This window comes from Rhinoraja longicauda, chromosome 20 (genome assembly GCF_053455715.1).
Source record: "Rhinoraja longicauda isolate Sanriku21f chromosome 20, sRhiLon1.1, whole genome shotgun sequence".
In the NCBI taxonomy this organism is placed as follows: domain Eukaryota; kingdom Metazoa; phylum Chordata; class Chondrichthyes; order Rajiformes; family Arhynchobatidae; genus Rhinoraja; species Rhinoraja longicauda.
The window spans coordinates 3,799,931-4,055,903 of record NC_135972.1 but is presented as its reverse complement, the minus strand read 5'-3'; the positions used below and the strand labels follow the sequence as shown (position 1 = coordinate 4,055,903).

Sequence of the window (255,973 nt, the reverse complement as noted above, 5' to 3'; positions counted from 1 at the left end):
GCACTATGAAAGTGGTTCTAAATATATGAAAGTACTGGCGTGGAAATTGAAAAAAAAGATGGCTGAAAACACAGTTCACAGAATCAGAGACCCAAGAACAAAAATATTGAAAGGTAAATTAAGTGAGATTCAGGAAACCTTTGAAGTATTCTACAGAACTCTGTATTGTGAAGTCCCAGGAGGTAGCCAAACTCAAGTAGACACCTTTCTGAATTCCTTAGATTTGCCCACCTTAAATAAAGAACAAAACAAGATAATGACTGGAGACATAACAGAGGTTGAATTAAAAACTGCAATTAGTAAGTAGGCTCAAGCTGAGCAAGTCACCAGGATCTGATGGTTATATGGCAGAATGGTATAAGGAATTTAAAGATGAGTTAACACCTATTATACTTCGTACATTAAACTGGGTTTTAAAAAAGGTACAAATTTCACCAAGCTGGAGGGAGGCAATTATCTCTGCTATACCAAAAGAAGGTAAAGATAAAACAGAGTGTGGGTCATTTAGACCGATATCTGTTCTTAATGTAGATTATAAATTATTTACCTCTATCATGGCCAATCGGTTAGAACAGTTCTTGCCTAAATTAATGCACAATGATCAGACAGGTTTTATTCAGCAACGTCAAACACAGGACAATATACGACGGACACTACATATTGTGGACTACATTAAAAAATAAAAATTGGAGCAATAGTGATAAGTGTGGACGGTGAAAAGGCATTCGATTCTGTGAACTGGAATTTTCTCTATCGAGTTCTACATAGATTTGGCCTGCATGACACTATTATCAAAACAATACAGGCACTATGTAATAAGCCCACTGCTAGAATTAAAGTTAATGGATATTTATCAAAGAGTTTTTCTCTAGAAAGGGGTTCAAGACAGGGACGTGCCTGGTCACCATTACTCTTTGCATTATATCTGCAACCACTAGCTCAATATATAAGACAAAACAAAGAAATAAAAGGTATTACTACTATTCAAGGGATTGACCATAAATTGGCCTGTTATGCGCATATTGCCAAGACTGTTATATTTATTTCAGACCCTACCAAGAGAGATTAACCAAAAACAATTTAAAGAATGGGACAAAATATTGTCACGATATATATGGCGACTAGGCTTGTATACACTGGAATTTAGAAGGATGAGGAGATCTTATCGAAAAGTATAAGATTATTAAGGGGTTGGACACGTTAGAGACAGGAAACATGTTCCCAATGTTGGGGGATTCCAAAACAAGGGGCCACAGTTTAAGAATAAGGGGTAGGCCATTTAGAACGGAGATGAGGAAAAACTTTTTCAGTCAGAGAGTTGTGAATCTGTGGAATTCTCTGCCGCAGAAGGCAGTGGAGGCCAATTCTCTGAATGCATTCAAGAGAGAGCTAGATAGAGCTCTTAAGGATAGCGGAGTCAGGGGGTATGGGGAGAAGGCAGGAACGGGGTACTGATTGAGAATGATCAGCCATGATCACATTGAATGGTGGTGCTGGCTCGAAAGGCCGAATGGCCTCCTCCTGAACCTATTGTCTATTGTCTAAGGTAAAAGGCCTAGGATTCATCTCAAAACCTTACAATTAACATAAGAAAATGGGGGATGGAGTCTACCCTCTTTCAAAGACTATTATCAGGCAGCACAGTTAAGATCTATGATATGCTGGTGCAACCCATCATATGATCTATTGTCTATTGTCTATAACACTCCCCATCCCTGTCCAAGCGATTATAGCTGACAGCAACCTACAAGATTATATAAATGCTATTGAAAGTCCTTGGGTAAAATTGACTCTTAAAATATGGAAAACAGTTATAACAGAGTATAATTTAGAGGAAGACATTACAATCCTTAAATGGTGCGCATATGACACAGATTGTATCCCTAATAAATTAGATAGTAGGTTTAAAGAGTGGACAGTTAAAGGCATAACTTTGCTCTTTGTAACATAATGAAAGAAGGAACACTGTTAAGTTTTGAAATGCTTAAAGAAAAATTCATGTTAGAAAAACAAGACTTCTATCGATACTTATAGATGCAGAACTACGTTAATACAAATGCTAAAAACATAATGAAGTCGGGTATAGGTTTGACGGGATTATTTAGGAAAGCATATAATTCCGAAACGTCACCCATTCCTTCTCTCCCGAGATGCTGCCTGACCCGCTGAGTTACTCCAGCACTTTGTGTCGACCTTCCAGGTGAGTGGATCTCCATGGCTCTTCCACCAGTCCGGAGTGTGACGGAACACATCCCATTGGTGCAGATAAGTGCAAATCCAATACTCAAGACGCTCAAAGGGATTCAAGAAGAAAACAGCTCACCTGGCCCGTAGTTCAGTGGACAGATCTTGGAAGATCTAAACTTCCATCGTGTGGCGCGCCTCATCATTCCATCTCTGTCCCATGAAGACAACCGAAGGAAAACGGGAACTGACCTCTTTGGATGACCTCCTCTGATGGTCTTCACATGGAGGGGGGTCACTAAAAGTGAATAGTGAGCGGCCTGGACAGAGTGGATGTGGAGAGGATGTTTCCACTTGTGGGAGGGTCTAGGACTAGAGGCCTCAGAATTAAAGGACGTTCCTTTAGGAAGGAGAAGAGGAGGAATTTCATTAGTCAGAGGGTGGTGAATCTGTGGAATTCTTCACTACAGAAGGCTGTGGAGGCCAAGTCAGTGGATATTTTTAAGGCAGAGATAGAAAGATGCTTGATTAGTGCGGGTGTCAGGGATTATGGGGAGAAGGCAGGAGAATGGGGTGAGGAGGAAGAGATAGATCGGCCGTGATTGAATGGCGGAGTAGACTTGATGGGCCGAATGGCCTAATTCTGCTCCTATCACTTATGACCTTGAAAACACAAAGAATCATTAGACATTTAGTGGTCGTCTATTGGCACAGTTCAACATTGGATTAAACATGAATCTGTGAGATTCATCGAGGTGGTGGGTTAATGTACACTCAAGGAACTACGGATGCTTGAGTGCTGGAGTAGCTCAATAGGTCAGCAGAAGAAGGGTTCCGATCCGAATCGTCACCTATCCATGTTCTCCAGAGATGTTACCTGACTTGTGTAGGAAGGAACTGCAGATGCTGGTTTAAACCGAAGATAGACACAAAAAGGTGGAGTAACTCAACGGGACAGGCATCATCTCTGGAGAAAAGGAATGGGTGACGTTTCGGGTCGAGACCCTTCTTCAGACGAGTCAGGGGAAAGGGAAACGAGAGATACTGTATAGACAATGATGGAGAGAGATAAAGAACAATGAATGAAAGACAAGCAAAAAAGTAGATGATCAAGGAAACAGGCCATTGTTAGCTGTTTGCTGGGTGGCAACGAGAAGCTGGTGCAACTTGGGTGGGGGATGGACGAAGAGAGAAGGAATGCCAGAGTTACTTGAAGTTGGAGAAATCAATATTCGTACCACTGGGCTGTAATAGCGGAATATGAAGTGGTGTTCCTCGAATTTGCGTTTAGCCTCAGTCTGACAGGAAGGTCAGTGTCAAGTCAAGTCAAGTCAATTTTATTTGTATAGCACATTTAAAAACAACCCACGTTGACCAAAGTGCTGCACATCTGATTAGGAAAAAAAAAGAAACATACAGTGGCAGGCAGCCAAACACAACGGCGCGGTCATCTTGAACAAAATGTTTAACTAAAGTGGGAATGGGAAGGAGAATTAAAGTGTTTTGCAACCAGGAGATCAGGTAGGTCCAGGCGGACTGAACAAAGACTACCTTTTGTCATGTTTTGCATGCCAGCATCTGCAATTCCTTGTATCCACATGGATAGGCGATGTTATCCATCCATGTTCTCCAGAGATGCTGCCTGACCCGCTGATTCACTCCGGTACATTTTGTGCCTTTCATTGATGGATTACTGTTGACATTAATGGTGTCTCCCAGGCATTTTCATTAACCGTTAGGTGATATTGTGGGGTTAATGCATTTGACAAGGTTCCACATGGAAGGTTGATTAAGAAGGTTAAATCGTTGGGTATTAATAGTGAGGTTGCAAGATGGATTCAACAATGGCTGAATGGGAGATACCAGAGAGTAATGGTTGATAATTGTATGTCAGGTTGGAGGCCAGTGTCTAGTGGAGTGCCCCAGGGATCTGTGTTGGGTCCACTGTTGTTTGTCATTTACATTAATGATCTGGATGATGGTGTGGCAAATTGGATTAGTAAATATGCAGATGATACTAAGATAGGTGGTGTAGTTAGTAATGAAGTAGAGTTTCAAAGTCTACAGAGAGACTTGGGCCTTTTGGAAGGGTGGGCTGAAAGATGGCAGATGGAGTTTAATGCTGATAAGTGTGAGGTGCTGCATTTTGGTAGGACAAATCAAAATAGGATGTACAGGGTAAATGGTAGGGAATTGAGGAATGCAGTGGAACAGAGGGATCTGGGAATAACTGTGCATTGTTCCCTGAAGATGGAATCTCATGTGGATAGGGTGGTGAAGAAGGCATTTGGTATGCTTGCCTTTATAAATCAGAGCATCGAGTATCGAAGTTGGGATGTAATGTTAAAATTGTACAGGGCATTGGTGAGGCCGAATCTGGAGTATGGTGTGCAGTTCTGGTCGCCAAATTATAGGAAAGATATCGACAAAATGGAGAGGGTACAGAGGAGATTTACTAGAATGTTGCCTGGGTTTCAGCACTTAAGCTACAGAGAGAGAGGTTGAACAGGTTGGGTCTTTATTCTTTGGAGCGTAGAAGGTTGAGGGGGGACTTGATAGAGGTTTTTTAAATTTTGAGAGGGACGGACAGAGTTGACGTGGGTAGGCTTTTCCCTTTGAGAGTGGGGAAGATTCCAACAAGGGGACATAGCTTCAGAATTGAGGGACAAAAGTTTAGGGGTAACATGAGGGGTAACTTCTTTACTCAGAGGGTGGTGGCTGTATGGAATGGGCTTCCGGTGGAAGTGGTGGAGGCAGGCTCGATTTTATTATTTAAGAGTAAATTGGATAGGTATATGGATAAGAGAGGATTAGAGGGTTATGGTCTGAGTGCAGGTAGTTGAGACTAGGTCAGGGAGAGTGGTCGGCGTGGACTGGAAGGGCCGAACGGGCCTGTTTCCGTGCTGTAGTTGTTATATGGTTATATGGTTATATGGTTAATGCATCCCGCGTAAGAGTTTACGCTATAGTTCTTGAGCAGGACAAGTATGAAAGAGACGGTTACAATCTCGATATAAACAATGCCTTGACTGTTCGTGCTGCAGTTGGTAAATTCAAATACCTACACTGCTTGTGTTCCATTTGTCCGGGAGGCAGAGTCGCAGAGAGGATGAGGTTTAGCAGCTGTAACGTAAGTCAGCAGCACTGGACATGTGCATGTGCAGACATAAGAGCATCCATTGTCAATGACCTAATTGAATCAGCTGAAGGGAAGATGTATTTGATTAGTATGGAGGGAATGAGCAGCTTATGCCTGATATTTCCTCCTCGTCTATTTTTAAATCCACCCTTCTCGCTTCAATCTCAGTTCGTTGAAACTTATGAAGAAGATTGTCGTTAGCTTTCAGTTTAATTCCTGAAATCCACAATACTGCGGAGCCTTGGCATTGGCTTCACCGAGCCTCAGTGCACCCCTCAGCTCGTCTTTAGTCAGAGGGTGGTGAATCTGTGGGATTCTTTGCCACAGGAGGCTGTGGAGGCCAAGTCAGTGGATATTCTTAAGGCATAGATAGATAGGTTCTTGATTAGTACGGGTGTCAGAGGCTATGGGGAGAAGGCAGGAGAATGGGGTTAGGAGTGAGAGATAGATCAGCCATGATTGAATGGCGGAGGAGACTTGATGGGCCGAATGGCCTAATTCTACTCCTATTCCTTATGACCTTATGATGTCCTCCTGCAGTCAGGAGCGGGCCAGTCGCCAACATTCCCTGACCGACATCTCGCTCTGCTTTAAAACCAGCAAGTTTTGATCAAAACCAAAGATTTGATGATCTTGCCCTTGCTGTTTTCCGACTGCACAGTCCGTAACTTTCACCAGATTCAACAGTGGAAGGTTTCCTTCATTCACAGTTCAAGGAGAGTCACCCTTCTAAGACACGGTGGAGGCAAATTTTGTTTCCTCTCTAGGTCTTTAATCTTTGGAATTCTCTTTTTCAAAAGGGCAATGGAAGCAGGGTCTCTGAATACTTATAAGGCAGTCAGATTTTTGATAAGCAAGAGAATGAAAGGTTGCTGGGGTCTCACCAGGAACGTGCACCCATGATCATGTTCAATGGTGGGGCAGCTTCAAAAGACTGTGTGGATTACTGCTCCCATTTCATATGTGTACGAAGGAACTGCAGATGCTGGTTTAAATCGAGGGTAGACACAAAATGCTGGAGTAACTCAGCGGGTTAGGCAGCATCTCAGGAGAGAAGGATTGGGTGACGTTTTGGGTCGAGACCCTTCTTCAGCCATCTCTCCAGAGACACTGCCTGTCTCACTGACAGTCTGAAGAAGGGTCTCGACCCGAAACGTCACCCATTCCTTCTCTCCTGAGATGCTGCCTGACCTGCTGAGTTACTCCAGCATTTTGTGAATAAATACCTTCGATTTGTACCAGCATCTGCAGTTATTGTCTTATTCTACGTGCTGGACCATCAGGGCAGGTCAGCCGAGATATGTTAGCAGCCAGGACTTTGAAGCTGCTAACTCTCCATCACTGACCCATCAATGAAAACTGGCACGTGGTTTCCCGACCTCCCCTTTCTTTAGTACTTTAGGCATACAGTGTGGAATCAAGCCCTTCGGCCCACCGAGTCCGTGCTGACCAGCAATCACCGCGTGCACTAGCACTATCCTACACAGTAGGGACAAATTCCAATTTACAGAAGCCAATTAACCTACAAACCTGCACGTCTTTGGAGTGTGGGGGGAAACCGGAGCACCCGGAGAAATGTTTTTTATACCTATCTAAAAGCCTCTTAAATGCCCCTATTGTATCTGCCTCCACCACCACCCCTGGCAACTTGTTCAAGGGCACCCACCACCCTCTGTGTAAATAAAAACTTGTCCCGCATATATCCTTTAAACTCTGCCCTTCTCATTTTAAAGCTATGCTTTCTAGTCTTTGACAATCTAACCTTGGGAAAGATTCTGACAATCTATGTCTCTCATTATTTTACACGCTGGTGGGTTTACAAGCTTCACAAGCTGCCAGAGGAGATGGTTACCACCATTAGAATAAGCATCAGATCTGCACACGCAATGCAAAGATTAGAACGTTTCTGATTTCCAAATAAACTCCAAAGGCATTTAATTAGAATACTAACGACATTACAATCCCAATGAAAGGCTGGGTACTAAATGAAGATAGCAATGTTTTAATCAGAAACTATTTTTAAACTTTGTTTAAACCCAAAGAAAAGTGGTCACAAGAACTCCAGACAGTTCTAGTCACAAGAGAAGAGTCTAAAATTAAAAAGATCTCAATTAGTTCTGGTGATTTACATCTTCTTAGTTATTACAAAGCAGTTAATGTAATGCTGAGGCTCTACAAGGCGCTGGTCAGACCGCATTTTTAATATTGTGAGCAATTTTGGGCAGCATTTCTGAGGAAGGATGTGCTGGCTCAGGAGAGGGTCCAGAGGAGGTTTACAAGAATGATCCCAGGAATGAGTGGGTTAGCCTACGATGAGCGTTTGTCGGCACTGGGCCTGTACTCGCTGGAGTTTAGAAGAATGAGGGGGGACCTCATTGAAACATACAGAATAGTGAAAGGCATGGATAGAGTGGATGTGGAGAGGATGTTTCCACTGGTGGGAGAGTCTGGGATTAGAGGTCACAGCCTCAGAATTAAAGGATGTTCTTTTAGGAAGATGAGGAGAAATATCTTCACAGAGTGTGGGATTTGCCACAGAAGGCTGTGGAGGCCAAGTCAGTAGATATTTTTTAAGGCAGAGATAGATAAATTCTTGATTAGTGCGGGTGTCAGGGGTTATGGGGAGAAGGCAGGAGAATGGGGTTAGGAGGGAGATCAGACATGATTGAATGGTGGAATAGACTTGATGGGCCGAATAGCCTAATTCTACTACTATCACTTATGACTTCATAACCAGCGCAAGTCTTCTCTCAATGCATTTGAGAATGCTTCATTCTGGTCAATGTTCTCCTAAGAACCTTGTCATAGAAAAGCTGTGACTTTTCTGTCTCACAGACTCCTCATCCATGCAGTTAGTGAATTCATGACCAGGTGTCATTCTGCCATTTTAATCCAGGAAACTGACCACTAACTGAACACAAACCTAGAAACGAAGAACTGCAGGTGCTGGTGTACAAAAGAAAAGGCACAAAGTGGTGGAGTAACTCAGCAGGTCAGGCAGCATCTCTGGAGAACATGGATGGGTGATGTTTTGGGTCAGGACCCTTCTTCAGACTCACACAAACCTCGATAGTGATCCAAGTTAAAAAAAGTATTTTCAGGAATAAGGCAGCTGCTGCTGTAAAATATATTTGAAACAATCCCTAATTGTTCATTTATTCTTTGGAACAGATAATTATGTTTCCTACAACAGGATGGAGCAACAGGCTCAACACCCAATGACGCATCCTTACTGGTGATATTATATATGCTCGAGGGTGGGAGCTTTACCCAGAGGTTGAGTAGGCTGGGACTCTATTCCTTGGAGCGCAGGAGGATGAGGGGTGATCTTATAGAGGTGTATAAAATCATGAGAGGAATAGATCGGGTAGATGCACAGAGTCTCTTGCCCAGAGTTGGGGAATCGAGGACCAGAGGACATAGGTTTATGGTGAAGGGGAAAAGATTCAATTGGAATCTGAGGGGTAGCTTTTTCACACAAAGGGTGGTGGGCGTATGGAACAAGCTGCCAGAGGAGGTAGTTGAGGCTGGGACTATCCCGACATTTAAGAAACAGTTAGACAGGTACTCGGATAGGACAGGTTTGGAGGGATACGAGCCAAACGTGGGCAGGTGGGACTAGTGTAGCTGGGACATGTTGGGCAGTGTGGGCAAGTTGGGCCGAAGTGCTTGTTTCCTCACTGTATCACTCTATGACTAGTGTAGCTGGGTCATGTTGGCCGGTGTGGGCTAGTTGGGCTGAAGGGCCTGTTTCCACACTGTATCACTCTATGACTAGTGTAGCTAGGTCATGTTGGCCGGTGTGGGCTAGTTGGGCTGAAGGGCCTGTTTCCACGTTGTATCACTCTATGACTAGTGTAGCTGGGACATGTTGGCTGGTGAGGGCTAGTTGGGCTGAAGGGCCTGTTTCCACACTGTATCACGCTATGACTCTATATGCAATGAATGGTAGAACTGAATCTTAACTTCAGCCAACTTCAGTGGCAACTTCTCCATGAAGGTGATGTGGAAATATATCAGCCAACAAGTGTTGCAGCAAGAATGTCAGAAAGAAACTCTTAAGGTTTCAGAAGAATAAGGTCCGTGTAATCCATAGATGGACACAAAAAGCTGGAGTGACTGAGCGGGTCAGACAGCGTCTCTGGAAAGAAGGAATGGGTGAGGTTTCAGGTCGAGAGCCTTCTTCACGTTGAGACCCAGCTCCACGTGGTCTGACTCTCCTGGGTCCTACTGCTCCTCCCCTCCTGCAAGGCACCTCAGTAATGATCCGACTGGGTCTTTCCCTCCCCCCTCTTTTAATCAGGTTACCCTGACCACCTCCCACCCATACAAGCTCCATCTTCATGTAATCCAAGGTGACTTGAGTAGTTTGGATCTTGGATCCAAGAACCTTTCTCCCTGGCTGGAAAAACCAAATACTGGAGGACATAACTTTAAGGTGAGAGGCAGCAAAGCTGAAAGGAGATGTGCATGGCAAGTATTTGACACAGACAGTGATGGGTGCCTGGAACGCATTTCTAGGGGTGGTCGGTGAGGAGAATACATAAGATGGTGGCATTTAGTTTGAGATACAGCACGGAAACAGGCCCTTCGGCCCACCCGGTCCGCGCCGACCAGCGATCCCCGCACATCAACACCATCCTATACCCACTACGGACAATTTTTACATTTACCAAGCCAATTAACCTACAAACCTGCACGTCTTTGGAGTGTGGGAGGAAACCGAAAATCTCGGAGAAAACCCACGCAGGTCTCGGGGAGAACGTACAAACTCCGTACAGACAGCACCCGTAGTCGGGATGGAACCCTGGTCTCTGGCGCTGCATTTGCTGTAAGGCAGCAACTCTACCGCTGCGCCACCATGACCGCCCTAAGAGGCATAAAGAGGCTTTCAGAGAGGCGGATTAATGCGCAGGGAATGGAGGGATATGGATCATGTGCAGGCAGAGGAGATTAGTTTAATTTGGCATCGACTATCATGGGCTGAAGGGCCTTTTCTGGTCCTGTACTGTTTTACATTCTACATAATTGCAATGAACATGGCCTGTGGATTTCACCATCGAGGAGCTCGCCGTTTCATGTAGAGACTGATGTCAGGAAGCTCCAAGCCTCATGAGGTTCGACTAGCCCCGACGTGGGGTCCGGTCGCCCGGCGCGGGGGAGCTGAGTTCCCCCCCCCGATGCAGGAGCTTGATCGCCTCGATGTGGAGCGCTTGACCGCCGGCTACGGGAGCCAAGATCGCCCCGACAACGGAAGGCTCGAGTGCCCCGATCGCGGGAGAACAAAGAAGGGGAGAAGATTGAACTTTGTTTTGCCTTCCAACACAGTGAGGAATGTGGGGGACTCACTGTGGTGTATGTTCATGTTTGGGTGTCATTTATGAAAATTATTAATATGTACATCGTTCGAGTTAGATAGAGCTCTGGGGGCTACTGGAATCAAGGGATATGGGGAGAAGTTGGGCACAGGTTACTGATTGTGGATGATCAGCCATGATCACAATGAATGGCGGTGCTGGCTCGAAGGGTCGAATGACCGAATGACCTCCTCCTGCACCTATTTTCTATGTTTCTATGTTTCTTTATTGGTATGACTGTATGGCAATATGAATTCCACTGTACCTTAATTGGTACATGTGACAATAACCAAACCTTGAACCTTGAAACCTCACACAGTTTTTAAAAAATACAGTGAAAATGTAAATTTCTCTTATTTGTCTGGCTCAAGACTCCTTCACTCAGAACGTGGTGGGTGCATAAATCGAGCTGCCAGAGGAGGTAGTTGAGTCAGGTACTACAACAACATTTAAAAGATGGTAGACACACAATGCTGGAGTAACTCAGCGGGTCAGGCAGCATCTCGGGAGAGAAGGAATGCGTGACGTTTCGGGTCGAGACCCTTCCTCAGACTAATGTCAGGGGAGGGGGCGGGACAAAGATAGGATGTAGTCGGAGACAGGAAGACTAGTGGGAGAACTGGGAAGGGGGAGGGGATACACAGGGAAAGCAGGGACTATCTGAAGATAGAGAAGTCAATGTTCATACCGCTGGGGTGTAAACTACCCAAGTGAAATATGAGGTGCTGTTCCTCCAATTTGCGCTGGGCCTCACTCTGACAGTGGAGGAGGCCCAGGACAGAAAGGTCAGATTGGCAATGGGAGGGGGAGTTGAAGTGCTGAGCAACCGGGAGATCAGGTTGGTTAAGACGGACTGAGCGGAGGTATTTAGCGAAGCGTCACCCATTCCTTCTCTCCTGAGATGCTGCATGACCCGCTGAGTTACTCCAGCATTGTGTGTCTACCTTCGATTTTTACCAGTATCAGCAGTTTTTTTCCTAAACATTTCAAAGATATTTGGACAGGTGCATGGATAGGAAAGGTTTGGAGGGGAAATTGGCCAAACGCAGGCAAATGGGGCTAGATTAGATGGGTCATCTTGGTCAGCATGAACAAGTTGGGCCGAAGGGCCTGTTTCCATGCTGTGTGCTCTCAGTGGAAGAAAAATAACTCTGTCGGAAACTAACACAAATTGTGCATCCTAAAAGTGATGACCAATTCTTCATTCTATGGGACAGTACCATGCCTGAATCACAGTTGTAATGTACTATTTTAACGTTAGTTCAGAGATGCAGTGTGGAAACAGGCCCTTCGGCCCACCCAGTCTGCACTGACCAGCTCTACTGCTGTTCCACTGTGCCATCCAAGGGATAGCCAAGGAACAAAACTGAGCACCTTGCCACAAAGGTTTAATGGCAACATCCATTATTTTGAGAACTGGAGACTTCTATGAAAACCTTCGACTTGGTTTTGTATGTTCTGCCAACCATTGACTTCTTCACTTAATCTAGTAAAAAAAACTTCAGAAAGGTGAAAGTGTGCAGAGCAGAGTAGAGATTGTAAGAGGAAAGAAACAGACAGGGCAAGTACTGTGAATGTAGAATACATTTTCTAAGCTGTACATCTTTGGAGTGTGGGAGGAAAATGGATCACTCAGAGAAAGCTGTGGAATTCTCTGCCACAGAAGGCACTGGAGGCCAATTCACTGGATGTATTCAAGAGAGAGGTAGATTTTGCTCTTAGGACTAACGGAATCAAGGGATATGGGGAGAAAGCAGGAATGGGGTATTGATTCTGGATGATCAGCCATAATCATATTGATTAAAGGGCCGAATAGCCTACTCCTGCACCTATTTTCTATGTTTCTATGTTTCTATCAATAAAAAATAGGAAGTGTGCACAGTTCCTTGTTTCTACACAGAGCATGCCCTCAGTTTTACCAGATCACCAGATTACTATCCCGCTTAATCGAGATAATAATTATCCATAAAACTCGTTATGATTTTGTTTAATATATGGCTTTTATATTTACAACAAATGGAATAACCATAGCACAAAAACTATTTGCAAAACCTCTTAAGTTAAAAACTTTTTACAATATACAGTAACCAGTGGTGCTGTTAACCACACTGATACAAACGTTAGACTGTTATCATTGAGCTGAAAAAATCCCAGAGGAAACATGTATCCATGTACAGGATAGAATTCAATTAACGCTTTCAGATTAATTGGACACATTTTAAATATAACATGTCTTGCGTCTGCTGTTTCCTTATTAGTAAACCAGGTAAAAGATCACGAGTAAAGGTGGAAACCTTGGTCAGAGATGGCTGTGAACGTCACCTGCTTATTCCACATCTGGGCATCTCAGATTTCTTTTGCAGAGGTTCCAGGAGTTAAAGATCATCGTCGAACGTTTCTGTGCATCTCAGGAGGACCGTCTCGTCGTCAACGTTTGGAGAACTTTCCTACGGAAAGTTGAGGGAGTTATTTAGCGAACGTATTATGAAAAAAAACTGCAGATGCTGGTTACATATGGTCAGACTGAAGAAGGGTCTCGACCCGAAACGTCACCTGTCCCTTCTCTCCCGAGATGCTGCCTGTCCCGCTGAGTAACTCCAGCGTTTTGTGTCGACCTTCGAGTCAAAGTATTATCTGCAAACAACATGCTACCCTGGTGGTGCTGGCGCGAAGGGCTGAATGGCCTACTCCTGCACCTGCTGTCTATTGTCCATTGTCTACCTGGGAAATTAGACTCAGAGTCATACAGCACAGAAACAGGCCCTTCAGCCCAACTTGCCCATGCTGACCAAGATGCCTGTGTTAAAGTGTTCATTCAAAGTGCCCTAAGTTCTGATGTCAGTGCCAACTGTGATGCCACTGTAACTCATTCCTTCTGACTGCACTTGGTCCCTATCCCTCCACCCACTGCCTGTTCATAAACCCGTCTAACTGCCTGTTAAATGCCACTGTTCCATCTGCCTCCACCACCACCCCTGGCACCTTCTAGGCACCCTCCCTCTGTGTAAAAACACTTATCTCTTTTAAACTTTCCTCCTCTCACCTTAGATCTACAACCATTAGCATTTGTCCTTTCTACCCTGGGGAAAAAGACTCTGATTGTCTACTGCCTCTCATGATTTCATCTACTTCTCTCAGGTCTCTGCTCAGCCTCCAGGGCGCAGCGGTAGAGTTGCTGCCTCACAGCGCCAGAGACCCGGGTTCCATCTTGACCACGGAGTTTGCACATTCTCACTGTGACCGCGTGTGTTTTCTCTGGGTGCTCTGGTTTCCTCCCACACTTGACTTTGGTAACTTGTAAATTGTCCCCAGTGTGTAGGATAGTGTTAGTGTGTGGGGTGATTGCAGGGCCCATTCTGACTCGGTGGGCCGAAGGACCTGCTTCCACGCTGTAAAGTTAAAGTTGAAAATCTGAAGTAAAAAACAATGTAAGTTTGTCCTATCTCTCCTTACAACCAATACCCCAGTCTGAAGAAGGGTCTCGACCCGAAACGTCACCCATTGCTTCTCTCCAGAGATGCTGCCTGTCCCACTGAGTTACTCCAGCATTTTGTGTCTACCCTCTAATCCAGGCAGCATCCCAATGAGGCTCTTTGGCACTCCCTCCAAAGCTTCCACTTCCTTCCTGTAATGGTTCGACCACAACTGCACACAATACTCCAAGTGTGGTCTAAACAATATCTTGCACAGCTGTAACGTGACTTCAATCAGGAATCCCCCCCAACCTCCGTCATTCCAGAAAAATACAACCCAATGTGTGTTCAAGACTAAGCCCACATCCTTTATTGAAGGACATGTTTACCTGTGACAGGTAAGGTAGGCACACTGTGACAGGTAAGCACACCTACCTGTGAGTGGAGCGTGACGCAGCCAGAACGAGCCATCACAAAGTTAATGATCTGCTTGTACAGCAGGCAGGTCTCTTCTGGGTTTTCAGACGAGCTGTGAGTGAAGATGGGGCTTGTAATGCAAAAGACAGTCGTCAGTACAGCTACATCTCTGTGGCCAACATTGTTTCCTTACATGTATAAGATGACGACTCTCTAACAAAAAATGTCATTATCTATTACAGGTTAAAATATTATATCTACTCATCGTTCATTTTACAAGATGCTGCTTATTGTTCTTGCATTTGTGCTGCACAATGGTTCAGCTGCTGCCTCACAGCGCCAGAGACTCGGGTTCGACCTGACCTCGGGTGCTGCCTGTGTGGAGTTTGCACATTCTCTGTGAACACATGGGTTTTCTCCAGATGCACCGGTTTCCTCCCACATCCCAAAGACATGCGGGGGGAGGGTTCTAGGTTAATCGGCCCTCTGTAAATCGCCTCGAGTGTGTGGGGAGGGGAGGGGAAAGTGGGAAAACGTGGAACTAGTGCGAATGGTGATCAGTGGGCGGCGTGGACTCAAGTGGGTCGAAGGGCCTGTTACCACACTGTATCTGTAAACTGAACTAAACGACTCACGGCTTTCAGCACCACTGTGCCCATATCTGACACTGGGTTGATAGCAGGAACCCACAATTTAGGGGCACTGCCATGATAGACATGCCATGTGTTAACATAGAAACATAGACAATAGGTGCAGGAGGAGGCCATTTGGCCCTTCGAGCCAGCACCGCCATTCATTGTGATCATGGCTGATCATCCACAATCAGTAACCCGTGCCTGACTTAGACACACCATAGATACTGCACCCTCTGAGTGGAAAAATTAAATCTTTCCCCTCGCCCCTCAAGATCAATAATGTGTTCACATTAGCTACTCTTTTCCTTTCTGAAAGGGTAAGTAGCTAAGGCCAACATGTGGAAGTGATCGACAGTGACTTGTGTGCATTCTTCCAATGGTTTTGACCCCTGGAATAGCCCATCCTTTTTGCCAAGTGTTCAGTTGATATCTTCTAAAAGCCTGTCCTTCCCAGGTGCCAGCCAGGTTAGGTTTTAAGGTGAGAGGGGAGAGGGGGGAGATTTAATAGGCACTCGAGGGCAACATTGTCCACTCAGAGGGCGGTGTGTATATGGAACAGAGGAAGTGGTGGGAGGTAATCATTAAAGATCAGTGAAATATCTTAGTTTAGTTTAGTTTAGAGATACAGCGCGGAAACAGGCCCTTTCGGCCCACCAGGTCCGCGCCGACCAGCGATCCCCGCACATTATCACTATCCTGCTGGGATGTACCCATTAGGGACAATTTTTACATTTACCAAGCCAATTAACCTACACACCTGTACCTCTTTGGAGTGTTGGAGTGAAACCAAAGATCTCGGAGAAAACGCATGCAGGTCACGGGGAGAACGTACAAACTCCGTACAGACAGCACCCGTAGTCGGGATGGAACCCGGGTCTCCGGTGCTGCATTCGCTGTAAGGCAGCAACTCTACCGCTGCGCCACCGTGCCGCCCATTTTATAAATACCGCCCTGCACATTCAGTTCAATAAACCTGATTTACATTGGGTCTCACTTCACTATAGTTTCCATTGGCCTGCATTATTTGGAGATGTGTATTGGAGATATCAGTGCATTTACAGTACGTTGTTCATTTGGCAAGGGATGTAATTTGGACTACCTCTGGGATAACAATATCAAATCACTGGATATCAGACAGCAAAAGAGAAATGTGTAAGAAGGAACTGCAGATGCTGGTTTAAACCGAAGATAGACACAAAAAGCTGGAGTAACTCAGCAGGACAGGCAGCATCTCTGGTGGGAAGGAATGGGTGATGTTTTAGGTCGAGACCCTTCTTCAGACTAAAAGAGAAATGCCTGATGATAATGGAACACAGGTTCCATGTACATCTGCAGCCCATGATATGAACTTATGGACCAAGCGCAGGCAAGTGGGACTAGGGTGGCTGGGACATTGTTGGCCGGTGTGGGCGAGTTGGGCCAAAGGGCCTGTTTCCACACTGTATCAATCTAAGACTCTATGACTCTATAACACAACAATAAACTGCATGTACTGTAAATTTGCTGATATCTCCCCCTACACTTCTCTAAATAAAGCAGCCCAGTGGAAATTGTGGAGCAGTGAGACCTAACATTGAGCAAGTTTATTGAACTGTAGGCACAGAACAGGATTTATATATTTATAGAATATTTCACTGATCTTTAATGACTGCCTCCTGTACCTCCTCTGGCAGCTCGATTTATACACCCACCACCCTCTGAGTGGAAACATTAAATCTTTCCCCTCTCCCCTCAAAATCAGTACCTGCGGGACTGACAACCAGCAGGTCCAGACCTCGTGGGGAGTCACAAATCCTGAACCACAACCACAAATCCTGCCCAGGATTTCATTTAATTGCTTCCTACGACAATCATTTCTTCAGGCCACAAACAGGAGGCTGACATGAGTTTGATACCTGCTTTCTTCCTTTATTTCTGTCAGTGTATCCAGCTCTGGTTTCACGAGGAAGCCTGAGGCTAAATCAAACGCATCTTCGAAAAGCATCTGTGGGACAGACAGCAGGAGACAAAAATGACCACAGAGCTTCAACTGACTAAATAACCTTCATGTGTGGGAAAGAACGGCAGTCGCTGGGTTAAATCGAAGGTAGACACAAAATGCTGGAGTAACTCAGCGGGTCAGGCAGCATCTCGGGAGAGAAGGAATGGGCGACGTTTCGGGTCAAGACCCAATCCTTCTCTCCAGAGATACTGCCTGACCCGCTGAGTTACTCCAGCATTTTGTGTCTACCTTAAATCGCCTACATTTCAGGTGATCTACTTCACCAAAAATAAGTTGTCCTTGATAGACATAAAAATGCTGGAGACACTCGGTGGGTCAGGCAGCATCACTGGAGAACATGGATGGGTGACATCAGGTCGGGACCCGAATCGTTACCTATCCTTTTTCTTCAGAGAAGCCGCCTGACCCACTGAGTTACTCCAGCATTTTGTACCTATCTTTGGTATCAACCAGTATCTGCAGTTCATTTTTATTACACTGGGTTGTTCTTGATTTTTGGAAAGCAGGAAGACAGATAAAGCAAAAATTCAAGTCAATGGATATTTTTAAGGTGGAGATTGATGGATTCTTGATTAGTACGGGTGTCAGGGGTTATGGGGAGAAGGCAGGAGAATGGGGTTAGGAGGGAGAGATAGATCAGTCACGATTGAATGGCGGAGTAGACTTGATGGGATGAATGGCCTAATTCTTCTCCGATAACTTTTGAACTTTTGAAAGAAAAGACTATACATGAATAAAACCAAGGCACCCACAGTGCACAGAGAAAGGATAAAAGGTATAACATTTAGTGCAAAGATATCACTTTGAAGTCTGATACAGACCAATTGAAGATAGTTCATAGGTCTCCAATGAGGTGGGTGGGAGGTCAGGACCCACTCCAGCCTACTCCAGAGGACGGTTCAGTTGATAACAATTGGGAAGAAACTGTCAGGCAGCATCTGTGGAAGGAATGGAGCGTAATCTCATTCAGTGCTGTTAAGGTGCTTGTGAATCCGAGACCATTGCCTGCAATAAGGAGGACGTTCACCTTACACGTCAAGGGAACCCGTCTCCCACGACTTGAATCATCTTTTACAGTGGAATTCTAAAAGAGTAAAAAGTTCTCTCAATGAGTAGAGGGACTTTCTTGATGTGAAAACTCATGAGCTTTGTGGGTAAGCTACCTCATCGTGATTGGATTCTGAAGAACCACTTGCTCCCTGGCTGTCGAGGACACGGTCTCTCGCGGTGTAGTCCATTTGTAAAGGTATCTGCAGGGTGATCTGCTCGCTTGGGGAGAAGCACCCTGGTTGAGAACACTTTTTGAAGATGGCTGCCTTCCCCTCCACGGACATTTCCTGCCAGAGGTGTGAAATGGCTTTCGACACAATGGGCAGCGTGATCTGCTCCACAGACACGATCCTGGTCTCCACCAAAAGGTCCACTGTTTCTTTATAAAAATTCAGGTATCTGCCAGAAAGAGAGAAAAAATCAAATACAGGAGCTTCGCATGTTACACCTGGGCAGCACGGTGGCATAGTGGTAGAGTTGCTGCCACACAGCGCCAGAGACCCGGGTTCCAGCCTGACTACGGGCGCTGTCAGTCAGTTAGTTAGTTTATCTACTGACTATGGGTGCCGTCAGTCAGTTACTTAGTTAGTTTATCTACTGACTATGGGTGCTGTATGTTAGTTAGTTAGTTGGTTAGTTAGTTAGTTAGTTGGTTGGTTAGTTAGTTAGTTAGTTAGTTAGTTAGTTAGTTAGTTAGTTAGTTAGTTAGTTAGTTAGTTAGTTAGTTAGTTAGTTAGTTTATCTACTGACTACGGGTGCTGTCTGTACTGAGTTTGTACGTTCTCCTTGTGACTGCATGGGTTTTCTCCAAGATATTTATTCAGTTTCCTTCCACACTCCAAGGAACTTGTAGGTTTGTATGTTAATTGCCATGGTGTAAATTTAAAAATTGTCCCTAGTGTTTGTAGGGTTAAAAACTGTCCTTAGTGGGTGTAGGATAGTGTTAGTGTGCGGGGATCGCTGGTCGGCGCGGACTCGGTGGGCCAAAGGGCCTGTTTCCGTGCTGTATCTCCAAACTAAGCTAAACTAAACGTGCTTGGTTTACGCATTTTTGGAATAACACACTTGTCTAATTACTACCAAAGTTGAATTTACGTGCTCTTCTTTTCAGAATGACGTGCTCAAATGTTTGCCTGGCACCGTAAGACAGCAGAGTCCTGTGCAGGACCTATACATATACTTGATTTACACGTTTTTTGATTTTTCAAACACATAACCCATGTGAAAAGTGGGAGGTGACTATAATTTAACAAATTAAAAACGATTTGGCAAGTCCAATGCCTGATTTATCTGCCTCTCTCACTCTGAGTTGGTCCCCAAAAGGTCCTTAAGACGTTCTTGCTTCTAGGCCATGGACCTCATTGGAAATTCTGTGTGTGCAAATCACAGCTCTACAACGATGCCTTTGACCCATAAATAATAGGTTGAGCAACAGTATCTTATATTAGTTAGTTAGTTAGTTTATTTGTCATTCCACTCCTTACAGATCATGCAACGAATGGGACGAAACAGAGTGCCTCTGGGGGGCCATAGTGCAATATAAATGCAAAGCATATCGACAGGGGATGACAGTGCCGTACAATACGATAGTGTCACTGCATTAGACTATTTATATTTAAAGCTGTCATTCACTGTGGTATCCTTGTGATGTTCATAAGTGATAGGAGAAGAATCAGGCCATTCGGCCCATCGAGTCTACTCCGCTGTTCATTCATGGGTGATCTATCTTTCCCTCTCAACCCCATTCTCCTGCCTTCTCCTCGTAACCCCTGACACCCGTACCAGTCAATGTACATGATATTCGTCACAGCCAAGTAATCGTGTTTCCCCTGATTAGTTACCCGTGAAGGGTTCCCAATCCTTTGGTCAGTGGAGCGAAGCGGGTGGTAAAGATCAGAGAAATTCTGCTCTGTAAGGAGTGAGAGAAATCAGATGGCACACCGCACTCACGCGCACTGGAAGAAAGACACTCATCTGGTCTACTGAACCACGCTGTTCAGCATTACAGTGCAAGTAAGGGCAGTACAGCAGTAAAGCTGCTGCCTTACAGCACCAGGGACCCAGGTTCGATCCTGACTACAGTCTGAAGATGGGTCTCGACCCGAAAGCTCACCCATTCCTTCACTCCTGAGATGCTGCCTGACCTGCGGAGTTTCCTCCAGCATTTTGTGAAATAAATACCTTCGATTTGTACCAGCATCTGCAGTTATTTTCTTACACTGCCTACGGGTGTTGTCTGTACGGCGTTTGTACGTTCTCCCTATGATCGCGTGGGTTTTACTCCAGGTGTTCGGGTTTCCTCCCACACTCCAAAGACGTGCAGGTTTTTCAGGTTAATTGGCCACTGTAAATTATAAATTGTCCCTGGCGTGTGGGGTAGTGCTGGTGTACGGAGTGAACGCTGATCGGTGGGCCGAAGGGCCTGTTTCCACGCTGTATCTCTAAAGTCTAAAGTAAAGTCTAATAATGACTCTTACAGTAGTTCCTAGAATTCAGACAACACGAAACAAGCTCTGCATTTATATGGGGCAGAGTTGGTCCCTAGTGACTAGCCAATGCAGTCGGTACCTACTACTAATGCAAGCTAAGCTAGAGGACCAGCAAAGAATTGAAAATGTGGTGAAACGGGAGCTGGTAAAAACGCCGAAATGCACTCATGGTTTTCAAAAAATTAATGATGTGTCTTTCCTAGTGCCCTGGAAAATTTGCACTCATTCTGATTAAGCTGCAGAATAGCTGGAGATGAACATTTTCCTCAACCTATTAAGACTTTGCTTCTGAGGTATCAAAAAATGCTGGAGTAACTCAGCAGGTCAGGCAGCACCTAGGAGAGAAGGAATGGGTATATTGCTTTTGAGCATTGCTAGTTTAATTTGGAAGACAGAAATTAATCGGGCAAGGGAGAAAATGGTCATCTCAAGAGAGGTGTCAATATTAAGTCTATATTATCCCGTCTTCCCCCCTCCTCTCCTCCACTTTGTGTGGCGTGTGCTGTACAAACCCTTCAAATTCGAGGAGTTCTGTGGAGGATTTGACTGGAGACTGGGAGCAGACAGATTTCACATCGTTCTCTGTGGGATGTCCTCGATATTCCCGCAGCCACTGCCAAAGGGTGAGTCTAGTCTTAGCGGGGAGAGCAGTGGAAGCCGCGTCACTGTGAAGGCAAGAACAACTGTTGAAGATATGTGCAGGAAGGAACCACAGATGCTGCTTTACACCGATATACCGGCATAGAAATGCCAAGAACACTGGAATTCACACACCTATTCTTCCAAATGTGCGATTTAATAAATATATTACTAGAGAAATGAATACAATTAAGGTCATGAGGTAATTTAGGAGTAGAATTAGGCCATTCGGTCCATCGAGTCTACTCCGCCATTCAATCATGGCCGATCCATCTCTCCCTCCTAACTCCATTCTTCTGCCTTCTCCCCATAACCTCTAACACCCATACCTTAAGAGATAGAGCTCTTAAGGATAGCGGAGTCAGGGGGTATGGGGAGAAGGCAGGAACGGGGTACTGATTGAGAATGATCAGCCATGATCACATTGAATGGCGGTGCTGGCTCGAAGGGCCGAATGGCCTACTCCTGCACCTATTGTCTATTGTCTATAATCAAGAATCAATTTCAATTAATTTTATTTTCTGTTGCACTTTCATTAAAATACTTGTCGTTCGGTAAATAAAAAAATCTTGTACCAAATATTTGTCTCCTAATCTCTTTACTCTAAAGCGTGCCAAAGTGGCAACGATCTTTGCACTCGTAGTATAAGCCTGAGGAAGGGTCTCAACCCGAAACGTCGCCCATTCCTTCTCTCCTGAGATGCTGCCTGACCTGCTGAGTTACTCCAGCATTTTGTGAATAAATACCTTCGATTTGCACTGGTAGTGATGCATTAATGTTACCAGTTACCTGTTAATGTAGACAATGCACTGTTCATTGTGGTAAGGTATGTTACAGCTGGCACTCACTAACTCCTGCTGCAGTAACTCATAATGTTTTACCCTCATCAGCTCTTGCACATCAATCATTTCTGAACATTTAGTGTAGTGCTCAAATTGAAATTTAGTACAATTAACAAATGTAAATGTATTGTTTTTTTGACCATGTACCAGGAGGTAGCAAATGCAACAAATGCACACTCTGCCATGGTGTAGATTATGATCTGACAAAATATAATCAGAGACATGGAGTGAAACAGCTCGGAAACACAGTGAAGGGATGAAATGAGTGTGAGCATTTCATAGTGAAAGAGCCAATGGTTCTCACATCGTGATACACTGCACCCATTGGAATGCCAATATAGGACCTAGGGCAGTACAGCATGACAGCAGGCCCTTTGGCCCACAATATCTGTGCTGAACATGATGCCGAGACCATCACTAATCTACCCGCACATAACCCGCAGAGGTGGTGCAGCGGTAGAGTTGCTGCCCCACAGCACTGGAGACCCAGGGTCGATCCTGTCTGTACGGAGTTTGTACGTTCTCCCCTCGACCTGCGAGGGTTTTCTCCGAGATCTCCAGTTTCCACCCACACTCCAAAGATGTACAGGTTTGTAGGTTAATTGGCTTGGTATAAATGTAAATTGTCCCTAATGTGTGTAAGGAAGTGTTAATGTGCGGGGATCACTGATCGGTGTGGATTCGGTGGGCTGAAGGGCCTGTTTCCGCGCTGTATCTCCAAACTAAAACTAAATAAAACCCATAACCTTCCATTCCCTGCATATCCATGTGCCTATCCAAAAATCTTTTAAAAGCCGCTAATGTATCTGCTTCAAGCAGTAGTCCTGGCAGCATGCTCCAGACACCCAACACCCTCTGTGTAAAAACCTGCCCTGCACATCTACTCAAAACTTTGCCCCTCGTACCTTAAAGCTATGCCCTCTAGTCTTTGATTTTTCCCATACTGGGAAAAAGATTGTGACTGTCTACCCTATCTATGCCTCCCATAACCTTCTATCAGGTCTCCCCGCCACCTCTGCTGTTTCAAACTATCCAAGTCTGTCCAACATCTCCCTGTAGCTAATACCCCCTAATCAAAGGCATCTTTCTGGTAAACCTCCTCTCCTCCTTAAAGGTGGAGTCCAAGAATCGCGAGGGAATAATAATCATTTTGGGAAAAGGGAACCATTTGATATTGGCAATGAGGCTGCTGATCCTGCTGATTTCCATTACGTACCTGTGTTCCTTGTAATAGCCAATATATTGTTCTTTCACTTCTTCCAGGCTTGATGGCTGACCATCTTTCAACTGATATGTTTCTGTCATGCAGCAGAATATCAGAAAGATTAACCAGAATTATGTAATACAAATGGTCTATTATAACATGTATTTTCAAAACACCAACGAGGGCGGCACGGTGGCGCAGCGGTAGAGTTGCTGCCTCACAGCGCCAGAGACCCGGGTTCCATCCTGACTACGGGTGCTGTCTGTACGGAGTTTGTACGTTCTCCCCGTGAACTGCGTGGGTTTTCTCCGGGTGCTCCGGCTTCCTCCCACACTCCAAAGACGTGCAGGTTTGTAGGTTAATTGGCTTCGGTAAAAACTGTAAATTGTCCCCAGTGTGTGTAGGACAGTGCTAGTGTAAGGATGTACCTTTCGAAAGGAGATGAGGAGGAATTTCTTTAGCCAGAGGGTGGTGAATCTCTGGAATTCATTGCCACAGGCAGCGGTGGGGGGCAAGTCAGTGGGTATTTTTAAAACGGAGATGGACTGGTTCTCGACTAGTAAGGGCATCAAAGGTTGTGAGGAGAAGGGAGGAGAATGAAGCTTGAGAGAGGAAAAATAGATCAGCCATGATCGAATGGTGGAGCAGACGATGGGCTGAATGGCCTTATCCTGTGTCTTGTGGTCTTATGGAGCAGCAGGGTTCCACTGGCTAGTGAGGCAGGGGAGACAGGCACATGGGAATACCATCACTTGCAACTCCCCTCAAGCGAGACTCGACCCTGACTTGAAAACATATCCTTCATCATTCTCTCTTTCTCACCGACTCCAAATCCTTCAGCCTTTTAATCACATTCCTCAGGGTTCAGCAATAATTGTGGTTTTGCCCTCGATTACCACATTCCGGAGGATAAATTGCCCACCCTACAGATTGCTTCATTAATTCTGCAAACACTAACCTTTGAGTATCAGCAGATTTTCAAGCTTCCTTTCCAAATCCATGATGTAGTTCTTTGCCTTGCGTAACACCTGCCACTGGAGATGAGATCAAACTCAAAGCCAAGGTTTAACTTGAGGGGTAACATATAAACGGTGACATCTCAAGTCTGCAGCACCGAAGGTACTGTAAGCTTCTGTTGACAAGAGTACTCAAGTCAATCCCAGTTCTTCACCAAACCGACCATGCTCCCGGAACAGCAGAACAAGTGGCACAGCGGTAGTCACTGCCTCACAGCGCCAGGGACCCGGGTTCCATCCCGACTACGTTCGTACGTTCTCCCCGTGTCCTGCGTGGGTTTTCTCCGGGTGCTCCGGTTTCCTCCCACACTCCAAAGCCGTACAGGTTTGTAGGTTAATTGTCTTGGTATAAATGTAAATTGTCCCTAGTGTGTGTGGGATAGTGTTAGTGTGCGGGGATCGCTGGTCGGCGTGGACTTGGTGGACCGAAGGGTTTGTTTCCGCGCTGTACCTCTAAACTAAACAATTGAACAATGAATGTCTTTTGTCAGAGGGCGGTGAATCTGTGGAATTCATTGCCACAGACGGCTGTGGAGGCCAAGTCAGTGGATATTTTTAAGGCGGAGATTGATAGATTCTTGATTAGTAAGGATGTTAGAGGTTATGGGGAGAAGGCAGGGGAATGGTGTTGAGAGGGAAAGACAGATCAGCCATGATTGAATGGCGGAGTAGACTTGATGGGCCGAATGGCCTCATTCTGCTCCTAGAACTTATGAACAATTGAATCCCTGTGTCATAACACTTCAAACTTACATCTTTGGCTATACATATCTTGGGATTTCCTACGTTGATCATTCTTTGTTTTAATGTTTTTAAAACACATGGTATTTAATCTCCTATGTCTTAATGCCTCACAGTACCAGGGCTCTTGACCTCGTGTGCTGTATGTGTGGAGTTTGCATGTCATTTCGTATGTAACTTACTATCAAGACGATACAAGACAAGATCCCAACAATATCATATCTGATATAGACACAAGGTGCTGGAGTAACTCTGCAGGTCAGGCAGCATCTCTGGAGATAAAGGATAGATGCCATTTCGGGTCGGGACCCTTAGTCTGAAGAAGGGTCCCGACCTGAAACATCACCTATTCTTTTTCTCCAGAGATGCAGCCTGACCTGCTGAGTTGCTTCAGCACTTTGTGCCTATCCTTTGTATAAACCAGCATCTGTAGTTACCTTCCTATCATATCTGAGTTGTTTGAGAACCTGAGAACTATTTCTTAACACTTTCTTGCTTTTGCAGTTAAAAGCAAACTGCTGCAGAATCTTAGCAGGCAGGTCAGGCAGCATCGGTGGAATGAAATGGGTGGAGGTCGGATTGGGTCGGGACCCTTCTCCAGACTGAAACGTCGTCCGTCCATTTCCCTCCACAGATGCTGCCTGGCCCGTTGAGTTCCTCCAACACTTTGTTTTTGTTCAGGATCTGCAGTCTCTCTCTTGTGCCTCCTTACTTTTGAGGTTGTTCGCTTGGTCCTCTTGGACAGGGGACATACAGTGTCTCGTAGGTGATTGAAGAGACCCGCCAGCTTTGCCCGGTGTCGAGCCTGAGAGAGGCGACGGCGAGCTACCCGAGGTTCAACATCCTGTAACATTGCCATGAAGCTTGGACTTGCGTCTGTATACGGACTGGTGCATTCCCCCGAACTCTCCATCGCGATCTGAAACCCACAGATTACACATCAAAATGTTATCAAGAGAGAGCTAGATTTAGCTCTTAGGGCTAATGGAATCAAGGGATATGGGGAGAAAGCAGGAATGGGGTACTGATTTAGGATGATCTGCCATGATCATATTGAATGGCGGTGCTGGCTCGAAGAGCCGAATGGCCTACTCCTGCACCTATCTTCTATGTTTCTATGTTTACCTGCAGAATAAACCTGTAGCTGGAGCCACTGTAAATGACTGGATTGTAAACATGTATTGTCTTTCCACTGACTGGATAGCACTCAACAAACTCTGTTCACTGTACCTCGGTGTCAATACCTGTAACAATAAACTAAACTGAATATATCTGACGTCTGGAATATCTATCTCATTGGAGACCCTCACACTATCCTTGATCGGACTTTACTGGCTTTATCTTGCACTAAACGTTATTCATATTATTCCCTTTATCATGTATCTGTACACTGTACACGGCTCGATTGTAATCATGTATTGTCTTTCCGCTGACTGGTCAGCACGCAACAAAAGCTTTTCACTGTACCTCGGTACACGTGACAATAAACTAAACTCAACTTGTGTGAAGAAGGATCCCGACCTGAAACATCACCCATCCCTTTTCACCAGGGATGCTGCCTAACCTGCTGAGTTACTCCAGCACTTTGTCTTTTTTAAATGTAAACCAGCATCTGCAGTTCCTTGTTTCTCCAATCAAGTCTGGTTGGGGTGGATACAGGTGTGGATACAAGAAAGTCCAGATGCTGGTTTACAACAAAAAAAAGAGGACAAAGTACTGGAGTAACTCAGCGGGTCAGGCAGCATCTGTGGAGAACATGGATAGGTGACGTTTCACAGAGTGCTGGAGTAACTCAGCGGGTCAGGCAGCATCTCTGGAGAACGTGGATAGGTGACGTTTCAAGTCAGGACCCTTCTTTAGACCAGTGTGTAACTTAGAAGCATGACGTGTAGGTTGGAAGGGAATCTGCAAAGAGCAGCATTTTCATGCACCTACTGACTTTGTCCTTTTGGGCGAGAGGTTGAAAGTTTGGGAAGTAATTCTTGAGCATCTTTTGCAGGTGAAGTTCAACTGCAGTCAGTGTGTGCCAGTGCGGGAAGGAATGATCATTTACAATGTGGAAGGGTGTCTATCTCAAGTAGGCTCTACATGTGGCCACGATGTTAATGTGTCTGGGCCATTGGGATTTCTCTGGTCAATGGTGAACACACGGATGTTGATGGAGGACAGACACAAAATGCTGGAGTAACTCAGCGGGACGGGCAGCATCGCTGGAGAGAGGGAATGGGCGACGTATCGGGTCGAGACCCTTCTTCAGAGGGTCGTGTTGAGGGGACCTGGGCAGTGTGTAACCCGGGGCAGTGGAAATTGGGGAAATGTTCTCATTTCTTTAAAGACATTTGGGTGCTTCACTATCTGACCCTCGCCTCCTCCCAACCTATTGGTACCCCAACCCTCGCCTCCTCCCAACCTATTGGTACCCCAACCCTCGCCTACACTCAACCTATTGGTACCCCAACATCGCCTCCTCCCAACCTATTGGTACCCCAACATCGCCTCCTCCCAACCTATTGGTACCCCAACCCTCGCCTCCTCCCAACCTATTGGTACCCCAACCCTCGCCTCCTCCCAACCTATTGGTACCCCAACCCTCGCCTCCTCCCAACCTATTGGTACCCCAACCCTCGCCTCCTCCCAACCTATATTGGTACCCCAACCCTCGCCTCCTCCCAACCTATTGGTACCCCAACCCTCGCCTCCTCCCAACCTATATTGGTACCCCAACCCTCGCCTCCTCCCAACCTATATTGGTACCCCAACATCGCCTACACTCAACCTATTGGTACCCCAACATCGCCTCCTCCCAACCTATTGGTACCCCAACCCTCGCCTACACTCAACCTATTGGTACCCCAACATCGCCTCCTCCCAACCTATATTGGTACCCCAACCCTCGCCTCCTCCCAACCTATATTGGTACCCCAACCCTCGCCTCCTCCCAACCTATTGGTACCCCAACATCGCCTACACTCAACCTATTGGTACCCCAACCCTCGCCTCCTCCCAACCTATTGGTACCCCAACATCGCCTACACTCAACCTATTGGTACCCCAACATCGCCTACACTCAACCTATTGGTACCCCAACCCTCGCCTCCTCCCAACCTATATTGGTACCCCAACCCTCGCCTCCTCCCAACCTATTGGTACCCCAACCCTCGCCTCCTCCCAACCTATTGGTACCCCAACCCTCGCCTCCTCCCAACCTATTGGTACCCCAACATCGCCTACACTCAACCTATTGGTACCCCAACATCGCCTCCTCCCAACCTATTGGTACCCCAACATCGCCTACACTCAACCTATTGGTACCCCAACCCTCGCCTCCTCCCAACCTATATTGGTACCCCAACACTCGCCTCCTCCCAACCTATTGGTACCAACACTCGCCTACACTCACTGTGCTCGGCGTTTTGACTCAGACTAACTCTTCTGTGGCGTTTCCACTCTGGCCCTCGCCTCGCCTCGTTCCCCACCCTCTCCCTCACTGACCCTGACCCTCGCTACTCTAGTGCTCACTCCGACCCTCACCGACTCTCTCTCTCTCTCCACCCCTGCCTCTCGCCTTCCTCGCTCCTGGGGACTGTCTCCCCGGTCACCCCCCTCCCTCCCTCCCTCCCTCCCTCTCTCATTCCCTGCTCCCTCTCCCTCTCTCTATCTCCCTCTCTCACTCCCCTCTCAATCTCCTTCTCTACCTCCCTCTCTCTCTCCCTCTCCCTCTCTCTCCCTCCCTCTATCTCCCTCTCCCTCCCCTCTCTATCTCCTCTCTACCTCTGCCCCCCTTTCTCTCCCCCTCTCTCCCTCCCTCTCTCTCTCCCCCTCTCTCTCTCTCTCTCTCTCTCTCCCCGTGTAGCCGGTGTCTCCCCGCCGCCACCTGGCGGTGTCTCCCCGCTCCCGGGTAGCAACTCATCGGCCAATGGGTGGGGAGGGGGGGGGAGAGGGGAGAGTGGGGGGTGGGTAGGAAGAGGGTGGGGAGGGGGGGGGGAGAGGGTGGGGGGAGAGTGGGGGGAGAGGGTGGGGGGAGAGTGGGGGGAGAGGGTGGGGGGAGAGTGGGGGGAGAGGGTGGGGGGAGAGTGGGGGGAGAGGGTGGGGGGAGAGTGGGGGGAGAGGGTGGGGGGAGAGTGGGGGGAGAGGGTGGGGGGAGAGTGGGGGGAGAGGGTGGGGAGAGGGTGGGGGAAAGGGGAGAGGGTGGGGAGAGGGTGGGGGGAGAATGGGGAGAGGGTGGGGGGGAGAGCGGGGAGAGGGGAGAGGGTGGGGGGAGAGTGGGGGGAGAGGGTGGGGGGAGAGGGTGGGGGGAGAGGGTGGGGAGAGGGTGGGGGGAGAGGGTGGGGAGAGGGTGGGGGGAGAGTGGGGGGAGAGTGGGGGGAGAGGGTGGGGGGAGAGGGTGGGGGGAGAGTGGGGAGAGGGTGGGGGGGAGAGTGGGGAGAGGGTGGGGGAGAGGGTGGGGGAGGGTGGGGGGAGAGTGGGGGGGTGGGGGGAGAGGGGAGAGGGTGGGGGGAGGGTAGGGGAGAATGGGGAGAGGCTGGGGGAAAGGGGAGAGGGTGGGGGGAGAGTGGGGAGAGGGTGGGGGGAGAGTGGGGGGGTGGGGGGAGAGGGGAGAGGGTGGGGAGAGGGTGGGGGGGAGAGCGGGGAGAGGGTGGGGGGGAGAGTGGGGAGAGGGTGGGGGGAGAGTTGGGGGGAGAGGGTGGGGGGGAGAGTGGGGAGAGGGTGGAGGGAAAGGGGAGAGGGTGGGGGGAGAGTGGGGGAGGGGGAGAGATTGTTCCCAATATTAGCAACAGCATGGAGCTGATCATGGACTTCAGGAAGGAGAGTCAGGGGATGATGCACCTGCCTTTGTTGGCGGGATGGTGGTGGAGTGAGTAGCCAGCTCTGGGTTCCTGGGTGGTCACATCTCTAATGATCGCTCCTGGACCCAGCATATTGATGCAATCACAAGGAAAGCTCATCAACGCTTCAACACTCTTGGAAGATTGAGAAGATTCGGCTTGTCGCCGAGTACAGGATTGAACTTAGTGTAAGAAGGAACTGCAGATGCTGATTTACACTGAAGACAGACACAAAACGCTGGAGTAACTCAGCGGGACAGGCAGCGTCTGTGGAGAAAAGGAATAGGTGACGTTTCAGGTCGGGACCCTTCATCCTGCACAACACCACCTTGGCACCAAACAACAACTTTGGTTTTTGAACTATAATGATCATTTACTTTGAATAACTGATAATTTGTCGTTTTTGTTGTTGTTATTACATCTAAGGTGCGTGTGAAGGTGCAACAAGTGAGAATTTCGTTGTTCCAATTCAAATCTGGTTCATATGACAAATATACACCGATCAGCGAAAACATTATGACCCTGTTGAGCCAAAACACCTGCCTAATATGCTGTTGGTGCAGCCCCAAACGCAGCAGGGTGCGATGCACTGATTGTTGCGACACATTCCTCCCGTGACCACCATTAAAATTTTCTGTGACTTGTGCCACAGTCGACCTTCTGTCGGTTCGGACCAGACGGGATAGCCTTCGTTGCCCTCACGCATCGATGAGCCTTGGGTGCCCAACACCCTGTCTGTCGCCGGTTTGTGGTTTGTCCCTCCTCGGACCACTGTCGGTCGGTACTCACTACTGCTGACCGGGAGCACCCCACAAGCTTTGCCGTTTCAGAGATGCTCTGACCCAGTCGTCTGGCCAGAACAATTTGGCCCTTGTCAAAGTCGCTCAGGTCTTTACTCCTGCCCATTTCTCCTGCAGCCAACACATCAACTTCAAGAACTTGCTGCCTAATATATCCCACTTTGTGACGGGTGCCATTGTAACAAGATTTACTAATCAATTTTATTCACTTTGCCTGTCAGTGGTCATAATGTTTCGGCTCTTAACTCCAACTAGCGTTTTGAGATATGAAGCTATTGTGCATAAGGATGGCAGAAGAATGAACATAACTGCAATGAGGAGATGGTGGAACACAAATCATCAAAAACTCAACAACAATGTCTAGCCTTTATTCGGGCTTTCAAATCCCATTTCCAACAGTCAAATTCAAAGAGAGCTGCCACTGTACCTGGCGAATTTAAGCAGAGTAATGCCTCTTAGCGAGGCTCAGGTAATCTTCGCGAAGGCTTTCTCTAATAGTCAAACAAAAAAAGCACTTGTTCATTGGAAATAAAGGAAGTCTATCCTGTTACAGTTTCAGAGGGGGAAATTAGCTTGTAATCACATTAGATTTGGTCACGAGTTACTAAGCAACAGGCTTGACTAGAAATCATTCAAACCATTCAATTTTTCTGTAAAGTTGTCCAAAAGCACTTGAGGGCTAAATTCGAACCCTTTATCCCACAAAAAGCAGGTGTGGAGCATTGTAAAGTTGGATGAACTCTTGCCCCATCTAATGCAGACCTGTCACTGTGCAGCAGTGATCACTATGATCAATATCATAAGGGGCGACCACCAATTACAACTGACCTACACTACTAAGGTGCGGCACGGTGGCGCAGCGGTAGAGTTGCTGTCTTGTAGCGCTTATAGCGCCAGAGTCCCAGGTTCGATCCAGACTGCATGTGCTGTTTGTACGGAGTTTGTACATTCTTCCCTTGACCGTGTGGGTTTTCTCCGAGATCTTCGGTTTCCTCCCACATTCCAAAGACGTACAGGTTTGTTGATTAATTGGCTTGGTATAAATATAAAATTGTCCCTAGTGTGTGTAGGATAGTGTTAATGTGCGGGGATCGCTGGTCGGTGTGGAGTCGGTGGGCTGAATGGCCAGTTTCCATGCGGTATGTCTAAACTAAACCAAACTTCTTCAACCGCCCATGGACTTGTGAAAGGGAGAGGTGCATTGTAACTGCAAATGTACAAGATTTCTGCACAGATAGTCATACAGCATGGAAACAGGCCCTTTGGCACATTTCACCCATGCTAACAAGATGCCCCATCCATACACATTTGACCCATAACCCTCTAAACCGTTCCTATCCATGTACCTGTCCAAATGTTGTTGCAGTACCTGCCTCATCTACCTCCCCGGCCAGCTTGTTCTATATACCCACCAACCTCTGTGTGTAAAGCTTGCCTCTCAGGTTCCTATTAAATCTTTTCCCCTCTCACCTTAACATCTCGTTTAAGTGCGGGTGCCTCACACAATGCTGCTGACAAATGTATTGATGGAGGAAGGTTTAGGAAACACAAGATTTTGAGCAGCAATGAGAAAGAATGTGGACGGTTTCAAGGTCAATTAGAGAAAGGACATTTTCAAAGGGATGTGAAGATAGACACAAAAAGCTGGAGTAACTCAGCAGGACAGGCAGCATCTCTGGAGAGAAGGATTGGGTGACGTCTCGGATTGAGATCCTTCTTCAGATTGAAAGTCACGGGAAAGGGAAACGAGAGATATAGACGATGATGTGGAGAGATATAGAACAATAAATGAAAGATATGAGAAAAAGTAACGATGATAAAGGAAATAGGCCATTGTTAGCTGTTTATAGACAAAAAAAGTTGGAGTAACTCAGCGGGACAGGCACATCTCTGGAGAGAAGGAATGGGTGCCGTTTCGGGTCGAGACCCTTCAGACTTGCTGTTTGTTGAGTGAAAACGAGAAGCTGGTTTGTCTCGGTTGGGGGAGGAATGGAGAGAGAGAGGGAATGCTGAGGTTACTTGAAGTTAGAGAAATCAATATTCATACCGTAGACACAAAAAGCTGGAGTAACTCAGCGGGACAGGCAGCATCTATGGAGAGAAGGAATGGGTGACGTTTTAGGTCGAGACCTTACTCAATATCCATACCACTGGGTTGTAAGCTGCCCAAGCGAAATATGAGATGCTGTTCCTCCAATTTGCGTTTAGCCTGACTCTGACGATGTGAACAGATTTTGATTTTTGTAAATAGGAATCTTGGCACAACAGGCAGAACTGTAACTGAACAATGGGAGGCCTTTAAAGTGGAGAAGGTTCAGCTACAGTCTCGGGACAGTCACACGAGAGTGAATGGTGGGAAATTAAAACCATTGCTCTGTGGATGACCTGGAACAAGAGAGGAAAATAGAGAAAGAAAGCGTGTATAACACAAGTGAAAATGAACGTTCAGAGAAGTAAAGACAAATGGCAAAGAGAGAATAGAAATGGGAATTCAAATGTTGTTCTGTAGTACCTACCAGAAAATGGTTGTGAGAGTGGAAGTGATCTGAGGCCAAAAGGAAAATCTCCTGGTGCCCATGGCTGAGATACCAACTGAATACTCAATGCAAGGCGTTGTCAAGAACATTGTTGCTGGAGTTCAGCATGGAATTCTGTAGTTGAGATCCTAGACGGGTGAAAAGTTAACAAAGAGGAAAAGCAAGAAAGACTAACTGCAGTGAAAGTGGATAAATCCAGTTGGTAGCTTGCCTTCGTCAGTTGGGGTATTGAGTATAAGAGTCAGGAAGTCATGAGGCACTTTAATAGGACTTTGGTTAGGCTGCATTTGGAATATTGTGTGCAGTTCTGGCCGCCCCCATTGCAGGAAGGATGTGGAGGTTTTCTAAGGAGAAGTTGGACACATTTGGATTGTTTTCTCTGAAATGTTGGAGGTTGAGGGGAGACCTGATAGAAGTATATCAAATTATGGGAGGCATAGATAAGGTAGAATATTTTTTTCCCAGGGTGGAGATGGCAAAGGCTAGAGGCCGTAGCTCTCAGGTGAAAGGGACAAAGTTTAAAGGTGATGTGAGGAGCAAGTTTTTTTAGCACAGAAGATGGTAGGTGTCTGAGAAGTGGTGGAGGCAAATATGATAGTGGTGTTTAAGAGGCTTTTAGAAAAGCACGCTGATATGCAGGGAATGGAGGGATGTAGATCACGTGTAGGCAGTTTAACTTGGCTAAATGTTCAGCATTGACATGGTGGGTAGAAGGGCCTTATCTTGTGTTGTACTGATTTACATTCTATTCTTTGTAGCGCTTCTTGTACAAAGCAAATATATGTATTTTTTTGGTGCTCTACATGTTATGTGAAAATGAATATGAACATATTAATAAAGACTATAAAGGACTTCAGATTTTTGGCCTATTATTAATGTATTGATTTTTGGTTTATTACATGGTATCTATGTGTATTGTGTTTACAGACCTCTTACACTGTTGCAAGTAAGAATTTCATGAGTCTGTTGTCACTACATATGACAATTAGATTGCGAGTCTGAAGGTGTTAAAATGCCGGCGTGTCTTCGGAAGAATCATTGTTTGTTTTGCAAACTCGTTCATTTCTAAACAAAAGGTGCTGAGAACATTTTCCTGCAAACATATGACATAGATTCTTGTAAACGATGACAGCTCAATATATTTTATAAATATTATCAGCTGTAATAAATATAATTTATGAATGCATTCAAGGAATAAGTTGAGATCTGCTGTCTTCCTGGGAGTTTAAGATGCTGGGTCTTTATCTTGAGAAACAAGAAACTGCAGATGGTGGTTTACACAAAAAAAGACACAAAGTGTCTGGAGTAACTCAGCGGGACAGGCAGCATCGCTGGAGAACATGGATAGGTGATGTTTTGGGTCGGGACCCTTCTTTAGACTGATTGTAGCAGGGAGAAAGGTTAGAAAAGAGATGTGATCTTCATCTGAGTATTGTAGGAAGGAATCAGATGCTGGTTTATACCCCAGATAGACACAAAATGCTGGATTAACTCATTGGGTCAGGCAGTATCTCCGGAGAGAAGGAATGGATGTGTGAAGAAGGGTCTCATCCCAGAGATGCTGCCTGTCCCGCTGAGTTACTCCAGCATTTTGTGTCTATGGCTTAAACCAGCATCTGGTTTCTTCCAACAACATTCAGGTAAAGACATTTTTTCTAAGATTTCTCCTCCCTACCACAATCAGTCTGAGGAAGGGTCCCGACCCAAAACATCACCAGAGATGATCACCAGAGATGATCACCAGAGATGTTCCCCAGAGATGATCACCAGAGATGTTCCCCAGAGATGTTCTTCCAGAGATGATCACCAGAGATGTTCCCTCAGAGATGATCACCAGAGATGTTCCCCCAGAGATGATCACCAGAGATGTTCCCCCAGAGATGTTCCCCAGAGATGTTCCCCCAGAGATGTTCACCAGAGATGTTCCCCCAGAGATGATCACCAGAGATGTTCCCCCAGAGATGTTCCCCCAGAGATGATCACCAGAGATGTTCCCCCAGAGATGTTCACCAGAGATGTTCCCCCAGAGATGATCACCAGAGATGTTCCCCCAGAGATGTTCCTCCAGAGATGTTCCCCAGAGATGTTCCCCAGAGATGTTCCCCCAGAGATGTTCACCAGAGATGTTCCCCCAGAGATGATCACCAGAGATGTTCCCCCAGAGATGTTCCCCCAGAGATGATCACCAGAGATGATCACCAGAGATGATCACCAGAGATGTTCCCCAGAGATGTTCCCCCAGAGATGATCACCAGAGATGTTCCCCCAGAGATGTTCCCCAGAGATGTTCCCCAGAGATGATCACCAGAGATGATCACCAGAGATGTTCCCCAGAGATGTTCCCCCAGAGATGTTCCCCAGAGATGTTCCCCAGAGATGTTCCCCCAGAGATGTTCACCAGAGATGTTCCCCCAGAGATGTTCCCCCAGAGATGATCACCAGAGATGATCACCAGAGATGTTCCCCCAGAGATGTTCCCCCAGAGATGTTCCCCAGAGATGTTCCCCCAGAGATGATCACCAGAGATGATCACCAGAGATGTTCCCCCAGAGATGTTCCCCCAGAGATGTTCCCCAGAGATGTTCCCCCAGAGATGATCACCAGAGATGATCACCAGAGATGTTCCCCCAGAGATGATCACCAGAGATGTTCCCCAGAGATGTTCCCCCAGAGATGATCACCAGAGATGTTCCCCAGAGATGTTCCCCCAGAGATGTTCCCCCAGAGATGATCACCAGAGATGTTCCCCAGAGATGTTCCCCCAGAGATGATCACCAGAGATGTTCCCCCAGAGATGTTCCCCCAGAGATGTTTCCCCAGAGATGTTCCCCAGAGATGTTCCCCAGAGATGTTCCCCCAGAGATGATCACCAGAGATGTTCCTCCAGAGATGTTCCCCCAGAGATGTTCCTCCAGAGATGATCACCAGAGATGTCCCCCAGAGATGCTGACTGCCCCGCTGAGTTACTCCAGCACTTTGTGTTTGTTTTAGGTCTGTATCTGAGCTGCTCCGCGAGGGGAACGCGTTGAGGGGTGGGCGGGTCCGCGCCGGACGGGCTCTCGGTGGCGGGGGACCGGGGGACGGGTTAGTGGGCGGACCGGGCGCCGGTTCCGGTGCGGGAGACATGGCGGCGCTGCTGCGGACCGTCCGCCGTCACTGGAAGAAGTCAGCGGCGGCGGCCTGCGCGCTGGGCTGGGCGGCGAAATGGCTGCACGGCCGCCACCGGTACTGGCGCTAGCCGCGCGTAACGCGGGGGCGCCGGGCTGTGCGTAACGCGGGGGCTGTGCGTAACGCGGGGGCACCGGGCTGTGCGTAACGCGGGGGCTGTGCGTAACGCGGGGGCTGTGCGTAACGCGGGGGCTGTGCGTAACGCGGGGGCTGTGTGTAACGCGGGGACCGTACATAACGCGGGGACCGTACATAACGCGGGGGCTGTGTGTAACGCGGGGGCTGTGTGTAACGCGGGGACCGTACGTAACGCGGGGACCGTACATAACGCGGGGGCTGTGTGTAACGCGGGGACCGTACATAACGCGGGGACCGTACGTAACGCGGGGACCGTACATAACGCGGGGGCTGTGCGTAACGCGGGGACCGTACATAACGCGGGGGCTGTGCGTAACGCGGGGGCTGTGTGTAACGCGGGGACCGTACGTAACGCGGGGACCGTACATAACGCGGGGGCTGTGCGTAACGCGGGGACCGTACATAACGCGGGGGCTGTGCGTAACGCGGGGGCTGTGCGTAACGCGGGGGCTGTGTGTAACGCGGGGACCGTACATAACGCGGGGACCGTACGTAACGCGGGGACCGTACATAACGCGGGGGCTGTGTGTAACGCGGGGACCGTACATAACGCGGGGACCGTACGTAACGCGGGGACCGTACATAACGCGGGGGCTGTGCGTAACGCGGGGACCGTACATAACGCGGGGGCTGTGCGTAACGCGGGGACCGTACATAACGCGGGGGCTGTGCGTAACGCGGGGGCTGTGCGTAACGCGGGGACCGTACATAACGCGGGGGCTGTGTGTAACGCGGGGACCGTACATAACGCGGGGACCGTACGTAACGCGGGGACCGTACATAACGCGGGGGCTGTGCGTAACGCGGGGACCGTACATAACGCGGGGGCTGTGCGTAACGCGGGGGCTGTGCGTAACGCGGGGACCGTACATAACGCGGGGACCGTACGTAACGCGGGGACCGTACGTAACGCGGGGGCTGTGTGTAACGCGGGGGCTGTGCGTAACGCGGGGGCTGTGTGTAACGCGGGGACCGTACGTAACGCGGGGACCGTACATAACGCGGGGGCTGTGTGTAACGCGGGGGCTGTGCGTAACGCGGGGACCGTACATAACGCGGGGACCGTACGTAACGCGGGGACCGTACATAACGCGGGGGCTGTGTGTAACGCGGGGGCATTGGACCAGCAAATGTCACCTCCAGTGCCAAAGCCTAAATGAAACCTGTGGACCTCAGGGAACTGCAGATGCTGGTTTGCCCAAAAAAAAGACACAGAGTGCTGGAGTAACTCAGCCGGTCAGGCAGCATCTCTGGAGAATATGGATAGGCGACTGATTACAGGGGAAAGGAAGCTGGAAGAGAGGAGGGGGCAGGACAAAGGCTGGCATGTAATAGCTGAACACTGGCGGTGGGGTAGGGAGGGAGTGGATGTGGAGAGTGTTTCCAATAGTGGAAGAGTCTGGGACTAGAGGGCACAGCCTCAGAATTAAAGGACGCACCTTTAGGACGGAGATGAGAAAGAATTTATTTAGTCAGATGATGGTGAATCTGTGGAATTCGTTGCCACAGAAAGCTGTGGAGGCTAGGTCAGTGGATATTTTTAAAGCAGAGATAGATAGATTCTTGATTAGTACGGGTCTCAGGGGTTATGGGGCGAAGGCAGGAGAATGGGGTTAGGAGGGAGAGATAGATCAGCCGCGATTGAATGGCGGAGTAGACTTGATGGGCCAAATGGACTAATTCTGCTCCTATCACGTATTCATTTATGAACTTTTGACCCATTGAGTGCATGGGTGACAATATGCTCCTTATTTCCTGCCCAGAGTCTTCTTCTAATTAATCTGATTGTTAAGAATTCTGCTCCACCTTCCAGTCAGTCACTAGTTTGAAAGTCCAGGTGGGGAAAACGGGGAGGGTGTGGGAGAGGAGGGGTGAGGGAGGGGGTAGGATAGCAGAGAAAGGGGTGGGGTGGGGGGGGGGGGGTTGTTAGAAGTTAACTAAAATTGGAGAATTCAATGTTCGTGCCTTTGGGTTGTAAGCAGAATATGAGGTGGCCTCACTCTGGCCTCACACAACTTAAACCTGTGTTCTCTTCATTCACTCCCCTCAGTCAAACTGTGCAGTAATATGTAGTACACGACAATGGTCGTGGCATGGGATTACAGCAGTATTAGTACTGGTTTATTATTGTGGAGTGTACAGAGATACAGTGAATAATGTTAGCTTGATGTCCAATCACATTATGCTGTAAATAAAAGACGCAAAATGCTGGAGTAACTCAGTGGGTCAGGCAACATCTCTGGAGAACGTAGACAGGCGACGTTTCAGGTTGGGATCCTTCTTCAGTCCTTCAGGGGGTACTGCCTGACCGCTGAGTTACTCAAAGGTTCAATGGTACGTCATTGTTACATGTACAATAGGTAGTGACATTCCTTTTTTTGCGTGCAGTTCAGTAAAAATCTTACTAAACATAGGTGCACTCTTATATGGATACAAGAGTGTGAGAATAGTGGATCACACGTCGCCACAGTTTCGATGACTTTTTTTGTAGTTCCTTGTGCCTTCAGTCAAATCACACAATGCATAAGCAAAATGAAGCCATACATGAGTACACCAGGCAGTGCAAAGAGATAAATACCCCAGTGCAGGGGAATATAGTGTTACAGCAGTCTTACAGTCACTGTAACATTAATCATACTGCTGCTTCACAGCGCTATAAGCTTCAAAGCATGCACCATCAGATTCAGGAACAGCTTCTTCCCCTCTGTTACCAGGCTTCCATAAGCTAGGGTACTGTCCGATTGACCTCTACCCCATTGCGGACATTGGACTTTGTGGAACTGATGCGCTACAATGCTGAGAACTATATTCTGCGCTCTGTATCTTCCCCTTTGTTCTACCTATTGTACTTGAGTTTGACATGGTTGTATTTATGTCTAGTATGATCTGATTTGATGGGACAGCAGGCCAAGCAAAGCTTTGTAAAGTACCTCGGCACAGATTACAACCATAAACCTAAACCTTAATGTTCTTGTGAACGGAATCGTCACTGCCCTCTAGTGGTGGAGACTAAAAGATAAAAATCATGGTGAGAATGACAAGACTATAGTGAGGCGAACCACAGGCATGGTTGTAGTTTATTGTAGAGCGTGAAAGAAAGTCGAGAGAATGGAATTGGGGTAAACAGGAATTGTACAACAGACGCAAGATTCTTAATGAGTTGATTTATTTTTAGTTTAAGTTTAGAGATACCACGCCGACCAGCGATCACCCCGTACACTAACACTATCTTGCACACACTAGGGACAATTTACAATGTTACCAAAGCCAATTAGCCTACAAACAGGATAGTGTTATGATAGTGGGATGAAAACGGAGCACTAGGAGAAAACCCACGCAGGTCGCGGGCAGAACGTACAAACTCCTGTCGTCATGGTGGAACCCTGGTCTCTGCAGCTGTAAGGCAGCAACTCTACCGCTGCGCCACCATTCTTTATCTTTGAATGTAATTGGTCACCGCTGGGACTAGAATGTGCCAATACTGAGACATGCGTTGTATGATTGTCGTGTTTGCATTTGGGTGATTCTGAACAGATGTAATGTTGTGTTGATTTCTGGGGTACTCATAAATTTACAGCAAGATATTAATAGTACCAGATTAATAATGAAATGGGATTTTGTTTTCTGAATTAGTGTATTGTATTCATAAACATGGAAACATAGAAAATAGGTGCAGGAGGAGGCCATTTGGCCCTTCGAGCCGGCACTGCCATTCATTGTGATCATGGCTGATCATCCACAATCTGTAACCTGTGCGTTCCTTCTCCCCATATCCCTTGATTCCGCTAGCCCCTAGAGCTCTATCCAACTCTCTTTTAAATTCATCCAGTGAATTGGCCTCTGTGGCAGAGAATTCCACAAATTCACAACTCTCTGGGTGAAAACGTTTTTTCTCATCTCAGTTAAGATTTAATTAGAGTCATAGAGTCATACAGCATGGAAACAGGCCCTACGGCCCAACTTGCCCATGCCGACCAAGATACCCCGTCTACATGAGTCCAACTGCCCACATTTAGCCCATATCCCTCTAAACCTTTCCTATCCAAGAGTTATGGCAGGGTGGTAAGGTTGTTAATTAGCTTTTTGAGCCTGGGTAGTTGTCTTCTTAAGAGGGTCTTCGAGTCATAGTCGTAGAGTCACACAACACGGAAACAGGCACTTCGGCACAACTCATGCATGCCAATCAAGATGTCACATGCAAGCGTGTTCCACATGCCCGCATGTTCCACATGCCCGCGTTTGTTCCATATCCCTCTCAACCTTCTCTGTCCATGTACCTGGCCAAGTGTCTTAAAAGTTGGATGGGTGCACTTTGGCAGAAATTAGCAGTTCATTCAAGAAAATATTGACGGCATTTTGAAAGTTAAATTAGAGCGAAAATGTTATAAAACTGAGGAAATTAGGAGTAAAATATGAACTCGGGCACAATTTTTTATCTGAAGATTTCTTGTTCCATTTGAATGATGACAAAAGGGTTTATTAATAGTCAAGAAAGAGTCTGACGATTCTTATGCTGCCCTCTTTATGTTTCATTCAGGGACAACCTCTTACGCAGGGCAGCATGTCAAGAAGCACAGGTAAGGCAAAGTCAAGTTCACACAATTTACTGCGGCCTACTAGCCTCGATCTAATCAAACCAAACTGCACTGCACTTATTGAGGCAGAAAGTCACCTCCAGTCAGTACAATGGAAATCATGTGGCTCCTACTTAAATTTTTAGTTTAGAGATACAGCATGGAAATAGTCCCTTCGGCCCACCGAGTCCGTGCTGACCAAGTACACACTAGTGCTATCTTATACACTAGGGACAATTTACAGTGGGCCAACTAACCTACAAACCCACATGCCGTTGTGATGTGGGAGGAAACCGGAGCACCCGGAGGAAACCCACACAGTGATAGGGAGAACGTGCAAACTCCGCACAGTCAGTAGCCGAGGTCAAGACGGAAAATGCACAGGCATGACTTTCTCCACAGTGTTGCAATGAATAGCCCTCAAAAGCACATAAGGTGTACGGGGTGATTGCTGTTCAGCGCGGACTTGGTGGGCCGAAGGGCCTGTTTCCACACTGCATCTCTAAAAACCTAAAAAACAAAAAAATATATAAATCCTTACACCATCTGTAACAGGTGACTTCTGTTGTTCAATTCCACTTATTTATAGCACTTTTCTTGAGAGAGGCTGATATTGAAGTTCAATTTAAGTTTGATTATCAACAGAGCATTTTAATGGAACATATAATTTCTATGAACAACTCCAATCTCACTTTGAAAAGCCAGTGTCCAATCTACGGATTGTAGATTGATGACTAGTAATCCATATCGTGGTGAAATGCAGCTATCTAGTTTTCTTATTCAGTGCCATCCTACCGTTTGGCTTCCATCGTGTGTCCGTTTTCTCTAACAACCTACCTGTCTTTCTGTTCAGGAGTTTGGAAACCAGACCTTGCCCATCACTGCAAAGGTGAAGAAAGCCACCGTCTTTCTCAATCCTGCTGCTTGCAAAGGGTAATAAGTTTTTCTGAAGTCAATCATTCTATTTGTCATGTTTAATAGATGAGAATAGCCCCTCTTAGATTTTTTAGATTTAGAGATACAGCGCAGAAACAGGCCCTTCGGCCCACCGAGTCCGCACCGCCCAGCGATCCCCGCACATTAACACTATCCTACACACACTAGGGACAATTTTTACATTTACCCATTCAATTAACCTACATACCTGCACGTCTTTGGAGTGTGGGAGGAAACCGAAGATCTCGGAGAAAACCCACGCAGGTCACGGGGAGAACGTACAAACTCCGTACAGACAGCACCCGTAGTCGGGATCGAACCTGAGTCTCCGGCGCTGCATTCGCTGTAAGGCAGCAACTCTACCGCTGCGCCACCGTGCCGCCCCTCTTGTTTAACAGAGATGCTGCATTTTATGATTAATTGTTTAATTTAATTTAAAATCATTGGAAACATTAGTGACGCAGTGGTGCTGGTTTCTGACGGGCACGGTGATGGACACATCACACATCTCTGTCCTCCTTACAGCTGGCCAGCTCCACTTTTGTCTCTACATATGCATCTTCCACCAATGTCTTCAGCATCGTCTTGTTTGGTCGTCCCGGGTTCCGTCCATTTTCTGAACTGATATTTATCAGCAATTTAATACACTGGACCATGTTTTATTGCAATGCTGTTAGCTATGAGGTGCTTTTAGATCTTCATGTAAAAGTTCCTTTCACCACCTATCTTAATAACTTCTGCTTTTTAGCTAAAAAGTTATGATTGTGTGACCTTCTAAAGTCAGCTGTGACAGTAACAGTAGCAGAATGTGATCTCCCTGGTATCAAATGTTTTTAAAAGATTTTTTTTTTAAAGTAAAAGGGGTAAATGTGTATGCACCTAATTATTAAAATATTCCTAAGTCCTGAAGATTTAAATATTTAAAATCAGGATCTAATTAGAAGTGGTGTACGACACTGCACCAAGCAAGATGTTCCAACGTGCTTCAGAATTGTTGAAAGGCCTGGATAGAGTGGATGTGGAGAGGATGTTTCCACTAGTGGGAGAGTCTAGGACCAGAGGCCACAGCCTCAGAAGAAGGACGTACCTTTAGGAAGGAGATGAGAAGGAATTTCTTTAGTCAGAGGGTGGTGAATCTGTGGAATTCATTGCCACAGAAGGCTGTGGAGGCCGTCAATGGATATTTGTAAGGCAGAGATAGATAGGTTCTTGATTAGTACGTGTGTCAGGGGTTATGGGGAGAAGGCAGGAGAATGGGGTTAGGAGAGGAAGATAGATCAGCCAGATGGCAGATCTGAATGGCAGCGTAGACGCAATGAGCTGAATGGTCTCATTCTACTCCTGTCACTTATGAACCAATACTTTTGAGATAAACACAGAAAATGCTGGAAGTATTTAGCAGATTAAATAGTCTGCATTGGTTCTGAAGGGGCAGAACTCGGTTGTTAGAAACTCACTTGAAAGTGGGTATTGATACTTTACAATCTTACATCTGTTTTGTTTTGAGAATGTTTCTAATTATTATTAGTAATAAAACCACATTGTACGTCTTCCAATTGAATATACAAACCATGTGAGCACTCTTTTGTTGTAGAAATTTTATTATTAATTCCAGAGGAAGGGCAGTCCATCCACAGATGTAACGCCCGCATCACTAATCTTTCCATTTTATTCCTCAGAAAAGCAAGAAATCTCTTCGAAAAGAATGCAGCACCTATTTTACACCTTGCCGGAATTGATGTGACCGTGGTTAAGGTGAGGATTCAGTCATGGAATTGTCCTGAGTATTAAATCGTGTACAAAGCCATGAGAGGAATAGATCTGGTGGGTGGACAGGGTCTCTTGCCCAGAGTAGGGCAATCTAGAACCAGAGGACATAGGTTTAAGGTGAAGGGGGGAGAGAGGTTTAATAGGAACCTGAGAGGTAACTTTCCAAACAAAGGCTGGTGGGTGCATGGAACGAGCTGCTGGAGGAGATAGTTGAGGCAGGTACTATCGCAACTTGCAAGAAACATTTAAACAGGTACATGGATAGGACAGGTTTTGAGGGATATGGGCCAAACGCAGGCAGATGGAACTAGTGTAGATGGGACATGTTGGTCGGTGTGGGCAAGTTGGGCCCCAAGGGCTTGTTTCCACGCTGCAAGACTATGATTCTATGAATCTATTAGTCTCACTGGCAGTAAAGGAAACCCAGCATGAAGTGATAGCCAGCTGTAGCCACTCCATGAGATACACCATATATTTATAATTATAGATGTATAACTGATTCAGTGTCACAGGATTTCCTAACGTTATAAAATCAAATAGGTGAAAGTAATTGCAATAATTCATTTGATTCATCTGAAAAATTAAATAGTTGTCATATTATTTCTTCATATATGATGGAACTATTTACTGCTTAGAAAGATGGCAATTTGAACTGATGCTTTGAAATTCTATCTAGCAGTGGTGAGATTAGGGCAAAACACAATGTTCTGGGGTAACTCAGCGGGTCAGGCAGCATCTGTGGAGGGAATGGACAGGCGGCGTTTTGGATCATGACCCTTCTTCAATCCGACCCGCTGAGTTCCTCCAGCACTCTGTGTCTTGCTCAAGATTCCAGCATCTGCAGTTCCTCGTATCTCCTGGTGGTTAGAGTAGGATTGGGTTGCGAGGGAACATGGGAATTTTAAACCAGCATCGTTGGTGCCTTTAGCAGATGAGTACTGGATCAATGGCATGTGTTATAAAGAGGTTGCTTCTGGCTGACCAAGTGGTTTGGTGATTGTGTGTCTGTATTCCTTTAATGTAGCACTGTTATTTACATAAATGCAGAAATGCTCCAAGAGTCGGGATATTCAGTATTTCCAATCATCAGTGCGATACATTTAATGCTTAGTTGTAAACAAGTGTCACGGTGTCATGATTTTAGGTTAGATCATAGGACATAAACCAGTACAGCATAAGAACAGGCCCTTCGGCCCACAATGTCTGTGCCGAACAAGTTGCCAAGATCATCTGTTATCTACGTGCACATAATTATCATCACTCTATTCCCTGTATATTCATGTGCCTATCCAAAAGTCTGTTAAATGCCACTATCATATCTGCCTCCTGGCAGCACATTCCAGACACCCAACACCCTCTGTGTAAAAAAAAAGAACTTGCCCCCGAACATGTCCTTTAAACTTTGCCCCTCTCACCTCAAAGCTATACCCTCTAGTATTTGATTATTGACAAGAGCAGAAGCTGCTTTCAATGCTCGGAAGGTCGGGCAGCATCTGTGGGAAGAGGGGCCGAGGAAGAGGGCGTTGGTTTTCCTGAGCATGGTCTTCCCCACTATTTCCTCATTCCCGTGTGTTTACAGCCAGGCTTGCTAAATGTGGTTGTTGGTGCCAGGCAGCAAGGCCGCGGGTGGTGGCACAATCCAAGCAATCTGCCAGCGTGAGTGGACAAGGACCAGCCTCACCCAGGCATCTCTGCCTTTTGAAAACTGGCACACCTTGCCCCCACATTAGCTGCCATTGTGTTTTCTGTTGCTGCTGAGTGGCTCTGACATAAACACCTGCAAGGACATCAAATAAGAAGCATTTAAAACAGGCCCTGCCACATTCTTAGTGTTTATCCTTTATTATAGTGTAGAGGGAAAGTAAGGCTTTCCCATGACTCGTGATCAATGAGAGCAGTGTTAGCAGTGTGATGGATAGATAGATAGGGCGGTGCCTTGGCACAGCAGTAGAGTTGCTGTCTTACAGTGCCAGCGACCTGGGCTTAATCCTGACTACAGGTGCGGAGTTTGTACGTTCTCCTTGTGACCACGTGGGATTTCTCTGGGTGCTCCGGTTTCCTCCCACATTCCAAAGACGAAGAGATTTGGCTTTGGTAAAAGCATAGGGTGTCCCTAGGGTTTAGGATAGTGTTAGTGTATGGGGTAAACGCTGGTCGCTGGGCTGAAGTGCCTGTTTCCGTGCTGTATCTCTAAAGTGTAAAGATCTCCACTTGTTTCAATGGATCACTGCAGCACCGTCAACGCCCAGGAGGGGTCACTGTCGTGCAGAGGGTGGAATCGGCAGCATTGGCAAAGTGCACAAAGCCACTCACTCCACGGGTGCATCCACTCTCTGCATCTCTGGAGATCTCATAAAGCTAACCTCCTTCTGCAGAATATGGCACTGACCAACGAGCTTAACACCTTCTTTGCCCGCTTCGAAACTGGAAAAACCACCTTGAGTGGAAGAACCCCAGCCGAGGCGGAGGGACTGGTCTTGCAACTGAGCACACAGGAGGTACAACGCGCTCTGCAAAGGGTCAACCCACGCAAGGCTGCAGGCCCGGATGGAGTTCAAGGAAGGGTACTGAAGGACTGTGCTGAACAGCTGGCTGAGGTATTCACCAGGATCTTTAACCTGTCATTATCTCTGGCCATGGTTCCCAAGTGCCTGAAGCCGGCTATCATAGTTCCGGTGCCGAAAAAAGCCAAGATCTCCAACCTGAACGACTACCGCCCGGTTGCCCTAACGCCGATAGTCATGAAGTGCTTCGAAAGGCCGGTCCTCTCACACATCAAATCCAGCATCCCTGACTCACTGGACCTACATCAATTTGCATTCAGGGCAAATAGATCCACAGAGGACGCCATCTCTCTGGCTCTTCACACTGTCCTGACTCACCTAGAGAGAAAGGGCACGTACGTGAGGATGCTATTTATAGACTATAGCTCTGCCTTCAACACGGTCATCCCCACCAAGCTCATCACCAAACTCCACCAGCTAGGCCTCAGCTCGTCATTATGTGACTGGATCCTGGACTTCCTGCTGGAACGACCGCAGGCAGTGAGAATGGGCCCGCACCTGTCCTCCACTATCACCCTGAGTACCGGCACACCACAGGGCTGTGTTCTGAGCCCCATGCTCTACTCCCTCTTCACACACGACTGTGTTCCTGCATTCGACACCAACACCATTGTCAAGTTTGCAGACGACACAACGGTGATCGGGCTTATCACCAACGGGGATGAAACAAACTATAGAGCGGAGGTGCAGAACCTGGCGGACTGGTGCTCGGATAACAACCTGTCCCTAAATACCACCAAGACCAAGGAGCTGATCATCAACTTCCGTAGGTCACATAACGGGGAATATGCCCCGATCTCTATCAACGGGGACAGTGTGGAGAGAGTGTCCAGCTTCAAGTTTCTGGGCACTCACATTTCGGAGGACCTAACATGGTCCAATAACACCGCTGCGCTGGTCAAGAAGGCACAGCAACGACTGTTCTACCTAAGAACACTGAAAAAGTCTGGTCTACCCCAACAGCTGCTGACGACCTTCTACCGCTGCACCATACAGAGCATCCTAACGCAAGACATCCCTGTGTGGTACCTCAGCTGCACGGAGGCAGAAAGGAAAGCTCTACAGCGGGTAGTCCATAGAGCTCAGAGGGCCATCGGAACATAGCTACCAGACTTGGAGGGTATCTACAACACACGATGCCTCAGAAAAGCCACCAGCATCCACAAAGACTCTTCACACCCCTGCAACAGTCTGTTCGAACTCCTTCCATCGGGCAGACGATACAAGGCCTTCTACGCCCGCACCTCCAGACTCAGGAACAGCTTCATCCCCAGGGCCATAGCTGCTATGAACCGGTCCTGCTGAGCCGGATGGTCACAACGCATAGATCAACTTGCACTTTATCCTGTCTAAAACTGTCACAATTGTTTCGTTGGGTTGCTGTTGTCTAAATTAATTAAATTATTGCCATTCAGCGCATTCCCAATCTCGTTGTACTCCTGGGTACAATGACAATAAAGATATATTGTATTGTATTGTATTGTATAAACTCCACTCTGAAATAAACTCGCTAACCAGGCTGACCAGATTAAGCATCAGCCCGATTTCTCCCAACACTGTCCTGAGATTTTCTGAGTTAGCGGCAAGATGAAATAATTCAGCACCTGCTGGCACACTCATTGAACACTGGCAATCGTTTCAAAATAGTGTAGAAACACAGATTAGCGCCACACATTACAGGAAATCACTGAACTCATAGCATACTTGAGTTCATACGATAATTTTGCAATACTAATTTTCCAATATTTAATAAAGAAAGGCTCATCATTGAGTCTCACAACATGGAAACAGGCTCTTCGGCCCAACTTGCTCATGCCAACCAAGATGCCCCATCTATGCCAGTCCCGTTTGTCCGCGTTTGGCCCATATCCCTCTAAACTGTTCCTATCCATGTGCCTGTCCAAGTGCCTTTTAAATGCTGTTGTTGTACCTGCCGCAACCACCTCCTCTGGAAGCTCGTTCCAGATACTCACCACCACCTGGGTGATAAAGATGCCCCTTTGGTTCCCATTAAATCATGTTCCACTCACCTTAAAAGGTGAGCGCATTAATAATATGAGAGCCCAGATCGGACACCGCAACTGCACTGGAAATACATGACTGAACAAGAGATTGTTAAACTGCTCAAAGAATTCAGTTCCAATCAGACATTTATAAAACTCTCACTTGCCCAACCTGCTCCTTGTTTCCTTTTCCTTCCTGTTTCAGACTTGTTGCTTCCTATACCTGTGATTACCTCTCTTTCAGGTTTAATAGCTTTAATCAGCACATTGTAACACACTGGGACTGACTAGTGTGAATTGTTGTCCTCCAGTTTGTTTGATATAGTTGGCTGGGCTGCCATAAATAATGTTTGGGGACTCTGGGTAAATATTGTGAAATGAGCCACATGTTGGGGTTTTTTCTAAATGCGGTTTGTGCTGAGGTACATAATGCAATCTTGTCTCTGTTCCAACCGCAGACTGATCATGAGGGCCAAGCGAAAAAGTTGCTGGAGTTGATGGAGGAGACTGATATGATCATTGTTGCTGGAGGCGATGGCACCTTACAGGAGGTACAGACTGAATAATACATGTCCATGGTCTCCACAGAACCATTCAAATCCTCATTAGCAATTAAACTGTGGCTGCACGCAGGTAGCAAGAAGGGAGGTTGCTAAATTGTCTGGGAATAATTTAATTACAAGTTTCAGTTACTGGGAATGACAAGACATTGTTACCTGTGTGCTGTGCGTTGGGGTGTTAACTTGGTTTTGTGATTTCCTCCCTGCAGCAGCTGCTCTGCTGTTATGCCGGTCACAAAAGAACTGCAGAGGAATCGTCGCTGAGTTATTGCCCAACAGATTAGGAGTGATGGTCGCTGACCTCCAAATCTGAATGCAGAGACTTATAGACAATAGACGATAGGTGCAGGAGGAGGCCATTCGGCCCTTCGAGTCAGCACCGCCATTCAATGTGATCATGGCTGATCATGGGACAGTGCAGCTGGCAGTGTGCCAGTCTCTATCACTGGGACAGTGCATCTGGCAGTGCGGCATGGCGGCACTTTTGAAGCTTAATTTTAATTTATTCTGATCACACAACAAACGCGTGTAAGAAGAGAGGATTACTTATTAGAATCAAACATGCATGTGTCCCTGGCAGGTTGGTTTTGGTATATCAATACTGAAATGTTATGTGTGTTTGTACCAGCCGGCACTAATGGAGCTTTAAATTGCATCTGCTGAGATCCCAGTGTTGTCGACAGATTCCTCATGAATAGTGAAGCTGGGTCGTATTCTTACTTTTTCTCTTTTTAACGTTAGGTAATAACTGGGCTTCTCCGCAGAGAGGATGAGGTAAGCAGTTCACGTCATAGTTGGTGGTTCATATCCATCGTATCATTCGCGCTGAGGCCAATCCATAATAGTAACATCAAATCTGTTGCACGTCTCGGTAGCTTGTCTGCAGCAATTTAGTGTTAAAGCTACACCCACCACTGTGGATTTTGTCTGGAAAGTCATACTTTTAGGGAAAATATTGGAGTTCATGTGTTTTAGAACTGAAACGCACTTAGTCTTGCTAGCCCTGAGCTGTAGCGCAGCGGTAGAGTTGCTGCTTTACAGCGAATGCAGCGCCGGAGACTCAGGTTCGATCCTGACTACGGGTGCTGCACTGTAAGGAGTTTGTACGTTCTCCCCGTGACCTGCGTGGGTTTTCTCCGAGATCTTCGGTTTCCTCCCACACTCCAAAGACGTACAGGTATGTAGGTTAATTGGCTGGGTAAATGTAAAAATTGTCCCTAGTGGGTGTAGGATAGTGTTAATGTACGGGGATCACTGGGCGGCACGGACTTGGTGGGCCGAAAAGGCCTGTTTCCGGCTGTATATATATGATATATGATAAGAGTTCTGCACCTTTTCTAAAGAAAAGCTTATGACAGGGGGAGTCTTTTAAAAACATACACAGATCTTTCAAAGGACAGAAGCATTTTCATCTTTGTTAAACCAGGAGATTTTTTAAAGCAGGGATACTTGGGCTACTTGGCCCTATCTGAAGAAAGATCCCAACCCAAAACACATCATCAATCCATGTTCTCCAGAGATGCTGCCTGACCTGCTGTGTTACTCCAGCACTTTGTATCCATTTAAAAACAATTGTTGTTTCCAATTTCTCATGATCATGACATCATTGCCCCCAGTGAAGTCGCTAAAGGGAATGAGGTCAAAATATCTTTTAAATATTTTGATGCTTCTGTTTTATTTTAGGCGACCTTTAGTAAGATCCCCATAGGATTCATTCCGTTGGGAAAGATGAATTCCTTGAGCCCAGCACTGTATCCCACCAACAAAGAACAGGCCAGGTAAGTAATGCCTCATGACTGAAACTTTCACTGGCTAACTGGTTCAGCTCATTGGAGGTCATGATTGATTGAAAGATGCAGCATGGAAGCTGGTGGAGTCCACACGCACCGTCGATCACCCGTTCACACTCATTCAACGTTATCCCAATTTCACACTTGGGGCAATTTACAGAGGCCAATTATCCAACAAACCTGCACGTCTTTGGGATGTGGGAGGAAACCAAAGGAAACCTGTGGTCACAGAGAGAAGGTGCAAACTGCACATAGGCAATAGACAATAGGTGCAGGAGGAGGCCATTCGGCCCTTCGAGCCAGCACCGCCATTCAATGTGATCATGGCTGATCATTCTCAATCAGTACCCCGTTCCTGCCTTCCCCCCATACCCCCTGATTCCGCTATCCTTAAGAGCTCTATCTAGCTCTCTCTTGAATGCATTCAGAGAATTGGCCTCCACTGCCTTCTGAGGCAGAGAATTCCACAGATTCACAACTCTCTGACTGAAAAGGTTTTTCCTCATCTCAGTTCTAATTGGCCTACCCCTTATTCTTAAACTGTGGCCCCTTGTTCTGGACTCCCCCAACATTGGGAACATGTTTCCTGCCTCTAACGTGTCCAACCCCTTAATAATCTTATACGTTTCGATAAGATCCCCTCTCATCCTTCTAAATTCCAGTGTATACAAGCCTAGTCGCTCCAGTCTTCACCCGAGGGTGGGATCTCTGGCACTGTGAGGCAGCAAGCACTATCAGGAGTACAAAATCCAGTTTTGCCAATCATGCAAAATAATTGCCGTCTTTTGGGTAATGTTTCAATTTTCTCCTTATGAGGAACGATGGAATTTGTGGGAACTAATTAGCGATGTTCGGTGATATTGTGTAAAACAGACTGCTCAGTTTGACGAGAGGGGAGAGCACAGCTGTGGGCCCTGTGTTATTTTCTGTCGGTGTTGACGCATTGATGAATTCACAGTTTCACACTGCATTCTGACGTGTCTCATTCTCACTGTTCTGAAGTGGGCACCAGGACAGGTTGGGGCTGTAAATTGTTCTGATTCGGAGAAAGTTTCACTTTAGTTTATTGTCACTTGTACCGAGCGAGGTACAGTGAAAAGCTTTTGTTGCGTGCGAACCATTGCAGTAATCCATTGCAGCTGACTAGAAAGTAAATTTCATCCGTCCTCAGGAAGATGCTGGTTTCATAAGTCATAGGAACAGAATTAGGCCATTCAGCCCATCAAGTCTACCCCGCCATTCCATCATGGCTGATCCATCTTTCCCTCTCAACCCCGTTCTCCTGCCTTCTCCCCATAACCCCTGTCACCTGCACTAATCAAGAATCTGTCAATCTCTACCTTAAAAATGCCCAGACTTGGCCTCCATCGCCGTCTGTGGCAATGAATCCCACAGATTCACCACCCTCTGGCTAAAGAAATTTCTCCTCATCTCCTTTCTAAAGGCACGTCCTTTTATTCTGAGGCTGTGCCCTCTGGTCCTAGACTCTCCCACTAGTGGAAACATCCTCTCCACATCCACTCTATCCAGGCCTGTCACAATTCGGCATGTTTCTATGAGGGTCCTCCCTCATTCTACTAAACGTCTAAACTATGGCTTGTGTTGGTGTGGATTGCTGTGTGCTCCCACTCTCTCACAGTGATCAAGCATTATGTTTCACGTGTGATGTAGACACCAGGTACTCTGATGTGATTCTTGGGCAGATCTGGGGATGGTTTATTTAATTATCTGAATCCCTATTTTTAGCAAGTACATTAGACAACAAACTTTGAGGGCACTATTTTGGTTTGTTTTCCTTTTTGCATTTCTGACGTCCTCATTCTTTTACACGCCTGGACACCAAGGCCAGCTATAAAAACCCTCCGCCCTAGCTGAGATTTGTCACTGATAAACCCCGTCATTTCTACGCTGTTTGGCTTAGAGTCATAGTCATAAAGCACAGAAATGGACACTTAGAGTCATAGAGTGATACAGTGTGAAAACAGGCCCTTCGGCACAACTTGCCCACACCACCCAACATGTCCCAGCTACACTAGTCCCACCTGCCTGCGTTTGGCCCATATCCCTCCAAACCTGTCCTATCCATGTAGACACAAAATGCTGGAGTAACTCAGCGGGGCAGGCAGCATCTCTGGAGAGAAGGAATGGGTGATGTTTCGGGTCAAGACCCTTCTTCAGACGTTACCTTCTTCTGAGTTACTCCAGCATTTTGTGTCTACCTTCGATTTAAACCGGCGTCTGCATTTCTTTCCCACACATTTTGTCCTATCCATGTACCATGAACTGTTTTTTAAACTTGTATAATGAAGTAGTTGCATTAGTTGAGTCAGTCATCGGGTGACCTGTGCTGTTGTGTTCCACAGCTCTTGTGCTGTTTCACGGTACTTGTACCCTGCTTTTGTGCCCTTGTCACCTTTCCTTTGCTGTGCTTTGCAGACACATTTTAAACGCCACACTTGCAATTGTGAAAGGCGAGACTGTGCCACTGGATGTATTGGAAATACAGGTAATAACAGACATGTTTCCCAGCAATTCCGAATGTTTGTGTAGTCGCAAAGAATGATCAGTAACACTGCGGTTTGACTCCTTGGTTGAACCGCATTTAAAAACTGCAAATGAATATTCTATGCATCATGATTGAAATGCAGAGATCTTGAGTGCCCATTCTAATGCTGACTTTGATCGTATTGGTACTAAATATGACGGTAGTTCATGCAGTTCTCTCATGTAAGAAAACATGCTAAATAATTACAATATCTCTGCTTTCTGGTTAAAAAGATGACATGGTCTGCTATTGTTGAAAGATGCAAGATATAATTACAGTACTTCAGTGAATAGTTTACACAGCTTTGAGCTCACGGTTCACCAGAGAGCCAAGTTTGATCCCGACCTCGGTGCTGTCTGTGTGGAGTTTACACGTTCTCCCTGTGACCGTGTGGGTTTCCTCTGGGTTACCTCCGACATCCCAAAGTCGTGTGGGTTTGTATGTAAATTGTCCCTCTGTAAGTCTGGAATGAAGTTTCACAGGGAGGGCATGTGAAACACGAGAGTATTATTGGTAACAGGAGCATGCTTTTGTTGATGGATTAAACTGTGGTGAAGTCCTGTTCAACGTAGCTTTATAAATGTGATTTCCCCCAATGTACTTCCAGGGTGATACAGATCGTCCAGTGTTTGCAGTGACTGGGTTACGGTGGGGAGCATACAGAGATGCTGCTGCTAAACTCTCCAAGTAAGACACTTACGGATAAGTCCGTGGAAAAGCCAGCCAGGGCAATGAATGTTTCATCTGTATCTCATTTGTAAAATTACATTTCAGACTGTGCAATGCTTTAGTCCTTAAATTACAGGGTTATGAGGACAATAACTATTTCTCTTCAGAATCAGGTTTTACTAATGACATGCCTCACTGCCCGGCCACTGATGGACAGGACATTGCTGTGATCCGTGAATTTACATTGTGGTGCACAATATTGTGTTTTCATTGATTTAGCTTTAGATACAGTCCGTTCAACAAACATTCCAGAACCTGGTGAACCTGTGTTGAACAGCAAACGCCCACTGATTTTAAATGACACTCTAATGTTAGCATCACGTTTTTAAGTTATGATTGAAGAATACTATTTCGTTTTAAACTTCGCCTTAATAGTCATAAACGTTTTGAACCTCGGGCGTGACGGTGAAATAACGTTGCATAAATGTAGGAAGAAAGCAGCTACACACGTGTGATAAAGCCTTGTTAACTATTAGTTAAGTTTAGAGATAGAGCACGGAAACAGCCCCTTTTGTCCACACCGACCAGTGATCCCCGTACACTAGCACTATCCTACACACGGGGGACAATAGACAATAGACAATAGGTGCAGGAGTAGGCCATTCGGCCCTTCGAGCCAGCACCGCCATTCAATGTGATCATGGCTGATCATTCTCAATCAGTACCCCGTTCCTGCCTTCTCCCCATACCCCCTGACTCCGCTATCCTTAAGAGCTCTATCTAGCTCTCTCTTGAATGTATTCAGAGAATTGGCCTCCACTGCCCTCTGAGGCAGAGAATTCCACAGATTCACAACTCTCTGACTAAAAAAGTTTTTCCTCATCTCTGTTCTAAATGGCCTACCCCTTATTCTTAAACTGTGGCCCCTGGTTCTGGACTCCCCCAACATTGGGAACATGTTTCCTGCCTCTAACATGTCCAACCCCTTAATAATCTTATACGTTTCGATAAGATCCCCTCTCATCCTTCTAAATTCCAGTGTATACAAACCTAGTCGCTCCAGTCTTTCAACATATGACAGTCCTGCCATTCCGGGAATTAACCTAGTAAACCTACGCTGCATGCCCTCAATAGCAAGAATATCCTTCCTCAAATTTGGAGACCAAAACTGCACACAGTACTCCAGGTGCGGCCTCACTAGGGCCCTGTACAACTGCAGAAGGACCTCTTTGCTCCTATACTCGACTCCTCTTGTTATGAAGGCCAACATTCCATTGGCTTTCTTCACTGCCTGCTGTACCTGCATGCTTCCTTTCAGTGACTGATGCACTAAGACACCCAGATCACGTTGTACGTCCCCTTTTCCTAACTTGACACCATTCAAATAATAATCTGCCTTCCTATTCTTACCACCAAAGTGGATAACCTCACACTTATCCACATTAAACTGCATCTGCCGTGCATCCGCCCACTCACACAACCTGTCCAAGTCACCCTGCAACCTCATAGCATCTTCCTCACAGTTCACACTGCCACCTAGCTTTGTATCATCGGCAAATTTGCTAATGGTACTTTTAATCCCTTCATCCAAGTCATTGATGTATATTGTAAATAGCTGCGGTCCCAACACCGAGCCTTGCGGTACCCCACTAGTCACTGCCTGCCATTCTGAAAGGGACCCATTTATCCCCACTCTTTGCTTTCTGTCTGTCAACCAACTTTCTATCCATGTCAGTACCCTACCTCCAATACCATGTGCTCTAATTTTGCCCACCAATCTCCTATGTGGGACCTTGTAGAAGGCTTTCTGAAAGTCGAGGTACACCACATCCACCGGCTCTCCCCTGTCAATTTTCCTAGTTACATCCTCAAAAAATTCCAGTAGATTAGTCAAGCACGATTTCCCCTTCGTAAATCCATGCTGACTCGGAACGATCCTGTTACTGCGATCCAAATGCTCTGCAATTTCGTCTTTTATAATTGACTCCAGCATCTTCCCCACCACTGATGTCAGACTAACTGGTCTATAATTTCCCGTTTTCTCTCTCCCTCCTTTCTTGAAAAGTGGGATAACATTAGCTACCCTCCAATCCACAGGAACTGACCCGGAATCTATAGAACATTGGAAAATAATTACTAATGCGTCCACAATTTCTAGAGCCACCTCCTTAAGCACCCTGGGATGCAGACCATCAGGCTCTGGGGATTTATCAGCCTTGAGTCCCATTAGTCTACCCAAAACTTTTTCCTGCCTAATGTGGATTTCCTCCAGTTCCTCTGTCACCCTAGGATCTCTGGCCACTAGAACATCTGGGAGATTTTTTGTATCCTCCTCAGTGAAGACAGATCCAAAGTACCGGTTCAACTCTTCTGCCATTTCCTTGTTCCCCATAATAAATTCCCCTGCTTCTGTCTTCAAGGGACCCACATTTGCCTTGACTATTTTTTTCCTCTTCACATACCTAAAAAAGCTTTTACTATCCTCCTTTATATTATTGGCTAGTTTACCCTCGTACCTCATCTTTTCTCCCCGTATTGCCTTTTTAGTTATCTTCTGTTGCTCTTTAAAAGAGTCCCAATCCTCTGGCTTCCCACTCTTCTTTGCTATGTTATACTTCTTCCCTTTTATTTTTATGTTGTCCTTGACTTCCCTTGTCAGCCACGGGTGCCTCTTACTCCCCTTAGAATCTTTCCTCCTCTTTGGGATAAATTGATCCTGCAACTTCTGCATTATTCCCAGGAATACCTGCCATTGCTGTTCCACAGTCTTCCCTGCTAGGGCCTCCTTCCAGTCAATTTTGGCCAACTCCTGCCTCATGCCTCTGTAATCCCCTTTGCTAAACTGTAATACTGACACCTCCGATTTTCCCTTCTCCCTCTCCATTTGTAGAGTAAAACTTATCATATTGTGGTCACTGCCTGCTAATGGCTCATTTACCTCGAGTCCCCTTATCAGGTCAGGTTCATTACATAACACTAAATCCAGAATTGCTCCAGTACAAGCTGTTCTAAGAATCCATCTCGGAGACACTCCACAAACTCTCTTTCCTGGGGTCCATTACCAACCTGATTTTCCCAGTCTACCTGCATGTTGAAGTCTCCCATGACCACCGCAGCATTACATTTGTGACATGCTAATTTTAGCTCCTGATTCAACTTCCACCCTATGTCGAGGCTACTGTTTGGGGGCCTGTAGATGACTCCTATTAGGGTCTTTTTACCCTTACAATTCCTCATCTCTATCCATACTGATTCTACATCTCCTGATTCTATGTCACTCCTTGCAAGGGAGTGAATATCATTCCTTACCAACAGAGCTACCCCGCCCCCTCTCCCCACCTGCCTGTTTTTTCTGTACGTTGTGTACCCCTGAATATTCAGCTCCCAGCCCTGGTCCTCTTGTAGCCATGTCTCAGTGATTCCCACAACATCATACTTGCCAATGTCTAACTGAGCCTCAAGCTCATCCACTTTATTTCTTATACTTCGCGCATTTGGCCCTGACCTTACTCTCATATCCCTTCTAGAACTTCCCTTCCCATTCATATGAGAGTCCTTTACAGTTTCTCCTGTATTCGCTTCCCCTTTAACTCCATCTCCATATTCCCAATTTGTCAACCCCTCCCCCCCACTACTTAGTTTAAAGCCACGCTTACACGGGACAAGTTACTATTTTTATCAAAGCCCATTAACCTACAAATCTGTACGTCTTTGGAGTGTACAGAGAGAATGTACAAACTCTGTACGGACAACACCTGTAGTCAGGATTGGACCCGGGGTATCTGGCGCTGTGAGGCAGCAACTCTACTGCTGCACCATCAACGATGACTGGCTTGCTGACTCTACATATTACAAATGATTCCACAGACCGTATTGCCAGTAGGTTTACGTGCCGGTTGAAAGAAAATTACATTCTCACGTGGGTGCTGCAATGGCTAGTTCTTGTAGTGGCTGTCGACAGATATATGACAGATTTGTGAGTAATTGGGATCGTGGCCCAGGGTTGTGGCACTGACTAAAGGAAGATGATAAAAGCTGGATAATTGTTTAAAAAGAACCGCTTCATTTTTGCTTCATGTATGTCTGGAGCAGTGCATTAGCGACAATATAACAAGACCACAGCTTACATTATCAAAATATTATTTTGGTTGGGAAGCCCAGGATTGTGCAAGCCACAATATAAATACAAATGTGGTCTTAATGCTGTTTACTATAGTCTGGCTCCTAATGTACTGCCCAGTATTTGTGTTTAATCATAAATGTTTCATGCATTCACAACGTTCCTTCCATTTGATCCCATTGCAGATATTGGTATCTTGGGCCACTCAAAGACAAGGCTTGTCATCTGATCAGTATCATTAAAGTGAGTGCATGATTTTAGTCTTCCCATTTTTTGAGCTGAGATTTTAGGGATGATGCAAGTTGAGAGATTCTTGTTCAGATGTTGCACATCAAGCAAAATAGTAGAAATTGAAGGGTGTATTTTAGTTTAGAGATACAGAGTGAGAACAAGCCTTTTGGCCCACCGAGTCGGCGCCGACCAGCGATCCCCGTACACAAGCGCTGTCCTGCACACTCGGGACAATTTTAGCGAAACCAATGATCTTACAAGCCTGTATGTCTTTGGAGTGTGGAAGGAAACCGGAGCACCTGGAGAAAACCCGGGCAGTCACAGGGAGAACGTACAAAATCTGTACAGACAACACCCATCAAACCTGGGTCTCTGGCGCTGTGAGGCTGCAACTCTACCACTGCACCACCCTGCCGTCCGAAGGGTCTATTTTACTTTTCCAAGGGGTAATGTTGTTGCTACTGGATAAGTCGATTAGCATTGTAACTAAAAGGACCTGGATCAAGTGGATGATTCTTTGCTCTTTGTGGAGGTTGCATCGTGACATCAGTATTTCAACAAAGGATGGATTGTTAAGCTATTAACTACTTTAGGTTTGATCGCAATTAATCATTTACAGAAGAGCTAACAAAATGTTTAACCAAAGGATGGAATGTTAAGCAATTAACTGCGTTGGGTTTGATCTCAATTAATCAATTACAGAGGAGCTAACAAAATGTTCACAAGAAATAACTCTGATTGTACATTTTAATATCGTAAATCAGCCGGGCGCCACAGTGGCACAGCTGGTAGAGCTGCTGCCGTACAGTGCCAGAGATCCTGACCTTGGGTGCTGTCTGTGTGGAGTTTGCACGTTCTCCCTGTGACCCCGTGGGTTTCCAGATGCTCCGGTTTCCTCCCACATCCCAAAGACGTGCGGGTTTGTAGGTTAATTGGCCCTCTGTAAATGGTCCCTAGTGTGTGGGAAGTGGATGAGAAAGTGGGATAACATAGAACTAGCGTGAACAGGTGATCGATGGTCGGCGTGGACCCGTAGTCAGGATCGAACACAGGTCTGTAAGGCAGCAAATCTACCGCCACCACTGTGCCTTCCTTGCATTCCTTATTCTGAAACTCATTCCACTCCACTGCCTTCTCGAGACCACCTGAATCCCTCCAACATAATCTGTTGTCTAGTCCTCATTCCCTTTGCCCCATCGCTGAGCAACATCGTTTAAGACATCGTGGTCCTACTCTCTTCAAGCGGCTGCCCATTTTGCCTCCGCCTTCTCCCCAAGGAACCTGATACCAACTCCATCTGACCATCCCGTGTCCAAATGACTCCTCCATTGGCTTGGAACCAGTTTCTGTCTGTTCACGCTCCACCTTTGAGACGTGCCGTGGGGTCATGCATTATTCAATTTATGTCCGTTTATTTAGTTTAGAGATAGAGCGCGGAAACCCACCCTTCGACCCACCGAGTCCTTGCCGACCAGCGATCCCCGCACACTAGCACTATGCTACACACACTGGGGATAATTTACAATTTGTACTAAAGCCCAATTCACCTACAAACCTGCACGTCTTTGGAGTGTGTGAGGAAACCGGAGCACCCGGAGCAAACCCACGCAGGTCACGGGGAGAACGTACAAACTCCGTACAGACAACACGCATCGTCGGGATGGAACCCGGGTCTCTGGCGCTGTGAGGCAGCAACTCTATTGCTGTGCCACCATGTCACGCACGATTCGTATTTCAGCTGCGTTTAAGGTTTGACACCACAGTGCTATAATGGCATTCAGCCTGAGCAGGGTGGAGATGTTATTAACAGCGTGCTGTGTGTCTGTGTTTGTTGTCCAGACTTGGCCACCCACTCGCCAGGCCTCCATTGCGTACCTGGGCCCCACTGAGATACCACCGACTCAATCCCAGGAGAATCTCCCAAGGCCTAGCCTGTGGCGACGAGTACTTAGACGGCTGGAGCTGTACTGGGCAACTCCCAAACAGGGTGAGGTGCTTGAGTCTTTTCAAATGGTTCCTTCTTTCGGTCCCAAAAAGTATAGAGTCACTGCGCAGTTACTTGGTTGTGCACGTGACATGAATCCGCTACAGTCTAGGACCGTTCTGCCAAACTCGCGCTCGGTCTGCCTCGGCCTCCTGGACCTCCCGCTTGCTAACCTTTTGAAATCCCCTTCCCATTCCCACACTGACCTTCCTGTCCTGGGCCTCCTCCATTACATGCAAACTGGAGGAACAGCACCTTATATTCTGCTTGGGTGGCTCACAACACAACGCTATGAACATTGAATTGGCCAATTTTCAATAATACTTTTATTACTTTCTCTTTCTCTCTTTCTCTCTTCTCTCTCTCTCTCTCTCTCTCTCTCTCTCTCTCTCTCTCTCTCTCTCTACCTCTCTCTCTCTCTCTACCTCTCTCTCTCTCTCTCTACCTCTCTCTCTCTCTCTCTACACCTCTCTCTCTCTCTCTACACCTCTCTCTCTCTCTCTCTACACCTCTCTCTCTCTCTCTCTCTCTCTCTCTCTCTCTCTCTCTCTCTCTCTCTCTCTCTCTCTCCTGTGCCCTCCCCACACATGTGTGCACTCGTTTCTCCCACTCTCCCGCCTTTCTTTCCTCCCCTTGTGCCCACCTCATGTACGTGGGGAAGGTTGAACTTCATCTAATTGCACTATTTTGTGCAGCAAAGTACTTCAAAAGCCCAACAAGGTTATAAAAATAAAAACAACGATCAAAACTTTTTGGTCCAAAAACGCTCACCAAATCCACCCAAAACTTCATCCTCAACATTGATGGTCTCACAGTATCCACCTCACCTCACATCCGGAATCTTGGAATCATCCTTGATCAAACCCTCTCCTTCGACAAACACATCAAACACATCACAAAGACAGCCTTCTTCCACCTCAAAAACATTGCCCGTCTCCGTCCATCCCTCTCCTCCACAGCTGCAGAAACCCTCATCCACGCCTTCATCACCTCCCGTCTGGACTACTGCAACAGCCTCCTCTATGGCGCACCCTCAAAAATCATCAATAAACTTCAATACATTTAAAACTCCGCTGCCCGTCTACTCACACACACCTCGATCCGTGACCATATCACCCCCGTCCTTTATAAACTCCACTGGCTCCCCATCCCCCAGAGAATCCAGTACAAAATCCTCCTCATAACCTACAAAGCCCTCCATAACCTGGCCCCATCCTACCTGACCGACCTCCTCCACAGGCACACTCCCACCTGCACCCTCCGCTCGGCCGCTGCCAATCTCCTATCCCCCCACATCCGGACCAAAGTCAGATCCTGGGGGGACAGGGCTTTCTCCATCGCTGCTCCCACCCTATGGAACTCACTACCCCAAACCGTTAGAGACTCCTCCACACTCACCACATTCAAAACATCGCTGAAGTCTCACCTGTTCAGTACTGCCTTCAACCACTGAAGGTCACCTCACCTTCTGTCTCCTTTCTCTGTTCATTTATTTATTTACTTATTTATCTATTTATTCATTTCCCTATGTTCTCAAAATCTCTGTAAAGCGTCTTTGAGTATATGAAAAGCGCTATATAAATAAAATGCATTATTATTATTATTATTAAAACTAATTCCTTGACAGCAACTTACCTAATGTGACGGGTTGAAATATGTTAAGGTTTCTTAAGAACATTGTCAAACAAATTTAAAGCGGAAGCTCAGAAGAAGGTGAACTAGTTGTGATTGCAGACACAAAATGCTGGAGTAATTCAGCGGGACAGGCCTTCTCAGCCCGACCCGAGCCGTCACCCATTCCTTCTCTCCAGAGATGCTGCCTGTCCCGCTGAGTTACTCCATCATTTGGTGTCTATCTTCATTGTAAACCAGCGTCTGCTTTTACTTTGTGCACGTGGTTGTGGTTGTGGTTGTGGTTGTGGTTGAGAGGTGGTTGTTGGAGGGGGCTGTGACTGTGACTGTGTTTTTGTGGCCACAGTGAGGGTGGAGCCCGTGGAGCCGTTGGTGTGGGAGGAGGTGGAGAAGCCCACAGCTGAAGTGACCATCAGTACCCTCAACAAGCACATCCACCTCAAGGTGAGGGCACTGCCAGGGACTGGAGCAACCACTCACAGTCAAATACCATGAGAGTATGTATGGTCTAGTTTAGAGATACAGCGCGGAAACATGCCCTGGCTTCTGCCCGCCGAGTCCACGCCGACCAGTGATTCCCCCCCGCACACTAGCTCTATTGTACACGCTAGGGACAATTTACAATGTTTATCGAAGCCAATTAACCTACAAACCTGTACATCTTTGGAGTGTGGGAGGAGACCGGTGCACCCGGAGAAAACCCACTCGGTCACGGGCAGAACGTAAAACCTCCATACAGACTGCACCCGTAGTCAGGATGGAACCCAGGTCTGTGGCGCTGTAAGGCAGCAACTCTACCGCTGCGCCACCGTGCCGGCCAGTAATTGTCTTTGAGTGATTGGGGAATGAATGTGCTGAAAGCATTTAATCCCTGCATTACATGCACATTGCGCTGTGCATTCCAGCTGTACTCCACCACACCGAAAACACCGATGCAGATTTTAACAGTGACATTCTGAGTTAGCAACTCTGTGACGTATTGGTTTTTCTGCAGCGCACTGAAGATGCTATGAACATCTGTATTGAGCCAGACACTGTCAGCAAGAGGCAGTTTGTCAGCATGGGGTGAGTGCCGTTTGGTTCTGCTTTATCTGTGTTGCGGTTCACAGCTCAGCTGGTGGAAGAGCTGCTTTGAAAAGTGCTGTTGTATTCAGCTGACCAGGTGGGACACCAGGTTCAATTCTTAAAAATGAACGTTTTTCCACAAAAAGGGGTTCATAAACGTTTTGCATTCCCAGTGTGCATTCCATAGGCATGCAGCATTCCCTACCCTGGATGGCATGGGTCGTGTGCAGGAAGGAACTGCAGATGCTGGTACACCAAACATGGACGCAAAATGCTGGAGTAACTCAGCGGGACAGCCAGCATCTCTGTACAGAAGGAATGGTTGACCTGTTAAGTCGGGACTCTTCTTCAGACTCCGTTTGGGGTCGAGACCCTTCTTCAGAGTTACTCCAGCTTTCTGTGTCTATCTGTATGGGGAGGTGGTTTGCTGTCTCAAGCCTCAAGGTTTCAATTGCAAACACTAACTGTGTGGGACTCGGAATCTCCTTCACCAGAACAGTCATTGTAGAGAGATGGGTGGAAGCTGCCTTGCCCCCTGGCAATATAATGATCTCTGCACTTCATCAGCCAGTCTCAATGAGATGACATTGAAACATAGAAAATAGGTGCAGGAGGAGGCCATTTGGCCCTTCGAGCCAGCACCGCCATTCATTGTGATCATGGCTACTCATCCACAATCAGTAACCTGTGTCTGCCTTCTCCCCATATCCCTTGATTCCACCAGCCCCTAGAGCTTAGACATGCATTTGCACAGTTTGAGTTGTGCATATTTTTACAACATATTGGTATTGTTTTTGGTAATTATTAAATGATATTCTTGCAGCATCCCCACAACAGGTTGTAAACGCAGTACTCAGTAGATGATATAATAACCCCCCAAAAAATACAATTCATTAAAAATAATAATATAGTGCAAAAACAAAACAAAGTGCAAAGAGCCGAGTGCAAGCTCAGCAGTTTGTTGTTCACAGTTTAGTTGGAGTTTGTAGTGTTCAAGAGCCTGAAGGTTGTTGGGAAGAAGCTGTTACTGAACCCGGAGGTCACGGTTTTCAGGCTCCTGTACCTTCTTCCCGATGGTAGGAGTGAAACGAGTGTGGATTGGTGGTGTGGGTCCCTGATGATGCTGGCTGCCTTGTTGTGACAGTGCCTCTTGTACATCCCTGTGATGGTGGGGAGGTCACTATCCGCGATGTGCTGGGCAGTTCACCACTCTAATCTCCATCGTTCCTGGACGTTGGAGTTGCTGAACCAGGCTGTGATGAGACCAGTCAATATGCTCTCTCCCATACTCCTGTAGAAGCTCAAGAGAGTCGTCATCAACATATCCACTCTCCTAATCTTTCAAGGAAGTAGATACAAGCCTGAAGATTGATAACTGCCACATTCATGTAGTTAGATGAATCCCCTGTTCATCCAGAAACAACCAAGGGGCACTTTGTCAAGTTTGTATGATACAAGTTGATCACTTCTTCCTTGATCCATAACAGGAGTCAGAAGTTGACTGACCCGTTCTCATGCCCTGAAGGCAGCCACCTTCTCCAGGCCAGTCACTGCAAATTACAGGTCCCAGAGGTAAGACTTTACTTTCACTCCCTGCACATTTAAAAGATTGAGGAAGGGTCACAGCTTTCTTCTGTAAACGGTGTGAGGGTTCCCGCCATTAGTACTTTTGAATTTGCTGTAAAAATAAGGATCGCGGTCCAGGTTTTCCCCGGTTACGAAACCCAGGCTTGTGTGCTGCCTGTACGTACGTACGATGTTGCCAGGACTAGAGGGCCTGTGCCATCGGGAGAGGTTGAGCAGGCTAGGACTCTACTCCTTAGGAGGAGGAGGATGAGGAATGATCTTATAGAGGTGTACAGAATCATGAGATGAATAGATCGGGTAGACGTGAAGACCCTCTTGCCCAGAGTAGGGGAATCAAGAACCAGATGACATGGGTGGTGGGTGAATGGAAGGAGCTGCCAGAGGAGGTAGTTGAGGCAGGTACTATCACAACATTTAGACAGGCACATGGAGAGGATGGGTTTAGAGGAATAAGGGCCAATCACAGGCAGGTGGGACTAGTGTAGATGGGACGTATTGGTCAGTGTGGGCAGGATGGGTCGAAGGGCCTGTTTCTGTGCTGTCAGACTCTCTGACTCTGTAACCTGCTGGGATCTTGTAAGCGGCATTATCAAAAGCGTTAATCTCTGGTGCTCGCTGCACACTAGAATATAAGCGGGGAAAATCCTGCCCAGTAATAACTCAAGACAGCTGAGTGCAAATTCTGTGCACTTTTGGCTTTTAACATTCCACCAAGACTTGGCTGCCGGCACTTGGGCTAAATTTACACTGTCTTAATTCTGGCTGTCACAGATCAGAGAGTAGAATGTCACTTCCTAAAGAAGAATGACATTAAGAAGGGGAATTGATCGCCTTCATGATGAATTTGTCATTTGGATTGATCATTTGTGAATGACTGCGATGTACATTGCTGTTATGTTGTGGAAAACATTGGCTCATTTCCCTCAATCTTCCAGTTACTTTTACGAAAGAAACATTTCCACTGAACTGTTGTGTTATTATTTCTGCTCCTTTTCCTCAGGGAACTGCAGGTTTCTTCAGCATAGATAACGAAGACCACGAGGCCGTCTCTGTAGATGTCAAACTGCTTCCCAGAAAACTCCGATTCTTCTGCGATTCCAACAAAAACCATCTCCAAGCGGGAGAGTCCGGTAAACCACCGTGACAACTTGTTATCTTGATGAAACCTGCTCCATGTGCAAGATCCACTTTTCCATTCCTGGATTTACAAAGCAAGATAAAGCTGCTAGTAAAAGACAAGGATTAAAAAAGAGAGATGTTTATGCCGTCACTATCATGTCATCCCACGACCAAAGTCGCCCATTAACTCTTTTTCCAGTTGATGTTACTTGTCTGGAGGTGTCCTCGATAAGATTGGATGGTGTCCTTTCCACCATGTCTATCATTCCACCCCCCGAAACATGAAGATCTCCAGCCTGTGCAGGAACCGACCAATGCCGTCCGTGTTGGAAGCTGGCATTTGGAATCCATAGCTCTGATTCATCAGTGGTGTGATGCTGTAGACAGAGGCCGTGTATTTGCAGGTATCCTCTGCCGTAGTGTCCATCCACAACATGAATTTCCATTTTATATTGCTGCTTCAGAACATCCTGACCCACTTTGTAATCTATAACTACGTTTTTGAAAAGCAGTCACTGTAGCTTCTGCAGACAAATGAGTATTAGTTTGTATATTAATGTTTCAAAATCAATCATGAGATCAATGACCACAATCGGAAACTCAGTGACGGGCAGGACGAGAGGTAATTCTACATCTTTGCCTTCCTGAGCAGCTTAGCAAAAAGACCATGTGATCAAACTAGAATGAAACTTTGTGTTTATGTAACACGTATAATTCATATGTGTAGGAATGAACAGCAGATGCTGGTTCACACTGAAGATAGACACACAATGGTGGAGTAACTCAGCGGGACAGGCAGCATCTCTGGAGAGAAGGAATGGGTGATGATGACATCACCCATTCCTTCTCTCCATGTATAAATTAATCTTTGCAGTTAAACCTCCAGTGTAACGAGCAACATCTGGGTTTAAAATGTAACATGGGTCATTTTATCTGTGGCAACGTATTATTGTTAGTGGTTTAAATGCTTTGCAGCTGATTATTTGACACATTTTGTAAATAAAATGCTGATTTATTAATGGTGTGTGAGAACCTCTTTCTGTGCAGACTTGTTGACCAATCTGCATGTTGGTTCGGGAGTATTTGTGATCGCGTTTCACTGGAAACCCAGGCACCGTGCCTCTGAAACTATCTCCAGGTAAGAATCCTTTGCCAAATCCGACAAGTTTGGACAAGAAACCCGCTGATAAAAACAGAAATGTCACTTTTCTAGTTTTCTCTCTGACTCACCCTGTGAGCAAGTTCCTTAATGTGTTTGTTTAAAGGTGTGTTTATACAGGTAAACGCTAAACTCAGTGACCTGCTGCATAGCATGATCTCTTTCTGTCTTATACGGGAAGATGTGGAAACGAGGCGCTTTGTCTCATTGGCAGCCTTCCTGGGGTTTTTTTCGGGAAAATGCCAAAATCCTTGCTGAGAAATATATTAATGTTAGCTGTTTAACACTTGACATTCCAGAGGCAAGATCAGAAACAAGGAACAGGCCCTTCGGCCCACAGCGTCCGTGCTCAACATGATACCAAGGTGAATTAATCTCTTCTGCCTGCATGTGATCTATATCCCTCCATAGTCATGTGCCTATCAAAAGGCCTCTTAAACACCACTCCTGTATCAGCCCCTACCACCACCCCTGGCAGTGCCATCCACACACCTACTCTGTGTATAAACAAAATATTGCCCTACATATCTCCTTTACATTTCCCCCTCTCACCTTCTAGTCTTTGACATTTCCACCCTGACGAAAGGTTTCTGACAGTTTATCCTATCTGTGCCTCTCATATAAAAATTCACTATATTGGTGAAGATACTAGAAATCAGAGATTTCTCACTCTCCTTTCCCAGGGAGTATTTTTGGTATTTCATCTCCAGTCAATGTAGCAGCGATGTAACCAGTTCACAAGTTTGTGCTACTCATTGTGCTGTACACGGAGAGACCAGAGCTACACGGTCACTCCTTAAATACTTTGAACTTTGTACAGTGCTTTAGAATGTGGAAAAAAGGGCGTCATCAAAGTACGTTTTCATTGAAAATAGATCTTCCAATTTTCACGCTTTTTAAAAAATGTCTTTATTGATCATCCATACCCAAAAACATTAATCTGACAAATACAAACAACAGATTTTGATTAATTAAGTAATTTAAATAAATAGAATTTTCCTTAAGTTATGTGTATTTGTAGCATTACACTCTCCAAGAACACGAGTGTGTGTCTCTGAATGTCAGTCGGGATGGGACCATTTTGTGTTGAGTCACATTTTCAATGATTGGACAAAGCTCCGTGGGGCAATGTGCTGAGGGTCTGTGTGTGTTCACAATGTTTTAATCATTTAGCTTATAGTCTGGCTGTGAACTCCACCCTCAGATCTCAGCATCCAAAACAACCTGGGGGCCTTGTTTGTCCCGTTCCCACCCTGTTGTGGATGTCTTCCATCAATGCTCCAAGGAACTGGTTGCATTCAGTGGTAATTATCCAAGTACTGGACGGTATGAAGGTATGGCTTGTCAAGGTGTTTTAAATCAAGGCTCCGTATAGTCAATCCAAACCTCTGTAAACCTGTGACCCAAGAATGGTAACACCTTTTTACAAGCCTTTCTCACAAGCAAAACAAACAGGTCAACCCTTGCAACTTGAAGTCCTGAAGTGAACACAACTTAGTGCTGAGTCTCTGATCACCAAGGTCTGGTCTGAGTGCTTGTGGAATATACTGACCTCCTAACACCCAGCACCAAAGTCATCAATAGCAGCCTGCCTTTACGGTTCTCCACACAGTGAGTTGTTTGTATCCCTGCAGGGAAGGTGTAAAGTTCTGTTAAAACATTCTCCTCCTAGGACTGGGCGATAAATAAGGATGACCTTCCGCACCCAAAGGCAATACTTTCTGCACTGTGTGAAGGCCAGGTAAAGTGGACAGTGCTTTGGCCAAGAGGTGATTCATGTCAAAGGGTGAATGACTAGATTCAAACAAATATTTAATTCAGGGAGCAGGACCTAATGCCAATGCTATTGAAGACTGAACGAGTACAAATGAAGTGATGCCTGGCTTTGTCCAATGCTTTCGTACAGCGAGAGTGTTGTGAATGATCAGCATTGCTCTTGCATTATAGCTGACCAGGAATCCACACTAGCACCATGATCACATTGTGTCAGCACTAAACTACTCTTCAGGTGATGCAACATCAGTGCCCGTTTAACCACGTCTGGGATTCATTCCTGCACGCAGTGCTGCTTTGCAGTGGGCTCTCTCTTGTTATTGTAAACATTGCGATCATCCTCATTGTTGTTATTTTACATTCCCAGTGGACAGCCTGTGTGTGAGCAAGGCAACGTACAGGCCCTGGTAAGTGCCCGATCTCGCACTCGGCAGGCAATGCTAGACGACATGGATGGGATCTCACACTCGGCAGGCAATGCTAGATGACATGGATGGGAGATGCCCATGTCCTCGGGTGACTTGGTGGTGCCTGTATCCAAAGTAACCACCGTTGTTTGGGTTTAAGACTGCTGTAAGCCAACTCCTTGTGTGCGGTTAACTTTTGACTTTTGACACTGCAATGTACAACACCAAAAATGACAGTCACACCCTCTCCTGCTTTGATGGGATTACTGTCTAAAGGTCTCGGCCAATGCCAAAAGGAATTCTCCCAAACCTACTGCCCCAGTTGCTTGCTGTTCATTACACAACTTCAGAGCAAATGGCAGATTGCACGCACAAACAAACCATGGGATGTGAACTGCCACAGGGTTGACTATATTTAAACTGGAATGTTGGCAATCAGATTTCCGGCTGGTTTAAACATGAGGTTTCTCATCTGCCCATCTCCCACCATATTACCAGTTGTATGTGTGTCGAGGTTCAAGGCTCTGTTTGTATTGTGACAGTATTTATGCGCTGGGACCTCTGTGCTCCACTTTTCACCTCACACTGCACAGCACTGGTCTGTCATCAAGCACAGAGTAGGTCTGAAAAATAAAGATGATGTCCCTGCAGGAAGACTGCACCCCAGCTGATGGATGAATTGTACCCTAATAGCAGATCCCGAGGGTAAATCCACGTAGAAACAGAATCCCCACAATTAGTCTTTAAAAAATAATTCACACATTTACAAATGTTCCTCCTTTATCTCTTCTCTCCTTCATCGTCTGGCACTTTCATCTCTCAAAACTAAAAGACCGTCTCAAGTGCCGTTTCCTCCTCCCTGGTTCCTCTCCCTCATCCAGGGAACTTGAACTTCACCTGTTGGTTGTCGGGTGTAGCAAATGAGATCAGAAAGCCGGGCACAGACACGCAGACTTTGGCCGAGTCTAAACGACAGAGAGTGGCTGGAGCGGGTCCATCGCCCCTCAAAGCCGCTCATTCCGTGAGCACAGCCTCCTTGCCCTCTCACTGCTTCTCCATGTGTACTGATGCCTTGCCAAGAACCACTGAATAGAGAAAAGGTAACTGTGATGCTTGCAGCTGCCTCTGCTGTTAAGATGCTTTCCCAAAGCCGTTTTACTTCTTGTGAAGGAACTTCATTTTACTACCTAGAAATGGACAAAATGGATTCATTGTCACTATATTGGCAGCCCAAATGTTGCTGAACTACGATCTACCTCTTTGATGACCGTTGACCGGACTTTGCTGGCTTTACCTTGCACAAAACGTTATTCCCGAATCATGCACTGTAAATGCACTGTAAATGGATTGATTGTAATCAAGTATTATCTTTCTGCTGACTGGTTAGCACGCAACAAAAGCTTTTCACTGTACCTCCGTACACGTGACAATAAACTCAACTGAACTGAACAAATACCTGTTCAAAAACCACAAATACTGACAGGAAAATAGTCTCGACTCGATTGTAACGACTCGATTGTAATCATGTATTGGCTGTCCTCTGACTGGTTAGCATGCAACAAACGCTTTTCACTGTACCTCAGTACACGTGACAATAAACTAAACTGAACTAACTAGAAATGGTAGAATTATACAGGACAATAGATTGGAGACTAACTATAAAGATTACCTTGGAGTGATACAGCTTGGAAACCAGCCCTTCAGTCTAAGTTGCTCGTGCCGACCAAAATGCCCCCTCTACATTAGCCCCAGCCTCCCATGTTTACCCCACATCCCTTTAAACCTATCCCATCCATATACTGGTCCTAATGTCTTTTAAATGTTGTTATCGTACCTGTCTCTCCCTCTGGCAGCTCGTTCCATGTAACCACTACCATCTGTGTAAAACGTCGCCCCTCAGGTTCCTATTAAATCTAGCCCCTCTCCCCTTAAACCTACACCCTCTGGTTCTTGATTCCCCACCCTGGGTAAAAGACTGTGCAATCACCCTATCTATTCCCCATGTGATCTTCTACATCTCTACATAAATCATCCCCCCAGCCTCCTGCGCTCTGGGGAATAAAGAACCTTTTAAAATTACTTTCATTGCTCCACAGTAAACAATTTTAACAAATACGTTACCTAGACCTCTGAGAAATCGGTTCATGCCTCTTTGTTCACCGCCAGTGAGTGTTTCAAGGTAGTCCTGGGCTCTAAGCTCGAATAAACCTGCAGAAGATAAGAAGGAGGGAACAAATGTGTCAGACATAGTAATATGGAACATAGGAACACAAGTCTGAGGAAGGGTCTCAACCCAAAATGTCACCCGTTCCTTCTCGCCAGAGATGCTGCCTGCCCCGCTGAGTTACTCCAGCATTTTGTGTCTCTATCTTTGATCATGTTACTTGTTCATCTGGGGAAGCTAGCTGATGAAAGACGTGAAAGTGGGAGGGAGGGAGGGAGGGAGGGAAAGAGGGAGGGAAAGAGGGAGGGAAAGAGGGAGGGAAAGAGGGAGAGGGAAAGAGGAAGAAGAGGAAAAGAGGAAGAAGAGGAAGAGGGAAAGAGGAAGAAGAGGAAGAGGAAGAGGAAGAGGCAGTACCATGACCTGAACCCTCACCTTTGACGCCAAGCTTCCTCAGCTCTCGATCCTGGATGAACCCTCCGAACATCTGCGTTTCCATGAACACCTCCAGGAAGCGCCGGATGCTTTTGGAGGCGATGGATTTGCGAAAGGTCTCCCCCAGGAAGATTCTCTCATCCTTCTCGCTGGACGTCATGTACAGGGAGTAGTGCCCCACTATCTCCACAAAGAAGCGCACAAAGGTCTCCGACACCACCGTGTTAAGGGAGGCAACACCTAGAAACATTCATTAGGACAAAATAACTCAGAGGGGCTTGGATTGATCCATTTGCCTCCTGTGTTTAAAACACTGAATACAAATTATTTTTATATTTAAATATGAACTCTTCATTTTTCAATAACCTTTTCTCTTCCCCCATCCACTTCCACCTTTATCCCTTCCTCCGGCTTCACATTTTATGCCTCTTCTCTCCGTATCTCATTGGTTTTTGTCTCCTTCCCCTCTCCGCCCTTTGTCCACCCATCTGCCATCAGTACCCCCTCACCCTGCATCCTCCCATCACTCATCAGGCTTTGTCCTGCCCCCTTCTGTCTCCCTGCATTCTCTTCCCCCCCCCACTGCAATCAGTCTTCTTCAGAAGGCTCCTGACCCTAAACGTCACCTATCTACATTCTCCAGAGATGTATCTTGACCTGCTGAGTTACTCCAGCACTTTGTGTCTTTTTTCGTGAACCAGCATCTGCCGTTCCTTCCTACATGGGAGAGAGGACTTCTTGGAAGAAAAGCCAAGGAATTTTGTTTGACATGAGGTCAAGTCTTTTTTAAAGTTAGCCAAAAATCAGGTGGGAACAGATTTTCAAAAAAACAACAGACATTAAGAGAAATGTTTTTCACACTATGATTATGACAATGTGGGACAGATAATGATTTAGTCATTAAAATATCAAAATGTAATGAGAAAGTGGGATAACATAGAACTAGTGTGAACAAGTCATCAATGGTCAGCAAGGACTCGGTGGGCCGAAGGGCCTGTTTCCATGTTGCATCTCAAAACTATAAACTTGTCAAATCAGAAAGAGAGCCAGATTAGTCTGAAGAAGGGTCTCGACTCGAAACGCAAGTGTGAAAACGCACACCTCCAGATTCAGGGACAGTCTCTTCCCGGCTGTTGAATCATCGTACCACAACCAGAGAGCAGTGCTGAACTACTATCTGCCTCTTTAGTGACCCTCGGACTTTCCTTGATCAGACTTTGCTGGCTTTACACTGCACTAAACGTTATTCTCTTGTACTGTACTGTAATACAATGTAAATACACCGAGAAGGCAGAGATGGATAGATGCTTGATTAGTGCGGGTGTCACTTATGACTGCGGCTCGATTGTAATCGTGTGTTGTCTTTCCACTGACTGGATAGCACGCAACAAAAGATATTCACTGTACCTCGGTACACGTGACAATAAACTTAACTGAAGCTGAACGTCACCTAATCCTCTTCTCCAGAGATGCTGCCTGTCCCGCTGAGTTACTCCAGCACTTTGTGTCTGTCTTTGGTGTAAACCAGCATCTGCAGTTCCTTCCTACACAATAGTGTTAGAGGGTCTGGTAACTGTTCCCAACAGCAACATGGCCCTATGGTAACCATGACCCTATAGTACTGTTCCAGGCGTATGTACCAAATTGCTACTTTACTTTCTGTTTATGTTATTACCGTACAGTATCACCCATCATTAGTCAACCCATGGTGCCAAATCTGGCAACTCTGTACACGGTCTCAGTGTACTGCTCCTATACACTTGTACTGGATCTGAGATACTTATCTAAGATGCATCTAAGTGCTTATGTATAGTGATACTTGTACTGAACTGTATACAAAAATGAATTTCAAATAAAGTACCATTGAAGCAGCACAGTGAGTGGGACAAACGTAGTAAACATAGAAACAAGGTGCAGGAGGAGGCCATTCGGCCCTTCGAGCCTGCACCGCCATTCAATATGATCATGGCTGATCATCCAACTCAGTATCCCGTACCTGCCTTCTCTCCATACCCCCTGATCCCTTTAGCCACAAGGGCCACATCTAACTCCCTCTTAAATATAGCCAATGAACTGGCCTCAACTACCTTCTGTGGCAGAGAATTCCACAGATTCACCACTCTCTGTGTGAAAAAAAACGTTCTCATCTCGGTCCTAAAAGACTTCCCCCTTATCCTTAAACTGTGACCCCTTGTTCTGGACTTCCCCAACATCGGGAACAATCTTCCTGCATCTAGCCTGTCCAACCCCTTAAGAATTTTGTAAGTTTCTATAAGATCCCCCCTCAGTCTTCTAAATTCCAGCGAGTACAAGCCGAGTCTATCCAGTCTTTCTTCATATGAAAGTCCTGCCATCCCAGGAATCAATCTGGTGAACCTTCTCTGTACTCCCTCTATGGCAAGGTAGTAGATGGGGTTTCAGTGAGTGGGGCACACGTAGTAGATGGGGTTTCAGGATTCCCTTACCATCCAGTGGCGTGTCCTCCTCTTGTGTCACCAAGTCGTTTCTCATTTCCAGCACTTGCTCCAGTGCCGTCTGCAGTTTGCGCGGCAGAATGGAATCTTCATCGTCCACCTGATAAAAATAAAGGAAGCCAATAATGTCTGGTTATACATAGACACATGGACAATAGGTGCAGGAGGAGGCAATTAGGCCCTTCGAGCCAGCACCGCCATTCAATGTGATCATGGCTGATCATCACAATCAGTACCCTGTTCCTGCCTTCTCCCCATACCCCTTGATTCCGCTAGCCCTAAGAGCTTTATCTAACTCTCTTTTCACTAGTTTACCAGCTTCACTAGTTTAGTTTGGTTTAGAAATTACAGCATGGAAACAGGCCCTTCGGCCCATTGAGTCCAGACCGACCATCGATCACCCGTTCACACTAGTTCTACGTTATCTCACTTTCTCATCCACTCCCTACACCAGGGGACAATTCACAGAGGGACAATTAACCTACAAACCCGTACGTCTTTGGGATGTGGGAGGAAGTCCATGCGGTCACAGGGGGAATGTGCAAACTCCACACAGACAGCATAGAGGTCAGGATCAAACCCGGGTCTGGCGCTGTAAGGCAGCAACTCTGACCATTACCATTGACACTACCAAGTGAAGGTTTGATTTCATTTCCCTGGTTCCACTTCATCTTTGCCAAAGGCCAGTTGAGTTGCACCCAAAAGGATACATTGCTTATTTAACTGAATGCTTCTTGGGGGAAAAGGAGCAAGGATGCCAGCTGTTGTGGACAGGCCCATGCAGTGCCTGGTGAGTGCGGCATTGTTGAAAGTGTAGCCGTTCCAGTTGTGGACCGTGCCAAGCCCAGCGCAATGTCAACACTTTTGGCACTTTTGTTTTAAAAGAAGTTTTAGGAGTTTAGAGATACAGCGCGGAAACAGGCCCTTCGGCCCACCGAGTCCGCACCGACCAGCGATCCCCGCGCACTAACACTATCCTACACACACTAGGGACAATTTACACATTCACCAAGCCAATTAACCTACAAACCTGTACGTCTTTGGAGTGTGGGAGGAAACCGAAGATCTCAGAGAAAACCCACGCAGTCACGGGGAGAACGTACAAACTCCGTACAGACAGCGCCTGTAGTCGGGATGGAACACGGGTCTCTCGGCGCTGTATGGCGGCAACTCTACCGCTGCGCCACCGTGACCGCCCTCGTCTCAGAGTTCTCCCGGAGACTCCAGCAATATTCATCTCAAAAGAAAAACCAAACCAACTGGTCTGTCCTGTCACCGAAAATAGACACAAAATGCTGGAGTAACTCAGCAGGTCAGGCAGCATCTCTGGAGAGAAGGAATGGGTGACGTTTCAGGTCGAGACCCTTCTTCAGACCCTTTTTCAGAAGCAGGGTCACGGCCAGAAACGCCACCCATTCCTTCTCTCCATAGATGCTGCCTGTCCCGCTGAGTTACTCCAGCATGTTGTGTCTGGGTGCCGTGTAAACCAGCATCTGCAGTTCCTTCCTACGCAGTCCTGTCACTGTTTAGTGGCATTTACAACGTGGACATTTAAATTTGCTGCAGCATTTGTCAGCTGAATAACAATGATGCCTTGTTACACATCATTTGCAAGATGCTTAGTGACAGTCTGAAGATAAGCAAGGTGCTATATAATCCAAGATCCTTTTTCCTGTACCCACCTGTGCTCGGACTGAGGCAGTGGGGGAGGCTACAGTCACTCACTAACCCATTTTCAGTTCAGTCTATTGTCACGTCTACCGAGGTACAGTGAAAAGCCTTTGTTACGTGCTAACCAGTCAGTGGAATGACAATACATGATTACAGTCGAGCCGTTTCCATTGTATCGATACATGATAAGGGAATAACGTTTAGTGCAAGTTAAGGCCAGAAAAGTCCGATCCAGGATAGTCCGAGGGTCACCAATGAGGTAGATAGTAGTTCAGCACTGCTCTCTGGCTGTGGTGGGATGGTTCAGTTGCCTGATAACAGCTGGGAAGAAACTGTCCCTGAATCTGGAGGTGTGCGTTTTCACACTTCTGTATCTTTTGCCCGATGGGAGAGGGGAGAAGAGGGAGTGGCCGGGGTGAGGCTGGTCCTTGATGATGCTGCTGGCCTAACGTGACAATAAACGAACCAAACTAAACCAACCCGTGCCACCATTCTGCGCGGGTGATTTTGACTGTGTGTCTTCATTAAAAGGCTGAGTACTTATTAGGAACCAATCTCACATCTCCCACTAACTCCAGGTGGCATGTTTCCTCACGGTATCGGAGAGCCTTTGTAGGATGTTTCACTCCTCTCCTGCCAGCTTCTCTCTCATTCATGGTCTAGCAGGGGACAGCTTTCACCCACAATGCACGGCTCTCACTGAACCCACGTCCAAGTGTCAGTGGAGCAGTGTCATCCTGTCACAGTTTGTGAAACGGTGGAACACTCACCTGCCTGAGAAATTTGTTTACCCCGAGATTAACCACAAGCACCTGCAAAAAAGGAGAGACAGGTTTTATTCCACGAGACAGATCTCAGACACAATGGCCCCTGCGACCAGTCAACAAAGGCAAGTAACAGGTAACATCAGTCAGAGAGAGACGCTGAGCGTTGTGAACAGAGGGCTACTGCTTACCTCTTCCAGTGGCAGCTCCTTCAGCCTGGGCAGCGAGCTGGACAGGAGTCCGATGAGGAAGGGTGTGGGGGAGCAGGCGATGTCAATCATGGAGGGAGGTAGCACGGGGATGTAGGTGTGCTGCCAGGCAAACGGGTAGAGCAATGCCATCACAGCATGGCAGCACTTGGACAGGGTGCTGCAAATGGAGAATGAGAGCAGTGTGAGAAGCCCTGTGCACCGCCAGCCCACAGGTAACTAACCCAGGGCACCTGTGAACCCACAGGTAACTAACCCAGGGCACCTGTGAACCCACAGGTAACTAACCCAGGGCACCGTGAACCCACAGGTAACTAACCCAGGGCACCTGTGAACCCACAGGTAACTAACCCAGGGCACCTGTACACCGTGAGCCCACAGGTAACTAACCCAGGGCACCTGTGAACCCACAGGTAACTAACCCAGGGCACCTGTACACCGTGAGAGCAGTGGTGAGAAGCCCTGTACACTGTGAGCCCACAGGTAACTAACCCAGGGCACCTGTACACCGTGAGAGCAGTGTGAGAAGCCCTGTACACCGTGAGAGCTGAACCCACAGGTAACGAACCCAGGGCACCATTACTGTATGTCTCTGCTCCTGATAGAGTCAAGAGCAGCGTCCAGCACAAGTCACCCTACCTGCTGCACTGCCAAATGCTTGGAACACCAAGGTGAACATTATCACAAAATACACCTTTGTTGTACTTGCCACGCTTCGTTGCTTTGTCCCGCCTTCCCCCCTTTTCCAACTTTCTTCTTCCTCCACAATCAGTCTGAAGAAGGAACACGACTCAAAACGTCACCTATCCATGTTCCCCACAGATGCTGCCTGACCCGCTGAGTTACTCCAGCACTCTGTGAAACGTCACCTATCCATGTTCTCCACAGATGCTGCCTGACCCGCTGAGTTACTCCAGCACTCTGTGAAACGTCACCTATCCATGTTCCCCACAGATGCTGCCTGACCCGCTGAGTTACTCCAGCACTTTGCGTCCTTCTGTGTATTAAGGTGGGCGGCACGGTGGCGCAGCGGTAGAGTTGCTGCCTTACAGCGCCAGAGACCCAGGTTCTATCCTGTCCATGGGTGCTGTCTGTACAAAGTTTGTACGTTCTCCCTATAATAGCGTGGGTTTTCCCCAGGATCTCCAGTTTCCTCACACACTCCAAAGATGTTGGCTAATTGGCTCCGGTAAAATAGTCCCTAGTGTGTAGGATACTGCTAGTGTACGGGGTGATTGCTGGTCGGCATGGACTCAGCTGGCCGAAGGGCCTGTTTCTGTGCTGTTTCTCGATCGCCTGAGTCTTAAGTCCCAGCCAGAGTTGTTGCAAGGCTGAGGGCCACATTCTGTGCATCGATCTGCTGTGGGAGAGTCCAGCAGAGGAGGAGGTTGGATGCCCTGAGCAGTGGCCCTCCCCATCCGGTCTGCAAGAGGCAGTGAAGGGGAGTGGGTGCCCAGGGGGGTGGCTGTGGAACTATCTGGCCTGATGACGCCATGCCAGAAAAACCCAATGACCTCACCCGTGCCGTCAAAATCAATGAACGTATCTGCAAACGCCATTCTTCATCGATGGACCACTCACGCCCCACAGCATTCACTCACTGAGCAGCGGTGCCTGTTAATCCGAGCTTGCGGCACTGACTGGGCCCACGGCACTTTCCAAACCTTCGAGACGCACTCCCAGACAGTGAACTCCATGCACGTCAGCAACCATGCAATCATTGCCAACTTCCTCACTCCCAAATATGGGACAAGGTGACGTCACCGCCCCGCGCGACCTCACCCAGCCAGCGGCCACGTGCTCCCGGCCCGGACGGCCGCCATTGTTGGAGCGGGAGCACGTGGCCGCTGGCTGGGTGAGGTCACGTGGGGCGCGGGGCGGTGACGTCATCCTTTGTCCCTTATTTGGGAGTGAGGAAGTTGGCAACCCTACTAATACGGGACAAGGGCGGTCCCGTACGGGACAAACCAATTTAGCCCAAAATACGGGATGTCCCGGCTAATACGGGACAGTTGGTGACCCTAGTAACAGATACATCTCCGACCACGCGTGGTCACTGGCAGCTTTGCACCACTGGCAAGTTGCAACCCCACTCCTGTTATCTGAAAACCTCTGTTCCTGATTAGTGCGGGTGTCAGGGGTTATGGGGAGAAGGCAGGAGAATGGGGTTGAGAGGGAAAGATAGATCAGCCATGATTGAATGGCGGAGTAGACTTGATGGGCCGAACGGCCTAATTCTGCTCCTATCACTTAAAAGCAAAACAAAAACAAATTGCAACCTGTTGAAAATCCAAAATATATATTTTTTTTAATCTGCTGGAAACACACAGCAGGTCAGGCAGCATTCGTGAGAAAGAGAGTTTGCTTTGTCCACTTCTGATGAAGGGTCAGAACCATCAGGTTGACTGTGTTTATTAGTGTTCCATCTCCAACCTAGTATGGAAAATGAAAATGTCCCTACGCCTGGCTTTGAAGATACAGCATGGAAACAGGCCATTCGGCCCACCGAGTCCACGTCAGCCATCGATCAATTTTTAACACTAATTCTACATTATCCCACTTTCTCATCCACTCCCTACATACTTGTACAGAGGGCAATTGTACAGAGGCCAGAGCTCACAACGCCAGAGAACTGGATTCGGTCCCGACCTTGGCTGCTGTCTGTGTGGAGTTTGCACGTTCTCCCCATTACTGCCTGGGTTTCCTCCGGGTGCTCCGGTTTCCTCCCACATTCTGAAGACGGGCCAGTTTGTAGGTTAATTGTCGTCTGTAAATTGTCCTCAGTGCGAAGGCTAGAGCTAATGTGTGTGTGGATCGCTGGTCGGTGCTGACTCACTGGGCTGAAGGGCCTGTTTCCACGCTGTATCCCTAAACGTAAAACTAAACCGAAAACATTGATCACCTGTTCACACTGGTTCTGTAATCTCACCTTCACACCCACTCACGACAAACTCGTGCAGCTTTACAGAGACCAATTAATCTACAAACCCACATATAAAATTATAAAAGGACTGGACAAACTAGATGCAGAAAAAATGTTCCCAATGTTGGGCGAGTCCAGAACCAGGGGCAACAGTCTTAGAATAAAGGGGAGGCCATTTAAAACTGAGGTGAGAAAAAACTTTTTCACCCAGAGAGTTGTGAATTTGTGAAATTCTCTGCCACAGAGGGCAGTGGAAACCAAATCACTGGATGGATTTAAGAGAGAGTTAGATAGAGCTCTATGGGGCTAGTGGAATCAAGGGATATGGGGAGAAGGCAGGCACGGGGTATTGATTGGGGACGATCAGCCATGATCACAATGAATATCGGTGCTGTTCTATGTTTCTATTTTCAGCTGTTCTATTTTCTATGTTTCTATGGTCACAAGGAGAACGTGCAAACTCCACATGGCCAGCACCCGAGGTCAGGATCGATCCCGGGTCTCTGGCGTTGTGAGGCAGCGGCTCTACCCGCTGCACCACCGTGCCGCCCTTAATAACGCAGATGTGGAAGGGGTAAAAGAAGGGAAGGTGGGAGAAGGACTGTACCGAGCTGAAGCTGCCACAGAGCCGATGGGCCGATGGGCCTGCTGCCCTTCTGTTCCAGCCCACAGGTCTGTCACTTGCTTCATTGCGAGGCTGAGAGCCTATTTCCCTGCTCCGATCCATTCCCTACATTTTTTACATTCCGGTTTCAAACATTCCTCCTCTCTTTCAGAAATGTAGAAAATCATTTCTACAGATGTTACAGGAGGAATAACAGCTGCACGCTTTCACATTTTGTACAGAACCCTTCCGACCGGCACGGGGTTAAAACTGAGGTGAGAAGAAACCTTTTTCACCCAGAGAGTTGTGAATTTGTGGAATTCTCTGCCACAGAGGGCAGTGGAGGCCAACTCACTGGATAAATTTAAAAGAGAGTTAGATAGAGCTCTGGGGGGCTAGTGGAATCAAGGGATATGGGGAGAAGGCAGGCACGGGTTACTGATTGTGGATGATCAGCCATGATCACAATGAATGGCGGTGTTGGCTGGAAGGGCCAAATGGCCTCCTCCTGCACCTATGTTTCTAAATGGAGTCACTTTAAAGCCAATCCTTCACATCCGATTGAGACTCAGGATGAGGTGTGAGGTGTGACTAATCTCTGGCGGGGCTAGTCACCGATTTGTGGGATTTTGAGGTAAAGGTCACAAAGCGTTGATGGCTCCTCCATGGGGCAGTGCAAGGCCGAGATGGGATCAGTTGCTTTAGACGTGTGTACAATGGGTCTCATTAAAAGCTGACTGCAATGAGCATGTGGACAATTACGTCACCATTCAAGGGGAACTAATTTGATTTGAGAATGTTTATAGTGCACAATGAGAACAGATTACAACTTTACATTTTCAAGGCGTGTTCTAATTCCGAAGAACACCATGTTCCACGAATCCCGTTGCCTCTACACTGGGTTCAGTGCTGTTTAGTTTGGTTTAGTTTAGAGAAACGGCATGGAAACAGGCCCTTCGGCCCGCCGAGTCCATGCCGACCATCGATCGCCTGAAGAATGGTTCCGACCCGAAACGTCACCTACTCCAGAGATACTGCCTGTCCCGCTGAGTTACCCCAGCATTTTGTGTCTGTCCCCTTCACACTAGTTCTACGTTATCCCTCCTTCCCATCCACTCCCCTCACACACTAGGGGGCAATTCACAGAGGGGCCAATTAATCTACAAACTGGCACGCCTTTGGGATGTGGGAGGAGACCGGAGCACCCGGAGGAAACCCACGCGGTCACGGGGAGAACGTGCAAACTCCACACACAGACAGCACCGAGGTCAGGATTGAACCCGGGTCTCTGGTGCTGTGAGGAAGCAGCTCTACCCGCTGCTCCATTGTGACGTTCTTCATTTTCTTATTGGGCCTGATATTTTCATCGTTCCTTATTCCTTGCCTCCATCCTCAATTTGATGTGCAGAAGAGAGAGCACTCAGGAAAATCAACGGCTTCACTTTCAATGGTCAATCAACTGTTTATCAGTCTGAAAACAGCTCCCGAAACAAAACACCACCTCTCCAACTTCAGAGATGCTGCCTGACCGGCTGCGTTACTCCAGCACTCTGTGAAACGTCACCTATCCACGTTCTCCAGAGATGCTGCCTGACCCGCTGAGTTACTCCAGCACTCTGTGAAACGTCACCTATCCACGTTCTCCACAGATGCTGCCTGACCCGCTGAGTTACTCCAGCACTCTGTGAAACGTCACCTATCCACGTTCTCCACAGATGCTGCCTGACCCGCTGAGTTACTCCAGCACTCTGTGAAACGTCACCTATTCACGTTCTCCACAGATGCTGCCTGACCCGCTGAGTTACTCCAGCACTCTGTGAAACGTCACCTATCCACGTTCTCCACAGATGCTGCCTGACCCGCTGAGTTACTCCAGCACTCTGTGAAACGTCACCTATCCACGTTCTCCACAGATGCTGCCTGACCCGCTGAGTTACTCCAGCACTCTGTCTTTTTTTAATTGTAGTGAAACAATTGGTAGAAAAAATAATAACTAACCGTAGCAAGCTCGTGTTTAGTTTAGTTTAGAGGTACAGTGCGGAAACAGGCCCTTCAGCCCACCGAGTCCGTGCTGACCAGCGATCCCCACACACTAGCACTGTCCTACACACACTAGGGACAATTTACAATCTTTACAGAAGCCAATTAACCTACAAACCTGCAGGTCTTTGGAGTGTGGGAGGAAACCGAAGCACCCCGAGAAAACCCACGCGGTCACGGGGAGAACGTACAAACTCCGTACAGGCAGCACCCGTAGTCGGGATCGAACCCGGGTCTCTGGCGCTGTGAGGCAGCAACTCTACCGCTGTGCTGCCCTGTTTGGGGAGAGTGGAGCAGTGTATCTCTGAACAACACACATTGCTGCTGAGTTATTGTTGCTGTAAAGCGCTGGTGATGCTGTGCAGCCCACATCCCTGCCCCGTTTCACTACAATCACGTGTTCCTGGTTCATTAATGCCCTTTTTCCACCTGGCCCGCTACAAGGCTTTAACTGGGTGGGGTGGTTTTTCTCTCTGCCCCTTGCGCTGAAAGCTGTTTATCTTCCCGAATGCTCTTCCTTCTGCAAATCAAACTCGCTTAAAATCTGAAAGAGAAAGCAGTATTTCAACGTCAGGCTGTGTCCCAGTGGTGTGGGCCTGCTGATCGCTCTGCTTTCTGGTGCCCTAGAAGGTAACTTGCACGGAGGGATTGTTATCGTGAGTTTTGTTTCCCTCAGGCGGCTGCCAGCCAGATTGGAGCAGCGTAGCCCCTTATAGAGTAAAGTGACACCCATTTGTAAAGAAGCTCTCTGGAGTCTTGGCGAGGTTTCCGTGGCAACGCAACAAAACCCCCCATAATAACAGCATTCCTTCCAGGCTCTCTAAGAACTAACTTGAGTCTGGAATTTGTGACACATGGGTGATTATCGGTTAAAGTGATAGGAATAACTCACAGACTTTAGGTCCGTAAGTTAACAGTGCTTTATCATTCATTCGGTTTTAATTGGATATTTTATCCGTGCTTATATTTTCTTCATCCTCCAGAATATTTTTGTTTAAGATACCAGCTCTGGCCTTGAAAGATTTGGTTTCTGAAAAGAACAAGTAAATATATTCAAAGCTGGACACACAATGCTGGCGTAACTCAGGGGGCCAGGCAGCATCTCTGGAGAAAAGGAATGGGTGACGTTTACGGGTCGAGACCTTCCTTCCAACACAAGTAAACATATTCCTTCATTTTAGACACTTATCACCCTAATCCAGAGCCATTCTGTTTGGTAAACACAACAACCATTCAAGGAACATCAAACCAGGGTAGTTGGTGTGACAACAAGGCCCAAAACTAAACCCATTGTCCTGATTATTAGTGTAGAGATACAGCATGGAAACAGGCCCTTCAGCCCTCCAAGACCACACAAACCATCGATCACCCATTCACACTTGTCCTAGAGATAGACACAAAGCACTGGGGTACCTCAGCAACATCTCTGGAGAAAAAGGATGGGCGGCATTTCGGGTCGGGACTGATGTATGAAGAAGGGCCCCGATCAGAAACATCACCCATCCTTTTTCTCCAGAGATGCTGCCTGACCCGCTGAGTTACTCCAGCACTCTGTGAAACGTCACCTGCCCATGTTCTCCACAGATGCTGCCTGACCCGCTGAGTTACTCCAGCACTCTGTGAAACGTCACCTGCCCATGTTCTCCCGAGATGCTGCCTGACCCACTGAGTTACTCCAGCACTCTGTGTCTATCTTTGGTATAAACCAACATCTGCTGTTCTTTGTTTCCACACTAGTTCTACGTTATCCCACTTTCTCATACACTTTACAGAGGGGCCAATCAACCTACAAACCCGCACGTCTTTGGGATGTGGGAGGAAACCGGAGCACCCGGAGGAAACCCACGCGATCACAGGGAGAACGTGCAAACTCCACACACCGAGGTCAGGATTGAACCGCGGGTCTCTGGCGCTGTGAGGCAGCGGCTCCACCCGCTGCACCACTGTGCCGCCCCTCAGCCAAGGGCAATGGTTCCTTTAGGCTGCAATGCTAAGAATCTGGAGGCACATTTACACAACATGGGATTGGCCATTTGGATGAGATGAGAAGTCACTTGTTCACCAGGTTGATTGGGTGGTGGTGGGGGCAGATTGGGCAGAGGCATTGAAGAGGCTTTTAGATAGGCACATGCATATGGAGGGGTATGGACTATGTGCAAGCACAGAGCACTTTAACTTGGCACAGACATTGCGGGCTGTTCCTGCCCCCTAGAGCCCTGTGTTATGTCTGAATTAGGAACGATTCATTTAAAGTTCATGTTGAAGGTGAGGAATCTTCTATGACCTGGAAAGGCTGCAACCCTCAGTGCATCTTATCCACTGATGGCTGAGTGTTGGACCAGCTTTAGATTGTGAGACGGCGTGCAGGATTAGCCTGAGTGCTCAGGGTGGTTACGTCTACCCTGGCAGACAGGCTGGCAGTCGACCAGACGGTGTGTTCCTGGTTCGTTCAGTCCTGTATTCTCCTGATTGCTCCAGCAACTGAAACAAGAGCCCTGGGTACAAACTATAAACTATAATTATAAACTATAAACTCCAGGCACTGACTGCAGCAGCGTTGAAGGTCAGGGGGCCGCACTTTAAAAGGACTAGTCATAGCACGGTGGCGCAGCGGTAGAGTTGCTGCCTTACAGCGCCAGAGACCCGGGTTCCATCCTGACTACGGGTGCTGTCTGTGCGGAGTTTGTACGTTCTCCCTGTGACCTGCGTGGGTTTTCTCCGAGATCTTCGGTTTCCTCCCACGCTCCAAAGACGTACAGGTTTGAAGGTTAATTGGCTTGGTGAATGTGTAAATTGTCCCTAGTGTGTGTAGGATAGTGTTAGTGTGTGGGGATCACTGGGCGGCACGGACTCGGTGGGCCAAAGGGCCTGCTTCCGCGCTGCATCTCTAAACTAAACTAAACTGAAGCAAGCCAGGCAGAGGCACACTGGGGGCTGAGCCGCCATCTTGTTCCTCACTCACAGAGAAGATGCTAAAGTGCCTCTGTCGGAAACTATTTAGCATCGACCGGTTGAATCCCAGAGGGACAAACAAGTGGGCTGCAGTTGTCCACGTGTCCAAGTGTTAATGACTTTACCACACGAAGGTGAGACGAGGCAGCTGCAGTTTTGAAGAATGGAACGCACTAAATAATTGACACAAATAACCCGACTAACACACTGGAATCAAACACAGTTCCAGAGTAACTCAGCGGCTCAGGCAGCATCTCTGGAGGGGATCGATAGGCCACGTTTCATGCTGGAACCTTCGTCAGACCAATGATCTTGCATTTGGAAAGGCACGAAGTAACCAGGAACAGTAAACACTGGTCATTTAAGGGAAGGCCCTTTGTGAGTAGTTTGACCAAATCCTTTCGGTAGGTTACAAAGGCAGGTCAACAAGGAAGTAATCTGCCCTCTAGTATTTGATTTCTAGTTTAGAGATACAGCACAGAAAGAGGCCCTTCGGCCCACCGAGTCCATGCCGACTAGCGAGCCCTGCACACTAACATTGCCTTACACACACCAGGGACAATTTCACACTTGCAACAAGCCAATTAACCTACAAACCTGTGCATCTTTGGAGTTGGGAGGAAACCGGAGCACCAGGAGGAAACCCACGTGGTCGCGGGGAGAACGTGCAATCTCCATACAGAAAGCACCCTTGGTCAGGATGGAACCCGGGTCTCTGGCGCCGTGAGGCAGCAACTTTAGCGCTGCGCCACCGTGCCGCCCACTAAATCCTGCTTTCTCACAGTCAGGGGAAGACAGTTGTTCACCGATCGCAGAATCTCATCCCAGCTTCCTTGTGTCCAGCAGATATCCTTGTAAACAGTGGCAGTATTACTCACCTGAGCTTATCTGCTGTGAAGATCACCCTCCTCTCCAGCAGAAGGGAAGCAAAGACTTTAATCAGCTGGCGGATAGTCAGTGAGGAAAAGAGGCACTCAAAGTCCACGTGCTCCAGCCGAGAGTCCAGAGGCCGACACAGCTGGATCACCTGGAGATTAGAGGAAGGCATCAGTCATGGGTCCAGTCAGCGTGATCTCCCTCCCCCCATCACCAGCTGTACAGTGACTACTTCAACCTGCGGCACAGCCAGGAATTAGTGTAAGAAAAAACTGCAGATGCTGGTCTAAATCGAAGGTAGACACTAAATGCTGGAGCAACCCAGCGGGTCAGGCAGCATCTTGGGAGAGAAGGAATGGGTGACGTTTCGGGTCGAGACCCTTCACCCATTCCTTCTCTCCTGAGATGCTGCCTGACCCGCTGAGTTGCTCCAGCATTTAGTGTCTACGGCCAGCAATGACCTCTTCATTCACAAATCCAACAGGTCTTGCAAGGGTCAAGGGGCAAGAGTGTTTTATTCTCATGTCTCAGATAGAACAATGAAATTCTTACTTTAGACTTTGGAGATGCAGCGCGTAAACAGGCCCTTCGGCCCACCGAGTCTGTGCCGACCAGCGATCCTCCCCGTACACCGGTACTGCCTGACACACACTAGGGACAATTTTACCGAAGCCAATTAACCTACAAACCTGTACGTCCTTGGACAGTGGGAGGAAACCGGAGCACCCGGAGAAAACCTGCAGGTCACGGGGCGAACGTACAAACTCCGTACGGACAGCACCCGTAGTCAGGATCGAACCCGGGTCATGAATCAAAAGTGATAGGAGAAGAATTAGGCCATTCGGCCCATCAGGTCTACTCCGCCATTCAAACGTGGCTAATCCATCTCTCCCTCCTAACCCCGTTCTCCTGCCTTCTCCCCATAACCTCTGACACCCGCACTAATCAAGTATCTATCTATCTCTGCCTTAAATATATCCACTGACTTGGCCTCCACAGCTGTCTGTGGCAATGCCGTTGTGAGGCACTGCGCCACTGTGCCGACCCTCACGTTTCTCTACTTGAGGATCCCGGCATCAACATTAGAGCAAAATACCTGTAACTTCAACGGTTTTTGAAAGTGGCTCTTGGGCCTCGTAAAAATGAAGAAAGTCCTGCCAATAATTTGAAATAGAAATCTCGAATTAACATGTTACTTGGGCAGCACAGTGGTGCAGCAGGTAGTGCCAGTGGGTAGTGCCATGTTACTGACCCAGATCCTAACCTGACCTCGGGGCGCTGTCTGTGCGGAATTTGCATGTTCTCCCTGTGACTGCGTGGGTTTTCTCCGGGTGCTCCGGTTTCCTCCCACATCACAAAGACGTGCGGGTTTGTAGGTTAATTGGCCCCTCTGTAAATCACCCCTAGTGTGCAGGGAGTGGATGAGAAAGTAGGATAACATGGAACTAGTGTGAGTGGGTGATCCATGGTCGGCGTGGACCCGGTGGGCTGAGGGGCCTGTTTCTTCCCTCTATCTTTTAATCAACATCAATCAAAAAATCTGAAATAAAAGTGGTAGGAAACTTCATTCTGAAAATGAAACTGCAATTTGGGGAGAGGAGAGCGGGGGACTTTCCAAGTTGCAAAACAAGTGGCATCTTATTAGTTGCCTGAACGATGCCATAACTGATATTAACTCCATTGATAGTCTCTTGCTCAGAGTTGGTGAATCAAGGACCAGAGGACATAGGTTTATGGTGAAGGGGAAAAGATTTGATAGGAATCTGAGGGGTAACTTTTTTCACACAAAGGATAGTGGGTGTATGGAACAAGCTGCCGGTGGAGGTAGTTGAGGCTGGGACTATCCCAGCGTTTAAGAAACAGTTAGACAGGTACATGGATAGGGCAGGTTTGGAGGGATATGGGCCAAATGCGGGCAGGTGGGACTAGTGTAGCTGGGACATGTTGGGCAGTGTGGGCAAGTTGGGCTGAAGGGCCTGTTTCCACACTGTATCACTCTATGACTAGTATAGCTGGGACATGTTGGGCGGTGTGGGCAAGTTGGGCCGAAGGGCCTGTTTCCACACTGTATCACTCTATGACTGGTGTAGCTGGGACATGTTGGCCGGTGTGGGCAAGTTGGGCCGAAGGGCCTGTTTCCACACTGTATCACTCTATGACTGGTGTAGCTGGGACATTGTTGGCCGGTGTGGGCAAGTTGGACTGAAGGGCCTGTTTCCACACTGTATCACTCTCTGACTCAATAATCCCAGTAGAATTGAAGGTTGGGCCCATCACATGGACAAAGCCATTCTATCTGGTTTGCCTCTGGACTGACGTACAGTTTCACCACTGCAACCCCTCAGGACTTTGTTAAATATGGAAGAGCGTCGTTATTCTTGGCCAACGTAAGCAGCTGAGTGAAGAACAGGTGAGGTGACTGGAGTCCCCGTACCTCGTTGCCTGATCCAGGGAGGAAGTTTCTAACGGTGATGGTTCGGCCCGGGGCTGGGAACGGGGCCTCCATGATGCTCCTCATGAACGGCTGCACCAGGGCGGGAGAGATCACCCTCCGCTTCTCCACCTCATCCAGGATCTGCAGAGCGATGTCGAGATACAGAAACCGGTCAGTCCGATTACACGCCATGGAAACATTCACCCCATCTACTCATGTTCACAGGTTCCAGGAGCAGAATTAGGCCACTCGACCCATCAAGTCTACCCCGCCATTCAATCATGGCTGATCTATCTCTCCCTCCTAACCCCATTCTCCTGCCTTCTCCCCATAACCCCTGACACCCGCACTAATCAAGAATCTATCGATCTCTGCCTTAAAAATATCCACTGACTTGGCCTCAACAGCCTTCTGTGGCAAAGAATCCCACAGATTCACCACCCTCTGACCAAGGAAATCCCTCCTCATCTCCTTTTTAAAGGCACGTAATTTTATTCTGAGGCTGTGCCCTCTGGTCCTAGACTCTCCTACTAGTGGAAACATCCTCCCCACATCCACACTATCCAGGCCCAATATTGATTAACATTGGCTAGGGAGCGCTGTGCAGAATACCAGTGGATAGTTCAGATGAACCACCGTGATCACTGGGTCCAGGCTGACATGAAGCCAAGTGTAGTCATTGTTATCCCATTTTACTTCATACTTAGATATGTAGGAAATACACAATTAGAGAAGGCATTGAGATACCAGTAAAACAGAATGAGCACATTGTCCTTATTTTGTCATAGAACGTAGAACTGTGGAGCATAGGCCATTCACTCCACAATGATGGCAAGAGAAACTAATCTAAAGAAGGGTCTTGACCCAAAACGCCACCCATTCCTTCTCTCCAGAGATGCTGCCTGTCCCGCTGAGTTACTCCAGCTTTTTGTGTCTATCTTCAGTTTAATCCAGCATCTGCAGTTCCTTCTTCCACAAACTAATCTCCTCTGTTTGTCTGTACATGATCTATAACCCTCCATTATCCATGTGCCTGTCCAAAAGCTTCTTAAACACCACGACCATATCTGCCTTCACCCCCCCTGGCAGCATGTTCCAGGCCCCACCACCCTCTGTGTAAGTAACTTGCCCCAGCACATCTATCTATACATTACTAAAACTCTCATCTTGTATATTTGTTCCCGAAATACATCCAAAACGGTACACGATAGCGCAACAATTCTGGGCCCACCTTACTCACCATTCGCCTGTGGTCTCGATTGATGAAGTTTTCTTACATTTTAAAAGCAATTAACTTAATAAACTTCAATAAATGCCCCCCCCCCTCCCCCCGCTGGGAGGACCGCCGCCCGACCGGTGCCCCACGCCTGACCTTCCTCCCATGGTGCAGCGCGGCAGCATAGGGTCAAACAAGATGGCCGTCGCCGTCGAGCTGCTGCTGCAGGAGAGGTTTGCACCCAACGGGTCCACGGCTCGCTCTGGCCGCCCGGGGCCGAGGTGAGTGGCTCCCCCTCCCCCTCCCCCTCCCCCCTCGCCCCTCGCCCCTCGCCCGCCCACGGGTCGTCAGTTGGGGGAGGGTTGCCGGGCGCGCAGGAGAGGTTTGGACCCAACGGGATCCACGCTGCACTAGTCGTCTCCTTTAAACGTTGCCCCCCCTCACCATCTACTGATTCAGTTTCTCAACCCGAGGACATTCCAATCAGGTAACTCTTGGTCGGCATTGCCCAGTGTGTGTGTACCTTGGAGAACAGGTTGAAACAGCCCAGACGACTGACAATGCAGTAAACCTCGGGCAGGCGTTTCCCCTTCCCAGTGGGCTAAAAGGGGGAAAGAAAAGATAAGACCATTTACAATCTCGCCGACCCACTCCCCACCACAGTAATGTTTGCCGCCATGCCTGGCGATGAACCTACCAGCAAGCGTCGACAATATCCAAACCTCCGGCTCCCATCCTCACCAGTCAACACAAAGGAGAAGGTTTCACTGTGAGGGCCAGAGACGATGACGGTTAGTTAAAGGCTTGCAAGGTGTTGCAAATCATTACACTAGGAAACACAATGCACAAGGTGAACACAGGCAAGGACTTGAGCAACAAAGTAGTGCAACAGGAATAGTGCGGACACTAACTGATCCAAGACCCATCAAGCTGGAAGTTCACGACTCCACACTGATCCATGAAGCCTGTAGCATTCAACATCACGTTGCATGCCCGAGGCTCAATACTGAAAGGGGTTTCGTTTAGAAACAGTGCCGGGGCGGCATGGTGGTGCAGCGGTAGAGTTGCTGGAGACCTGGGTTCAATCCTGACAATGGGTGCTGTCTGCACGGAGTTTGTACGTTCTCCCTATAACCGTGTGGGTTTTCTCCGGGTGCTCCGGTTTCCTCCCACATTTCAAAGACGTGCAAGTTGGCAGATTAATTAGCTTTGATTAAAAAAAGTGTCCCTGGTGTGTCGGATAGTGCTGGATATCGGTGATTGCTGGTCGGCGTGGACTTGGTGGGCTGAGGGGGACTGTCTCCACACTGTATCTCGACACTAAACTATACATACAGCACAGAAACATACCCCTCGACCCAGCCAGCCCACGCTGCCCATCGATCACCCGTTCACACATGCCAGCCCACTTTCCCATCCACTCCCAACGCACTCGGGGCAACATTGCAGAGGAGAATTAACCGAAAAACCTGGGATGTGGGAAGAAACCGGAGCACCCGGAGAAAACCCACATGGTCACAGGGAGAACGTGCAAACTCCACACACACGCACGCACGCACGCACGCACGCACGCACGCACGCACGCACGCACGCACGCACGCACGCACGCACGCACACACACACACACACACACACACACACACACACACACACACACACCACCCGAGGGCAGGATTGAATCTTTCTAGAGATGAGATGCTGAACCAACTGTCTGACGGGTCAATGAATAAAACTGCACGATTCTCTTCAAAGCGTTTGAGATTTTCTACTCTCCCATCCAAGCATTACCCCTCGACCGAAACAGCTGGAAGAGATTGTCTCGCTATTTATAAAACCACATCAATTGTTTGCAGTCTTTATTTATGAGACAACAGATAATACGCTCCAAATGTGCAACATTGGTTGTGAAATACTCTGGGATGTTACGCCAGGCTATCCACAGTCCTGCAAGGACATGTTCTCCTCTTCACCATGTGCTGGTGTAGACACAAATGGCCGCCACACAAACTTCCTCTGTTACATTTAACGCATGTTGTTTAAAGATTGAGTTCTCATGTAATATTGAAGTGATTTACAAAGCCAAAGCAGAGCAAGCAGATGAAAATTTGCAAAAATATTAAAGCATTAATTGAAGATTAAGATGAGTGATACAGCGTGGAAACAGGCCTTTCAGCCCAACTTTCCCACACCGCCCAACATGTCCCAGCTACACTAGTCATAGAGTGATACAGTGTGGAAACAGGCCCTTCGGCCCAACATGCTCACGCTGCCCAACATGTCCCAGCTACACCAGTCCCACCTGCCTGCGTTTGGTCCATATTCCTCCACACCTGTCCTGTCCATGTACCTGTCTAATTGTTTCTTAAAAGTTGGGATAGTCCCAGCCTCAACTACCTCCTTGAGCATATACACCCTTACATACACGGGTGTATATGCTCCATACACCCACCACTGTATGTGTGAACAAGTTACCCCTCAGATTCCTCATCCAGGAAGCATTCTGGTAAACCTCTTCTGCAGCCTCTCCAAAGCCTCCACATCCGTGCTGTAAAGAGGGCGACCAGAACTGCACGCAATACTCCAAATGTGGCCTGACCAATACAATACAATAGACAATAGACAATAGGTGCAGGAGGAGGCCATTCGGCCCTTTGAGCAAGCACCACCATTCAATGTGATCATGGCTGATCATTCTCAATCAGTACTCCGTTCCTGCCTTCTCCCCATACCCCCTGACTCCGCTATCCTTAAGAGCTCTATCTAGCTCTCTCTTGAATGCATTCAGAGAATTGGCCTCCACTGCCTTCTGAGGCAGAGAATTCCACAGATTCACAACTCTCTGACTGAAAAGGTTTTTCCTCATCTCAGTTCTAAATGGCCTACCCCTTATTCTTAAACCGTGGCCCCTGGTTCTGGACTCCCCCAACATTGGGAACATGTTTCCTGCCTCTAACGTGTCCAACCCCTTAATAATCTTATACGTTTCGATAAGATCTCCTCTCATCCTTCTAAATTCCAGTGTATAATCAAGCTGCATCATGACCTGCACACTCCTGTACTCAATGCCCTGACCTCTGAAGTCAGGTTTACCATACTCCTTCTCCACCACTCTATCTACTTGTGTTGCCACTTTCAAGGAACTGTGGAGTTGGGAGCGTATAAGCTGTGGTTAAATATAAGCTGTGAAGTTGTACATACCTGGGAAATTCAGAAACAGGAACCCAGTCCTTGGCATCAGGGAAGCAGAACTGCGGGATGACTTTTAACTGGTCTTCAGTTTCCCGCATAAACTTGAATGGTTTATCCAGCTGAACGAGAGAGAGGGAGAAAAAGCATGAGGTGCTGTGCAATGCTCAGTGCCCACACCATGCACACACAGGGTCTGCTTAATACCACAACACACATTATATACACAGCTGCACATACACATACACATATATATAAACGTATGCGCACACACACACACACACAAATAAACACGTGCGCACACACACATACAAATAAACATGTGCACACACATATACATGCTCACACACACATACATGCACGTACACACCCACATATACACACACACACACATGAACGCGCACACGCACATATACACATGCACAAACATGTGCGCACACATATACATGCGCACACACACACATATACACGTGAACTCACACATACACACACACATATACACGTGCGCACACACACATATACACACGTGCACACACACACACATGCACGCACACAAACATACACACACTCGCACATATACTCGCACACACACACATATACACACACATATAAATGTGCTCACACACACGCACACATATACACACACGCTCACACACACACACACACACACACACATGCTCGCGCACACACACACACATATACACACACATATAAATGTGCTCACACACACGCACACATATACACACACGCTCACACACACACACACACACACACATGCTCGCGCACACACGCACACATAAACGCGCATATAAACGCACATGTGAATCTTCGGTGCACAAATGCTGAATATTTAATCTCGCTTTTGTGAAATACTCTCAACCCAAATTGTTCCTGCCACTGAGAAATATTATATTGCCCTTTTGGAAAAACAAAGGATCATTTTGTATCTGAAACCACAAGATGCATATCAATAAAATTAAATCAGAAAACCCTCCCAGACATTTTAGATCCATGAATAATATCAACAGCTGCTTGTTGACATTGCTATTGTAGGCTTTTTAGTCTCTTCTCTGAAGACACAAGGCAGATATTTATAAGCACACTTGATACTTTTGCAGTCACAGGAGGTTTTTTTAAAAAGAGATACAGCATCAAAATAGGCCCTTCGGCCCACGGAGACCATGCCGGCCATCGATCGCCCGTTCACTATAGTTCAATGTTATCCCACTTTCCCATCCACTCCCTGCACACTAGGGGGGGGGCAATTTACAAGGTCAATTAACTACAAACCTGCATACCTTTGGGATGTGGGAGGAAACCAGAGCACCCGGAGGAAACCCACGCGGTCACAGGGAGAACGTGCAAACTCCACACACACAGCACCCGTGGTGAGGATGGAACCCGGGTCTCTGGTGCTGTGAGGCAGTGGCTCTACCAGCTACGTAGGAAAGTGTTGTTGAGATTACATACGATTGTGCGGCAAGGAAACGGTCCAATGGCCGACACCAGTACCTACTGCTTACACTGAAGGTTTCAAGGACTACAAGTCGACGGGGAAAGGGGATGATTCTTCCTCTCAGTTTGAGCAACTTCCTACCTTCAGAGGGAACTGCTGGGTGACTTCTGGCAGGTACACGCTGCTGCCCTTCCTCATGTGGAGAGCCACCACCACAAAGAACTCAAACAGCTGCCGCTCCTGGAACTCGATGAGGTCCCGCTCTAGCGTCCGGTAGCGGCTCTTCTGTCTGAGCAAGGACTTGACCAACTCCAGGCGCTGGCTGTGAGCTGCAGGAGGAGGAGGCAGAGGTAAGCTCACACATTCTGTATCCTGGGCATAGCCCCTGGTGTGTTTAGTACCGGAGCACAGGGTGATCGCTGATCTGTGCAGTCTCGGTGGGCCAATGGTCCTGTTTCCACGCTGTATGTCTACGGACACTGCACAGAAACTGGCCCCTCAGCCATTACGCCCACACCGACCATCGATCTCCCAGTCACACACGTTCTATGTCACCCGACTTTCCCATCCACTCCCTGCACACAACGTGCCATTCACAGAGCGCCAATTAACCGACAGACCCGCACGTCTTTGTGATGTGGGAGGAAACCGGAGCACCCGGAGAAACCCACACAGTCATAGGAGAACATGCAAACTCCACACAGACAGCACCCGAGGTCAGGATGGAACCCGGGTCTCTGGCGCTGTGAGGCAGCAGCTCTACCCGCTGCGTTACTGTGCCGCCTAACGCACGGTGTCCACAAAATAACAAAGTATTTGCATTTAAAAAACAGAAATCACAAAACATGTCATAGAGTCATAGAGTGATACAGTGTGGAAGCAGGCCCTTCAGCCCAACTTGCCCACACCGCCCAACATGTCCCAGCTACACTAGTCATAGAGTGATACAGTGTGGAAGCAGGCCCTTCAGCCCAACTTGCCCACACCGCCCAACATGTCCCAGCTACACTAGTCATAGAGTGATACAGTGTGGAAACAGGCCCTTCAGCCCAACTTGCCCACACTGCCCAACATGTCCCAGCTACACTAGTCCCACCTGCCTGCGCTTGGTCCATACCCCTCCAAACCTGTCCTATCCATGTACCTGTCTAACTGTTTCTTAAACTATGGGATAGTCCCAGCCTCAACTACCTCCTCTGGCAGCTCGTTCCATACACCCACCATTTATAACTTATAATTATAACTTACAGTAACTTATAATTAACTGATAATAATAATACTGCTTGACTGGCAATGCAGATAACAGCAAATACTCGTACACAGAGCACAATTTGTGTGCAATAAACCTTCTTCAAGTTTATTGCATTGCACAGGGTCATGTGTGTGTGTTAATGTGGATTAATGTGGTGATGAGCATATAAATCTTATGTTTTCACATTTTTTATTGTGCACATATAACGTGACACTTAATGCTGGAAAGTGGTGTCACAATCCAGGTCTCCCTGACCATACATTGCCAGACCTCTGGAAACAAAGGTCCTCGTTTGCTTTACATGCACTGATGATACGTGCAGGAGTAGGCCATTTGGCCCTTCGAGCCAGCACCGCCATTCAATTTGATCATGGCTGATCATCCACAATCAGTACCCCGTTCCTGCTTTCTCCCCATATCCCTTGATTCCGTTAGCCCTAAGAACTAAATCTAACTCTCTCTTGAAAACATCCAGTGAATTGGCCTCCACTGCCTTCTGTGGCCGAGAATTCCACAGATTCACAACTCTCTGGGTGAAGTTGTTTTTCCTCATCTCAGTACTACCCCTTATTCTTAAACTGTGACCCCTGGTTCTGGACTGCCCCAACATGGGGAACATTTTTCCTGCATTATTTTCTCATTCAGCCTGAGCACCACATTGTATGGTGTCTTATGCTTCCAATTATTGCAGCAGGCATGCTTTCAGCCACAGCCTATAGTTGAAAGTGAGAAAACTGAATATTCACTGAAACCACATAGAAAGCTTCAAATGTGTCCTTTGCTGAATCAAGGAATGACTGTGCCAAACAAAATTAATATTAGTCATATTTTCCCTGCATTATTATTGATATAGTTCCATCCTGACCACGGGTGCTGTCTGTGTGGAGTTTGCAAGTGTTTCCCGTGACTGTGTGGGTTTCTCTGGGTGCTCCGATTTCCTCCCACTGTGTGGAGTTTGTACGTTCTCCCAGTGACCTGCGTGGGTTTTCTCCAGGATCTTCGGTTTCCTCCCACACTCCAAAGGCGTACAGGTATGTAGGATAATTGGCTTGGTATAAGTGTAAAATGTCCCCAGCGTGTGTAGGCTAGTGTTAATGTGCGGGGATCGCCGGTCGGCGCGGACTCGGTGGGCCGAAGGGCCTGTTTCCGCGCTGTATCTCTAAAACTAAATTAAAATAGACAGTGACTAAAAGGACAGAGCTTTAAATCGACAATCCAAAGCCAAGAAGTGAGTGTAGTTCAGGAGAGCATTCTTCCCTGAGGCTATCAAGCTGTACAACTCCTTGCCCTTCTGCCACAGGGTGGACTGACTCCCTCCACCCCCCCCCACCTTCCCCTCCGTCTCCCCCCCTCCCTCCCTCCCTCCTACCTCCCCTCCCCCCTCCCTCCCTCCCTCCCTCCCTCCCCTCCCTCCCTCCCTCCCTCCCTCCCTCCCTCCCTCCCTCCCTCCCTCCCTCCCTCCCTCCCTCCCTCCCTCCCTCCCTCCCTCCCTCCCTCCCTCCCTCCCTCCCTCCCTCCCTCCCTCCCTCCCTCCCTCCCTCCCTCCCTCCCTCCCTCCCTCCCTCCCTCCCCTCCCCCCCTCCCTCCCCTCCCCCCTCCCCCCCCATCCTCCCCCCCTCCCCCCTCCCTCCCCTCCCCCCCCCTCCCTCCCTCCCCTCTCCCCCCTCCCCAATCTTTGTACATCCACGGGAGTTTAGAAGGATGAGAGGGGATGTAGAGACGTAAAAAAATTATAAAAGGACCGAACAAGCTAGATGCAGGAAAAAAAAATCCCAATGTTGGGGGAGTCCAGATCCAGGGGCCACACAGTCTAAGAATAAAGGGGGGCCATTCAAAACTGAGGTGAGAAAAAACTTTTTTACCCAGAGAGTTGTGAATTTGTGGAATTCTCTGCCACAGAAGATAAGATCTCCTCTCATCCTTCTAAATTCCAGTGTATACAAGCCTAGCCGCTCCAGTCTTTCAACATATGACAGTCCCACCATTCCGGGAATTGACCTAGTAAACCTACGCTGCACGCCCTCAATAGCAAGAATGTCCTTCCTCAAATTTGGAGACCAAAACTGCACACAGTACTCCAGGTGCAGTCTCACTAGGGCCCTGTTCAACTGCAGAAGGACCTCTTTGCTCCTATACTCGATTCCTCTTGTCATGAAGGCCAATATGCCATTAGCTTTCTTCACTGCCTGCTGTACCTGCATGCTTCCTTCCAGTGACATCCTCTCCACATCCAGACTATCCAGGCCCAATATTGATAAACATTGGCCAGGGAGCGTTGTGCAGAATACCCGTGGATAGTTCAGATGAACCACCATGGTGACTAGGACCAGGCTGACATGAATCCAAGTGTAGTCATTGTTATCCAATTTTACTTCATGTGTAGGACATACACAGGCAGTGAAGGCTTTGGGATAACATTGAAACATTAGAGTCACTGTAGTGACACAAAGGTGGGCGTGGGAGGAGAGGAGAGGGGCGTGGGTTGGGGGGAACTGCTCCAGTACACTGAGCGTGCGGGCCGGCCAGACCTTGAATAATGGCGGAGCGTGCATGTGTATTACAAGCAAAAACCACGTCACTATGCAGCTGCACACGTGACAGATAACGCACCATCGAAGCGCTGACAGAGAGCGTGCGTTTAGAAACACTGCGTGGAAACAGGCTCTTCGGCCCACCGGGTCCGCGCCGACCAGCGATCCTCCCACACTAACACTATCCTTCACCCACTAGGGACACCTTTTACATTTACCGAGCCAATTTACCTAAAAACCTGCACGTCTTTGGAGTGTGGGAGGAAACCGAAGATCTCGGAGAAAACCCACGCAGGTCACGGGGAGAACGTACAAACTCCGTACAGATGGCACCCATAGTCGGGATGGAACCCGGGTCTCCGGCGCTGCATTCGCTGTAAGGCGGCAACTCTACCGCTGCGCCACCGTGACCGCCCAACACAGAGGGAGGTTAATAGCCGTCACCTTCCAGCAGAGTTCACTCACCTTTAAGCTTCTCTTCCGTCTCGCTGTCTGTCTCACTGTTCTCATCTGTAACTGAACAGACATTAATAGTTCCTCCCAATAAACATCAGCAACTTGGTGCATTAGAGCCTCTGTACAATAATGTTCACTGTTCAATTGTAAATGCAATGACTCCATGCGGCTGTGAACAAGACCTGGAGTGGATCGCTGTCGTATGTAGGACCCGGTGGTTTGTGGCCTGCAGGGGGTAGCCAGCCGCCAGTCTGGAAGGGTGGGGAGCCAGTCTAGCCGCCGCTGCCGCTGCTGCTCGTCGCCCGAAGACCAGACAGACAGCGGGACTGGACGGAATGGGAGGGGAGCGAGACCGTGAGGAGAGGAGAGGGGATCATGGAGGTGTGGGCTGTGGGAGGCTCCCCACAACGCTGGATGGGAGAGGAGAGGGGCGCGGGATCGCTGAACGATCCACACGTCCAAGGAAGGTGACGGTAGGAGGCCCTGCAGCAGCCTGGGGCTCGCCTCGACCAGGCTCTGCTCACAACAACTGGAGCCTGGACTCGGCTGGGAAAATAGCGTCTAAACATGGCCCCTCCTGCACGTGGCCTCAGTGGACTATTTCTGTACAACTACTAATTGGGATGTGCTTCGGTATAGCAATAACATGGACTGTTTGTACGAGAAGAATTTCACTGTGTGTTTGCACTTCACACATGTGACAATAAAACGCCATTGAACAATGACTAGAGGATAACAATCAAGGCATCCAGGTCACCGGGTGGCGCCACCAGCAGTGGTTGCCTCGCCAACATTCTGTCTGTCCTTTCATTTTTTGTTATTTTTAGTATGTGTTAAAGAGTATGTTTTAGTGTTCCTTGGTTTGTTTTATGTAGGGGGAGGGGCGGGGCGGGGGTGTTGGTGGAAACACTTTTTTCCAATCTCTTAGCACGGCGGAGATGCAATTTGTTTTCCGTATCGTATCTGTCCGCACTGCGGCCTAACATCGTGGAGTTGGTCCTTTCCTGGAGACCGGCCAGGCGCTCAGCGCCGCGGGAGTCTTCGGGACTTTAACATCGCGGAGCTTGCGATCCCTTTGCCGGGGATCGAGGCTCCAACCGCGGGGCCTGTGGACTTTAACATTGTGAAGCCCGCGGTCTCTGGTACGAAGAGGCCGACTCGGGAGCTCCGTGCCGAGGAGAGAGTTTCAACCGCCCCGACGCGAGAGTTTCGATCACCCCCACACCCCGAGTTTGATCGCCCCGACTGCGGATGATCTGACAGCTACGACCGCTGGAGAACAAAATGGAAGTAGATTGAACTTTATTGCCTTCCATCACAGTGAGGAACGTGGAATCCACTGTGATGAATGTTTTATGGGGTGTGTGTCTTGTTGCTTTTCACTTAGTATGGCTGTAACTCCAATTTCACTGTACCTTGACTGGTACACGTGACAATAACCTGACCTTGGACAACAATCATAGCCCAACGTTACCTCTGCCAGCGCTGGCCTCTGAAGACTGGGTGATACGCCTCAGCTTCTTCCTCCCTCTCTTGGACTCGTAGATCGCGTTGATCTTCAAAACCACCTGCAGAAGATAACTGTGAGCATCTCAACATAGAAACATAGAGAATAGGTGCAGGAGGAGGCCAATGAATCAGCCTTTCTTTGTGATCATGGCTGATCATCCACAATCAGTGACCCGTGCCTGCCTTCTCCCCATATCCCTCGATTCCGCTAGTCCCTAGAGCTCTATCTAACTCTCTTAAATTCATCCAGTGAATTGGCCTCCACTGCCCTCTGTGCTGGAGAATTCCACAAATTCACAACTCTGGGTGAAAAAGTTTTTTTTCACCTCAGTTTAAAATGGCCTCCCCTTTATTCTTAGACTGTGTGTGGTCCCTGGTTCTGGACTCCCCCAACATTGGGAACATTTTTCCTGCATCTAGCTTGTCCAGTCCTTTTATAATTTCATACGTTTCTATCAGATCTCCTCTCATCCTTCTAAACTCCAGTGAATACAAGCCCAGTCTTTCCAATCTTTCCTCATATGACAGTCCCGCCATCCCGGAGATTAACCCCGTGAACCTACGCTGCACTGCCTCAAACTTGGAGACCAAAACTGCTCACAATACTCCAGATACCTGGGCTCACCTGGGCCCTGTACAACTGCAGAAGGACCTCTTTACTCCTATAAGGATTTCCTTTTACTCTTTACTCCTATAAGGATCCCCTGTGGTGAGGGGGGATACAGACCTTTGGGATCTTTTTCCTGCATTTGACAGGCTGTGAGTCTCCGGCCAAACTCAGAGTGTCGTCGGGGCTGCTCGGCGTGGAGGGTGGACTGGCTTTGGACGGTGAGCTAATGCCATCTTTGCTGATTTTCCGGATGTCCAACAGTTTGAAACTCCTCCGCTCCGAGGAGTGGCGGAAGATGGAGGGAGTCTTCAAAAGCAGCTGCGGAGAGAGGGCAGGACTCCAGATTAACCGGCAAACACGCCAGCGACCTCTGGGTCAGTTTAGAGATGCAGCGTGGAAACAGGCCCTTCAGCCCACTGGGTCCACACCGACCAGCGATCACCCACCCACACTGGTTCTATCTCGTCCACTCCCCACACACTACGGGCATTTGTAGAGGGCACCTCTTTGGAGTGTGGGAGGGAACCGGAGCACCCGGAGGAAACCCACGTGGTCACAGAGAGAACGTGCAAACTCCACACACAGACAGCATCCCGAGGACAGGATCGGATCAGGGTCTCTGACCAATGCTACAACACATCATGCATCATCCCGGAAACAGCCCTATTTATCAAAGCCCATCTGAAGTGAAGGGAAGAGGTGCTGGGCAGAGGCTCGTCCATTTTAATGAGCAAGTCTTCACCATTTCACAACGCTGATCCCAGCTGACCTGCTAGTCTAGTTTTTATGTGTTTGAGACAGACACAGAGTGCTGGAGTAACTCAGCGGGACAGGCAGCATCGCTGGAGAACATGAATGGCCAATGTTTCTGGTACGGACCCTTCTTCAGACCCCAACCCAAATCTATCCATGTTCTCCAAAGATGCTGCCTGACCCGCTGAGTTACTCCAGCACTCTATGAAACGTCACCTATCCATGTTCTCCACAGATGCTGCCTGACCCGCTGAGTTACTCCAGCTCTCTGTGAAACGTCACCTATCCATGTTCCCCAGAGATGCTGCCTGACCCGCTGAGTTACTCCAGCACTCTGTGAAACGTCACCTATCCATGTTCCCCAGAGATGCTGCCTGACCCGCTGAGTTACTCCAGCACTCTGTGAAACGTCACCTATCCATGTTCTCCACAGATGCTGCCTGACCCGCTGAGTTACTCCAGCATGCCGTGCCTTTCTTTGGGAACTAGGCTAGTTCCGTGTATGCAGTTCAGCAATTTGCATGAGACGCAAGGAACTGCAGGTGCTGGTTTACAACAAAACAAGACACAAAATGCTGGAGTAACTCAGCGTTTCAGGAAGCATCTCTGGAGAGCATGGACAGTTGATGTTTCGGAGATCCCCTGGCATGTTTTGTCAGCCGGTGCCTGTAGTCGCTGGTGTTGTGGGTCTACAGTGAAGGCCTTACCTTTGTAGGCGTGTCAGGTCTGGTTTCAGATGGAGACCCTGGTTTAGGAGTGGAGCAGCCCGAGGAAGGATGAGCTGGCAGGGACTGTTTCCCCAGCGAGTGCCTTTCTGCCGACTCGATGTCTTCATAAGGATTCTCCTTGGGAACATCTGTAACAGCAATAAAAATAATAGCAGCAAATACGCCATCCTAGCCACCACTCGCGTTCCATCCTGACCTTGGGCGCTGTCAGTGTGGAGTTTGCACGTTCTCCCTGGGACCACGTGGGTTTTCTCCGAGTGCTCGGGCTTCCTCCCACACTCCAAAGACGTGCAGGTTTGTAGGTTAATTGACTTCGGTAACACTGTAAATTTTCCCTAGTGCGTGTAGGATAGTGGCAATGTGCGGAGATCGCTGGTCGGCACGGACTCGGTGGGCCGAAGGGCCTGTTTCCATGCTGTAACTCTAAAGTCTGAAGTTAGTGTGGGAATGGGAATGAGGAGGGAAGCCATTCCAAATCTTTGATACGGGATATTTTATCCAGAATCATAACACCAGGTTCCCAACAAGAGACCTGTACATTAATGAACTGGATAGAGTGGAGGTGGAGAGACCAGAGTCAAGACTAGAGTTAGGAGTGTTTAATGGTCATAGACATTCTTACTTGCAGTAGCACAACACAATATGTTTCCACTAGTGGGAGAGTCTAGGACCAGAGGCCACAGCCTCAGAATAACAGGACGTACCTTCAGAAAGGAGACAAGGAGGAATTTATTCCGTCAGAGGGCGGTGAATCTGTGGAATTCATTGCCACAGACGGCTGTGGAGGCCAAGTCAGTGGGTGGAGATTGACAAGTTCTTGATTAGTACGGGTGTCAGGGGTTACGGGGAGAAGGCAGGAGAGTGGGGTTGAGAGGGAGAGATAGATGAGCCGTGATTGAATGGCGGAGCAGACTCGATGGGCCGAATGGCCTCATTCTGCTCCTGTCACTTATGAAAGGGGGTCACAGATTCTGGCGCCTTACCCAAGATATCCTCGTATATGTTTTCTTCTGATAAAGCACAGTTGAGTGCCAGCTTCGACTGAGCGTACCAGTCCGCCTGCCCTCCTCTGCACACATCCGGAGACTGGAGCTTTTGAAGGTCTTTTACATCCTCAAATTCAAAAGATTTCCGACTGTATCAACAAAAGCAGATGACAGATTTAATTCACCTCTCCAGTCAATGTCCAACCCGGTAATGAATTAGGATTAGTGTTCTTGAGCAAAATACTCAGTGCCGGGGATACAGTACTCAGTGGGTCAGGCAGCATCTGGGTAACGAGTGGACAGGTGACGTTTCGAGTCGGGACCTTCTTTCAAAGTCATCAGTCTCTCTCAGGAAAGGTCCCAACCTGAACCATCGTCTGTCAGTCTAAAGTAGGTCCCGACCCGAAACGTCACCTGTCCATTTCCTTCCGCAGATGCTGCCTGACCAACTGAGTTCCTCCAGCACTTGTGTGGGAAGGAACTGCAGATGCTGGTTTACACCGAAGATAGACATAAGGTGCTGGAGAAACTCAGCGGGAAACCCTTGATCAGATAAAGAGTCTCGACCCAAAGCGACCCATGATGGTTCCCCATGACCTCACTATCACTAACCCCTCTCAACACAGAAGTTAGAACCAAGGGTTACAAAAAAAGGCAAAGTGCTGGAGTAACTCAGCGGATCAGGCACCATCTGTGGAGAACATGGATGGGTGACATTTCACAGAGTGCTGGAGTAACTCAGCGGGTCAGGCAGCATCTGTGGAGAACACGGATAGGTGACGTTTCACAGAGTGCTGGAGTAACTCAGCGGGTCAGGCAGCATCTGTGGAGAACATGGATGGGTGACGTTTCACAGAGTGCTGGAGTAACTCAGCGGGTCAGGCAGCATCTGTGGAGAACACGGATAGGTGACGTTTCACAGAGTGCTGGAGTAACTCAGCGGGTCAGGCAGCATCTGTGGAGAACACGGATAGGTGACGTTTCACAGAGTGCTGGAGTAACTCAGCGGGTCAGGCAGCATCTGTGGAGAACATGGACTGGCACAAGAGGGGCGGCACAGTGGCGCAGCGGTAGAGTTGCTGTCTCAGCGCCAGTGGCCCGGGTTCCATCCCGACTACAGGTGCTGTCCATACACAGTTTATCAGTTCTCGTGGGTTTTCTCTAGGATCCTCCCACACTCCAAAGATGTGCAGGTCTGTAGGTTAGTTGGGTTCAGTAAGAATTGTAAACTGTCCCTTGTGTGTGGGATAGTGCGAGTGTACGGGGTGGCCACTGGTCGGCGCGGACTGGCTGGGCTGAAGGACCTGTTTCTACACTGCAATCTGTTTCAGTCTGAAGCAGGGTCTTGACCAGAAACATTGGCTATCCGTGCTGCCCACAGATGCTGCCTGACCTGCTGACTTACCCCCAGCACCTTGTGTCGTTTTCTCAAGTTGATAAGTGATAGGAGCAGAATGAGGCCATTCGGCCCATCAGGTCTACTCTGCCATTCAATCGCGGCTGATCTATCTCTCCCCCTCAACCCCATTCTCCTGCCTTCTCCCTGTAACCCCTGTTACCCAAACTAATCAAGAATCTATCTATCTGTGCGTTAACAAATATCCACTGAGTTACACAATAGGTGCAGGAGGAGGCCATTCGGCCCTTTGAGCCAGCACCACCATTCAATGTGATCATGGCTGATCATTCTCAATCAGTACCCCGTTCCTGCCTTCTCCCCATACCCCCTGACTCCACTATCCTTAAGAGCTCTATCTAGCTCTCTCTTGAATGCATTCAGAGAATTGCCCTCCACTGCCTTCTGAGGCAGAGAATTCCACAGATTTACAACTCTCTGACTGAAAAAGGTTTTCCTCATCTCCGTTCTAAATGGCCTACCCCTTATTCATTGGGAACATGTTTCCTGCCTCTAACGTGTCCAACCCCTTAATAATCTTATATGTTTCGATAAGATCCCCTCTCATCCTTCTAAATTCCAGTGTATACAAGCCTAGCCACTCCAGTCTTTCAACATACGACAGTCCCGCCATTCTGAGAATTAATCTAGTAAACCTACGCTGCACGCCCACAATAGCAAAAATATCCTTCCTCAAATTTGGAGACCAAAACTGCACACAGTACTCCAGGTGCGGTCTCACTAGGGCCCTGTACAACTGCAGAAGGACCTCTTTGCTCCTATGCTCAACTCCCCTTGTTATGAAGGCCAACATTCCATTGGCTTTCTTCACTGCCTGCTGTACCTGCATGCTTCTTTTCAGTGACTGATGCACTAGGACACCCAGATCTCGTTGTACGTCCCCTGTTCCTAACTTGACACCATTCAGATAATAGCAGCTCAGAGTTGACCTCCACAGCCGCCTATGGCAATGAGTTCCACAGACAGACAGAGACAGGGGACGTTTGCTTACCGGTTGTCTTTGCAGCTGAGCCTTGGCCTGCCGCTGAGGGGAGCGGTGGTGCCGGTGGGTGGGGGTGAGAGGGGCAGGGGTGGTGGGATGACGGGCAGAGCTGGCAGCTGCCGCGTACTCCTCCTCATCACACACGGGCCGCCCAGCTTCTCGCTGCCGTACTCAAAGGTGCGCCTGGGCTTGGGCACCGGGTTGACCAGCAGCTCCTGCTCTAGGGGAGCCGGCTCCGTGTACAGCTCCTCCACGTTCCTGATCTTGCAGCTGGCCCAGCTACTCTTGGGCTTGTCCACCGTGCCGAAGATGGGCTCGCTGGCCTCCGAGTCGGAGTTGGACTGGATGTGCTTGCGCTTCAGCTCCGAGCTGCAGCTGCCGTCCTGCTTGTCCTTGGCCGGGGGGCTACCCTGAACGGCCGGTGGCTGGTGCAGCCTCTGGGAGGTGTAGTAATCTCCGGGCAGTTTGAGGTGGGCCGTGGCAGGCTCATCCTTGGCCTTCTCCTCCAGCTTCTTGATGTGCTTCAGCACTGTGCTTCTCTCCTGGGCCAGGCTCAGCGTGGGGGCAAACTTCGTGCAAGCAGCTTCTAGAACCTTCTCACAAACCTGTAGCACGGCGTCTGACTTGGCCACCTCCCTCTCCTTGCCCCCCAGCAGCCTGCTCTCCGTCTCCAAGGTCCTCGTCACCTTCTCACTCACTCTGTACTCGTTCTCTTTCCCCGCGTCCTTGCTTTCCAGATCCCAACCATTGCCAGCTTTCCCTTCACCCTTCTTCACCGCCATTCCCTCCACCAGGGTGACCAGGTCGGGCTTGCCGTCAGCTTCCTTGCTTTCCTTGTTCACCGCTTTGTCTTTCTCCGTTGGAAGCAGCGCATCCTTCTTCCCCTCCCATTCCCAGATCTTCTCCTTGATGCTTGGGTTGCGAGCGATGGCGCCAGGTTTATTGGGAGTGCAGCTTTGCCTTGGAGAGTTCTTCAATGGTTTGGGCTCACGGTCTGAGCTGCTGGTGGGTGGGTTGATGGTGGGTTTCCGGGTCAGCATGGTCCTGGGGCTGGGCTTTGCCATGCAGCTGTTGCTTGGCTTCAGAGGGCACTTCACGTCCGCACCGGTCAGCGTCTTCGGCGCAGAGTTCAGCCTTTGGTGAACGACACGCTCAGGGTCAGCTCTCAACCGCTCCTCCACAACCAGGACAAACTTCTCACCACCGGCTTTCCCTCTGCAAGGTGAAGAGAACCGTTAGCATCGCACAACAAAATGGAGTCATGTTTAGTTTAGTTTAGAGACGCAGCGCGGAAACAGGCCCTTCTGCCCATCGAGTCCGCACTGCCCAGCGGTCCCCACACACCAACACTATCCCACACACACAGGGGGCAAGTTACAATTACACCACAGCCTGAAGCAGGGTCTCGACCCAAAACCTCACCCAGTCCTTCTCTCCAGAGATGCTGCCTGTCCCGCTGAGTTACTCCAGCACATTGTGTCTATCTTCGCTTTGAATCAGCATCTGCAGTTCCTTCCTACACAACCTACAAACCTGCACGTCTTTGGAGTGTGGGGTGGAACCGGAGCACCCGGAGAAAACCCACGCAGGTGACGGGGAGAAGGTGCAGACAGCACGGTGGTCGGGATTGAACCCGGGGTCTGTGAGGCAGCAACTCTACCGCTGCACCACTGTGCTGTCCCAACAGTCGGGCGCTGATAGGACTGCCCGATATAACCGAGTGAGGGTCTGGTCCCCGTCTCCGTCAGTGGCCAGGCACTGGGTCACACCCCCTGGACCCCCGTCACTGAGACCCCAGTGGGACCTCTCTCACAGCAAGGAGCGCTGCGGCACCAGGAGGCCGCTCGGCCCCACCTTGTCCGGCACGGCCGAGGAGACGGCAATAACTGCTCAGTACAATGGTGGCACACGTGCCTGCACCCGCGTTATCAGATGCAAACATGAATTTCACCCTGTAATGTTTAATCGCACGTGTGACAACAAATATCCATTGAACTGTTGATCAGATATCCATATTCACTGGAGTTTAGAAGGATGAGCGGGGATCTTATAGAAACGTATAAAATTATTAAAGGACCGGACAAGCTCCCATGTTCCCAATGTTGGGGGAGTCCAGAACCAGGGGCCACACAGTTTAAGAATAAAGGGGAGGCCATTTAAAACTGAGGTGAGAAAAAAACGTTTTCACCCAGAGAGTTGTGAATTTGTGGAATTCTCTGCCACAGAGGGCAGCGGAGGCCAACTCACTGGATGGATTTAAAAGAGAATTTATCTAAGCTCTAGGGGCTAGTGGAATCAAGGGATATGGGGAAAAGGCAGGAACGGGGTTACTGATTGGGGACGATCAGCCGTGATCACAATGAATGGCGGTGCTGGCTCGAAGGGCCAAATGGCCTCCTCCTGCACCTATTTTCCATGTTTCTAACCGTTGAACGTTGCTGCTGATTCCTGCAGTCAGAGACTTAGAGCAGTGGGGGGGGGGGGGGGGGGGGGGGGGGGGGGTGGGTCTGGAGTCAGGGTGGCGAGTGGCAGGGAGAGCAACCCCAATCTCAGTGAGATTCCCACGGCCAAATGCTCTCCCAGAGTTCAGGGTGAAAGGACAACAACCTTAAACGTCAGATAGACACAAAATGCTGGAGTAACTCAGCGGGACAGGCAGCATTACTGGAGAGAAGGAATGGGTGATGTTTCGGGTCGAGACCCTTGGTTGAGTTTCTCCAGCTTTTTGTGTCTATCTTTGGTTTAAACCAACATCTGTAGTTCCTTCCTACACAACCTTAAACGTCAACTCCGTCCCCCCTTCCAAAGACACAAAACTGCCGACTGGACAAAGTTCTTAGCAGTTAAAAATTGACTTTTGTTACTGCAAGCTAAAAAGTACTAAAGCCTGTTTGCGACATTGTTTAATAGAGTTAAGTGGCGATCGAAGCTATTACTTGTCAATGCCAATGGCCTTCCGCAGTGTAACTGGCAGCCTGTGCTCTTAAAAAGACAGTCTGCTCTAACCAAATCAGTTTTTGTGCAGCACAGCGGTGCAGCGGTAGAGTTGCTGCCTCACAGCGCCAGGGACCCGGGTTCCATCCTGACCACGGGGACTGTCTGTACGGAGTTTGTACGTTCTCCACCTGACTTGCGTGGGTTTTCTCCAGGTGCTCCGGTTTCCTCCCACAATTCAGAGATGTACAGGTTTGAAGGTCAGTTGGCTTCGTTAAAAATTGTACATATTCACTAGTGTGGGTGGGATAGTATTAGTGTGCGGGGACCGCTGGTCGGGGCATGGGGTTTAGTGGGCCGAAGGGCATGTTTCCACGCTGTGTCTCTGAACTAACATCAGCAAGAGTTTAGGCTGGGATTGGCAGTGTATTATTGCAGGGCTGTACTTGAATTTTCAGAAGCCTTGATGGCAAACTAACACCGTGGGAAATTGCAATTAGGAAGCCCTTTTTAAATTCTCCCGACAAGACAGCGATAACCTTTCAGCATTTAGACAGGAAAAGGAGGCCGACACAAGGCGCACAATATTCCAGGCTAATCACTTCCTACATGGTGCACTGGATGATCTCAAACCCACAACACTTTGTTTTGCTGAAATGTTAAAATGAACACAAAGACCTCTCGTCACTCAGCGGGTCAGGCAGCATCTTTCATTTTTAGTTTAGTTTAGAGATACAGCGCAGAAACAAGCCCTTTGGCCCACTGAGTCCGCACCGACCATCGATCCCCGCACACTAATACACTAGGGACAATTTTACCAAAGCCAATTAACTTACAAACCTGTAGGCCTTTGGAGCGTGAGAGGAAAACGGAGCACCCGAAGAAAACCCACGCGGTCACGGGGAGAACGTACAAACTCCGTACAGACAGCGCCCGTGGTCAGGATTGAACCTGGGTCACTGGCGCTGTGAGGCAGCAACTCTACCGCTGCACCACCGTGCTGTCTCTGGAGAGTATGGAAAGTAAAATGAAATTGTTTGGTGGGCTCTCAGAAAGGGCAAGAAGGAACTCAGCGGGACAATAGACAATAGACAATAGGTGCAGGAGGAGGCCATTCGGCCCTTTGAGCCAGCACCACCATTCAATGTGATCATGGCTGATCAATCTCAATCAGTACCCCGTTCCTGCCTTCTCCCCATACCCCCTGACTCCGCTATCCTTAGGAGCTCTATCTAGCTCTCTCTTGAATGCATTCAGAGAATTGGCCTCCACTGCCTTCTGAGGCAGTGAATTCCACAGATTTACAACTCTCTAACTGAAAAAGTTTTTCCTCATCTCCGTTCTAAATGGCCTACCCCTTATTCTTAAACTGTGGCCCCTGGTTCTGGACTCCCCCAACATTGGGAACATGTTTCCTGCCTCTAACGTGTCCAACCCCTTAATAATCTTATATGTACAAGAATGTACAGGAGACGTTTCAGGTCGGGACCATTCTTCAGACTCCGATAGACTCCAGCATCTGTAATCGGCACATCTGGGAACCACCAAGTCAGAGGTCATCTGTTGCCGGCCCTGATTAGTCCAGGGCCTTTCCTGCTTCCCCTCCCCCCACCCCGCCCCCTTCTACAATCAGTCTGAGGTCCCCACACCAAACATCACCTACCATTCCCTCCAGAGATGTTACATGACCCACTGAGTAACTCCAGCACTTGCTGTCTACCTGCAGATTCTTGCTGGCTTGATATAAATATAGCTTCTTTCAATAGAAATGGTGACCAGGCTTGGATTTTTGAGAACCTGTGGCATTTTTGAAAAACAGATATTCTTGTGCGTTACATTCTGAGGTGGGGCATTGTGCTATCCTCCCCTAATTTCGGCAAGAGCTGGACTGTGATCTAGTTCCGACTTTGCTGGCTTTACCTTGCACTAAACGTTATTCCCTTATCGTGTATCTGTACACTGTGAATGGCTCGACTGTAATCATGTCTTGTCTTTCCGCTGGCTGGTCTGAAGAAGAGTCTCGATCCGAAACGTCACCCATTCCTTCTCTCCTGAGATGCTGCCTGTCCCGATGAGTTACTCCAGCATTTTGTGAAATAAGCACCTTCGATTTGTACCAGCATCTGCAGTTATTTCCTTACATTTCCCTGTACCTCTCGGTACACGTGACAATAAACGACACTGAACTAGTTTGGGCGAAGGTGGGTCAGATTGCTGCACTGGAGAGCAAACCTGGAAGGGGCTTTGCAGGGATGAACGTTGGTTGGCCGGTCGGTGCGGACTGGAGAGGTGGGATGGGGACCACAGACCATTATATGCCTCCAACACTTCATTCAAAAACCACAGACTCGCCAAAGAAACGAAACCTGAGATGACTTGTGGGGATTTTTTTTTTTTCCAAAAAAAGTGAAGCAGCAGGAATATTGTGAGTGGGACTAAACGAAAATACAGCTGGTCCCAGCTGCAGATTTGCTTCCGCCCTTTGTTGGTGCTGGGCCACCACAGTCGTGCTCTGTGGTTGGGTCCTGATCTGTGATCTGTGGAGATCTCCACTGCAGTTGAACAGTGCGGAGAACCACAGCTCTGATTATTCAATAACCTCTTAGTTTGGCTCGCTTTAGTTTAGAGATACAGCGCGGAAACAGGCCCTTCGGCCCATGCCGATCAGCAATCCCCGCACATTAGCACTGTCCTGCACTCGGGACAATCTTTACATTCACCTATAAACCTGCACGTCTTTGGATCGTGGTAGGAGACCGAAGTTCTCGGAGAAAACCCACGCGGGGAGAACGTGCAAACTCCGTACAGACAGCACCCGTAGTCGGGATCGAACCCAGGTCTCCGGCGCTGCATTTGCTGTAAGGCAGCAACTCTACCGCTGCGCCTTCAAGGGAGCCCCAGGCTAACTTAAACGCCCCAGCCACAAACTTCCAATGCTACTGCTGCCCGTTTTACTGCTCTTCAACATAACATTTGATTGGACAAACCTGGTGACTGGGCAGGATGGCAAAGGGCTCCAATATGTAAAGACAGACACAATGTGCAGGAGTAACTCAGCGGGACAGGCAGCATCTCTGGAGAGAAGGAATGGGCGACGTTCCGAGGCGAGACCCTTCTTCAGACTGAGAGTCTGGGGAGGGAGACTAGAGATATGGAAGGGTAAGGTGTGAAAACACAAATCAAAGGGGATGTTGTTCAAGTAAATGTGGAATGGTCAATTGTTAGTTGAGGGGAGCGTGACAACGAGATACAATCAGTAATATTTAATCAGGAGGACAGTGGAACTAGACGGAGAACTAGGATGAAGAGGTACAGAGAGAGAGAGAGAGAGAGAGAGAGAGAAAGCAAGGGTTACTTGAAGTTAGAGGAATCAATATTCATACCGCTGGGGTGTAAGCTGCCCAAGGGAAATACCAGGTACTGTTCCTCCAATGTAAAAGCAGGTGATAAAATGTGTGTGGCAAAGTTATTCCTCCTGAGGGATGCCAAGGGCAGACAGCCCAGTGCCCCCCTCATCCCAGTGTCGTGAGGGATCGATGTTTCCAGGACAATTCCTGCGGACTGCTCCTCAACAAACACAGCTTCAAATCTTCATCTCAACTTAGAGAAGGAATTCAAAATGCCCAGATATGGAGACACGGGGAACTGCAGATGCCAGTGCACAATAGAAAAAGACACAGAGTGCTGGAGTAACTCAGCGGGTCAGGCAGCATCTGTGGAGAACATGGACAGGTGACGTTTCACAGAGTGCTGGAGTAACTCAGCGGTTCAGGCAGCATCTTATCGAAACGTATAAGATTATTAAGGGGTTGGACACATTAGAGGCAGGAAACATGTTACCAATGTTGGGGGAGTCCAGAACAAGAGGTCACAGTTTAAGAATAAAGGGTAGGCCATTTAGAACTGAGATGAGGAAAAACTTTTTCAGTCAGAGAGTTGTGAATCTGTGGAATTCTCTGCCTCAGAAGGCAGTGGAGGCCAATTCTCTGGATGCTTTCAAGAGAGAGCTAGATAGAGCTCGTAAGAATAGCGGAGTCAGGGGGTATGGGGAGAAGGCAGGAACGGGCTTGATTGAGAATGATCAGCCATGATTACATTGAATGGCGGTGCTGGCTCAAAGGGCCGAAGGGCCGAATGGCCTCCTCCTGCACCTATTGTCTATTGTCTATTGTCTATTGTCTTTCTCTGGAGAACGTGGATAGGTGACGTTTGGAGTCAGGATCCTTCTTCAGACCGATTGTGGTGGTGGGGGAGGGGAGAAAGCTGGAATAGAGGGGTAGGACATTGCCTGGCGAGTGTCTTTCCGCTCACTGGTCAGCACCCAACAAAAGCTTTTCACTGTACCTCGGTACACGTGACTATAAACTAATCTGGAACTGTGTGGCACGTGGAGACAGGTGAGAGGGAGGGATGGGGGAAACTTTGATTGGCAAACTTTGATGGTTTAGTTTAGTTTAGAGATACAGCGCGAAAACAGGCCCTTCGGCCCACCAGGTCCGTGCCGACCAGCGATCCCCGCACACTGACACTATCCTACACACACCAGGGACAATTTTTACATTTACCAAGCCAATTAACCTACAAACCTGCACGTCTTTGGAGTGTGGGAGGAAACCGAAGATCTCGGAGAAAACCCACGCAGGTCACGGGGAGAACGTACAAACTCCGTACAGACAGCACCCGTAGTCGGGATGGAACCCGGGTCTCCGGCGCTGCATTCGCTGTAAGGCAGCAACTCTACCGCTGAGACACTGTGACCGTGACCGAACAAAGGCCGGAGATGAAAGGGTAAAATGGGATGGGGAGAATGGGATAAAAGAGGTGTAAATTAAGAAGCTTGATAAAGGAGTGTTGGTGGAAAGGGGATGATGGGACACGGAGAAAAGAGGGGGGAAGAGAAAAGGAGACGAGGGGATAGGTTTGTTTGTAGGTTAATTACCTCAAAGTGGGGAAATCAATGTTGATATCATTGGGTTGTAAGCTACTCAAGTAGAGTATGAGGTTTGTAGGAAGGAACTGCAGGTGCTGGTTTAAACCGAAGATGAATACAAAAGCTGGAGTAACTCAGCGGGACAGGCAGCATCTTTGGAGAGAAGGAATGGGTGACATTTCGGGAAAGGTCTCGATCCGAAACGTCACCCCATTCCTTCTCTCTGCCTGTCCCGCTGAGTTACTCCAGCTTTAGATTACGAGGTGCTGTTCCTCCAGTTTGCTTGTGGCATCACTCTGGCAATGGCACATAGGTGCAGCCACCACCTGCCCTTTCTATGTGAGGGATTGTGAGAGGGTGGCACAGCGGGTAGAGCTGCTGCCTCACAGCGCCAGAGACCCAGGTTCCATCCTGACTACGGGCGCTGTCTGTACAGAGTTTATACCTTCTCCCCATGACCCGCGTGGGTTTTCTCCGGGTGCTGCCGTTTCCTCCCACACTCTAAAGACGTGCAGGTTTGTAGACTGATTTGCTTCGGTAAAAATGTAAATTGTCCCCAGTGATTCCAATTTTTATTTTTAAATATATAGTATCGTTAATGCAGGATTGATTAAAGGAAATTAAAAAAGGTGAAACGATGAAGGAAATTTGAAGGGAATATGTGTGTGTATGTATGTATATACATACATAAATATATAGATTTAGTATTCATTCACAAAATGCTGGAGTAACTCAGCAGGTCAGGCAGCATCTCAGGAGAGAAGGAATGGGTGACGTTTTGGGCCCATTCCTTCTCTCCCGAGATGCTGCCTGACCTGCTGAGTTACTCCAGCATTTTGTGAATAAATACCTTCGATTTGTACCAGCATCTGCAGTTATTTTCTTACACTATAGATTGAGTACGTTCCTCAACTACAGCCAAAACGGTACACGGTCGCGCGACAATTTTAGCACCACCTTAATCACCATTGTCTTGTTAAAACTACAAACTAAATAGCCACCTCAATTGTCTTTTGGAAGGCGTAGAAGGGGGAAAGTGTCTGTGCTTAGGGAGGGGAGAGAGAGGCTGGAGATCCATCCGGAAAGATCTGTGGGGTTTTTCGAGTTTTCAGATTTTACCGTCAGATTCCCCCCTCCACCACCCCTCTTTTGGTAGCAGTGTTTTTGATAAGCTGCCAACAACAACTAATTTGCCTATTTATTTTGCAGCCATGGCAAATATTCCAGCTGACTGCTCAAAATCCTAGACTTCCACTTCCTGCCCAACATTGTGATCTGGGTCTGAAATCCTACTGTGATAGTTTCACCTTGGACATCCATAAATAGCAAGGACATGCAGAATCCATATGCCAAAGGGGGGTTTAAAAAGCTTTTTTTTCCCCCTTCAAATTTCCTTCATCGTTTCACCTCTTTTTATTTCCTTTAATCAATCCTGCATTAACGAAACTCGACAAGCTTAAAATATATATTTTAAAATAAAAATTGGTATCACACGGTAGAAAGACATTGAACGCTATAACTTTGCATTATAGTGACCTTCTTCCTATTTAGGGTAATTATTCGCACAGAGCTGCAGTGCACTGTTTAACAGCGCTGCCAGTAATGTGGACAGCTTACAATGAAACTACTGCCCAAAACCTCACTGGGTTTAGAAACATCAGACACCCACATTGCTTCAACTAGCTCCATTTTATTTCAAATTGTTGGGACACTGTCACAGAGTACATCCTGCTGCTAAACTCTGAGCACCAAAGCTGGATATGGAACATAGACGGGTACAGCACAGGAACAGGCCCTTCGGCCCACACTGTCATAGACCAGAGAACAGTACAGCACAGGAACAGGCCCTTCGGCCCACACTGTCATAGACCAGAGAACAGTACAACACAGGAACAGGCCCTTCGGCCCACACTGTCATAGACCAGAGACCAGTACTGCACAGGAACAGGCCCTTCGGCCCACACTGTCATAGACCAGAGACCAGTACTGCACAGGAACAGGCCCTTCGGCCCACACTGTCATAGACCAGAGACCAGTACAACACAGGAACAGGCCCTTCGGCCCACACTGTCATAGACCAGAGAACAGTACAACACAGGAACAGACCCTTCGGCCCACACTGTCATAGACCAGAGACCAGTACAGCACAGGATCAGGCCCTTCGGCCCACAACATCACAGAACATAGACCAGTACAGAAGATAGACACAAAAAGCTGGAGTAACTCAGCGGGACAGGCAGCATCTCTGGAGAGAAGGAATGGGCGACGTTTTGAGTCGAGACCCTTCTTCAGACTGGTCAGGGGAAAGAGAAAGGAGAGATATAGACGGTGATGTGGAGAGATATAGAACAATGAATGAAAGACAATTCACCCAACAACCAGCTAACAATGGCCGGCTGCCTTTATCATTGTTACTTTCTTTGCATATCTTTCATTCATTGTTCTATTTCTCTCTACATCGCCCTCGATATCTCTCCTTTCTCTTTCCCCTGACTAGTCTGAAGAAGGGTCTCGACCTGAAACGTCACCCATTCCTTCTCTCCAGAGATCTGCCTGACCTGCTGAGTTACTCCAGCATTTTGTGCCTATCTTGGGTTTAAATCAGCATCTGCAGTTCCTTCCTACACATAGACCAGTACACTAAACGTTATTTCCTTTATCCTGGAAATGTACACAGAGGATGGCTTGATTGTAATCATGTATTGTCTTTCTGTTGACTGGCTAGCATGCAACAAAAAAGTTTTTCACTGTACCTCAGTACACGTGACATTAAACTAAACTAAATTGTAAGTCACGAAAAGGATATCCTCATATCAACACCAAGCAAAAGTCTCTGCTGCACATTTTCAGTCTGGCCCCGCTTCAAAGGATCGATGCTGGGGGCCAACTTGCTCAGTGGTAAAATAGCTGCCTTACAGCTCCAGAGACCCGGGTTCAATCCTGACCACGGGTGCTGTCTGTATGGAGTTTGTACGTTCTGCCTGTGACCGCGTGGGTTTTCTCCGGGTGCTCCGGTTTCCCTCCACACTCCAAAGACGTACAGGTCTGTAGGCTAATTGGCCTGGTATAATTATAAATTGTCCCTCGTGTAGGTAGGATAGTGTTAGTGTGCGGGGATCGCTGGTTAGCACAGACTCGGTGGGCCGAAGGGCCTGTTTCCGCGCTGTATCTCTAAATTAAACTAAATTAAACATTCATGATCTAATGACGGTGGATTCGGAGCACTCCAAGCGTGAGCTTTATACGTGCGTTGTAAAATACCACAGAAAAATCTTGGGTCTGAAACCTTTATTTTGTGATATATTATAAAGAGTTAGCCCCCATCTATTTTGGTGTGGTGGAAAATTGAACATAAGTGATCCTCATAAGTGACGCTGGGAATAATTTGAGATAGCTACTTAGTTATATGACTGCAATGAGTAATGTTAATGTTCTGTGAATAATATAGAAATCCCTGTAAGCTTCTTTTTGAATTCCCTGGCTTTGTGCTTGCCCTCTGCTCCAGGCAACACAACTTGTGGTGAGGGGATCTTATAGAAACATATAAAATTCTTAAAGGATTGGACAGACCAGACGCAGGAAAAATGTTCTCCATGTTGGGGGAGCACAGAACAAGGGGTCACGGTTTAAGAACGGGGTACTGATTGAGAATGATCAGCCATGATCACATTGAATGGCGGTGCTGGCTCGAAGGGCCGAATGGCCTCCTCCTGCACCTATTGTCTATTGTCTAACTCTATCCTATGCACACGAGGAACAATTTACATTTATACCAAGTCAAGTAGCCTACAAATCAGTACGTTTTTGGAGTGTGGGAGGAAACTGGAGCACCCGGATCAAACCCACGCGGTCACGGGGAGAACGTACAAACTCCGTACAGACAGCACCCGTAGTCGGGATGGAAGCCGGGTCTCTGGCGGGTCTCCACCGCCGCGCCACCGTGATGCCCAATTGGCTCTCTGTAAATTGCCACAAGTAAGTAAGGAGTGGATGTGAAAGTGGGATAACATAGATCTTGTGTAAAGGGCCGGTCGGTAGTTTGTGTGGACTCGGTGGGCTGAAGGGCCTGTTTCCATGCTGTATATTTTAATCAATTCTCAAGTACGTCCTACCTTAATGAAGATGGCATCATATTCTTTCCATTGTTAACCTCAATTATTGTCAACATCTTTTTTGCAGCAGTTGTGCTCAGTATCCCAAATACATTTTCAGTTGCAGTTGAACATTTATTTACGAATTCTACCAATCTATTCAAGTGACAACGTAGAACCATACTCACCGATCAGCAGCTCTGGGACTGCAGGTTGGTCTTGTCCAGTTGAGGGTTGTTGACTTATTGGCTATCATACTGTTGGTAACAGGCATGTTCCCTCACCTGCCAAAGGGTACAGAATACAAGAAATACAAGGATTTTACTTTACTTTACTTTAGTTCAGAGACACAGCGTGGAAACAGGCCCTTCGGCCCAGCGATCCCCGCACACTAACACTATCCTGCACCCACTAGTGACAATTTACACTTAGACCAAGTCAATTAATCTACAAACCTGTACGCCTTTGGAGTGTGGGAGGAAACCGAAGATCTCGGAGAAAACCCACGCATGCGGTCACGGGGAGAAGGCAGGAGAATGGGGTTGGGGGGGAGAGATAGATCAGCCATGATTGAATGGTGGAGAAGATGATGGGCCGAATGGCCTAATTCTACTATCACTTATGATATTGTGATTCTAGTAACATTGACTATTATTTTTTAAGTAGCCATTAACATTGCTTAATCGTATTCAAAGTAATTTAGAATCAAATTAGGATCAAAGATCACTATCATTAATGATAAGTTGAAATTCTGGAAAATCTGATCTAAACCATTTTCTCTCTCTCTGTTACTTCTTTCTTTAGAAAAATATGTGTGGCTGCAGAATGTAATTTACCGTGTTTCTTCCTGGAATAGAGTTTAATCTGGAATAGAGTTTAATGGGTCATAGAGCCTTCTTTCCTGCTACATAATTTGGAGAATTTATGCACTGTTTCAACAAGCATTTGATGATTATAGGATTTTCGTACTGCAACTAAATATTAACCAGCTAATCTGCTCTCCTTGATCTGTTTGACATACCATGTACAGATGTGGAAAGATGCTTGACGTACCTCGTCCATCCACATCATACACAACGTTTTATTAACATTCGAAGATCTTCACTCATACTTCCCTCAATGTTAGTTTATTGTAGAGATTTTTTTTAGATTTAGATTTAGAGATACAGCACAGAAACAGGCCCTTCGGCCCACCGAGTCCGCACCGCCCAGCGATCCCCGCACATTAACACTATCCTACACACACTAGGAACAATTGTTACAATTACCCAGTCAATTAACCTACAAACCTGTACGTCTTTGGAGTGTGGGAGGAAACCGAAGATCTCGGAGAAAACCCACGCAGGTCATGGGGAGAACGTACAAACTCCGTACAGACGGCGCCCGTAGTCAGGATCGAACTTGAGTCTCCGGCGCTGCATTCGCTGTAAGGCAGCAACTCTACCACTGCGCCACCGTGCAGATACGGCGCGGAAACAGGCCCTTCGGCCCATCGAGTCCGTGCCGACCAGAGATCCCCGCGCACTAATGCCGTTCTACACACACACACACACACCAGGGACAATTTACACTTACACCAAGCCTATTAACCTACAAACCTGCACGTCTTTGGAGTGTGGGAGGAAACCGAAGATCTTGGGGGAAAACCCACGCAGGTCACGGGGAGAACGTACAAACTCCGTACAGACAGCACCCGTAGTCGGGATGGAACCCGGGTCTCTGGCGCTGTGAGGCAGCAACTCTATCGCTGCGCCACCGTGCCGCCCTATTCAACAGTTCCATTCTGTACATAGAACTCACTGATAATTCCTAAACAATCCTCTGACCAGTTTAAATATATAAATCCATTTTCTCACTGTATTCCCATCATGAATTTAAAAATAACCTGGTGAAGAAATATACAGTATTAGTTAGTTAGTATTAGTTTAGTTTATCGTCTCGTGTACCGAGGTACAGTGAAAAGCTTTTGTTGCGTGCTAACCAGTCAGCGGAAAGACGATACGTGATTATAATCAAGACATTTACAGTGTCCAGATACAGGGAGACACAGGGAGTCATGGATACGCAGGATTCACAGGGAGAACGTGAAAACTCCACACAGACAGCACCCTAGATCAGGATTGACGGTTTCTTCCTTGCTTTTTTCAGGCAACTGAACTGTCCTATCACCAACTAGAGAGCGGTCCTGACCTCCCATCTACCTCATTGGAGATCTTCAAACGATCTTTAATCGGACTTTACCTTGCACTGTACATTATTTCCTTCATCCTGTATCTGTACACTGAGGATTGCTGCTTTGTAATCATGTGTCGTCTTTCCACACAACAAAAAGCTTTTCACTGTACCTCGCTCGGTGCATGTGACAATAAACTGAACTGAACTTTATCCAGCACTAAATGTTATTCCCTTTATCCTGTGGATTGCAATCATGTATAGTCTTTCCGCTGACTGGATAGTGCGCAACAAAAAGGTTTGTCACTGTTGGGGGAGTCCAATGTTGGGGGAGTCCAGAACCAGGGGCCACACAGTCTAAGAATAAAGGGGATGCCATTTAAAACTGAGGTGAGAAAAAAACTTTTTCACCCGGAGAGTTGTGAATTTGTGGAATTCTCTGCCACAGAGGGCAGTGGAGGCCAATTCACTGGATGAATTTAAAAGAGAGTTAGTGAGAGCTCTAGGGGCTAGTGGAATCAAGGGATATGGGGAGAAGGCAGGCACGGGTTACTGATTGTGGATGATTAGCCATGATCACAATGAATGGCGGTGCTGGCTCGAAGGGCCGAATGGCCTCCTCCCGCACCTACTTTCTGTTCTCTGTGTACCTCAGTGCACGTGACAATGATAAACAAAACTAAACCACTCCCGGGCCCTGGGCTTGGCCAGACAGTGCCTCTACCAGCTGAGACACTCTGCCACCCCTTGTTCTGCTCCCGTTAGTTTGCAGATCCCTTCAAGATATTATAAAGCACATTTTATTGTTGTGAGCTTTGGCAGAGCGGAGGAGGATGACGTATTCTGTTTGGAAGCCAGATTCTCCTTGCGCAAGGATCCTGACTGACAGCCCCATCCCCAGGGACCTCTGATAGCGCTCAAACATTCAGCCCCTTGAAGCCAGCAAGTGACGCTGAGCAAATGGATGCAAACTTATGGGCATTCGGAGGTTTGGCAGCTTGTTGGTGTGTCTTGGCACGGCTACCCCACCATGAACTGATGATAAACTTCATGGGAAGAAATGACTCATCGACAAGACAGAGTGCAGGCCGCCAAAACACAGAACACTGCCGGTTCCATCCCGACTACGGGCGCTGTCCGTACGGAGTTTGTACGTTCTCCCCGTGACCTGCGTGGGGTTTCTCCGAGACCTTCCGTTTCCTCCCACACTCCAAAGACGTGCAGGTTTCCGCTTCTCCGTGGATTGTCACCTTGTGGTGGTGGAGAAGCTCGTGTGGTCCTGAGATCCTGAGAGCGATGCCGTCTGGAGCTACGCTCCTGGTAGGGTCACCCATGGCGGTAAGGTCGAGGGGTGGGGAGGTCCCTGACAAAGAGCGATCCAACCAAGACCTCAACGGCTGGGAAGGCGGATGCATGAAGGCTGCGGCAGAAAAGGGTCTCTGGTCGTCTTGGACTCCACGCCACTGGATCCTGACCCAGATTTGTCAAGGACCATGTGGTGGCTGTCTGTGCACCAGTCTCCCCACGTTAAACAAAGTCACGCACAGGCGTCCTCAGGCAGAGAGGACAGTCACACTCGCTTAGAGTGACTGCCGATGATGACAAGTGTCCCCATTTTGTGTAGGATAGCGTTAATGTGCGGGGATCGCTGGTCGGCGTGGACTCAGTGGGACGAAGGGCCTGTTTCAGCACTATATCTCTAACCTAAACTAAACTACAGCACAGGAACAGGCCCTTCGGCCCACAATGTCTGTGCCGAATATGATGCCTAATTAAATTAATCTCTTCTGCGTGCACTTGATCCATATCCCTCCATGCCCTGTGCCAATCTAAAAGCCACGATCGTATCTGCCTTCACCACCACCTAGGGTCGCCAACTGTCCCGTATTAGCCGGGACATCCCCGTATTTTTGGCAAAATTAGTTCGTCCCGTACGGGACCGCCCTTGTCCCGTATTAGAAGGGTTGCCAACTTCCTCACTCCCAAATAAGGGACAAAGGGAGACGTCACCGCCCGGCGCCCCACATGACCTCACCCAGCCAGCGGCCGCGTGCTCCCGCTCCACCAATGGCGGCTGCCATTGGTGGAGGGGGAGCACGTGGCCGCTGGCTGGGTGAGGTCACGTGGGGCGCCGGGCGGTGAGGTGGCCTTGTCCCGTGTTTGGGAGTGAGGTAGTTGGCAACCCTACCACCACCCCCCTGGCAGCGCATTTCAGGCCCCCCAAACAAACTTGGCCTACACATCTCCTTTAAACTTTGCCCCTCTCACCTCAGAGCCGTGCCCTGTGGTATTTGACATCTCCACCCTTGGGTACAGGCTCTGAATGTCCACTCTATTTCTGCCTCCCACAGTTCAGAAATGGCTCATCCACAAACGTGGAATGTAGGCATCCAAAGCATTGACCAGAACAGCGCAGGAACAGGCCCTTCGGCCCACGATGCCTGTGCCGAACATGATACTAACCTCCTCTGCCTGCACGCGGTCCATATCCCTCCATTCCCTGCATATCTAAAGGCCACCTAAAACTAAACGCGTCTGCCTCCACCACTACCTTGCACGGAAGAACGTTCCAGGACATCAAAAACACTTTCTGGCTGTTTCTCTATTTTATGTTGCGTTGTCATCAGTGTGCACTATTCAAAAGAAAGATCATCTAAAGAGCTAGGAAGGGATGCAGAGAAGATTTACGGGCTTGTTGCCAGGACTCGAAGGCCTAAGCTGTAAACTGCCTGTGATGGAAGGAACTGCAGACGCTGGTTTACACCGAAGATAGAGACAAAAATGCCGGAGTAACTCAGCGGGACGGGCAGCATCTCTGGAGAGAAGGGATGGGTGACGTTTCGGGTCGAGACCAAACTGCCTGTTGTGTCTGTCTTAACGAGGAGAGATAAACAGTGCTCAGAAATAGGGGATGAAGATAGATTCCACATGATTTGTGCACCCTCTGTAGTGGTATGAACATCGACTTCTCCAACTTTAGATAGTTCCTCTGTCCCTCTCTTCTCCTCCTCCTTCCCAGATCTCCCTCTATCTTCCTGTCTCCACCTATATCCTTCCTTTGTCCTGCCCCCCCCTGACATGAGTCTGAAGAAGGGTCTGGACCGAAACGTCACCCATTCCTTCTCTCCTGAGATGCTGCCTGACCTGCTGAGTTACTCCAGCATTGTGTGAATAAATACCCTCTGTAGTAATGTTTAGTTTAGTTTAGAGATATGGCCCAGAAACAGGCCCTTCGGCCCACCGGGTCCGTACCGACCATCGATCTTCAGGCTGAAGGGTCTCGACCCAAAACGTCACCCATTCCTTCTGTCCCGAGATGCTGCCTGGCCCGCTGAGTTACTCCAGCGTTGTGTGTCTACCTTTGATTTTAACCAGCATCTGCAGTTTTGTTCCTATATATCCAGCTCGTTATTCTGCTGCACTAAATGTGAAAGGAAAGGTGGATAACCATGGCAACGCAATAGAAGAAAAATAACAGGAAGACGGGATTGTCTGTCATACAACGCAGCCTGGATGAAAGACGTGAGATGCTTGGTGCTCGTTCTCCAGACGCACCAGATTCCAGCGCTGGCAAAGTGCCCAGTGCTGGGGGAAAATGTTCAACTCTCTCCCTGGCCTCATCCCCTGCTTATGCCATCAACTAATTTAAACACACAAGGAGATCAGCTATTTATGACTAAATTTGGTCAAGAAAATTCTCATGACCATTGCACACTGCATTAAGCCGAGCCGAAGGCCCATCTATCTTCAGCGTGGCCTGCCCATGAAGAAGCCCCGTGACTGAACGACCCCCAACACGGTTAATCCTGGGGTCACCTCCCAGTGATCTCACACCAGATAAATACCGACTTCATCGAGTCATGCAGCGCTGAGCCAGGCCCTTCAGCACAACGTCCATAAGTGATAGGAGCAGAATTAGGCCATTCGGCCCATCAAGTCTATTCTGCCATTCAATCATGGCTGATCTATCTCCCTCCTAACCCCATTCTCCTGCCTTCTCCCCATAACCTCTGACACCCGCACTAATCAAGAATCTATCTATCTCTGCCTTAAAATATTCACTGACTTGGCCTCCACAGCCTTCGGTAGCAAAGAATTCCACAGATTCACCACCCTAACTAAAGAAATTCCTCCTCATCTCCTTCCTAAAGGAACGTCCTTTAATTCTGAGGCTGTGACCTCTAGTCCTGGACTCTCCCACTCGTGGAAATATCCTCTCCACATCCACTCTACCCAGGCCTTTCACAGTTCAGTAAGTTTCAATGAAGTCCCCCCTCATCCTTCTAAACCCCATTCTGACCAAGATGCCCCATCTAAGCTAATCTTGTTTGTCCGATTGGCTGGGGTTGCCAACTGTCCCGTATTAGCCGGGACATCCCGTATTTTGAGCTAAATTGGTTTGTCCCCCCCCCCCTTGTCCCGTGTTAGTAGGGTTGCCAACTTCCTCACTCCCAAATAAGGGACAAAGGGTGACGTCACCGCCCCGCACCCCACGTGACCTCACCCAGCCAGCGGCCACGTGCTCCCGCTCCACCAATGGCGGCCGCCTGGGCGGTCGGGTGGCACGTGGCCGCTGGCTGGGTGAGGTGACGCGGGGCGGTGACATCACCTTGTCCCTTATTTGGGAGTGAGGAAGTTGGCAACCCTACGTTTGGCCCATATCCCTCTAAACCTTTCCTCTCCATTTCTCATTGAAGAATGATTAATAAGTTGTTAAATATTCTTTTGCCAGAATATTCTCCAACATTCCCTCAGTGTCCCCACCCTTTCAACCTTAGTCACTTACTCCCCCCCCCATCTGACAATCAACCTTCCCCCCTCACCTGCATCCACCTATCACTCACCAGGCTTTGTCCTCCCCCCATCCCATTACAATCGGTTTGAAGAAGGGTCCCGACCCAAAACATCGTCTGTGCATTCCCTCCTCGGACGCTGCCTGACCCGCTGAGTTCCAAACAAAGACACAAAGTGCCTGAGTACCTCAGCAGGTCAGGCAGCATCTGTAGAGAGACGTAGATGGGTGATGTTTCAGGTCAGGACCATACTTCTGACACAGGACTATCACGCTTGCCACCATTTTCCGAGCAGACATTGTGGGCCGAAGGGCCTGTTGTTGTTCTCCGGCACTTTGTGCCTTTTGTTTGTAAACCGGCATCTGCGGTTCCTGTATCCCCATCGCCTGCTCTTGTTTCATGGGCCTGTCGACTGCAAAGACATCCACCGCTGGTGGAAGAACTAATCACCTTCCTGTTGGGATCGGCAGCACAGTTTCAACCAGGGCTCGACACAAAATGCCGGAGTAACTCAGCGGGCCGGGCAGCATCTCTGGAGAGAGGGAACGGGTCAACCAGGGCTACCTGGCTTGAGATGGAGTGGCATACTCGTGCAGCGGGTAGCCCTGCTACCTCCCAGCGCCAGAGACCCGGGTTCGATCCTGACTGCTGCTTATGTGTAGTTTGCACGTTCTCCCTGTGACCGCGTGGGTTTCCTCCGGGTGCTCTGGTTTCCACCCACATCCCAAAGACGTGCGGCTTTGTAGGTTAATCGGCCCCTCTGTAAATCGCCCCTGGTGCGTAGGAAGCGGATGAGAAAGTGGGACAACCTAAAACTAGCACGAACCGGTGATCGACGGTCAGCGCGGCCTACATTCATTGTTCTTTATCTCTCCACATCACTGTCTGTATCTCTCGTTTCCCTTATCCCTTAACCAGTCTGAAGAAGGGGCTCGAACCATAACGTCACCCGTTCCTTCTCTCCAGAGATGCTGCCTGTCCCCGCTGAGTTACTCCAGCATTTTGTGTCTGTCGTCAGTGGGCTGAAGGTCCTGGTTCCAAGCTGCATCCATAAACTAAACCAAACAGGTCACCTCATGGTCAATCAATCAATCTGATTCACAAATCCAACTCCACCCCACCAATCTACCGTCCTCTGGGGCCAGGGCTTGGTGGGCCGAAGAGTCCATTTCCATGCTGGATGTCTAGACCAAACTCAACTAAACGTGGACCAACTTTGGTGAAAACGTTGACTTGCCAAAAAAACGAAATGGGCAATAAAAGGTTAATTTTGAAGTTGACAATTGCAGAGCGGACATCTCAGATGTTACGAGAGAGGGGGGGGTGGAAGGTTGAGGGGTGGGAAGCTCTGACCCAGAGCCAGTGCAGGAATGCTCCCCGTTTCAGTTGAACAACTCGCTGGCTCGCTCTTGGTCAGGCAGCCTCTCTCTCTCTCTCTCCCCAGGGGATGATGTAAATGCATGAAGTAATTCCAGCCGGCCTCAAAATTACTCTCAAGGAGTTTGGCTCAAGGCCAGACCCAGAGAAAGGCAGCTGGAGAGAGAGAGAGAGAGAGAGAGAGAGAGAGAGAGAGAGAGAGAGGGAGGGACCAGGATTCATGTCTGTAGTGTGGAACTCTGCAGGGAGAGGGGCCAGCAAGTCAGTGTGCAGTCAGAGGACGAGGGGAGGGGGGGAGAGGAGGGGGAGAGAGAGGGGGAGAGAGAGGGGGAGAGAGAGGGGGAGAGAGAGGGGGAGAGAGAGGGGGAGAGAGAGGGGGAGAGAGAGGGGGAGAGAAGGGGAGAGTGAAGGGGAGAGTGAAGGGGAGAGTGAAGGGGAGAGAGAGGGGGAGAGAGAGGGGGAGAGAAGGGGAGAGTGAAGGGGAGAGAGATGGGGAGGAGGGGAGAGAAAGGGAGGGGGAGAGAAGGGGAGGGGGAGAAGGGGAGGGGAGAGAAGGGGAGGGGGGATAAATAAATGGAAAGGGGAAGGAGGAGGGGAGGGGAGATAAGGGGAGGGGAGAGTGGTGGAGGAGGGGAGGGGAAGAGATATGAAGGAGCAGCGGAAAGCAGGGGGAAGGGGTGGGGAGGGCAGTGGGGGATGGGAGAGGGGAGGAGAGATGGGGAGGGAAGGTTGGGAGCAGAGGTGGGGGGGTGAACAGAGGTGGGGGGGGGGGTGAGCAGAGGTGGGGGGGGTGAGCAGAGGTGGGGGGGTTAAGCAGAGGAGAGGAAGCAGTCTCTGGGGCTACACCGTCAGGAGTAACCCATTGTCCACTGCACAAAACAAATTGTCCTTCAATTCCTATTTCTCCATCCTGCATCACATGCGACTGAACAGCCCAGGGCTGGTGTTACAGTGGTAGACACTAAAAGCTGGAGTCACTCAGCGGGACGGGCAGCATCTGTGGAGAGAAGGAATGGGTGACGTTTCGGGTCGAGACCCTTCTTCAGACAGGGACTCTGGCAGTCAGCAGATTGAGATGCAAACCAGTTCAGCTCTTGCCGTTAACGTATCAACAAGGTTTTAGTTTTGAAAATAGACGCAAAGCGCTGGAGTAACTCAGCGGGTCAGGCAGCATCTGTGGGGAACATGGATAGGTGACGTTTCACAGAGTGCTGGAGTAACTCAGCGGGTCAGGCAGCATCTCTGGAGAGAAGGAATGGGTGACGTTTCAGGACCATTAAAGACCATTCTTCAGTTTAGTTTATTATAGTCATGTGTACAAATATTCAGTGAAAAGCTTTCTTGTTGCGTGTCATCCAGTCAGTGAAAAGACTATATTTCAGGCTTCATCTCTGGAGATAAAGGATGGGTAACATTGCAGGTCGGGTCTGAGGAAGGGTCCTCACCTGAAACGTCATCCATCTTTTTACTCCAGAGATGCTGCCTGATCCACTGAGTTACTCCAGCTCCCTAACCCCCTCTCACTGGCAACTCCACCACCAGCCCAGCACAGCCCAGCCCAGCCCAGCACAACCCAGCCCAGCACAGCACAGCCCAGCACAGCCCAGCACAACCCAGCACAGCCCAGCACAACCCAGCCCAGCACAACCCAGCCCAGCACAACCCAGCCCAGCACAACCCAGCCCAGCCCAGCCCAGCCCAGCCCCAACCCAGCCCAACCCAGCACAGCCCAGCCCAGCCCAGCCCAGCCCAGCACAGTACAACCCAGCACAGCTGAACCCAGCCCAGCACAACCCAGCCCAGCACAACCCAGCACTGCCCAGCACAACCCAGCCCAGCACAACCCAGCCCAGCACAACCCAGCCCAGCACAACCCAGCCCAGCCCAGCACAGCACAACCCAGCCCAGCACAACCCAGCCCAACACAGCACAACCCAGCCCATCACAGCCTAGCTCAACCCAGCCCAGCACAGCCCAGCCCAGCACAGCCCAGCCCAGCACAACCCAGCCCAGCACAACCCAGCCCAGCCCAGTCCAGCCCAGCCCAGCACAACCCAGCCCAGCACAACCCAGCCCAGCACAACCCAGCACAACCCAGCCCAGCACAACCCAGCACAACCCAGCCCAGCCCAGCTGCGTATCTGGTCCACAAAGGGAATGGATGCACTTGGACAAAGGGACGTTGCAGCGTCCACTGATCATGATGCACCTAGTCACATCAAGGAGATACCACACATCTTCACATGCAATACTCAAAGTCACAGGCCAATTCCTTGAAGCGCAGGAAGGTGAGGAGCGATCTTATAGAGGTGGAAAATCATGAGGGGAGTAGATAGGGTGAATGCAGAGTCTTCACTCTGTGGAGGGTTAGGGGAACCAAACACAAGAGGCCGCATGTTTAAGGTGAGAGGGACAAGATTGAATACAAACCTGAGGGGCAACTTTACCACTCAGAGGGTGGTGGGTGTGTGGAGCAGGGCACTTGAAGCAAGTGCGATAACAACATTTGGAGAGTCCATGGACAGGAACGGTTCAGAGGGACATGGGCCAAATGCGGGTAAATGGGACCAGCTTAGAAGAAGCATCTTGGTTGGACAGGCAGGTTGGTTGGGGAGAAGGAATGGGTGACGTTTCACCTATTCCTTCTCTCCAGAGATGCTGCCTGTCCCGCTGAGTTACTCCAGTGTTTTGTGTCTGTCTTTGGTTTACACCAGCATCTGCAGTTCTTTCTTGCACCTCTTGGTTGGAATGGACAGGGTGGGCCAGAGGGATTGTTCCCACGGCTTGTGTCTCTCAATTAAAAGTCTTTCATTCCTTCATAAAGAATTGGAGGGTCCAGTTGTTTTGTGGGGGGGACGGGGGGACGGGGGGGGGACACACATTGACTGGGTGTGGAAGGATGGATTGATATTGGCGAAAGGGCCTCAATCATCCTCCAACCTGCCTTGATTTAGTCACAACATGATGCACAGCGATGGGTCTGGACACAACTGCCTGTGTTCAGCACTTGCGGACAAACGAGAAAGGGACACTTGTTAAAGTTGTGGGTGGCAGTTTCTGCTGCATGGCTGACAGCCAGCACACTGGATGGTACACAGAGGGCTGTCTATACAGTCCATGCAATGCACTCCTCACGAGGGTTGCCAACTTCCTCACTCCCAAATACGGGACAAAGGGTGACGTCACCGCCCCGCGCCCCACGTGACCTCGCCCAGCCAGCGGCCACGTGCTCCCGCTCCACCAATGGCGTGTCATGTACAGTCCTGTGTTTACAGGGGTGTTATGTACAGTCCTGTGTTTATAGGGGTGTTATGTGGCTGCGGGTAAGAATTTCATTGTTCCAATTTGCATACATGCGATAATTAAACTCTCCGACTCTGCTCTGCCTTTACAGTCTGGTTGGGTCTCCTGACTCTGCTCTGCCTTTACAGTCTGGTTGGGTCGGTGGCAACGTTTCTGGACTCGGACTGAAGAAGGGTCTCGACCCGAAGCGTCACCCATTCCTTCTCTCCAGAGATGCTGCCTGTCCCGCTGAGTTACTCCAGCATTTTACTTCAGCATCTCGGCTACTTTGGGCTGGAGATGTTACATTCCCGTCACACGCTGTGTTATGTGTTAAGGCTCCAGAATTGTTTGACCCTTTCTTGATTTACTGAGCGTGCACAAAGTGCATGTTTCAGCAACATTGAAACATAGAAAATAGGTGCAGGAGGAGGCCATTTGGCCCATCGAGCCAGCACCGCCATTCATTGTGATCACGGCTGATCATCCACAATCAGTAACCCGTGCCTGCCTTCTCCCCATATCCCTTGATTCCGCTAGCCCCTAGAGCTCTATCTAACTCTCTTTTAAACTCATCCAGTGAATTGGCCTCCACTGCCTTCTGTGGCAGAGAATTCCACAAATTCACAACTCTCTGGGTGAAAAAGTTTCTCCTCACCTCAGTTTTAAATGGCCTCCCCTTTATTCTTAGACTGTGTGGCCCCTGGTTCTGGACTCCCCCAACATTGGGAACATTCATCCTGCATCCAGCTTGTCCAGTCCTTTTATAATTTTACACGTCTCTATAAGATCCCCTCTCATCCTTCTAAACTCCAGTGAATACAAGCTCAATGGCAAAGGCTCCTCTTCCCAAAAAGACCAGATTGCTGAGCTACCAGCCCAGGTTTCACGTCACTACCGACAGACTCTTGTTGAATTCGATGCGCAAGAGTATTGGGACATTGCCACTGGCGTTTGGCTCAGCTTTATCTGCCTCGACTTGCCCCACTCATCCTTGACTGGACTTTTTCCTGTTGTCTCAGGTGTCTGTACTACTATTTTCCATAACGTTTGTATCGGAGTTATGTCCTACAACTAGGCTAGCCAACTTCCTCACTCCCAAATACGGGACAAGGTGATGTCACCGCCCCACGTGTCCTCACCCAGCCAGCGGCCACGTGCTCCCGCTCCACCAATGGCGGCCTAGGCCCTCGGTGCGGATGTGATGGACCACGCCGTGCTTGGCCGAAGGCGTGTCAAAACGTTGGATGAGCAGCTCTGGAAACTCCGCCAGGATCTCAGCATACGAGTCAGGGGCCGCGACGACGGCCTGGACAGTAGGGCTGGGCGGGGAGGCGATTGTCGGAGCGACGGGCTCCTCGCCGGCGGAGGGTCGGCGGTCGTTACCGCGGACATCAGGGACCAGTGAAAAAGCCCAGAGAAAATCTGCGCCCAGGATCGCTTGTCTGACGTCTGCTATGATGAATGGCCATTCGTACGTGCGGAGGCCTAACACAAGGGACATCTTCCGTATACCGAAAGTGCGAATGGGGCTGCCATTAACCGCGATGAGGGTGGGACCTGTCTTACCCGTTCTGGTTTCGAGGTCGGTCGGCGGCACTATACTGACGATGGCTCCCGTGTCCACCAAAAATTCTGTGTCCGTGAATCGATCGTGGACGTAGAGGCGTCGGTTCTGGCCAATCGTAACTGCCCCTATGTACGATCGGCCGAGGCATTTCCCGCGAAGGTACAAGGTGAGCGACAGTTGCGGGATTCGCTACCCCATCGTAGGTGATAATAGCACCAGCCGCGCTTGTGCGGATCTTTTTGGCGGGCTTTCGGAGAACTGGCGGGAGACGCGGCGCCATCTTGATGTCGCTGTGGCGTGGTCACTGATGTCGAGACCTTGTTGATCGACCCGCTTGCCTTGTTTTTAGCCGCTATGAGCGCGTCCGCTTTCGCTGCATATGCTTCGGGGTCCTTAAAAGAACAATCCGTGAGCAGCAGTCGGACATCCTCAGGAAGCTTCTCTCGGAATGCCTGTTCGAACATAAGGCAATCCGTATGCTCACCGGCTAGCATCATCATTTCGGCCATGAGAACGGAAGGCCGTCGATCTCCGAGGTCCGGTAGGTGCAGAAGTCTTGCAGCGCAATCATGCCTATTAAACCCGAAGGTTCGCAGTAACACTTTCTTCATGGCCTCGTACTTGCTTTCCGCAGGCGGATTAACGATGAACCGCATCACGCGTGTGGTCGTCTCCGGTGATAGAGCACTGACGAGGTAGTAATACATCGTTGAGTCGTCCGATATCTTCTTTATATGAAATTGAGCTTCGGTGTGGACAAACCAAGATTGCGGTGAATGTGTCCAAAACAACGGAAGGTGAACGCTTACCGCGCTTAACTCCGGTGTGCCAGGCGCGGCAATCAACAACGAGGCGTCGTGTCCCTGCATAGTCGGTGATCGTCCAGATCACATCGGGGTCACCAATATGGCGAGTCCGAAAACTTGTTGGTTGTAGAAGAAGTTTATTGCAGCCGCAATATTCGAATACAGAGTTAAACAACAAGGTAAAGGACAACCATCAAAAACTTACTGTCTTCTTCGAAGACTTCGCCGAACTGAACATTTCGGGCGCCAAAAGCGCACATGACCACGCTGGCCAATCAGCGATGTCGCTCCCTGGACCAATCCCCATGGTCGCGTTCACACGTGACCTCGCTGGCCAATCTGAGGGTTCGACGACCCGGACCATTCTCTATGGTCGCTACAAGTGGATATTTTTAAGGCAGAGATAGATAGATTCTTGATTAGTGCGGGTGTCAGGGGTTATGGAGAGAAGGCAGGAGAATGGGGTTAGGGTGGAGATTTAGATCAGCCATGATTGAATGGCGGAGTAGACTTGATGGGCCGAATGGCCTAATTCCACTCCTATCACTTATGACTTTATGACACAAGGCAAGCCCTGTCAGAGCCTGCAATGTGGAGCTGTAATGTTTCACGTGAACTGTGCCTCAGTGCAAGGTCACGTTCTTGGAGCAGAACAATGTCTCGTTTTATTGCCTGACTGCACAGCTTGTGGGTGCTCTAACTCGGCAGAAGACACAACAAATTGGTGCTCGTGGTTTACAAATGTGACCAGAAACTGACAAACTCCTGGCGCGAGATGAGGGATGAGTTCAGTTCCAACTGTTGTTTGCCCAAAACCTCTGTCGCTCAATACTCTTGTGGTCTCAATATGAACCCAATCAAGGTAATGGCTCTGTGACCAAGGGTAATCTGATTTCAATTAATTGGGAAAAGAAATCAAAGACAGATCTTTATGCACCACAACACTGTCTCGGTCTGTCTTGTTGATGGGTGTGGTCACACGGGAGAGAGAGGGAGAGAGGGGGAGAGAGGGGGAGAGAGGGGGAGAGAGGGGGAGAGAGGGGGAGAGAGGGGGAGAGAGGGGGAGAGAGGGGGAGAGAGGGGGAGAGAGGGGGAGAGAGGGGGAGAGAGGGGGAGAGAGGGAGAGAGAGGGAGAGAGAGGTGTCGAGGGAGAGAGGGAGAGAGGGAGAGAGGGAGGATCAGCACTAGAAATAATTTCCGACATTTTGTTAATTGCTTTTTCCCCACCAGTATGGGAAATAATATACAAAGCCACAGGTAACCACTCCTAGACAAGAAGTGAGAAATTGACAAAAGGAAAGATGATGCAAAACCAATATTTTGTTTCAAAGATGCAAATCTTTAGGTTACTCTCCAGTAGGGTTGCCAACTATCTCACTCCCAAATAAGGAACAAGGTGATGTCACCGCCCCGCACCCCACATGACCTCACCCAGCCAGCGGCCACGTGCTCCCACTTCACCAATGGCGGCTGCTCAGGCCGGGAGGCGGGTTGCTACGCAACCTCCATTAGGCGGCGCCCGGGTCCCCGGGCCTAGACTTTCCGGAGCTACAGTGTCCGGGCCCCCCGGGCCTAATACAAAGATGGTCCTGTACGGGACAAATCAATTTAGTCCAATATAAGGGATGTCCCGGCTAATACGGGACAGTTGGCAACCCTACTCTCCAGTGACTCTTGTCTTTGTTAGTCCCACACAATCTCCACAATTGAACCCACAGGGCTACAGCTGTATTGGGCAAGTTGTGTACCTGTTCTACAGTGGCACAGAGGTAGAGTTGCTGCCTCACAGCGTCAGAGACCCGGGTTCAATCCTGACTACGGGTGCTGTCTGAACGGAGTTTGCACGTTCTCCCCGTGACCGCGTGGGTTTTCTCCGGACATGCTGGCTTGTAGATGAATTGGCTTCGGTAAAAATTGTACAATGTCCCTCGTGTGTGTGTGTGTGTGTGTGAGCGCACTAAAACTAAACAAGAACATCTAGCCGTTGGGCGACCTTTACCTTGCGAGGCAGAGCAGTAAACGTGATCACAGGGCAGGGTCAATGAGGAAATGCCCCGTGGTGAGGAAGATGAACATCAACGAGACCTTGGACTCCATGGAGAGAACGAACATATAAGATAATTAGGGGATTGGACACGTTAGAGGCAGGAAACATGTTCCCAATGTTGGGGGAGTCCAGAACAAGGGGCCACAGTTTAAGAATAAGGGGTCGGCCATTTAGAACGGAGATGAGGAAGAACTTTTTCAGTCAGAGAGTGGTGAAGGTGGGGAATTCTCTGCCTCAAAGGCAGTGGAGGCCAGTTCGTTGGATGCTTTCAAGAGAGAGAGCTGGATAGAGCTCTTAAGGATAGCGGAGTGAGGGGGTATGGGGAGAAGGCAGGAACGGGGTACTGATTGAGAGTGATCAGCCATGATCGCATTGAATGGCGGTGCTGGCTCGAAGGGCTGAATGGCCCACTCCTGCACCTATTGTCTATTGTTTCAGGCAGGACCACGTGGACAGGCCAATGTTGGAGGAACAGCTGAAGTTGCAGAGGTTTTTGGTCTGGGTGGACAGTCAGGAGGTGACATTCCCATTGTGTGTGTGTGTGGTGCGTTTGCTGGTGGATGTGTCTTTGGTTCCTCAGCCCTGTCCCAGGGGCAAGACATCTAGGCTTTAGTTTTAGTTTTAGAGATAGAGCGTGGAAACAGGCCCTTCGGCCCACCCAGTCCATGCCGAACTGCGATCACCCGTACACTAGTTCTATCCCACACACCTGGGACAAATTACAGAAGCCAATTAACCTACAAGCCTGTACGTCTTTGGAATGTGTGGGGGGAAACCAGAGCACCCAGAAAAGCCCCACGTGGTCCCAGGGAGAACGTACAAACTCTGTACAGTCGTAGTCATGATGGAACCCGGGTGTCTGGCGCTGTAAGGCAACGACTCTACCGCTGTGCCACCATGCAAGGCAATGGCCCACTGAATGCCATCGCCAGCTTGCAGTCGGCCACTGGAGGAAAGTCTGGATGAGTATCTCAGCAGCTAAATGCTGCAGCAAACACTCCCATTAGTTATTGCACAAATAACTCATTTGGGGTGGCACGATGGCACAGCGGTAGAGTTGCTGCCTCACAGCGCCAGAGACCCGGGTTCCATCCTGTCTACGGGTGCTGTCTGTACGGACTTTGTACGTTCTCCCCGTGGCCTGCGAGGGTTTTCTCCAGGTGCTCCGGTTTCCTCCCACACTCCAGAGACGTGCAGATTTGTAGGCTAATGGGCTTGGTATAAATGTAAACTGTCCCTAGTGTGTGTAGGATAGTGTTCGTGTGCGGGGATCGCTGGTCGGTGGGACTCGGTGGGTCGAAGGGCCTGTTTCCGCGCTGTATCTCGAAACTAAATTAAATTGTTGCACTTTTTCACACTGTTTGAACTGTTTGTAGCTACTGGTGAAGAATCCTAGTCCGGTCCCTCACTATCAGAAGTAACACTTTAAAATAGCAAGATAGAAAACAAATTATACAATGTGTTCGTAGTTCTGGTGACATTGTTCAATGATTGCCCATCATAGGGAACGTTCTATTCTGATTTACGTCAGTCCAAGCTGACAGGGTATTGCTTCATGTCTGGAAGAATAACCCTGCTGTTATAATTATCCACTGAAGTGCCTCCTTCAATATAATTTGGCAATTATTATATTGTTTTTACATGCTCCCTACAGACGTAACAAAATTGGGTTGCCAAATACCTTTGAAAACAAAGAGCTACGTGACCTGGACCACACCTACTGACCTCCCCACCATCGATAGGGATGTACAGGGAGGGTAAAGGCAGCCAATATCAGAGACCCACACCACCCTGGCCACACTCTCATTCCACTCCTGCCATCAGGAAGAAGGTACAGGAGTCTGAAAACCGTGACCACCAGGTTCAGGCACAGCTTCACAAGTTCACAAGTCACAGAGCGCTAGACTACGGTCAGAAGTTCAATCGACAATAGGTGCAGGAGGAGGCCATTCGGCCCTTCGAGCCAGCACCCCCATTCACCGTGATCATGGCTGATCATCCACAATCAGTAACCCCGTTCCTGCCTTCTCCCCATATCCCTTGACTCCGCTATCTTTAAGAGCTCTATCTAGCTCTTTCTTGAAAGCATCCAGAGAATTGGCCTCCACTGCCTTCTGAGGCAGAGAATTCCACAAATTCACCACTCTCTGGGTGAAAACGTTTTTCCTCACCTCAGTTCTAAATGGCCTACCCCTTATTCTTAAACTGTGGCCCCTTGTTCTGGACTCCCCCAACATTGGGAACATGTTTCCTGCCGCTAGCGTGTCCAATCCCTTAATAATCTTACATGTTTCAATAAGATCCCCTCTCATTCTTCTAAATTCCAGCCTATACAAGCCTAGTCACTCCAGTCTTTCAACATATGACATACAACTTAAGTTCTAGGAGCAGAATTAGGCCATTCAGCGCGTCAAGTCTACTCCACCATTCAATCATGACTGGTCTATCTTTCCCTCTCAACCCTATTCTCCTGCCTTCTCCCCATAACCCCTTGCTAATCAAGGATCTACCAATCGCCACCTTAGGAATATCCATGCCTTGCCCTCCACAGCAGTGTGTGGCTTCTTCCCAACAACCACTAGGCTCTTCAACACCACACAACACTAACCCCAGCAACTGTGAACGTCTCTGGGCTGACTTTGGTTGCACAGCGGACTTTGTACTAGTTATTATGGTCATTAATATACTGAATTCTTTGTTCAACACATATTATCAGTGTATATTGAGTTCAGGCCAGATATGCCGCTGCAAGTAAGAATATCATTGTGTACGAAAGAACTGCAGATGCTGGTTTAAATCGAAGGTAGACACAAGATGCTGGAGTAACTCAGCGGGACAGGCAGCATCTCTGGAGAGAAGGAATGGGTGACGTTTCGGGTCGAGACCCTTCTTCAGGCTCAATCCGAAACGTCACCCATTCCTTCTCTCCAGAAATGCTGCCTGTCCCACCGAGTTACTCCAGCATTTTGTGTTTACCAGTAAGAATTTAATTGTTCTGTTGTTGGTATAGAAAACAAACATGCTTGACACTTTCCTTAAGATAGACACGGTATGCTGGAGTAACTCAGTGGGTCAGGCAGCATCTGTGGAGAACATGGATAGGTGACGTTTCACAGAGTGCTGGAGTAACTCAGCGGGTCAGGCAGCATCTCTGGAGAATGTGGATAGGTGACGTTTCACAGAGTGCTGGAGTAACTCAGTGTCTCCAGCATCTGTGGAGAACATGGATAGGTGACGTTTCACAGAGTGCTGGAGTAACTCAGCGGGTCAGGCAGCATCTCTGGAGAACATGGATAGGTGACGTTTCACAGAGTGCTGGAGTAACTCAGCGGGTCAGGCAGCATCTGTGGTGAACATGGATGGGTGACATTTTGGGTCGGGACCCTTCTTCAGACCAAGAAGTGTACCGATCTGAAACATCACGATCCACGTTCTCCTGACTCGCTGAGCTACTCCAGCAATTTGTCTCCCTTTTTTAGGAGCAGCTTCATCCCAACAACCATGAGGCTATTGAACACTATGAACTCCAACTAAACTCCGAACTAAGAACTGCCTTGATTGCACCAGGGACTTTGAGCTATGCTTTCGTTTTTGGACTGCATTGCTTTTTAAAATGCATAGAACTTTTATTTTAGTTGTTTACTATGGTACCTCCCGAGTACTGTGTTTACATAGCTGTTGTGCTGCTGCAAGTAAGAACATCATTGTTCTGTTTCGGGACTTCTGACAATTAAACACCCCGGACTCTTGCGATAATTAACGCACTATAAATGAACCTGTTTGCGTGCAGCGTGCCAGCATATAAAGAGAGAGTACTTGTTATAAAGAGGTTGTGTCACATACAAAGACTGTTTTGCTGACAAAAACCAAGGAGTATGGAAATATGTTGTCCATCGAATCAAGGGCCAGAGGACACAGGTTTAAGGTGAAGGGGGAAAGATTTAATAGGAATCCGAGGGGTAACATTTTCAAACAAAGGGTGGTGGGTGTATGGAATGAGCTGCCAGAGGAGGTGGTTGAGGCTGGGACTATCCCAACATTTAAGGAACAGTTAGACTCCTGGGAGGTCTCACCTGGTTAGGGTTGCCCGGGCGGCCGCCATTGGTGGAGCGGGAGCACGTGGCCGCTGGCTGGGTGAGGTCAGGTGGGGCGCGGGGCGGTGACGTCACCCTTTGTCCTGTATTTGGGAGTGAGGAAGTTGGCAACCCTACTAACACGGGACGAGGCCGGTCCCGTACGGGACAAACTAATTTAGCCCAAAATACGGGATGTACCGGCTAATACGGGACAGTTGGCGAGCCTACACCTGGTCCAACATGGAGAGTTAATGTTGGTAGGCAGGAGAGCGGAAATCAAACACAAAACTACCCGGAAAGCAAAAAGCAACTTTCGCAGCACCATTAATGAATTAATAAGCAGCACCATTAATGAATTAATAAGCAGCACCATTAATGAATTAATAAGCAGCACCATTAATGAATTAATAAGCAGCACCATTAATGAATTAATAAGCAGCACCATTAATGAATTAATAAGCAGCACCATTAATGAATTAATAAGCAGCACCATTAATGAATTAATAAGCCACAGCATTAATGAATTAATAAGCAGCACCATTAATGAATTAATAAGCAGCAGGCAAAATCACATTTTTGGAGATTTGAAGAATTGCAGACGTTGGAAACTTGAGCAAAGTCCTGGGGGAACTCAGCAGGTCAGGCAGCATCCATGTAGGGAATGAACAGGTGACGTTTCGGGTCGGGTGGAATCAATCATTGCCTATCCATTCCCTCCACAGATGCTGCCTGACCCATCGAGTTATTCCAGCACGGGTGTATTTTGCTCAAGTCACATTTTTTTTTGTTGCCTGCCTTTTGAAACCAACAACTGCAGTGAAACAAGTGTTTTTGTTGCTCCATCCATTACAGGTGCCTGAGTGTTTAACACACTGGATGAATATTCATTCCAGCAAGTCCATTCACGTACATGAGCAGGCCAGTCACTCAGAGGCAGTGCCATTGTAACACAACTGTGATAATCCCTGGGGCAGGATAGCATTCCTTCTAGCCAGGGCGACACAGTGGTGCAGCGGTAGATTTACTGCCCTACAAGGCCAGAGACCCGGGTTCCATCCTGACCACGTGTGCTGCCTATACGGAGTTTGCACGTTCTCTCTGTGCCCGTGTGGGGTTCCTCCGGGTGCTCCGGTTTCCACCCACATCCCATAGATGTACAATTCTGTAGGTTAATAGGTTTCTGTAAATTGTAAATTGTCCCTAGTGTGTGCGGGATGGTGTTAATGTGCGGGGATCGCTGGTCGGCGCGGACAAGGTGGGCTGAAGGGCCTGACTCTGCACTAGAAATCTAAACTAAACGAGTAAACTGATTCTCAGGCAGAGATGATGGTCTGGAGGTTCCACAGCTGTTAACTTGCACCATCCCGTAACTTGCCATCTCATGGTCAGGGCAACATGGGTCTGCATCGGCAAACCCTACGTTTGGCCAACAAGCACATTCCACAGCTCGGAACCTTCAACCAACACTGTTTATCCAAAGACAAATGAAAGAAAATTATCCCCCATAACTCCAACGTGCATTTTATTAATATTATGTTGAATATTATGTTGCCCAGAAGCGAAAATGGCTGCAAAAAGTTTTAGACACTGCCCGATCCATCACGGCTATTGACCTCCCCACCATTGTAGATACAGGAGTCGCTGCCTCAAAGAAGCAGTCAGTAGCACCAGAGACCCACACTCTCACTGACCCACACCACCCTGGCCACACTCTCACTGACCCACACCCCCCTGGCCACACTCTCACTCACCCACACCATCCTGGCCCACACCCCCCTGGCCACACTCTCACTCACCCACATCACCCTGGCCACACTCTCACTGACCCACACCCCCCTGGCCACACTCTCACTGACCCACACCACCCTGGCCACACTCTCACTGACCCACACCCCCCTGGCCACACTCTCACTGACCCACACCCCCCTGGCCACACTCTCACTGACCCACACCACCCTGGCCACACTCTCACTGACCCACACCCCCCTGGCCACACTCTCACTCACCCACACCATCCTGGCCCACACCCCCCTGGCCACACTCTCACTGACCCACATCACCCTGGCCACACTCTCACTGACCCACACCCCCCTGGCCACACTCTCACTGACCCACACAACCCTGGCCACACTCTCACTGACCCACACCACCCTGACCCACACCACCCTGGCCACACTCTCACTGACCCACACCACCCTGGCCACACTCTCATCTCACCCCTGCCATTGGGAAGAAGGTACAGGAGCCTGAAAACTGTAACATCCAGGTTCAGGAACAGCTTCTTCCCCACAGCCATCAGGCTGTTAAACACCACAACCTCAAACAAGCGCTGAACTGCAGAGTCTTGGGGGCACTGGTTTTGTCTTTTTGCCCTATTATCGTTTGTTAGTTGTTATGTGAGTGAGAGTGTGAGTGTGCGTGCGCGTGTGTGTGCGTGCGTGCGTGTGCGCGTGCGTGTGCGTGCGCGTGTGTGAGCGTGTGTGTGCGTGCGTGTGCGTGCGCGTGTGTGAGCGTGCGTGTGAGTGTGCGTGCGTGTGCGTGTGCGTGCGTGTGCGTGCGTGTGTGCGTGTGTGCGCGTGTGTGAGCGTGCGTGTGCGTGCACACACACAGACTGTTCCTCATTTATGATATTGTTTATAGAGTGCCACGTGTATATATTCTGTGGTGCTGCTGTGTTGTTGTGCCTGGGACCTGCCCACGTCATACAGTCTGAGTTCACAATAATTCATTGCACAATATCAGGTGCGTTGCTGGTGACACTGGAGTTAGTCAGTCACTGTATAATGGGGGCCAATCCTGACTCTGACTCAATCACTTGCTCTTTCTGTGAACCTGGCTGCCATGGCGTGGTATCTCCTGTGAAATCTAAAAGACACAGTGGGAAAGTTTCTCGGCACGGTGGTGTAACGGTAGAGTTGCTGCCTCACAGCGCGAGAGTCCCCGGTTCGATCCTGAATACGGGTGCTGTCTGTACGGAGTTTGCACGTTTTCCAGGTGACCTGCGTGAGTTTTCTCCGGGTGCTCCGGTTTTCTCCCACACTCCAAAGACGTGGAGGTCTGTAGGCTAATTGACTTGGTTTTGTTGAGTGTGTGTAGTGTATCCTAGTGTGTGTAGGATAGTGTTAGTGTGCGGGGATCGCTGGGCGGCGTGGACTCGGTGGGCCGAAGGGTCTGTTTCCGCGCTGTATCTCTAAAATAAAAAACTTTGCTGCAAGCATCTTAAACACCCGGTGGAGATCACTACGTGAAGTAGTGTTTGGGAACCCACAGCATCACCGACATGAACAGAAGTTGTCCCCACTCTCTCCGTTAAACACCATAGTCCAGTTTAGTTCATTGTCACGTGTACCGAGGTACAGTGAAAAGCTTTTGTTGCGTGCTATCCAGTGGGCGGAAAGACAATACATGATTACAATGTGCTCCTTTAAGTGATGCCAATTGAAGAGTACAACAAAAAGTTGAAAGTAGGGCATGTGCAGTTGCAACAATGAAGACAAAGAACTCAAGATACCGGAAGAGAGACACATAATGACAATAGACAATAGGTGCAGGAGGAGGCCATTCGGCCCTTCGAGCCAACACCACCATTCAATGTGATCATGGCTGATCATTCTCAATCAGTACCCCGTTCCTGCCTTCTCCCCATACCCCCTGACTCCGCTATCCTTAATGCTGGAGTAACTCAGCGGGACAGGCAGCATCTCTGGAGAGAAGGAATGGGTGACGTCTCGGATCGAGACCCTTCTTCAGACTAGTCAGGGGAAAGAGAAAGGAGAGAATTCGAGGGCGATGTAGAGAGATATAGAACAATGAATGAAAGATATGCAAAAAAAGTAACAATGACAAAGGCAGCCGGCCATTGTTAGCTGGTTGTTGGGTGAATTGTCTTTCATTCAATGTTCTATATTTCTCTACATCACCGTCTGTATCTCTCGTTTCTCTTTCCCCTGACCAGTCTGAAGAAGGGTCTCGACCCGAAACGTCACCCATTCCTTCTCTCCAGAGATGCTGCCTGTCCCGCTGAGTTACTCCAGCATTTTGTGCCTCTCTTCGGTTTAAACCAGCGTCTGAAGTTCACTCCTACACAAACTCAATTGAACGTTCCTGCCTTCTGTAAGCAACTAATCAAAATGTCACAGGGATTCTGACGACAGAAAGCCATTGAGGATGGGCACCAGCCTTGTTGGATGAGAGACAGATTAATACCCAGCTTGAATGTAACACTCCTGGGTTCTGAGTACAGGATTGCGCAAAACCACAATCTACATCGTGGAGTTACAAAGTCTTCCCCAGCCACAACAGAAACATTTCTGGTCACAGCGTGTTCACCCAGATATTCATCGCAACGCTTCAAGGTTAAATAGTGCATCAATGCTCAATGCCACGCCAGTCCTTATCTTTCCCTTCAACTTTAGACTTCACTTTAGCCTTTAGAGAACAGCGCATAAAACAGGCCATTCGCCCCACCGAGTCCGCACTGGACCAGCGATTCCCCGCACACTAGCACGTTCCCACACACTAGCACTATCCCACACACTAGCACTATCCCACACACTAGGGACAGTTTCACAATTTTACCAAAGCCAATTAACCTACAAGCCTGTGGGTGGGAGGAAACCAAAGCACCCGGAGGAAACCCACGCGGTCACAGGGAGAACGTACAATGAAGGTGTCTTTCAGATTTCACAGGAGATACAAGGCCGGGGCAGCTAGGTTCATAGAGAAAGTAAGTCATTGAGTAAGAGTTGGGAATGTAAAGAACAAAGGGCGGTCTAACACCACTAGGTTTCACACTACCAATATCAAATGTTTAGTTTAAATTAGTTTAGCTTAGAGATACAGCGCAGAAACAGGCCCTTTCGGCCCACCGGGTCCGCACCAACCAACGATCCCCGCACATTAACACTATCCTACACACACTAGGGACAATTTTTACATTTGCCCAGCCAATTAACCTACAAACCTGCACGTCTTTGGAGTGTGGGAGGAAACCGAAGATCTCGGAGAAAACCCACGCAGGTCACGGGGAGAACGTACAAACTCCATACAGATGGCACCCGTAGTCGGGATGGAACCCGGGTCTCCGGCGCTGCATTCGCTGTAAGGCAGCAACTCTACCACTGCACCACCATGTATGGACACTAAGAACCTATTCAGAATTTTGCACAGTTTTCTATGTATTTTTTAACTCTGATTAAAAATGTATTAGACAAAATTAGACAAAAACTTCCAGCGGCCCCTAATCCTCCTGCCATCACCAACACTGGGAACAACTTGCAGTGGACAATCAACTCACCAATCAGCAGGCCTTTGGCCAATGAGGGGCAGAACTTGGCGGCACAGCAGCGCAGCGGGTAGAACTGTTGCCTCACAGCGCCGGAGATCCCGGTTCGATCCTAACCTCGGGTGCTGTCTGCACGTTCTGCCTGTGACCACGGGGGGTTTTCTCCCACGTCCCAAAGACATTTGGGTTTGTAGGTTAATTGGCCCCTCTGGAAAATGCCACTGGTGCTTAGGGAGTGGGTGAGAAAGTGGGATAATGTAGGACTGGTGTGAACAGGTGATCGATGGTCGGCATGGACTCGATGGGCAGAACGGCCTGTTTCCATGCTGTATCCCCAAACTGAACCATAATGGCAAAGTTGATGACTTAAGCGAGACTTTGCAACTCCACACACACACAGTAGCCAAGGTCAGATTGAACCAATACCCTCTGGAGTTGTGGGATAGCAACGTTAACTGCCGCACTTCAATAAACAGAAATATTTTCAAAAGTCTGTTAAATTAAATTTTACAATTAGATTAACTCAAGATATCTTCCGGAGACACCAGAGACTGCAGATGCTGGAAGCTAGAGCCAAACACAGAGTGCCGGAGTAACTCAGCGGGTCAGGCAGCATCTCTGGAGAACATGGATAGGTGACGTTTCACAGAGTGCTGGAGTAACTCAGCAGGTCAGGCAGCATCTCTGGAGAACATGGATAGGTGACGTTTCACAGAGTGCTGGAGTAACTCAGTGGGCCAGGCAGCATCTCTGGAGAACATGGATAGGTGACGTTTCACAGAGTGCTGGAGTAACTCAGCGGGTCAGGCAGCATCTCTGGAGAACATGGATAGGTGACGTTTCGGGTCAGGACCTTTCTTAAAAACTGCAGAAGGGTCCCAAGCCAAAATGTTGCCTGTCCATTCTCTCCACGGATGCTGCCTGACCTGCTGAGTACCTACAAGCTCTGTGTAGAACAGGCATCATCTCGGAGAGAAGCAATGGGTGACGTTTTGGGTCGAGACCCTTCTTCAGAATGTAAGTAACGGGAAAGGCAAATAAAATTTCCCCTTCATTTCCCTTTCCCGTGACTTTCAGTCTGAAGAAGGGTCTTGACCCGAAACGTCACCCATTCCTTTTCTCCAGAGATGCTGCCTGTCCCGTTGAGTTACTCCAGCATTTTGTGTCTATCTCCGGTGTAAACCAGCGTCTGCAGTTCTTTCCCACAAGCTGGCTGCTTGGCTCAAGATATCTCCTGCCAGGCATTGAAAATCAATCACTCCTCTGTCATCTCCTCTCCCAACTTGTCTGATGTCGCGTTGGGTGAAAGCGTATGTGTGGAGAGAGCTGCAGAGACTTGTGCTGGCTAGCCCCCAGGCCAAACAGAGAGTGGTCCCACACCCATCTTTACCTTCCCTTTGATGCAGAGCTGCACAAATGAGGCATCTATCATCGACAATTAATCAAAGGCAGTCGACACCTTTTCACAGGCACACCGGTTAACCTGGTCAGGCCTGTACATGTAACAAGGAGCATGACATAAAGGCAAAGCATACCTTTGGAAGACAGCCATGACTACATTCATGCAAGCAGACTTCCTAGACGAGGCAGTTGTAAAGGCTGAATCGGGTCTGAAGAAGGGTCCCAACCCAAAACGTCACCCATTTAGTTTAGTTTAGAGATACAGCGCGGAAACAGGCCCTTTCGGCCCACCGGGTCCACGTCAACCAGCGATCCCCGCACATTAACACTATCCTAGCAAAGAAAACTGCAGATGCTGGTTTAAATCGAAGGTAGACACAAGATGCTGGACTAACTCAGCGGGTCAGGCAGCATCTCTGGAGAGAAGGAATGGGAGACGTTTCGGGTCAAGACCGTCATTTCGTCATGTCCACTGTAGAGATGGCCCATCATGGAGTCTCATCTCTCTTCCCATCTCCGAGTCCACACTGCAGCAGATTGTAGAGTCTCACATGTCCAGCATGTTGGAGAGGTGGCGAGGAGCTCCGTCTTCACCACTCTCTGGCCGCAAGCTCCAGACCCTGCACGTCTGAAGAAAGATCCCGACCTGAAACGCTGCACATCCATGTTCTCCAAAGATGCTGCCTGACCCGCTGAGTTACTCCAGCACTCTGTGAAACGTCACCTATCCATGTTCTCCAGAGATGCTGCCTGACCCGCTGAGTTACTCCAGCACTCTGTGAAACGTCACCTATCCATGTTCTCCAGAGATGCTGCCTGACCCGCTGAGTTACTCCAGCACTCTGTGAAACGTCACCTATCCATGAACTCCAGAGATGCTGCCTGACCCGCTGAGTTACTCCAGCACTCTGTGAAACGTCACCTATCCATGAACTCCAGAGATGCTGCCTGACCCGTTGAGTTACTCCAGCACTGGTGTCTTTCCTCTGCTTTCCTTGTTTGTCCCTGTTGCCCTCTTCAACAAAGGAATAACAGCAACTACTCCCCAATGCACTCCCACTTCACCTGTGACTGTAGAGGATTCAAAGATCTTGGTGAATTGAAGATCCCAGAAATTCCTTAATTCCCTCAATATTCGGGGACAGATTCCGTCTTTTTCAAGACTCCCCAATACCAACCCCATCTTATAGTCATCATGCCCTATAAAATCAACTTATCCCCCCCCTAACCTCACCACCATCCCTGCTCTTCACATGGTGAAGACAGAATCCCATGAAAAGCCTCGTCCACGTCCTCTGAAACACAGTGAGACAGACAGGAAAGCCATGTATTTGTGCCCAGGGACATTCCTTAAGCAGAGACGTGACCAAGTGTTCTTGTCTCAATGGGTCTACTTGAGAGACTGGTTTGAAGCAAAGATAACAGAGCAGAGCAAGATAGACCACTCGACCCCAGATACCGTAGCACGTCACGGCGCCATTTTAGTCGGCAGAAACTTGCAGAAACATTGTAAAAGAAAAATAACAAAAATCTGTGAATTGATAGATGAGATATATTCTGCATTTTTATGGGATCATCACACATACCGTTCCCCCAAAACACTGATTACACTGCGAGAGGCAAAGCGAACGGCAGGTTTTGCCTACTAAAATGGCGGACGTTACGCTCCTTTGCGTACTGCACTTCAGTAGAGGCGATTTAGACGGAGTGGTTCATCTTGCTCCTCTAGTATCTATGGTTTGAAGACACCTCACTCTCAACAACGCAGCAACATTATACAAGCAAGGACAGACTTCAGTTAAAGGACGGCACCTTTGGAACGTAACACCCAAAGACACAAGAGAAATATCCATCAGGGGAGATACACCAAATATCTAGAGAGGAACTAACACCTACAATCTTTTGACTTGCAGAAATTACTTTATATCTCTTAACCAATCTAACCCTTGGGGCAATTTTACATAATTCTGGGCACTTTAGAGATACAGACCCTTCAGTCCACCGAGACCGCGCCAACCAGCAATCACCCGTACACTAGTTCTATCCTTCACACACAAGGGACAATTTACAGAAACCGATTAACCTACAAACTTGTGCGTCTTTGGAGTGTGGGAGGAAACCGGAGCTTCCCAGAACCAGGGGCCACACAGTCTAAGAATAAAGGGGAGGCCATTTAAAACTGAGGCGAGAAAAAACGTTTTCACCCAGAGAGTTGTGAATTTGTGGAATTCTCTGCCACAGAGGGCAGTGGAGGCCAATTCACTGGATGAATTTAAAAGAGAGTTAGATGGAGCTCTAGGGGCTGGTGGAATCAAGGGATATGGGGAGAAGGCAGGCACGGGTTACTGATTGTGGATGATCAGCTATGATCACAATGAATGGCGGTGCTGGCTCGAAGGGCTGAATGGCCTCCTCCTATGTTTCTATGTTTCTACCCCGAGGAAACCCACGCAGTCACAGGGAGAATGTGCAAACTCTCCTTACAGACAGCACCTGTAGTCAAGATCGTCATTTTAAGTCTCAGACCCAACCTAACACTTGGGGCTAGTTGGCATAATTTGAGATAGATAGTTCTTTCAGAAGCTTATTTACGAAGATTTGGTTTCCTTTAATTAATTATTTTTTTAAAGTTTCAAAACCAACAGGAGAAATACTTTGAGTGAGTTGCATCCCCATTCATCTCCTTAGAACATTTTTCAGTGCAAATTATTTAATGATGGATTCCTTTCACTGACAATCATTATACTTAATCTGTAACATCACAAGAATTAGTGGTTACTTTTAACAAGTTACCAGCTGCACACAATGTCAAAGTCATTGTCGACAAAGGATTTAATTGTATCAGAAATATTTTAATGATTTAAGTTTTGTGGAGAATCATTTCCTTTCAAAAGGCAAATTTTAGTTTTTTGTTTTAGAGATACAGTGCGGTAACAGCCCTTTGGCCCAACAAGTCCGCGCCGACCAGCGATCCCCGCACACTAACACACTAGGGACAATTTACATTTATACCAAGCCAATTAACCGACAAACCCGTACGTCTTTGGAGTGCGGGAGGAAACCGAAGATCTCGGAGAAAACCCGCGTGGTCACGGGGAGAACGTGCAAACTCCGTACAGACAGCACCCGTAGTCAGGATGGAACCCGGGTCTCTGGCGCTGTGAGGCAGCAACTCTACCGCTACGCCACCATTTTGTCCATGTCATGCCGAGTAAAGAAAAGAAAAACAATTGAGACTGCAGATGCTAGAAATCTGAAATCTAAACAGAAAATGTTCAGCAGGTCAGGCAGCATCTGTGGCAAAAGAAACGGAGTTAATGTTTCAGATTGAAGATTCTTCAAAGTACTCATCAACCAAAACCTACTCAAAACATCCTCCAGATGCCACCATGAGATGCAACATCTTTCCTTTCACTTCCCACATTCAGAAACCCAAAAGGCCTTTCCAGATGAAGCACCCATCTGTTTCCACATCCCCAACATGTCCCACTACATTGACTCCTCATGACAGCGGAGAAACCAATGTGGATTGGGCAACTACATTACACACCTCGCTCACCCTACCTGCATCTCCTCTTCTCCTCACTCCTATTGGGCAGAAGATACAAAAGATTGAAAACATGCACCACCAGATTCAGGAACAGCTTCCTCCCCTCAGTTATCAGCCTTCTGAATTACCCTTCCATAAGTTCGACTATAGTCCTGATCTTCCAACCTATCTAATTGCGACCTTCACACTTTAAAAAACTCTGCACTTACTCTTCAGCTGCAACACCATATTAGGCTTCTGGATAATCTTCCCTTAATTCCACCTGTTGTACTTGTGCATGGATTGATGGTATTCATATATAGTAATAGTTGATTTGATTTGATGGCATGCAAAAAAAGGTTTATCACAGTATCTGTTTTCACTGTATCTTATCTTTCATTTGCAGAGAATTGTGGGCGCAGCCCAGACCATCACTCAAACCAACCTCCCTCCCATTGACTCCGTCTACACCTCACACTGCCTCGGCAAGGCCAGCAGCCCAGACCATCACACAAACCAACCTCCCTTCCATTGGCTCCATCTACACCTCACGCTGCCTCGGCAAGGCCAGCAGAATAATCGAGGACCAGTCTCACTAGGGTCACTCCCATCAGGCAAGTGTACAGAAGTGAGAAAACGCACACCTCCAGATTCAGGGACAGTTTCTTCCCAGCTGTTATCAGGCAACTGAGTCATCCTATCACCAACTAGAGAACGGTCCTAAGCTGCTATCTACCCCATTGGTGACCCTCGGACTAACTTCAATCGGACTTTACCTTGTATTAAACAATGTATCATGTATCTGTACATTGTGGCTGGTTCGATTGTAATCATGTATGGTCTTTCCGCTGACTGGTCAGCATGCAACAAATGTTTTTCACTGTACACGTGACAATAAACTAAACCAAACATCATGGTACACGTAACAACAATAAACCAATACACAGTACGTGTGGTCAGTGTAGAAGGGTGACCCACACTGCAGTTGGCCATCACGTTAATTTTACACCCCACTCCCACGCTGACCTCTGCTTGTGGCCTCCTCCGCTGGTTGTCACAAGCCCAACACAACAGCTGAATCATCCCCACGTCTTGCTGCCGAGGGTATGGCCCTCTACACTCAGTGCTCAACTCTACAATATCAAGTAACTGTTTCTCTACAGGCAGAAAAACATTCACCTCCAACACTCACTTAGTATAGTTTAGTTTAGAGATACAGCGTGGAAACAGGCCCTTCGGCCCACCGAGTCCGTGCCGACCAGTGATCCCCGCGCATTGACACTATCCTACACACGCACTAGGGACAATTTTTACACATACACCAAGCCAAGTAACTGACAAACCTGCACGTCTTTGGAGTGTGGGAGGAAAGCGAAGATCTCGGAGAAATCCCATGCAGGTCACGGGGAGAACGTACAAACTCCGTACAGACAGCGCCCGTAGTCGGGATGGAACCCGGGTCTCCGGTGCTGCATTCGCTGTAAGGCAGCAACTCTACCGCTGCGCCACCGTGACCGCCCGTTTGTTTTTCACTCAGTATTCCAGCATCTGCAGCCTCGTGTAAAATGCAGTCCATGTGGATTCCCCCCTGCTGTTCTGTTCTGGGTGGATGCCTCACCCACGTTATGTTTCCAGCGTTGCCCCCAGCCCAGGTGACTATTTGTCTGCTCGCCCTCAGTGGCAGATCTGCAGTCGCAGATTACCATCGTTCCACTTTCTAAAATCTCTCTCACGTATCTGTACACTGTAGATGGCCCGGTGCAATTGTGTATTGGCTTTCCGCTGACTGGTCAGCACGCAACAAAAGCTTTTCACTGTACCTCGGCACACAGGACGATAAACTAAACTGAAGTGAACCGATGTCTCCTCTGTCTCCCACAGCTCACCTCTCGCTCCACCGCCCCCCGAGAGAGACCAAGGAGAGGGCTCCCCTAGTTCTCACCTTCCATCCCACCAGCCTCGGCACACAATGTACCATTAGCTGACATTTCCACCACCTCCCACCACCAGTCACAGCTTCCTGCCCGCACGCTCCACAGAGACCACTCTCTCCACAACCCCTTCTCATCCTTTCCCTCCCTTCCCCCCCTCCCCAGGTACTTTCCCCTGCAACCGCAGGAGATGCAGCACCTGACCCCACACCTCCTGCCTCGCTTCCATCTTGAGACCCCAAGAACCCTTCTGGGTAAGACAGAGGTTCATTTGCTTCTCTTTCAACCTCATCTTTTGCATTTGGCGTTCCCGAATTGGCCCTGGTAACTTGGCTGACAGCAGGCGCAGAATCAGCGGCTGTTTCGAAGGACATTTGCATTCTGGTTTGGCCTGCTGGATCTCCCAGTTGCTAACCATTTTAACTTCCCCTCCCATTCCCACACTGTCCTTTCTGTCCTGGGCCTCCTCCATTGCCAGATTGAGGCCCAGCACAAACTGGAGGAACAGCACCTCATATTCCGCTTGGGTAGCTTACACCCCAGCGGTATGAACATTGATCTCCCCAATCTTCATACCCCAGTAAGCACTCGATGCACCCCCCCCCCCCCTCGTCTCCCTGTTCCCTTCCCCCCCTTTATATACTTGCCACCATCTTGGAATCCCTCATTTCCCTCTTATTCCTTCTATCCCCTCCCCCTGTCCCCTTCCACCTAGATCCCTCCTCCAGCTTTACATTTCATTCCTCTCCCCATCGGACACCCTTTTGTTGCCTTTTCACCTCTAGCTTTTGTCACTTCCTCATCCCATCTGCCACCCAACCCCTTCACCTGCATCCACCTATCACTCGCCCCACCCCCACCTCTCTTTTCTAGCTTCCTCCTCCCCACTCCATCAGTCTGATGAAGGATTCCGACCCGAAACATCGTCTATCCGTCCCTCCCTCCCTTCCACAGATGCTGCCTGACCCGCTGAGCTCCTCCAGCACTCTGTGTATTGCACCGGGCCTTGTTCTAACTCAGATTGAGGTGGAGTGGAGGTCCATTGCCATTGACAGCTCTGCCGAACCCTGACTTGCACTTGTAGTGCCAAACAACATAATGAAAACTGCCTCTAGTCAGATACCGGACTTACTCTTCACACAATCTTTACAGACGGCATTCCTACCAATATTGGTGTGGATAGACGCAACTGGGCCAGGTGGTAGACGAGAGCCCAGTCAGGAGGTCATATCCCTGCCTTGGCCCCATCATCATCCCCTCAAGCCCAGTACAGCACACGAACAGGCCCTTCAGCCCACAATGTCCGAGCCAAACATGATGCCAAGAGAAACTCATCTCTGTCCGCACATGACCCATATCAATGATGGGACAATAGACAAAAGGAGGAGGCCATTCGGCCCTTCGAGCCAGCACCGCCATTCACTGTGATCATGGCTGATCATACCCTGTTCCTGCCTTCTCCCCACATCCCTTGACTCCGCTATCGTTAAGAGCTCTATTTAACTCTCTCTCGAAAGCATCCAGAGAATTGGCCTCCACTGCCTTCTGAGGCAGAGATACTTTCTTCCCAGCTGTCATCGGGCAACTGAACCATTCTATCACCAGCTAGAGAGTGGTCCTGACCTCCCATCTACCTCATTGGAGACCCTCAGACTAATCTGACTTTACTGTACTTATCTTGCACCAAACGTTATTCCCCTTATCCTGTATATGTACACTGTGGACAGCTCAATTGTAATCATGTATTGTCTTTCCATTGACTGGATAGCACGCAACAAAAAAGCTTTTCACAGTGCCGCGGTACAAATGAGGATAAACTAAACTAAAGCCTCTCCATATACACTTGCCTATCCAAAATGTCACCACAAATCTGCCTCCTCCACCACCACCCCTGGCAGTATGTTCCTGGCACCTGCCACCCTGATTGTAAAATAAACTTGTCCCACGGGTAGGCACAAAATGCTGGAGTAACTCAGCGGGTCAGGCAGCAGCTCAGGGCAGAAGCTCCAGAGAGAGATGCTGCCTGTCCCGCTGAGTAACTCCAGCATTTTGTGTCTACCTTCGATTTAAACCAGCATCTGCAGTTCCTTCATACACAAATTTGTCCCACACATCTCCTTCAAGATTCGCCTCTGTCAACTGAAAGGTCTTGCCTTTGACATGTCAACCCTGGGGAAAAAAAGGTTCTGACTGTCTACCCTATCTATGCCTCAATTTTGTACACTTCTACAAGGTCTTCCCTCAACCTCCGACGTCCTAGAGAAAGCAAACCAAGGGTTCAGCCGATGGCAACTGCTTCAGGTTCAAACCCAGCATCGAGGAGACCTTGCTTTCTAAATACAACGAGAGTTTGTGTGACAGCCTTTAATTACACTGATAGATACATCCTGGATTGCAGCTTCAATCTGGAGCGCAGGTTGGCTAATCGTGAATGCCTTTGAAATGTAATATTCTTCTGTGCTGGCGTTTCTCCATTGTGCAGATGACAAATGTTCATCTGAATGCAAGGTGCGAGACTAACAATCTGCTACAATCTGACTCGGTGGCCCCACGCCTGTGGTATTAAACCCAACACAATCAAAGACTTGTTCCTGTCCCACCCCGGCCATTCCACCTTCTCCCCGCTCCTGTCCGACAGAAGGTACAGAAGCTTGAAAGCGCGCACCACCAGACTCAGGAACAGCTCCTTCCCCTCTGTTATCAGGCTTCTGAACGGCCCTTCCATAAGCTAGGGTACTGTCCGATTCACCTCTACCCCATTGTGGACATTGGACTTTGTCTGTGGAACTGATGCGCTACAATGCTGAGAACTATATTCTGCACTCTGTATCTTCCCCTTTGTTCTACCTATTGAACTCGAGTTTGATTGTATTCATGTACAGTATTATCTGATCAGATTGGGCAGCATATACGACAAAGCTTTTCATTGTACCTCGGTACACGCGACAATAATAAACCTAAACGTAAACCGATTGATTTTCTGATCAGTGTAAGAAAGAACTACAGATGCTGGTTGTAGAAGGGTCTCGACCCGAAACGTCACCCATTCCTTCTCTCCAGAGATGCTGCCTGTCCCGTTGAGTTACTCCAACATTTTGTGATTATCTGATCAGATTGGCCAGCATGCAAGACAAAGTTTTGCACAGTACCTCTGTACACGTGACAATAACAATAAAGCTAAACGCAAACCGATTGAATATAGAAAAAGTAAAATGCCAGAGTCGTAGTGGGATTCGTGCCTCAAAATCTTTCACTAGAACGGCCAGATTTTTCTCTTTAGCTATGAGCTCATGGATGTCTGAACACAATTCCCTGCCATGTGGCTCGGTGGAACAAGGGACTTAAAGCTACACATCACACACCAACACCAATGAAACAAAACACCAGATATCTCAGAGTAAGGGAGAGAGGAACCCCAGGGGAGGGAGAGGATTTGGAAAATGCATCAAACACAAATAAGTGACAGCAGCCTTTCAGAGAGCGGTGCAAGAGGTGGCGGTGGGCAGGGAGTTCAACTTTAATACAACAGCCTTGCAGATAACACACACTTATTCAACAGGAAGCAAGGGTTGTCCGTGGGTCACACAGAAATACACAACAGCCCCCCCCCGTCCCGTCTCAGAAATGCAGCGGATTAAAAATAACAGATTCATAAAACAATATAGAATGTTAACAATCTGGGCAGGAGGAGGGTTTCTCTGAGATGGTCACAACATTCCCCCCAGCTCCCTGAAATAGTGGAGTGGACTTCTTTGTAAATCAGTTCTGCTATTTTTTTTTCTCGTATAGATTGGATAATCCAAAACAGGCAAAGCAGAGAGAAGGGGGTGGGTGGGGAGGGGTGGGGAGGGGAGGGGGGGGGGGGGGAAAGGATATTTGTTAGCTAATGTAACAATGCCCCTACCTTACAGTCTGCTGCAGATCTCCACTCTCGACTCATTGCTGTAGCATGTAGCTGCTCTGCCAGCATTTGTCTGTGCTTCTTCCAGCAAAACCTTTCTTGGGAGGGTAGGAGGGAGGGAGGGGGTAGGAGGGAGGGAGGGGGTAGGAGGGAGGGGGCGAGGAGACACGCACCTCCACCTTAAAGCCCCCTCACACTACAAGAGGTCGAGGGACACAATCCATGATATGAGGCAGCAGTAGGAATCCTTCTCTCTGCTCTTTCTACAGCTCCTCTCTCTCTCTCTCCCTCCCTCTCTCTCCCTCCCTCTCTCTCTCTCTCTCCCTCCCTCTCTCTCCCCCTCTCTCTCTCTTCTCTCTCCCCTCTCTCTCTCTCTCTCCCCTCTCTCTCCCCTCTCTCTCCCCTCTCTCTCTCTCACTCTCTCTCCCTCTCTCTCCCTCCCTCTCTCCCTCTCTCTCTCCTCTCTCTCCCCTCTCTCCCCTCTCTCTCCCTCTCTCTCCCTCCCTCTCTCTCTCTCTCTCTCCCTCTCTCTCTCTCTCTCTCCCTCCCTCTCTCTCTCCCCCTCTCTCTCTCTCCCTCCCTCTTTCTCTCTCCTCTCTCTCTCCCTCCCTCTTTCTCTCTCCTCTCTCTCTCCCTCCCTCTTTCTCTCTCCTCTCTCTCTCCCTCCCTCTTTCTCTCTCCTCTCTCTCTCTTCCTCACTCTTTCTCTCTCTCTCTCCTATCTCTCTCTCTCCCCCCTGACTGCCAGATCTCACTGCCTCTGACGTCTCTCCCAGCTCCTTCCCCCCGTTCCCACACTTCCCCTCCCTTGACCTCCACTGACTTCTTCCCATTGAACCAGTCACCAGCTGCCACAGAGCAGGCTCGTAACCACAGCAACCCTTGTTCCCTCTCCAAATCTACCGGGGGCACAAAACAAAACTACAATAAACACAGATTCCTTGGTCCCAGGCACGTCACATCTGCAATTAGAAGCCTCCAGCTCGGGTTCTGCTCGTGTGCTTTGTGACTTGCTAGCAGTATCTCTCCACCAATCTCTCAGGTCTCCCCCCCCTTGACAGAAGCAATATTTCCCCCCATTATCCCGAGGACAAAGAGCATATTGGGTTAACATGAATGCCTGCAGCTATCCTAGCTCCCCAGTGTAGGCTTTGCAATTGCTACAATGCTCCCATCTTTCTACTCTGAACAAACTAGTTGAGCGGGCAGCTCGGTTTCATTTCTGGGTTGTTATGTTTGAAACATAGAAAATAGGTGCAGGAGTAGGCCATTCGGCCCTTCGAGCCTGCACCGCCATTCAATATGATCATGGCTGATCATCCAACTCAGTATCCTGTACCTGCCTTCTCTCCATACCCCCTGATCGCTTTAGCCACAAGGGCCACATCTAACTCCCTCTTAAATATAGCCAATGAACTGGCCTCAACTACCCTCTGTGGCAGAGAATTCCACAGATTCACCACTCTGTGTGAAAAAAAACTTTCTCATCTCGGTCCTAAAAGACTTCCCCCTTATCCTTAAACTGTGACCCCTTGTTCTGGACTTCCCCAACATTGGGAACAATCTTCCTGCATCTAGCCTGTCCAACCCCTTAAGAATTTTGTAAGTTTCTATAAGATCCTCCCTCAGTCTTCTAAGATTGAGAGTTTGCAACTCTCTCTCAGGCTGGTCATTCAGAGCCACTGAAACAAGACAGCAAAGCCAGCCCGGGGAAAGCAGGCTCCCTCCGCCCACAAGCCCATCGGCAAGGTCCCCAGTCTCATTTTCACATTTTAAAATTTTTGATTTTAGGTTCAGTTTAGAAAAATAGGCGTAGAAACAGACCCTTCGGCCCATCGAGTCCATGCCGACCAGTGATCCCCACACACTAACGCTATCCTACACACACTAGGGACAATTTACAGGTTTAACCAAAGTCAATTAACCTACAAACCTGCACGTCATCGGAGTGTGGGAGGAAACCGGAGCTCCCGGAGAAAACCCACGCAGGTCACGGGGAGAACGTACAAACCCCACACAGACTGCACCTGGGTATCTGCTGTTGTGAGACAGCAACTCTACTGCTGCACCACCCTGGTACATAATGAACATAAGCTACATAGGTTCATAAGTGGTAGGAGCAGAATTAGGCCATTCGGCCCATTGAGTCTACCCCGCCATTCAATCATGGCCGATCTATCTCTCCCTCCTAAACCCATTCCCCTGCCTTCTCCCCATAACCCCTGACACCCGTACCAAACAAGAAGCTATCTATCTCTGCCTTAAAAAATATCCACTGACTTGGCCTCCACTGCCCTCTGTGGCAAAGAATCCCACAGATAATAATAATAACAATAATAACATGCCTTTATTGTCAATGTACTAACAGTACAACAAAATTAGAAGTGCTACATCTGAAACAGCGCGACAGTGCAAATCTTCCAAAAACAATCGCACAAACATAGGAACCAACACAATAAGTACCAATATCAATAAAAACCAATAAAAACTAATATAATAAATGAGCTTTGCACCTAAGATGCTGTATATATATTTTAAAAAGTGCAACGAAAGTGAGTCACATCAAGTCAAGTATTTCCATTCACAGATTCACCGCCCTCTGACTGAAGGAATTCCTCCTCATCTCCTTCCTAAAGGTGCGTCCTTATATTCGGAGGCTGTGACCTCTGGTCCTAGACTCTCCCACTATTGGAAACATAAACCAAACAATGTGAGACTTTCCCTCTTGGAGACCATTACAATGAGAAATCATTTATTCACAAAATGCTGGAGTAACTCAGCAGGTCAGGCAGCATCTCGGGAGAGAAGGAATGGATGACGTTTCGGGTCTCGCCCAAAGCATCACCCATTCCTTCTCTCCCGAGATGCTGCCTGACCTGTTGAGTTACTCCAGCATTTTGTGAATAAATACCTTTGATTTGTACCAGCATCTGCAGTTATTTTCTTATACTACAATGAGAAATCAGATTGTTTCTGACTATCCAAATAGTCAGGGGTTATGGGAAGAAGGCAGGAGAATGGGGTTAGGGGGGAGAGATAGATCAGCTATGATTGAATGGAGGAGTAGACAAGATGGGCCGAATGGCCTAATTCTGCTCCTAGAACTTATGAACGCTGAATCCACTCCAGAATGGTGACATATTGTTGCAAAACTAAGCTGAAACACTTACTCCAAACTCCAATCATTGATTGCCACTTTGAATTGTTGTTTTTTATATAAAACCTGCGTGGGACTCGTTTACAATGAATGTCATAATTTATCCTTCCTGTTCCACTGTTTTTTCTGATATTAGTGTGGACTTCAGTTAATGGACGGGGCACCTGGAAGAAGGTCGTTTTGGTCCTTAAATTTTCTTTGCCATTAAAATTATTTATCAAACAAAAAAGTCTTGCTTACATGAAATATTTGCAACATAGTTCATATGTACAAGACATCTCCCATTTGGCCAAAACACAATGTTAAGGTTCTATCCGCGCTGTCAGACAACAAACCACATTAGATACAGCGCGGAAACAGGCCCTTCGGCCCACCGGGTCCGCGCCGCCCAGCGATCCCCGCACATTAACACTATCCTACACCCTAGGGACAATTTTTACATTTGCCCAGCCAATTAACCTACATACCTGTACGTCTTTGGAGTGTGGGAGGAAACCGAAGATCTCGGAGAAAACCCACGCAGGTCACGGGGAGAACGTACAAACTCTATACAGACGGCGCCCGTAGTCAGGATCGAACCTGAGTCTACAGCACTGCATTCACTGTAAGGCAGCAACTCTACCGCTGCGCCACCGTGCCGCCCACATTAGGCCCCTTAAGAAAGTAACAATACCTTTTTATTCAGGCATGCGGGTGTGGGAGAGCAACCCCGAGCATGGCCACATAGTCACTGTCCCTCGTGGTCCCACACAAAGCCCCGATCCAAAGAATGAATAAGTTTATTGGCCAAGTATGTGCACATACAAGGAATGTGCCTTGGTGCTCCACTCGCAAGTAACAACACGAACATACAGTAAACAATGAAGAATAAAGCATAAAACATTAAAACATTGAGAATACAACATTACAGTTTAAACATGTGAATGACATAAACCAGAGCACAAAGAGACGACAGAGTTCTGGTTGTTGAGCAGAGCTAATGTCCCAGACCTCTTCACCGTCAGACCCTTGAAACAAAGCCCTTCATGTTAGGACATGCTCGGACATGCTCCTCTGCACTTACACTCTTAACCCTTTCAGTCCCGAAACTCTTTCAGCAAGGGTGCTGGTAGAACTCAGCAGGTCGGGCAGCGTCCGTGAAGAGAATGGACAGGTGATGTTTGGGGTCGGGACCCTTCTTCAGACTCCAGCTTCCAGCATCTGTAACACCTTGTGATTGGATTTGCCGACACGATTTACAGGCAATTAATGGGACCACAAACAGTCCGGAATGATGTCATCCCTTTTGTTTTGCGTAGTTTTACGTACAGTGATAAAAGAGCGTTTTGTTTTCAACCCCACAAACTGCAGGAGGTCCTTGGAATGCAACGTTTCCCCACAAAGCTGGCCTGCAGCATCAGTACAGTCCTGGGCACAGAGTTTCGCACCTGGGGAAGCATCAGGCTGCATTCAAAGCAGTGGGTGGCACGGTGGTGCAGCAGTAGCATTGCTGCCTCACAGCGCCGGAGATCCGGGTTCCATCCTGACTATGTGCTCCTCAAGACTGAGTGGCCTTTCTCCTGGAGCTCTGGTTTCCTCCCACACTCCAAAAACATACAGGGTTGTAGGTTAATTGGCTTCGGTAAGTTGTAAAATTGTCCCTCGTGTGTGTGTGTGTGTAGATTTGTATACGGGGTGATCGCTGGTCGGCGCAGACTCGATGGGCTGAAGGGCCTGTTTCTGCACTGTATCGTTGAAGTGTGAAGGGTCTCAACCTGAAATGTCACCCATTCCTTTTCTCCAGAGATGCTGCCTGACCTGTTGAGTTACTCCAGTGATCAACTTCAGTAAGTACGTGCCCCAAACAGCATCCATGTTGCTGAAGTGGAAATGGTTCAAGTTCCTTGGTGTTAATATTACCAATGATCTGTCGTGGAGCAACCACATTGATGCCACAGCCAAGAGGGCACTGACACCTGGACCTCCTCAGACTGAGGGGATTCAGCATGTCTCCAGTGACTCTCACACACGTCTACAGATGCACCAAACAGTCAGGATGCATCACAGCTTGGTTTGGGCACAGCTCTACCCAAGACTGCAAGAAATTGCAGAGAGTTGTGGATGTAGCCCAGCCCATCACACACACCACACTCCCCACCATTGTAGATGTAGGCCAGTCCATCCCATCACACACACCACACTCCCCACCATTGTAGATGTAGGCCAGTCCATCCCATCACACACACCACACTCCCCACCATTGACTCCATCTACACTTCACGCTGCCTCGAGAAAGCAGCCAACATAATCAAAGACTTGTCCCACCCCGGTCATTCCTTCTTCTCCCCGCTCCCGTCCAGCAGAAGATACAGAAGCTTGAAAGCGCGCACCACCAGACTCACGAACAGCTTCTTCCCCTCTGTTATCAGGCTTCTGAACGGCCCTTCCATAAGCTAGGGTACTGTCCCATTCACCTCTACCCCATTGCGGACATTGGACTTTGTCTGTGGAACTGGGGCGCTACAATTCTTTGTAGTTGAGTCTAACAAGGTTGTGGACTACATGAACAATTTAGATAGCATGTTAAACAAAGCTTTCTGTGTCTCAGTACACGTGATAATAATAAACCAAACCTACACCTCCTCCACAGATGCTGCCTGATCTGCTGAGTTACTCCAGCACTTTGTAGATGTTTTTTGTAAGCCAGCAAATGCAGTTCCTTGTTTCTCCAGCCTTCCTTAACTCAGTGTAGTTTATTGGCACGTGTACCGAGGTACAGTGAAAAGCTTTTGTTGCGTGCGATCCAGTCAGCAGAAAGACAATACATAATTACAATCAAGCCATTCACAGTGTACAGATAGGTAAAGCCAGAAGAGTCCAATCAAGGGTAGTCCTAGGGTCACCTATGAGGTAGATAGTAGTTCAGCTCTGTAGTTGTGGTAGGATGGTTCAGCTGCCTGATAACAGCCAGGAAGAAACTGTCCCTGAATCTGGAGGTGTGCGTTCTCACACTTCTGTACCTCTTGCCTGATGGGAGAGGGGAGAAGAGGGAGTGGCTGAGGTGAGTCTGGTCCTTGATTATGCTGCTGGCCTTGCCGAGGCAGGATGAGGTGTAGATCCTGCAACTGACTCATTACAATGATGTAGTACAGGGCCCAGTCAGACTAGTCCCAAGGCACTCAAGAGAACATCTCTCTTTTGGGCAAGTATTCACCTCTCGAGCTGTGATATGAAGAAACGTCGTTTGGAGCATCACGCCCTTCCCTTCAGCACTCCGACAGTCAAATTTGTGAAATCTGAAACTACAAGCCGGCAAATAAAATACCTTACCCTATAATTCCAGAACATATGATGGAACCTTAGCCTTTCATACACGAAAGAAAGTCCGTGTCACTCTGAGTCATTCACGGCGTAAGAAGTCACGGGGGCAAGAAGAGGTGCACAGAAATTAAATTAAACTAAAGTGGGGGGGGAAAAGAAGGACACAAAGTGCTGGACTAACTGAGTGGATCAGGCAGCACCTCTGGAGAACATGGATAGGTGATGTTTTGAGTCGGGACTCTTCTTCAGGCTGATTGTAGTAAGTTGGGGGAAGGCTGGTAGAGAGGTGGGGGCAGGTGAAAGCCTGGCAAGTGGTAGGTTGATACAGGTTTGATAGGTAGATTGGTGGACAAAGGCCAGGGGTGAAGAGACAAATCCTATATAAGATCAGGATAGAAGAGGTATCAATTGTGAAGCTGGATGAAGGAATATAGGTGGAAGAGAACAAGGGGAGGGGGAAGGGGAGAAATGGGCGCAAATCCAGGATAGAAGAGGTATCAATTGTGAAGCTGGATGAAGGAATGTAGGTGGAAGAGAACGAGGGATGGGGGAAGGGGAGAAATGGGTGCAAAGGCAGGTGGGACACTGCACATCTTTGGCGTGTGGGAGGAAGCCGGGGCGGCCGCCAATGGTGGAGCGGGAGCACGTGGCCGCTGGCTGGGTGAGGTCACGTGGGGCGCGGGGCGGTGACGTCACCCTTTGTCCCGTATTTGGGAGTGAGGAAGTTGGCAACCCTACTCAGGATCGAGAACTTGCTCGCACTCTGTTATTTTGGGAACTGCAGCCTCACCCATGGATGGGACGACCAGGAGGTGCCCGTTGGTCAGGGACTGGGTGCCTGGTGCACTCCTGGTCTGTTCATGAAGGCTTCTGATACGTGGGCACCAAGCTGGCAATACAGTCAAAGATATTATGTTCACACAAAACACCTGTCAACACCAACACCACGCCATCTGGTGGCTCTGTGAGCAACTGCTGCACAATCTCAGACACAGGCACACAATCAGAATCACCACCACAGCAAACACGATGAACCCAAGTCTCGTGCAGCCTGCTGAAATGGTAGCTCCATCCTCTCATCACCTTTGCATTAATGTCCAAGTTTTTAATTTAGAGATACAGTGAGGAAACAGGCCCTTGGTCCCGAGACCGCACCGACAACACTAACACTATCCTACACACACTAGGGACAATTTTTACATTTATACCAAGCCAATTAACCTACAAACCTGAATGCCTTTGGAGTGTGGGAGGAAACCGAAGATCCCGGAGAAAACCCACGCAGGTCACGGGGAGAACGTACAAACTCCATACAGACAGCACCCGTCGTCGGGATGGAACCCGGGTCTCCGGCGCTGTGTTAATATTGTGCAGTTAAGAGGGGAATCATTCATTTTACAGCTTCATTTCTAGCTCTAGATTCATTTCTACTTCTTTCAGTTTATATGCTAGCTATTAAGTTAATACCCCTTAAAAATATCCTAGATATCCAGATAAAAGATATGGATAAATATCACAGATGTATTAAATAGAACAAGTATATATACGGCGGCACGGTGGCGCAGCGGTAGAGTTGCTGCCTCACAGCGCCAAAGCCCCGGGTTCGATCCTGACTACAGGTGCCATCTGTATGGAGTTTGTACGTTCTCCCAGTGACTGCGTGCGTTTTCTCCGGGTGCTCCGGTTTTCTCCCACACTCCAAGGATGTGTAGGTTTGTAGGTTAATTGTCTTCGGTAAGTTGTAACGTTGTCTCTAGCGTGTGTAAGATAGGTATATGTGATCATTGGTCGGCGTGGACATTGGACTTTGTCTCTGGAACTGGTGCGCTACAATGCTAAGAACTATATTCTTCACTCTGTATCTTCCCCTTTGCTCTACCTGTTGAACATGAATTTAGCTTGATTGTATTCGTGTACAGTATCATCTGATTTGAGCAGATAGCTTGCAAAACAAAGCTCTTCGCTGTAACTCAGCACACGTGACAATAATAAACCGAATCAGGGAAAATCATTGCCTCCTGCAGGTGGCACTGTCTCCACACGATGCCATGTCAACTTGGGACCCAGCACAAGATCTGAAACTTGTGAAAAATGTCCAGGCATTCTCTTTCCTTTCAATTACTCTTTCCTTTCAATGGCTCGAAGGGCCGAATGGCCTCCTCCTGCACCTATTGTCTATTGAGTTGCCTCTGCAGCAATATCATAGCGAGAGGATTTGAGTATAGGAGCAAGGAGGTCCTACTGCAGTTGTACAGGGCCCTTGTATTGTGTGCAGTTTTGGTCTCCTAATTTGAGGAAGGACATTATTGCTATTGAGGGAGTGCAGCGTAGGTTCACCAGGTTAATTCCCCAGGATGGTGGGACTGACATATGATGAAAGAATGGCTTGTATTCACTGGAATTTAGAAGGATGAGATGGGATCTTATAGAAACATGTAAAATTCTTAAGGGATTGGACAAGCTAGATGCAGGAAAAATGTTCCCAATGTTGGGGGTGTCCAGAACCAGGGGGTCACAGTTAAAGAATAAGGGGTCGGGTATTTGGGACCGAGATGAGGAAAAACTTTTTCACCCAGAGAGTTGTGAATCTGTGGAATTCTCCGCCACAGAAGGCAGTTGAGGCCAATTCACTGGATGTTTTCAAGAGAGAATTAGATATAACTCTTGGGGCTAACGGAATCAAGGGATATGGGGAGAAAGCAGGAACTGGGTACTGATTTAGGATGATCAGCCATGATCATATTTTGATTGGCGGTGCTGGCTCGAAGGGCCAAATGCCCTACTCCTACACCCAATTTTCTGTTTCCAAGTGTTTTACATTTCCACCCTGGGATAAACATTCTGACTGTCCACCTTAGGTATGTTTAGTTTAGTTTTGTTCATTGTCACATGTACAAAAGTACAGTGAAAAGCTTTTGTTGCGTGCTAACCAGTCAGCAGAAAGACAATACATGATCACAATCGAGCCATCCACAGTGTACAGATACATGATAAGGGAATAACGTTTAGTGCAAGGTAAAGCCAGCAAAGTCCGATCAACGATAATCTGAGGGTCACCAATGAGGTAGATAGTAGTTCAGCACTACTCTCTAGTTAATTAGAAACATAGAAAATAGGTGCAGGAGGAGGCCATTTGGTCCTTCGAGCCAGCACCGCCATTCATTGTGATCATGGCTGATCATCCATAATCAGTAACCTGTGCCCAACTTCTCCCCATATCCATTGATTCCACTAGCCCCCAGAGCTCTATCTAACTCTCTCTTAAATTCATCCAGTGATTTGGCCTCCACTGCCCTCTGTGGCAGAGAATTTCACAAATTCACAACTCTCTGGGAGAAAAATGTCCTTCTCACCTCAGTTTTAAATGGCCTCCCCTTTTATTCTAAGATTGTGGTCCCCGGTTCTGGACTCCTCCAACATTGGGAACATTTTTCCTGCATCTAGCGTGTCCAGTTGTGGCAGGATGATTCCGTTATAGTCATAGAGTGACACAACGTGGAAACACGTCCTTCGGCCCAACTTGCCCACACCGGCCAACATATCCCAGCCACACTAGTCCCACCTGCCTGCGCTTGGTCCATATCCCTTCAAACCTGTCCTGTCCATGTATCTGTCTAACTGTTTCTTAAATGTTGCGATAGTCCCAGCCTCAACTACCTCCTCTGGCAGTTTGATGGATGTTTCTTTTTTTGTGTGTTTTTGGGGTTGTGTAATTTTAATGCCTATTTAATGCTTTTATTGTTGGACTGTGGGTGACTGAATTTCGTCCAATATTGGATGACAAATAAAGCTATCTTGAATCTTGTTCCATACACCCACCACCCTTTGTGTGAAAAAGTTACCCCTCGGATTCCTATTAAATCTTTTCCCCTTCATCTTAAACCTATGGTTCTCGATTCACCTACTCTGGGCAAGAGACTCTGTGCATCTAAATGCCTGTTAACAGCTGGGAATAAACTGTCCCTGAATCTGGAGGTGTGCCTTTTCACATCTCTATACCTTTTGCCTGATGGGGGTGAAAAAAACAGATTTGTTGCAGAAAATTTAACAAGGATATAGGAACAGGGAGGAGATCGGATAACTGTGCTTTGCAGATCCCACAGTATACGTGCAATCGTGACGCATACATTTCCATTTGAATTCTCTATTTTATTTCATTCTTCACTTGTATAATGTTTTATTTTTAATTGTCTACTATATATCATGTTGTTACTTGCGAGCAAAGCACAAGGCAAATTCCTTGTTTGTATACATCAATTCAATTAGGGTATTAAACACTAAAACCTCAAATAAGCTGAACTATATGACTATTATTGTAAGAAAATAACTGCAGATGCTGGTACAAATCGAAGGTATTTACATAGTCATAGACTATTATTGTTATTATTGCACTATTATTTGTTTGTGTATATATATACACACACACACACACAGATAACTTTTATCCCCTCATTTATTATATAGTTTACAGTGTACTATGTTTACATATTCTGTTGTGCTGCTACAAGTAAGAATGTTGTTGTTCTATCTGGGACACATGACAATGCAGGTGCTCCTCAATTTACGATGCTTCGACTGGCGATATTTCGAGTTTACGATGGTGCAAAAACTGGGCAACGGCAGCGAACATTTAAATGTGTTTTCGACTTACGATATTTCGAGTTTACGATGGGTTTAATCGGAACGTAACCGTAACCATCGTAAGTTGAGGAACAACCATAAAACACTCTGGACTTGTACTGCTAGATCAACATAGAAAATAGGTGCAGGAGTAGGCCATTCGGCCCTTCGAGCCTGCACCGCCATTCAATATGATCATGGCTGATCATCCAACTCAGTAGCCTGTACCTGCCTTCTCTCCATACCCCCTGATCCCTTTACCACAAGGGCCACATCTAACTCCCTCTTAAATATAGCCAATGAACTGGCCTCAACTACCTTCTGTGGCAGAGAATTCCACAGATTCACCACTCTCTGTGTGAAGAAATGTTTTCTCATCTCGGTCCTAAAAGACTTCCCCCTTATCCTTAAGCTGTGACCCCTTGTTCTGGACTTCCCCAACATCGGGAACAATCTTCCCGCATCTAGCCTCTCCAACCCCTTAAGAATTTTATATGTTTCTATAAGATCTATAATGAAAGTGGCAATGCCTGCGGATTGTGCAAAAAAAAATTACAATTACAGCATAAAAATCAAAATTAATACAGAAAAAAAAAATGTTGGTCCCTGGAGATATAATAGTTAACAGTCCCGATAGCCTCTACTGTTTAATTCTGCAACCCTGGGTTAAAGAGTGTCCAGGCTTGCAGTGGAAGCTTGGCATGATGACTGCCCGCAGTGTTAGACCCAGACCAAGTATCTCCCCACCTGTTACCAAGCTCCCAAATGCTGCCAATCCCACACAGACGACTCTCCACAATCGCAGCTGCCCGTTTCCCGCTTTTATTTCCACGGACCGTTTTAAAAAAACAATTTAACACAAAGTCTGAGAAATAATTTGTACTTTTAAAACAAAAAGACAAAGCTGACTCAGTTGCAGTAATGGGTGTGAGGTGTAAGTGGCTGCTCCACGCAGGCGAACTCAGAAACACTTGCAAACACTTTACTGCCAATTCAATAACTTTACAAAATAAGCTTATGGCAACTTGCTACCAGGGTCAGGGCAGGACAGGAGTTTGAAGAATGGTCTCGACCCGAAACATCACCCATTCCTTCCCTCCAGAGATGCTGCCTGTCTTGTCCCGCTGAGTTACTCCAGTATTTTGTGTCTACCTTCGCTTTGCACCAGCACCCCCCTTCCTGCGCGTCAATAGAGATGCTGTCCAATGAGTAGAAGAAGGGTCTCCACCTGAAACGTCACCCACTCCTTCTCTCCAGAGATGCTGCCTGACCTGACCTGACCTGCTGAGTTACTCCAGCACATCGAAGGTATTTATTCACAAAATGCTGGAGTAACTCAGCAGGTCGGGACAGGCAGCATCTCTGGAGAGAATGAATGGGTGACGTTTCGGGTCGAGACCCTTCTTCAGACCCATCCCTTCTCCCCTGAGATGCTGCCTGACCTGCTGAGTTACTCCAGCATTTTGTGAATAAATACCTTCGATTTGTACCAGCATCTGCAGTTATTTTCTTATACTTCAGCACATTGTGTGTTGTCTTTGATGTAAAGCAGCACTTGCAGTTGTTTCCCACGCACTCTGTCTCTGCTGGTCATGGAAGATGGAGCTTGCATCCCATTGGAGGGGGCCGAGCTGGAGGGGGAGGTGGAGGGTGCTCGCTATTGGATGAGCTGGAGGTGGAGGTCGCATCCCATTGGAGCAGGTGGAGGATGAGGTTGCTCCCTATTGGAGGGAGAGCTGGAGGATGCATCCAATTGGACAAGGGGGGAGGAGGAACCTGCACCTAATTGGACGAGGTGGACGTGGAGCTTGCACCTCATTGGATGGCGTTGGGGGGGGGCGGTAGAGGTTGTACCCTATTGGGCCATGGACAGATGGAGCCTGCACCCCATTGGATGACGTTGAGGGGAGGGAGGTAGAGGTTGTACCCTATTGGGCCATGGACAGATGGAGCCTGCACCCCATTGGATGACGTTGAGGGGAGGGAGGTAGAGGTTGTACCCTATTGGGCCATGGACAGATGGAGCTTGCACCCTATTGGAGGAGGCAGAATGGGGAGCGAGCACCGGGGCCAATAGGATGCGGTGGAAGCGGGAGCGTTGATTTGGGAGCCAATAGGAGGCGAGGGGGGGGGGGTTAGGAGCGGCCAATGGGGAGGGAGGGGGGGCGGGAGGATGGGGCTTGGGCTCCGCGATGCAGCGAGAGGAGACGCGTCCGTCCATCTGTCCGCCCACCAAGGGTGAACAACGCCGACAATGGCCTGGGTGGAGAGCACAGCATTGAGATGTGATGAGGTGAGATGAGATGAGGTGAGATGAGATGAGATGAGGTGAGGTGAGATGAGATGAGGTGAGATGAGGTGAGATGAGATGATGTGAGATGAGGTGAGATGAGATGAGGTGAGATGAGGTGAGATGAGGTGAGGTGAGATGAGGTGAGATGAGGTGAGATGAGGTGAGGTGAGGTGAGGTGAGGTGAGATGAGGTGAGGTGAGATGAGGTGAGATGAGGTGAGGTGAGGTGAGGTGAGGTGAGATGTGATGAGGTGAGATGAGGTGAGGTGAGGTGAGGTGAGATGTGAGGTGAGATGAGGTGAGGTGAGGTGAGGTGAGGTGAGGTGAGATGAGGTGAGGTGAGGTGAGGTGAGATGAGGTGAGATGTGAGGTGAGATGAGGTGAGGTGAGGTGAGGTGAGGTGAGGTGAGGTGAGGTGAGATGAGGTGAGGTGAGGTGAGGTGAGATGTGAGGTGAGATGAGGTGAGGTGTGATGAGGTGAGATGTGAGGTGAGATGAGGTGAGGTGAGGTGAGGTGAGGTGAGGTGAGGTGAGGTGAGATGAGGTAAGATGTGATGAGGTGAGGTGAGATGAGATGAGGTGAGGTGAGATGAGATGTGAGGTGAGATGAGGTGAGGTGAGGTGAGGTGAGGTGAGGTGAGATGAGATGAGGTGAGGTGAGGTGTGATGAGGTGAGATGTGAGGTGAGATGAGGTGAGGTGAGGTGAGATGAGGTGAGGTGAGATGAGGTGTGAGATGTGATGAGGTGAGGTGAGATGAGATGAGGTGAGATGAGGTGAGGTGAGATGAGGTGAGATGAGGTGAGATGAGGTGAGATGAGATGTGAGGTGAGATGTGATGAGGTGAGATGAGGTGAGATGAGGTGAGGTGAGATGAGGTGAGATGAGGTGAGGTGAGATGAGGTGAGATGAGATGAGATGTGAGATGTGATGAGGTGAGGTGAGATGAGATGAGGTGAGATGAGATGAGATGTGAGGTGAGATGAGGTGAGGTGAGGTGAGGTGAGGTGAGATGAGATGAGGTGAGGTGAGGTGAGGTGAGGTGAGGTGAGGTGAGGTGAGGTGAGATGAAATGAGATGCTGAGCTGAAGGAGCCGACCAGAGCAGTGATGGAGATCGTGGTATCTCAGCAGCATCTTCCAACCTCCTCCTGTGGCCTGTGCAGCAGCTGAACTAGGCACCAACACCTCATCCCCAGGGACCTTTACCATTCCATCAATTTGCCTTTGCATCTCTTAGGGATGAATGGATTGGCTGACAGAAGAGTTGACTCTTTGGATTGACGATGGACACAAAATGCTGGAGTAACTCAGCGGGACAGGCAGCATCTCTGGAGAGAAGGAATAGGTGACGTTTCGGGTTGAGACTCCGTCAGACTTCAGACTCTGGATTGATATCTCCAAACGCGAATTCCTGGTAAATATGACATTTCTCATCCTCACACACCCCATGAACATAGAGTGCTTGTTGGAGTTCATGACGCTGTGATTCTGGTCAGGCTGATACAACATCCCACACCCATCAGGATGGCTGCACTTCTCTTGAGTTGCAGGACATATCCTGGACTTTGTAGATGTGTGATTTGGAGAACTACTGTTTTTAGGGCGGGTAACTCTGTACCCAAAGTATCTTTCGGGTTGAAGAATTTACCCAGACTTGCTCTTGCGAGTCTAGGCCTTGGGACTTCATCACTTGCAAACTCCCAGAAATCTGCAGCAGTTACAGAGGCAAAGCTAACGCACTGCCCCAAACGAGGATCTCGCTCATTGTTTGGAGGACTTTTCTGGAGGATTCGTTTTGTTGTCCATTTGGGCATCCGGGCGGTGGTCCTGCTGCTGAGATTTGGGCCACTGCTTCTGCTCTATCCAATGTGTTTTGTGTCGTCTGGACTCGCTTCGGTCTGGTATGAGGTGCTGCTGAGATCCACGGTGGCCGCTGGTCCTACTTTCATCAAACTCGGCCAGTGGTTTAGCACCAGAAGGGACCTCTTCTCGGTAGAGTTCTGTGAGAAATTCTCTAGGCTTCATCCCCGTGTCACCCCGCATCCCTGGGCCTACACCAGGTACAGCTTGAGAAGGGCATTTGGGGGGGACTGGAAGAATATATTCCACATTCAAAGCAAGGAGCCCATCGGGTCAGGCTGCATCACGCAGGTGTATCGGGCTTCCACTGATCCAAAGAATATTAACAACTCGGAATTCCAAAAGCTTGTCGAAAGCTTTGAGAAAGAAGACCAGTTTGAAGCATGGAAAATCTACAGGCTGCAGGGAATGTTTCATTACATGTTTCCACACAAGCAAGATCCACACAATGAGCCTGCAACTGTGGAGGGGTTGAGTGGAGGCCCTGAACTGGAAGATGGAAGGGCAGCACCTCATCCCGACTCAACGACTGAGCAGCATCTCATTCCAGTGGCAATCAAGGTATTATAATATCTACAGCATGCAATGTGAGAAGGAGCAAAGAGCCTTCTGAGGCTGAGGATTTCTTTTGTGCAGGCTTTTTTTTTTTCAAGGATTAGGTAACAGAGAGTGGGAGTACAGGAAAATAACTGCAGATGCTGGTACAAATCGAAAGTATTTATTCACAAAATGCTGGAGTAACTCAGCAGGTCAGGCAGCATCTCAGGAGAGAAGGAATGGGTGACGTTTCAGGTCGAGACCCTTCTTCAGACTGATGTCAGGGGGGTGGGACAAAGGAAGGATGTTGGTGGAGACAGGAAGATAGAGAGAGAACTGGGAAAGGGGAGGGGAAGAGAGGGACAGAGGAACTATCTAAAGTTGGAGAAGTCAATGTTCATACTGCTGGGCTGCAAGCTGCCCAAGCGAAATATGAGGTGCTGTTCCTCCAATTTCCGGTGGGCCTCACTATGGCACTGGAGGAGGCCCATGACAGAAAGGTCAGACTGGGTGTGGGAGGGGGAGTTGAAGTGCTCAGCCACCGGGAGATCAGGTTGGTTAAGGCGGACTGAGCGAAGGTGTTGAGCGAAATAATCGCTGAGCCTGCGTTTGGTTTCGCCGATGTAAAGAAGTTGACATCTAGAGCAGCGGACGCAATAGATGAGGTTGGAGGAGGTGCAGATGAACCTCTATCTCACCTGGAAAGACTGTTTGGATCCTTGGATGGAGTTGAGGGGGGGAGGTAAAGGGACAGGTGTTGCATCTCCTGCGGTTGCAGGGGAAGGTGCCCGGGGACGGGGTGGTTTGGGTAGGAAGGGACGAGTGGACCAGGGAGTTACGGAGGGAACGGTCTCTGCGGAACGCAGAAAGGGGATGGGATGGGAAGTTGTGGCCAGTAGTGGGGTCTCGTTGGAGGTGACGGAAATGTTGGTGGATGATTTGTTGGATACGCTGGCTGGTGGGGTGGAAGGTGAGAACGAGGGGGATTCTGTCCTTGTTGCGAGTGGGGGGAGGGGGAACAAGAGCGGAGCTGCGGGATGTAGAAGAGGCCCTAGTGAGAACCTCATCTATAATGGAAGAGGGGAAGCCCCGTTTCCTGAAGAATGAGGACATCTCTGCTGCCCTAGTGTGAAACACCTCATCCCGGGCGCAGATGCGGCGTAGAAGGAGGAATTGGGAGTAGGGGATAGACTTAGAGAATGGGAGTAGGTATCTCAAGTATGCTGGAGAGGAGACATTTTATATTTTGATGGAGCGTATGGTCATTCTAGGCACTTTGCCACATTTGTTTGCAGCAAACTGGATTTTTTTTAAACTGCAGATGCTAAAAATCTGAAATATGAATAGAGAATGCTGCAAAGAATGAAAGGTTCAGACAGTATCAGTTGAAAGGGAAACAGTTAACCTTCATCAGGTCTTCGAAGAAAATGTCTCTGAGCTGGAATGTTATCTCCATTTTTCTTTCAACAGATGCTGAATAGCCTGGTGTTTCCGGCATTTTCCGTGGATGTAAAATTAATTTGGTGCGCTGATTCGCTGGCTTATCTCGGTTCAAATACTGATCCTGGTAGAGCGACCAATATCATCTGGAGATGCAAGGAACTGCAGATGCTGGAATCTTGATGGAAAACGCACAAAGTGCTGGAGTAACTCAGTGGGTCAGGCAGCATCCGTGGAGGGAAGGGATAGTTTACATTTCGGCTCAGGACCCTTCTTCAGACATGTCAAACAGTCTGAAGAAAGTTCCCGACCCGGTCCGCCTGTCCATTCCCTCCACAGATGCTGCCCGACACGCTGAGTCCAGCACTCTGTTTTGCAACCAATATATAACCTTTTTCTTTCCCCACAATAGCAAATTTTGCATGATATGGGGTAAATATCCTTGTCGAATTAGTGATGAATCAAGAAGTTAATTATCATCAAACCAATTTTACTTGATGTGTGTGAAGCAACTGCAGATGCTGGTTTAAACCGAAGATAGACGCAAAATGCTGGAGTAACTCAGCGGGACAGGCAGCATCTCTGGAGAGAAGGAATGGGTGACGTTTCGGGTCGAGACCCTTCTTCAGACTCAGACTCAATAGTCTGAAGAAGGTTCTTGACTCGAAACATCATCACTCCTTCTCTCCAGAGATTTCTCCAGCATTTGGTGTCTATTTTCAATTTTAATTGATGTTGTGTACAACTATCTGGGGAAAAAACTGATTTTCAATCCAGCTGCCTGACTGATTACATCATGAGGAACAGCACATTATATTTCGCTTGAGCAGCTTACAACCCAGCAGGAGAAAATTCTTCAGTCAGAGGAGTAGCAGCAATCAGCTGAGCAGTAGCAGCAATCAGCAGAAGTAGCAGCAATCAGCAGCATAGCAGCAATCAGCAGCATAGCAGCAATCAGCAGTAGCAGCAATCAGCTGAGCAGTAGCAGCAATCAGCAGCAATCAGCAGCAGTAGCAGCAATCAGCAGCAGTAGCTGCAATCAGCAGCAGAGCAGCAATCAGCAGCATCGGCAGCAATCAGCAGCAGTAGCAGCAATCAGCAGCAGCACCAAGCTGTGTTGCTTGGGAAGTATTGTGTGGGGATAGTAAGGAGTAAGACCTGTGTGATCTCCCGGACAAGTTTCGATCGCCTAGCTTGGGGTCGGAGAGGAATTTCCCGGATTTTTTTCCCCAAATTGGCCTGGGTTTTTTATCCGGTTTTTCGCCTCTCCCAGGAGATCACTCAGTTCTTTTGGGTGGGCGGTTGGAGCGGTTGGAGCAGCGGCCGGGCGGTAGGTTTAGAAACCGAGCACGGGGCTTTGTTTGGGGAGTATGAGTGCCAGGGCAGTTTATTGTTCTGGGTGTCGGATGTGGAGAATCTGGGAGTCTGATAGTCTTCCAGACATCCACATCTGCGCCAGGTGTGACGAGATGGGGCTCCTAAGGGACCGTATTAGGAACCTGGAGCGGCAGATTGATGACCTCCGTCTGGTCAGGGAGAGTGAGGAGGTTATAGAGAGGAATTATAGAGAGGTGGTCACCAAGACCACGGGAGGTAGACAAGTGGGTCACGGTTAGGGGGGGCAAGGAGCAGAGGCAGGGACTAGAGAGTACCCCGGTGGCTGTACCCCTTGGAAATAAGTACTCCTGTTTAAGTACTGTTGGGGGGAACAGCCTACCTGGGGGCAGCGACGGTGCCCGGGCCTCTGGCACGGAGTCCGGCCCTGTTGCTCAGAAGGGTAGGGAAAGGAAGAGGAGAGCGATAGTAATAGGGGACTCTATAGTGAGGGGGTCAGATAGGCGATTCTGTGGACGCAGTTGGGAGACCCGGATGGTGGTTTGCCTCCCTGGTGCCGGTGTCCGGGATGTGTCTGAGCGTGTCCAGGATATCCTGAGGTCGTGGTACGTATAGGTACCAACAATATAGGTAGGATAAGGGAAGGGGTCCTGAAAGGAGAATTTAGGGGGCTAGGAAGAGAGTTTAAAAAAAGGACTTCCAAAGCAATAATCTCAGGCTTACTGCCTGTGCCACGCGATAGTGAGAATAGGAATGGAGTGAGGTGGAGGATAAATATGTGGCTGAGGAACTGGTGCAGGGAGCAGGGATTCAAGTTTCTGGATCATTGGGACCTCTTCTGAGGGAAGTATGACCTGTACAAAAAGGACGGGTTGCATCTGAACCTGAGAGGAACCAATATCCTGGCGGGGAGATTTGCTAAGGTAATTGCGGAGACTTTAAACTAGTACAGTTGGGGGGAGGGACTCAAACACAGATAGCTAATAGGCAGTGTGTGAGGCAGGAGGCAGAAAAGGGAAACATTCAGACCCAATATGTAGGAGAGAAAGAAGTGAAAAGAAATAAACTGAGAATAAGAAATGATGGGTCCCTTAAATGTGTATATTTTAATGCTAGGAGCATTGTAAGACAGGTGGATGAGCTTAGAGCCTGGATTGACATCTGGAAGTATGATGTTGTGGCGATCAGTGAAACATGGTTGCAGGAGGGTTGCGATTGGCAATTAAATATTCCAGGATTTCATTGTTTCAGATGTGATAGAATCGGAGGGGCAAGAGGTGGGGGTGTTGCATTGCTTGTCAGGAAGGATATCACAGCAGTGCTTTGGCAGGACAGACTAGAAGGCTCGATTATGGAGGCTGTTTGGGTTAGAACTCAGAAATGAGAAAGGTTTAGCAACACTTATAGGGGTGTATTATAGACCGCCAAATAGGGAACGAGAATTGGAAGAGCAAATATGTAAGGAGATAGCAGATATTAGTAGTAAGCACAGAGTAGTGATTGTGGGTGATTTCAATTTTCCGTACATAGACTGGGAATCACATTCTGTTAAAGGACTGGATGGTTTGGAGTTTGTAAAATGTGTGCAGGATAGTTTTTTGCAGCAATACGTAGAGGTACCTACCAGAGAAGGGGCAGTGTTGGACCTCCTGTTGGGAAATGAGACGGGTCAGGTGACGGAGGTATGTGTTGAGGAGCACTTTGGGTCTAGTGATCACAATGCCATTAGTTTCAATATAATTATGGAGAAGGTCAAATCTGGACCAAGGGTTGAGATTTTGGATTGGAGAAAGGCTAATTTTGAGGAGATGAGAAAGGATTTAAAAGGAGTGAAATGGGACTTTTTGTTTTATGAAAAGGATATAATAGAGAAATGGAGGATATTTAAAGGTGAAATTTTGAGAGTACAGAGTCTTTATGTCCCTGTTCAGTGGAAAGGAAAGAATAATAATTTGAAAGAGCCGTGGTTTTCCAGGGAAATTGGACACTTGGTTCGGAAAAAGAGGGAGATATACAATAAATATAAGCGGCAGGGAGTAAATGAGGTTTTTGAGGAATATAAAGAATGTAAAAGGAATCTTAAGAAGGAAATTAGAAAAGCGAAAAAAAGATATGAGGCTGCTTTGGCAAGTAATGTAAAAGTAAACCCCAAGGGGTTCTACAGATATGTCAATAGCAAAAGGATAGCGAGGGATAAAATTGGTCCATTAGAGAGTCAGAGTGGACAGCTATGTGCTGAGCCGGAAGAAATGGGGGAGATATTAAACAATTTCTTTTCTTCGGTATTCACCGAGGAGAAGGATATTAAATTATGTGAGGTAAGCGAAACGAGTAGAGTAGTGATGGAAATTATGAGGATTAAAGAAGATGAGGTACGGACACTTTTGAAAAATATAAAAGTGGATAAGTCTCCAGGTCCTGATAAGATATTCCCTAGGACATTGAAGGAAGTTAGTGCAGAAATAGCAGGGGCTATGACGGAAATATTTCAAACGTCATTAGAAACGGGGATGGTGCCGGAAGATTGGAGCATTGCGCATGTTGTGCCTTTGTTTAAAAAAGGTTCTAAAAGTAAACCTAGCAATTATAGACCTGTTAGTTTGATGTCTGTGGTGGGAAAATTAATGGAAAAGATACTTAGGGACAATATATATAATTATTTGGATAAACAAGGCCTGATTAGAAACAGTCAACATGGATTTGTGCCTGGAAGGTCATGTTTGACTAATCTTCTTGAATTTTTTGAAGAGGTTACCAGGGAAATTGATAAGGGCAAGGCTGTGGATGTTGTCTATATGGACTTCAGTAAGGCATTTGACAAGGTTCCACATGGAAGGTTGATTAAGAAGGTTAAATCGTTGGGTATTAATAGTGAGGTTGCAAGATGGATTTAACAATGGCTGAATGGGAGATACCAGAGGGTAATGGTTGACAATTGTATGTCAGGTTGGAGGCCAGTGTCTAGTGGAGTACCCCAAGGATCTGTGTTGGGTCCACTGTTGTTTGTCATTTGCATTAATGATCTGGATGATGGTGTGGCAAATTGGATTAGTAAATATGCAGATGATACTAAGATAGGTGGTGTAGTTAATAATGAAGTAGAGTTTCAAAGTCTACAGAGAGATTTGGGCCTTTTGGAAGGGTGGGCTGAAAATGGCAGATGGAGTTTAATGCTGATAAGTGTGAGGTGCTGCATTTTGGTAGGACAAATCAAAATAGGACGTACAGGGTAAATGGTAGGGAATTGAGGAATGCAGTGGAACAGAGGGGTCTGGGAATAACTGTGCATTGTTCCCTGAAGGTGGAATCTCATGTGGATAGGGTGGTGAAGAAGGCGTTTGGTATGCTTGCCTTTATAAATCAGAGCATCGAATATAGAAGTTGGGATGTAATGTTAAAATTGTACAGGGCATTGGTGAGGCCGAATCTGGAGTATGGTGTGCAGTTCTGGTCGCCAAATTATAGGAAGGATGTCGACAAAATGGAGAGGGTACAGAGGAGATTTACTAGAATGTTGCCTGGGTTTCAGCACTTAAGCTACAAAGAGAGGTTGAACAGGTTGGGTCTTTATTCTTTGGAGCGTAGAAGGTTGAGGGGGACTTGATAGAGGTTTTTAAAATTTTAAGAGGGACGGACAGAGTTGACGTGGGTAGGCTTTTCCCTTTGAGAGTGGGGAAGATTCCAACAAGGGGACATAGCTTCAGAATTGAGGGACAAAAGTTTAGGGGTAACATGAGGGGTAACTTCTTTACTCAGAGGGTGGTGGCTGTATGGAATGGGCTTCCGGTGGAAGTGGTGGAGGCAGGCTCGATTTTATTATTTAAGAGTAAATTGGATAGGTATATGGATAAGAGGGGATTGGAGGGTTATGGTCTGAGTGCAGGTAGATGAGACTAGGTCAGAGAGAGTGGTCGGCGTGGACTGGTAGGGCCGAACGGGCCTGTTTCCGTGCTGTAGTTGTTATATGGTTATATATGGTTATATGGTATGACTTTGATTTCTCTAATTTCAAGTAACGCCTGCACCCCCCCACTCTACCTTCCCCCCCACACCCTCTACCCCCCCCCCCCCCCCCCACTCTAGTCATCCTACTAGTTTCACTGTTTGCATCCTGTATCCCACTCATTAGAACAGCTTCCCTAGCCAACAATGGGCCATTATGAACTCCACCTTTCCTGAAGTCATCTGTTGTTTTATTCTGGCCTTTTCTCGCCTCCAGTTTCCCCCCTCTATCTTTCAGTCTGAAGAAGGGTTCCAACCTGAAACACCACCTATTTCTTTTCTCCAGAGATGCTGCCTGGCCCGCTGAGTTCCTCCAGCGGTTTGTGCCTATGACTGATCGTAAACGTGTCTTTGTGGAGCGTGCTGACTCACGGATTAGCCCAGAGGTTCACTGGCTCTTTCTGTCTGTAGGTGATGCATCCCGGAGTTACCCATCAAGTGCGTATGGACCTGAAGCTTATGAAAGCCGCAAGCTGGGTTCTCAGTCTCCTGCCGGGCCTGAGGTGGCTGAGGTTGACGGAGGTGATGGAAGAGTTTGAGGAGGTCATGTTGAGACAAGTGAGGATGCAAGTTAACTTCAGATGGTCCCTGCTTTCCCTCTCTATCCTCTCCCCCTTCCCAGTTCTCCCACTTGTCTTCCTGTCTCCGACTACATTCAATCTTTGACCCGCCCCCTCCCGACATCAGTCTGAAGAAGGGTCTCGACCCGAAGCGTCACCCGTTCCTTCTCGTCAGAGATGCTGCCTGACCCACTGAGTTACTCCAGCATTTTGTGGCTAACTTCGCCTGAATCTAACTTCACCTGACACCTGACCCTAATCCTTTCTCAAAGATTGCAACGTGTCTTGGCAAGATTCAAGAGTGGAGAATGTTTGATTGTCAGACCCAACAACAACGGAACAATTACATTCTTAGCTGCAGAAGCATAACAGGCCTGTAAACACAGTACACATAGATAATAAATAAGAAATTCAATAAATTAATAACCAATGCTATTGCAAAGAAGCCCCAAGGCCTTAGTGCAGCCAGAACAGGAACAGTCCATCGTTCATAGTTTAGATGGTGTTTGTGGTGTTCAAGAGCCTGATGGTTGTTGGCAAGAAGCTATTCTTGACCTTGTCAATGGACCAATGGCCTCATTGTGTTCCTGTATCTTATAATCTATGCCTTATGATATTTACACCTAATCCCTTTATTTAAACCATTGCTCCAGCTTTGACATGTTTGGGTGCAGCCTCAAACTTTACCAAGCTGGGACTGACCCATTATCTGTGTAGGAAAGAACCGCAGGTGCTGGTTTAAGTTGAAGGTGGACACAAAATGCTGGAGTAACAGCGGGTCAGGCAGCATCTCGGGAGAGATGGAATCGGTGACGTTTCGGGTCGAGACCCTTCTTCAGACTGATGTCAGGGGGAGGGGGGGGCGGGACAAAGATCTCACTGCTCTCATCAGCTACTGTGGAGTAACCTTTTAGCTTAGTGTAGAGTTACAGCATGGAAACAGGCCCTTTGACCCACCGAGTCCACGCCGACCATCGATCACCCCTTCACACTAGTTCTATGTTATCCCACTTTCTCATCCTACACATTAGGAGCAATTGACAGAGGGTCAATTAACTTACAAACCTGCACGTCTTTGGGATGTGGGAGGAAATCGGAGCACCCGAAGGAAGCCCAGGCGGTCAGTGTGAATGTGCAAACTTCACACAGACTGCATCAGGGGTAAGGATGGAACCTGGATCTCTGGCGTTGTAAGGCAGTGACTCTACCAACTGCATCACTGTGCTGCCAAATTTGGCAATTTATGTTCATAAGGTATAGGAGCGGAATTAAAGTCATTTGACCCATCAAGTCTACTTTTCCACTCAATCATGGCTGATCTATCTTCCCTCTCAATCCCATTCCCCTGCCTTCTCCCCATAACCCCCGACACCCGCACTAATAAGTCCCTTTGCATGGACTAACCCTTGCTTCAATAAATCCATCCAGGTTATTTGGCCTACATTTATTTTAAATCCCTCCCTGATCTTATTCGTCAGGTCATCCATGGATTGATATACCATGTCTCTTTTACAATAGAATGGGGATAGCAAGTGTCAGATAGCAAGGAAAGACAGTCGCTGCATACTAACACCATGTCCGGGCATTATCCTGCAGATCGACCTACGGAACGAGGCAAAAATTATGGAGAGGTTCCGAGAGAATTTCCTGGGAATGGAATCTGTCAGGTTTCCGATCCCCCTCCGGCCGTTCGTCACCAGGACCGTGGTGGTGGAAACCTACCAGGTACTTTTGTCATGTTCCTCGTTGCAGTGATGTTGCGGTGCTACAGGCAGTGCATCAGTGTGGCTCAGGGTTTCTGTCAGTGTGCTTCGAGATGGACAAAGCTTGGAAAGCTTGAGCCAGCGGGCACACAATGAAACTGCTGACGCGGGAATCTTGTGGGGGAAAAAAACAAAGGTACAGGTGCAATGGAAATCAACGTTACGCAACAATTGTTTTTGTTCCTTACACGGCTGCAAATCTAATATCCCAGAATCTGGCCAAGAATATTGTAAGAAAAAATTACTGAAGTGACACCAGTGGGTGACGTTGTGAAAGATGACACTAATTTCAGTCGAGTTTATTGTCATGTGCACAGGTACAGTGAGGTGCAGGTACAAAGCAAATCTTGCTTGCAACAGCATCACAGCCACACAGACTCAGACACACACACTCTGAGCGTGACAGAGCGCTCTCTTTCCCTCTTTCTTTCTCTCTCTTGCATTCTTTCGCTCTCTGTCATGCTCTCTGTGCTCTCTCGTACTCTCTCTCTTTGTGCTCTCTCTCTCGCACTCTGTCTTTATTCTCTCGCTCTCTCTCTCGCGCTCTCTCTTTCTCTCACTCTCTCTTTCTCTCACTCTCTTTCTCTCGCTCTCTGTCTTGCTCTCTCTCGCTCTCTCTCGCTCTCTTTCTCTCACTCTTTCTCTCACTCTCTCTTTCTCTCGCTCTCTGTCTTGCTCTCTCTCTTGCTCTCTCTCGCTCTCTTTCTCTCACTCTCTTTCTCTCGCTCTCTCTTTTTCTCGCTCTCTCACACACACTCAACACACAAATTCGACAAGACAGTCAAAAGAAAAAGGAAATACAAACCTCCCACTAATTCTCCTGTGTTGTTTGTGTTCAGGAGAGCACTCCCATCTCGACGTATCTGACAGAGGACGTGCCTGATGTGTTGAAGCAGAGATTGGCCAGGATGGGTCTGGAGATGTTGCTGAAGATGGTAAAATCTACACAGTTCTAACAAACCAAATGCTGTTTGTGTCCGTGGCTAAATGGTAGTGAGATGTGAAAAAAGGAACAGGAGGCAGGGATGGTAAATAAAAACTCAGACAGTGTCCGGCTATTTGTAAATAAATCCAAGTGTACAGGAGAGATGGGAAAGTCAAATAATAATTCCAATGCATTTCATTTTGCATCTTGTGCAAGAAAACAGATGTTGCAGAGGGAGAAACATTTATTAAAAGGACATATACTTTCTGAACACTAAATGTTGTCACGTAAAAATACTTACTTGATCTGAGGTACAGGGGCATTCTCTATCAGGTTTAACCCATGAATCCTATTTCAAAAAATGGCACACAACGGGCTGGAGTGAATCAGTGGGTCGGGCAGCATCTCTGGAGAACACGGATAGGGAACATTCCGGATTGGAACCCTTCTTCAGACTGTGGGGGAAGGGGGAGTGTGAGAGAGTGGTACAAGTGAGTGGGGAGGAGATGGGTTGGGAGGAGATGAAAAGGGAGATGTGAGGCAAAATGATTGAAGAGTTGAGAATTGTGAAGCTAGAGGAAGGAATGCAGGTGGAAGGGGAGAAATGGGTGTGAGCCCCGGTGGGACACAGGGGAAGGGGTGGGAAGAGGAGGTGTGGGGGAGAAACTTTAGTTACCTGGAATTGGAGAATTTGATGTTCTATCCTATTTCATATATTGTTACTATTCAGTACACTCTAATCTATGCCAGTTCCAAGAGTGGATGTTCCTCGACTTACGATATTTCGACTTTACCATGGTGCAAAAGCGATACACATTCAGTAGAGACCGTACTTTGAATTTTGATCTTTTCCCGGGCTAGCGATATGCATTTTCGACTTGCGACATTTTCGATTTACGACAGGTTTATCGGAACGTAAGTCGAGGAGCACCTGAGATACAGTAAGTGAAGGCAATGTGGTGACTCAAGCAGTGAATGTAATTAACTGAATCTGACAGACAAGTTCAGCAAAAGATCAGTAACAGTGGGAAGAGCATGATTCAGGGATGATTCAGGCTTGTGATGCAGTGGAGTTTGATCAGCAGATAAGTGCGTGCTGATTAGTTTAGTTTATTTTTCGGGGCAAGTGTTCACAACTCAAATTGCAATGGGTTATTTCTTCCAAATGCGTCAAATTTATGCTTGACAAACAGAAAGATGTTCTTGCTTCAGTTTTCATGCTGGTGTGACCTTACTCGGCAGGTATTCGTGGACAACTTTGTTCATGGACAGCTTTGCCCTGAGAACATTCTCATCCAGGGAGCTGATCAGTTCAGCCATCAAAAGGACAACAGGACCACCATCGTAGATTTGTGTGACACCCTCATTGTCAACGTTCACCCATCCCAGTGTCCACTCAAACTGATTCTGCTGGACACTGGCATCGTGACACAGCTCCAACCTTCAAACTTCCACAATCTCAAGGCCGTCTTCACTGCCGTGATCAACGGGCAGGTATGAAGATCCCAATCCTTTACTCAAATCAATCACAATCACAATCACACTTTATTAGCCAAGTATGCTTTGCAACAAACGAGGAACTTCATTTGCCATACAGTCGTAACAATAAAAAGCAACAGGACACATAAAATACAATTTAACATGAACATCCACCACAGTGACTCCTCCGCATATCTCACTGTGATGGAAGGCGAAAAAAAGTTCAATCTCAAATCAAAGAAAAACAGTTCAGGGACCAGCATTATCTGACAATATTGAATCGCTCAGTTAAAGAGGCACCTCAGTGGTGCAGCGGTAGAGTTGCAATGGAAGGGAAGGGAATACTTTATTGTCACATGTGACAAGGCACAGTGAAATTCTTTGCTTGCATATCCAAGGAATACAAATAGATGCCACATACGGCGTTGACAAAGTTACAAAGTACCCCCGCCAGTTCCTCCTTTGTTCTTCTCCCCCCCCTCACGATGGTCTCCCCACGCAGGGACCCCCATTGTTCTTCCCCCTCACGGTGGTTCCTCCACCCCTCACTGTGCCTTACAACACCAGAGTCCCAGGTTCGAACCTGACTACGGGTGCTGTCTGTACGGAGTTTGTAAGCTCTCCCCGTGACCTGCGTGAGTTTTCTCCGTGATCTCCGGCTTTCTCCCACAGTGCAGAGACATACGTTCATTGGTAAAAATCGTGAATTGCCCCTAGTGTGTGTCGGTTAGTGTTCATGTGCGGGGATTGCTGGCACGGACTCGGTGGGCCGAAGAGCCTGTTTCTGAGCTGTATCTCTAAACTAAACTAGAAAAAATAAGAAAATAACTGCAGATGCTGGTACAAATCGAAGGTATTTATTTCACAAAATGCTGGAGTAACTCAGCAGGTCAGGCAGCTTCTCAGGAGAGAAGGAATGGGTGACGTTTCGGGTCGAAGGGTCTCGACCCGAAACGTCACCCATTCCTTCTCTCCTGAGATGCTGCCTGACCTGCTGAGTTACTCCAGCATTTTGTGAAATAAAAAAAGTAAGAGGCTTGTCTACTCATCTTTGAATTTGATCTTCAAGTGAGAATCCCAAATTACAATTTGCACTTCACTTCTAAGTAGAGAAAATTCAATCACCTTGATCGGGTTAAAAGCTCCAATTTTAACCGGCAGTGTAAAGTTGCAATAGAAAACTGGAGCAGCTGGTAGATCCGTTGCCTCACAGTGCCAGAGACCCAGGTTCAACCCCGTCCTCTTTGTGGAGTTTGCACGTTCTCCCTGTGACTGCGTGGGTTTCCACCGGCTGCTCCGTTTTGCTGATGATTTCCAAAGATTGTAGGTTGATTGGCCCTGTATAAATTGCCCCCTGGTGTGTAGGGAGTGGATGAGAAAGTGGGATAACATAGAACTAGTGTGACCGGCTGATCAATCGTCAGCCTAGACTTGGTGGGCCGAAGGACCTGTTTTCATGCTGTATCTCCAAACAAAACTAAATTAAAACGTTGGGGCATTCAGGCTGCGTGACAGATAATGTGAAGCAGCCACTGTAAGCTTGCTGTACCTGCCCACATTTTGGTGCTGGGAATAGATATAGCTGCACATCCCATTTGATTTTTCTCTTTAAGACTGAGTAATCTTTTTAAAATCTTAGGGCAAGAAGATCACAGAGCTGCTGCTGACCCAGGCAACAGTGAATGAATGCCAGGACTTGCAACTGTTTGAATCTGAAATAGAAAGAATCGTGTATGAAGCTGGATCGCTGGGAAAGGTATTGACAGACAAAAAATGTAGATAGGAAGATGATTTAATTAAGGGAGTTTAGTTTAGTTTATTGTCACGTGTACCGAGGTACAGTGAACAGCTTTTGTTGTGTGCTAGCCAGTCAGCAGAAAGACAATACATTATTGTAATCAATCCATTTACAGTGTATTGATACATAAGGGAGTAGCCGGGCAAAGCCAGCAAAATCCGATCAAGGATAATCTGAGGGTCATTAAAGAGGTAGATAGTCTGAGAGGAGTTTAAGAAGATCACAGTTAAAGTAAGAAATGTTGCTGTGGGAATAGTGATTTAAGAGTGTGGAGCAGTTGTAATATGGGAATTGAGTCTAGTCTAATGTCAACTTACAAAATTCTTCAGGGGTTGGACAGGCTAGATGCAGGAAGATTGTTCCCGATGTTGGGGGAAGTCCAGAACAAGGGGTCACAGTTTAAGGATAAGGGGGAAGTCTTTTAGGACCGAGATGAGAACGTTTTTTTTTCACTCAGAGAGTGGTGAGTCTGTGGAATTCTCTGCCACAGAATGTAGTTGAGGCCAGTTCATTGGCTATATTTAAGAGGGAGTTAGATCAGGGGGTATGGAGGGAAGGCAGGTACGGGATACTGAGTTGGATGATCAGCCATGATCATATTGAATGGCGGTGCAGGCTCGAAGGGCCGAATGGCCTACTCCTGCACCTATTTTCTATGTTTCTTTGTCCTCCTTTGGCAGAAATGATTCTAAGTTGTAACCTTTGTTGTCCATTAAAGGCTTTAATAATTTTCCTCAGTTTGTTATGTATTGTAATAATACTGAGTTAAAAGTTGATCGGTCATTCAAGGAACTGTAGAAGCTGGTTTACAAAAAAGACACAACGTGCTGGAGTAACTCAACGGGTCAGGCAGCATCTCTGGAGAACATGGATATATGACGTTTCACAGAGTGCTGGAGTAACTCAGCGGGTCAGGCAGCATCTGTGGAGAACATGGATAGGCAACTTTTCACAGAGTGCTGGAGTAACTCAGCGGGTCAGGCAGCATCTCTGGAGAACATGGATAGGCGACGTTTCACAGAGTGCTGGAGTAACTCAGCGGGTCAGGCAGCATCTCTGGAGAACATGGATAGGTGACGTTTCGGGTCTGGAGAAGGGTCCTGGCCCAAAACGTCACCTATCCATGTTCTCCACAGATGCTGCCCGACTCGCTGAGTTACTCCAGCACTCTGTGAAACGTCATCTATCCAGGTTCTCCAGAGATGCTGCCTGATCCCGCTGAGTTACTCCAGCACTCTGGTTGTGCCGTTTGGTTTGGACACCTTAAATTAATCCATTTTATTAGGGATATGAGATAAAACAATATATGAGCTGCTATTATCGTGTTGGTGAGGAAGGAGCTCACTTGATCAGTTTTAATTTTTAAAGTTTCATTTTAATCGTTTTCTCTTCTCAGCTCCATGTTGCTGGCCTTCTTTCTAAAATTCTGGAGGCACTCATCGTGCACAAGGTAAAGCATGAATAGGAGCCGCTGCTCTCTGTTTATTTATCACTGATTACAATCTGACGTGGTTCCTTTTCCTTCTCCCAATGCTAGGTGAAGGTGGACAGTAGCTTTGCCTCCGTGATCTTTGCCATCATGGCTTTGGACGGTCTCAGCCGATCTCTCGACCCCGAGCTGGACTTGCTGCAAGTGGTCAGACCCATGCTGCTGAAAGACTCTGCGGGTTTGTAAAGCTTTGTAGATCTTGGCACTGCACTTTCACCCACCCACCTGGGGAGGGAGCGAGGAGAGAACTTCACAACCATCATCTATTCAATCACCTGGTACTGGGGGTTGGAATTTTGTTTTAAATTACAGGCCAACATTGTGGCCCATTTGCTCAATAATGCATGCTGTATGCCTGTGTTATATTCCCCTGTAATACCCTGAGTAATTGGAAGTTACAAACAATTATATGTGTGCTGGGTTTGTTAATAACTCTGCCTTTCTGAACTGTCCATTTGAACGACCATAATTTTCAGGTAGAGCCGCAGCCTCACAGTACTGGAGACCTGGGTTCGATCCCAACCTCAGGTGCTGTCTGTGTGGAGTTTGCACGTTCTCCCTGGTTTCTTCTGGTTGCTCCGGTTTCCTCCCACATCCTAAAGTTATGCCGATTTGTAGGTTAATTTTCCTCTGTAAAATTGCCCCTAGTGTGTTTACATGGATAGTCAATAGTCAAGTTTATTTGTCACATACACATAAATGTGCAGTGAAATAGGGCAGGTTTGGAGGGATATGGATCAAGCGCAGGCAGGTCGGACTAGTGTAGCTGGGACATTGCTGGGCCAAAGGGCCTGTTTCCACATTGTATCACTCTATGACCCTATGACTCTATGAGTGGATGAGGAAGTGAGATAACATGGACCTAGTGTGAATGGGTGATCGATGATCAACATGGGCTCACTGGGCCAAAGGGCCTGTTTCCATGCTGTATCTTTCAATCAATCATTGGAATTAAGTGTGCAGGGTTAAAAGTTATCTGTGCATTAGTGTTGCAAAACTCTGTACCATAAACTAATAAAATGTTACATCCCAAGTATTTCCCTTTTGAATTGTTTCATTTCATCTGTGTTTACAGTGGATCTTTGAAAGACTGGTCCTGCTAGCTTGACTCCACTTTTCACTCCTTGTAGCTCTCAGTTGCAGAGGCCCAGGTGATACATCCTCACCCCTCACATCCTCTGCAGGACCACTTGTAGCAGATGAATGATACCTTTACTAAAACCGCTCATTCCATCTGCTTTCAGTGGAGGGCAATACAGTCTGATTTTCCCTTGTTATAATTGTCAACACAAGGACTGGACTCAACTCGTAAGGACCCAGCACAGAAACGGGCCCTTCACCCCCCCCCATGTCCCTCCCGACCATGATGCCAATTTACCTAATCCCATCTGCATGTACACAGTCTGTATCTATCTAGGCCCTGCTATTTCATTTCCCTGTTCAAACACCTGCCAAACATTACCATCACATCCACCCTCTTGCAACATGTCCCAGGCACCCTTCACTCTCCGCACAATGAAAGCTGCCTCATTGATCCTTTCCAACCTTCTCCCTCCCACACAAACCCACGCCCTGCAGTCTCCAATATCTCAATGAACTCACAACGTTTTGGGTCGGGACTCTTTGTACCCCTCGTCCTTGAATCTGACCCAAAACGTCACCTGTCCATATCCCTCTGCAGATGCTGCCTGACCCGCTGAGTTCCTCCATCACTTTGTGTTTTACTCAATTTTCCAGCACCTGCTGTTCCTTGTGTTTCCTGAAGTAATTTCTTACCAGTTTTCTTCTAACCCACCACTCTATCGCCAGGTCCCTCAGGTCGGCCGACTTGGGGCTACTGACTATCCCGCGGTCTAGGCTTAAGCTCAGGGGTGACCGCGCTTTTGCGGTTGCAGCTCCTAGACTGTGGAACAGCATCCCTCTCCCCATCAGAACTGCCCCCTCCTTCAACTCCTTTAAGACCAGACTCAAAACCTATTTCTACTCCCTAGCGTTTGAGGCCCTCTGAGGGGGCGCTGTGAATTGTTTATGTATGTGCTGTTATGTTTGTGTGCCATTGTATGTTCATTCTTAGTACCTGAACTGATGTACAGCACTTTGGTCAACGTGGGTTGTTTTTAAATGTGCTATACAAATAACATTGACTTGACTTGACTTCTTCTGGAGAGAAGATGACGGAATTATTTTCCGAGTATTCTCCCGTTTAAACCACTCTTGTGTGATGAAGGCCGTTTGCCGGGCTTGTACCACTGGCGGTAGAGTGGTTATTCATGTCCAACACCAGCAGAGCGGCAGACTTCCACTGTGAGGTGTCCAAGTGAACTAGCTTTTCAATATCTCTCTGAAGACAAGTTATGTTTCTCAGCAGAGTTTCTGCAGACGTATCTCTCTTTCCCTTCATTGTTGACGTTGACTGATGCAGTTCTTCTCTGGCCACAGTCAAACTAGAGGTCTCCGCATCTCCATCACCAATCTCAGAAGCAACCATCCTGCCAAGAGACGTGGCCTCAGGCTTCAACTGGCTCAGCAGGTTATCAGGGACCGCGCGTGACCCACTATTGTGATTTGAATGTAGACCTTGGCAGATGCATGGGGCCCTGGAGTGGACCACGAGCTTAAGTTCATCTCCACGACTCCCAGAGCTTCTGTAGCCTGGAGGAACGACCAACGGATAATCTGGGCAAGTGTCCAGAAGGTTTTGTTTGGCTGTGGTGGTCATCTGGAGTTCCAAGATGATTCGCTCTCCCAGCGACTGTGGGATCCACACAGCTATTCCAGGACCAACCTTCGCTGTTTTGCCATTCCAGAAATTTACAATCAACCCATCACTGCTGTTGTGATCTAAAAACATTAAAACATCTTTTTTTTCCATTTTTCTACAGCAAAATACTCCTTCAATCCTGCAAGATAGCTCCTACATGGTTAGGTTTGGGTTTATTATTGTCACTTGTATCAAGATGCAAGGAAAAGCTTTTGTTTGCGTTCTATTAGATTGAAGAGAAAGATACAGAAGGTGGAATATCAAAACTATATGGGATGAGCTACCAGAGGGTGCAGTTGTGGTGGCTACAATAACAACATTTAACAGACACTTGGACAGGCGCATGGATAGCAAAGGTTCAGAGGAATATGGGCTAAATGTAGGCAAATGGGACCAGCATATGTATGGTATCTTAGTCGGCATGGGCGAGTTGGGCCGAAGGACTTGTTTCCGTTCTGAATTACTCTATACCGTAACTGGTAAACTATACTCAGGGTAAAGTTAAAGGCAGGGTGGGTAGACTGAATAGCAGAAGGTAGTAGGAGAGATACAGTCAAGATAGGATCATTATTCAATGTTCTGCACTGTTCTGTGTATAATAAGTGATTAAATGTATTGTATTTAAAGACTGTGACTGAAGTCTTGCTGCTAAACTCAGTTGTGAAATGTCCATGGTCTTATTTATCACCCATCTACATGTGGAAACCTGCAATATTTTCTCTAACAAAATATAAAGTGCTGAAGTATCTCTGGAGGGAATGGACAGGTGATGTTTTGAGTCGGGACCCTTCATCAATCTGAGGAAGAGTGCGGACCCTCCACAGCTGCTGCCTGACCCACTGAGTTACTCCAGCACTTTGTGTTTTACTCTGGATTCCAGCATCAGCAGTTCTTGCAGTGTCTGTCACCAATATTTGCTCTAATATGTGGACTGGTCGTAAGGCCTCAGGACTAAGAAAAGTCTGGGAAGAACTAGGAAAATGTAGGAATTGAATGATTGATGACAGGGCCTTGAGAAGTCACTGGTAGATACAGAAATCTCGATGTAACTGCTGCAGAGGGCCGTAGGAGAAGCCTGCCATTTTCGAAAAGACCTGTAGGTCTCGGCCAAGGTGAGTGTGCATAATGTTACTGAGGTTCACAACGGTGCCAAACAAGTATCACAGCCTTTGATTGTAAGCCTAGAACAACATTATATACATGAGGTCTGAAGAAGGGGCTTGACCTGATTCGTCACCCATTCCTTCTCTCCAGAATGCTGCCTGTCCCACTGAGTTATTCCGGCATTTTGTGTTTATCTTTTATATATGTAAATGATTTGTTCTCTGATTTTTGGGACAAATAGATATATTCATATAAAAACGACCTATACTGCATTGTTGCTATACCAGTGCATTTGTGATCCCGCAAGATGCACATTGCTAATGCAGAGTTAATGTTGCATGTATTTAAACTCACAAAATAGAGCTGGGATAATATATTTCAATGGGGCATCTATTATCCTCACAACGCCATCGTCTCTTCTATCAAATGCATAAACTCCACAGGCCAGGAATCCAAGAGCTGTAGATTGGCCGGGTTCAGTTGGATTTGTGAACTGGGAAACAATCAGGTTGATTGATTGAATATGTTGTAGTATGTTTAGTTTAAGTTATAGATACTGCACGGAAACAGGCCCTTCGGCCCTTCCGGGTCCACGCCAACCATCGATCACCCGTTCACACTTCGTTTGTTATCCCATTTATCATCCACTCCTTACACACTAGGAGCAATTTACAGAGGGCCAATTAACCTACAAACCTGCACGTCTTTGGGATGTGGGAGGAGACCAACGTGGTTACAGGAAGAACATGCAAACTCGGCGTAGACAACACCCGAGGTCAGGATCGAACCAGGGTCTCGGGCGCTGTGACGTGGTGGCTCTACCAGCTGCGCCACTATGCCCCCTGACGATGGAACAAAATGACCACTGGGGCACCCACCCACCCATGGTCAGGCCTAGTATCATGGTCAACTCTCTCATTCACCCTGGTGAAGTCCCTGTGCCCGGTAATGACGATATCTCAATGTGAGAACTGCTCATGCTACATTAATGAAACTTGCTTGGAAACAAAGCTGGGATTGAGAAGGGACACAAAGTGCTGGAGTAACTCAGCAGGACACACAGCAATTCTGGAGGACATGGGTAGGCGACGTTTCGGGTTGGTACCATTCTTCAGACTGGCATCAATGGATCACCCATCCCCAACACTTGTTTCACACATATCTCTCGATTGTGATGGAGCTCGTACCTAACCTGAATCCTCGTCCTTCTCTGCCTTGCAACACTGTCCCTGGTCCATACCGTTCCATGATAGCCTCCCATGGGGCCAGGACCATGCACCCACGGCCCATGGCATTCCTCTTGGCATCTTCATGGTGCATGATATCATAATGCGCTATTTCCTGCAGGCGGCCTCGAGATTTTTGTTTTATCCTCTTATTTTTATCAAATTCTACCATAAATCGTCCTGGGCATCGCTAAACAAAACACAATTTCGCAGATCATTAAACGTCGAAGCTATATTTGAATGCATCTCATTCTGAACTTAGAATTGTTAGGCTATACTGGTAGCTATTGTAGGAAGTTACTTAATGTAAGAAAATAACTGCAGATGCTGGTACAAATCTAAGGTATTTATTTCACAAAATGCTGGAGTAACTCAGCAGGTCAGGCAGCATCTCAGGAGAGAATCTCTCCTCAGATGCTGCCTGACCTGCTGAGTCACTCCAGCATTTTGTGAAATAAATACGTAGGAAGTTACTTCCTCATCACCATCATGTTGGTAAGAGATTAATAATATACAAAGAGTTCAATGCACTGCCCAAAATTCAATTCATGGCTTCGGTAGTGGGGAGAGAAGGAACTGTTCCATTGGACAAAGTTTCATTTGACTCAGGGATCAGTGTTTTAGCAAATGGAATAAAAGGAGTTGTACGTAGAGCATGGAATAGTACAGCACTTATGAACTTATGAACGTCTTTAGTCAGAGGGTGGTGAATCTGTGGAATTAATTGTCACAGACCAGGCCAAGTCAATGGGTATTTTTAAAGTGGAGATTGACATGTTCTTGATTAGTAAGGGTGTCAAAGGCTATGGGGAGAAGGCAGGAGAAAGACAGATCAGCCATGGTTGGATGGCAGTGGACTTGATGGGACGAATGGCCTAATTCTGCTCCTATAAAAAAATAACACAGGCCTTTTAGCCCACAATACCCGTGCCAAACATGATGCCAAGATAAACTGCCTGCACGTGATGCACATCCCTCCGTTCCCTGCATATCCATGTACACAAACATAAGTCTATTGTTACCTCCACTTCTTGGCCAAGCCTTCCCAGATAGTAATATCCATCGCTCTTTCTCCGAGCCAAAACACGAGCTCCCCTTATCAGCTCTCCAGCAAAGGAACCAATTAAGTCTGCGCTTGTAACCGTCATGCCTTTAGGATGTAATGCACACCAGCTATGTGAGAGAGAGACATCTTCGTCAAAGAGCTTCTCAATACAGGGCTTCTGAAAACCAAACTTGAGTGGAGTAATGGCGTGGCAAAGTGGTGCAGCTGACAGAGCTGCTTCCTCACAGCGCCAGAGATCCTGATCACGGGTGCTGTCTGTGTGGAGTTTGCACATTCTCCCTGTGACTGCATTCACCTGTTCACACTGGTTTTATGTTACCTCCCTTTCTTACCCACTCCCATTACATACGGGGCAATTTTACAGAGTGCCAATTAACCTACAAACCCGCATGTCTTTGGGATGTGGGAGGAAACGGGTGCACCCGGAGGAAACCCACGCGGTTACAGTGTGGATCGAAACCGGGTCTCTGGCGCAGTGAGCCAGTGGCTCTACCTGCTATATTTACCATGGCACACAGTGCATCACCATTAGTGGAAATCCACATTATTCCACCATTGGTGTTGATCAGTAGTCAAAGCTTAAATATTACAGCTGAGTATAAGGTAAATATAAATATAATGAAGGTTTCCCTCCTGCCATACCTGAAAGGCACAATGGGCAGTCCAGGTGGATCATAGAAGTCTCCATTCAGTGCTGGCAATGTATTATAGTGGTTTGTCTTCGAGCAACATAGACCCAGGCAGTCAGAGGAGTCAGGTTGGTGGACTGGGATGAGCTGCAAATGAAGAGAATCCAGTACTTCCAAAAGCCACAATAATTCCCTGTTATTTTATTCTTAAAAAAATATTTGTTAAAAGTATTTTAATATTTGGAATTAGAAATATGAAATGATTGAAGCAAGACTTGTTTTAACACAGCATGCAGTATCTGCTGAATGCAGTGCCTCAGCATTCATTGATGGATTGAAAGATGCAGCAGGGAAACAGGCCCTTCGGCCCACCGAGTCCAGGCCGACCATCGATCACCCGTTCACATTAGTTCTATGCTATCCCACTTTCACACGGGGACAATTTAGGTAAGCCAATTAACCTACAAACTTGCACATCTTGGGGTGTGGGTGGAAACCGGAGCACCCGGAGGAAAACCATGTGGTCACAGGGAGAACGTGCAAACTCCACACAGTCAACACCAGAGGTCAGGATTGAACCTGGGTCTCTGGCGCTGTGAGGCAGCGGCTCCACCCGCTGCACTTCTGCGCCACCCTCAAAGGAGCGTGCATTTTAATCAGTGTGAGAATTATTTCATTCTGGGTATATGTTTGCTTAATTTACAACTATCATAAGTTGTAATGTTCGTTTGTAGGGGGTAAGTAGGGAAGGAGTATGTAGTAGTTAACAGGTGGCCACTGCTTCAAGATGGAAGAGAAGAACGATGCAGGTGAGTGGGCTGCGAGCTTATCTCCCAGACCCTCAGAGACGCTCTGGGTCGGCTGCAGGAGGAGACCTGGCCAGGCTGACCCCTGCAACTCTGACCCACTGCCACTGCCAGGACAGCCAGCCTTTGTGGCCAAGTTAACACTCCGACTTGAAGTTTACAAGGTGCTGCCTGAAAGGTGGCGAGCCTTGTGTACTGACCCAGTGGTCTATTGCCTTACACAATTCTACTTTGTATGACTACTCTTAATGCATAGCAGCATTGTCACTGAACTATATGCAAAAATAATTTCACTGTACTTGGGTACACATGAACATAAAGGACCGTTGAACCATTAACCCATATCATTCTTGATTACTAGGAAAAAAAACTGCAGATGCTGGTTTAAATTGAAGGTAGACACAAAATGCTGGTGTAACTCAGCGGGTCAGGCAGCATCTCGGGAGAGATGGAATGGGTGACGTTTCGGGTCGAGACCCTTCTTCAGACTGATGTCAGGACCTGCCCAGAAACGTCACCATTCCTTCTCTCTCGAGTTGCTGCCTGGCCCGCTGAGTTACTCCAGCATTTTGTGTCTGCCTTCATTCTTGATTACTACGGGTGTCAGTGGTTATGGGGAGAAGGCAGGAGAATGGGGTTAGGAGGGAGAGATAGGTCAGCCATGATTAAATGGCGGAATCGACTAGATGGTCCGAATGGCCTGGGTCTGGTCCTTTCACTTATGATCTTATGAACTTGTGAACGCACTTGGTCCAGGGATCCAGTTGTGCAGACCCTCACTGAGTGGTATGATGCCCCTGTCAGTAACGCTATGTTTTGCAGGAACGCACAGGCCTCAGTCTTGGCGCAGTCTTGCATGGTGTAGAGAGTGTGCACAGGCCGTTCCTTAGCTGAACGCAGCAGCACCGTGTAGAGTGTCTCGGGGTGGCTGTCCGGTTTGTCGCCAGTCATTAGGTATAGGGCGTCACACTCTGGGTCATCGAAGGCCACGGCCAGTGCGTGCTGCGTGTTTCTCCCAGCTTCACACTCCAGGGACGTGATCCAGCCCATCGCCTTCTCCACTCTCTGAGGCGTACAAGCAACCAGACTGTCACAGTATTTTTTAACCTGTGGAGAAGGTAAACAAATGAATGCACTCAGTGACTCATCAGGAATCCAGGTGAGAGGAATCGAGAACCAGAGGACAGACGTTTCAGGTGAGAGAGGGAACTTTCATCAGAAATCTGTTGGGCAACTTTTTTTACACAAAGGGTGTAAGGTGTATGGAACGAGCTGCCGGAAGAGGTACTTGAGGCAGGTAGTATCTCAACGTTTGGACAGGTACATGGATGGGTTTCGATGGATAGGTACATGGACAGGTACAACGTCGGATGGGTTTCGAGGGATATGGGCCAAAGGTGGGACAAGTGTAGATGGGGCATGTTGGTGGGCACGTGCAAGTTGGGCTGAAGGGCCTGTTTCCATGCTGTGCGACTCAATGAAATCATAAATGGAGAACTCTGTAGACAATGGCCACATTAGATAGGTGCGATGTATTCTAGAGGCACAGCCCATTGCAGGGGGTTACATGAGCATGGAGCCAATAGCAGAATAAGTGGAATGAGTCTAGGTGGTTTCACAGGAATTCACCTATATGAGGAAACTGCAGCAGACAACATGGTCAGGCACTCTCGGCATGGGTGGCCTGGAATGAGGACTTGTTTCTGACTCTATGGAACTGATGCGCTACAATCTTGGGAACTATATTCTATATCTCTTCTGCATCTTCTCCTTTGCTCCATCTATTGCACTTGAGTTTGAACCAATTGTATTTACATATCGTAGTATCAGATTGGTTGGGATAGCATGCAAAACAAATCTTTTCACTGTACCTCAATACACGTGACAATAATAATCCTAAATCATAAGACATAGGAGTAGTATTTGGCCATTCAGCCCATCAAGTCTGCTCCGCCATTTGATTATGGCTGGTCTATTTATCTCCTCTCAACCCCATTCTCCTGCCTTCTCTCTGTAACCTTTGACGCCCTTCCTAATCAAGACCCCAATGAAGAACCTAATTCTACAGCAGGGAAACAGGTCCTTTGGTCCACTGAATCCGCACCAAGGCCCTATTTTTACATTAATCTTGCAAATCCTCCCACTGTACCAGCAGAGTCTGCCGCTCACCTCCACACCTGAGGCCAATTACCGAGGCCAATCAATCTGTCAGTCTGCGGGTCTTTGGGATGTTGAAGGAAGCCAGAGCACCAGGAGGAGAACCACGTGGGCAAAGAGCAGTGAAGGACAGGGTGGAGATGTGAGGCAGCTGTGCATACTAGCTGTGGCTCTGTGCTAGTCACAGCTGTCAGCACAAGGAGGTCATTGTTATCCAGAGGTCAGGAATGGTATCCAGAAGTGGCTGTAAATTAATGTGTAAGGAGCAATGACGTTCAAAGTCAGGAACTTCCGTTTAAGGAGAGTGTAGGAAGAAACTGCAGATGCTGGTTTAAACCGAAGATAGACACAAAAAGCCTGAGTAACTCAGAGGGCAGACAGCATCTCTGGAGCAAAGGAATAGATGACATTTTGGGTCGAGACCCTTTTCAGTTCAGTTTCAGTTTAGTTCAGTTTAGTTTATTGTTACGTGCACCGAGGTAGTGTGACAATCTTTTGTTGCGTGCTAACCAGTCAACAGAAAGACAATACATGGTTACATCGATCCATTTACAGTGTATAGAATAGAGATTTAAGAGTATGGAGCGATTGTAATATGAGTTCTTCAGACTGAGAGTCTGGGGAAAGGGAAACGAGCGATATAGACGGTGATACAGACAGTGATATAGAGAGATATGGAACAAATGAATGAAAGGTATGCAAAAGGTGATGATGATCAAGGAAAGGTGGAGCCCACAATGGTCCATTGTTGGCTATGGGGAAGGTGCTAACGAGTTAAACAGACAGTGAAACTCAACAGGACAACGGTAAAACTAGTACGGCTACTAGGGTGGGGGAGGGAAGGAGAGAGAGAGAGGATGCAAGGGTTACTTGAAGTTAGCAAAGCCAATATTCATACCACTGGGTTGTAAGCTTGTGATTAAAGTCTTCTCCTTTAAGTAATTCCTTTAGTGTGGAGATGATACCAGCCAGGTGCAGGTCACTGGGACTAGCTCAGTGTAACAACATGGAGGGGCAGCACAGTGGCGCAACGGTAGAGTTACTGCCTCACTGCTTCAGAAAGATGGGTTCGATCCTGACTACGGGTACTGTCTGTACAGTTTGTATATTCTCCCTGTGACTTTGGGCTTTTCTCCGGGTGCTCCGGTTTCCTCCCACACTCCAAAGATGTACCTGTTTGTAGGTTAATTAGCTTCTGTAAAATTGCAGATTGTTCCCAGTGCGTCAGGTGATGCTAGTGTACAGGTAGGTGATCGCTGCTCGGTGTGGACAATGGACCGGAGAGCCTCTCCGCGCTGTATCATCATATCATATCATATATATACAGCCGGAAACAGGCCTTTTCGGCCCACCAAGTCCGTGCCGCCCAGCGATCCCCGCACATTAACATTATCCTACACCCACTAGGGACAATTTTTACATTTACCCAGCCAATTAACCTACATACCTGTACGTCTTTGGAGTGTGGGAGGAAACCGAAGATCTCGGAGAAAACCCACGCAGGTCACGGGGAGAACGTACAAACTCCTTACAGTGCAGCACCCGTAGTCAGGATCGAACCTGAGTCTCCGGCGCTGCATTCGCTGTAAAGCAGCAACTCTACCGCTGAGCTACCGTGCCGCCCTAAGGTATCTCTAAGGTCTAACGGTCAAAGTGGAGGAGTTTACACATGGGCTTGTTGCTGTGCTATGCTGTGCTGCTCAATGTGTCTAAAAGTCATTGGGCCTTAATGACAAGTACCTAATCGCTCACTATAACTTTCAAATAACATTGAGGCAAATTGAGCTTGAGCAGAGAAGTGTCAGTGAGCAACTCACCGCACCACCTACCTTGCCTGAGAAGGCGATGATGTTGAATTTGCCGCCAGTCGCTGAGTAAGCATGTTCACACAAAGCCTGTGTCAGGTGGCGCTTCAAGGCATTCAGGATGGGACGCATACTCACAGATGTGTCCAGAACAAAGGTTAGATTCCTTTCTTTCATATTTCTCAGTAGAAAACTTGAGCTCCCCGTAAAAATCAAAGACGATAGGAACGGCATAATGTCTCCCTGAAAGGGAAGACCACCATTAACCTTGCAGCTCCAGTTCAGCCTCTTCTCACTCTAAGTCGTGCCCAGATCACACAATCATCACAGCTTGACATCTGCAGAAACATTATATCTCTGAGCTATTCTGTCCATTACGGGGAAATTATACTTCCAAAGCATTACATTTAACATGGAGACTCGAGGAAGTGCAGGCGCGGCAATCTTGAGCAAATGACAGTGCTGGAGGAACATATCGGATCAGGCAGCATCTGTGAAGGGATTGGACAGATGATGTTTCAGGTCAGGGCCCTGTTTCAGAGTGATTGGAATGGAGGCTGGGGAGGGGGGGAGTAAAAAGCTGGAAAAGAGAGAGTCTTGGAGTCATCTCCAAGACCACCATTCCTTCCTTTATCTCACCATTTCCCTCCCTCCCCTGTCCCTTTCCATCCACATCCCTCCTTTATTTCTTCCTTATGTGACACCCTTTTGTCTCCTCTTCACCTCTAACTTTTGTCACTCACTCCACCCATCTGCCAATCAATCTCCCTCACCTGTATCCACCCATCACTTGAATGAATGAATAAGTTTATTGGCCAAGTATGTGCATATACAAGGAATGTGCCTTGCTGCACTTGCCAGGCGTTGTCCTGCCCCCACCTCTGTTCCAGCTTTCTTCCCCCCCCCCCCCACTCCAATCAGTCTGAAAGAGAGTCCCAGCCCTTTTCTGTCCTTCATTTGCAAAGATCAAACGTGAGGTTTGGGTCAACATATTTACCCAGGCAATAATCCTGACTTCTTAAGTTTCTACCCAAGAGCAACATATGATTTTCCAATAGTAAACCTCACATAGTCTGCAATCACTGAGATATTCTGACTAATATATTGTTTCCAAATGAAAGACAAACTTTTAAACATTGTGATGTGGGGTCTTTGACTAATAGTTTCACTTTCCGCAGATGCTGCCTGATGGACAAACTTTTCTGTTTGTTGTGGTCTCCAACGTACAATAGCGACATCAGTCTTTCTAAGTTAACATTCAATAAAAATTATCACCTTCCAAAGTATTACTTTTATTAATACTATTCATAACAAATATTTAGTTAATATCGCAATGTTTTTTTGGATAGAATAATCTTTCTCCCTTTTAATATCAGGTTGCTTCTTACCTTTTAGAAAATGTTTCTGTCCAACATCTGCTTGCACCTATTTCTCCAGCTCAATCTGTGTATTATTCTTAGCTTGTAAAAATATTTCTTTTTTAGCACATCAATTCCTCTGAAGCTTATATCAGGGTTTATCTTCTGCAGCCTTGGAGTGTCTCCTCAATCCACATATCTGTAGATATTTCTCCCCTTTGCTGTCTTCTGCATTCCTTTTCTGTTACACGTCCTTATCTAAGGGGTGGTCACGGTGGCGCAGCGGTAGAGTTGCTGCCTTACAGCGCTTGCAGCGCCGGAGATCCAGGTTCGATCCCGACTACCGGTACGGAGTTTGTACGTTCTCCCCGTGACCTGCGTGGGTTTTCTCCGAGACCTTCAGTTTACTCCCACACTCCAAAGACGTACAGGTTTGTAGGTTAATTGGCTTGGTAAATGTAAAAATTGTCCCAAGTGGGCATAGGATAGTGTTAATTTGCGGGGATCGCTGGTTGACGCAGACCCAGTGGGCCGAAAAGGCCTGCTTTCCGCACTGTATCTCTAAATTAAACTAAACTAAACTAAACTTTCAATCTACAATGTTCTGGATGCATTGTTTCTTAATGCTTGTACTGTTTCATACACTTCTTCCCTCCAAGTTGCTTCGTTTGCACACGTCGATTTCAAAATACCTGAGGATTTGTCTGTCCGTAACTTTCCAACTTCTTTTGAAATAGTCTACTGTTGTTTGTAACTCCACATTTCCCTCTGAGGATCTATGTGGACCTCTCGATAGTAATCTTGGCATCTGTGTTCTTCCGTCTCTCCTGGTTTCTATGTTCAGGCCTCTGTGTAATGAATTTGTGTTTCTTTTGGTTACCTAGGAGACCGCAAAAACAAAAACAAAGCTTGTGCCACGCTCCGATTACTGAGGCAGATTCAAAATAAAGGTTTTATAACTCAGCAACAAAACACTCAGCCTGTTATCCACACCACTGGCGTCTGCATGTACCTGCCCACATGTGTGCTTAAATGTTAAAGTACCAAGTTTTCAAGAGAGAGTTAGATTTAGCTCTTAGGGCTAAAGGAATCAAGTGATATATTTTAAAAGCAGGAACGGGGTACTGATTTTAGATGATCACCCATGATCATATTGAATGGCGGTGCTGGCTCGAAGGGCCGAATGGCCTACTCCTGCACCTAATTTTCTATGTTTCTACCAGCCTCAATTACCTCCTCTGGCAGCTCATTCCATACACCCACCACCCTCTGAGTGAAAAAGTTGTCTCTCAGGTTCCTATTAAATCTTTCCCCTCTCACCTTAAACCTATGGCCTCTGGTTCTTGATTTCCCCCACTCCGGGTAAAAGACTTTTGCATTCACCCAATCTACGTCCCTCATGATTTCATACACCTCTAAGAGATTGCTCCTCATCCTCCAGCATTCCAAGGAATAAAGGAATAAATTGGTCTCCCTATCACCGCTTGCCTTTGTCATTTACTCCACCCATCCATCCATGAGCACCCACCCCCACTGCTTCACGAGGGTTGAGCCGCTGCCTCACAGCACCAGAGACCCAGCTTCCATCCTGACCCCAGGTGCTGTCTGTGTGGACCGCATGGGTTTCCTCCTGTGCTCCGGTTTCCTCCCACATCCCAAAGATGTGTGGGTTTGTAGGTTAATTTGGCCCTCTGCAAATTGCCTCCTTGGAGTGTTGAACACACACACCTCCTCATTTCCTTTCTAATGGTATGGCCTTTCATTTTTGAGGCTGTGCCCTCTGGCCCTAGACTCCAGGCACAAGTAGAAACATCCTCTCCACAGGTCTCGACCCGGAACATCACCCATTCCTTCTCTCCAGAGATGCTGCCTGTCCCGCTGAGTTACTCCAGCATTTTGTGTCTATCTTCGGTGTAAACCAGCATCTGCAGTTCCTTCCTACATCGGCCCTCCACAGATGTGCCCTCCACAGATGTGCCCTCCACAGATGTGCCCTCCACAGATGTGCCCTCCACAGATGTGCCCTCCACAGATGTGCCCTCCACAGATGTGCCCTCCACAGATGTGCCCTCCACAGATGTGCCCTCCACAGATGTGCCCTCCACAGATGTGCTCTCCACAGATGTGCCCTCCACAGATGTGCCCTCCACAGATGTGCTCTCCACAGATGTGCCCTCCACAGATGTGCCCTCCACAGATGTGCTCTCCACAGATGCTGCCCTCCACAGGTGCTGGCCTCCACAGATGTGCCCTCCACAGATGTGCTCTCCACAGATGCTGCCCTCCACAGGTGCTGGCCTCCACAGATGTGCCCTCCACAGATGTGCTCTCCACAGATGCTGCCCTCCACAGGTGCTGGCCTCCACAGATGTGCCCTCCACAGATGCTGCCCTCCACAGGTGCTGGCCTCCACAGATGCTGCCCTCCACAGATGCTGCCCTCCACAGGTGCTGGCCTCCACAGGTGCTGGCCTCCACAGGTCTACCCTCCACAGGCGCTGCCCGGCCTGCTGAGTGACTCTCCAGCACTCGGCGCCTGGTTGCCACGGCAACGGCTCTGGGCCCACCCCCTCACCGGGCCCCGCCCATCCCGGGCCCCGCCCATTCCCTCCCCGGGTCCCGCCCATTCCCTCCCCGGGCCCCGCCCATCGGATCGGGCGCAACCATCTCCAGTGAGAGGGGGTGGCATCGGCGCAGGGCATTCGCATCAGCACGCGAAACATCTCTCTCCCCCTCCCCCACAGTCACCTTTCACAACGTTATACGTGAGGGTCGCTCCGTGCCTCCCCGGTGTTTAATAGCGAAGGGCCCGTGTCCGGGTGCTGCCGGTCTCCCCCTGCTGCTGTGAGGCGGTGGTGCGCTCCGGCCTCGCCCAATGGCAGGGCGCGTTGCTGGCGGGTGGGCAGCAGAGGGCGGGAGGCCATGTCGCGATGCGGGGCGCTGCTGCTGCTGCGGGGAGCGCGACTCCTGCAGCGCCGAGGCCTGTGCCCCGGCCCGGGAATGGGACCCGCTCCCGTCCGCAGGTGAGCGCGGGGCGAGGGAAACGGCAGCCCGGGGCGGCTAGAGGTCGGGAAGAGGAGACTGCTCTCCCGGGGACATTGGCACCCAAGGTCATGGGCACCCACGGCTGTTGGCACCTCCATGGGTAGCTGGCTGGCTCCCAGGCCCAGTGGCAATCTGGATGGTGGGCACTTGGGTGGTTGGCACCCAAGGCGGTTGGCACCTTGTGGGATTAGCACCCAAGGCTGTTGGCACCCTGGGTAGTTGACACCTGGGCACCCTGGGAAGTTGGCACCCAAGGCGGTTGGCACCCTGGGTGGTTGACACCAGCCTGGGTCTCACCCTGACTACACCTGGATTTCACCCAGACCACACCTGTGCCATACCCAGACACACCCGAGTCTCACCCTGACTACACCTGGATTTCACCCAGACCACACCTGTGCCATACCCGGACACACCCGAGTCTCACCCGGACCACACCTGGGTCTCACCTGTACAACACACCCGGACCACACCTCCCCTCGGCAAGGCTGTTGGCACCTTGTGGGATTAACACCCAAGGCTGTTGACACCCTGGGAAGTTGGTGCCCATGGCTGTGCTGTGGGCACCTAGGGCTTTAAGCTTGGCAGGATGTGGGCACCTAGGAGTGTAGGCTCGCTGGACTGTTGCAATCTAAGACCATGAGCATCCTGGGCTGTTGGCACTGGTGCTATTGAGTCCTCTTGAAGATGCGACAAAATAATTAGACTCAGTTGATGGGGTTTGAGGGCTAGAGTGTTTATTTCCAGAAGAAAATGAGTACTTAATGAAATGGGTGTTGTTAATAAAGTCAGTGTATATTATGACACAAACTGCAGTCGCTGGAATTGGTATATTGTACCTTTTTTGTATCTGAGGAAGGATGTGTAAGAAGGAACTGCAGATGCTGGTTTAAACCGAAGATAGACACAAAAAGCTGGAGTAACTCAGCAGGACAGGCAGCATCTCTGGAGAGAAGGAATGGGTGACTGAAGAAGGGTCTCGACCCGTAACGTCACCCATTCCTTCTCTCCAGAGATGCTGCCTGTCCCGCTGAGTTACTCCAGCTTTTTTTTGTCTTTCTGAGGAAGGATGTGCTAACTCTGGAGGAGGTTTACAAGAATGAGTGGGTTAGCATATGATGTGCTTGACAGCACTGGGCCTGTACTCACTGGAGTTTAGAAGGTTGAGGGGGGACCTCATTGAAACTTACAGAACAATGAAAGGCATAGATAGAGTGGATGTGGAGAGGATGTTTCCACTGGTGGGAGAGTCTAGGACCAGAGGTCATAGTCTCAGAATTAAAGGACGCTCTTTTAGAAAGGTGAGGAGGAACCTCTTTAGTCAGAGGGTAGTTAATCTGTGGAACTCATTGCCACAGAAGGTTGTGGAGGCCACATCATTGGATATTTTTAAAGCAGAGATAGACAAATTCTTGATTAGAACAGGTGGTATGGGGAGAAGGCAGGAAAATGGGACCAGGCATGATTGAATGGTGGAGTAGACTCGATGGGCCGAATGGCCTAATTCTACTCCTATAACTTGTGAAAAAATTGGCCTTGTGTTCAGCATGGACATTGTGGGCCGAAGGGCTTATTACTGTGCTGTACTGTTCATATCATATCATATATATACAGAGCGGAAACAGGCCTTTTCGGCCCACCAAGTCCGCGCCGCCCAGCGATCCCCGCACATTAACACTATCCTACACCCACTAGTTATATCTATCCATCCCCAATTGTTACTGAGCCACTACAAGCTCTCTATCGATATAGATATCTCAAGAGAAAAAGATTAGTTAAGACAAATGTAGGTCCCTTGCAGTCGGAAACAGGTGAATTGATCATAGGGAACAAGGAGATGGCAGACCAATTGAACAAATACTTTGGTTCTGTCTTCACTAAGGAAGACATAAACCGTCTGCCGGAAATAGCGGGGGACCGGGGGTCTAATGAGATGGAGGAACTGAGGGAAATCCAGGTTAGTCGGGAAGTGGTGTTAGGTAAATTAAATGGATTAAAGGCAGATAAATCCCCAGGGCCAGATAGGCTGCATCCCAGAGTGCTTAAGGAAGTAGCCTCAGAAATAGTGGATGCATTAGTGATAATTTTTCAAAACTCTTTAGATTCTGGAGTAGTTCCTGAGGACTGGAGGGTAGCTAATGTAACCCCACTTTTTAAAAAGGGAGGGAGAGAGAAAACGGGGAATTATAGACCAGTTAGCCTAACATCGGTAGTGGGGAAAATGCTCGAGTCAGTTATTAAAGATGTGATAGCATCACATTTGGAAAGTGGTGAAATCATCGGACAAAGTCAGCATGGATTTACCAAAGGCAAATCATGTCTGACGAATCTTATAGAATTTTTCGAGGATGTAACTAGTAGAGTGGATAAGGGAGAACCAGTCGATGTGTTATATCTGGACTTTCAGAAGGCCTTCGACAAGGTCCCACATAGGAGATTGGTGTACAAACTTAAAGCACACGGTATTGAGGGTTCAGTTTTGAGGTGGATAGAAAATTGGTTGGCGGACAGGAAGCAAAGAGTAGGAATAAACGGGTCCTTTTCGGAATGGCAGGCAGTGACTAGTGGGGTACCGCAAGGCTCAGTGCTGGGACCCCAGTTATTTACAGTGTATATTAATGATTTGGACGAGGGAATTGAATGCAACATCTCTAAGTTTGCGGATGACACGAAGCTGGGTGGCAGTGTTAGCTGCGTGGAGGATGCTAGGAGGCTGCAGAGTGACTTGGATAGATTAGGCGAGTGGGCAAATGCATGGCAGATGCAATATAATGTGGATAAATGTGAGGTTATCCACTTTGGCGGCAAGAACAGGAAAGCAGAGTATTACCTGAATGGTGACCGATTGGGAGAAGGGGAGATGCAACGTGACCTGGGTGTCATGGTGCACCAGTCATTGAAAGCAAGCATGCAGGTGCAGCAGGCAGTGAAGAAAGCGAATGGTATGTTAGCATTCATAGCAAGAGGATTTGAGTTTAGGAGCAGGGAGGTTCTGCTGCAGTTGTACAGGGCCTTGGTGAGACCGCACCTGGTGTATTGTGTGCAGTTTTGGTCTCCTAACCTGAGGAAAGACATTCTTGCCTTAGAGGGAGTACAGAGAAGGTTCACTAGATTGATCCCTGGGATGGCGGGACTTTCATATGAAGAAAGACTGGATAGACTAGGCTTGTACTCGCTGGAATTTAGAAGACTGAGGGGGGATCTTATAGAAACATATAAAATTCTTAAGGGGTTGGAGAGGCTAGATGCGGGAAGATTGTTCCCGATGTTGGGGGAGTCCAGAACCAGGGGTCACAGCTTAAGGATAAGGGGGGAGTCTTTTAGGACCGAGATGAAAAAACATTTCTTCACACAGAGAATGGTGAGTCTGTGGAATTCTCTGCCACAGAAGGTAGTTGAGGCCAGTTCATTGGCTATATTTAAGAGGGAGTTAGATGTGGCCCTTTTTGCTAAAGGGATCAGGGGGTATGGAGAGAAGGCAGGTACAGGCTACTGAGCTGGATGATCAGCCATGATCATATTGAATGGCGGTGCAGGCTCGAAGGGCCGAATGGCCTACTCCTGCACCTATTTTCTATGTTTCTATGTTTCTAAGCCTTCTGATGAGGGTTTCTATGTTGGACTGGTGAAAGAATGATTGGGTTGGCTATAAATCAAGAAATTAGAACAAAAATTGTGACGGCCTTTTAATCTTCAAATAAAGGAACTCTACCTAGTTGGCAAAAGGAATAGAGGAAAATATAAATGATTACATTCCCGGCTGCTTTCCAGAGCAGAAGGTTGAGGGGCAGACTCTTAGATCTATTAGTGAACAATGAGACAAAGTTCTTTGTAATTTTATTTCAAAATTCCTTTGGAGAAGAATGATCAGAATGTTATAGAAATTCCACATAAGTATCTTACTAAGTTTGGAATGGTTCCTAAATTTAAATGGCCCATCAAGAAATCATAAGGCCTTTTGTCATTGGTGTTACACTGCGTGTATCTGAGTGGTTGTGTCAACAAAAAGTCTCATTTTTAATAGATTGTAAAACACAGCTAGCACTATTTTCATGTGACTTCCTAGATAGCAATTATCTTCATCCATGCTCTTCTTGAATAGTGGTCAGGCTAAAGTGAGGGTGGTGGGTGTATGGAACGAGCTGCCAGAGCAGGTAGTTGAGGCAGGTATTATTTGAGCATTCAAAAGGCACTTGGACAGATGCATGGATAGGAAAGGTTTAAGGTATGGGGCAAACACAGGCAAATGGGACTAGTGTCGATGGAGCATCTTGGTCAGCATGGACGAGTTGGGCATGTTTCTGTGTTGTATAACTCTATGATCTGATCTTCTATTTCTTGTGTTGTTTGGCTGTATTTTGGGGTTTATTTGCATCTTGTTCCTTCCTGCCTTCCCCAGAGCCGGTGGTACGGTCCACATCGAGCCTCGGTACCGGCAGTATCCTGAGCTGACCAAGAACCAGGTGCTGCAGTCCGAGATCCTCAGTGGATTCATGTGGTTCTGGATTTTCTGGCACATGTGGCACGATCCAGATGCAGTCACTGTGAGTACTTCATCAACCTCCCAACTGACTGTAATAACTTGTCCTTCTCACAGTCCGTCCTGGGAGATCACCAATGTTTTGCACTTCAAACCTTTATAAGCTGGAGTGGTAATGTAGAAGTCTCAGTGCTTCTTGCTGTGGAAGTCTGCTCTTCCAGCTCTGGTGTGGGACTGAACATCGAGTCCACTGGGACAACATGGATATTTGTAGGCTACCCAGGCTCGGGATAGACACAAAATGCTGCAGTAACTCAGCGGGTCATGCAGCATCTCTGAAGAGAAGGAATGGGTAACGTTTCAAGTCGAGACCCTTCTTCAGACTGAGAGTCAAGGGAGAGGGAGACACAGAGATAAGGAAGTGTAAGGTGTGTTCCTAGGCTGGTGAGTTGCGCAAAGCATTGTATTTCCATTCGAATAAATGGTAGAAATCAGGTGCTGGGAGTTAGATAAGTGAAGCTCATTTTATTACATAATATTATGGCTTTGGGTGTGCTCGGGTTTTAAAGCTCAAAAGAGGTTTGTCAACATTCAATAGCACTGACTGCTTGTGCACCCCAAGAGCTTTGTGTATTTTTCCAGTGGTTGATGCTGTTTTGCGGGTGCAGTGAATTGTCACAACCCCTCGAACCACCACTTGTTCACAAAGGCCCGGAATTTTGTTCTAACAGGGTCATTTTCCGTATCCTGACCCCTCCAAATGGACCGATGAGGAGTTGGGCATTCCTCCAATTGACGAGGAATAACTTGGAAGTGCTTTCTTGAAAGGGTAAGTTCAACAAATTGATTGCATGTGTTTGTGGAGTTGTAAAATTATCAATGCCTGCTTTCTCTTTGGGCAGCCATGAGGGTCTTGTTCAAATCTACACCCTTCCTATGTTCCCAGCGTAATATTTCTAACCTAGTGTGGATTGCTGTATCCAGACTTTGGATAACTCACGAAGAAGAATGCAACCACGGTACTTTGTTCCTCTCAACAAAAGCATTTTGAATTTAACGTGCCGCGTGTCCCAATCAAAAAGATGAAAGTCTATTGTTGGTGCCTCTGTCCATTGTAATGACAAGCATGTAACAGTGTCCTGTGGTAATGACAAGCATAGATACCTCCACACTGGACAATAGGCTGATTTTGATCTGAATCCTGCCTTTTTCTTGTTGTACCATCTAACAAAAATGGGGGTGGCAGTGCAGTAGAGTTACTGCCTCACTGTGTCAGAGTCCTGGGTTTGATACTGACTAGGGGTGCTGTCTGTACAGAGTTTGTACGTCCTTCCTGTGACCGTGTTGGTTTTTCCCGAGTGCTCTGGTTTCCTCCCGCATCCCAAAGACGTACAAATTTGTAGGTTAATTGACTTGTGTAAAGCGGGCGGCACGGTGGCGCAGCGGTAGAGTTGCTACCTTACAGCGAATGCAGCGCTGGAGACCCGGGTTCGATCCCGACTACGGGTGCCGTCTGTACGGAGTTTGTACCTTCTCCCCATGGGTTTTCTCCGAGATCTTTGGTTACCTCCCACACTCCAAAGATGTACGGGTTTGTAGGTTAATCGGCTGGGCAAATGTAAAAATTGTCCCTAGGGGGTGTAGGATAGTGTTAATGTGCGGGGATCGCTGGTCGGCGCGGATCTGGTGGGCCTGTTTCTGCACTGTATTTCTAAAAATGTCCCTAGTATGTAGGATAGTGCTAGTCCACTGATCGCTAGTCGATGCACTCAATAGGCCTAAGGGCCTGTTCCTATGCTGTATCTCCAAAGATATGGGCCAATCGTGGGCAAGTGGGACTAGCTTTGAATGGGCATCATGGTTGACATGAACAAGTTGGGCCAAAGCGTCTGCTTCCATGCTCCCTGACACTTACCAAATTAACTTGTATTCCAACAAATTGCAAATACGGACTGGTCCAATTAATTTATTGTCCTGTGTAGATTATCATCTGTAGTGTGTGGCCGTCCTATCTCTGACTTGATCAAGCAGGGTTGGTTGGCAGCAGAGTGCAGGGAACACAGCTTCGGAGTGGTACTCTGGCCCATCAAACTGAAAGGCTGCAGGACTTTTTCTTTCTTTAAAGCTTGGAAGTCACATTTCTTTGTTTTTTTTTCTTTCAGATTTTCCTCCTTGGCATTTCTGGGGAAGTATACCAGGTGTTTGGAGAAACCACCTATTGTACATTAAATTGGAATAAATATATTACCTGTATCGTGCTCAATTAGTATTCTTTCTTTTTAAATCATTGTACCGTCTACGGTGGGGTGGAAAATAGTTATTGCTTGAATCTTGTCCTGGATAAGAATGAAACCACTTGATTGGAATAATAGAGGCAAATGTATTCTGATTTATGGCTCCAAGTCTAATGAGACACCTTTAACAATGTTTTTCACAAGTAAATGTCACTGATTTTTAGTCAACCAGGCTTATGAAGCATTGAGTACCAGCTGATGTAATATTTTAATATCGTTTCTGAGTACTGACGAACTTAAAGTATACAAGTCCCACGTCACTTCATTACATTTTCAGTTAAAAGCTCAACTTTCTTATTGCTGTTTCGATTTCAAATGACTTTCAAAAGCTCACTGGGAGTAACCACAATCTTATACACAATCACAAAATCAAGACTTGATACAACAATTTGCAGGTTCAGTGTCTCGTTCATTTCCCATCGTGTTAAATCACCTGAGAGACTAAAACCAGTTAAAGTGCATAGAAAGCAACAACTTCACTGTAGAAACTGAATATTGAGTTTATGAGAATCAGTTTCTGAAGACAAAGTTGATACACTAGATTATATCTTTTTGCCCATAGCATGAACAATACTATCCTTTCCATTGTATTTGTATATTACATTTTAATTGGAATGTAAAGGGTAATGTTACAAATATTTACAATATATTTTATACATAGGTGCAGACGTCAGTATTGTACCTTTTGGCTAATGGCCTTGTCTGTTTATCCACAGCTTATGTTATTGTACAAAAATGTTTTAAATTCATACGGTATCACAAAAAAGAGGTATGTGGCAGCTACCCAAAGCTGAGAGATTTGGAGATCTTTAGACAGCAGATAATGTTGCACTGTCTCATGTTTTAATACTGTCAATTATCTTGCAGTAGACTAGCAGCTTGTCCCATACAAAGTGGGAAAGGAACTGCAGATGCTGGTTTAAACAAGAGATTAGACACAAAGTTGGAGTAACTGCTTGACCCGCTGAGTTCCTCCAGAGGTTTGCTTTAGTTCAAGGTGTGACTGGTTGGTTAAGCAGCCAATGAGACAAGTTGCCCTGACTGCAGGCAGTTGTATGAATAATTGTATCGTACATCAGGGGCAGGATTTGGAAATACAATTAAAAAAATGTTGAGGTTAGATCGACCGCATGGGAACTCTCCGCTTGGGAATCTCACTAAACAGGCGACTGAATATGGAGCAAGCAGGTGATCTGAAGTGTCTCGACCCAAAATGTCACCCATCCCTTTTCTCCAGAGATGCTGCCTGTCCCGCTGAGTTACTCCAGCACCTTGTGTCTATCTCCGGTACAGATGCCAAGCACCCACTTTGTTGATGCTTCGCTGTTGCTCCATTAGGGATGACAATCTTGCAGTCAATCCACTTAAACCAAACATACACTAGATTCCACACACTGAAGTGCCAATCATTTACAACATTATAATTGGAGGAGCCACTCATTTTTGCAGCAGTGAAAACTGCAATTAATCAAAGTTTTTGCTTTAAAGGGCAGGCAGCTTTCTCACGTTCCATCTCCAACTGCTTCACGCATTTTGTTGGACAATCGCTAAAGCAATTTGCAATATGGTTGTACTACTGAGAACGGTCATCCGTGATGTAATCGTCATTGGTTAAACGACATGTCCCACTGCCAGCCTCCAACAATTCCTCATCACTGTCCACTTCCTCATCCTCCTCATCCTCCTCCTGATCTTGTGTGGGCAGACACGTCTTGGAGCCTTTGCAGATCTTTAGGTGTCGAGTCAAATGATACTTTGTCAAGAATGCTTTTGAGCACTTTTCACAGATGAAATCCCTCCGTCCTTCATGAGAATTCAGATGTTTCTTCAGGTGGGTTGTCCTCCAGAAGAGCTTGTCACAATTTGGACACTTGATCTGTCGCTCTCTAAAGGGAAACACGAAAGGCCAGGTTAAAACTGACGAATAAAGCATGTCTGAATGTCATGATAGACCAAAAAGGCGTAAGCAGGTCCACCACCAATTTCCCAGCACCCTCGGTTCTTGCCGTAATATCTGTTTGCCGGATCAACAGAGGTCATGGCCTCAGGGGAAGGGCTGAGATACTGGCCCACAAAGTCTGCTGGTTCCGGAGGTCCAGAGCTCCAGCTACAGGGGGAAGTTCAGCCGGCTGAGCGGCCGCAGAAGTCCCAGTGACGTTGAGATCGGCCGCCTTACCCGGTCTAGGCGCCACATTTTTGGGGGGACTTCCAGTGCGCACTCGTAGTTTTGTCTGGATTAAAGGAGGTGCTAGACCACCAGATGGACCTGTACCTCGTGTCTAATCCGCGACGATAGACAACGTCTAATAGCTAGACACAAAAAAGCTGGAGTAACTCAGCAGGACAGGCAGCATCTCTGGAGAGAAGGAATGGGTGACGTTTCGGGTCGAGACCCTTCTTCAGACTGACCAGGTTAAAACTGACAAAGCGTGTGTGAATGAATGTCACCTCACGCCTAATCTGCAATGATAGACAAGGCTTGAAGGCCTGGGTCTGAAGAAAGGTCTCGACCCGAAACATCACCCATTCCTGCTCTCCAGAGATGCTGCCTGACCCGCTGAGTCACTCCAGCTTTATGTGTCTACCTTCGGTTGAAAGCAGCACCTGCAGTTGCTTCCTGCACAAGGCTGCCCTTACTGTGTGTGTGTCACCTGTACAAGGCTGCCCTTACTGTGTGTGCGTCACCACGCGCTGCCCTTACTGTGTGTGCGCGTCACCACTTACTCGGTTTGTACTCGCTGGAATTTAGAAGATTGAGGGGGGATCTTATAGAAACTTACAAAATTCTTAAGGGGTTGGACAGGCTAGATGCAGGAAGATTGTTCCCGATGTTGGGGAAGTCCAGAACAAGGGGTCACAGTTTAAGGATAAGGGGGAAGTCTTTTGTCTTTTAGGACCGAGATGAGAACGTTTTTTTTTACACAGAGAGTGGTGAATGTGGAATTCTCTGCCACAGAAGGTAGTTGAGGCCAGTTCATTGGCTATATTTAAGAGGGAGTTAGATGTGGCCCTTGTGGCTATAGGGATCAGGGGGTATGGAGAGAAGGGAGGTACGGGATACTGAGTTGGATGATCAGCCATGATCATATTGAATGGCGGTGCAGGCTCGAAGGGCCGAATTGCCTACTCCTGCACCTATTTTCTATGTTTCTATGTCACCACTTACGGTGTGTGTGTGTGTGAGACCACTTACTGTGTGTGTGTCACCTGTACAAGGCTGCTATTACTGTGTGTGCGTCACCACGTGCTGCCCTTACTGTGTGTGCATCACTACGCGCTGCCCTTACTGTGTGTGCGCCACCACTTACTGTGTGTGTGTGTGACCACTTACTGTGTGTGTGTGTGTGAGACCACTTACTGTGTGTGTGTGTGTGAGACCACTTACTGTGTGTGTGCGTCACCACGTGCTGCCCTTACTGTGTGTGTGTCACCACTTACTGTGTGTGTGTCACTACGTACTGTGTGTGTGTGAGACCACTTACTGTGTGTGTGTCACCACTTACTGTGTGTGCGTCACCACGTGCTGCCCTTACTGCGTGTGTGTACGTCACCACGCGCTGCCCTTACTGTGTGTGTGTGTCACCACTTACTGTGTGTGCGTCACCACGTGTTGTCGGAGGTCCTGACGACGCATGAACATTTTGTCACAGTAATCACACTTCAGGTTCTTCTCCCCCGTGTGGATGATCATGTGTGAAGCCAGGTGGGCCTTCTGTGTGAACGATTTGTCACACATTTCACAGCGGTAGTTTTTCTGACCTGGGAAATGAAGGCAAATTATTTAAACAGTTATTCACAAGTCTTTAGAGATGTCGCAGTAATGTCACGGAAACAGGCCCAGTGGCCCAACTCATCCATGCTGACCAAGGTGCCCCATCTACACTAATCCCACCTGCCCACGTTTGGCCCAAATATCTCTAAACATCTCCTGTCCATGTGCAGGTACTTTCATTGTGTTTTAAATAAATAATGTTATTTGTCTGATCTTGTGTAAGTGGATGTACTTAGGTTTTAACTAATGCGTGGAGCAGCAGATGTGCCATACATCATCACATCTGTGCACCAGTCTCCCCACGTTAAACAAAGTCACGCACAGCCATCCTTACAAGAGGACAGTCACACTGGCTTCCAGTGACTGCCAATGTATACCATCCCAGTTACTGTAATGTCCAACCTTACTAACCCTAAAGGAAACTAAACTAAAAGCTTTTCACTGTACCTCGGTACACATGACAATCACCTAAACTAGCCCCACCCACTCACCACCACTACAATCCATCCATCTTGAAGTCCTTTTATTCTGAGGCTGTGCCCTCTGGTCAGAGACTCTCCCTTTACTGGACCCATCCTCTCCACGTCCATTCTATCCAGGCCTTTCATTATCTGCTACGTTTCAATGAGACCAATGGAGTTCCTCCAGTGGATTGTTTGTCAGCTGAACTAATTAATGAGTTTAAACATTGCTTGAAAATCTCCAGATTTTAGCAAGCACTGGGAAAATGTAATAGACAAATGTTTAACAAGACCCCTGACAAGCTACAGAGAGTAATCGTGAAGCTGTTGGTTTAGTTTATCATCACGTTTAGTTTAGAGATACAGCGCGGAAACAGGCCCTTCGGCCCACCGGGTCCGCGCCGACCAGCGATCCCCGCACACGGACACTATCCCACACCCACTAGGGACAAATTTTACATTTACCAAGCCAATTAACCAAAAAATCTGTGCGTCTTTGGAGTGTGGGAGGAAACCAAAAATCTTGGAGAAAACCCACGCAGGTCACGGGGAGAACGTACAAACTCCGTACAGACGGCACCCGTAGTCGGGATGGAACCCGGGTCTCCGGCGTTGCATTTGCTGAAAGGCAGCAACTCTACCGCTGCGCCACCGTGACCGTCACGTGTACCGAGGTACATCGAAAAGCTTTATTGTTGCGTGCTATCCAGTCAGCGGAAAGACAATACATGATTACAATCGAGTCGTCCACAGTGTACAGATACATGATAGAGGGAGTAAGGATTAGTGCACCGTAAGGTCGGGTACAGTGACCGTTTCCAGCTGGAGGATGGGCTGTGAAGAGGCAGCCTACCTGTGTGGATCTTGAGGTGGGTGCGCAGGTTGCTGGGGTCACTGAAGGCCTTGCTGCAGAACTCACACTTGTGAGGCTTCATGCCCATGTGGCCCATCATGTGGACGTTGAGTTTGGTGGAGGAGGTAAAAGCGCGGGGGCAGATGGAGCACTTCCACTTCCTCTCGCGGTTCTGCCCGTGGCTGTTCAGGTGCAGCTTCAGCTCCCCGTACGTGCTGTACGCCTTCCCACAGTGGCACATGAGCACGTCCGGCTGCTCCGCAACCCCTTCGACAGAACAAGCACACACGTTCCAGTCCTCAGTCAGCCAATGCACCCCAACCCACAGCACCAGCACACGCACACGCTCATAATGGCCAGGAATCAGGCCATTCAGCCCATCAAGTCTACTCCACCATTCAATCATGGCCGATCTATCTCTCCCTCCTAATCCCATTCTCCTGCCTTCTCCCCATAACCCCTGACACCCGTACTAATCAAGAATCTGTCAATCTGCACCTTAAAATATCCATTGACTTGGCCTCAAATTCACCACCCTCTGACTAAAGAAATGACTCCTCATCTCCAGTCTAAAGGTACGTCCTTTTATTCTGAGGCTGTGCCATCTGGTTCCAGACTCTCCCACTCGTGCAAACATACTCTATCCAGACCTTTCCCTATTCAGTAAGTTTCAATTAGGTTTTTATGAAGACATAAGGAAATGCAGATGCTGGTTTGTAGACACAAGGTGCTGGAGTAACTCAGCAGGTCAGACAGCATCTGTGGAGAACATGGATAGGTGACGTTTCACAGAGTGCTGGAGTAACTCAGCAGGTCAGACAGCATCTGTGGAGAACATGGATAGGTGACGTTTCACAGAGTGCTGGAGTAACTCAGCAGGTCAGGCAGCATCTGTGGAGAACATGGATAGGTGACGTTTCACAGCATGCTAGAGTAACTCAGCAGGTCAGACAGCATCTGTGGAGAACATGGATAGGTGACGTTTCACAGAGTGCTGGAGTAACTCAGCGGGTCAGGCAGCATCTGTGGAGAACATAAGTAGGTGACGTTTCCGGTCGGGACTATTTTATGACTGTGTAGGGAAAGGCGATGCCAAGATATGTTGATAGTTCTCATAACCTTAATGAAAGGCACCGGCATATCATGAGACAGAATAAATACGGTACAACGTAACATAAATCCAGGTTTAGTCCATGTTACAGGTGATGTGTTATGTCATCTAACCTTTGCCGTTAATAATCTATTGTGGCACGATGTAGAAGATGGCAACTTGGAGCCGTCATGTCATGTCCATGGTCATTTCTGAGCAATCGTATTAAAGCCTTTCCCCGAGTAAACTCTCTACCACCCCGGTGTACACCCATTTCTCCCACAATGCCGCCCCCCCCCAATTCCTCTCCCCACATCCCCTTCTACCTCCATCTTTTCCTCCAGCTCTGCATTGCTCCTCTCCTGTCGTGTATTTTTCATCTTACTCCACCCTTGCCACTTACTCCGCCCATTCGCCAACCCAACCCTCCTTACCTGTACCCACCTCTCACTCGCCAGGCTTTCTCCCACCCCCACATCTCTCTTCCAGCTTTCTCCCCCTATGGCAATCAGTCTGAAGAAGTGTCGCGCCCCGAAACCTCGCCTGTCCATGTCCCCTCAGTGACGCTGCCTGACCCGCTGAGTTACTCCAGCACTTTGTGTTTCACTTATCTCCCTGCAGTCTACTCTCTCTCCCTTGCCCATCACCTCTCTCCAATTCACCCACCAACACCAGGGCTAAAACCACGGCAGCCATTAGCCCGACAGATCTGCACATCTTTCAAACGTGGGATGAAGCTGGAGTATCCGGGGCAAATGCTTGGGAATACAAACTCCACAGAGATGTGTGGAAGTCACGACGGAAACAGCTCCACATGCTGCCTCATTAGTTTAGTTTAGTTTAGAGATACAGTGCGGAAACAGGCCCTTCGGCCCGTCGAGTCCGCACCGACCAGCGATCCCCGCACACTAACACTATCCCACACACACTAGGGACAATTTTACATTTATACCAAGCCAATTAACCTACAAACCTGCACGTTTTTGGAGTGTGGGAGGAAACCGAAGATCTCGGAGAAAACCCACGCGGTCACGGGGAGAACGTACAAACTCTGCACAGACAAGTGCCTGTGGTCAGGATTGAAGCCTGGTGTTCTGGCGCTGTGAGGCAGCAACTCTGCCGCTGTACTACTTTGCTGCCCAGTTCCTCTTCTAATTACAGGGACTAGTTTTACAATGTGATCGTACATGGAAAACAGGCACAACTCTCGACTAAACTTCCACGGGGACACACGGGGACACACTGTGGACTGTGTAGAACTGGATCATCAGAAATGACACAGCACCAGCCCACAAAGTATAAAGAAAGTCAAAACTTTGAGGACATACCTGTTTCCCATTGTAGTAGAAAGGCAAGTAACTGCATACAGTGAGGATATACATCACTAACACACAATTCAAATGGGTATTAGTGTTGTATATTTCAACAATAATTTCAAATGAGTATCCCGTTTATGTATCGAATTAGAAAATAAGTGACGATTCAGAAACTGGCAGATTGAAGAAAAATCTGAAAAGAATCGGCAGTTCACGAGTAATCGGGACATAACCACATTTTCTGTGACTTCAATCTCTCGTTTAATCATTTAAAATCAGATCCTTTAATTTCAATGCATTGAATCCCAAAAACACACCTGGCTCTCGGACACGCTGGGTAGCCAGGTATGCTGGCAACATTCCAGTTGTGCTCATGATAATAGACAATAGACAATAGGTGCAGGAGTAGGCCATTCAGCCCTTCGAGCCAGCACCGCCATTCAATGCGATCATGGCTGATCACTCTCAATCAGTACCCCGTTCCTGCCTTCTCCCCATACCCCCTCACTCCGCTATCCTTAAGAGCTCTATCCAGCTCTCTCTTGAAAGCATCCAACGAACTGGCCTCCACTGCCTTCTGAGGCAGAGAATTCCACACCTTCACCACTCTCTGACTGAAAAAGTTCTTCCTCATCTCCGTTCTAAATGGCCTACCCCTTATTCTTAAACTGTGGCCCCTTGTTCTGGACTCCCCCAACATTGGGAACATGTTTCCTGCCTCTAATGTGTCCAATCCCCTAATTATCTTATATGTTTCAATAAGATCCCCCCTCATCCTTCTAAATTCCAGTGTATACAAGCCTAATTGCTCCAGCCTTTCAACATATGACAGTCCCGCCATTCCGGGAATCAACCTAGTGAACCTACGCTGCACGCCCTCAATAGCAAGAATATCCTTCCTCAAATTTGGAGACCAAAACTGCACACAGTACTCCAGGTGCGGTCTCACCAGTGCCCGGTACAACTGTAGAAGGACCTCTTTGCTATCATGGAGTATTTAACTGTGTTGTTATTTAAACCATTATTTAAACTGTGTCAATAAAATTCATATTGAGTTGGAAATGTAATGAGGTGAAACAGCCAGAGAAGCTTCTTGAAATAGCCAGAGCAATTGACAAATAGACAGAGAGCAGGAGGGACGAGCAAGGCAGCCGTGGTGTTTCACTTACCGAGTTGCCGTGCATAATCCCTGGTGTAGTAATAGAGCAGCTCGTGGTCAGGGGGAACCTCCCTGGACGTACAGAAATAAATCTTCCCATTGTGAGGATAGGCCACCAGGTTTTGCTCCTCGCGAGTCCTAAAGGAAATAAGAGTCATAGAGTGATACAGTGTGGAAACAGGCCCTTCAACCCAACTTGCCCACACCGCCCAACATGTCCCAGCTACACTAGTCATAGAGTGATACAGTGTGGAAACAGGCCCTTCAACCCAACTTGCCCACACCGCCCAACATGTCCCAGCTACACTAGTCATAGAGTGATACAGTGCAAACTCCATTCGGATCGGGATGGAACCCGGGTCTGTGGTGCAGTAAGGCAGCGACTCTACCACCGTGCCAGCATGCTATGCCCACACTGCCCACTCCTTCCATTCCCCACGGCCAGCCCAGATTCACTCACCTGGCTCTGTGCACAAACATCATCCAGTTACAGATGTTCTCATCTACTGTCACTATTTGAAACTCCAGAACGTAATTGCGAAATATCTGCATTAGAAATACCAAATAAAGGCAAGGATAATCAGAAGTTGTACCTGGCTGCGCAGTCTTACATAAGACCAAACCACATTGGAATTTGGTCAAATGGCAGCAAAAGACAATAGACAATAGGTGCAGGAGTAGGACATTCGGCCATTTGAGCCAGCACCGCCATTCAATGTGATCATGGCTGATCATTCTCAATCAGTATCCCGTTCCTGCCCTCTCCCCATACCCCCTGACTCCACTATCCTTAAGAGCTCTATCTATCTTTCTCTTGAATGCATTCAGAGAATTGGCCTCCACTGCCTCCTGAGGCAGAGAGTTCCATAGATTCACAACTCTCTGACTGAAAAAGTTTTTCCTCATCTCCGTTCTAAATGGCCTACCCCTTATTCTTAAACTGTGACTACATAATAGGGCATCTTATACATAAACTTAACAACTTTACTATCATCAAAGGACACAGCAGCATCCACTCACAAGCTATTCACCCCATCTAGTTGGAGGTACAAGGAACTGCAGGTGCTGGAATCTTGAGCCAAAAACACAAAGTGCTGGAGGAACACAGAGGGTCAGGCAGCATCTGAGTCAGCCCAGGCACAAAACATTGTGTGTCCATTCCCTCCCGAGATGCTGCCTGACCCGCTGAGTCCCTGCAACATCTTGTCTTGCCCATCACATGCGCACACACCCACCCATGCATGCACACATGCGCACACCCCCACCCATGCATGCACATACACATGCGCACACCCCCACCCATGCACGCACGCACACCCACGCCCACCTGTGCATGCACGCACACATGCGCACACCCCACCCATGCATGCACGCACACATGTGCACACCCCCACCCATGCATGCACGCGCGCACCCCCACCCATGCATGCACGCACACATGCGCGCACAACCACCCATCCATGCATGCACGCACACATGCGCACCCACCCACCCATGCACGCACCCACACACGCACGCGCACACCCCCACCCATGCATGCACGCACACATGCGCACCCACCCATGCACGCACGCACACACGCGCACACCCACCCACCCACGCACACCCACCCACGCACGCACAAGCCCACCCACCCATGCACGCACACGTCCACCCACCCATGCACGCACACACACACCCATGCACGCAAGCACGCACACACCCATGCACGCATATATATATATATTTTACAAATATGATTATCAAGGGCACATCCCCAATCACACCCTCTGTTATTCCTTTTGATGGAGTACAGTAAACCCTCGCTACAATGGGCCTGGGGTGGGGGGATGGCGTTCGTTGTTGACGATTGTCTGCTGTAGCTGAATGAGTGGGGGGGGGTAAAGTTTAACCCCAGGCTGGAAGGCATAAATCGCAGCATTGGGGAGGGTTAAACCAGGGGGTATTCACAGGCTGGGGAGCGGCAGGGCCCCTGGCTCCACATGCAGTGAGCCGTAGACGGGGACGGGCCCGGTACTCACGCTGTCTTTGTGCCGCTCGCTCTCTCCGCTCCTGTGACTGCCAAGCGCCACCAGCTCGTGGTGTAACAGGCGCAGGTTGGGGAGGGGGGATGCAACAGGGGTCTCGGTCTGTTATAACCAAAATCCGCTATGTAGAGGTCTGTAATTGTGAGGGTTTACTGTAATCTGAAATTCAATTAGTCACATCTGGATAGTTTGTTCACACAGATTCAGCGAGTGTATTCCTGCATCCCACCCTGCAGTGTTTTAGTGCCAGGGTTTCACAGTGCAGTGAAGAACATGGAGTATATTTCAGTCACACTAACTTTCCAGATGTTTGTGTTGCTTTTGCTCGTCCAGTCAGTGATTTCCATCAGGTTAATCTGCTGGCCGATCAGAGGTCCGAAGCAGGTACGTTCAGGGATGGAATCTTGGCTCCACACGCCTGCAGAGGATCACATCAGGTCAGGGAGTTATTACTGCACTGGTTATTACTGCCGCATCTACACACATACCGTGAAGAGCTTGTATTTGTGTGTTACCCTATTAAATCTGATCACACGAGACACGAATACAATCACGGTACAAACCCCAGCCCGTGCCCCACAGCAAACTAAGGGGAACTGTTTGCTGTTACAGTCTCAGTGCAAACATGCAGTCAGAGAGAGGTGTAGCGTTTACTGTAGGTGTCATTACGACGGGGGTTACAGCTAGACACACTGATATCCCTCAGGTTTATTGTTGTCATGTGTACCAAGGTATAATAAAAAGCTTTGTTTTGCATGCTGTTCAATCAGATCAGATCGGGCAGCAAAGTGGCGCAGCGGTAGAGTTGCTGCCTCACAGCGCCAGAGACACGAGTTCGATCCTGACGACAGGGTGCTGTCAGTATGGAGTTTGTACGTTCTCCCTGTGACCACGTGGGTTTTCTCCGGGTGCTCCAGTTTCCTCCCACACTCCAAAGTTTGTAGGTTAATTAGCTTGGGTAAAAATGTACTGTAAATCTGTACTTCGTGTGAGGATGGTGCTAGTGAATGGGGTGATGGCTGGTTGGTGCGGATTCAATGGGGTGTAATGTAGGTGCCTGCATGTGATGCATATCCCTCCATACCCACGTGCCCATCTTAAAGTGCCTATCACAGAGTAACAAGTAGATTTAGGGAATGCTGGAGGTCGCTAAAGTGGTTACATTTTAAAATGATGCTTTTCACAGGATCAGAGCTCAGTTTCCACTAAAATTACAAGCATGTCGTTCTCCGACTAAAATAAACAACGGTGCATTAGATCTGTGTTACATATATTCAAAGCATATCCACCAACAAATCTATTCATTTATTCGGTGGCAGCCGGCACAATCAATTTCACCGAAGAGACACAAAAATACTGGAGCAGCTCAGCGGGACAGGCAGCATCTCTGGAGAGAAGGAATGGGTGACGTTTCGGGTCGAGACCCTTCTTCAGACTGAAAGTCACAGGAAAGGGAAACGAGAGATATAGACGATGATGTAGAGAGATATAGAACAAATGAATGAAAGATATGCAAAAAAGTAAGGATGATAAAGGAAACAGACCATTGTTAGCTGGTTGTTGGGCGAAAACGAGAAGCTGGTGTGACTTGGGTAGGGGAGTGGTGGAGAGGGAGTGGTGGAGAGGGAATGCTGGGTTTATTTGAAGTTAGAGAAATCAATATTCATACCACTGGGGCATTTTCGCCTCAGGATCTCCAGAAGCATCTTAAAAGAATGCTTAAGATGGTGATATTTTTCAATATAAATAGGAGAGATAATGAGAGGAAGCTCACACTTACCGACATCGCCCCCCGTGATGGATGGCTGGAGACACAGTTGCCTTGGAATCGAGAGCCTGGCTCGGCTGTTGACTGGGGTGTCTGGAATGAAAGTCACTGCCCCATGTTCAGGACAGTCCTCGGGGTAAGCCCGGTCACACAGAGTGCACCCTGCACCACAGGGAATAAAGACCCGGAGTTACACAGCCGCCACACCTTCAACGTGCCGACCCCACCCCCTGCCTCATAGCTGACACCACATTCACAACCGGTCCGGGAAGAGGGAAATAAACCAATAACAAAACTTGCTGCTTCCACAAGGTGCTGGAGTAACTCAGCTGGTCAGGCAGCACCTGTGGAGAACATGGATACGTGACATTTCACAGAGTGCTGGAGAAACTCAGCGGGTCAGGCAGCATCTCTGGAGAACATGGATAGGTGATGTTTCGAGTCGGAACCCTTCTTCAAACTCGGGGAGAACTTCTTCAAAGGTGGCATATCTTGAGCACATTTCGCAGTGGAGCAGTAGATGTTTCGGATCTGAAGAAGGGTCCCGATTCGAAACTTCGCCTATTGGGTCTGAAGAAGAGTCCTGACCCAAAACATTACCTATTGAGTCTGAAGTAAGGTCCCAACCTGAAATGTCACCTATTGAATCTGAAGGGCCTCGATCTGAAACGTCACCTATCCATGTTCTCCAGAGATGCTGCCTGACCTGCTGAGTTACTCCAGCACTTGGTGTCTTTTGTAAACCAGCATCTGCAGTTGCTTTTGTCTACATCATTTTCTCCACCTTTAATACACAACAAATAGCATACCTTTACATAAATGTATTATCGAACAAAGTTTAACACTACGTCACACAATTAGTATAGCAGATGATCAAAAACAGAACCAAAGGAGCTGTGTCTTAAATGGAGGCCAGAGAGGTGGAGAGATGTGGGCTTATTATTGCCATGTGGTTCAAGGTAGTGTGAGAAGCATTTTGTTTGCATACTATCCAATCAAATCAGATAATAGTAGACACAAATACAATCGAGTCAAACACAAGCACAACAGATGGAGTGAAGGGAAAGAAAGTGTGGGCCATTACACAGCTTGGCCTCGGCAGCTACAGAACAATGATGTAGAAACATTTAAATCTGGGGAGAAGCAAGTGACCCCCAACTTAGTGGAGCAGAAATCTTTGAAGGTTATCAGACTGGAGGAAGTAACAAAGATAACGAAGGATAAGATTATGAAGGAATTTGTAAAGAAGAGTGCGTATGTGAAAATCGCATGTTGGTAACACTGGCACTGTCAACTGATGGGTGAACCTGACCTAGTTAGGCAGAGGATGGCAGAGTTAGGAATGACTTCAGGTTTGCAATCTGGTACTTCTGTACAAAGGCAACACACTTTAGGAAGGAAGTGAGGAGGAATTTCTTTAGTCAGAGGAATCTGTGGGATTCACTGCCAGAGGCTGGGGAGGTTGTCAATGGATATTTTTATGGTGGAGATTGCGAGATTCTTGATTAGTACAGGTGTCAGGGGTTATGGAGAGAAGGCAGGAGAATGGGATTGAGATGGGAAGATAAAAATCAGCCACGATTGAATGGCAGAGTAGACCTGATGGACCGAATGGCCTAATTCTGCATCTACAACTTGTGAACTTCCAGATTGTTGCTCCAAATCATCACAGCAGATGGTGTGTACAGAGTACAGAGTAATCGAGTCACACAGCATGGAAACAGGCCGTTCAGCCCAACTTGTCCATGCCAACCACCATGGACCATCCAAGCTAGCCCATGTTTGGCCCATCATCCTCACTCCATCCCACTGGATGTTAAACGGTGTACGGTACACATTCTGCTGCTGCTTACACATGAGAGTTCTGCACAAATGAGCAATAAATAGCATCAGCCTGGGTTTGATTTCCTTCCAAATAGGTCCTTCTTTAGTATGTACACCACTCCACTCGGCCAACACCAAAACTGGAGGAGTTGCAGACAGTGAGGAAGGCTGCCAGAAGATACATCGGGATACAGATCAGCTGCAGAAATGGGTGGAATAATGGTGATGGAGTTGATTCCAAGCACATTACAACTTAGATCCCATGGTTACTTAGTTTTACAAACGACGATGTTAAAAAACTCCAACTTACAGATTGTGAAAGAGTCTGCCAGGTTCTCCTTGTTGGAGCTGGAGTCGTCCATCTGCAGCGATGGCGACACAAAGGTCAGGCTTTCCGCAGACACGCTGACGTGGTTGGAGTTCATGGAGACGTCTGTGGTGATGGTGGAGACGGAGACAGAGCCCAGACCCAGGCTGGGTCTGTGGAGGGAAGGCAGGGCGTGAGGGGGAGGGAGGGACACTGCCCCAGGGTTAGGGTTGAGTGCAGCGGAGTGGATGGGGTTACGCAGCGAGCTCTCCGACATGTTGCCCACCCGACCAGCCATGGCCTCTGGCTCCATCACAACCGGCAGCTCCAGAGGGCTGCCGTGAATCGGCATCACCGCGCTCTGTGCCACCACGGCCTCCGCTTCCAGGTTACTCCGCACCGAGTCCACACTTATGGTTTCATGGCTCCTGGACCCAGAGGGCAATGTCTGGGACTCTCCCGTCACCCCACTCATCGCCATCTCGTCGTTCATCCCTTCGGTCGGGATGGGGCTGTTCACCCTGGAGACCGTTTCCATGGAGATGCTGGCATCCAGCGGCACCTCCGTGTTGTTGGGCCGGTGCAGACTCTGGGAGCTGTGAGTGCCAACCTGTCTCGAGTCTATGGAGATGATGCTAGTCTCCAAGCTGACCCCACTGCTGGGCTCATAATGATCCAGGGCAGGCGGGTTGCTGGGGACAGGCAGTGCAGGAGTGCCATCCACACTGATCGCCGTGGAATGGATGTACTGGGGAGGTGGTCTGTCCGCCAGGTAAGATAGAATGCCTGCAGGAAAGGCACAAACACAAGTCAGTGCCAGAGATTGAGAAACATCAACATCAGATTTACAATAAAAGAGAACAGGTAAAAACAAAAATGTTACTATCATTTCCCATGTCCTAAACACTTTAAAAAATCCTTTCTATTTGGAAACAATAAATACTTCTTTCATCTTTGATGCACAACTCGGTCATTTCAGTGAAAGTGCTGGTGGCATCTCGGGGAACATGGATAGGTGATGTTTCAGGTCAAGACCTTGCTTTCCAGAGATGCTGCTTGATCCGCTGAGTTACTCCAGCACTTGGACTTGTTTTGCAAACCAGCATGGTTTAGGTTTATTATTGTCGCATGTACAGTGAAAAGCTTTGCTTTGTTTATACGATCCAAACAGATCAGATATACCAAGCATAGGTTGAACTCATGTATAATAGGTAGAGCAAAGGGAAAGATAGTGCAGAATATAGTTTTCAGCACTGTAGTGCATCAGTTCCACAGACATCTGCAGTTCCTATTAACTTCAGCTGTAATGCATCAAGAAGGATGAGAGGAGATCTTATCGAAACGTATAAGATTATTAAGGGGTTGGACACGTTAGAGGCAGGAAACATGTTCCCAATGTTGGGTGGAGTCCAGAACAAGGGGCCACAGTTTAAGAATAAGGGGTAGGCCATTTAGAACTGAGATGAGGAAGAACTTTTTCAGTCAGAGAGTTGTGAATCTGTGGAATTCTCTGCCTCAGAAGGCAGTGGAGGCCAATTCTCTGAATGCATTCAAGAGAGAGCTGGATAGAGCTCTTAAGGATAGCGGTGGTTGATGCGTTTAAGAGACGTTTAGATAGGCACGTGGATATGGTCCTATCTAAAGAGATAGGTCATTGCTTACCTGGCAAAATGTGTCGGAAGTAGCTGTTGTCCAGGTGTGGGTAGGGAGGAGGGGGCAGAGTGTAGTTGCGGTCAGGAATGCTGCACATAACACCACGTTCCCCGATGCTCATCGGAAGCATTAACGAGAGGGCGGAGGGGAGAGTGCCCAAGGAAGGGCTCAGGTTCGGGATCGTCACGGGCATTCCTGCAATTAAACCACCGAGAAACGGATGAAAACAAACCCACACGTATCAAGCACTTAACATGGCGGCACGGTGGCACAGCGGTAGAGTTGCTGCCTTACAGCACTTACAGCGCCAGAGACCCGGGTTCCATCCTGGCTAAGGGTGTACAGAGTTTGTATGTTCTTCTCGTCACCACGTGGGGTTTCCCCGAGAACTTTGGTTTCCTCCCACAATACAAAGACGTGCAGGTTTGGAGGTTGATTGGCTTGGTATTAAATGTTTTTTTTAATTATCCCTCGTGCAGGGTAGTGTTAATGTGCGGGGATCACTGGTTGGCACGGACTCGGTGGGCCGAAGGGCCTGTTTCCGCGCTGTATCTCTAAACTAAACTAAGCACAAGCAGAATATGAGTTGCTGTTTCTCCAGTTTGTGTGAACAGTAAATTCTCCAATTTTAGGTAATAAACCAACCCACTTGGCCCAGAGATGTTTCTAACAACCTAATGGCTCTGATGATTTGTAACAAAGATACACATTCCCTAATCTATCTGGAATGACATTGGGTGGCAATGGGGCACCAGATGGTTATATTTCCAACTCAATAACTAACTGGATGAATGGAGTCCTTTTGTCCCAACGAGTTTCTCATCTCCTTAGATGCTCTGGATCAAATCTATACATGAACCTTGTAATATACTCCACTGAGGCTTCAAATCATCCTGATCTAAATGTAGACCAGGCTTCCCACCATTGACTCCATCTGCACCACGCTCCCTCCAAAAGCAGCCAACATAATCAGTGACTTGTCCCAGCCCGGTCATTCCTCCTTCTCGCTGGTCCCGTCAGACAGACAGTACAGATGCTTGATAGCACGCACCAACAGACTCAGGAACAGCTTCTTCCCCTCTACTCTCAGGCTCCTGAACTACCCTTCCATGAGCTAGTGGGGAGTAAGTATAAGACATAGGAGCAGAACTGGGTCAGTTGGCCCATCGAGCCTGCTCCACCATTCGATCATGTCTGATTTACTTTTCCCTCTCAATCCCATTCTCCTGCCTTCTCCCCGTAACCTTTGACACCTTTACTAATCAAGAACCTATCAATCTCCACTTTAAAAATATCCAATGACTTTGCCTCCAACGCTGTCTGTAACAATGAATTCCACAGATTCACCACCCGCTGGCTAAAGAAATTCTTCCTCATCCCCATTCCAAAGGAACATCCTTTTAGTCTGAGGCTGTGCCCTCTGGTCCCAGACTCTCCCACTAGTGGAAACGTCTCCACTTCTATGGTAGACACAAAATGCTGGATTAACTCAGCGGGTCAGGCAGCATCTCAGGAGAGAAGGAATCGACCCGAAACGTCACCCATTCCTTCTCTCCCGAGATGCTGCCTGACCAGCTGAGTTACTCCAGCATTTTGTGTCTACCTTCGTTTTAAACCAGCATCTGCAGTTTTTTTTCCTACACATTCTCCGCTTCTACTCTATCTTGCCACGACTCTGTGAATGGTCCCAGATTAGATCAGCGTGTCCTACCTGGAGCTGAGAGAGGGTTGTGAGTGGGTGAACTCATGCCCAGGTGAGTTGCTGTCACAGGTAAGGTAGTACTGATGGACGAAGCACTCAGCTGCTCCATGCCCACTGGATTCAGGTTGATGTCATTCATGCTGGGAAAATAAAAAATCACAATGTACATGAGTTGGGAGATGGCAGAAGGTTTAAGTTTATTATTATCACATTATGTACAACATTGTCTGATCTGACTGGATCGCATGCAAAACAAAGCATGCTAGCTGATCAGGTCAAATAATACTATACAAACATACATGCAAGTCAAACTCGAGTGCTATAGATAGAGCAAAGGGGGAGATAGGGAGTGTAGAATATAGTTCTCAGCATTGCAAGCACCAACCCTTCACTGACGAGAGACACAAAGAGCTGGAGTAACTCAGCAGGTCAGGCATTGTCTCTGGAGAAAAAGGATGCGTGACGTTTCGGGTCGGGACCCTTCTTCTGATCGGGACCCATCCTTTTTCTCCAGCTCACCTCACCTCACCTCAGCGTGAAGCGGGTTTCTGATCCTTCCCTGTGTATCTGTACATCCATTTGCTGAATACTAAACCCTAAAAAATACAAACTCTTTCTGAATTATACTGATCCTAAATCTGTGCTTCTTAATATCCACCCGTCACACAGAAACCAGAGTTAAATGAGTCAAATCTGTTCTCTGTCCAAATCCCAAATAACATTCCTTTCTTTTAGTGCACTGCTCTTTCCAAATTCACCTTCTTGACATGTTATCAACAGAAATATCAACTAGAGGTCAGGGAAACAGACCCTTTGGCCCAACTCATCCATGCTGACTTAGATGCCTATCCAAGCTAGTCCCATTTGCCTGCATTTGCCCCATGTCCCACTAAACCTTTCCTATCAATGTGCTTTTTAAATGCTCTTATTGCACCTGCCTTAACTAACTCCTCTGGCAGCTCGTTCCATATACCTACCACCGTCTGGGTGAAAAGGTTGCCTCTCAGATTCCTATTAAATCATTCTCCTCTCACATTAAACCTATTCTCTCTGGTTCTTGATTACCCCACTCAGGGGAAAAGACTTTTGCATTCATCCTATCTAAACCCCTCATGATTTTATACACCTCTGTTAAGGTACCGCACATGGAGAAAACAAGTTGGTTTCATCTGACACCAAGATAAAAATAGAATATACCTGAATGAATCTCCTTTTTTACTCTGTCCCAAAAGACCTTCACACCTGAATCATCCATCTGATCCCACTGCAGAAAACACATATAATATCAGGGAAAAGTCACCGCTTGGGGAGATGTCAATGTGCAGGGCATTGTCCAGTGCACTATCGAGTGCATAACTGTGCCGGGTCAATGCAAGGCAGTGTAAAAACATTTTTGATTGATTGAAAGATGTGTGGAAACAGGCCCATCGGCCCACCGAGTCCACGCCGACCATCGATCACCCGTTCATACTTGTTCTGTGTTATCCCACTTCCCCATCCATTCCCTACAGACTCGGGGCAATTTACAGAGGGCCAACTAACCTACCAACCATCATGTCTTTAGCATGCAAAACACAAAGTGCCGGAGGAACTCAGCAGTGTAGGGCAGCCCCTCCTAGTTGGGCACAGAAAGGCCCTGCACAGAGTTTGTGTGGAGTCAACGAGAACGCACCTTGCAGACAGCGTAAACACAGACCTTTCAGAGTCGCTGTAGGTTAGTGCAATACATCTCATGGTGTGACAGGGTGAAACACAGCCCTTGCACAGAGTCACTGCATCGTCAGTACCACACAGACCATGGTGTGAGAGGGTGAAACACAGCCCTTGCACAGAGTCACTGCATCATCAGTACCACACAGACCATGGTGTGAGAGGGTGAAACACAGCCCTTGCACAGAGTCACTGCATCGTCAGTACCACACAGACCATGGTGTGAGAGGGTGAAACACAGCTCTTGCACAGAGTCACTGCACCAAGTCAGTGCCCAAGGTGCGTGAGGGTGTAAACACAACATTGCACAGAGCAGCTGCAAACACGGAGAGGGCAGCACAGCTCGTGCTGAGAATGGGTGTAAACACAGTCCTTGCAGTCACTGCATCAAGTCAGTATTATCACAGTTCTTGCAGGGTCAATGCAAGTCAGTGCAAGTCAGTGCAATGCACCTCAACGTGTAAGAGGGCACACACAGCATTGCACAGTCACTGTGTCAGTACCACAGACCATGGTGTGAGAGGGTGTAAACACAGTCCATACACAGGGCTACTGCACCAAATCAGTACCACTCAGTCCATGGTGTGAGTGGGTGTAAACACCATCCTTGCAGTCACTAAAAGTCAGGACCACACATACCAAGGTGTGAGATGGTGTAAACACAGCATTGCACAGTCAGTGCAGACACGGCCAGTGCAGTGCAGCCCAGCCCGTGCTGAGAGAGGGTGTAAACACAGTCCTGGCACAGTCAGTGCACACACTCAGTGCAATACACCCCATGTGTGAGAGGGCAGAAACACAGCATTGCACAGAGTACACCGGTCAGTGGAATACATACCATGGTGCGAGAGGCTGTAAACAGAGTCCCTGCACAGTCACTGCAAGTCAGTGGAATACAGTCCATGCATGGTGCGACGGGGTGTGAACACAGCATTGCACAAGTCACTGCAAGTCAGTACCACAGATACCAGTGTGTGACAGGGTGCAAACACAGTCCCTGCACAGAGTCTGTGAGAGGGGTGAACACAGCATTGCACAGTCCCTGCGCACACACACAGGGCCGGGGGCAGTGGAGACGAGCCTGTGGCTATGTGTGGGGCCAGTGTAGGTGGACACGCTGCACACTGGAGCTGCTGTCAGATGGGCCCGGGCGGCGGCCGGTAACCGCGGGAGAGAGGAGGGGGGGGGGGGAGAGAGAGGAGGGGGGGGGAGAGAGAGGAGGGGGGGGGGGGGAGAGAGGAGGGGGGGGGAGAGAGGAGGGGGGGGGGAGAGAGGGGGGAGAGGAGAGGAGGGTGGGGGGGAGAGGAGGGTGGGGGGGGAAGATGAGGGGGGGGGGAAGAGATGGGATGGGGGGGGAAGAGGAGGGGGGGGGGAAGAGGAGGGGGGGGGGAAGAGGAGGGGGGGGGGAAGAGGAGGGGGGGGGGAAGAGGAGGGGGGGGGAAGAGGAGGGGGGGGGGAGGAGGGGGGGGGGAGGAGGGGGGGGGGGAGGAGGGGGGGGGAGGAGAGGGGGGGGGGGAGGAGAGAGGGGGGGGGGAGGAGGGGGGGGGGGAAGAGGAGGGGGGGAAGAGGAGGGGGGGGAAGAGGAGGGGGGGGGAAGAGGAGGGGGGGGGAAGAGGAGGGGGGGGAAGAGGAGGGGGGGAAGAGGAGGGGGGGGAGAGAGGAGGGGGGGAGAGAGGAGGGGGGGAAGAGGAGGGGGGGGGGAAGAGGAGGGGGGGGGGAAGAGGAGGGGGGGGGGAAGAGGAGGGGGGGGGAAGAGGAGGGGGGGGGAAGAGGAGGGGGGGGAAGAGGAGGGGGGGGGGAAGAGGAGGGGGGGGAGAGAGGAGGGGGGGGAGAGAGGAGGGGGGGGAGAGAGGAGGGGGGGGAGAGAGGAGGGGGGGGAGAGAGGAGGGGGGGGAGAGAGGAGGGGGGAGAGAGGAGGGGGGGAGGGGGGGGAGAGAGGAGGGGGGGAGGGGGGGGAGAGAGGAGGGGGGGGGAGAGAGGAGGGGGGGAGGGGGGGGGAGAGAGGAGGGGGGGAGGGGGGGGGAGAGAGGAGGGGGGGAGGGGGGGGAGAGAGGAGGGGGGGCCCGGGTAGAGAGGGGGGGGTCCGGGTCTGTGTCCCGGGGGCGGGGGCAGGGAGGGAGAGGGGGGGCGGGGACCGGGGAGAGGGGGTGCCGGGAGGGGGGGGTCCGGGTCTGTGTCCCGGGGGCAGGGAGGGAGAGGGGGGGCGGGGAGAGGGGGGTGCCGGGAAGAGGGGGTGCCGGGAGGGGGGGGGTCCGGGTCTGTGTCCCGGGAGCGGGGGGGGGGGGGGGGCGGCGCGGCACCGCTCCTTTGTTGTCTCCCGGGTGTTGGTCACTGACCTGCCAGCCGCGCGCCGCTCGCTCCCGCCGCCGCCGCTCCAACGAGCGCTCCCGCCGCCGCGCATGCGCCGCCTAATGCGCGCTCCCGCCTCCGCGCATGCGCCGCCTAATGCGCGCTCCCGCCTCCGCGCATGCGCCGCCTAATGAGCGCTCCCGCCTCCGCGCATGCGCCGCCTAATGCTCCCTCCCGCCGCCGCGCATGCGCCGCTCAACGCTCCCTCCCGCCTCCGCGCATTGCCGCGCATGCGCCGCTCGCACCCCTCTCTCCCTCTCTCTCTCTCTCTCTCTCTCTCAGCCAGCGCCCCCCGCTGGCCGCTCCCAGGCATTGCAGAGCCACACTCTGACCCAGGACTGGACAGAGACAGAGACAGGCTCAGGGTGGGTGGGAAAGTGGTGCTGGATGATCAGCTGAAATTATAAATTACATTGCTACAAACACTCAGCAGCCAGGCCAGGCAAGGCAATGCAATGGCCGCCTCGCCAACACGCTGTCTGTCTGTCTGCCCTTCCCTTCTTTGTGTCTGTTTTGGATGTGTTAAATGTATGTGTTTTAGTGTTCTCTAGCTTGTTTTATGGGGGTGGTGGAGATGGGTGGGGGGGATGGGGATGGGTGGGGGGGATGGGGATGGGTGGGGGGGATGGGGATGGGGATGGGTGGGGGGAATGGGTGGGGGGGATGGGGATGGGTGGGGGGGATGGGTGTGTGGGGGGGTTGGTGGGTGTGTGGATGGGGGGTGGGGGTTGGGGTGGATGGGGGGCGGGGGGGATGGGGAGGGGAGTTGGGGAAAACTTTTTTTGGTCTCTTACCTCGATGGAGATGCGATTTGTTCCGTATATCGTATCTCCGTCCGCACTGCGGCCTGACATTGTGGAGTTGGCGGCCTTTGCTGGAGATCGACCAGGAGCTCCATCGTGGGGGCCTGCAGGACTTTAACATCGTGGAGCCCGCAGTCTCTGGTTAGAGACCGACATTGGGGACTCCAAGTCGTGGGGGCTTCGACTGCCCCGACGCGGGAGCTTTGACCGCCCCGACTGCGGATGGTTCGACTGCTCCAACTCAGGGGCTTCGATCGCCCTGATGCAGGGACTTCGACCGCTGGCTGCGGGAGCTTCGACCGCTCCAACTGCGGATGGTTCAACTGCCCCGACCGTGGTAGAATAAAGAGGAAGGAGATTGGACCTGATTGCCTTCCATCCCAGAGAGGAATGTGGGGAATCCACTGTGGTTGATGTTTACGTTGACTTTTATGTAGTTGTGTGTCTTGTTGCTTTTTTTAGTATGGCTGTATGGTAATTCGAATTTCACTGTACCTTAATTGGTACACGTGACAATAAACTGACCTTGAAACCTTGAGCATGTGCAGAGGGATACGATACAATAGAACTTTATTCATCCCAGGAGGGAAATTGATCTGCCAACAGTCATAAAAACACAAGGTACATGAAACATGAAATTAAAGTGACGAATGAAAGGGCTTGGGGGATGTGCAAAGATTGAGGAGCAATGGGTGTCAGTCTCAGTCTACCCCACGACAGAAGGGGGAGGAGTTGTACAGTTTGATAGCCACAGGGAAGAAGGATCTCCTGTGGCATTCTGTGCTGCATCTTGGTGGAACCAGTCTGTTGCTGTAGGTGTGCCTCAGGTTGACCAGTGTGTCATGGAGGGGGTGAGCTGTATTGTCCAGGATGCTCTGCAGTTTGAGGAGCATCCTCCCCTCCAAGACCACGTCCCTTGAATCCAACTCCGCCCTCAGGACGGAGCCAGCCTTCCTGATGAGTTGTTCATCCTGTTGGTGTCTGCGGCCTTTGCCCTGCTGCCCCAGCACACGGCAGCAAAGAAGATGGCACTGGCCACCATCGATTGGTAGAACATCTGCAGTGTCTTACTGAGACGTTGAAAGAATAGAGCCTCCTCAGAAAGTACAGCCGGCTCTGTCCCTTCTTGTACAGGGCCTCAGCGTTCCTGGACCAGTTCAGTTTAGTGTCCAGGTACACTCCAAGTTATTTGTACTCCCCGGTAAACTGCACATAATAATAATAATAATAATATTCATTTATTGTCATTGCAACGAGTACAACGAAATTAAAAAATAGCCAATCCTGACGGTGCGTACAAACATATATGCAATAAATGCAAAAACAAATAAATACATAAATACAATTAAATACAATTATATTAAGTACAAGATTTTTTAACGGTGTTGCCTAGTGCAAAGGTAGTGTTCAGTTCTCGTATGGCCCTGGGGTAAAAACTGTTCTTAAGTCTGTTTGTTCGGGATTTGATCGACCTGAAACGTCGACCAGAGGGCAGATGAACAAACAGACGGTGGCCGGGGTGGGATGGATCTTTTATTATTTTGCCTGCTCTACTGAGGCAGCGTAGTCTGAACAGGTGCTCCAGGGAGGGCAGTGAGCAGCCGATGATCTTCTGGGCCGTCGTGATGACCCTCTGAAGGGCCTTCCTGTCCTTTTCTGAGCAGCTGGCATACCATGTGGTTATACAGTATGCCAGCACACTCTCGATGGAGCAGCGATAGAAGGACAACATGAGCTTCTCCTGCAGGTTGGTTTTCCTGAGGATCCTCAGGAAGTGGAGTCTCTGCTGTGCCTTCTTTACTGTGGTGATGGTGTTGGTAGACCAGGTAAGATCCTCTGCGATGTGCGTACCCAGGAACCTGAAAGCTGGTACCCTTTCCACACAGACCCCATTGATGTAGAGTGGGTCGTAATCTCCACTGGTTTTTCTAAAGTCAATTATAAGTTCCTTTGTTTTGGAGGAGTTCAGGACCAGATTGTTCACTGAACACCATGCTGCCAGCCTTTGGATTTCATCCCTATAGGCTGTCTCATCTCCTTCTGAGATGAGTCCAACCACAGTCGTGTCATCCGCGAACTTGATGATGGTGTTGGTGGGATGGGTGGGGGCGCAGTCGTGAGTGTAGAGGGAGTAAAGGATGGGGCTCAACACACAGCCCTGTGGTGAGCCGGTGCTCAGTGTAATGGTGGAGGAGAGGTGAGGGCCTATTTTGACGGTCTGGGGGCTGTTGGTCAGGAAGTCCTTGATCCATTGGCATATGGTTTGGGAAAATCCAAGGTCGGAAAGTTTGGTGAGCAGTCTGCTCGGGATGATCGTGTTAAAGGCAGAGCTGAAGTCGAGGAAGAGCATCCTCACATAGCTCCCCTGGTGTTCAAGGTGGGTCAGTGCAGTGTGAAGAGCAGTGTCGATGGCATCCCCTGTAGACCTATTTGCTCTGTAGGCAAACTGGTGTGGGTCGAAGGTGGGTGGGAGGCTGGCTTTGATGTGCTGCAGGACCAGTCTCTCGAAGCACTTTGTGATGACCGGTGTGAGTGCTACCGGACGGTAGTCGTTAAGACCGCTGATGACAGACTTTTTCGGCAGTGGGATGATTGTGGCGGACTTCAGGCAGGGAGGGATGGTGGATTTTAAAAGGGACAGGTTGAAGATTTTTGTGAAGACCTCAGATAATTGGTCTGCACATTCCCTCAGCACTCTGCCCGTCACACCATCGGGGCCTGCAGCTTTCCTGGGATTCACTGCTCTGAGCACGCGCTTAACATCATACTCCTGCACAGTGAAGGTGTTGCTGTCAGGTGCTGGAGAGGGTGTTATGTCTGCCACTGTAGCTTTCACCTCGAAACGAGCAAAGAAACAGTTAAGTTCCTCTGCCAGCGAGGTGTCGCCGTCGGCAGTCGTGCGGTTGCTGGTCTTGTAGTTGGTGATGTGCTGGATGCCTTGCTATACCCGCCGTGGGTCATTGTTGGAAAAGTGGTCCTCAATCTTCCTCTTGTAGGACGCTTTGGCATCCTTGATGCCTCTCTTCAGGTTGGTTCTAGCAGCACTGTATAGAGCTCTATCACTAGACCTGAAGGCGGTGTTACGGTCCTTGAGGAGAGACCTGACATCCTTTGTCATCCAGGGTTTTTGATTGGGATACAACCGGATGCGTTTGTCGACGGTGACATTGTCAACACAGTTTTTGATGTAGCAAAGTACAGTTGATGTGTACTCCTCCAAGTCATGATCCTCAAAAATATCCCAGTTGGTCCTTTCGGAGCAATCCTGCAGCTGGTAGGAAGCTCCTTCAGGCCATGTCTTAACATCCACACCATTGATGGAGACAGGGGACAGGGGTGTTCCTCTCTTTCTAAAGTTCACCACTAACTCCTGAGTCTTGTTCGTGTTGAGCTGCAGGTGGATTCAGCCCACACCACTCAACAAAGTCGTTGACTATACCTCTGTATTCAGTTTCCTTCCCCTCACTGATGCAGTCCACAATTGCAGAGTCATCTGAAAACTTCTGCAGGTGGCAGGAGGCGGAGTGATATCTGAAGTCCGAGGTGCAGATGGTGAACAGGAAGGGAGAGAGGACGGTCCCCTGTGGGGCCCCTGTGCTGATCACCACCATGTCCGAGTCACAGTTCTGTAGCCTGACATATTGTCATCCAGTCAGGATAAAAGAGAGGGTGATGACCTTCCATTAGTTCTGATAGGGAACTGACCAGATATGCTTCTGTCTCTGCAGCTGCTGCCTGACTTTGACCTCTCGTTTTCACGCCTTACCCTCCCAGATCTCTGTGTATCCCTCTCCCCTGACTCTCAGTCTGAAGAAAGGTCTCAACCCGAAACATCACCCATTCCTTCTCTCCAGAGATGTCTGTCTCGCTGAGTTACTCCAGCATTTTGTGTCTATCTTTGGAGTCAAGACTGTTTCATTGTCATCTGCACCGACAATGGAACAATGAAAGTCTTCCTTGCAGCGGCATAACAGGCCTGTAAACACAATACACACAAGAACGTCACCCATTCCTTTTCTCCAGAGATGCTGCCTGACACGCTGAGTTACTCCAGCAATTTGTGTCTATCTGTGGTGTAAACCAGCATCTGCAGTTTCTTCTTACACACAGCATCCTCTCTATTATCAACAGTTCTCTGGCCACTGACACTGTTCCAACCAGTTTCAAGCACGCGGTGGTCCAGCCCCTACTGAAAAAAACCTAACCTCGACCCCACCTTGCCTAGCAACTACAGACCCATTTCCAAACTGCCATTCCTGTCAAAAGTCCTTGAAAAGGCAGTTCTAAACCAATTAGTGCCCTACCTGCACCAATACACCATCCTGGAAAGTTTCCAGTCAGGTTTCAGAGCCCACCACAGCACAGAGTCTGCCTTGTTGAAGGTACACAACGACCTGCTTCTCGCCATCGACACCGGCGACTGTGCAATCCTGCTCCTTCTCGACCTCAGCACAGCGTTCGATACAGTGGACCACACCATCCTTATTGACCGTCTCCGGTACGCGGTTGGCATTGATGGCACTGCCCTGAGCTGGTTCGCTTCGTACCTCAAAGATAGGAGTTTCGCCATCAACGTAGGCAGTTATTCCTCTGCTCCAGCTAGCCTCTCCTGCGGAGTTCCACAAGGCTCCATCCTAGGCCCCATTCTCTTCTCTCTATACATGCTCCCCCTTGGCCAAATCATTCAAAGGCACGGCATTTCTTTCCACTGCTATGCCGATGACACTCAGCTTTACCTCCCCCTGAAACCCAACAACCAGACAAATTTAAACAGCCTCTTACACTGCCTTGAGGACATAAAATGTTGGATGGCACAGAACTTCCTCCAATTAAATGAGAGCAAGTCTGAGGTCATCCTATTCGGCCCCCCCGACTCCATCAAATCGATAACAGGCAGTCTTGGAAGTCTATCCTGCCTAGTCAAACCGCATGTCAAAAACCTCGGCATGATATTTGACTCTGCATTAAAATTTGATAAGCAAGTCAACACTGTGGTAAAAGCCAGCTTCTTCCAACTTCGAACCATAGCTAAAATCAAACCTTTCCTCCAATTCGACGACACAGAAAAAATCATTCACGCTTTCATTTCCTCCCGCCTAGACTACTGCAACTCCCTATACACTGGGATCAGCCAATCTTCCCTGTCCCGCCTGCAACTGGTCCAAAACGCCGCAGTGAGACTCCTGACGGGTACCCGTAAAAGGGACCACATCACCCCGATTCTGGCCTCTCTCCACTGGCTCCCTGTACGGTACAGAATCAACTTCAAGCTCCTCCTATTCACGTATAAAGCCCTAAATGGACATTCCCCCCCCTACATCAAAAAAATCTTCTAACCCCCCTCTCTAACTCCAGGTCCCTCAGGTCGGCCGACTTGGGGCTACTCACTATCCTGCGGTCTAGGCTTAAGCTTAGGGGTGACCGCGCTTTTGCGGTTGCAGCTCCTAGACTGGGGAACAGCATCCCTCTCCCCATCAGAACTGCCCCCTCCATCGACTCCTTTAAGTCCAGGCTCAAAACCTATTTCTACTCCCTAGCGTTTGAGGCTCATTGAGGAGGCGCTGTGAACTGTTTGTGTGCTACTGTATGTTTCTTCTTTTTTTTCCTTAGTACCTAATCAGATGTACAGCACTTTGGTCAACGTGGGTTGTTTTTAAATGTGCTATACAAATAAAATTGACTTGACTTGACTTGACTTGAGATAATGTGTAGGCACAAAGAACTGCAGATGCGGGATTATAAAAGAAAAACATAAATCATTGGGTCATTCAGCATCTCTGGAGAACATGGATAGGTGACATTTCGGGTCAGGATCCTTCTTCAGACTGTCGGCTGATTGTCTAAATAATATGTAATAAACACAAGTTCAATTAATTAATAACCACAATACTAATGCAATAAAAGCAAAGACAGTCTATATGGGTTCATAGTTGCTAGGGTTAGTGTTGTGCAGTGTTCAAGAGCCATCCCAAGGTGGTTGTTGGGAAGAAGCTGTTCTTGAACCTGGTGGTCATGGTTTTCAGGCTCCTGCACCTTCTTCCTGATGGCAGGAGTGAAATGAAAGCGTGGCCAGGGTGGTGTGGGTCTCTGATGATGGTGGATGCCTTTTACAGGCAGCGCCTCCTGTTCATCGCCGATAGTGGGGAGGTTGGTACTAGTGATAGACTGAATCAGTCTGAACCTGGATCCCGACTGGAAACATCAGCTCTCTCATCTGCTCATAAACTGCGCCCTACATGCAGAGTTAGACAATAAACAATAGGTGCAGGATGAGCCCATTCGGCCCTTCGAGCCAGTACCGCCATTCAATGTGATCATGGCTGATCATTCTCAATCAGTACCCCGTTCCTGCCTTCTCCCCAAACCCCCTAATTTACAGTACCAATTTAAGCTGCTTTTAGAAACAGAGAAAAATGGGTGTTGGAGGAAGCCATTTGGCCCTTCGAGCCAGCACCGCCATTCATTGTGATCGATCATGGCTGATCATCCACAATCAGTAGCCTGTGCCTGCCTTCTCCCCATACCCCTTGATTCCACCAGCCCCTAGAGCTCTATCTAACTCTCTTTTCTGACAGAAACCCAAGTGCAAATTACACGCAGACAGCACCGGAGGTCAGGATCGAACTGGGGACCCTGGAACTGTGAGGCAACAGCACTAACAGCAAGGCCACTGCGCCGCCCCATCTCTGACTGAAATTTGATGACTGATCTATGATGTACTGAAGTTATTTCAATCATCACCATTCAGACAATTGCATGTGTCTGCATAAACGGAGGCAGCTCCGTGTGGAATCCAGGCAGCTCTTTGATGTGAGGACTTATCCAATCCTAAAAGGCACAGGTCCAAAACAATGCTGAAAGACAAAAAAAAAACAATTTCAGTTCAGCAAAGCCTCTCTTGACAGAAGCCAGAAGTAAAGGACTTGAGTGGTTACGTCTACTCCAGGGAAACATTTGAAGACATTCCAAGTCTGAGGAGACCACAGACGCTTGTGATCTCTGCTTCCTTAAAGAGGGAGCCACCTTGGAAGACCGTGCCACACTGTAAAAATGTTGAGCAAATCTTACAGCCAAATAGGTAAGCAATATTGTGCACAAAATTTCACATAAACTGAGAAAAACAATTAGAGTTGTCCTTTCTTGTCAAAAGGCATTTCTTTCCTTATGTACAGATTCCTTTTGAAAATGCATTTCATCCTTCTACCTAATTTAAAGTTTTGCCTCTTGCCTTTTTCCACCTGTGTTCCTTGTTGTGTGTTTTGCTAATCAGTCTCTCTTCTTAAAACTTTTCTGTTTCGAAATCAAGAGTCAAGAGTGTTTAATTGTCACGGGCACCGAAACGTAACAACAACATTTGTACTTGCAGCAGCATAGCAGGCCAGTGAACTCAGCACTGAATAGATAATATGATAAAACAAAACAAAAAGTTACATAAATTAAAAAAAATATTACTGCAAGACGCAAAAGCCCAAATCCACAATCTTTGAATTTTCTCTCTCGTGGTCTTTGGTGCCTTCAATTCCCCAGGTGTCTGACGTTATTTAGTTTTTCAAACGTACTTATTTTTTAAAAGCACACAAAAATAATACTGTTTAACATTGATATATTTTTCTTGAGTTGTGCATAGAGAACTCTTAATTTTGGTTCCATTTTTGCCTTGTGTTTTTAACTATTTATCTCAGTCTGTTCAGTATGTTTTTTATAATCATCTTTACCTGTTGTTACTTACTTCCCATTCACGCATTATGATGAGATACATCTCCAATTTGTCAGTAGTATTTGCAACTTTAACTTGCCAGCAACTTAATGAGTAACTCACTTCAGTAAACATCACTGGTTAAAGTATTTAAACTGTTATATTGATTTGCAGACATTTCAACGTATGGTGTTTGTAAAAAAAAAATGCAAGCACTAAGTTGAGGTGAAAAGATTTGGGCAGAACAAATACAAATCTGTTCAAAACTGACCGTGGCAGATTTTGCTTTGATCTCCCAGTAACTGATGTCTTGATATACAAGCTCGGTTTCCAACACGTTTGAGCGGGTCAGTGTGGAAACAAAATCCCTCATTTTGCCACCTCTTCCATTTGAACTTAGAGAAAGTGTAGCCTCTCAGATAATTCTTGAAGGACCACCTAACTGGAAATCATTGAACCAGTGGCGCGGCGGGTAGAGCTGCTGCCTCTCAGCACCTGACACCCGGGTTCGATCCTGACCTCATGTGTGCTGTCTGTGTGGAGTTTGCCCGTTCTCCCTGTGAACGCGCGGTTTTCCTCTGGGAAGCTCCGGTTTCCATACGATACGATAGAACTTTATTTACCCCAGATGGGAAATTAATCTGCAAACAGTCATAAAGCACAAGGTACATGAAACATGAAATGAAAGTGCCAAATCCCAAAGACCTAGAAACATAGAAAATAGGCGCAGGAGGAGGCCATTTGGCCCTTTGATTCATTGTGATCATATGTAACCTGTGCCATCCTTCTCCCCATATCCCTTGATTCCACTGGTCCCTAGAGCTCTATCTAACTCTCTAACTGCGGGTTTGTAGTGTAATTGGCCTCTGTTAAACTGCCCCTGGTGTCTAGGGATAAGAAAGTGGAATTACATAGAACTCTCTGGAATTCTCTGCCTCAGAAGGCAGTGGAGGCCAATTCTCTGAATGCATTCAAGAGAGAGCTAGATAGAGCTCTTAAGGATAGCGGAGTCAGGGGGTATGGGGAGAAGGCAGGAACGGGGTACTGATTGAGAATGATCAGCCATGATCACATTGAATGGCGGTGCTGGCTCGAAGGGCCGAATGGCCTCCTCCTGCACCTATTGTCTATTGTCTATAGAACTCTTGTGAACGGGTGATTGATGGTCAGCGTGAACTCAATGCTGCATCTTTATTTAAAAATTACAGCGGCAAAGTGTTGACTAAAAGCAGCTTGAAGACAGTGTTGTCAGCGAGGAATATTAATATGGTGATATGCTCCATAAAATAATAGTATTGGTCCATCCATTCAAGATTGTGGTGGAGTTTTAACCCCATCTTGTCCCGTAGGCTGTGGGGATGGGAAAAGGTGGGTTAAATTGAACTGGAAGATTACCTGTTGACCAAGGAATGCAACCCTTCATCAAACAAAATAGACCTGTCTTCACCCATTCGGATCTCCGAGTGAATCACGAGGGTTGCCAACTTCCTCACTCCCAAATACGGGACAAGGTGACGTCACCGCCCCGCGCCCCAGGTGACTTCACCCAGCCAGCGGCCACATGCTCCCGGCCCGGGCGGCCGCCATTGGGGGAGCGGGAGCACATGGCCGCTGGCTGGGTGAAGTCACGTGGAGCGCGGGGCAGTGACGTCGCCCTTTGTCCCTTATTTGGGAGTGAGGAAGTTGGCAACACTACTAATACGGGACAAGGGCAGTCCCGTACGGAACAAACTAGTTTAGCCCAAAATACGGGATGTCCCGGCTAATACGGGACAGTTGGCGAGCCTATGAATCACCGACCATCTATCACCTGTCCACACTAGTTCTATATTATGCCATCCGCTCTCTACACACTAGGGGCAGTTTACAGAGGGCCAATTAACCTACAAACCTGCACGGGCACATCTTTGGGATGTGGGAGAAAAACCAGAGCACCCGGGGGAAAGCCATGTGGTTACAGGGAGAACGTGCAAACTCCACACAGACAGCACCCGCGGTCAGCATCGAACCCGGGTGTCTGGCGTTGTGAGGCAGCAGCTCGACCAGCTGCACCACTGTGCTGCTCTGTTGCTTAGTAACCATGATAACATCCATTTGTCCCAGTTAAATATTCCTAGTTCGATAGACTTTAGAGAAATATTCCTAGTTCTATATCCTTCCTTTGTCCTGCCCCCCTGACATCAGTCTGAAGAAGGGTCTCGACCCGAAACGTCACCCATTCCTTCTCTCCTGAGATGCTGCCTGACCTGCTGAGTTACTCCAGCATTTTGTGAAATAAATACCTAGTTCTATAGAGTTCAGTGCGGAAACAGGGGCTTCGGCCCACCGTATCCGTGACGACCAGTGACCATCCTGTGCACTATAATTAATATGGAATCAATGATATAATATCATTACAATCCATATATGTGTTAAAAAAAGTTAGTTGAACAAACATGTTAAAACACTGTTTGTTATTTCTGAATATGAGATACTAAAATACTTCGCATTGTACATAGAATTTGGATAATTGTTTATAAACTGCGTATATGTAAGTTTGCGTGTGTGCATATATGTATGTATGTGGCATTTGTATGGATATATGTTTGTATGTATGTATATGTTTGTGTACGTGTATATATGTAGATGAGATAAAGTTTGTGAGTTAATTGATGATTAGCGGAGATGGGGTAGGAATAAATAAGTGTATACTTCCCCCTACTCCTTTTCCAACATGTAAGATTTAATTTGTGTTGTATGTGAGAATTTATTCATTGAGGTTTATCGTTCATTTCATTTTATTATTATTTTGTTTTGTTTTTGTCTTTTTTTTGTTTTGCATGTTCAAAATAAAATATAATCAAACAAACTTTAGTGTAAGTCAGTTATAATGTTTCCGAGTGACCTTTCTATTTCATTTTTGAAACAGGGTATTCGAACGTAGAAGTGTAGGACAGCCTGTGTTCTCTCTGAAACTCCAGGTTAACCCTTCTCTTTCCTGATGTTTGAGAGAAACAAAGTTGTCCTCACGTGTTTGAAAAGTCGAAACTGAAGATTTTGGTGTCACGGCCTTTGTCGATTCTTTCTGAGCAAATATAAAGGAAAGCTGTTGTGCTTGAACTCTGGAATTTAAAATGGATAATAATCAGCAAGAAGGAATAATGCCTTACCCAAGACCCATGGGAATGTCTTTGGCCAGGGTACATGAGTACTTTGAGGTGCCTTTCTCCGAGGGTTTTCCATTAACATTTCCCGTTGAAGCTGCGTACTTGGACAGCACGTTCCATGAAGCCTATGCCAACAGAATGTCCTACCTGCCGTTACACACTCACCTGGGCATCTATGACTATTCCTTTGAGCCCGCTTTCATCAGGAAACGCAACGAGAGGGAGAGGCAGAGGGTGCGCTATGTCAACGAGGGCTACGCATGCCTCAGGGAGCACCTGCCCCAGGATTTTGCAGACAAAAGACTCAGCAAAGTGGAGACCTTAAGAGCGGCAATCAGCTACATCAAGCACCTTCAGGAATTACTGAACCCGTCAAAGGCCAAGGAGAGAGGGCCTTTGGCATCGAGGGCCGTCGGGTTCCACGAGGTGCCCAGGAGGGGAGGCAGCAGCGACGGAGAGTCCAAATCTCCATCGCCCTGCAGTGAACCTGGTGAGCTCAGCAACTAACGTGCGGCCAAATGGGACCAGCTTGGATGGATGGGGCATCTTGGTCAGCATGGATGAGTTGTTTCCGTGCCGTGTGACTTGACTGCTCAATCAATCCAAAGATAATTAATTGCCTTAACAAAATCTGCTTGCCAGACTTTTATCTGGAACATTCTTTGCACTGCAAATAAAAAGTGTGGTTGGCTTTCCATATGAACAATGCAACTTTATTGTACACTATTAATGCTTACTAATTAATATGCGGAGAAGGCAGGAAAGGGGTACTGATTGAGAATGATCAGCCATGATCACATTGAATGGCGGTGCTGGCTCGAAGGGCTGAATGGCCTACTCCTGCACCTATTGTCTAATACGGGTGGAATAGTAGCGCAGTGGTTGAGTTGCTGCCTTACAGCACCAGAGACCCAGGTTCGATCCTGACTATGGGTGCTGTCTGTACGGAGTTTGTACGTTCTCCCCGTGACCTGCGTGGGTTTTCTCTGAGATCTTCGGTTTCCTCCCACACTCCAAAGACGTGCAGGTTTGTACGTTAATTGGCTCGGTATAAATGTAAATTGTCCCTAGCGTGTGTAGGATAATGTTAGTGTGTGGGGATCGCTGGTCGACGCGGACTCAGTGGGCCGAAGGGCCTCTTTCTGCGCTGTATCTCTAAACTAAACTAAACAATCAAGACAATGCATTTCTAAGGATCGTTGCTGCACAGGTGGAAAGGGGAAGCCAAAATGCTGACAGTGCACTCGTCTAAATAGAAGAGTCACTTAAACAAAGACTTGCTTGGACAATCTGAGGTGGGCTGTGTTGAGTGACATGTTGACCAGAAGCAGAGATTACTTCTCCACTCCCTGCATGACAAAATCTGTACATATAAACTCTGAAGGGGAGATGGGACCTCATTTAGTGAGTGAGATTGGAATATGATTTAACAGGTACATATTAAATCGGCTTCATGAAGCAAGTATTCGAAGAACTTTACGTCTGTTTTATAATGAGAAAATAAACTATGTGAGAAGCAAAGCAAATTTCTTGTTATTAGTACATAAAGAACAACCAGTGTGTGTAGGATAGTGTTAATGTGCGGGGATCGCTGGTCGGCAAGGAGCTGGTGGTACGAGGGCCTGTTTCCACGCTGTATCTCTAAACTAAACCACAACCTCATTATTGCTTTACGTTATAGTTTTTAAGAAAAAAAAAATGTTTTCTCTGGTTCTAGGAGCGAAATTAGGCCATTTGCCCCATCAAGTCTATCTTCCATTCAATCATGGCTGATCTATCTTTCCCTCTCAACCCCATTCTCCTGCATTCTCCCCATAACGCCTGACACCCGTACTAATCAAGAACCTTTGCCTTAAAAATATCCATTGACTTGGCCTCCACAGCCGTCTGTGGCAATGAATTCCACAGATTCACCACCTTCTGACTGAAGAAATTCCTCCTCAACTTCTCCTTAAAGGAACGTCCTTTAATTCTGAGGCTGTGCCCTCTAGTCCTAGACTCTCCCACTAGTGGAAACATCCTCTCCACATTCACTCTATCCAGGCCTTTCACTATTTGGTAAGTTTCAATGAGGTCCCCCCTCATCCTTCTAAACTCCTGTGCACTATACATTAACAGTGGCATTTAGCTAATGGGTATACTCTGGGAGTTATCAGACTGTGTGCTGAAAGCTAAAGATACAATCTGGTGCTTGTTCTATCTCTAATCTCATGTGTGTGGTTCTAGCATAGGGGTGATTGCTGTATTCACTGAGCAGATGCCGCCTGAGTGGAAACTTTTACTTGAAGTCAGAAAATACTCGCTGTAAACAGTAAAAGTATTTTCCATAATTAGTCAAAATAAACATTGTCCAAATTACTTTGTGAAGATGTTATACAAAAGGAGCAGCGGTGGACATTTGTTGCTGGAGTGTGCCAATTCTCCCTCCCTGGTTGCAGGTTTTAGTTGCTTCACACACAGGCAAAACAAACTTTATAGTTGTTCTCTGCATGTCATAATGTGATAAGTGATAGGAGCAGAATTAGGCCATTCGGCCCATCAAGTCTACTCTGCCATTCAATCATGGCTGATCCATCTCTCCCTCCTAACCCCATTCTCCTGTCTTCTCCCCGTAACTCCTGACACCCGCACCAATCAAGAATCTATCTATCTCTGCTGTAAAAACATCCACTGACTTGGCCTCCACAGCCTTCTGTGACAAAGAATTCCACAGAATGACCACCCTCTAACTAAAGAAATTTCTCCTCATCTCCTTCCTAAAGGAATGTCCTTTAATTCTGAGGCTGTGATCTCTGGTCCTGGACTCTCCCACTAGTGGAAACATCCTCTCCATGTCCACTCTATCCAGGCCTTTCACTATTTGGTAAGTTTCAATGAGGTCCCCCCTCATTCTTCAACTCCAGCGAGTACAGGCCCAGTGCCATCAAACGCTTAGTTACACCAGTGAGGGGGGAAATGCGCGAGTATGGGCATTAAAGAGTGCAGAGGAATAGATACCGATGGCTCATGGGGTGATATCAAAATATGGTCAATACAAATTAGATAACATCAGAGACCAAAATTATTCTTCTTTGAGAGCTGTCAACCTAAGTGTTTATCTGTAGGAATGACACAAACTGCTGGATTAACTCAGCGGGTCAGACAGCATCTCTGGAGAACATGGATAGGTGACGTTTCACAGAGTGCTGGTGTAACTCAGCGGGTCAGACAGCATCTCTGGAGAACATGGGCAGGTGACGTTTCAGAGTGCTGGAGTAACTCAGCGGGTCAGGCAGCATCTCTGGAGAACATGGATAGGTGACGTTTCACAGAGTGCTGGAGTAACTCAGCGGGTAAGGCAGCATCTCTGGAGAACATGGATAGGTGACGTTTCAGGTCAGAACCCTTCTTCAGACTAGAAATGTGTTCCCCAGAGATGCTGCATGGCCCTCTGAGTTACTCCAGTAATTTGTGTCTTTCTATTTTTGTAAAGCAGCATCTGTAGTTCATTGTGTTTACTGCTTATCTGAAGGATTTATATTGACCTACTAATGATAATAATCTGTTAAATGCAGCAGAATCAAATATTTCAATAGACAATAGGTGCAGGAGGAGGCCATTCGGCCCTTCGAGCCAGCACCACCATTCAACGTGATCATGGCTGATCATTCTCAATCAGTACCCCGTTCCTGCCTTCGCCCCATACCCCCTGACTCCGCTATCCTTAAGAGCTCTATCCAGCTCTCTCTTGAATGCATTCAGAGAATTGGCCTCCACTGCCTTCTGAGGTAGAGAATTCCACAGATTCACAACTCTCTGACTGAAAAAGTTTTTCCTCATCTCAGTTCTAAATGGCCTACCCCTTATTCTTAAACTGTGGCCCCTTGTTCTGGACTCCCCCAACATTGGGAACATGTTTCCTGCCTCTAACGTGTCCAACCCCTTAATAATCTTATACGTTTCGATAAGATCTCCTCTCATCCTTCTAAATTCCAGTGTATACAAGCCTAGTCGCTCCATCCTTTCAACATATGATAGTCCCGCCATTCCGGGAATTAACCTAGTGAACCTACGCTGCACGCCCCCAATAGCAAGAATATCCTTCCTCAAATTTGGAGACCAAAACTGCACACAGTACTCCAAGTGGCGTTCAATATGTTAAAACTACACTTCTCTAGAAATTCAATTGAATAATGCTTTTCTTTATACTGCTATTTAATTGCAGAGCTGAATGCAAAAGTTTTGTTATCCAATTAAGTGGGTAGCTTGCAACGAGTCCCCATTTTTTTCTCTCCCCTTGTGATGCTGAAACTTTCATCCATTCTTTCACTGGACTTGATGACTTCTGTTGCCCTCCTGGCTGTGCTTGTCTTCAGTGTGGAAACAAGCCCTATGTCCCACGGAGTACACAACAAGCATGACCACCTGCTCACGTTAGTTCCGTTATCCAACTTTCCCATCCATTCCCTGCACACTAGGGGCTGCAGATTACAGAGGCCAATTAACCTCTAAACCCGCACGTCTTTGGGGACGAGGGAGGAAACCGGAGCACCCGGAGGAAACCCACATGGTCACAGGGAGAAGGTACAAACTCCACACACGCAGACAGCACCCGAGGCCAGGATAGAACCCGGGTCTCCGGCTTTGCCTCACCACTCTGCCCCACTTTGCTTCATGTTTTTCCATTGTCTGGAAGTAAATGCGTTCTCGTTGTCACCGGGAGAGAAGCAGTTGGTGTTCCCCTCCCTCTGACCTGCTCTTACTTGCACAGGGGCCTGTGCTGGTGGTCCTGTATTGATGTACTGCCTCGATAAGCTATCTGCATCGTTGTCACCCAGCCAGGTCCAGCAGTGATCATCTTAAGCTTTGTTCACCTTGGGACATAAACACACTTGAAGCACTACTTCAGTACAGTCAGACTAAATAACCGGCGAGGAGCGTGTAGACGCACGCCATCCTTTCAGGAGGAAGAATTCAATTAATCAGACTGACTTTGGATGCTTTCCTTCTCGTTTTCAAAAGCGTGTCTTGGAATGACCTAAACACAAGGCAAGTCAAAGTTATCAGTCGAGATATCTGCACACCCTATCAAATAGATCAGCTTTCTCATCTAACACAACCCAACATTTTCTTTCAAAAAGTAAAATAACTGAACTGATGAAGTTGGGACAGGTCTCTCCAGCCCCCAAAGTGTGCTGCTTATCTTGTTGTTCCCATCTCTATGGGAAGACGGCAGAGTAATAAGCTAACACTCACAGAGTGTGATATTGAGAGGGGAATCGAGTGTGTTCTGACCCAGACTCACCACAGCAGCCAGGTCCCCCCCTCTCTCACTGTGATGCCTGCCGCCCCTCCCACTGTTCCAACGTGTGATTGGTATTGACTAGCCTTTCTCTGAACAAAACCCATGCAAGCACACAGAATAGGAGAGAGCAAAGGTCTACCCTGACAAAGACACAAAGGGCTGGAGGCTGTACTCATTGGGCCAGGCAACGTCTGTGGAGGGAAGGGGCAGATTTCAAGTCGCGACCCTTCTTCAGACTCAACCCTTCCAATCTGCACTGGTTACCACCCTAAACACCAGTCGAGGGATCAAGTCTTAAAGCTTTCTGCCCATGCCATCTGCCAGAGCCCACCGAGTGTGATGTAGCAGTGCCTTTCGCCAGTGCACACTGCCAGTGCCCTCTGCCAGTGTGCTTCGCCAGTGCCCAACACTGCACACTGCTAGTAAGCTCCAGCAGTGTGATGTAGCGGTGCCTTCTGCCAGTGCGATGTAGCAGTGCCCTTCAGGAGTCCACTCTGCCAGTGCCCTCTGCCATGTGCTTCACCAGTGCCCAACTCCAGTACAAGCTGCGAGTGAGCTCCAGCAATGCCTCTGCCGATGCAATGTAGCAGTGCCCTTCACCAGTCCACTCTGACAGTGCCCTCTGTCAGTGCCCAACTCCAGTGCACACTGCTAGTGAGCCCCAGCAGTGTGATGTAGCAGTGCCCTCTGCCAGTGCGATGCGGCAGTGCCCTTCAGCGGTCCAATCTGCCAGTGTCTTCCAACAGTGCCCTCCGCCAGTGCACTCTGCTAGTGAGCTGCACCAGTGTCCTATGCCAGTGCTATGCAGCAGTGCCCTGTGCCAGTAGCAGAGCCTATACGGCTGGGTGTCAACAGTGCCCGCTGATATCGCCTCCAGTCAGTGCACTCTGCCAGTGCCCGTCGACATCGCCCACAGCCAGTGCACTCTGCCAGTGCCCACCGACATCGCCCACAGCCAGTGCACTCTGCCAGTGCCCACTGACATCGCCCACAGCCAGTGCACTCTGCCAGTGCCCACTGACATCGCCTCCAGTCAGTGCACTCTGCCAGAGCCCACTGACATTGCCACAGCCAGTGAGCTCCACCAGCTTGCCCTTCCAGTGCCTTGACCAAAGACTGGTCTTTACCATCCTAGCGGCTGACTGCAGAGATCTGTGAGAATGATCCAATTCATAACTTCTTATCCGCAGGACACAGCGATGTAAACATTGGGGGGAAAACGTGACCTCTAACTTTTCACCAATGACCTCCCTCCCTCCCTCCCTAATTATAGGTGGTTCTCACTCTTAATGCAGTACAGGGTGGAAATAATAAACCGACCGGAAACATGAGCTTGTTTCTCTTTCCACAGGTGCAGTCTGACCCGCGAGTGTTTCTAGCATTTTCCACTTTAGAGCAGTACAGTGGCGCTGCGGCAGAGTTGCTGCCTTACGGCATCAGAGACCCAATTTGATCCTGTCTGTCTGTATGGAGTTGGTACGTTCTCCCTGTCACCTGCGTGGGTTTTCTCCTGGCACACCGGTTTCCTCCCACATGGCAAAGATGTACAGGTTTGTAGGTTAATTGGCTCGGTAAAATTGTAAATTGTCCCTGGTGTGTGTAGGATAGTGTTAGTGTGCGGGGATCGCTGGTCAGCATGGGCTCGACGGGCCGAAGGGGCTGTTTTCACTCTGTATCTCTGAAACTAAAACTGTAAAAGAGAGCAGAACTCATTAGGAAGCCTGACCATTGAAGAGGAATGCAGGCAGGATGGAAATCAGCAATCTGATCTCTGATGTTTATCTTCAGCTGAATAGAACTTTCAAGATGACTGCAGTGAAATAATGGCACCTCCCTTGAAACATTGTTCATCAACCATCATGGTCATGGCAGTACTGGAGCTAGTCAGCTCCTCCGTTTCACAACAATACCTGCCAAACACTCGTATTTTGCCACTTGAATTCATCCAGCTTTCCATTTAGTGGAAGAATTCAATTAATCAGTGTATTAGGGTTGCCAACTTCCTCACACCCAGATACGGGACAAAGGGTGACGTCACCGCCCCGCGCCCCACGTGACCTCACCCAGCCAGCGGCCACGTGTTCCTGGCCCGGGCGGCCACCATTGGTGGAGCGGGAGCACGTGGCCGCTGACTAAGTGAGGTCACGTGGGGCGGTGACGTCACCCTTTTGTCCCGTATTTGGGAGTGAGGAAGTTGGCAACCCTACTAATACAAGGGCGGTCCTGTACTGGACAAACTAATTTAGCCCAAAATACGGGATGTCCCGGCTAATATGGGACAGTTGGCGACCTTAGGTGTAACAATGATCTAGTCTACATTTTCCTTGATCTCATCCCCTTTGAACTGGTCTCACAACTTACACTTCCTTATCTATGTATCTCCCACTCCCCTGACATCAGTCTGAAGAAGGGTCTCGACCCGAAACGTCACCCATTCCTTCTCTCCAGAGATGCTGCTTGTCCCGCTGAACTACTCCAGCATTTTGTGCCTGCCTATCTTCGGTATAAACCAGCATCTGCAGTTCCTTTCTACACAAGCATCGAAGCACATTGCATAGTCCATGTTAAGCAGTCCAGGTCATGAACACAATGCATTATCAATTCCACTATTATATTTCTTTCTGATGCAGCTCTGCCATTATTCAGACCACACTTTGAAGAGCCATTATCTAAGGCAACTGAGGATAAATTCACATCACGTAATATTGCGATCATGTAATTTTACCCAAGGTGATCAGTTTTTGTGTATGAACACATCACAATATACACCACAGAGAACATGGATAGGCGATGTTTCTGGTTGGGACCCTTCTTCAGAAATGTCGCATATCCATGTTCTCCAGAGATGCTGCTTGACCTATTGAGCTACCCCAGCAGAGTGTCTTTTTTTGGTAAACCAGCATCTGCAGTTGCTTGTGTGTACATAATAAATATCATGGGCTCTGACCTTTTGGACTAGCTTCCATGGCAAAGGCCTCACTTCCATCCATGTAACATCATGGACCAACTCAGGAACAGCTTCTTCCCCTCTGTTCTCAGGCTTCTGAACGGTCCTTATTATTAAGGGATTGGACACGTTAGAGGCAGGAAACATGTTCCCGATGTTGGGGGAGTCCAGAACCAGGGGCCACAGTTTAAGAATAAGGGGTAGGCCATTTACAACAGAGACGAGGAGAAACCTTTTTAGTCAGAGTTGTAAATCTGTGGAATTCTCTGCCTCAGAAGGCAGTGGAGGCCAATTCTCTGAATGCTTTCAAGAGAGAGCTAGATAGAGCTCTTAAGGATAGCGGAGTCAGGGGGTATGGGGAGAAGGCAGGAACAGGGTACTGATTGAGAATGATCAGCCATGATCATATTGAATGGTGGTGCTGGCTCGAAGGGCCGAATGGCCCACTCCTGCACCTATTGTCTATTGTCCTTCCATAAGCTAGGGTACTGTCCGATTCACCTCTACCCCATTGCGGACATTAGACTTTGTCTGTGGAACTGATGCGCTACAATGCTGAGAACTATATGCTGCACTCTGCATCTTCCCCTTTGCTCTACATATTGTACAGGAGTTTGACTTGATTGTATTTATGTACAGTATTGTCTGATCTGTTTGGCTGGCGTGCAAAACAAAACTATTCACTGTACCTCGGTACACGTGGCAATAATAAACCTAAATCTAACCATCAAATAAACTGCTCTGATTGATATATTTAGATACCTCTTCAAAAAACATAGTCAGGCAGGATCTCCAAAACAAGTGCACGTTTCCTATTCCAAGTCAAGTCAAATTTATTTGTCACATACACATACACGATGTGCAGTGAAATGAAAGTGGCAATGCCTGCGGGTTGTGCACAAAAAGAATTACAGTTACAGCATATAAATAAAGTTAATAAGTTACTATTAGTGTCGACAAAAATTTAGTCTCTGGGGTTATAAAAGTTGACAGTCCTGATGGCCTGTGAGAAGAAACTCCGTCTCATCCTCTCCATTTTCACAGCGTGACAGCGGAGGCGTTTGCCCGATCGTAGCATCTGGAACAGTCTGTTACTGGGGTGGCAGGGGTCCCTCATGATCTTGCTTGCTCTGGATCTGCACCTCCTGATGTATAGGTCCTGCAGGGGGACGAGTGTAGTTCCCATGGTGCGTTCTGCCGAACGCACTACTCTCTGCAGGGCCATCCTGTCCTGGGCAGAGCTGTTCCCAAACCAGACTGTAATGTTGCCGGACAGGATGCTCTCTACAGCCCCAGAGTAGAAGCAATGAAGGATCCTCAGAGACACTCTGAATTTCCTCAGTTGTCTAAGGTGGTAAAGGCGCTGCTTAGCCTTACCCACCAGTGCGGCAATGTGCGTTGCCCATGTCAGATCCTCTGCGATGCGGACTCCCAAGTATTTAAAACTGCTCACCCTATCCACAATAGACCCATTTATCTCCAGTGGCGTGTACGTCCTTGGATGTTTAGCCCTTCTGAAGTCCACAATCAGCTCCTTTGTTTCAGTGACATTCAAGAGGAGGCTATTGTCCTGACACCAGAGTGCCAGATCAGCCACCTCCTCCCGGTAGGCCTTCTCATCATTGTTGGAGATCCGGCTCACCACCAGTGTCATCAGCAAACTTGATGATGGAGTTTGAGCTGAACCTGGCCCCAGTCATGTGTGTACAGTAGGGGGCTAAGGACGCAGCCCTGGGGGATCCTATGTTCAGGGTGAGGGAGCTAGATGTGTGTTCCCCCATCCTGACCACTTGGGACCCAGGCACACAGATCCTGGCTGCTAAGCCCCAGTTCCCGCAGCTTCTCAAAGTCTGCTGGGGACTATTGTGTTGAATGCTGAACTAAAGTCAATGAACAGTATCCTCACATAGCCCCCCTGGCTGTCCAGATGAGAGAGAGCGGTGTGTAGAACCTGGGAGACCGCATCATCCGTGGACCTGTTCGGACGGTATGCGAACTGTAGTGGGTCCATGTTGCGAGGAAGGAGGGCACAGATGTGCTTCTTGACTAGCCTCTCAAAGCATTTCATGACAACCGAGGTGAGGGCCACCGGTCGGTAGTCATTTAAACACACTGGAGAGGCATTCTCACTAATTCCTCACCAATCCCTCTCTTTCCACTTGTAGATTATCTGCAGTCTCGCTGAGTTTTCTTATAATAATTCTCTATTACTGACATTAAACTAACTGACTTGTAATTACCTCTTCACAGATGCTATCTGACCAGATTATTTTATTTCAAGTTTATCAGGGGGGATCTTATTGAAACATATAAGATAATTAGGGGATTGGACACATTAGAGGCAGGAAACATGTTCCCAATGTTGGGGGAGTCCAGAACAAGGGGCCACAGTTTAAGAATAAAGTGTAGGCCATTTAGAATGGAGATGAGGAAGAACTTTTTCAGTCAGAGAGTGGTGGAGGTGTGGAATTCTCTGCCTCAGAAGGCAGTGGAGGCCAGTTCGTTGGATGCTTTCAAGAGAGCTGGATAGAGCTCTTAAGGATAGCGGAGTGAGGGGGTATGGGGAGAAGGCAGGAACGGGGTACTGATTGAGAGTGATCAGCCATGATCGCATTGAATGGCGGTGCTGGCTCGAAGGGCTGAATGGCCTACTCCTGCACCTATTGTCTATTGTACTTCTTCAGTTTAAAATTAATTCTGTACGGTGGAAAATGTAAAATGTTACGCCCATTTACATCTATCCTGGAAGATGTCAGAATGTGGACAAGGCTGCCACCTAGGAAGAGGGAATGCAAACAGCAAGTAAACGGATTACTTGACAAATGGATGCATTAGCAAAAATGATTCATTGATTGAGAGATACAGCATGAAAAACAGGCTCTGTGGCCCACCAGTCTTCACCGACCTTCGATCGCCCATTCACACGAGTTCTTTAAGAAAATAACTGCAGATGCTGGTACAAATCGATTTATTCACAAAATGCTGGAGTAACTCAGCAGGTCAGGCAGCATCTCGGGAGAAGGAATGGGTGACGTTTCGGGTCGAGACCCTTCTTCAGACGAGTTCTTTGTCATCTTACGTTCTCATCCAATCTCTACACACTAGGGGCAATTTACAGGGGCCTACAATTAACCTACAAACCCACACGCCTTTGGGATGTGGGAGGGAACCGGGGAACTCAGAGGAAATCCATGCGGTCACAGAGAGAACTTACAAACTCCACAGACAGCACCGGAGGTCAGGATTGAACCCGGATCTCTGATGCTGAAAGTCAGCACCTCTCACCAACTGCATCAGTGTGAGTGAGCCCTGCTCTTTTTGTGAACTGTTCTTTATTAGATGTAGTTCAAGGTACTTAAATGAAGACCTGGTATTTATAACCACATTTTTATCGCAGTGACATTTTTTTACAGTAAATTATTTTGAGTGATGTCTTTACTTGCTTTCCAACTTGTCCCTTATGACTAATAGCCATGCAGAATATAAGCGGTTGGATTAAAAAATGTGGTCTTCCTTTACTTATTCAGTCCTGGACACATCTATGGGTGGCATAGTGGTAGAGCTGCTGCCTTACAGCGCCAGTGACCCTCTACACCCTAACTTGGCTGTAGTTTGAACGTTCTCCCCCTGGATTTCCTCCCACATTCCAAAGACGTACAGGTTTGTAGGTTAATTGGCTTGGTATTAACGTAAATTGTCCCTAGTGTGTGTAGGATAGCGTTAGTGTGCCAGGATCGCTGGTCAAAGCGGACTCTGTGGGCTGAAGGAGTTAGTTCCGCGCTGCATCTCTAAACTAAACAAAACAGAAGTGACAAAACAAATGGCCTCATGGCAGCAAACTATTCTTTTTGGACTTCAAATTTGAACGTCTACAGCAGATCTATTGCGGGGGAGGAGGGAATTTAGGGTCTTGAAATGTCCGTAAATGGATCAAGGAAGAGTCTTCCAATACATATCGCAAACACTGACTGTAATTTTAGCAAAGGCCCATTTATTTAAGAATGATTAAAAAGGTGGTTTTTTTAAAAATTCGCCATATTTTCAACAACTCTCCTTAGATTCCACCATTCACGCGAGGGGCAATGTACAGACCAATTAGCCTACCAATCCACTCGCCTTTGTCATACTCTCTTATTCCATTTAGAGCCTTTTGTAATCAGCCAGGCCCTCGTGGGCTTTAATAATATAGCATGTTGCTTGCAATGGGAGGGGGATTCAGGAACTGGGGCCTGGATGAAAGGAAAGTGCAACCACCAATATCCGTATGAATCTTTTCTGCATCCTTTCCACCTTAACGGCATTCCTCCTATAGCAAGGCAACCTGAACTGCACACAATGAACCAGGTGGGATCTTATCAAAGTCTTGCATGGCAGAAAATAAGGTGAAGAGGGAAGTTGACCAAACCATTGAAATCAAATATCAATAACCCAGTTTCTGCACCAATTACATATATGCACGAACAGACGCACGTGGAGCATCAAGTTCCTAAATTTTTATTATTGGGTTTACTCTTATGCTCCCCTCAATACAAAAATGGTATTTAGATACAAAGTTTTGTATGTAACTCAAGCTGAAGAACATTTTTCTGGATGCAGATCTTGTACAATGGGCATCACCAGAAAGGCAAGAGGTCAAACATTACTGTGTTGCATAGAACTTGAAACACATCCTCCTTCTTTCAGACGTTCTCTTGAGAAGTGGCCTTTTACAGAGAATCCTCTAGCAAAGAAGGAAACCTCTGTGTTTGACCCCACAGAAGAACCTTTGCAATGTCTTCAAAGGCTGAAAGCTGTGGGAACGTAACCATTTGCATTCTAGAGATTTTAAAAACATACAAAGTAGGGCTTCTCATGTTTTATTTTGAATTGAAATGTTGAAGAATTGAAGCTAATAATATTCCAATGTTACAAAAACAAAATCACCATGAATGTCTTACACTTGTTGAGGGTAAATTCTAACTTTTGACCACAGTGTAAAGCAGAAAATATATCCCCATGCACTTTTACGTGGCAAATACCATTTTATATCTAAATTATGTTAAAGAGCTAAATTTACAAGGTAAATAGGTCTTGGATTTTGGAAGGGCGGCTTGTTCGAAAAAAGATTCAAGCTGTTGTAAAACCACACTCTTTGGGCTAGTTTGGCGGCACTGGTAACCACCTTGATGCAGCTTAATAGGACAAAACGGAGATTCAAAGTTGTCACACAATTGAAGGTGAGAAAGCACTACATTTCCGTGGCAACTCTTCACATAGCAACAAGAGTTAAACTGGTATTTCCTTAATGGAATAAGATTATGTACAACAATGAAAATCCAGCAACTATTAAGGAGGTACAGTATGTTAAGATGCAAAAAAAATTGGTATATATGTTGATTCAAAAGGACCAAGAGAAGGAAGGAAAAATAAACACACACACACATGCAAATCAAGATCTATCTTGAAACAATCAGAAATCATTTAGATTTTATTCTGAGCAACATTCGGGAGGTAATGTTAAGAATGCCACAGTTGGAGTTTGTTAAACAAGTGTTGAAAACCACTTAATCAATTGTGAAGGGGTTCAGCAATGACATAAAGGAAGTTTGGATTTAAGAGCCAACAGTCTTTATATGAAATACTGCTCAAGGAACTTTTTTTTTTTGTTGGATCATTTGAATTCTCTTCCCTCATTAGTGCAATAAATTGAGTAGAGAAAAGGCATGCTGGATATAATACAAGGATATCGATATCGTGGCACTGGAATAAGTTTGTTAATAATACTAGAAATTAAGAGCTTTAACCACCAGGAAAGAAACAGACTGGGACAATTTTTTGATATCCGTAAACTGGTGGGTCACCCAATGGACCTCTTTAAAATTATGACAGATTCAAGAGTTTACAAGGAGAAAATATTTCTACAGAGGGAAGCTAAAAGTAATACGCATGGAAGATGGGTTACAAGGAGAAAATATTTCTAGAGGACAATTCACAATTAGTAATTTGACTCAGGAATTGAAGAAAAGCTTCACTAACATTGAATAGAATGCAGATTTGCCACCATGCGGTCGGTATATAGTTGTATTGAGCTAGATAAGCCCATAATGCAGAAATGGAGAGGAGGAGGAAACACTGATAAGATTAGATTAGACAGGAAATGGCTTGAGATGCACATAAACTTGTTGAACTGAATGGATAGTTTCCCTCCCACATGATATGAAATACATGGCCATCTCCTTCACAATTGTTACTTTGATGATGGACAACAATCAAACAATATTTAACCGATCTGTGGAACACAGTAACGCTACAATATAGCTGCATTACCCAATGATAGAAAGTGTGTAAACTGCAGACAGAAAACAAAGTCTCTTCACTGTAAAATAATTAAGTGCGCCTCAGTAACAGGACCAAATTATAATTTTACCCAAGTCACGAGAACACGTCACAATGTTATTTCTTGGGTTCACCTTACAAGCAAGAGAAACGTATTACAGTAGACCATTCGTGGAAAAAAGGTGCAGTAACACCATTGTTGGGAAGAGGAGAATGTCTTGCTAATAAATAAACCCATTTTCAAGTTAGAACAGTTAACACATGCTTACCAATTACTTATTCCAGTTCCCATTTCTTAAAATACCCCTTAGAGTGGGCTTGCCTCATTCACCATTAATGGATAAGCAGGGCACCAAAGCTAGTCCAGAGAAAAAGAGACTGCTCCCAACCAAAGCTAATTCAACCCCAGAATGTGCTGTCCTTTTTTTAAATAGCTTGTGAGATTCAGGCGAGTAGGTAAATTAAACTCTTTACTGGTGCACTTATTATACACACAGGATACTGTACTATTTCAAGCTTTAAAAAAAAAATCAAACAAGTATTGCAGCCTGAAACTGCACATTATACTCATGCTGTGGCATTCAACTCTTGGGACTTCTGATTGGTGTCCGTCTCCATGGGCTCTCCCTTGCCTCCTTCATCTCGGTTCTCCTTATTCTCTTCCTCTATG

General features: G+C 48.0%; 9 protein-coding genes across 12 annotated transcripts in view; 4 read left to right on the top strand and 5 right to left on the bottom strand.

Annotated features, from left to right (window-relative positions):
* Positions 1-13,055: 13,055 nt before the first annotated feature.
* LOC144603750 (stimulated by retinoic acid gene 8 protein homolog) lies at positions 13,056-26,041 on the bottom strand. Its single transcript, XM_078417457.1, has 8 exons — positions 25,841-26,041; positions 24,330-24,405; positions 23,384-23,465; positions 21,199-21,351; positions 18,311-18,596; positions 17,041-17,129; positions 14,529-14,640; positions 13,056-13,127 (listed from the first exon to the last, which is right to left on the bottom strand). Exons 1-8 carry the CDS (start codon positions 26,039-26,041, stop codon positions 13,056-13,058), a joined length of 1,071 nt encoding a protein of 356 aa, XP_078273583.1.
* A 10,340-nt stretch (positions 26,042-36,381) lies between these two features.
* On the top strand, positions 36,382-66,751 carry agk (acylglycerol kinase). Its single transcript, XM_078416476.1, has 15 exons — positions 36,382-36,516; positions 41,135-41,174; positions 42,025-42,104; positions 43,787-43,862; positions 48,903-48,995; positions 49,746-49,778; positions 50,688-50,782; positions 53,231-53,300; positions 53,947-54,026; positions 58,314-58,371; positions 60,199-60,346; positions 62,322-62,419; positions 62,970-63,040; positions 64,528-64,612; positions 65,628-66,751. Exons 1-15 carry the CDS (start codon positions 36,416-36,418, stop codon positions 65,769-65,771), a joined length of 1,272 nt encoding a protein of 423 aa, XP_078272602.1. The 5' UTR covers positions 36,382-36,415; the 3' UTR covers positions 65,772-66,751.
* Positions 66,752-67,815: 1,064 nt separating this feature from the next.
* On the bottom strand, positions 67,816-154,113 carry LOC144603505 (DENN domain-containing protein 2A). 2 transcript variants are annotated; one of them, XM_078416774.1, is made up of 20 exons: positions 153,838-154,113; positions 117,854-117,949; positions 105,720-106,925; positions 103,309-103,460; positions 102,305-102,453; positions 100,962-101,162; positions 100,200-100,293; positions 98,735-98,785; positions 94,628-94,815; positions 93,043-93,152; positions 90,542-90,611; positions 90,368-90,445; positions 88,629-88,769; positions 86,197-86,345; positions 76,782-76,959; positions 76,597-76,638; positions 74,147-74,255; positions 71,682-71,921; positions 71,207-71,293; positions 67,816-70,272 (listed from the first exon to the last, which is right to left on the bottom strand). In XM_078416774.1, the coding sequence occupies exons 2-20, from the start codon at positions 117,937-117,939 to the stop codon at positions 70,241-70,243; spliced, it is 3,363 nt and encodes a 1,120-aa protein (XP_078272900.1). In that variant the 5' UTR covers positions 117,940-117,949; positions 153,838-154,113; the 3' UTR covers positions 67,816-70,240. The 2 variants fall into 2 exon arrangements, with proteins under 2 accessions (XP_078272900.1, XP_078272902.1); XM_078416776.1 differs by having other exon boundaries at positions 98,735-98,779.
* A 12,965-nt stretch (positions 154,114-167,078) lies between these two features.
* Positions 167,079-185,442, top strand: adck2 (aarF domain containing kinase 2). 2 transcript variants are annotated; one of them, XM_078416772.1, is made up of 9 exons: positions 167,079-167,203; positions 168,441-169,624; positions 176,789-176,935; positions 178,534-178,662; positions 179,540-179,635; positions 180,868-181,119; positions 182,744-182,860; positions 184,299-184,352; positions 184,440-185,442. In XM_078416772.1, the coding sequence occupies exons 2-9, from the start codon at positions 168,728-168,730 to the stop codon at positions 184,575-184,577; spliced, it is 1,830 nt and encodes a 609-aa protein (XP_078272898.1). In that variant the 5' UTR covers positions 167,079-167,203; positions 168,441-168,727; the 3' UTR covers positions 184,578-185,442. The 2 variants fall into 2 exon arrangements, with proteins under 2 accessions (XP_078272898.1, XP_078272899.1); XM_078416773.1 differs by lacking the exon at positions 182,744-182,860.
* A 1,152-nt stretch (positions 185,443-186,594) lies between these two features.
* LOC144603749 (uncharacterized) lies at positions 186,595-196,077 on the bottom strand. Its single transcript, XM_078417456.1, has 6 exons — positions 195,970-196,077; positions 192,731-193,090; positions 191,191-191,324; positions 190,505-190,655; positions 189,444-189,672; positions 186,595-187,232 (listed from the first exon to the last, which is right to left on the bottom strand). Exons 1-6 carry the CDS (start codon positions 196,075-196,077, stop codon positions 186,595-186,597), a joined length of 1,620 nt encoding a protein of 539 aa, XP_078273582.1.
* A 4,090-nt stretch (positions 196,078-200,167) lies between these two features.
* On the top strand, positions 200,168-207,085 carry ndufb2 (NADH:ubiquinone oxidoreductase subunit B2). Its single transcript, XM_078416475.1, has 4 exons — positions 200,168-200,325; positions 204,747-204,891; positions 205,559-205,656; positions 206,990-207,085. The coding sequence occupies exons 1-3, from the start codon at positions 200,225-200,227 to the stop codon at positions 205,631-205,633; spliced, it is 321 nt and encodes a 106-aa protein (XP_078272601.1). The 5' UTR covers positions 200,168-200,224; the 3' UTR covers positions 205,634-205,656; positions 206,990-207,085.
* Positions 207,086-207,318: 233 nt separating this feature from the next.
* Positions 207,319-229,136, bottom strand: prdm4 (PR domain containing 4). Of its 2 annotated transcripts, none has more exons than XM_078416474.1 (12): positions 229,100-229,136; positions 226,251-226,317; positions 225,063-225,193; positions 223,361-223,546; positions 221,702-222,484; positions 219,580-219,729; positions 218,099-218,217; positions 216,233-216,318; positions 215,783-215,910; positions 212,208-212,474; positions 210,712-210,880; positions 207,319-209,007 (listed from the first exon to the last, which is right to left on the bottom strand). In XM_078416474.1, the coding sequence occupies exons 3-12, from the start codon at positions 225,190-225,192 to the stop codon at positions 208,695-208,697; spliced, it is 2,331 nt and encodes a 776-aa protein (XP_078272600.1). In that variant the 5' UTR covers position 225,193; positions 226,251-226,317; positions 229,100-229,136; the 3' UTR covers positions 207,319-208,694. The 2 variants fall into 2 exon arrangements, with proteins under 2 accessions (XP_078272600.1, XP_078272598.1); XM_078416472.1 differs by lacking the exon at positions 229,100-229,136 and adding an exon at positions 227,602-227,830.
* An 11,588-nt stretch (positions 229,137-240,724) lies between these two features.
* On the top strand, positions 240,725-241,264 carry LOC144603336 (achaete-scute homolog 4-like). The gene has a single exon (XM_078416471.1). The coding sequence runs from the start codon at positions 240,725-240,727 to the stop codon at positions 241,262-241,264; it is 540 nt and encodes a 179-aa protein (XP_078272597.1).
* A 13,164-nt stretch (positions 241,265-254,428) lies between these two features.
* The window catches only part of LOC144603503 (peptidyl-prolyl cis-trans isomerase FKBP4-like), a 17,125-nt gene continuing 15,580 nt past the window's right edge, over positions 254,429-255,973 (bottom strand). The window contains exon 10 of the mRNA XM_078416771.1: positions 254,429-255,973. This exon is cut by the window's right edge and continues 38 nt beyond it. Coding sequence (XP_078272897.1) covers positions 255,871-255,973 — 103 coding nt within the window. The 3' untranslated portion in view covers positions 254,429-255,870.

Coding starts and splice junctions, on each gene's coding strand:
- prdm4 (XM_078416474.1), bottom strand. CDS start 225,192: ATGAATGACATCAACCTGAATCCAGTGGGCATGGAGCAGCTGAGTGCT. Junction 222,485..223,360: donor CTTCCGACACATTTTGCCAG/GTAAGCAATGAC, acceptor CCTTTCCTGCAG/GCATTCTATCTTACCTGGCG. Junction 212,475..215,782: donor GGATTATGCACGGCAACTCG/GTAAGTGAAACA, acceptor GTTCTGTCGAAG/GGGTTGCGGAGCAGCCGGAC.
- LOC144603336 (XM_078416471.1), top strand. CDS start 240,725: ATGGATAATAATCAGCAAGAAGGAATAATGCCTTACCCAAGACCCATG.
- LOC144603750 (XM_078417457.1), bottom strand. CDS start 26,041: ATGGAGAGTTCGGGGGAATGCACCAGTCCGTATACAGACGCAAGTCCA. Junction 21,352..23,383: donor GGCTATTACAAGGAACACAG/GTACGTAATGGA, acceptor TTGCCTTCACAG/TGACGCGGCTTCCACTGCTC. Junction 17,130..18,310: donor CAGAATCCAATCACGATGAG/GTAGCTTACCCA, acceptor TCTGTCCCACAG/ATGCTTTTCGAAGATGCGTT.
- ndufb2 (XM_078416475.1), top strand. CDS start 200,225: ATGTCGCGATGCGGGGCGCTGCTGCTGCTGCGGGGAGCGCGACTCCTG. Junction 200,326..204,746: donor GGACCCGCTCCCGTCCGCAG/GTGAGCGCGGGG, acceptor TGCCTTCCCCAG/AGCCGGTGGTACGGTCCACA. Junction 204,892..205,558: donor ACGATCCAGATGCAGTCACT/GTGAGTACTTCA, acceptor TTGTTCTAACAG/GGTCATTTTCCGTATCCTGA.
- agk (XM_078416476.1), top strand. CDS start 36,416: ATGGCGGCGCTGCTGCGGACCGTCCGCCGTCACTGGAAGAAGTCAGCG. Junction 54,027..58,313: donor GCTGCTGCTAAACTCTCCAA/GTAAGACACTTA, acceptor ATCCCATTGCAG/ATATTGGTATCTTGGGCCAC. Junction 63,041..64,527: donor AGGCAGTTTGTCAGCATGGG/GTGAGTGCCGTT, acceptor GATCCATAACAG/GAGTCAGAAGTTGACTGACC.
- LOC144603505 (XM_078416774.1), bottom strand. CDS start 117,939: ATGCCTGTTACCAACAGTATGATAGCCAATAAGTCAACAACCCTCAAC. Junction 101,163..102,304: donor GACCTGACACGCCTACAAAG/GTAAGGCCTTCA, acceptor CTCTCTCCGCAG/CTGCTTTTGAAGACTCCCTC. Junction 86,346..88,628: donor TCCCTGGATCAGGCAACGAG/GTACGGGGACTC, acceptor TCTAATCTCCAG/GTGATCCAGCTGTGTCGGCC.
- LOC144603749 (XM_078417456.1), bottom strand. CDS start 196,077: ATGCGTCCCATCCTGAATGCCTTGAAGCGCCACCTGACACAGGCTTTG. Junction 191,325..192,730: donor CAACTGGATCCCTGGACCAA/GTGCGTTCACAA, acceptor CTTCATTTGCAG/CTCATCCCAGTCCACCAACC. Junction 190,656..191,190: donor CTGCCCATTGTGCCTTTCAG/GTATGGCAGGAG, acceptor TCTCTCACATAG/CTGGTGTGCATTACATCCTA.
- adck2 (XM_078416772.1), top strand. CDS start 168,728: ATGGCTGCACTTCTCTTGAGTTGCAGGACATATCCTGGACTTTGTAGA. Junction 179,636..180,867: donor TGGAGATGTTGCTGAAGATG/GTAAAATCTACA, acceptor CTTACTCGGCAG/GTATTCGTGGACAACTTTGT. Junction 182,861..184,298: donor AAGCTGGATCGCTGGGAAAG/GTATTGACAGAC, acceptor TTCTCTTCTCAG/CTCCATGTTGCTGGCCTTCT.